This window comes from Equus asinus, chromosome 1 (assembly GCF_041296235.1).
Source record: "Equus asinus isolate D_3611 breed Donkey chromosome 1, EquAss-T2T_v2, whole genome shotgun sequence".
NCBI classification, from domain to species: domain Eukaryota; kingdom Metazoa; phylum Chordata; class Mammalia; order Perissodactyla; family Equidae; genus Equus; species Equus asinus.
In genome coordinates this window covers 136,513,556-136,757,441 of record NC_091790.1, presented here as the reverse complement: position 1 = coordinate 136,757,441, position 243,886 = coordinate 136,513,556, and the positions used below count along the sequence as shown (strand labels likewise).

At 37.1% G+C, this 243,886-nt stretch overlaps 2 protein-coding genes across 9 annotated transcripts; one reads left to right on the top strand and one right to left on the bottom strand.

Moving 5' to 3' along the window:
- Nucleotides 1-49,133: 49,133 nt before the first annotated feature.
- Nucleotides 49,134-192,566, bottom strand: VPS50 (VPS50 subunit of EARP/GARPII complex). Of its 2 annotated transcripts, XM_044767227.2 has the most exons (28): nucleotides 192,390-192,566; nucleotides 185,295-185,363; nucleotides 171,207-171,329; nucleotides 169,998-170,069; nucleotides 167,826-167,879; nucleotides 166,953-167,023; nucleotides 166,118-166,235; nucleotides 166,001-166,036; nucleotides 164,771-164,853; nucleotides 148,189-148,231; nucleotides 145,953-146,051; nucleotides 144,351-144,491; nucleotides 128,362-128,494; nucleotides 127,302-127,393; nucleotides 122,534-122,628; nucleotides 122,096-122,194; nucleotides 106,971-107,061; nucleotides 103,909-104,085; nucleotides 100,426-100,544; nucleotides 98,478-98,584; nucleotides 78,981-79,102; nucleotides 68,710-68,790; nucleotides 60,133-60,281; nucleotides 58,970-59,066; nucleotides 57,801-57,959; nucleotides 54,409-54,530; nucleotides 52,419-52,608; nucleotides 49,134-49,850 (listed from the first exon to the last, which is right to left on the bottom strand). In XM_044767227.2, exons 1-28 carry the CDS (start codon nucleotides 192,420-192,422, stop codon nucleotides 49,731-49,733), a joined length of 2,895 nt encoding a protein of 964 aa, XP_044623162.1. In that variant the 5' UTR covers nucleotides 192,423-192,566; the 3' UTR covers nucleotides 49,134-49,730. The 2 variants fall into 2 exon arrangements, with proteins under 2 accessions (XP_044623162.1, XP_070364585.1); XM_070508484.1 differs by lacking the exon at nucleotides 167,826-167,879 and having other exon boundaries at nucleotides 192,390-192,545.
- Nucleotides 192,567-196,839: 4,273 nt separating this feature from the next.
- On the top strand, nucleotides 196,840-232,826 carry HEPACAM2 (HEPACAM family member 2). 7 transcript variants are annotated; one of them, XM_014842962.3, is made up of 10 exons: nucleotides 196,840-197,042; nucleotides 202,015-202,368; nucleotides 205,748-206,032; nucleotides 214,549-214,845; nucleotides 223,961-224,086; nucleotides 224,176-224,200; nucleotides 224,285-224,322; nucleotides 225,655-225,728; nucleotides 228,660-228,766; nucleotides 231,938-232,826. In XM_014842962.3, the coding sequence occupies exons 1-10, from the start codon at nucleotides 196,964-196,966 to the stop codon at nucleotides 231,939-231,941; spliced, it is 1,389 nt and encodes a 462-aa protein (XP_014698448.1). In that variant the 5' UTR covers nucleotides 196,840-196,963; the 3' UTR covers nucleotides 231,942-232,826. The 7 variants fall into 7 exon arrangements, with proteins under 7 accessions (XP_014698448.1, XP_070364577.1, XP_070364555.1 ...); XM_070508454.1 differs by lacking the exon at nucleotides 231,938-232,826 and adding an exon at nucleotides 230,091-230,148 and having other exon boundaries at nucleotides 196,884-197,042; XM_044767236.2 differs by having other exon boundaries at nucleotides 196,886-197,042; nucleotides 202,018-202,368.
- Nucleotides 232,827-243,886: the final 11,060 nt, after the last annotated feature.

Here is a 243,886-nt window from a genome sequence, read left to right as displayed (position 1 = left end):
TGGGCGCGGACATGGCACTACTCATCAAACCACGCTGAGGCAGCGTCCCACATGCCACAACTAGAAGGACCCACAACGAAGAATATACAACTATGTACTGGGGGGCTTTGGGGAGAAAAAGGAAAAATAAAATCTTTTCAAAAAAAGGAAAACCAAGTGCAAAAACATCAAGGTTATTATCTTTGTCAGTATAACCATATTCAGTCTTCATAACTCCAAAGCACAGTTCTCACACCCTTGATAATGCCATAACCACACACAACTGTCAATCTATATTGCACAAGTTTGGGAAGCATGGCAAAGAAATCTAGGGCAAGAAACTATCACATCCTTTTATTGTTCTTTGGGGTTTTTTTCATTATTCTGTGACCAGACTTAAAGTGTCCAACATCATATCAGATCATTAGAATTGTTACAATTATTTATTTATTTATTTATTTATTTATTTTGGTGAGGAAGATTGGCCCTGAGTGAACATCTGTTGCCAATCTTCCATTTTTTGATTGAGGAAGATTGTAGCTGAGCTAACATCTATGCCAATTTTCCTCTATCTTGTATACGGGATGCCACCACAGATGGCTTGATGAGCAGTATGTAGGTCCGCACCTGGGATCCGAACCTGTGAACCCCGGGTTGCCGAAGCAGAGTGCACGAACTTAACCACTATGCCACCAGGCCAGCCCCAACAATCATTGATTTTTCAATACAGTTTGGGAGAGAGACTAAGGCTGGATAAAAGGAAAATAGTTAAACATCATTAGAATGCATAAAGGCCACTATGAGAAAGATTTTCAGATCTGGAAAGCATGAAATGGAAAGAACGAGGATTAAATAAGAAGAGTGATGGACTAATAAAGGAGAACAGGAGCAATCTGTAGGTTCTGACACTATGTGACAGCATCCAAAATTCTTGGCCGCATGAGATCTGGAGAACTTTTTCAGAAAGAATACATCAGGGCTGCGTCTTTCCCTTTGTGTTCCAATGGGCTATACAAATAGATATTATCACTCTCGGGATCTTGAAGAACAAAAGTAATTTTCCCTCACACCATAAAATGATTCTTCAGGAGGGTAACATCAACTCAGATCAAGTTGCCCACCTGCTTTGATCCCTGTTACAAAGTGATCCAAAATAGCCCTTTGGGTGCACATGAATATCATGGTCACTGAAGGAGGGAAAGATATTAAAAAAGGAATGACAGAAACACTATCATCATGGAGCTCCAACCCTTCTCATTCACTCCTTCATTCATTATCATTGATTCAACAGACATTTCACATACCTTTCATTCAGCTATACAACAAATATGAATTAATACTAGCTATTATGGCAAAGTTTCTTTGCAGTGGTGACTTCTTGTCTGTGTCAATGGTAAAAATCAAAACTTGCCAAGTGAACCATTATCCTAAAACCATAACCACTGATATCTTTGGAGTGGAAGAACAAAGTGAATGTGGTTGCAGGTGGTAGCTGAGTGTGATCTTTCCTCATTGGCACTGGGCAAGACAGCTCAAGTTATAAGAAACATTCTCAGAACAAGATCTCTGCATAAAGCCTTAGCAAAGACTCATTTTCTTCACAAACAAGGTCTAAAATAGTGATTCTTCCATTGGCTAGATTACAGTTCAACTGCTTATCATAGGAGTTAAAACACTTTGGAGTTTAAAATAAGATTATTCCTGAAGAGGGGAGATCAGAAGCCATATTTAGAAAAGCAATCAGGCACACTCAGAAGGAAACTCCATTTGTTATTTTGAGAGTGGAGACAAGACACCTCACTCCAAGCTTAAGCTTATGAGAAATTGATTTTACTGAACTAATCCACAGATAATTAGTGTTACTAGTGAAGTGCTGAATAGAAATTCAATAAAACCAGTTGAGATGTCTTTAACGGGAAAAAAAAAATTCAGAATAGATCAGGAAATCTGTCCATCTAACCCTGCCAGACTGGCTGATCAAAGTTGGCACACTGATCTCTCACACAGAGGCCCTACACCCAAACATACAGACAGCTGCAAACTCTTGAAATCTTTTCCCATCAGGGTAGGGGTTATTCTCAAGGCAGCAAGCATTTCTCCACTGCACCCATGTAGTGTAAGCTACCCATTATAGCTTCTGTATGCTGTCATCACAAGAGGGCTATTGTGGGGCTTAAAGTTATGGAGAACATCCCTTAAACAGAGATGATTTAAGAAGAAAAAGAAAGGAACACCGATTATTGAAACACTGTTGTCAATAAAAATAGACTTATAGACATTAGCTCACCTGCTCTTTATAACAACTAAACCTGTTTTTATCCTCATTTTAGTGATGAGGAAACTAAGTGGAAGAGAAGTCGAATAATGTGTCCACCACAGACACATAATTAGTAAGTGGCTAAGAAAGAATTTGAATCAAGATCACTCAATGCCTCTGCTTTTTAAATTGCCCTCTTGGTTGGCCCTACTACACCATCTTGCCTCTCAAAGCAAGACCTCAGTTTCAGGATACCAGATAGTTGTTTCCTGTGGGTTGACAGGACAGGGATTATTTGCAACATGTATCGTTTCAGCTCAAAATTAACTTAATTCATGGTCCATAGATTCCTTCCAATATAAGTGGACTTTGAATGAAATTCATCTTTCTATAGTTTGAAGGGTTTCTTTCTATAGTGATGATTTCATTCTCTAGCCAGAGATCTTTTTACACATAGAGCTGGTTTGCAGCTTTTCCACTTCAGATGTGGTCTACACGCAGATATTTGGCAGACAAAATGTGTTTGGGGAAACTTTCCATGGTCTCTTAATGGACACACCAGGCCTAATTTGAGGCCTGCTGAAGAGCTGAGTAAGAGCAGGCAGAGCTGTTTTTAGCACTGTCTGTAATAAGACTTACACTTAAGGGTTTTCAAAAATGGAGGCCTGAATAGATACGATGGTGAAGACCATGAATATTCATTCACCCATATAACTAGGCGTCAGGTGATGAAGAGAGGTAGAGAGTGGAGATGAAGCATGGAAGAACTGTCGGACCAGCCAAGATGGCAAACTAGTTAGGGCTGCTGGCTCCTTCCCCAGATATCAACCCTGCAGAAGCTGTAGAAACAGAGGGGACACATGCATTTCAGAAATTAGTATTTAACGAGAAAAAGGAAAAAAGAAATAAAAAAGAGAAACTCTAGGCTTCTTGAACCACTGTGCGTTTGGAGGAAGGGAGAAGGGGCCTAGAGAACAGTTAAAGGCCACAGGCAACAAAGAATAGGATGGTGGAAAGAGTTTTATTGCGTTCTGCTCTACACCTTCTCTGCTGCTCTGGGACACCACCTGCAGCAACGGGCCTCATTGCTGGTCCCAGTGTCCACAGGATATTCTCAGGGCAGCACAAAAGTCCTAAAGGAGCATTTCCAGGGAGAACCACAAAGGTCTGTACCTCATCTTGTGAGAGAGGGGAACCTGCAAAGTGAGTAGTATGTTTGTTTGATTCAAAAGTTCACAGATGATAAATGTTTTAGAAGCAAGCAAATATCCTGATTTGGGGGAAAACAACCCTCCTCCAGTTTATTGGAAGACTAGAAAGAATAGAAGAAAATAATTCTGAAAGTTCAGAAAGGAAGTAAAGTCAAGTTTGCAGCTTAGTGCCTAGAAAAACACACATAGGAAAAACAACGCTTGATCTGATTTGCGTGACAGCAACGTGGTCAAGGAGGGTGAAACTGAAGCATTTAATCAACAACGATGAAACAACCAAAAACCCACCAATATAAAAGTCAACTAATAATAAGAAATAACCTACCTACACCTGCACTTAGTATATGTGTTGAAATAACCGAATCAAAGAAGGCACTTCATGCATTTTAAAAATGGATACATTTCTCTCTATTCTAGAAGAGTGAGTACGTTGATGTACTGATAAACCGATCACTACCTCTCCATCCAGTCCACCGTCTAAGAGAATCCGTCTACTATGTTCAGACCAGATGACCTCACTGTCTTTGCCACAGCACATTGGACACAGCAGACACCTAATCCAAGCTGAGCTAATCAAGATCTCTCTCTCAGGATTTTAACTAAGAGACATAGAAACTATTTATTATATGGTGATGGATTTTGGAGATATAGGTCCACAAAGATTCTGAGTTTGCAGCCATTTTTAGCCATATATACACTGATAAATCCGAAAGAGAATCAGTACAAAATAGACACACTGACAGAATAGAGACAAGAGACCATGATGAAGGGTAGTGGGGAGAGAAATGGAAACAATAGCTGCCTGATTACTTTCTAACTCTCAAGAGACCTGGCTGTATTTCCAACAATTGGATCTTATAACACCATGTATTCTTACAATTAATCCCTCTTTTCCCTGAAATAGTTTCAGTAGATTTCTGTCTCATAGCATAATGTGCCCTGACTAAGATAATTGGCTTCTTAGAGCATATGTCTAAGTCCTGGACAAAAGCTTGCCAAGGCTCATTAAATGCACCAGACATGTTCTTTTTAATCCCATAAGAATGAAAAGTAATGTCATAAAAAATGTTTCCTGTCAGAGGGGTTTAGGTAAGAATTGAGGGTGTTGGAAGCACAGATTGTTTTCATCTCTTCTTCCGAACGAAGAAGAAAAAGCAGAGAAAGAAGATAGAATGAGAGGAGTTCAATCTGAGCATATCAGTGAAAAATAGAATTTGGTTTTCTGAAACTTATTACAACAGTACACTGAGGCCTTGCTGTGGGACTGCCTGCCCATCCTAAAGGCTGAGAGGATTTTATTGGGCAGAAAACCTACTGATAAAACCAAGTAATCTTTGAACTGAAAAGTGAGGAAGAGAGGAATAATAGTGCACACATGCAGCTCCAAAACCTTCTCTGGAGGACCCAGCATGAGAGACAAAGTAGAATCAGAGAAGACGAATAGGGTCTGTTTCATAGAAAATTATCTGGGAGGGAAGTCAGAAATAATTCTCTTATCCTACAAAGACTATATAACAATGCAAAGTCTAGGCATACCAAAATGAATCAGAAATATTAACACAAATAGAGAAGTACTGTCACGTGGTTGTTACAGAAAGGTGGAGAAACAACAGCAATAGAAAGACGTGATGACTTTTATATTTTACGAAAACTAAAAACTCAACTATCGAAGGAGTGGAAGGCCAGAAGAGTATATTTAGAACGTGTAGAAAAATCATTGATCTGCCTATAACACCAAGAGTGGACCTGATGAGGAAGGTGAAAAGACCATCTAAAAAAATCAGCATGGTGTCCATGAAGTTCTCTGAGCAAGATACAGTGTATTATGAAGAAATATGCACAGCTGGAATCCTAGTTCTATTAGTGACTGATTAGGTAATTCAGATTAATTCTGTCTCTGAAAACAACTAAAAACTTTGACAAAATATTAAAATCATCCTGTTAAAAACATAAAAGTCAAAATAAGAAGAAACCAAGCACACAAATCAAAAGTGAAAGATGAGTGCTCTCAGAAGCCACTCACACACCGAGGGCATTTGCCAATGTGAACCTTATTTTTGACAGACAGAGAAGACAGACAGCCAGCAGACAAAAAAGAAATCCTTCCCCACAGTTAGCTGGCATCCCCAAAAGGCTACACGGTCAGGATTCAGGATGAGGGTGAATCAAAGTGAAATAACTCTTATGGAATTATATCCTATTCCACTCTCCAGGAAAACTAGCGAATTTCAACTCCTGAACTTCATTTAAGTTCTCCAGAAACACTTGTGCTCCCTACTTGTGCTAAAGCACAAAAGCCCAGCAAAAGCAAACTAAAATGCTCAGTTAAAAGAAAGTGTAAGCTTTATTAACAGTCAAAAAAATTCAAAGATGCTGTACAGCACACAAAGACTAGGTACATAGGAACTATGCTTATGAGAAGAACTGGAAAAGAAGAGACTTGCAAAGACATCAGATATTGAAATTGCTGTTACGTAGACTATAAAACAACTTTGCTGACCATGTTTAAACATACAAAAAAGGTTGACAATATCTGCAAAGGATAAAAAATTATAAAAAGTGTAATAATATGGTAAAAGAATCAAATGTAATTTCTATAATAAAAAATACAAGAATATTTGAGATACAGTAGATGACTTAGGCAGAGGTATAGAGTATTCACGGACTGGAAGAAGAGTGAGAAGAAAATATCCAGAGTTCACACACAGATAGATAGAAGAAATAGGTAGAAGAGAAGCTAAGGGATGTGAGAAGGTCTAACATATATTTAACCAGAGCTTCAAACAGAATGGAGAAAGAGAGTGGGTTGCAAATAAAATTCGAAGAGATAATGGCTTAGAATTTTCCATAACACTTGAAACACATCAATCCACAGACACAAGGAGCCCAACAAAAACCAAGAAGAGTAAATAACAAGAAATTCACACCAAGTCATACAGATTAAGCCCACAGAAATCCAAAAATAGGAACTCTTAAAAAGCAGCCAATTATGAAAAACAGACCAATTTCTAATGATGAAATTACAAAGCTGATTCTCAACATTAATAATGGAAGCCAGAAGACAGTAGAATGATAGAACCAATAAGATAAAATAAAATGAGTATTAATCTAGATTATGCACTAACTGAAAGCATCTTTTAAGAATGAAGGCAAAATAGAGGATAGACACATCCAGAATGGCAGAGTAAGAACTTCCAAAAATCTGCGTCTCAATAAAAGCAATGAGAACACAGGCAAAAGTTGTCAAAAAGTCAACATTTTCAGAACTCTGAAAATTAACTAAAAACAGAATTAGTCCAGGAAAGTCATTAAACAACTCTCAGCAATAGCTTCTCCCTGGGGAAGAAAAAAGTTGGAGCATACTTCCAACGTTGCAGCTTTGGGGTGGGAGGGTTGACCAAGAGACTTATTTCTGTCTCACCCACTAGAAGCACTGACCAGAACCCAGAATAGTCTATAAGCCTGAGGGCTACTGAGAACAAAAGAAAGCTGAGAGGCGTGCAGCAGTTCCAGAGAACCTGCAGTACTGCAGAGAGACACTAGAAGGAGTAAGAGATTACAAGCTCCTGAAAAAGAAGTTCAAATCTGTCTAATTGAGAATTTATGCACAGAAATCCAGAAAAGATGCATCAACAGAATAGGTTTGAGAGGCCCCCAGAATTTCTAGCTAGACTGACTGGTGAAGGTCTTTCCTTGTACAAAGCCAGCTCATAAAGACTGGGAGAGGTAGCTGTTTCTTCAAAGACATGGATATCAATACAAAGTTACAAGGCACAAGAAAAAGCAGGGAAACATGGTCCACTCAAAGGAAAAAAATAAATCTACTTTATTTCCATACCCTACTTTCAATAATGGGTAGGACATCCATACAGAAGGTCAATAAGGAAAGAGAAGACTTGAACAACCTGTGAGGTCTGTTTGGTCTACAGAGGTATAGAGAACATTCCAAGCAACAGCAGCAGAGTACACATTCTTCTCATGTGCACACAGAACATTCTCCAGGACAGATCACATGTTAGTTCACAAAACAAGTCTTAACAAATTTAAGAAGACTGAAATAATTTCAACTATCTTTTCCCACCACAACGGGATGAAACTAGAAATCAACAGCAGAAGGAAAATTGGAAAATCCACAAACATGTGCAAATTAAAAAACACACTCTTGTACAACCAATGGACCAAAGAATAAATCAAAAGAAAATTTAAAAACTATCTTGAGATAAATGAAAATGAAACATACATACCAAAACTATTGGGATGCAGCAAAAGTAGTACTAAGTGGGAAGTTGCTAGTGGTAAACACCAAGATTAAAAAAGAAAAAAACACATCAAATAAACAACCAAACCTTACATCTCAAGGAACTATAAAAAGAAGAACAAACTAAGTCCAAAGTTAGCAGAAGGAAGGAACTAACGAAGATTAAAGCAGAAACAAATGAAATAGAGAAGAGAAAAACAGTAGAAAAGTCAATGAAACTTAGAGGGTTTTTTGAGATCAACAAAATTGACAAACCTTTAGTTAGACTAACTAAGAAAAAAAGAATACTCAAATAAATAAAATCAGAAATGAGAGAGCAGACATTACAACTGATGCCACAGAAAGAAAAGGAGCGTAAGAGACTAGAAAATTAAGTGCTAACAAATTGAGTAAGCTAGAAGAAATGGATAAACTCCTAGAAATGTACAACCTACCAAGAACAAACGTTTATAGAATTAACACCAATCCTTCTCAAATTCATTCCAAAAATTGAAGAGGAGGGAACATTCCAAACTCACTTTATGAGGCTGACATTATACTGATACCAAAGCCATACAAAGAGACTACACAGAAGGAAAACTATAGGCCAATATTTCTGATGAATACAGATGAAAAACCCTCAATAAAATACTAGCAAACTGAATTCAACTGCACAACAGCACATCCTCTGGGATGCGAGGATGATTAGCCTTATTGAAATGAATCAATGTGACACACCACATTAACAGAAAGGATAAAAATCACATGATCTCACAATAAAAGTAGAAAAAGCATCTGACAAAATTCAATACCCTTTTATAGGGAAGACACTCAAAAAACTAGGAATGGAAGGTACCTCAACACAATAAAGGCCACACATGACCAGCCCACAGCTAACATTATACTCAATGGTAAAAGACTGCAAGCTTTTTGTCTAAGATCAGGAACAAGGCAAGGATGCCCACTCTCGCCAATTCTATTGAACATAGTGCTGGAAGTCCTCGCTACAGCAATTAAACAAGAAATGGAAATATAAGTCATCCAAATCAGAAGGGAGAAGTAAAATTATCCCTGTTCATATGACATGATCCTGCGTGTACAAAACCCTAAAAATTCCACAAATCACTGTTAGAACTAATAAACAAATTCCACAAAGTTGCAGAATACAAAATCAATATTCAAAAAATCAGTTGCATTTCTATATACTAACAATGAACTATCCACAAAGGAAACTTTCATTTATGATAACATCAAAAAGATAAAATACCTGGGAATAAACTTAACCAAGGAGGTAAGAGATTGTACACTAAAACTATAAAAGACTGCTGAAAGAAATGATATATTACAGTCCATTAATATTTAGACAGTAATAATAAAGCCTGTATGTGAATGAACTGGCATCTGTAGGGAGAAATCACAAGCATTTTGATTCCTTCTCATCATTTCCTTTAAACTCATTCTGTAAACTGGTTCTCCCACATTGCTGGATGATGCTTTGGGAAGGCACATTTTCATTCACAAGAATAATCGTATTTCAGGAATTAAAATGTTCAGGACAGTGTAATAATCTCATTAACTCCAAACTTCTTTCAACTTAAAACGTCTTCCCTCCCTAGGCCCCTCAGTCCTGGAATCTGGGGAGCTGACGGCAGCATGGGAAGGGCGTGTTGATCAGGGTCTCTCACCGTGACCACACTTCAGGGCTGGGTCCAGGGAAGGCAGGATTAGGAGGCATGAGGGTTTTATATGGTAGGCACATCTGTGATCTGTCTGTACTCCCTCTGGATGTATAGGACCTACAGTTTTCTGGCTATTTCTAGTGCAGCTTCCTCAGAGGTCCTCCCCTCTGACAGAGGTGGGTGGAGGGAAGGACATACGACTGTCTTACGAGCTGACATTCTCTTAACCTGTGGACATTCTCCCACCATCCACTCCCTCTGATGGGGTCACCTCTTCACTCTAGGCTGGTTCCCTTCCAACTCGGTCCACATTTGGTCCTTGGAGATCATGCACCTCTGCCCCACTAGAAGTGAAAGCACAAAAATCTCCACGCTGGCATTAGCCAGGGCAGCTTCAACCAGGTCCACAGTGATAGGCTTCTTGGTGAAGGTCAGACACTAGTCTTCTCTTTTCTTTAGCTTCTTTAAGCATATCAAGTTTTATTCTCTGAGTGGTTCACCTTTCAGCATTTCTAATTTGGTTTTAACGGGGAACAAACAACTACCTTCCTTCTGCCATTGATGGGAGAGGGAGTAAGTTGGGCATCTTGAATATTTACAACTCTCCTAAGAAATCCCTTCTCCCAAGGCCCTTTTACCTCACCTCTTTTATACTTTCAAACTGTGTTATTGGACAATGTTGGGAAACTAATTTACTACTCTTGGGACCTCCAGTGTGGGCTAACCTCTTGCTTTAGGATATTCTGTGGGGATATTGGCCAACTGTCAGATTGTTCTTGGCCATTGTGGTCTCAGTCAAAACTGAGACGTTGTGCTATTTCGACATTCTATTTATAACACTAATTAACATACATGTACATGAACTTCACAAACTTCTTATTTGGAGGCAGATTGGTATAAAGAAAAGAACACAGCTTCTAGTATTGTATAGAATTTGGTTCAAATTTGATCTTTGTCGCTTAGTAACTGTGTCATATTCCTCAACTATTAAATGTAGATATCTAATTTCACAGCATCTTGAGAATTAAACTAGATAAGTAAATATAATTACTGACTCATTGCAGGGAGTCAACAAATCCACTTCCTTATTCCCTCCAAAGTTTCTGTGAGACAGACATTGTGATCATCAGTTTCCTAATGACATTAAATCTGGAACTATATGACAGAGGCTATTCTCAAACACAGGCCTTCTCACTCCAAGTGTCACTCTTTTTACTACCTCAGCTTGCCCTTATGTGAGAAACCTTGAGACTGTGAGAGAAGCTTCAGATAAACATCCTTCTCCATTGGCTATTCTTAGTCTGTAAAACCTGTAGAGATGGTGGAAGACACATTCCTAAATTGCTCGGATATTTCCTTAGTGGTTTAGATACGCATCATGCATCCTGAATGAGCCCATCTGTGTTCAGAATTTTGATTACTTAGCAAATTCACAATAATTTGAAAATCAGTTAAGATTCAATTCACAGCTCTGGGTATGGCTGTTGATGACTATATTTATAGAGACTGGTGTGCAGAGAGAATGATTGAATGTTTGTCATTAAAATGTATAAATTATTTTTGCACTCAGGATGTTCAAAGTCTTCACATTTGTAGGAATCTTCATCCAGAAAAGTAAATAAGACATTGGTCTCACAGGCTTATTTATTTATACCATGCCTGTATCCATAGGTTTGCAGATTTAACAAAAAAGAGATTAGGATGTTGCAGATATTGCAAGTTCTCCATGTAAGGAAGGACTGGCTGCCCAGATGTGTGGTTAGCTGGCAACTGCCAGCTGTTAACTCCAGGTCGCCCTCATCTTTTGGGCTGAGCACACATTCCTGTCAGGGTGGCCCCAGTCAATGACTAAGAGGTATTAAATTTCTTTAAAGTGAAGTGTAGAAGCTAAAACATGCAAGAGAAGATCTCAAAGCTCAAAATCCTATAGATTTTTCCAATCTTTTACAGTTGTCTCACCCAAATTTACTTCAACAGCAATTTTGTAACTCATTCATCAGTATTGTTGTTCCAAAGCATTTAACTTAGCTTTGTTAAAAACAACTCTCTCTTTTCACACTCTTATTTAGCTATCTGTGATACTTAGTTAAACTATGTAATTACAAAAGCAAGTGCAACTGGTACCAAATGATCTGGGATCAAAGATTTCTTGAGCAGGTGTACTTGTCATGGTGCTTCTTAAACTTTAATGTGTTTATGAATCAACTGGGGATAGTTAAAATGCAGAACCCTATTCAGCAGGTCTGGGTTTGAGACCTAAAAATCTGCCTTTCTAACAGGGTGATGCCAAGTGATTGCACAGGTGATGTCAATGCTGTTGGTTCTTGACCTCACCTTCTTGAATAGCTTCCGGCCCTGAGCATTCAGCGTGCCATGGGCATCTACTAGAATGTTTGACAGAGGGAAGGAAGTACATGGCTTCACCTGGGAAATCTGGAGAGTCCCATCAATAATGATAAATGAGGTTTTACTTTGGTCACATGCTATGCTAAGTGCTTTACACACATTATTTCATTTTATCCCCTGAAACACCATATCAAGGAAGATATATTCCCATTTTATGGTTCACAAAAGTAAGGTTCTGCCAGCTAACTTGCTCAAAGTCACACAACCACTAGGTGGCAAGAGATACTCTGACTAAGAGAGAACAGCTATTCTTATTCCCATTTCAGATTTGAAATTCAACTAAAAAGAAGGAAATAGAAGCTGAAGAGAAGACCGGCCCACCTCTCTCTCTCTTTAAAGTTCAAGGGATTTTCTCAAAAGGAATGTGAAGCAAAAGAGGGAATGAACAGTGTTCAAATTCTGAGACTTCTGAACAGATTCTCAGGGAGGTAAGCCCATGCCATACTTCATTTACGGAAGGCAAAATTCATATCTTTATAATAGAAACACTTTTCATGCTTGAAATTGTCTTATTTATTAATTTATAATGTTTGTGGATTTTTGAGTGCTAATGAATCGAACACACACATCACATTAGCACGAAAAGGATGTAGTCTCAAACCTTACAAATATAAGTTCGCAACCAAACCCAAATTGACTTTTACTGAATCCTAAATATTTACAGAGTTGCTGAATAATCCAGTCATTTAAAACTCTGGAAGAGATTTCCTTCTCTATTAGTAAGGACTTAAAAAGAAGAGAGAGTCACATTTACATTCTATCCTATTCTTTGAATCACTATCTTATCACCTAAAAGAGAAAAAAACAACACAATAAACTAGGATCATGAGCCAAGAAAGCAGAATCCAAATGTTTTAAAATTATTCTTCCTGAACAATAGTACAACTAAAAGAATTTTCAATTACACAGAAATTTTCTACTTTAGATACGTTAATTGCTAGCTGACAGAATTTTAAAGAATAAATGTAACTTCACAATGCACTCTAACAGAAAAACATTTTGCAGATGGTAATTTCTGTCTGTTAGGTATCTATGGCAAGACTTACTCAGCTTGGAAAATATCTCAGAGCCTACTAGCTGTTAAAAAATGGTGCTGCACTGTGCGGCCTCATACTTCTTGGAGAAACTGAAGGTCCTGCATGCTTGATTCAGAGTCTGCAAAAGCCAACCAACACTCTTACACTCTTTCTTTAAAAAACTGAACCACAAGCAGGAAACAGGAAAAATGAAATTTAGTAACAATTATTTTTTAAAAATACAGCTTACAAATAACATTTTCATTTTCTTGAAAAACAAAGGTTTCTTTAAGCAGAAAACTATGACAGGTAAACCTGAGGTGAAGTGGAGCCTGCTGGAAGGGTCATGGAATTGGAGTCCAAATACCAGTGTTCTCACCCTAGTCCTGTGACATACTATGTCTTGGTTTCCACATCTGGAATGAAGCGCTCTGGCTTTATAATTCTATGATGGTGTGAACCGTTTCCTTAGTAATGATAGAACTTCAAAAAATATACATACAGTCCTTACGTTGCACCTAACCTTTAAGAGGGTAGGTTATGAGTCAAAGAAGAATATCCACAATTATCCAAAAGAGGTTTTAAAATACTCTTTTTCTTTTTCTAGTATATATCTGTGTGAGGCTAGATTTTCTTTATATACCTCAACCGAAAACAACATATTTCAACAGATTAAATGCAGAAGCAAATATAAGAATCCAGTTGTCTTCATTAAGACAGTCGCTAAAGAGATATGCAAAAATGTAAAATAATGCCGCTCTTCTCACCAAATGTTTTGTTTTAGAAAAATTTGTTTGGAAAATATAATTATTTTATTAGAATATGTTATTTATGTTACCATATAATAGGTTCGTTTTATTTTAAATAGATAGATATTTAACAAATAAATACAGTGATTGTTTTCATTTTACAGCATACCATACTGAAATGATAGTTACCAAAAGTTGACAGAGGTTACCCCTGGCTGATGGACTAGGATATCCAGGGACTCATATTTCCTTCTCTAAATACTTCTATTTTTTCTCGAATCTTCAGAGTAAGCACATATTACTCTTACATTCATAAAATGCCATTTCAAATTTGAAATAAAAATAAAATGAACCACAGTTCTTTCAATAGTACATATTACACAGCATCCATGAAAAATTTTCTCCTTATTCAATCCTAGCAATAAAGTACATATACTATTGATAGTCAGTTGTGCCATCATGGAGATATGTTGCATTTTTAATGTGCTTGACTGATATTTCTTTTAATAAAAACAAATTAAAAGCAGAACGCTTTCTTCATTTAGAAGCAGCTTGATATCATGAAAAAAGAATGGCTTCTTCCATCCTCGTATACTCGCCCCAAAATCCCAACCCTTCTACCTCTCCCAAGCCCCAAGCTGTGAGTTGGGGCAAGCTGGCCAACACTTCTAATGATGGGGTAGGGCTACTGCAGGAGGTACTGGCTAACTGTCTCTCAATGCTAACACTCTCTTCTGTATTTGCTCTGCGATGCTGAGTCTGGAACTCTGGAAACTACACATCCCAGATTCCCTTGCCTGCTGGATTCCAATTAAGATGTGTCAGTGGGAGTCACTGACTGGTGATTGGAAGGTTTCCAGATTCTCTCAGCATCCTCCCCTACCCCTCACCCCATCCCCCGTTGCAGATGACACTCCAGCTCCAGCTTCCAGCTTCTCTCAGCACTAGCTACACTAAACCTCTCAGAATATCAGCCATCTGCTCTGCATCAGTGATCCAAGCACTAGGCAGTGTGGGCCCCAGAGGCCATCAGCACCAACCACACTGCACACCTGCTGAGTGCTTCCCTCGAAGGTTCCAGCACCATTGGCTTGTGCCCTCATCTCAGAGATCCAAGCACTGGCTCTCAAAGTGTGTGTGTTGGGGTGGAGTTGGGCGGAGGTGTTCTCCTTTGGGTCCCTGAGTTCTAATAACTTAACTCTGCCCTTGTTTTCCCCAAGCTGCATGTAGGCCAATCCACCTATATAGATAAGGAATACCGTTCCTCACTTATCCTTCCAGTAGAAAATCACTCAAACTTGTGCCTCAGCATATTTGTGCCTCATACATTTCTGATCCTTTGGGTTGCTTGTGAGTGTCCAAATGGTATGTTTTAAAGTCTACCATGTCAAGGGTCTATTGTGTTTCTAAAAATTGTTCATAAGAGACAGACAATAAATGTGACTGGATCCTCACATCTGCAAGAATGTTTCAAAGTCTGCAATTGCCTGCATCCTTTGTAAGGACAACTTACCCCAAGAAGTTTCACTTTTTAAGTGGATAAGTTCCCAGTTAATGAGAGAACTGATTTCCCTCAAATAAAGTGTCACTCCCTCACCAAAACACTAACTTTTGACTCCACACACTTTTATCCTATTTTTATCTTAGAGGGAGGGGGCAAAGAAACTATAGCAAGACAAACTGTGTTACTTAAAAAGATCTCTAATGTTCCCTAGAGAGTTCCTTAAAGATTTTTCAATCAGTAGTAACAACGTTAAGTTTTTTGTCCATATAGTCAACTTTCAGTTGGGACATGACATTGTCACTAAAGTGATATATTCCAGACAGTACAATTTCTCCCTCTAGGTAAGGAAAAGAATGCAATATATTTTGAGCATTTCCTAACAGAGCCAGTAATCCATAAATAAAAGAAATTGCATCAAGCCCGGTTGATGTTATTAGTTGGAATATACTTCTGATGAATGAAGTTATTTTCTGAAATCTCTTAAATTCCAAGGAGCATAAAAGAGGAATAACTGGGTCTCTATTGTCCCCTGTGTCCTATATTTCTCTGGACCAATTTATAGAAAACTAAGAGTATTAGTGTCTCTCCCAACTTTGATCACTTTAAATCAGAGATAGTACCTGAATGAAGTAGAAATGAACTTTCCCAACTCCCGTGTTGACTACATGTGCTACAGCAGTTTCACATGGTGAGCTTCTTTGCCATACAGAAGTTTCAGGATTATGATATCTTGTGCTCATTTGAAAGTATGATGGGCTGATTCACCTGTTTTCTCTTTCTCTTTTTTCACTTTCAGATGTTACTGGGAGGAGTTGTTTGGAGTGCAGGGGAGGGAGACAATCTGAAAGAGTCTAGATCTGTCTGGAAACAAATTTAGGTGTATGAATTCTGCAGAGTTTAATGGCTCTCCTATCTTCACTGTAGAGTTGTGTCATCATGTCTCACGAGGGGTCCTGGCTGGCCCTAAAGGAAACACAATCCTTTCATGGTGTGTAGGATGAAGTGCTATTGCTGGGGCAACACACCACGGTTTAATTGTAGGAGTTGATTTATTTCCTAGAAACCAGGGGAGGGCTGAAAGGCAGATGCGACATCATCTAGTCCTGTATCCGCTAGTTTTTTAGTCTCTATGAGTAGGTGGTCTTCAAGATAGCAGAAAATCAAAGGACTGTTTTCACCAGGGGCTTTGTGAGACTCAGAGCACAAGAAGCAATGCTCAGGCCTAGGTCCAAAGTGAAGCTTAAAGCAGGAAGACAACCAGCCCCACTCAGAGCACAGCCCAGGTACAGTGAGGATTGAAGGGGCAACAGCACTTTTCATACCTTAGGGTTGTGTTATTTTAGCAATTGAAGGTGGTGTACTTTGGGCTGTTTCAGAAGAAAATATCCAGATGAATCTCCCGTGAGGACAAGAGCAAACACAGGGGATATCCACAAGACCAGGCTGATGATGAGAAGGTGGGATGGCTCAGTGCTAAGAGAGCAGCAGCACTCTGCAGAGGGTGGGGGTCACTCTGGGGGACAATCGTGCCAGGAACTGGTACTTTACCATTACACACAAACAGGCTGCCAAATAGTGAGCCTGGGAAATTAGTGCTGATTGTCTTCATATACCCACAAACTGATAGAAAGTGGATATCTTCCAGTTACACATACTTACCATATATTTGACTTCACATTAAACTCATTTCAAATGAAGTCACCAAATGTTGGATTTGCAAAACATTTTTCAAATTGAGAGCATTGTTCTTGAGGTATCCAGTTAAAATGTCTTTAATTCAGTCTTCTTATCTTTGTGCTTTTCCAATGCCACCAAACTAAGACTTTAGGTAGAAACCATTCTCCTTCGCAATGACTAAAACCAAACATCTTACAATTTTCTGTTCAAACCATTACTCTGACTTCTTCACTGTCACACTTCCATTCTGGATGTTTCTGAAATTAAAAATAAAAGTCTCCAACATCACAAGAAACATATTTGAATAGGAACTTACATAAAGTTAAGCATAAATAGTCTCTATTTCTATACTTATTAAAAGAAAGCAGCAAATGTAGGAAGAAAGATCTGTAAGGAAAGGTTTAGTTTTCTTCAGCACTTTATACTTTGATGGCTTGCTCATTTGCTCCCATTGGTGCTGGGCTGCTCTACTGGGTTCAGCTGCGTGCAGTTTGATGGCAAAGTCTGAAAATGTGTCACTGTTGCATTAACGTGCTATGCTGCCACGCAGCTGGACCATTATAATGGAAACACTTTGGGCTTGTGGGATGTGATCACCTTCGAAAATTCACCTTTAAGATCATGTCTTACTTATTTCTCAGCAAAAAGTTATCCTTAGATTTCCCACTGCTTTCAAAGAAAAGCCTGACAAGTAAAATTTTAGCAGATTTAATGGATTAAGGAAAGCAAATAAGGTTATTGGGTGGTTGGTTCTATTTGGATTTTAGCTGTCCATAGGAAATAGCTAAGCATTTTGGCAATCGTACAACACTCAGCAGAATTTGACAGCCCAAGAATGGAAGCCAACTCTCTCTCCATGGAACAGATATTTCTGACGTGCTGACTAGAAAAGGAGAAGGGGAAATTGTTCTTGAAAGTGGATTGAGGGCGGATCTCTGCCAGGAGCTAGCAAAGAAAGTTTTAGACTCTCCCATAAGTTCTTGAAGTGCTCAGGTTTCCCTCTTCTTAGGACATAACCCTACCACTCTCCAGAATGACCATCAGATCTTCTTTATTTCTGTCTCGCTGGGCTCAGCCTTCCACTGACCTCACTCTCCCTGCTGGGTGTGCAGAACTTCCTTCAGCTTTCAGAAAAGTAGGCATCAGAGCAGTGGGAACGCGGCTCTGGGAGAATGTGAGGGTAACACTGTAGTAAAGTGAGAAAATCAAGCCCACGAACAGGCCATTAAATGCAATCCTGTATCAAAAATACTCTAGGTGAAAAAGACGTGTCCCTGTGACCTGTAAGGAAACTCTTCAAACCTCAGGGACAGAAAGGATGTCTCTGTCCCAAAGAGGATGATACCTAAGCTGCCCCAGAGAAGAACTAAATCCTTTATTAGAAGACCACTAGAGAAAGGCAACCCCATGTCTACCCCAAAGACACCCCCATTCCAGTACCCACGAAATACACCACTCTCTGTCAGCCATGAGGGGACCCCTGAGTATGTCCTGAGGTTTTCTAGCCAAACCACTCTTCAGCTCACCAAATCTCATTCTCACTTTACCTTGTTGACATTTCCAGGGTGTGGCAAAAAATAGAAAAGCTCAAGTTACAGAATGTTCTATTCCAGGAGCAAGCAAACCGTGGACTGCTCATACACACAATCAGCACTTTCCAAAGCTCTATTAACTGTTTCCCTTTGTTTAGACTGGTACTGGGCTACAGATTTTTTTCTCAAAAGTTAGAAAATAAAATAGGCTTTCATAAAATGACTAGGATTGCTTACAACTTTCAATTTTTTAACTGACATATTACCTAAACTCTAAGATTCTCCATATTGCCAGTTGCCATTTGGATTTGTATCTCCTTTTTATACAAATACGCTCACTTTAGAGAAATCACTTGGATTGGGGAGATATGTTATTGTTCTAGGAAATATTTCCAAACACTGTTTCTCATATTCAGCAAAGTTAACAGTCGCATTATATTACCTGAAGCCAGAGTAGGGGAAATAGTGATGAGGGTTACAAATTTGTTCATCAGTCTTTATCTCTCAAAAGTCAGTGTTAACAAATTTTCATTCTAAACCAGTTGAGTCCCTCATTTCAGTCACCTAAAACTCTCTTATGGACTAGCCCAGTGCTGGCACCTCATGAGGTGAATGATATGCCCTACTCATCTGCTCTTTATAACAGCATTTTAATCATGGTCCTCTCTGAATGGATCCACGCCCCTGAGCCCGGATGGCCTGTCCTAAAATCCTGCCTTCCTGCTCTCCAAGAAGACAAAAACGTGTAAAATAGCTAGAGATGAGAAATAGAATTTGGAACGTATTATTAAATCTCTAGTCATTGATGGCCTAGACACGGACGATAGCTAGAGATTATTCCTGTCCAACATCCTATTCAGATACACATGTTTACACTCTAGCAAGAACTTACAGTAATTTCTAAATAATTTTATTATAGTTTAAACCAACTTTGAATTAAATCTAAATAGGATTATTATTTTGAAGTTCTATCAATGATAAGAACTGAAGAAATATACACATAGAAATTAGAGTTAGTTATTTTACCAGAACTTGAGGCCAACCTGGTGGCGTAGCAGTTAAGTTTGCATGCTCCGCTTCGGCCATCTGGGCTTGGCCGGTTTGGATCCTGGGGGTGGACCTATGCACTGCTTATGAAGCCATGCTATGGCAGGCATCCCACATATAAAGCAGAGGAAGATGGGCATGGATATTAGCACAGGGCCAATCTTCCTCAGCAAAAAGAAGAGGATTGGAGGCAGATGTTAGCTCAGAGCTAATCTTCCTCAAAAAAAAGAAAAATCCGTCCCTCAGTTTATATATAAAATAAAGGAAAAATGCATATGCATATTATTTTACCAGAACTAAAGAAGAAAGCTTGTGTAAACTACATTATCTTTCCAAAGACGATGTTAAGATTTAAAGGATGGGTGCACTCCTGATTTATCCACCTTTGCATTATTTCTAATCTATGGAACGAAAATTTAAATAGCCATATTTCATAGTCCAGTTTACATTCTCACAAGGGTCTAGCTTCCACCATTTGATTTACCACCCTTTATCCCCAGTGGTCAATCAAGTACTACCAAGGCTGGCTGACCTCCTTTCCTTTGCCAGGTGTCCATCTGGCCACTTCTCTGGCTCGTATTCTAGTTAAACTATGTCCAGATTGACTTTGCAGTGGTTCACAGCTGGCCACTTAATATTTACTAGCTATGACTTCTCATTTTGGAAAAACGTAGCAGATCTACTAGTGTGAGCGGTCACCTGCCCTTACAGGGTGGGGCCTGTCCATGACCCACGGCCTTTATCATTACCAGTTTGCTTCTGTCCGTGGCCTGCATGAGTTTCGCAGTGTAAGACTCCGGTGCTAATGCCTAACTGAAAACCTTATTCAACTCTCTAACTCGGTGATCCAAATGCCTCCATTTCAGTCTAGAATCCAGGCCATAACCTCCTCTCAACAGGGACTGTCTGTCTGCTCTCAGCTAGCGGGGCTAGAATACATGAAACAGCAACCTGTGGCCAGTTGAGGGCTGTCTGTCTCCTCCTTGCATTCGCTTTTGCAAAGGGTAGGAGAAGTGGCTGCATTACAGGCAGTAGGGGGGAATACTGGACACACTCTTCCATCCTCTCCTTATTCCTACTCCACATAGCCAGAAAGGAAGTTTGTGCAGAACCAGTCATATACTTCAAAAGCAAGTCCACTCTACACTTGCACAGCTCCTCTTAACTTAACATCTGTGCTACTTTTGCTCTATTATAACCATCTCAATCAACAATTTTTGCTGTGATAAGGAATGTACCATCAAACAGAAACATGGTTGATTGTTTTAAATTCATCACATTTTTACACAAGAGAGAACTGAGTTGCAAATGGAATTGTACATATTGTCCTTAAGTTTGGAAATTGGTCAACAATAAAGTTGGATTAAATAAATGAATAAGTGGGCTGGGTTAACACCAAGCCCATGATTCCATGTGTTTCCCAAGGAATGCCTCAGACCTTCTATGCATGCAAAAGTGGCATATTTATTGAAGTTCAGCTTTTCTCTTTTTTTCTTTAGCTCTCACCTAGATAAGAGCTATCCCAGGCCCCAATAAGCCCTACTCTAGGTCAGGAAGCAGGGCATGCGGGGGCATTCAGAAAGTATTGAAGGGAAAGAGAAAGACACCAGGTGTGTGGAGAAGCTGAAGAAGGGAAAAGGAGAAGTATGATATATTTCTTGTCCTATTACACTCTTCCTTCTCTCTTTAGCACATAAACCTTCCCTGCCACTTAGCTCAGAAGGATAGAGATCACATGGAAATTGATTTGGGCCCAAGGGTTGAGAGCTTTGCTATTTCTAGCATAAACCAAGCAGAGATCCGAAAATGGCTGCCTTGGGGAACAGAGGGCTGCTGTGTTTGAACTTGAGGGTCAATAAAAGAGACTCAAATGCAATGCAAAGACTTCCACATCTTTTAAGGGGGGGCAGTGGCATAATGGATGGAAAGTGGCAAATATTAGAAACATACACTCAAGTTACATTGAGTATTGTACTAATTCAAGCAAGAGATACTAAGGACCTGGAATCAGCCAGTGCTCGTGCTCATGAAAAGGAAATGGCAGCTATGAGAGGAACTTTGTGGGCAGAACCAACTAGAACTAGTATTTCATAGGATGCGGACAATGGAAGAAAATGAGGAGCTGAAATGACCTCAAGATTTCCAGCCAGGTGACTAGAAGGATGTTTATGCCATTAACTAAGAGAGAGGATTTTGGGAAAGGAAGAGGTTTGGAGAAAGCATGTAGGAGAAGAAAACCTTGGGGTAGATTCATAATATGCTTCAAATAGAAATGAAAGCATGAATAAACATGATCCAAGTTGGCCAAGAACTTTAAAGACTGACATTTTAATCTTTTTCTTGCTGTAATTTATATAGTCTTACTAAAACTTAGTCCTCATTGGGAAATTGGTGACTAAGTATACATTAAACCTGCTTTCCCCAAGACTCTGTTCTCCTCTGAAGGAGATAACAACCTACCAATTATGACTATGAATCAAGATGCCTGGAATCAAGACAGACTGTATATTCATACTTCTTTAATAGCTTCTAATTATAAGAGGTTATTATATAATAATTATAGGTAAAGGAGAATATGAAATTTCCTATGTTATTAAATGAACCTATAATGATAAACCATCAGAATAAGCCTGTTCACCGTTTTCACAATCACCACCAAAAAAGTCCCCGCTTTTTGTTCCTAAAGATTAGGGTAGACACAGTTGGGGAAAGATGAATATTACTTATATTACATTTATGTTTAGACTTCCTTTACAAACTTACCTAATGTATCCAACATATATACATTTTACAATACAGTATAATTTTTAAGTATAGCACAAAATGTTATATTGATCGGAGACCACAGTCTATTTCAGACTTTTGCAGCAATCAAGATTAATCTGCTTTCTGATAAAGTGGGCAAATATTTTCCTAACACATTTTTCCTCTTTTTAAGCTCTATATTCAAATTACCACAAAAGGTCTATGGTGGGTTCCTCCCTATAAAACAAGTTGTATTATATTTAAATTTCAATTGTATAAAAAGGTATACTCATTTAACCTTTCCTGCAAGATTTCTGCTCTCTAACTTATAGTTTTTCTGCCCCTTCCAAGTGACAGTCATTTTTTTGTAAGTTTAACTGAGAAAGACATGATTCACCCAAAACCAAAGGAGAGAAAGACAAAAGACTTATAAAAGGCCCTTTCACTTCTTAACCTAGGTCTATCACTCACTCAGTCATGCAACAAATATTTATTGAGTACCTCTATGTACATTGGGATCATAAAGTTGACCAAGATAGGTCCTTTCTTAAAGTTGAGTAAGGATGGGGGCCCGGCCCCGTGGCCAAGTGGTTAAATTCACACGCTCAGCCTCAGCAGCCCAGGGTTTCACCCATTTGGATCCTGGGCAAAGACATGGCACCGCTCATCAAGCCATGCTGAGGTGGTGTCCCACATAGCAGAGATAGAAGAACCTACAACTAGAATATGCACCTATGTACTGGGGGGCTTTGGGGATAAGAATTAAAAAAAGAGGAAGATTGGCAACAGATGTCAGTTCAGGGCCAATCTTTAAAAAAAAAATGTTGAGTAAGGGAGGCAGACAAGTAAAACAATAACTACCATACTGCATGGTAAGAGCAACGATCAAAGATTCAGGTGCTATGGATGCACAAATGGTGGGGGACAACTATACAAAAATGGGGGGAGTCAAAGAAAACTTTTGAGAAAGTTAAGCCTCAAGTGAGTCTTGTAGGATATATGGGGTCCCTGTCTTCTTAACTACTATGCTTGAATAAAATATACCAGTGCCAAGGGGCTGGCCCCGTGGCCGAGTGGTTAAGTTCGCGCGCTCCGCTGCAGGCAGCCCAGCGTTTCGTTGGTTCCAATCCTGGGCGCGGACATGACACTGCTCATCAAGCCACGCTGAGGCAGCGTCCCACATACCACAACTAGAAGGACCCACAACGAAGAATATAGAACTATGTACCGGGGGGCTTTGGGGAGAAAAAGGAAAAAATAAAATCTTTAAAAAAAAAAAAAATATACCAGTGCCAAGATGTTATGATTGAGAGGACCTAAATGGTTCTTACTCATTAATATAATCCCTGCCAATATGCCATATTGTTCAAAAATTCCCACCTTGTAAGTCATTTTACATTAAGACTCTACCTGAGGAAGACTATTGTCAAATGCAAATTCCTTAACTAGAAAGGTTAACACAATAGTCAACAATCATTCATATATTTACTCATGTAGTCTATCAATTTCTGACCTATGGGCTAGATCAAGAAATGGGATTCTAAACAGAAATTTGGCAGAAAAGAGAGAGAAGAGCTAAGATCCTGTAAGAATTCTGTAAAAGGCAGGGCCTAGTGGGGTATCACCACAGGGGGTCACCAGATACTAGTTTCTTGGCAAAATTATGGTTGCCTGTAGAAGAGGAATAGAATTGCCTTCAAGAGAAGGAGAAGGAAAAGAGGCCCTAACTCATTATTTCATCTCACGTTAACTCAAGTGTTTCACTTCTCTGGGAGGGAGTGGAAAACTGTTGTTATTCTAGATCTCCCCAAATTGGAAGGAAGCCAACCAAGTGAGACAAGCCAAGAGACAAAGCTTGGGCTTCAATTTTTGTTTCCAATGGAGAAGGCACTGATAAAGAGCCACTGAACTGTCAAAAAAATTTTAAAGTCAGAATCATGTTTAATCTCGTTAATAAACAGAAATCAAATGTACAGAGTTGACTTCAAGCTGGCCGAGAAGACAGAAAAACGGAAACTTACTTAGCCCACATCTGTTGGAAATCAAGCAGCAGGTAGTCTTGCCTTAACTAAGATGTGGAGAATCTGCTGTCTAAAAACCATGCTGTGAACTTCCACCTCCAGCAAAATGGAGTCCATGTAAATTTTCCTTGGTGGCTCTAATGCCATAGTAAGCAAACCAAAATCTAAGCCTGTAAATGCCTCAAAATTACAAAATAAAAATACTAAGGACAACCAATCACAACAGCCAACTAGCCTTTAAGCTATAGCCAATTGAATAATTTCCTCTCTTTGCTCCTGTACTTTCTCTATACAAGTCTTTCCCTGGCACCTTTGAGGAGTGCTCCTAATCACTTCTGGCTTTTGCTGCTGCCAAATTTGAATTGATTTTTGTTCAAATAAATTCTTAAAATTTTTAATTTTCTTCAGTTTATCTTTTAACAATCCTTAACACGTGGTATTGAGTTCATTTATCCATTCTTAATTGCTCAGTCTTGTCCTTTCACAATCCCAGTGAATTCCCATCCTGAGATTGTTAAGGAAGCCGGCTCTACTACACTTTGTTTCCTTCATCCTGCTGTTGCTTTCTCTGATGCTGATTATCCACTCAGTGCCTACTCAAACAGCCTGTCCCATCTTTCCAAGCACGCTGTCAGCCTTTCGAGTATCTTCCCCAGGGGATCAGATTTTCAAAGCCTTTGGTTATGTCTGCTACTCATCTCTGAGCTCCTTCCATTTTGCCTACATTTCTCAGGTAATGAGATGGTCAGGACTAAACACAATGCTCACTGAAGTAGGACGGAAGGAACATACTGCCTCCCAAAATTATGATGGAATTCTCTGAGCTAAGCTTTTAATAATTTTTTTAATCCATCTCCCATTTAAGATTTGAATATAATTTTCTGTCTACTAATAACCTCAGTTGCACTTCTGTTCTCTGGGTTCATCCTTCTAGTTCAAAAGTTATTTATAAAAGTATTTCCCTGAATGGATTGGCTTCAGTTTTTAGTGAGTACGATATTCTTTGTATCATTTTAATATTCTTAATTTTTCCACTTTTAATTTTATAAAAGTATTTTTCAATCTGAACATGACCAAAGTTTTGCATAAGTGAAAATTAAAAAGTACTTTTTAAAAAATAAAATGTAGAAATACCCTATTAGAAATCGTCTTGTTTAGAGAGTGCCAAACTAAATGTATTTACATAACAAATTCCTACAGATTGCTTTTTAAAAACAGGATTAAAAGGCATTTTAATTAACCTTTTGCTTTGACACAGCATCAAAATAACAAGGTGCTTTGCAATTTACAGAGTCTTCAATTTCTTTGTCAGGGGAAAGATGCTCTCAAGAGTATCAGATCTAAGAGTGATTATTCTATTCCCGACAATTTGGATTATAGAAGTTCATAAAATTTTAGAATCTTTAGGCAATGTGAAGGAATCAATAAAAATAATTTTTCAAAGAATATCTGAATTCAAAAGGGATATGTTCTTAGTTATTTTTTTAAGAATAAGAAAACACTCTATGTGCAGTAGCAAAAAAGAAAAGAAAAGAAAAGAACACTCCACTGTTTCTATTAAAAAAAAAAAACCTAGACAAACAAGCAGATAAATAAACAGCTTCTTATCCCTCCAGGCAGCAGAGAAGGCAGGATAAAATCAGTCCACCCAAGATCAAATGTCTTTCCCAAAATAAGGAAACACACAGTCATTAAGAAAGGTCTTGTAACAACAAAAAGAACTATCAAAAACAAGAAGCTGTGATGTGACAAGGAAAAATTGTAATTGCTGGGTCTTAAAATGTTTGTAGATCGTGCCTTTTGGATACTGAACATGATACTTATCAAGAGGCAATAAGGACAAAAAATTATTCATAAAGGAGAGATTATATCAGACAAATGTTTGTCTAAATATATCCGGCAGGGAACGTTTTTTCCCTCTTTTTTAAAAAAATAAATCGCAGGTCAGACCCTGCCAAAGAGCAACATTGATTCATTTCACTTAACTGAAGCATTGACTCATTTTTCACCGAAAAGATTTCGGAATATTCTATGTTCACTACCAAATGGTAGATCAAGTATAATAAAAATGGATTAACACCAACCATCCTCCTAGGAAAGACTTAACTAGAAAGTAATGTAACTTTTGTGGCTTTGACACAAAAAAACATATATGGCAATTAGTTTATTCTTCCCATGGATGGCATAAATAGAATGATCTGATTTTAAGTGGTGTATTGGCACTCTTTCTAAGGAAGTTTGAAAGTATTTCTGGGAAAACATCAATCAATAATATTCCATGTTGATAGATTACAATCTATTTAAATTTGGTTTCCCACCTTTTGGTGACTCGACTTGAGACTACAGCAGAAGAAGAACTCTTCCTCTACCCTCTAGGTCCTTCTCGCTTGTCTAAGAATTAAATCAACATGAGAAGAATAATGGGAGAAAATTAAACAAAGTCTAATAACATGTACATGAGAGAAACCCAGAAAAACTGAACAACTCGCCAAAATGGCAGAAGCCACCACCTTAAATACCATGTTCAGCTAAGGACAAAGGAGGATGTTGGGGGTAGTGATTTGGGACTTCAAAGGGGAGGAAGGCAATTCACGTGGAGATGGAAAAGCAAATGTTTGGTAAACAAACCTTTGCTGGACCATCTATAGACAGTGTAACCGGAGAGAGAACTTTCATAAAAATGGGCCTAGGAAGGATCCTCCCAGTCTACCACACCCAGAGTTATCTACGGTGATGGCCTGTCTCGGGACAGGCCTTCTATCTTAAATTCTCTTAGGCAGTTAGGGGAAGGTCAAAATTTCTTTCAGGTCTTTCGTTCTTAAATATAATCAAGTCAAAGAGAGACATTTTGGCTTGGTCAAATGTGATCCCCCACAAGACTCAACCAGCATAAGAAAATTCCTAAATTTGTGTGTGAAGTAAAGATGCTTTGGGGCTTCTCTCTCCAGTAACCTAATACTCAACTGATATAAGGCTGACTTCAGACATTGTTATTAACCAGGGATCTTAGTTGTAAGTGACAGCAAGCCAACTCAAATCAGCATAAGAGAGAAAAAAGGAATGCATTGGCTCATATAGCTGAAAAAGCCAAGGTTGCACTGGGTTTAGGCATAGTAAGATCCAGAAGTTCAAGATAGCATCTAGACTCAGTTTCCCTTTCTCCTGAGTTTCACTTCCTCTGTGTTAGCTTTGTTCAATGGCATGCCCTTTCCACTTTTATAATCCCTGGCTTTTTCAGCTTCTTTTTCCCCCTAGCTCCAATTAAAACCCAGAAAATAATCTCATTAGCCATGCATGGATCATGTTTCCATGATTACAACCAGCAGGGGTATGAGTAAGGGTGTGTGTGACCCCATCTACAAGGACTGAGAATGAGGAGGGGTGGCTCCCAAAAGGAAAATCAAAGTGCTATTACTAGAAAAAGGGGAGAAGGATGCTGGGCAGGCCAAATCATCTGTAGGTTTCAAAAGAAGGCAGGATCCCTTAGCTACACATAAGAACCCCAACTCTAACTTAGACAAGGAAAGATTTTTAGTTCACAAAATCAAACCACTGGCGGGGCAGGAGAGCAACTGGGCTTTAGGGACTCCTCCAGTGCTGTCTCTCTCTCCATCTCTGTGCTTCTCTTTGAGTGCCAGTCTCATTTTCTCAACCTGGACTCCACACTGGAAACATGGTGACCTAGTATCTCTTCTCCCAGCTTCACCCAAGAAAGGGTACTGAGCTTGCATTCTCTGAACTTAGGCTTAAAAGTCCTGAGAAAGCTCTCTGAATGGTTCAGCTTGAATTAGGCCTCATACTTAAACTAATCAATGTGGCCAAGGAGGCAATAACTTTACCTAAAACCATGAAAGCTCCCTCATGATTGAAGTGGAAAGAATGGCTCCCAGAAGATGAGAGATACAATTCCTAAAGGAAGAGAGAAAGAAGGCAGGCCAAACTTAACAGTAGATGTCCAGATTTGCATCATGGAACACAATAAGGTTCTATTCTATCATGGTCCCTATAAATATACCTTCCATATCTCTGAAAGCAGATATCAGAAATAGATAAACAAACAGACAAATGTCACTGTAGTGACTGTATTCTAATAAATTCTTACAGGTTCTCCAGGCCCTCTCCTTTGTGCCTTGCCTGCAAGGAGTGTTATCTCCCAAAACAAAGCTGTCTTGTAAAAGAAAAAGTGTCAGAAGAGCGTACAAACATAAGTTTGATTCTGGTACCTGAAAAGGCACCTGGAATAGCTTGAAAGCAGACTTGGTATCTGTGTAACATAACCTATTTTCCTTTTTTCTTTGGCTGCCAACAAAACACAAATTCTTCTGTATTAATTCAGTAATTCTCTGGTAAGTGAAACTATACTGCTCTTTTCCCTCCTCATATGATATCTGATTTATTTTTTATATGTATGTATATTTGACTAATAGACTACGTCAAATTACTTTTGGAAGCACAATGGGGCATATTTTAGAACAAAATACAATATTAAGATACTTTAGATATTTATAAATATCAATTCATAAATTTTTTCTGGACCCTACATTTTATTCCTTATAGGCCCAGTCATTCCTATTATAGCACAAGTTAGAAGGCCTTTCAGGAGTTTCTCTCTATTGAAGAAGGTTCAGAAGCAAATCCCTGGTTCAATAGAAGCTATTTGTTTGACCTCAAGAATATGTATGTGTAAAATTTTGATACAAAAAAACTCTGCAGCCCAAACTCTCTGTCAAACAAAAGGAAGGAAGAACAAAATAGCCATTTCTTACCTAATGAGAACTTTAAAGTTACATTGTTCTCCATAGAGTGCAAAGTACCCTGGCGAGGTACTGCCATTAGTATCCCTGGTTTTCACTCGGGAAAACCAAAGTATAGAGAGGCCCACTTCATTCAAGGCCACAGACACTGGTTTTGAACCCATGGCCTGTCGAACTCGATCTCCTTCTACTACAAGGCTCAGTCTTCCTCTAACAGGCTTACAAAGGCTGCTGCACCTCTCTGGGCAGACTGTGCTCTTTGTCTCAGATTTGTCTCCATCTTAATGAAGAGATTCAGGTAAATCATGACTTCCCAAGGCTAAAAATCCTCTGCCAAGTAAACACGTGCTCACTGCAACAGTAAAATCTTCAAAATGTTGGTTCTGTCTAAGGCCACAAAATAGGGATCTTTCAACTAAACCTCTCTCTACCACTTATTAAAATATAGAAGACAAAGAAGTGCTAGAGAATCACATTTAAACATGCAAAGTCAGCTGGAAAAGAGCTTTTCAAAGATTGTCCTCCCAAGATACTCGCTGAACAAAATAGTTCCCTGGTATTAGTTTCTTGGAGTTGCCATAACAAATTATCACAAACTGGGTGACTGCTACAGTCTGAATGTTTGTGTTTCCCCTAATTCACATGTTGAAATCCTAATGCCCAAGATGATGGTATTAGGAGGTGGGGCCACACATTATTTTATTCACTTAACATCTATTAACATCCTGAGACTCAGTGTTCTGAGATGCATGCCATGGGAAATGCTGACTGGGAAACCCCTCAGCATCTCCACATTCCAGAGACACTCTCCCACTTCCTAGTTGTTAGTGAGGACCTCTGCAGCTGGTGTGCTCAGTTAGTTGAGCAGTGATGACAAGCTTAAGGATACAGTGACTCTTTCCATGATGCTGATTACCAGGCCCTGTACTTCTCCCCATTGACTCACTTAGCAATATGGTGGGTTGGTCCCAAAAAAGGAGGGAGAACTTGTGCTTAGGTAAACATAAAGCCCTCTGCAGTGCTGAGGGAAAAAAATAACTGGACGAACATATCCTGTGACTCTTAGCTTGGAAGCATTGTGAGACATTTTAATTAGAAAATTCTTTGTGCGTGCATGTGTGTGAGCTTATTGAGGGCTAGAGTTATACATTACTCAAGTTCATGTATTGTAAATGCCTAGCATGGGGTCTGGAATTCATTAATTCATTCAATATTATTTTTGAATGTCCAATCTAATTCATTCAAATTTATTTATTGAATACTAAGCACTAGGGGTTCAGCAACAAACGAGATGCAGGGTCCCTGCTCCCAAGAACCTTGTATTCAAGTGGAGTAGAACAAACGATAGACAATAACAACGACGAGTAAAACTTCTCCAACAGTGATATATGCTTTGAAAAAGAACACAAAACAAGGTAATGTAATAGGAGAAACTAGGTGGCTGCAGGGGGATGATACTTTAGGAAGGGCTTCCAGGGAAGGCTTCTCTGAGGAAGTGACATTTGTACCAAGCCTTTGTGATGTGAAAGAGCCAGCCACGGGAAGATCTGGGAGAAGAGCAGGCACAGAGGCCCTGAGGGGTGAGGTTGATATATTTGGGTAATAGAAAGAGCAGCGTGGCATGGCATGCTCAACAAATGGCATTAGAAAACCAGGTTGGACCATGTTTTCTGGAAACAGTATCAGGGCAATGGTCTACAAAGAATATTTTTTCAGATGTTCAAAGTTATCGTTACTATAAAAACACGAGAATATGAAAATGAAATCCCTTGTTGCTGTACATTTTAAATATTCTTTGTAAGAATAAGGAAAGAGCATGACCTTAGGCACAACCTCTCCCAGAGAATCCAAGAGGTGCAGCTAGTGTAATAATAGCTTATGGTGGCCTTTGCATAGGTCAGCCTGGAAGACACAGGAATCAACCACAAACCCCTACAAAGATTCACCACGAGGTCTCCCTCACCTAGTTTACCATGATATGGGGCAGTTTGCTTTGAAGACTGGAATGTATTCAATCTCTTGCTGAAGATACTATTCTGTGCTGAACACTTTGTGGCTTTCTGGAACTCCCTCCATTTGCACATAATCACCTTTAACAATACTGTTGTATGAAAAACGGTCAAATTGTGCAGGGGAAATAGGCATGCTGCACTTAGCAGTGAATGATCTTTAAATTCAGTTGGGTCCCTCACCTAATGGGGGTAAACTGAACACCAAGTGAAATGGAAACTAAGGGGGGCGGGGGAAGGATGGCTCACACAGGCCTGCCCTGAGATTTAGCATCACAGAACTTCTCTGTATGCACTCTTCTGAACACTTCGGTTTTCATGAGAGAGGTACTCACTTCACAATCTGAGAGACACAAAAAAAATCTCGAATAGCTCCTCGCTAGAAGAGGACATGATACCCTAACTTTAAGCTTTGAATGAACTTAAAAGGATCTACTTTCAGGAACTGCTGTGGTTTCTCTTTTTCCCTCCAAATTCCTTGTTTAGCCCTTTCTCCTCCCACTCATTCAAGACATCCCCTAACCACTAATCTACAAGGGGCCCTCTCGGGATGTTTAGCAAAGTAGAACAGAGCATTCTTCTCCCCAAACTTGCAATCCTGTTTTAGAATATTCCCATGTCCGGCGTGGCCCAACTGGATCTGGTTTATTTGTCAACCCAGAAGCTTCAAACAATGCTTAAGATTATCTTTTCTTCACTTATAAGCTGATTATTAAAACAAGTGCTTGTTGCCCCAAACAGAAATAAATGGTGTTATCAGTTTAAAGAGACACACATATTACTTGACCCCCTCTGGCATTGGAAAAATGTGCTGTTTTTCAGGTCCACTCATATGAGGTTTTTGGTTTTACTCTGAATGGGAACTTTCTGCAGCTAACATAAGAGGAGAGGCTCTGGTCAAAGCAAGGACTTTCTGAAATTTCAATGCTAAAGTCGTTGAGTTCAGTAAGAGAAACAGACCAGAGAAACTAACCAATACTCATATTTCTGTAGGGTTCAACAGGACATATTAAAACTAGGGAAAACTTCCTATATTAGTCAAGGTTCTCTGGAAAAACAGAACCAATACATACATAAAAAGAGATTTATTATAAAGAATTGGCTCGCGATTATGGAAGTTGAAAAGTTTCAAGATCTGCAGGGTGAGTCAGCAAGCTACAGACCCAGGAGGGCTGATGGTGTAGTCCCAGTGCAAAGGTCTGCAGGCTTGAGATCCAGGAAGAGATGTTTCAATTTGAGTCCCAAGACAGGAAAAAGCCAATGGCCCAGTTCAAAGGCAGCCAGGCAGGAGGAATTCTCTGTTGCTCGAGGGAGGGTCAGCCTTTTTGTTCTATTTAGGCCTTCAACTGATTGCATGAGGCCCACTGACATTAGGGAGGACAATCCACTGTACTTAGTGCATTGATTCAAATGTTAATCTAATCCAGAAACACCCTCACAAAAATATCCAGAAGAATGTTTGACCAAAGATCTGGGCACCCCATGGCCCAGTCAAATATGAAGGACTCCAGATGGGGATATGAAGGCAAGGTGCTTGTGGAGAATGGCTACAGAGTCAAGGTGACACATAAAATTAACCATCACACAGAAATATCACTATACCTGAAGCCATATCCCCAAATTAATTGTTTGATGGAAGTTATAGAGCCAGAGGCTTGCCTTTCTCATCTAAAAATTAATGCTACTTCACTTAGAACATTTTCAGAGGGTTAATGGTAGTAACCAGAAATACCAGAAGTTCTATGTTAGGAATATTTTTATACGATCTAGATTATACCTCATGAAATTTTGTGCACAGAGACTTATCGAGATCCTTGGAAGCTGAGGATTCTTTTTATATTGTCTCTGACATTAATAAATTTGTAAACTTCCTTCATGAAAGACCAAACAGCCTAGATATCCCCTGGCTAGCTTTAGAACAAAGGCAAGGTAAAAATCTCAAATAACCAGAAGCTTTGATTAAAGTGTTTTCCAATATTTTGTGAGAAACAAAACATAGCTAAAGAAGCACAAATCACAAGATTCAGTCAAAATGCCAATCCCCAAGAGAGGACAGACATAGTTGATCTTTTCTACCTATACTGACATGTTTGAACAATGAGAATTAATTCTGACAGTATGACTCTGAGTTACCACAAGGCCTTTCAAACAAGACCATTGTCAAACAAACAAACAAACAACAACAACAACAAAACCCCCTTCAATTATCTACTGCGAGTGAATTTACTGGACTGAGATATTTAGAAATATTTTGTCAATAAAAATTGAGCCCAAAAGGTTTGGAGTTGCAGTTTGAGTTTTAGAGTCAGACAGGCCTCAATGTCATCAAATATGATAATGTATGGGAATAGAACAAGTTATTTAAAAGGTTCTTTGCGTCGTGTTTGTGCTCAAAAGACAAATGTGCATTGGGCTGTTGTTTGGTCTCAAGGTTCATGCAGGTGAATAAAACTGAATCTCCAAAAGAGCAAAGGTTTCTCAGAGAAGATGAAGACAGAAATGTGCAGGACTCCAGATGGGGATATGAAGGCAAGGTGCTTGTGGAGAATGGCTACAGAGTCCTAAGATGCTGTGGAGGTCTCTGGGTCTGAGTTTTTGATTTGTAGAAAAAAATAATGAGTAGGTTGCCTCTGAGGTAAACTCAAGAATGAGGGCCCAAGAACATGGGGAGCACCATACTGTGCAGCAGATCTGCAGTGGCAAAGGTCAATTGGCCCTAACCCATTTTCCAAGAGCCATTGAAGTCCCTATAATTCTTCTATGGTCTTAGTAGAGAGTCGGGCCCCTAAAAACATAACTGAAATTGAACTTCTTAATATCTTGGCACGTGGAAACATAAGCATATTTAATTTTTTTAACAGCTCTATTGAGCCAGCCCTGGTAGTCTAGTGGTTAAGATTTGGCACCCTAACCACTGAAGCCCAGGTTCGTTTCCTAGTCAAGGAACCACTGGCAACCGTCTGCCAGTTGTCCTACTGTGACAGCTGTGTGTCGCTGTGATGCTGAAAGCTATGCTACTGGTATTTCACATGGCAGCAGGGTCACCCATGGTGGGCAGGTTTCACTGGAGATTCCAGACCAAGATAGACTAAGAAGAAGGATCTGGTCATCCACTTCTGAAAAATTGGCCTTGAAAACCTATGAATAGCAGCAGAGTATTGTCTGATGAAGCACCAGAAGCTGAGAGGGTGATGCAAAGAAAGTGGGCAGGGTTCCTCTCTGCTGTACACAGGGTTGCTAGGAGTCAGAATCAACTTGATGGCACTAATAAAAAATTGAGGCAAAATTCACATACAATAAATGGCATTTGCAATTTCTTTGTTGTTAATGAGGTTGAGCATCTTTCCATGTGCTTATTGACAATCAATATTTTTTTTGTGAAGTATATGTTCACATATTTTGTTCACTTTTTAATTGGGTTTTTGTTTCCTAATTATTGTTTTGAGGGTTTTCCTTATGTTCTAGATACAATTCCTTAACCACATATGTGATTTGCAAATATTTTCTCTCAGTCTGTGGTTTTTTTTCTCTTAACAATGTCTTTCAAAGAGTAGAAGTTCTTAATTTTTATGCAGTCCAATTTACAAATTTCTTTTATGGATCTTGCTTTTGGTACTGAATTTAAGAAATTTTTGCCTGATCCAAAGTCACAAAGAATTTTTCCTATTTATTTCTAGAAGTTTTATGATTTTAGGTTTAATATTTAATCCAGGATCCATTTTGAGCTAATTTTTATATATGATGCAAGATATGGATCAATTCTTTTTGTTTTGTTTTGCATATGGATATCCAATGGTTCTAGCACCATTTGTGGAAAAGATCAGCTTTCTCCAATAAATTGCCTTTGTGCTTTGTTGAAAATCAATATATAACCACATATACATGGGTCTATCTCCGGAATTTCCATTATGTTCCATTGGTCTATATTCTTATCTTGACAGCACTACCAAACCATCTTTATTACTGTAACTTTATAATAAGTCTTGAGGTCAAAGCAAATAAGACTGTTGAGAGCAGACATCCCTGGTTTGTTCCCAGTCTGAGAGAGAAAGAATTCTGACTGTCACTATTCATTATAATGCTACTTGCAGTGTTTTTCTCTCTGAGAGTTTTTATCCTTTCTCTGAGAGTTTTTATCATAAATAGATGATCAATTTTTTCAAATACTTGTCCTGCATTATCCCTTCTCCATTGAATTGACTCCAATGGAATCAATAGCAGAAAGATAATAGGAAAATCTTCAAACACTTGGAAACTAAGTAACTCACTTGTATATAATCTCTAGGTCAAAGAGAAAGCCTCAAGGAAAATCAAAAAATACATGGAACTTAATGAAAATACATCATATCAAAACTTGTGGGAAGAAGCTAAATTAATGCTGAGAGTGAAACTTACAGCACTAAATGGTTACATTAGAAAAGAAGAAAAGTCTCAAATCAATAACCTAAGCGTCCACCGAAAAAGTTCAAAAGAACCCAAAACAGGCAGAAAGAAGAAAGAGAGTCATGTGTCGCTTAACGACAGGGATACAAACATTCTGAGGAATGCATAGTTAGGCGATTTCATCATCGTGTGAACATCATAGAGTGCACTTACACAAACCTAGATGGTCTAGCCTACTACACACCAGGCTATATGGGACTAATCTTATGGGACAACCATCATATATGTGGTCTGTCATTGACTGAAACATCATTATGCGGCGTATGACTGTAATAAACTGAGAGCAGAAATCAACAAATTGAAAACAGAAAAACAAGAGAGAAAGTCAATGAAATAAAGAGCTGGTTCTTTGCAAACGTCAATAAGATAGACAAACCTCTAGCAAGACTTACAAGTGAAAAAAAGAGATAAGACATCAATTATCAATATCAGGAATGAAACAGTGAGTATCACTATACACTCAGAACAACAAAGGGATAATAAGGGAATATTACAAATTCTCACAAATAAATTTTGACAGCTTACATGAAATGAAGCAAATGCTCAAAATATACAAACTGCCACAACACACTCACTATGAAATAGATCATTTGAAAAGTCCTACATCTATTAAAGAAATTGCATTTGTAATTTAAAATCTCCCAAAAAAGAAATCTTCAGTCCCCGATTGTTTCACTGAAGAATTAGCACCAATTCTAAACAATCTTTTTCCAAAAAATAGAAGAGGAGAAAATAATTCCCAATTCATGCTATGAAGTTATTATTACCCTGATATCAAAACTTTACAAAGTTCAAAAAAGATAACCACAGACCAATATTCCTCATGAATATAGACACAAAAATCCTATAAGGTATAGCCTACTACACACCAGGCTATATGGTACTAATCTTATGGGACCATCATCATATATGTGGTCCGTCACTGACTGAAACATAATTATGTGGCATATGAAAAATATTAACAAATAGAATTCAGTGATATATAAAAAGTACTATATAACATGACCAAGCAGGATTTATTCCAGGGATGCAAGGCTGGTTCAATATTTCAAAGAGTAATCAATGTAATCCACATACCAATAAACTAAAGAGGAAATTACAATGTGTATTACATTTCCCTCATTGGCTGGAGGTACAACTACATTATAAACCTGGACAGACTCTAGGAATGTCAACACAAAGGCACTTTAAGGCTGGGTTTTGGTCTGCTTTGCAGTCCTAAGATATAAGTGGTGAAAGTATTGAGGCTTGTGCTATCTACTTGCTCCACTGTAGGTTAAAATTACCATCTCATACAATGACTAATTCCATTTTCCACTTTACTAATGTAGAAACCAGGGCAAAGGGAAAAGAGAAAAACCAACACTTGGTTGAGTTAATAATAATAATACCAACTTATTAGCTGATAAAGCTTGCTTTCAGAACAAATCCAAAAGCACCAAAAGCATTTTTATCAACTTGCACAATGACAGTGGTAGGGCAAATACGGTGAGTCCTCCTAATCTGTCTCTTTGAACTGGTGCACCGTAGAGTATCAAGAACCTTGCCCTAGGTGGAGCCTTCCACATTCCTGTGCCAGTGGAAAATATGGAGATTACCTAAAACAAACAGAAGGCTTAACGTTAAAAGTGTTTATGATGTGACTCAGAAAAATATAACACATCTTAGAGACATCATAGTGGCTTACTCATTTTCTGTAACGACATTATTTTTAGAGGATTCTAAGAAATTGAAGCAAAGCCAGCTAAACTCATCATTATCCATCTGCAGGGTTGCAGAACATGCAGCATCCCATTAGTCTTCAATTGCAAAGTCTGAGGGCGAGAGGCTGAGGTGACTGAGAATGAGAATTAAGCACACACAGGGAGTAGGCCACTTGTCCAAGGAAGCTGAAGTATGCAAATCCAACTCTAGGTGCTATTTATACACATGGCATTCACCACACCCCAGTTCACGCATCATAAACTCCCTCCCTCCCTCAAGGACTCTTTCCAACTTGGCTTCCACTTCCTCCACTGAGACTATACTACAGAAGTGGACCTCAAATCTGAAGACATCTTCTATAAGGCTTATTCTGCTAAAGGTAGGGGCACCTGAGGAATTCTTGCTTTGTCTTGCTGATAGCTTCATCATTCAGGAAGCAGTGGAAGGAACAAGGGCCAGTGTGCCTCCACTGCACAACTGTAGGAGGCACTATTCCCACTGCAGTCTATGTGACTGTTGCCCCCTGCATTTGTGTAGTGCACAACACACAGCCCTGGAGGCAGCTTTTTAAAACTCCATTCTTCAAATAGGGGAGAGCTGGTTAATAAAGTGAAGATGATGAGAATGTTGGAATAGAAGCAAATTCCTAGGATTCATAGTAGCATGGTCAAAAATGGTCCCTAGGGTCCAGCCCAGTGGCGTAGTGATGAAGTTCGCACGCTCTGCTTTGGTGGCCCAGGATTCAGATTCAGATCCCAGGTACAGACTCATACCACTCATCAAGCCATGCTGTGGTGGCAACCCACATACAAAACAGAGGAAGATTGGCACAGATGTTAACTCAGGGATAATCTTCCTCACCAAAAAAAAAAAAAAAACGGTCCCTAAACCATAATGATAATATATTGTCTTGTGTCAGATACTTTAGTAAGAATTTTACATATTTTATCTCATTTAATCCTCCATTATGACACATTACTCTATTATTCTAATTTTACAGAATAAAGAAACAGAGGCACAAGTAAGTTAAGTAACGTGCCTAAGTTCAGCTGGCCTGTTACACGCTAGAGCTGAACCACCTAACCACTCTCCCCCAAGAGACAGCAGATTTCAGCAAATGTTCAGGAAGGATATCACAGCCCTGTGTCCAGGGACTGAAGAGAATTTAGCTCTAGAAGAACACTGAAAAAAGAGAAAAAGCAATTCTGACTATGGAGTTCCAAGCAATTATTCTAAGGCAGGAGAAAGAGAGTCATCTGAAGCTGACAGCGTCCAAGGAATATTCTGCTCATCGCACTGTAAAAAGTACAAAAGATGAAGAGAGAAGTGAGCGCATAACCAGAGCCAAATACAGAAGAGCGACAAGGGGCCTTTCCTGAGGTTAAAGCCTAGAGTGCCCTGCGATATAAGAGGCCTCAGAGAGCTCTAGGGATTTTACATACATGTTCCAAGCAGGAAGAAGGAGGAAGACTATTACTGCTTGAGGCATATGGAGTAATACTAATTAGGTTTAAAAAATTGTTCATTACTATTAGAAAAATGATTAAGATAATGGGAGGGGCCGGCCTGGTGGCGCAGCAGTTAAGTTCGCATGTTCCGCTGCGGCGGCCCAGGGTTCGCCAGTTCGGATCCTGGGTGTGGACACGGCACCACTTGGCAAGCCATGCTGTGGCAGGCGTTCCACACATAAAGTAGAGGAAGATGGGCACGGATGTTAGCTCAGGGCCAGTCTTCCTCAGCAAAAACAGGAGGATTGACAGCAGATGTTAGCTCAGGGCTAATCTTCCTCAAAAAAGAAAAAGAAAAAAAGATAAATGGAAGTGAGAGATAGAAAATACTCCAGTAAGTTAACAAACACCTAGAAGCTTTACATGAGTTCAAGTCTTCCTTTTGTGGTTATAAGGGAACTAGAAATGAGAACTAGCAGAAATTTCGGCACAATTATATGAAAGGACGGGAGGTGTCTGAAGTCTGGAATCAGATGAATACCATTCTACTTTATTGAGAGGGATTAGGCTTCTCACACAACCATCTGGTGAGCTTACCATGGAATACTTGGCAGAATTCAAGAATAAAAAGTTAAAAGGTAGTTTGTGAGCACTTGGGCCAGCACTGTGGCCAAGTGGTTAAAGTTCTGTGTGCTCCACTTCAGTGGCCTGGGTTCACGGATTCTGATCCCAGGCACGGACCTGCTCCACTTGTTGGCCATGCTGTGGAGGCATCCCACGTACAAAGTAAAGGAAGATGGCACAGATGTTAGATCAGGGCCAATCTTCCTCAAGCGAGAAAAAGAGGAAGATTGGCAACAGATGTTAGCTCAGGGTGAGTCTTTCTCACCAAACTAAATAAATAGTTTGTGAGCACTTATAAAAATAAAAGGTCATCATCAAAAGCCGGCACGGATTCAAGCGAGGACAAGAATATCAAAATATTTCCACTTCTTATTTTGAGAGTGTTGCTAGTATTTTATTCCCAGCAAAGAATTTCACAAAATTTTATATTACTTTTGTGGTCCTATTGGAAAAGCATGGGGAAAGTGATAAAAGGCATACAGTCATGGCTCTAATACACCTGGTCACAGAGTTCCAATTACTGGAGCTGCCCTGTGCCAGGCCTGAGAGCTCTGTCTCTGGTTCTGTCCCATTCGCATTTTTATTCACTTGACTGAGGACCTACAAGAAATACTCCCTTATCACTTGGGCAGCAAAGTAGGACATGCTTCATATTCTGAGTGACAGAACCTGGAACAAAAAAATTCTAGACAGGCTACAAGGCCAAAAGTAACAAAATAATATTTAGACAAAAACTTGTAAGATCTTAAATTGGCTTTTAAAACAACCCACTGCACAAATGCTGAAGAGGATAGATTTTAACAGCCCTGAATACATTTAGGAGCTTTAGTTGACTACAAGCTCAAAATGAGTTAATGTTCCGCATAGGATCTGGTTATCATCAGTCAGTGCAGGTGCAGGTAGCATTAACGGGAGGGAGAAAAATGGGTTTCTTTCTTCTTCCTGATCAGAGGGCAGAACACAGGACAGGAATGTAGCCCCGTGGAGTGCAGCTGCAGATCTAGGAAGATCTGTGATGATCAGAGCTTGTGAGGGAGTGAGTTTCCTGCTGCTGGACATTCTCAGAAGTAGCTGGGATTGACCCATTGGGAGTGCTGTAAAAGATATACTGCTTATGGATACCCAGAAGTTAGGGATATCAGTAACTTTCCTGGTGGAGGGTTGCAGTAGGTGACCTCTGAGCTTCCTACTACCTTCAATACTGTTAGAAGTCCAGAAGCTTCTCAGCACCTCGTCTTGTTGTCCTCTGGGGCTACGTATTAAGAGATTCCCTGCTGCTGGGCCCTATGCTGCCTCCCACACACATTCACTAGATCCTGGCTGAACAGCATGTTCCTGGACTGGTTTCACAGGACTCATGACAATACTTGTCTACTCGTCACTCCCCTACCTCCATGCAGATCCACTGTGGACTCCTCAAATCATGGTGAGGAGATAATTGCTTGTCTTTTTTTCTGCATGCTCAATTATTACCTGTTTCTACTAAAATATTTTTTACCCTCCAACTCCATCTTGCCAGATGGACAATTCTAAGTGTGATGCTGTCATTGCTAAATCTTCCTATTTCAAATGCTACAATTGTCATTCATACATTGTCCCTGAAGCTTAGGGAATAGCAACTCATAGCACCATCTGGTCAAATACCTGCCTACCACAACCCCTGCACATAGCCTTCTATGCCACTATCATTTTTATTAAATCATGATCTTTTCCCAAAGTTCCTCTTCCTATTCCCTGAAGATGACATCTAAGATGGAAAGAACAAAAGAAGAGTGAAAGAAAAAAAGAGGAGGAATTTGAGCTTTAAGAAGAAAAACCAAAAATCTATTTTGCCTTAAAATAAAAAAATAAACCATCAAGATACTTTAAATTAACAAGAGCCAAGTTCCTATTACTGTGGTTAAAAACCAGCCAAACACCACTTCAAATTGCCCGTATGTTGAAAACTCCCCTAATATGCTCGAAGTGCTCAACGGAACTTCACTCTTGAAGATCATCATGGCTCTTCTCTACAAGATGCTTAGAAAAGCATTTAAATGAGCTGCCAACAAGTGAGCTTTTAACGATGAAGACAAAGTACTTACTGAGAAAAGTCTATCAGTTACTGCCAAATCTCAGTCCCTGGGTGTGTGCTAACTATAATCTCATGTAGAATTTTATCATTGACACACACTTCAATCTGAGGGACAAAACTGCAGCTGGTGTGCTTGCAACAAGCCTTGTCTCAAAGATTAACAACTCAGAAGAGGTAACCGATGGACCTCAGCCCAAATAAATTTTAAAATAACTATACATTATCTAAAGAAACAGATAGGAGGCAGTACATCTGTTTGTTTAGTCAATGAAGTTGGGGGTACAGGGAGATGCATGTGTGTGAATATATGGGCCTGGAGAGGAAAATATCAGGTCCTTGTATTTATAAATGTACCAACTGCAAAGAAATCTACCAAAAGAATTGAGAGTACTTTCCTGACAGTCCTAAGATATTGATAAATGCCAGGGTTATATCTCCATTAATGTCTTTGTTGCTTTTCTGTGTAGTTCCCTTTTCTTTGCTTCTCACTAGCATCCAGGTGCCGTTTTTCCTCCTCAACCCTCAAAGAAGCTGAACTAATGAGTCTAAGAAACTGCTGACCTAAGAATGAACAAACACGTGCCTGCTTCCAGAGCCACTGCTGTTCCCAAAAACATAATAAGACCGTGGCTACAGAAAGGGGCTGCAGTGGGGTGACTGGGATGAGAGAGGAAGGTCTGGAGAAAGCAAAACAGAAAAGGGGGAAAAGCCATTCTGCCATGTGGGCAAGAGGGCAGAAAAGGGATTCATGCTGAGCAGCCCCGAGTGTGGACATTTCTGTTACTTGTGAGCCACCCACCACTCAACAGCCCCAGACTTAAGTTTCCTGTATAGAGACTGGGAGGACTGGATATCCTGTTATTGAGAGGAGGAAAAAGAGAAAACCTTGCCAACTTCTGAGGTGGAACTGAGCATAACACTAGAAATTTCCTTAGAAGCTGATGTGGCAGCAGAAACACTACCACTGTGATGTGAATCACACCTGGATTTCTTAAGAGTCAGAAGAGGGTCCCTTGGGTGGTTTACCAACAGACTGCACGAAGGGAAAGACTCTTGAGCATTCACCTGTCATAATGGCATAAACACTGATTCTCACTCCCCCAAAACCGGACACATCACTCACCTGCAACAGGCTCTGCTATTAAATCTGAAGGCGCTGAAAATGAAAGGCATCCCACTGAAGACCAGCATGCATTCTGCAGTGTGCCAGTCCCTTGGGAAGGAGGCAAATATACAGGCAAGGAATTGATTCTGGATGCAATTCAGGCAGACCAGCATTCTGAAGAAATGTGATGAGGTCCATCAGTGGCCAATAGAAGGATCACACAGCTGCTAGAAGCAGTGATGGGAAGAGCACTGGATTCAAGTTCTGGTTCTGTGACTTGCAGAGTGACTTTGGGCAAACTGCTTCAGCCTCCTGGGCCCCAGTCACTATCTCCACAAAAAAATATTAATAATAATAATCACCATTTATTAAACTCTTACTATATGCTGGGTACGAAGAACTTTTTCCACATTTCCTTTTATTGTTACAGTAGCCCTATACTATTATTATTCCCATCTTAGAGAAATGGAAATGCTCTTTAAAATTCCAGCACAGACGGATAACTAGAGACTAGGCAAGGATGAAAGAATATAAACTCAACAGAACCCCAGCCACCAACACACATCCAGCTCATGCTAAGTTTCCCTTACCAAATCGTCAACTGGTTTCTCTCTCCATCTGATTCAATTAATTGCTGAGAGAATCAAGACAAAATCTCCATAAAATATGATATATTATATTAGTTATTCCTTAAATAACTATTAAAAATCTCCTGGAGGAATCTTTCTCATCCCACTCAAGTCGGTGAGAAGGAGACACACATGCCTGGTGGCCTGTTCAAACACTAGTCGCTTAAAGAGGGCCATATGGGGAAGGCAATGCTCAAAGACTTACTTCATGGAAAAGTAACAATTCTTATACTGAAGTAGGCAAAACATCAATGTTGTCTAAAAATGGGGAAAAAAAGCCTTCTCAGTGGTCTGTCCGGAATAGCTATACTACAATCCTTTTTGTGAGGGGAAAGAAAGTTCCAGGTGAACAGCTGGATCACTTCATCCCAGTGTGTGTGTGTTTGAAGGTAGTAGTTGTCAAACTTTAGCATGTTATCAGGGCTTGTTAAATCATTGATTGCAGGGTCTCACCCCCACGATTTCTGATTCTGTAAGTCTCTAGCGAGGCCTGAGAATTTGCTTGTCTAACAAGCTCCCAGGTGATGCTGAGGCTACTTGTCAGGGAACCACGCTTTGAGAACACTGGTCTATGTAGTCTATTAAAATAAGTCAAGCTTCGTCTCAGGCAGCTCGTGGGTGTTAAAAAATTTAAAGAATTGAAGTAAGTTATCATTTCTTTTTAAATCACTAATGTTTCAGCTTCAAATGCCAGTGTGCACCTCTCTTCAACAATCATTGAATAACTAATCCTATTTCCACAATATTGAGAAGTCAATAAACAAACACCAATTATATGTCTGATCCAGTACAGAAGCTCTGGAGTGTAAAGAATTATTCCCGTGACAGTCCTGTCTCAAAGAAACTGACCAGCTGTTCAGGACAGTTTGGGGAGGCATTCTAGTTCAAGGGGGCTGAGTATTTTCTTTTCATCGATTCGACACCATCTATTGTGTAGTTCTGAGCTAAGTAAGATTCTGTGTTAAGTGCTGTCAAGATGCACAGGGGAACACACAATGGGTGTTCTGGGCCATTCCCTCCTCCACACAGACTCCCTCCTGTCCCCGAGCTGATGGACCAGTGGAGGTGATTCTTGCATTTAGATGCAGAGACTAAAGTTCTAATTCCAGTGCCTGTAGGTACAGCCTGGCCCAAACTGTCCACATCTCAAAATGCCTGTCACTCATTATTGGATAACAGCTGCTGCTTTAGTCATTTGCGTCTCCTGCTTGGTCAAGCAAGACATCTAGGTTTGCCACACCTCCTCAGCCTTCTCTGTGCCCCTTTCCCCCTCTAATCACACTGGCCTTTCTGATCCTCAAGCACACTGTTCTCTCAGCCTCCTCACTTAACTCCTACTCATACTCAGTCTCCACTAGAACATCTCTTCCTCAGTGGAGTCTTTCCTGACAGCCACTCTAGAATTCTCCTTTGGAATACTCCCCAGAATGGATGGGTTTGCTTATATCTGTTTATCCTGCTAGATTTAAGCTCCCTGGAGGCAGGCGCTATCTGTTCAATCCACTAAGGCCCAGCTAGTGCCTGATACAGGACAGACACTAATATGACCCTGCAGCTCACTCAGGTTGCCCAGATAACGAGCTAGCTAGCGGAAGGGCTGCACCAGAACTCATCTTCCCAAAGGAGATGGCTTCCTCCTGACAGCCAGAACTACAAAACCCACGGGCCCCAGGTCATTGGGCAGGGAGTTGCTCTGATATTTGCTATTTAAAAAACCCTCCCCCAATACAGTCTCTCTACTCTCCTAGTCCTGTCTCAACTCTCATGGTGACAATGGCAAGAGGACAGGGCCAATGTCTTCTCTTTTTTGCTGTCCCCGGCACACAAGTTTTCCCAAAAAAGCCTATTCCTTGACCCATCCTGTGTGACATGGAAGTTGCCCTGAGCCTAAATGCAAGACAGATGGAAACTCCAAAGGGACTGAGCCAAACACCCAATACTCATTAATATTCATGAGTATGAATATTAATTCTCATACTCATAATTCATTCAATATGATTTTTCTGCCCCCTCAAGAAAGCTTTGGTTTTACACACTGATGACTCCCACATTTACACCTACAGCCCTGACCTATTCTCCAGACTCGAGTGTTCAGCTGCCTTTTCCACACCTCCAAAGGTATATCTCAAGGTATCTCAAACTCACCTATCCAAAACTGTTCTCTTGATCATCTTTACAAATCCAGTTCTCCCAAAGACTTCTACCTCCTCAAACAAAAGTGAGAATCATCTTTAATTCCTCTTTTCTCAAACATCACAACAACAAATCAACAAATCCTATTGCCTCTATCTTTGAAATACACCCAGAATCTGACCACCTCTCACCATATCCACGACTACTGCAATCCGAGCTGTCACACCTCTCTTGGTCTACTGTATTAGCTTCTTACTTCATCTCCTTGCTTCAGTCCTTGTCCCTGTGTGGTGGTTTCTCAAATTGTCAGGTAGAGTGACTTTGCTAAAACCTAAGTCAGAAATCAGGTGTCCTCTCTGTTCACAACCCTCCAAATGCTTCCTATCTGAAAGTAAAATCCAAAGGCTTTTCCAGGGGTCACAGGCGCTCACTGTGTGTGTCCCCTCCTGACCCGTCCTTTCTGCTCTCTCTCCCACTTATTATGCCAGCCACGCTGGCCTCCTTACTGTTCTCAGAGCCACAGCCTTCACCCTGGGGACTTCGCACTTACTATTCCCTCAGCCTACAATACTCTACCTAGATAATTGCATGGCTAGCCTCCTTACTTCCTTCCAAGGGAGGCCTTCTGCAATCATCCTTGTTAAAATTGTATTTCCACCACAACCACCACCATTCCCCACCGCTTTTTCTCCAGAGCACCCAATCCTAAGAAAGATAAGTTTCATGGAAAGGATTTCAACTTAGTTGGGTCTTTAAAGGTGGAATTGTAATTAGGAAGTAGGGATAACAGAAGTACAATAGGGTAGACAGCAGGTAGTCAGCAAAAATCGCCTTCCAGTGGTTACCTGCGGGTGTAACTACACTCTAGTGTAGACTCCAGAAGTGACCTCCATTGAAATGGAAACCCTGACTAAAATGTCCCCTCTGTCCAAGAAAGTTTGCTATGCTGATTGAGTTAGTTGGACAAAAATGCCCACAGTATGGAAATGTCTTTTCTTTAACAATGTAAATCCTTTTGGTTACTGATAGGCAGAATCAAGAGACCAGAGACTGAGAAGAAACAGAATACAGGTTGTTGATCAAGAAAATATCTTTGCTGAATTGAAAGACTCAGCTCGGTATGAAAAACTACTTATAGAGCATATGTGGAAATCAGCAGGGCAAAGAGTAAGCTCGGTCTTAAGATCAAGAAGTGATTGCTAAGGTAACTTACAAAAATGGTTCTTCATCAAAAACAAAAAACAAAACAAAAAATGTTCTAAATAAATCATCTCTTTCAAGTACCAAAATACCAGAGGCAAACCAGTTATCTTTCTTCCCCAAGTTCCTGCCCCCTCCCCCAACATCCTTATCAAGTGAAGGAGAGTATTTAGCTGTAGTTTTTTTTCAAATTGAAAAAGATGATGCAGGTGTACTTAGCAAGATGCACGAAAGGCTGTGCTGATCAAGAAAAGTACTATCAGAGCTGGCGAACCGCCTTGCTCCGTTCACTTGGAACAAGCTGAAATTCTCATGTATAAAACCTAACACAATTTTGTCTTTGAGGAGCTGGGCAGCTTAAACTTTTTGGTGGCCTTTAAATATTTGTGGATAAGAATTGAGCAAATATTTCTCATAATAAAAAAAATTTTTAAAAAGCTGCATTGATCTTAACATTTACAAGGATTACACCAGAGCATTAATAATTCTCATCATTAATCATTGTCGAGTTAAATATCATTTTGTTAACCACTAAGTCTGTTTGAAAATTCCTACAAAGAATAAATATAAAATATAAATATTTCTCCCCTGGACTACTTCTTTTTTCTCTGAGCTCAACTTATATTTCAACTTTAGACCCAAATTTTCATTACAAAAGATAACTATGCTTTCAAAGTGAATTGAATTAAAAGCCTTTCTTTTGACTAAATTTCAGTGAGTGGGTAAAGAAAAAGCTACTTAATCTGACTTAAAATTTCACTTTAGCACTCAGCTAAATAGAAGTTTTCAAAGGAAATTCTGCTTAGAGATATGATTAAATACCACACGATCCTAGCTTCAAGAGAAATTCGATCTCATTTTCTAAGTTGAGCAAATGAGCCTGTTAGTCAAAGTGAACTTATAAGATCTCTAGAGGATTTATAAACTGAAGCAAACTAGTCCACCTGAATTGCTATGTATCTCCCTAGCATTTTTGAAATGCAAGACAATGTATTTGTAGAAATAATCATTCTTTTTCAGGGGATAATCTACAATATTCTCATATTAACTTAAAATCTTGAATTCTACAGGGCACTTTCATATAAAATGTCAAAGTTAAGGAAAACTGAGACACAAAAAGAAATTTTATAACAATAAAGTTTTTGGAACATGTATAATTCATTTACATTCTCAAGCTTTTCAATTCTATTTACCTTAAAATTAGTTTCACAAAATGTTATATGGCTATAATTTAACATCACTGTACAACGTATTTGAGAAATATCTGATAACTCTTGTTATTAGGTAACTTCAAGATTCAAATCTCCCGTTACTGTTTTGATGTCAATAAGCACTTATTAATGCAAAAACACAAAAACACTCTTTTTCAAAAAGCATAAAAAGATTTACCATTTTCATTTTGAAGATGGAAAAAGCGAAGTGTGAGTAAGCTAAAGGTTCGTCTGACCGCAGTCCAGTCTCTAACAAGATCAGTAATTCTCTTGTATCAATTATCACCTGGCAAACTCTCTACCAGGCAGATAATTGTCGTTCATACTATCTAGAGCAAACTGAAGTAGAAACTAAAGGAAGCCAACTATAAAATTCATGTAAAAAAGAAGAAATAAGCAGCTCCTAATCAACTGGGAAATAAACAAGATTGATTATTTCTTTACATGTCCAGCTGAAAATAGCATTTAAACACGACGACCAAGCTTATCTCATGGTTGTTTTCTTCAAGTGGCTGCATACAAATAACAGCTACCAGCTGAAGCTACCTAAGTACACAGTCTAGTTCCACAAGTAGATCATAATGGCACCAAACTCATACTTTTTTACAAAAGGAAGGATTTACTGTCAACATTAAATTTACAGTAAATGAACCAAGAACTGAGGCTGAAAGTAAAACTCATCACACAGACACACAAACTCACACGCACAAACAGACACATTGTACAAGTGTTTCACATTATACTGTGCTGATTATGGGTATCTGCAGGGACTGATGGACTCTGAATGGCAACCACCTCCATGCTGGATCACATGTCACCCTTTGCCCTCCACTTCAGCACTTCAGCTGCCAGAAGACTCACAGGACTCAAGGCCCATTTCTCATGAGATGCTTCAAGATTCTGTAAGCTGTTGATGTTATAGGTCATGCCCAGTAATCTTGGACCAACACCACACGAGCTTAGATGTCTTCTGCTCTCCAGTTAGAAAGAACATGCAAAAAACTCCTTATCAGACAGTAAGCAGGAGTGTGTGGGAAACTGATTTTTATGTCATAAATGTAGGTAGAAGTTCTCTGGCTTCGAAGCAAAGTCTGGAGGAACAGTACAGTTACTAAAGACTAACTGAGTTCCAAAGTGTATCATTGGCTAACCTCACATTATTTTACATCTGTGATACAAAGTAGATATTTAAGAAAGGTTGAATGTATGACCCTATACTCATGCTTGACTGACAGTTTTTTCCCTGAGTCAGCTAAGCCAGGTTTTGTTGTCCTAAGACAAAAGCTGAATTCAAAGACAGCAAAGCTTATATGAAAAACAACTCCCATATTTAAAAAAAAAAAGAAAGAAAAAGGGGGGGGGTGGCTGGCTCCATGGCCTAGAGGTTAAGTTTGGCACATTCCACTTCGCTGGCCCGGGTTCAGTTCCCAGGTGCGGTCCTACACCACTTGTCAGCAGCCATGCTGTGGTGGCAACCCACATACAAAACAGAGGAAGACTGGCACAGATGTTAGCTCAGGGCAAATCTTCCTCAGCAAAAAGAAAAAAAAGAAAATCCCACAATTACCATTCTGCACGCTACTCAGGCACTAAAAAGGTATACCCAATGAAATTACTTTCACCATTGGTTTCAGAATATAAGATCATTAAAATTAGAACAGGCTAAAAAAATTCTATTATAGTTTCATGAAATCTGCCTGCCATGGAAAAATATCAAAATGCAGTCTCACAGAGGTTGATCATGTTAGAGTATAATATTTATTAATTTCACCATTTATGATCATGTGTTATAACCAAATTAACCCTGACATAAACTTTGACATTTAAAAACAGAGAATATACTGATTTTTCAACTGTTTTGCTTACATGTACTTTTCAATTCTCATGCAGTGCTCACAATTAAGAGATACTGTACATTAACCCTCTCATACTTATTAACAACCAAGTTCAGAGGGTAGAAAAATGCTAACATAAATCCATTTTCCAAAAACTGCCCATGGATGCATTGTCACTGTTCCTTCTAATTACGTACTTATGGTACATTCTTCTCTAAAACGTATAATTGCAGTCACGTAACAATAGTTATGATGAGGCAATAATATCAATTCAGAAAAAGGAATACAACAAATGAGACTAAAAGTTGAAGAGAAGAGATCAGAGCATATAAAAGTCATTTGAGAATACCACACAAACTTCACTGTTTTCCACTTTCCAGTTGGAAAGAACATGCACAAAGTTTTCTTAGCAGACAGTTGTCAGGAGCGCGTGACAAATTGGCTTTCACGTCATATATGTTGAGAGGAGATCAATGCCACTAGGAAAAAGAATTGTGTTCATTATCTTTTGGGTCTGTCTATATCATCAATAGCTGCTAGAAGTTTTTGTCTTGCTTTCTTATTGATATGGGATCCCAGGCAAACATTTACCAGATTGGTCAGCTGCTTTGTTGAATATTCCTGTTCAAAAAAGGAAGATCGAAATTCAGTACATAAAAGACAAGTATTTGATCAAGGCAATGAAAGAACAGGCAGATATACAGGTCTCAGTGGATAGCTACTGAGCTCTACAAACCAGTGAAAACAGTGGAAATTACAGTTGAGACACAGAAGACAAATTGTTCACTGAGCTGTAATAATGGGGAATAAGGATACTGCAGTACATTTGAAACAGGAAGCACTAGAATTTTTTTAATATGGCAGATAATCTGACACACTTACGCTTTTTGTTACTTTTAAGATCATACACTTTACACCTGTTTCTGTGATAGTCTTTGTTACCAAAATACTGACATTTCAATTTTTAAAATGCTACTGAGTAAGTATTTTCTGGCACTCTCTATTTTGCAAACATTTTAGGTAAAAGAAAAAATCTCCAACGACAAAACAACTCTTCTGAGATGCAATAAATGAATAAGGTAACAAAGATCAGAAAGTTACTGATTTTTAAACCCTCAATTGTAATTGGTAGCTAGTAAAATTAAGACTATAAGTATTTATTGCTATACAAATCTATTTGGTTCCTGAATTTCAGATAAGTTGCCAAGATGAAAATGAATAGGACTCACCAGAAAGTTTTACATATTGATTTGTTTCTGGAGGTTGAATAGCAAGAGTTCAGATAGGGAGGGAAAGTTGTATAGTATTATCTAATAAGAAAAGAACATGTCTTCACTGGAGGTAGCCACTAAAGATAATGCAATTTCAAAATATGAGAAAGAGCTCGTTTTAAAAACTCAGCAAACTGCTGTTTGTGTATCTGACCTCTGAGGGCACCTGTAAGCACCTGGCAAATTCTCTCAAGTAATCAGTCAACACTTAGCAAGCCAAGTATCATCGTCATCAAACATGGTACTAGACATTGTGAGGAGTTCCCCGGAAGACAGCACAGTCACTGCTGCTGGGAAAATTTCACTGAATTACAAATATCAGTTAAAGCTCTTTCAAAATACTAAGCTAAAAATTTTAGTCCACTATATTAAAGAGGAAACCCTAAAATAGGCATTGTACTTGCACCAAATCAAGAGCCGTGCTTTCTCCCCTCAGCTACTTGTACTCTATCCCCAAACCCCTTCCTTGGTCCCAACCCGAAGTGCTTACAGCTTCCTTTACTAAATGGATTCCAGTGGTATTCAGCAGTCCACCTGCACCTGTCTTAGCATTTTGGTTCTCAACTGTCAGAGGTCAGTGGGACTAAAAATGGTGACATTTGTCTCAATTCTGGTGTACTGATCAAAATCTTTGAAAATAACATGTATATTTCTACTTTGCTCCCAAAGATCTGAAACTGACCTACAGTGGGCATATTTACACAAAACTCAGGCTAATGGTCCACCCTAATATTCATTTCATTTTCTAGGGTGTTGAAACCAGAAAGGATGAGTCTGATAAAGTAAATATAAATAATTCCTTATTTCCTTACTCAGTCATATGAAGTAAAAATTTACTTAGCTTTTATTCATGGTATTCATAGCATAAATAAATGTGAACACTTAGAGCTATTGAAGGAATAAGATTCAGTGATCATTTTAACACTCCCCATATTTTCATTAAATCTGCCTTCACATACTGCCTATCTAGACAAATGATAAAGCAATAATACAGGAAAGCTCCCATACTGAGCATGTTCTGGTGATACATGTTGAGTTAAACTGTGTCAAAAATTCAGCATCGTAAGTAATACTTAAGAAACAGTATTTTTATCTACTTATCTGTATATCCACACAAAAGAAAAAATAATCTCATCTATACTTAAGGTAAAATCTAATGTAAGATGAAGTTAAATTTAGCCATTTAAATATTGCTATATTCAATCATCACTACTACATGCCAGTGTGTTCAAGATGTCACCAATTCATTGCTGAGAGCCACAAGAAGACTTAAGTTATATAATAGACTTTAGCTTGTGAATCATTTCAATGTTGCTGGATTCAATTTGTCTTGATGTTCACCAACTTCAGCCTTTTCCTACAACACAGCTGCAGGATAAACACAGCTAAAGCTCAGCCTCTGGCTATCTTTCCAGATAATTATTGTCACAGTTCATAGAGGTCTCAAAAGGATTTGACTAGGCAAAGGGCATTGCACAGACACAGTGTGAATATGGTAAAGAACTGGCCTAAGTAGTTCATGCTAAAAAAGCCAATGTTTCTTTATATCTCACACTCATGATTTTGAATTATATAATATACCAGTCAAGAACAGCACAAAGGAATGGGGCCGGTCTCGTGGCCGAGTGGTTAAGTTCGCGTGTTCTGCTTCGGTGGCCCAGGGTTTTGCTGGCTTGGATTCTGGGAGCAGACATGACAACGCTCGTCAGGCCATGTTGAGGCTGCATCCCACATGCCACAACTAGAAGGACCCACAACTAAAATATACAACTATGTACTGGGGGGATTTGGGGAGAAAAAGCAGGAAAAAAAAAAAGAAGATTGGCAACAGTTGTTAGCTCAGGCGCCAATCTTAAAAAAAAAGGACAGCACAAAGGAAAAGGAATAAAAATTTAATTAACAGTTTTCCAGCTCTCACCCTGTGCTCTTTGATCCAGCGCTCCATGTCATTCTCTGTTAGGTAGTAGGCTTTAATATAGGTTTCCACAAATTCTTTATCAGGAATGGGTCTAATATCTGTTAGTTTTTCAAGTTTCATTAAAAACTGCTGAAAATCCAATTGCATCAAGGCACGACCCTCATTACTACACTTCTTGACGTTGGCATATCTAAGATACATAGTAATAAAAAAAATGATAGGATCGTTAGAAAAGGAAACTTTTAGGGACTTAAACTTTTCTTTAACCCATATTTGGACAGATTCTCAGAAACGAGAGGGTGACAGGAGAAAAGGCACACGAGCCTTGGAGCAGAGGACAGGGGTATGCTCAGGCCCTGTCACTCAGCAGTCATTTTACCACTCTGGGTCTCAGTTTCCTCACTTGCAAAGCAAAGAGATCTAATAACTTCCAAGGTTCTTTGCTGCTCTACAGACCACAGTCCTCCATACTCAATTAACATAATCATCTGTAAGAAAGGTAAACTGGCATTCCAGTTAATCTGGCTGCCAAGAATTATTTAAAAACTAAACTGTGAATACTCCAAAGTAATATTAGTATTGTAAAACTGTTCGATATTGTAACTACACGATGCAAAGGAAACAAATGAAATAATTCTCCTATGAACACAGAGCAAACCTAAGAAAACATGTGAGCATGTAAGCAAGAAAGTACACACATATTTTTCATAATAAAATACTTTATAGACATTCTGACACCTCACACTACTGAAACATTGTATGTTCTAAGGTGGGCTAGGAATAAGAATGAATATATTAACCCTAACAGTACAACATTTCATTTCTCATAAGTCAGTGTCTCATTCCTTCAATCATACAAAACATGGAGAATCCAACCCTAAGGAATGAGTTACTTCCCCTACGGAAACTTGCAAGAAAACTAAAGTTTATATTATTCAAAGTGACCAAGATTTTTTTAATAAAAATATTTTATGCAGAAATATAACATTTATTACTAGCTTTTCTATTTTACTAAACAAATTTATTAAAAATACTTTTCAGTCCAGATTTTTCACACAGAGCCACTTTGGTACTTGCAGCACCACTGCTTTCAATACAGAATGCCAAGACTGCCGTCAGCTTGTCACCGTCACCTTCCCACTTTCTAATATGGTACATTATTTGTCATACCAAATTAACAACTGAAGAGAAATCAGATAAATGATAGCGTGAATAATCAATTGATGCACAATTCTAGATCACTATGAATGGCCTTTGAGATAGCGCTTTGCTTTTCGGGAATATTTTAAATGTATCGCCGATTCTTACTTGTGTTCTAGATGTTATGGGCAGATTAAGCATGGTCTCTGAGTCAGTGGGAAAATTACCATTGACAGATCCGTAAATTCAACATATGAAGGATGTATGTAGTTCACAATGACATAAAAGTGATACAGTGGTTATGAGGCCTGATTTTGCCATCAAAAATCAGGCGGTCACATGACTTCTCTGCATTTGAAAACTGTATGAACTTGGACAAGTTAACTTCTTTAAGACTCAATTTTCTGAGGCCACGTTTTCTCATTGATAAAACAGAGAATAACAGTACTACCAAAGAAAGTTTATATTAGGATTTGGTGATATAAAAAGTGCTTGGTTCAGTAAAGGACACATAGTGCTCAAGAATGCTATGGTATAATCACCATCATAATAATTATATCATTAGGTATTAACAATTATTATTAGTTTAACTTTCAGATAACCATTAGATGTTGCATTTCTCACTCCTCTATTAGCTGGTTCTAGGTCACCAGCAAGAAAAGAGAGCACAGACAGAGATGGCACAGTAGGGTTTAAGGTTTTCTCTAATTATACTGTAAAGTCAAACCTGCGTTATTATGCTGTTTATCACTATACCTATCTCTCCATCCATTACTGATAATACATAATGTCATTCATATATTGTGATTTATCATCGAAGAATCAGATCGCGCTTTCATGAAAAACTTACCCTTCCACAATCGTTCTATTAGCCAGTCGTATACAATGCTCCCAAAGGATATTAGACACAGGCAAGGGTATCCGAACTCTCTTAGAAACCTCATTTAACCTCCTGTTAAACTGCTCAAATTCCTAAAAAGAAAAAAATCATAGCCATATGTGAATGTAACTATAATGTCACGTTGCTTTCCCATCCTAACGGCAGAAAAGATTTAGAAAGACTCAGAAGCAAGCCAAGTAAAACAAGAAGAGATAATGCCAAAGACAATTTGGACTTAGTGTGAAGTTTTTTGGTTTTTGTTTTTAAGTACATAAAACTGAATAAATTATGTTGTAATACAGAGTATACCACATTTCATCTCAAAGGAAATAAGTGTCATTAACTGATGAAACAGTGCTAGCAATGTTCAAATGTTTTACACCTCAAATTTTTCTATGACTATCAGTATGTATAAAAGAGCTTAATAACCTAATATGTCTTTAAAAATATCTTCCAGGAGCCCAGTTTAAAAAAAGTGTTCTAAGAAGCTTTTAACTCAGAGTGAACTATTTGTAACTTGTGGCTACACTCTTCAGAGAGCAATCTGCTAAATTACTCTCTCTCCTAAACATTCTTCAAAAGTAAATAAATTATTATAAACTGAATGATTCAAAAGTCATGAGCTGCAAATTTTTCATACAAAGATAAGACATAAAATATTTTGTATTACAGAAAAACTGAACATTTCTATTACTTATTAGTAACTTTCATGATACCATTCTAATAAAAATAAAAATATAAATAATTCCAACAATTACATGAAAGGAGCAGATGACTCATCCTTCAATAAATGTACTTCTGATTTCTTTGAACTACTATTATCTAAATATGTTCATTTACAAAAGTAAATGTTGTTGGTCCTTCCTTGACAATATATTTCAAATAAATTTAAGAATGCTTAAAATGACATCTTTTTCTTTAGTTTCCTCAATAGAGAAGCTACACAATGCTTAACAAGTAAAGACTGACATGTGTCCAAATTTTCTAATAAAACACAGGAGGAAAAACTCTAATCTGATCATTACCAGTCAAGCTATCACATAATGATTATTGTATTATGCTTTGCTTTTTTGCTACTCCCTAAATCACAATTTTTTGATGATTTATGACAGTTAACTGCTTTTAATTATTTATGAAAAAGAAGTGAATCTTCAATCCATTAAGCTTACTTTTGAAAATCAAAGTTAAAGAAATAATTGCTCTTCAACATTTTCATTTCATGAATCTAGCAGAACAGGAGGTATTTGCTACTGTATTTACGCTTTGCTGTAGTAATTCTGCTTTGGATTTCGAGAGTCATGATTCAATACATTTCATTAATATTTTAAAGATAAAGTTACATGCATACTGTGTAAAATGTCATTCTAGTCACTGCTAAATTCAATGTTCAGAATGCTTGATGTTAAATAATAAAATCATTTCCTTTTACTTAATGACTCTTTTGGGACAATAACTGCAGACTGCTCTTACCTAAAGGTTTGGACTTGGAAAAGTAATAGAAAGAACAAAAGTTATCGTAAAAGTTTATGAAAGATGGCCTTAAGCTGCTAAAAAGTGGGCTCAGTTAATAATCTGAACAACACACTGCTTCTCTCATGTGATATTAATGTTTCTTGGAATTAAGAATACACGAAGCAAGCAGCTTCCTTCTAGTATGCATATTCACTGAGTGCAGAAATCTTTCTTTTCGTGCATCCCTGTGAGTATCGCCGTTAGGATGTCATGAAAAACAGAATCGAGTTTCAACAGCAGAATTCTTCAAAGAAGAGGCATGGGGTTATTTTCAAATTACATTTACCTTTACATTCCAAGTTAAAATTCCCAACTGAAATCTCCTGGGTGCTCTAGAAATCAAAGTTCTTCCAGGGCAGCAATTATAGAGCACCTTTGTTGTCACTCACTCCTTACACCTCAGGCTAAGTCCTAGACACTGCCAACTGTTCCTTGATGGGGAGAGCCTCCCAGTCGACAAAACGGCCCTCCAGAAGGGCACACATACATGGCTGGGAGTTGAGTTGGCACACTAGATGAATTCCACTGCTATCTCTGCTTTGATCCCTGGCTTTATTTCTGATTCTCAAGTGTCCCAGGCTATTATTTATTGCCTTGGACTAAGCAGGTAAGAATGCTTGTATAAGTCAGACGAGTCAGAAGTTTAAGAAGGGCCAGTTTTCTTTTCACTGACAAATATGAAAAACAGAATTTTTCCGAAAGCCGTTTCCATTTTCTCAGATGCTCTTCCTCACCTCAGACATCCACCCGGCTCATTTCCTCACTTCCTTCAGGCCTCTCCTCAATTCTCACTTTATCAGAGTCCTTTTCTGACCACAAGTTAATATGTGGTATGCTTCCCCCACCCACACTCTGCCACTCTCTATGCCTCTTCGGCTGGTTATTTATTTTTTCACAGGACTATTCATCACCTGACATATTCTATCTTATCTCTTTACTGCTGTCCCCACATTGGCATGTAAATTTCTTGAGGGCATATAAGTTCGTTAATTCACAACCATATCGCCAACACCTGGATCAGCGTGTGGCACGTGTCAGGTGATCTATAAATATCTCCTGATGCATAAATGTAAAAAAAAATGACTACAGTTCTTTCCAGAACACTTATAAATGTAAATCATTAAATGTAAAGGTGTTTGCATGACACATTGCAAAAGTAATGTGATTTCTGGAAAAAACGACTTAGAATAATTAAGGGCATGGTCTCTTGCTAATGAATATACACAAATATTGAAGTATTTTCTAAATAAATAGATATATCTTCTTGTTGGTACAATCATGGCTATTGAGATTACATAACACGAAAGTCAGCCAAAACAAACCAATCAAACTCTAACTCAAAATGGGAAATTAGTGAGCAAAAATGAAAAACCTACAAAGTATTCTTGGGTCAAAAGGAACACAAAATTTAGGGCTAGCCTGGTGGCACAGTGGTTAAATTCACACATTCTGCTTCGGTGGCCTGGGGTTCACCTGTGTGGATCCCAGGTGTGGACCTAGACACCGCTTGGCAAGCCATGCTGTAGCAGGCATCCTACATATAAAGTAGAGGAAGATGGGCACGGATGTTAGCTCAGGGCCAATATTCCTCAGCAAAAAGAGGAGAATTGACAGCAGATGTTAGCTCAGGGCTAATCATCCTCAAAAAAAGAACACAAAATTTGGAAAGTTAGCCTATTCTAATTCAGGCATAAGTTGGATTATTACAGACAAATCACTAGATGAATTAATATCACAACGCTAGAAACGTGGTAATATCTATAATCTCACTACTTTAGAGCTATTGTAATTATAGGAATAGTTCTCTTAGTAGAATCATCTTTGACAAAGATGTTTCCCAGAGTACTTGCCTTTAACAATGCATCTACATATATATTGTGCTGTGACATAATTTCTTTTACATCCCATTTCACGTTAGCCATTAGGAGCAGCATCTGTTCATAATCAATGGCTTTACCAGCCACAATCCAGTAAATTGGCTTGCGTAGTTCACTGGCAGTTGAGACTGTCTGAAATAAATTTTACAGAAGTAAAAACAAATATTTTCTACAAGTATCAAATTTATAAAGAATATTTTGTTCCTATTTCTAGTATACATCTCTAAAAATGAAACAGTATACATTTAGAGATTTGAATTATGAAAATACTTTAACTCAAGGGCAAAGGTCTTACTCAAAACATAATTTTGAAACATTAAACAAATTTGAGACAGTTGACACTACAACTATAAAAGACCCACATATTTTCATGGAGCAAATATTTCTCAAATTCTTTCACTTCTCTCCATGTCCACTCCTACTACCCTACCTCAAGATTCCATCCTCTCTCACCTGTATTTCTGGAACAGCCTTCAAGCCTAAGCTTGCCATCTAAAGTCCATTCTTCACATTGCCCCCAACGTACTCTCTAAAACACACACCTGACCATGCTACTCACCTGTTTCAAGTCTTCCAGTAGATTCCCAGTACCCTCGGAGGAAAGTTCAACCCCTGGCTGAGAGCAGCAAACATCACGTGGCTCCTGCTTATCGTTCCAGCCATCTCTCTCATCACTAGCCCTCTTCCCTGCTCTGACAATCTGAGTTTTCCTCAGCCGCTCACAAGCACCATGCTCTCTCTCACCTGCTGGTCTTCATATAAGCCATTCCCTTAGTTTGGAATATACTCCCAACTCACCCGGCTGGTCCAATTCAATTCCTCCAGACAGCCTTTCTAGACAACCTTCCCAATCACACCCTCTTTCCTCCTCCAGTCAAGGTTAACCATCCTGCCACTGTTTCCTTCTCTTATAATTTATTGTAAATACCGTTTTAATTCTCTCTCTCTCTCATTAGACTGAAAGTTATATGAAGTGCTCAGTAAGTATTTATTTAACACAGGAATTCATGAGTGAATAAGCAAATATTTTAATTGAGCTCTCTTAGGATTTGGTGACTGACTACTAGTCAAAAAAAAACGAAAAAGCATGTGACAGTCTTATCTTGCTCACAGCTGAAATGATACACAAGACCATCTCTGACCTGAGAATAAAACTGCTGAAGGAAGGGCTTTTTGACTGCAGGCATCACAGCATCAAGATGTGGCTGAAGGAACTCGAACTGTTCAGCCAAGAATACCCTAAGGGGAATAAATAACCCACTGTGTAAGCAAAGCGTAGGATTTAGAGCCTGTCAATATTTTTGTATAAGTAATCTTTAAGATCTCTAAGCAAAAGTTTAACAATTAAAATTATTCCACTTTAGTGAACTACCTTGTACTACCACTTGACACGCTCATTTACAATCTACACAGAAATGAATGCTGAGCTGATGACTGAATGGGAGCTAAGGTGGAAGGAGGGTGACTTCAAAGGAGCTAATCTGGGTCCCACAGGGTGTAGAGATATGCTGCTTTGCATGTAAGATATGAACACAGATAACACAAAAGATGGAAGAAAGAAAGAAGACATCGGTATGTTTTGAAAGGTTATCTTTTAAAGATCTCAATTAATTATGCACAACAGACCCTTGCATTCATAGACTTAAGAACTGACACTTTTTAGAAGTAACACAAACATTCATAACATGCAACAAACTGTAACTTGGAGGAGACATTCATCAGAACTTCAGGTCGGGCAGCTGGTGTGCAGGAGTGGGAATCATTCAGCTGCAAGACCACTGGCAGCTACACTGTTTTTCTCTACTTTTTGTTATGTACACAAAAAGTCTTAAGTTATATTGGACTAAATCTTATGAAAGAAGTTACATGCTTTAATTGTACTAAAAATTTGGGGATTTTTAAAGGTCAGCAAGCATTCTTGCTGATGTCAAGGGTTAACTATATTTAACACTAAACTGACAATGTAACACAGTTTCTCTAGAATCACAATTTGATAGGAAAATATAAAGTATAACATGCTTTTTTAAAGTTTTACTTAAAGCAAGAATCATGTTGCTAAAGACCGAAACTTAAAGGAAACTTAAAAGATCTCCTCCTTCCGCTTATATAACTGAAAAACAATCACGCAGTTTTAAAAAATCAATTGGTAATCTATTTTAGGATATACTTCTCCGAAATACATATAACACAGAAGTGGGAGATGTATACAGCTAGAAGTCTAATTATACAATGCTTACTTTCATAACCTTTCTTAAATATTTAATGGCAAAGCAACTGTTTTAAGCAACTGTTTTCAGCAACTTACAAGGATTCTGTGGCTACCACTCTTTCTGCCAACCCATACAATGTATCCCCAGATGTCAAAACCACCAGGTGACTGAGATGTGGGCTCGGAACCTTCTCCTTTCTCTCTTCTGCTGCTGCGAGTGTGGCAGTAGGATCAGCTGAAACTTCCTGAAAATACAACACATATACACACAGCCTGAAATAGCAAATCTAATAGCAACAAACCATGTGATTTTACAAAACTAAACCTATAATTAAAATACTCTTAGGCGTACATTAATTACATTTAGTTTCTGTTCTTTTTCCCCCTCCTTTTATATTTTCTAACTACTAGAACTTTCCTTTTTATACTAAGTGAAAATTATCCAATTGTATATGCTATTATCTGTGTATGACCAACACAAGGCTAACACAAGGAATCTTTATGAATTGATAGGTGTTTCATACAGACAACAGTGAGAGTCCCTTTAAGAACTTGTATATTAGGGAAAAGAGATTGTCCCTCAAGGACCAAGCTGGTAAAACCCAAACTTATGGTGTAATTAACCATTTTACACCCAAACCTTAATCAAGGTAACTTTGGTATAATCTCAAGAGGGCAGGACTAGAACGTAGTTATAAACTGAAACAGAACCAGCTGAATTGTATATGTCTGGGGACAGATTATTGATGAAAAAGAAGATGGCTAATGGGAATAAAAGGAAAGGATGCCCAAAGAGCAGGGTGTGTTGAGCTTTACAAGATCCTCAAAGAAAATTATAGCACAAAGATTGGGTACAAACAAAGCTAAAAGTGTACAAAATGTAAATCTAGATTACTTTTTAAATCAATGACACAGTCACAAATCTCCAACATTTTCCATATGAATAAAGGAGACATCAAACGTATAGGATTCTGTGAGTATAACTTTGGTTTATAAATTTAGCAAAATGGAAATAAAACATTATAAAACCTTTCAAGTTAGAAAATGGTTTTATTCTTCTTTAGTTCTTTTTTATATCCTATCTTCTACTAAAGATATTATCTCTCTTCAATCTCTAATTACTCAGTTAGCATTTAAGTTATTTGAGGAACAACTTCACAGCTCCATTATTCACTTCCTTCTACTAAAAAGGAAAATAATCACCCCACTCCTGCCAAAAAAAATTACAAAATTAAATACTGTTTGGTACCAATTGGTTGTTTGCACTATTTAATTTAATCACCGAATTAGGAATTTAACTTGATTTAATCCCCCAAATGGGGAAGGCTGGAATCACTCACGACTCCCCTTCTTCCTCATCTCCATCATGCCAAAACAGACACCTTCCTCATGTCACTACTACATCAGGACCAAGGACTCACAGCATTCTTGACTGGACCATTCCAAAAGTCCCCTAATAGAGACCTCTCCCTCTAGCTTCTCCTGTTTCTACTCCACTTTCCATATAGTCAACCGGCTTATTTTCAATAATAACCAGGTGCCCCTTCTAAAATGGAGACATGATCACACCACTTCCTAGTTTAAAAATCTCAATTGACTATCCATTCCTTACAGGAAAAAGCCTAAACTTGTTACCATGATATTACTCCTTTACAGCTGACACCACCTGTCTTGCCAGCCTCACTTCAAGGTAATCTTAGCCCCTCAGGTCTAGCCACATGGGACTACTTGCTCTACTGTCCTGCTGACACTCCTGTTTTACTAGGTCTCTTCCCATTGTCTGCCTAGCTTCCCCCTTTTCATTTTTGAAGTCTAAGCTCATATTTACCTCCTTTCTATAATTTTCTCAGTCTCTCAAGAATTAGTACCTTATTTGTGTGGGGGATCAGAATTGGCCACCCCAAAATGTGTCTCTTTGGCTTAATTATTTTTAAGAACAAAAGACTCTGAAAGAAACTTTGACCCACCCCTCAACTGTCTAAAAGAATTTAAAATAGAAGGGCCTGTTCCAGTAAGGAGGTAATACCATAAGATAACTGTAATGTAATGTAAAATGTGTTTCTCAGGTCACATTGTTTGTAGTTGGCCCATTTACATTTTCATCTCCATGTAGACAGCCTTCCACCCACTTGAAGTCCCAAACCACGACCCCCAACATCCTCCTTTGTCTTTAGCTGAAGATGATATTTAAGCTGGCAGCTCAGCCATTTCAGCGAGTTACCCAGTTTCCTAGCTTTCTTCCATGTATACATGTGATAAAGCTTTGTTTACTTTTATGCTGTTATTCTGTCTCATGTGAATTTAATCTGTAGCCCAGCCAGAAGGACCTGGAGAGGGCAGATGAATTCTCTTCCTCCCCAACAATTGTGTTAACGTTATCCACACATATACTCATGTCTGTATGTGGCATAAAGTGCATTTTATCAGCTGTTGTTTCCTGACTCCTCTACCTCATTGTGAGTTCTTGGAGGGTCGGGACCAATTTCATCATCTTTGTGTCTCAAGACCTTGGCATGCCTCCTAGCTCAATTAGTTTAATTGATGGAGATGATGACAACAATGATGATGGTAAGAGTCTTCACTTCCTCTCATTCTCTTTCAAGCCCATTCCAATCAGGCTTTTGTCTGTCCTACTCCAAAGAAACAGTTTCAGGTCACCAATGGCCTCCTTATGGCCAAATCCAATAGTCAATTGTGAATACCCATTTTATTTAACAGATCTATAGCATCATACATGGCTGGTCTTGAAAAGCTTTCTTCACTTGCTTCCCAGAACACCATACCCTCCCGGTCTTTCTCCTATGCCACTGGCCACTTCTCAGACTCCTTTGCTAGTCTGTCCTCCTCTCCCTGACCTTTAAACACAGGAGCGCCCTAGAGTTCAGTCCTCAGACTTCTCTCATTTACGTTCTACTCCCTAGGTGATTTCATCCAGTCCCAGTTTTAAGTGCCATCCACATGCCAACAGCTCCGAATCTACATTCTAGCCCTCACCTCTCTCTCACCTTTAGTGCACTTAACATTTCTGAAACTGAACTCTTAATGTCCTTCTCAAATGTGTCCCTCCTAAAACTCTTATCTATCTCCAGGAACAGTACCTCCATTCTCCAGAAGTTAGATGTCATCCTTGGCTCCTCTCAGTGCCATACCACACTTGTAATCCATCAACAAATTTTGATGGGTCTACCTTCAAAACAGATCCAGAATCTGACCATGTCTCACTACTTCTTCCACTAACACTTTCGTACAAACCACTTCATCTCTCTCCTTAACTGTTACACACTGCAGCCAAAATAATTCTCTTTTAAATAATTAAATCAGATCATGTCAACTCTCTGCTTAAAGCTCCTCAATGGCTTTCTGTCTTCCTTAGAGTAAAATCCAAAGGCCCTACATGATCTAGGCTACCATTCTGGTTTCATCTATCACTGACCCTCTTGCTTACTTCATTCCATTTATACTGGCCTCTTTGATGTTCCTGGAATAAGCCAAGCATGGTCCCATCTCGGGGCCTTTGCATTCCCTGTTCCCTCAACCTGAAATACTTTTCCCCAAAATACCCTCTCTCTACTAGAAAATAAGCTGCACCTGAATAGGGAGTTTTGTCTGGCTACTCCCTCCCCACCAAAATTGTATCCTTAACTCCCAGAACAGTGCCTGGCATCTATATAAAGTGTTCAATAAACAGGTACTACATAAATGTTTGCTAAATAAATGAATTCTTATCCAGATGGCTCAATACCCTATATATCCTTCCAGGACATGCTTCAATGTTACCTTCTCAGAGGAGCCTTCTCTAATCACCTAAACAATATCACACTTTTTCTCCTCTTTCTATCCTTCTTTCCTAGTTCTTGGTAACTCTCAACACAATCTGACATTAAATTAGATATTCATTTATTCCTTATCTGCCTCCTCCACTAGAGGGACCATCAGTCTTCCACAAAGTACCTAGGCATTCAATATATACCTGTTGAATGAATTAATAAAAAAGATAGCTATCCAACTGCTGTGTATCCTCTGAGTCTGGTACCCTCATCATATAGCTCCTTGCCTTCTGTCTACTTCCAATGCCGCTTATAGCACTCTGTATTTTCTTCTTAGTTCAGAGTTGTGAATATCCATCTCAGTACAAGTCAGAGAATGGGGAGAAGCCTAAAACCTCAAAAGAAGAAAAACTAATAGAGGAATTGGGGGAAGAGATAACCCACTTGGGCAAGAGTGGCTAGGCTAGCCAAAGTGGCCCAAATGGGGTAGAAACAGGAATAACAGAAAATAGTTCCAGAGAGGTACATCTGCCTGCATCATAACAAAGCACATTCTATCATGCAGAAGAGTAGGCAGGAAGGGTTGCTTTGGGTGGTTACGAGTTCCCTACGGAAGGAGAGATTCAATCAGAAGCTGACAGCTACTCAGTATGTATGAACACTGCAGGTTAATGAGCACAGGCAAGCTTCGCTCTACGATTTTACGAGTAGAAACCTGGAACATTATACGCCACAAGTACAACAAAATCTCCTTCCAAGCATCAAACACGCCCTCTTTTAAAATACTTAGTAATTAAACTAACAAAAACTAACATGAATTTTCTGCCAATAACGTACAATTTCAAACTCAAAATAGCTCCAAAATAACCACGGATACCACACATTTATAATAGCAGAGTTACTTTCAAATTTCATTCTTTTATGATTAGATATCACCATATACACAACATATTTATAAAACTAAAAGTTTTTTGAATTTAGATACTAACTCGTTAATTTAGGACAGAAGAGGGAGGTGCTAGGTGAGAGAAGGCAAGGAGAGGGTGTATTGGTCGCGGGGGGAGTGCAGTTCATCTCTGGGTATCAGGAGAGGCCGAAAGCACTTGCCAACAATCTCTTTGCCTACCTCCAATTCAAATGGGCTGAATCCCCCCCTGCTCACAGAGCTCTCTCACAAAAACACACTTGGGAACATCACTGGAGTCGTTGCCTCCACTTCAAAAAGTTTTCATTAGGATGCCTTCATTCATTCCCAGTTAACACTGGTATTTTAGACCTAAAAATTATGGTAATGATCTGCTTAAAGGCTAAAGTTCTGTGTTTACTTTTAGGGAAATGTGCTTGAAGACAGCAGGAGAGTCATAAAAATGTCAAGCTGATTTTATTAAATGGTATGTGCTTATCGTGCACTTAAATGGAAAAGCTCCTAAACTGGATCAGTGTTTCAGCTTATACCAGTACAATAAGGAAAGGACACAGAACTCTTTGAAGACTTTGAGAAATTAAACCTTAATTGAATCTTTATTCTCACAGTGACCCACATTTTTTAGCCTTTTCTGCCAGTAATTTACTACTACAAAGATAATTCATATTTATGGACTTTTCTGGACCAATTTAAAATACATTTTTATTATCAAAGATTGAAAGTTGGTCAAAGGTCTTAAAGCAAAAAATTTAGCACAACCAAGTGAATAACTAAAAACTCACATTTCTGGTGCTTCCTTTCCTACTCTTCTCTTATTAGACCACTTTTCTTAGAATTTTATTTGATGTGTCAAACAAATTTTCTTAGTTTACAATGAATTCATATGATAAATGACTTCAGGTGGCATTTTTAAGACCATAATGATTTCATTTTGCCTTTTACAGCTTAAAGAGAAGCAAAACTTAGAACATATATAGGGAGAAAATAAAATTACCAAAAAAGTGCTTATTAAAATTTTAACTAACACATAGGAGAAATATAAAGAAAAATACTACTTCCATTTAATGGTTCCAGATTGATCAGGGCATAAATTATTTTAATAGCCAAGAATATATTGAATAGCAAGAAACTAATTAATGTTCTCTGTCAACGTAGATGCAAATTAATGAAGTGAAGAAAATTTATACACCGGGTTACAAAAACCTTCATCTCAGGTCTAGTAAACGACAAACATATTTTCTAAAATAATAAACCAACACTTATCAGTATGAGTAATAATTTAAGATGGAAAACATTGGAAACTAATGGAAAACTTCAGCAAAACTTCCAGTATATTTTTGTAGAGTCTTATCCTCCTGAGCAGTAAGGACCCTGGAGAGGGCCTGGCAAAGGTCAGCACTCCTTACAAACTGAAGGAGAACAGACTGCTCCTGCTCGTATGGTCTTCTGATCCAAGGTACAGTCTTTGATTTAGAAGATAATAAGGATAAGGACTTAAAGAAAAGACATATTTAACAGATGAGGTACCAAAATAAAAACCAGGCATATCTATCTATTTATTTATTGGGAAGGGGTGTATAGTTGGTTTTTGAAAACACTTTTCTAAGGGGCTGGCCCGGTCATGGTTAAGTTCACAGGCTCTGCTTCAGAGGCCCAGGCTTCACAGGGTTGGATCCCAGGCACAGACGTGGCACCACTAGTCAAGCCATGCTGTGGCAGCATCCCACATAAAATAGAGAGGAAGATTGGCACAGACGTTGGCTCAGCAACAATCTCCCTCAAGCAAAAAAAAGAGGAAGACTGGCAACAGATATTAGCTCAGGGCCAATCTTCCTCACCAAAAAAAAACAAAACCACTTTTCTAAATCTGACTACTATGCCAGTTCAGGAAAAAACTTATCCAATGAACATAGAACTGGTCAGACAGATGCTACAGAGAGATTGTTATCAGGGCGGCAGCTTGTCTCAAAGCACAGCTAGATTGGTCCCACTGTTTACTTTGTCTTGCTATTTCATTATCCACTGTATGGCAAAATCTGAAGCATTAAATCCAGCCTTAAGGGTCAAATCTGGAACTGCAGTTTGACAATCAGAAATAACAGAGAAAGGTCAGAATGAATGACTCTAGTGGTAAATTTCAGCCCATCAATCTTGAGCTGTTTAGCCAGAAGCAAGAAAAACTTCAGCTGTGAACTAAGATATAGAAAACAAAATCTGATGGTCAAGGTTACACTAAGTATCAAACAAGGAGAAGCAAAATCAAAACACAGATAACTGCCAATGGGGTTGAGAGCCAATGGATTTTAAAAAACAAAGAATAACAACAATGGCTGGGTCAAAGAAGGAGCCTTGACTCTGAAAATGAAGATTAGGATTAAATGGATAGCAAAGGCAAGGAAACAAGCCAGGTTAAGCCAGGAGACATGAAACTCACAGACTGGAGTTTATTCATTTACTCTACAGCATTTACTAAAGGAAGACTGCGTGTCAAAGTAGGTGCTATGAATATATACATATAAAAATATGTGCTGGGCAAAAAGATCTCCAAATAGTAAGGGAGATGGATGAGATGGATACAGGTTATTTCCTGCACTGACCTGAGATAGCAATACATGCCTCTCTCACTTTATTCACACCTCTGCTCAAAGACCACCGTCCTATCACTCTCCCTCATTTTCTTCTTAGCACTTATAAGTATCTGACACTGTATTACATATTTGTTTACCTGTCTCTCTGCACCAACAAAATACAAGTTCCAAGAAGACAGGAATTACCTCTTTTGTGCACTGACGAATTTTCAGCACTACAACAAAGCCAGCATATTACTAATTATTTCAATATTTCTTAAAAGAATGATTACATTGCTTTTTTTTTTTTTAAAGATTAGCACCTGCGCTAATATCTGCTGCCAATCTTTTTTTCTCCCCAAAGCCTCCTGCCCCATACACAGTTGGATATTCTAGTTGGGAGTGCCTCTGGTTGTGCTGTGTGGGACGCCGCCTCACATGACCTGATGAGCAGTGCCAAGTCCGGCGCCCAGAATCCGAACTGGAGAAACCCTGGGCCGCTGAAGTGGAGCGCGCGAACTTAACCACTCAGCCACAGGGCCGGCCCCTACATTGCCTTATAAAATCTTCAACAACAGCAGAATGCACATAATATAGAGTTTATAAAAAAAGAAGAAAATGATTGCTTGTTTGAGTAGGTCAAAAGATAAAAGAAAATTTGGAGAATCTTGGGGCTAATGTAGATGCAGAGAAGCATACTGAACAACAAAAATCTCTGGCTACAGTGATCAACCACAAGAAAAAAAATTTTCTTATTTTAAATGTTTATGTTAGCTTAAACACTATAGAAGGTCAGCCCTGTTTTGCTACCTAACCTATCTTCTTAAAATGTGCATTTCAACATATGAGACAGTCAAGAATCCAGGCTCCCTGTTGCACGGCCAACTGAATCTAAACTTCTTGAATTTCAAGACCATTTAGAAAAGTGGTCCTAAACACTCTCCACAACACAACACAACACAACTCTTAAGCATAACCAGTGCCCTATCACAAAGATCTGCCAAACTTTGGGCCAGGCTTGCTCCCACTTCAAGGCCCTTGCTCAGCCTTGAACCTTAATTTGAATGCCATTCTTCCCTCTTCTTCCCACTAATCTCATGCCTGTTCTTCAAAGGCTAGTACAAGTTTCACTTCCTCCTTTAGTCATTCTCTGACATCAATATCGCACATAATTCCTTTCTCTCTTTGAACTTGTACTGAACGTACAGCCAACATCATATTCTTTCAGGTATACTAGTTTTCTGTCTCCAATCAGTCTACAGGAAACCTCCATTCTACTTCCTACAAGCATTTCGTGTAATACTAAGGACTCAGGCACTCAATATGCATATAGGCATACATTTATATGTAGTTGATTAGATGGCTAATTTCTATTTTATATAACCCAAAATAATTGATTCAATTGATTACTTACCAGATCAATAAGGCTTTCTTGTATTCTGTTTAGAGTTGTCCTTAATCTACTACTACTAAGGCCTAGTCCTGTTGATTCCAACTGAAAAGAAAACAGACAGGCATGTTAAATCACTCTGGAGATAATCCTGCAAATGTTATAACTTCAGATTAACCAAAGTTAAGCATCTGATGAGATTTTATTCAGATACTTAGTCTTCAGAGAGCTCCCAAATTGCATTTAAAAATTCCAAAACATCAAGCAAAGAAGTCAAACCTCAGCCCTTAAGGGAACAAAAGAACTATTTACACATGTGCATTTACAGATCACACTAACATCTATCAATCTAATAAATTTATCAGGAGAGAGTTCACCGGAATTTCTTTGCACAAGTTATTATTTTTAGTCACAAAACTTAAGATTTTAGATACTTAAGGATAGTACACTGTGTTATATTTATGTAGAAGCATAATAATGTAGTGTTGCTAATATATTATTCTGACACAAATTAGAGACAGCCTAAATCCTCATTCCAAAATTAACGAAAGTTTTGTTAGGTTCAGTAAACATTTCACAGTATAAAACTGTCTTCACTACAACAAAGCCAAAGCATTTACAAAAATCTTCACACAAGAACACTAATGAGAAGGGAGGCTTGACTGTTAAGATATGAAAAGCCAGTTAGTTGGCTCCTTGAGTGATGATTCAATTGATGAATACAAATTTAATTTATAGGTAATCATAGATACATATAGACATCTGAAAAAATGTTAAAATATTCTGTATAAGCCAATAAATTTAAAACTTTAATAATAGTAACCTATAAAATATAGTCTCACTAATTCATTCACAGAAATTATATATATGTCTGTATCCATGTATCTATATACACAAACACACACACACAAGCATACACACACATTTATTGTTCCTCGCCCTTCCTATCTTGGATACAAGAATGAGAAATTACACCACATGTGTTAGAAACTCTCAAGCTAAAATAGTTGTGTGACGGCATGATATAGTAAAACATGAACTAATCTTATATGGTAATTTTACAATACATTTTACTTTTGCTAGGTTTTATAAACTTCATTAATTCATTTTTCCTCTTTTTCACCAAGGTATTATTTATATATAGTTAAACTCAGCCATTTTAAGCACACGGTTTGATGAATTTTGGTAATTACAATACACAGTCTTGTAACCTACACCACAATCAAGATATAGAAGAGCTCCCTCACCTTTAAAAATGTCCTCACGTCCTTTGTACTTGATCCCCTCCCTCCACCCTTAACTCTTGATCTGCTTTCCTGTCACTATAGTTTTGCTTTTGCTAAAATTTCATATAAACAGAATCATACAGCATGTAGTCTTTTGTGTTTGACTTCTTTCTTGTGTTTAGCATGCTTCTGAGATTCATCCATGCTGTAAGTCTATTAGCATTTTATGCTCTTTTATTGCTTAATAGTATTCCATAGTATGGATCCAGCACAGTCTGCTTACTTATTTGATAAACATTTGGGCTCCAGTTTTGGGCTACTTAAATAATGCCACTATGAATATTCATGTCTGTGTCCAAGTGTGGACACACATTTTCAGTTCTCTTGGGTAAACAGAAGTGGAATTTCTGCTTCACATAATAAATATACTTTTAACTTTATAAAGTATTGCCATACAAGTTTTCAAAGTGGCTGTACCACTTTGCATTTCCACAAGTAATGTATGCAAATTCTAGTTCTTCCATGTCATGAACTGAATGTTTGTTGTGCCCCCCAAATTCATATGTTGAAGCCCTAACCCCTAATGCAATACTATTTGGAGATGGGGTTTGGGGGAGGTAATCAGGGTTAACTGAGGTCAGGAGGGTGAGGCCCCCATGATGGGATTAGTGCCCTTATAAGAAGAGACACCAGAGAGCTTGCTTTCTCCTCCACAGGAGCACAGAGAAAATACCATGTGAGGATACAGCTAGAGGGCAACCTTTTGCAAGTTAGGAACTGAATATGCTGACACCTTGCCCTTGGACTTCCCAACCTCTAGAACTGTGAGAAATAAATGTATGTTGGTTGAGCTAGACAATCTATGGTATTTTGTTATAGCAGCCAAGCAGACTAAGACACTCCACAATCTTGTCAACTCTTGGTATTGTCAGTTCTTTTAACCATAGCCATCCTAGTGGATATGTAGGCATATTGCAATGTGCTTTTAGTGTGCTATTCCTCTGGTGACCAGTAACGTAGAAGAACATCTTTTCATGTGCTTATTAGTCATTCTGTGATAAATCTTCTTCTGTGATATAGCTGATCATATATTTTGCTCATTTCTTAATTGGGTTGTCTTTTTATTGAGTCATAAGAGTTGTTTATGCATTCTGCAAACATGTCCTTTTCTCAGTGTTTTGAAAATCTTTCTCCCAGTCTGACCTGCCTTTTGGCATTTCTATCTTTTGAAAAGCAAAAGTTAACCATGAATAAGTCTATTTTACCAATATTTTCTTTTGTGGTTCATGTTTTTTGTGTCTTTTTAAGGAAGTATATGCTTAACCCAATGTCACAAAAATTTCCTAAGTTTTCTTCTAGAAGTTCTGTAGTTTGGGATCTTATATTTAGGTCTATAAAAAATTTTTATTTAAATTTTTGTATATGGTATGAGAAGACTTTTTTTCCCCATATATCACCATGTTTTTCTCCAAGGAATAATCTTAGCATACTTTTCAAAAATCACTTGACCATATAAGTGTGTCTATTTCTCGACTCTATGCTGTTGCTTGATCTACAGGTTTATCATTAGGCCAATACCACACTGTCCTGATTACTACAGTTCTAGAGTAAGTCTTTGAAAAAAGAAAACATTGAGTCCTTCAACTTTGTTCTTCAAAAAATGTTTGGCTATTCTCCATCTTTTTTGCTTTTTTGCATCAATTTTGAAATAATCTTATCAATGTCTTCAAAAAAGCTTTAAAATTTTGATTAGAATTGTTGTTCATCTATAGATCAATTTGGGGAGAACTGTCATCTCAACAATATTGAGTCTTCTAATTGAACATGGTTTCTCTCATTATTTATTGAGATAGTCTTTAATTTCCCTTTTTAATGATTTTTTTCAGTGAACAAGTCTGTCAAATTATCCACTAAACTTAACCCTAAGAATTTTTGATGTTATTGTAAAGAAAGTTGTTTTTCAGATTTCATTTTCTAATTGTTTACTCACTGATTTTTGTATATTGACCGTGTATCCTGGGAGCTTGCTAAATTTATTTATTAGTTCTAGATGCTGACTTGTGGATTCCTTAGGGCTTCCTACATAAATGATCATATCATCTGCAAATAAGGACAACTTTACTTCTTCTTTTCCAATCGTATGTCTTATCTTTCTTGTCTAACTTCACAGCCTAGTACCTCCAGCACAACATAAAACAAAAGTGGTGAGAGTTGACATCCTTGTTCTGTTCCCTCATCTTAGATAGAAAGCAATGAGCCTTTCAACATTGAGTATGATGTTAGCTATCTTATAGATGCCCATAATCATGCTGAAGAAACTCTCTTCTGTTACTTGTTTACTGAGTTTTTATCATGAAAGGATATAAAAGCATTTGTCAAATGCTTTTTCTAAATCCATTTAAACAATCATAAATTTTTTTCCTGAAGAAGAAAATTACAATGGTAAATTACACTGATTAATTTCAGAGTAGAATTTCAGGCTATTAAACCAATCTTGCATTCCCAAGACACATACCACTTGGTCAGGAATCAATTTGCTAATATTTTCTTAAGGATTTTTCAAACTGATGTCCATGAAATTTATGGGCCTATAAGTATGTTTTCTTGTGGTATCTTTGCTTGGTTTAGGAATTAGAGTAATATTAGCCTCATAAAACAAATTGTGAAACATTCTCCTTCTACTTTCTGAGAGTTTGTGTAGGGTTAATACTTTTGGAAGCTTTTTATTATTTAATTTACTTAATTGATACAAAAAACAGCTCAAGTTTTCTATTTCTTCTTAAGTCAATTTCTGTAATATGAGTTTGTCAAAAAGTCTGTCTAGGGGCCTGCCCCATGGCCGATGGCTAACTTCACATGCTACGCTTTGGTGGCCCAGGGTTTCGCCGGTTGGGATCCTGGGCATGGACATGTCCCCATTCATCAGGCCATGCTGAGGCAGCATCCCACACAGCACAACCAGAGGTACTCACAACTAGGATACACAATTATGTACTAGGAGGCTTGGGGGACAAGAGAAAAAAAAAAAGATGATTGGCAACAGATGTTAGCTCAGGTGTCAATCTTTAAAAAAAAAAATCTGTCCATCTCATTTAGTTTGGCAAACTTATTGGCAGAAAACTGCTGATAATATTCTGTTGTTAACCTTTTAATGTCTGAAGGACCTGTAATGATGACCATTCTCTAATTCCTGATATTGAAAGTTTGTGTCTTCTCTGTTTTGTTTTGGGTTTTTTTCCGTTATCAGTGTGGCAAGAAGTTTATCAATTTTGTTCATATTTTATAAGAACCAGTTTGTGGTTTCACCGACTCTTCTATTGGTGTTTTCAATTTGTTTGATTCCTGCTCTTTATTATTTCCTTCCTTCTAGTTACTTTAGTTTTAATTTGCATTTCTTTTTCTGGTTCCTTACGGTGGAAACTTACATCATTAACTTGAGACTTCCTTCTTTTCTACTATAGGTATTTAAAGCTAGATACTTCCATCTAAGCATTGATTTAGCTGCATATCACAACTTTTGATATGTTACATTTTCATTGTCATTCAGTCAAAAATATTTTCTAATTTCTCTTGTGATTTCTTATTTAACTCAATCTTTACTTAGAAGTGTGTTAATTCCCAAACACTTAGGGTTTTCCTTGTTACCTTATTGTTATTGGTTTCTAATTTAATTACACTGTCATCAGAGAATATATTCTGTATGATTTCAATCTTTTAAATGCAGTGGGACATGTTTAATGGCCCAGAATATATGGTATACTGATCAATATACTATGTGCATTTGAAAAGAATATATATCCTACTGTTGTTGGGTGTGTTGTCCCATAAATATCAATTATGTCAAGATGGTTGAAAGTGTTGTTCAAATCTTCTATGTATTTGCTGATTTTCTGTCTACCTATTCTATTAGTTACTGTGTGGTGTTAAACTTTCCAGCTATGATTGAAGTTTTTAATCTTCTCTTGCATTCTGTCAATTACTGCTTCATCTATTTTAAAGCTCTGTTACTAGGCACACACACATTTATGATGAGTTGACCCTTAGATCATTATGAATCCCTCTATCTCTGGTAATATATTTTGTTTTCAAATTTATTTTATCTAATATTAACATAGCTACCGCAGCCTCCTTATGCTTACTGTTTGCATGGCATTGTCTTAATCCATTTGCTCTCAACCTATGTGTAGGGCTTTGTTTTTAATCCACTCTGAAAATCTCTGCCTTTGATTTTGAGTATTTGGTCACATCACATTTAATGTGATTATTGTTTGGGTTTACTTATATCTTCCATTATACATTATCTCTTTTTTGCTCCTTGGTTCCTCCTTTCCTGCCTTTTCTGATTATATGAATTTTTTCTTTATCTTTTGAATTCTAACAATTTTCCTATTGGCAAAAGAGTTAAAGTTCTTTGTATTATTCTTATTGTTGTCCTATGGATTATAATATACTTTCTGGATATTTCACAGTCCATTTACTGTTAACAAGGTACTGCTTTACATAAAATACAGAAATCTTGCCATCTTGTAGGTCCATATTCTCCCACATACCTTGTTATTGTGCTTATATGTACTACATTTACATAGATTATGAACCACAGAAAATAATGTTATGATTTCAGTTTTAAAGACCTATATGGTTTGTAACAAAATTAAGTGGAAAAAGAAAAAAAATAATCTTTTGCATTTCCTCAAGTAGTTTCCATTACCAGTACTATTCATTCTTTTCTGAGGATTCATGTTTTCATCTGGTATCATTTTCCTTCAGTCTGAAAACTTCCTTTTGCATTTCTTATATTACATGTCTGTTGGTGTCAAATTCTCTTAGTTTTTTTTCTTTTTTTACCCAAAAATGTCTTAATGTCACCTTCATTCTTGAATGGTGTTTTTGCTGGATATAAAATTCTGGATAGACTTTTTTTTCTTCTCTTTCAGTATCTTAAAGGTGCAACTCTCTTCTAGTTTCCAGTTTCTCATGAGAAGTCAGCTGTCAATCAGATCACTGGTCCCTCTTATGTAGTAAGTCTATTGCAGTTTTAAGACAGTTTCATCATTAGGTACCCCACTGTATGTTTCTTTGTGCTTATTCTGCTTGTTGTTTGTTTAGCATCTTCTATCTGCAAATTTTTGGTCAATGTTTCTTCAAATATTTTTTCTACCTCATTCTCTTTCTCTTGTCTCCATCTGGGTATTCCAATCACATGTATGTTTGACCATTTGATGTAACTTAACATGTCCCTAAGACTTTAATCATTTTTGTTTTCCAATCTTTTTTCTCTATGTTCTTCATTTTGAATAATTTCTATACATTTATCTCCAAGTTCACATATTATTTCCTCTGTCACATCAATTTGACTGTTAAGCACACTCAGTAATTTTTTTAATTGCTGAAATTGTATTTTTCAGTTCTAGGATTTCCCTTTGGTTTTTTTATTACTGTTTCCACTAAAACTTCCTATTTCTCTACTGAGATGTTCATGTATTTAAAACATGTTTTGTTTTACTTTATTGAACATAGTTATAATAGTCCATTTAAAATCCTTATCCATTAGTTCCAACATCCTGGGGTCAGACTAGATTGATTTTCCTTTTACTTAGAAGTATATTCTACTTTTTTGGTTCTATGTATATTGGGTAAAGTTGGATGGCATCATCAATTTGATTCTGGATACTCTGGATTCTGTTATTTTTCTCCAGTGAATATTGTTTCCTTTGTTTTCAGTATGTAATTTTCTTGGCTGGGCTTAAACTACAAACTCTCTCTTATGCAGGAGCTTTGGTCTCTGTTCAGATCTTTTTTCTTTGGCTGGCTGCAGTCAGTCTGTTCCACACAAACATGGTTCATGGGTTAATCAGAGATGGGGGTAGACAGAATTTAGGGATACCCTTTCTGGGTCTTTCCCTTCTGAACTTCCTCTCACTCTTTTCAGTGTTCCCAGTTTCCTGGTTTCACTTTTCTGGTTCCCCAATCCATAAATACTGCAGGTTTTCCTATGCTTGCCTCCACTTGTCTGCCACATGGAATACACTTAGTCCTGGGTTAAAGGCCATGGAGATGGAATTTATTTTTGTAGCTTTCCTTTCCCCAACCTGCATGCTAGCATGAACTCCCCACTACAGTCTATATGCTTCTGATCACTCTCCAATATCTTCAGGTAGCTGTCTTTGATAGAATACCCAGGTTGTATCATTGTTTTCTGCAGGGAGTTTCATCCAGTAAAGTCATAGTCCATCATACCAAGAAGCAGAAGTTAATTCATTCTTAAAAGTTTAGATATTGAATCTCAGTTTCATTAATGAAAGGTAACTTTAAATAAGGCTTACAAACTGTTGTCAAGTAAGAAGCCTCATAAGATTTACTTGGCTAAGAAATAATTAGGACATCAATCCACATGTCCTAAGAACCTACTATGTGCTTACTACCGTGTTAAGGTAAACTACAGAATGATTTTCGTAAGAGAATGGGAACAGAAAGGATCAAGGAAAACATAACTGAAGAGGTGAATGGTAAAAGGCTGGGGGCAAGGCAAGATAAAGAAATATTACAAGTAACATTATTATAATACAATCAGATGGACTAGATACATAATAGAGTGTGATGTATATAATATAACCTAGCAATATAACCAGTTCAGTGAAGAGCAGAAGCTTCTGGAGGAATTAGTATGAACATGAGGAATCCTTTAGCCTAATGCATACACTGTGTCCCCCCAGCCAATGACTTTCTAGAAAAGGGAAACAGATATTTATTCTTCCCTGAGCAGTATCCATCTAAATTCACTCATGTGAATTTCACTCACAAGTGTGTTTCTTCTGGGAGAGAAGCAGGAGCAACCATGTACCCTGTTCTTCCCATTCTACCCATTACTTGACTCCCTTTCCTGTCCTACCACCTAAGACTCAACAGGGCAATTTGGAGTCTTTATTTATTTATTTGTTTGAATATGGAAACTTCTAGGATTTCTAATGAGCTTGAAAAGCTTATTTTCTTAGGAAATTAAAAGCTAACTCTTCAATCTTATGCTTGCATATGTTTATTTATGCCCTTTATTTAGACTGTCTTGTTCCAAAAGGGATTTATGTAGCTAACTAAGAAGAGTATAACCTTGTAAGATTTTAAAAAACAAAAACTTTAAATGACATAAAAATTAGCTAAGGAAAATATGGGTAGAAAGTAAGAGAGTGTTTGTTTATTTTTAACAATTTGTACAGAAAACCCCTTTTTACAGAAATTCAAAGTCTTCATTTTGCTTTAAATAGTGTTTCTTTCAGTCTTGCAGGATCAAAAATAGTATGGTCCAAATTATAAGTTCTATTTGAAGATGTGCATATTTTCAATATTTACATGGTACCTAAAAGCTAATATTACTAAGAATAATCTAATAATAAGAAAATCTTTCTTAAAAAGTGTAAGAGGCAGAGTAAATGCTACATTTACTCATTCATACTCACTCACACGCAGATTTTGTATTGGTTCATAAAACAAACTGCTTCTAACGTGACATATGGGTAGACACTCAGGTTAAGGACAGAAACTCTTATAACTGATACTAATTGTTTAAATACAATGAAATAGCTGTTACTGAGTCTTACAGGATTGAAAATACTTTTAATATAAAATAAGAGATCAATGTGCTCTTTAAAACATAAGAGATTTTAAATGAAATATGCAGCATATTTTACAATAAGCATCTATCTATACTTTCCTAAATTTCTCAGGTTCTAGTGAACCCCACTGTAAACAAAACTGTGCCAGTATATAAGTAGCTGCATTTAGTTCCCAAAAGTTTCCGAAGGACCTATTTGAACACACCTTATTAATAATATGGTCCAGAACTGTTCTATCCAATATGATAGTGAGTGGCCATGTGTGACTATTTATATTTAAAGATAAATGAGCTAAAATTAAATACAATTAAAAATTCAGTTCCCAGTCACACTAGTCACATTTCAAGTGCTCAGTAGCCTCATGTGGCTACTGGCTACCATATTGGGCAGTGCAAACACAGAACATTTCCTTTACTGCAAAATTTCTCTCAGACAGCACTGGTCTAGCAGCATTGCCCAGAAGACAGAGTAAGGTTCATCCAGAAGACTGAAAGATGCCAACAATTAGCTAAAACTCTAGAATGTCTTTCTTCTTTAATATTTATTTAGTTTCCAAACTCAGAGGAACAAATTAGTACATATTTTATAGCAACATAAATTCTGCAGCAATACTTTGATTAGATTAGTATTCTTTTCTAAGGAACACTTTGTAAAATTAAGAACACAGGAAATTCAGATCCCATATTAAAAGCTCATGTCTTTGATATACTTGTAATCACAGCAAGGATATGAACATTTATATGATGACTATAATTATCCATTAAACTTCACATGTTTAAAAAAATAACATATAAAAAGTTAGTATTATGATATACTCATAGGACCCAGCAGTATGCTTTTACACAGAAAACTGTCAAATATCCAGGTGAATTGCACAATAATTCCCAAATATAGGATCAGTTACCTGCCTAATATTGTGTTGTTCTCCTTAGGAGTAGAAAAAGATAAACTCAATAAGAGCTTTGGAAAGACAAAAAGGAGGTGCAGGAAACATTAATTCTGTGGCAGGCAGATGGTTCAGTTCAAAGATTTTCAATTATTTTAATAAATATTTGCCATTATCTTCTGAATGTAGTAGTGTGCTAAGGTTGTTAGCCAATTAGTACACAGTAAATGAGACATATTATTTAATAATTACACACTGGGCCAGATTTAAACAAGGCAACCTGTACATTTTTCATTGCCAAAATATGTGAAGGTTAGAAACAGATGCTGCCCTTTATCTGCCAAAAATTTGAATAACATACAATATGTTTATCATAACAAAGCTTACAATTAATATATAAATAAGGCAATTAGGTAGAGAGAAAGCTGGTATCAATAATTTTGTTGGATTTTTGATGGATAATTTTCAAAATAATGTTTTTGTGTATTCTATACAGATAGAATGAACATTACTTTACATTTAAAAAAATAATAAATTTTTAAAAGAAACAGACTTTCCCCCAGGTGCTGGACTTACTGAATCATTCCGACCAAAAAAGGTATATATTGCATACAAGTAATAATCAAATAGCTGAGACATGAAATGGATAACATCAAAGGCAATTGGCTTAAGAATGTTCATCATCTGCATATATTTACCTGAAAAGAAAAAGAAATAAAAAATTAAGTAGAACAAAATTAAAATCTGTTAGTCTATTATTACAGAGACAATAAAAATATAATAAAAATGAAATATTACATTCCTTAGTGACGTTTCAAATACTCAATAGTCATTTGTGGCTAGTGGCTCCTGTATTTGACAGCACAGATACAGAACAATTACACCACCTTGGAAAGTACTATTGGACAGCACTGATGGATAAATAATAACTACAAAGACATTTTTATATGATTTTATATTTTACTGTTTGTCAAATATTCACAGAACTTCTATATTCTTCTACAAATGACACTGTACAAATACACAACACAGTTCCTCATTCTTGCAGATTCTATTTAAAATAATTCCTTCAAAAATGTTTAGGTATATATACGATTTGACTCATGTGGAAGATAAACAAACTTACAGACAAAGAGAACAACTTAGTGGTTACCAGGGGGAAGAAGGGGTGGGTGGGCACAAGGGGTGCAGGGGCACATTTATATGGTGTTTGACAAATATTAATGCACAACCAAAATTTCACAATGTTATAAACTATTTAGACCACAATAAAAAAATTTTTTAAAAAATTAAAACTCAAAAGGGGTAACTACGCACATGTGTATGATGATGGATGGTAGTTAGTCTTTGGGTGGTGAACATGATATAATCTACACAGAAATTGAAATATAACAATGTACATCTGAAATTTATATAGTGTTATAAACCAATTGTTACCTTAATAAAAGAAAAAGAAAAGAAATTTTTAAAAAATTAAATAAAGGAAGAGAAGGGCAGTTACAAAAGCCAGGTCATTCAAGTGGGAATAGTGGTTGAACATGCCTGGCAACAGCCTTCTCTTACTCCACTTGGCCCAAAACAAATATTCTCTGACATTCACATTTATATTTCATAAATGATTTTAAAAAAATTCTGGGATTGCCAAGTGTATTAGACAGAATTCTTTGTCTCAATTAAAAAAAAACCCTAAACTTAAGGAGACTTAAGCCAAAAATAAAAATAAAAAAGGCGGAAAAAAAAATGTTTAGGCATAATAAAACAAAAGATAACATACTTGAGAAAAAGTAGGGTTGTTTTCTTTTATAAGCTTATACACACAGAGCAGAAATGAAAAGGCAAGAAGAAAAAGGACACATGGAAGGCACTTCCCACTCCCCTGAATCCCAGCCCTGTGAAATCTGTGTCAGAGGCCAAGAACATTTCTTTATCACTATATCACGCAAGAGCTCAATACTCTCAAAGTGCCAAGAAAATATCCTCCTCATTCCTTCCTTTGGGAGATGCCAATATGCCTTTCTCTTTCCTCTAAACATATGATACAATTACAGAAAACATTTAAAAACCGAAACTTCTGCATTTATAAACTTGTTAATATATTTGAAGGGTGCATGGGAGGTGGGCTGAATCAAATAATAAATAACAAGTCTCCCACTGTGTTTCTTTTTTACGGGAAATAATAGGGGAAAAAGTATATCTATAAAAAAATGTTCTTCTGCAGAAGATGTTAAAACAGGCTATTTGCTTAATTTCCACATGAGCAAATAATTCAGGTGCTGGCTCGACTTAATTTAAGCGCTAAAAATTTTAAATTGACAGTATTGAAGACCCCATGACTCAAGAGAAAACACATTAACTGCAGGAGAAAAAAAATGACAAATTTACTCTAATGGAAATGTCTACTACAGAAACCATTTCTTTATCATCGAAGAACTCAGTACATCTGTCTTAATTTAAATGAGAGATGATTCTAAATAACAGTCAGATGGCCAGACACATCCATCAAACAACTAACGCATCCATCAAACAACTAACACATCAAACACACACACATCCATCAAAAAACTAAAAACCATTCAACTTAGATTCTATTCCTACTCCTATTTACAAGTCTTTTGTTTCAGAATCATCTTTTCTAATCATTTCACACAGACATTTATTTTTAAAAAATCACAACCGAAAAATATTTGAAAAATATGCTCCTAGAACATGCTAGACCACTACACAGATATTTCATCAACTACATAGTTAAACTGCAACTATTAACACACAAAATAGTGTGACACTGTGAAGAAAAAAATTTAAAAATATATATATTCATTACTTTAAACTCTAAAAGGAAAAAGAGAAATGAATATGTAGAATAAGATAGAACACAGATATCTGGGTTGATACACATCCAGAATACAAAGCTCCTCTCCATTCCTAATAATAAGATTAACCATTGTTCATATAATTAATCTTAAATAAAAATATAAAAATGAATTATTAACAGGCAAAAGCTATTTTAAATGTGCATTCAAAAGGAAAAAATACTAGATGTCCCCTTACCACTCTGAAAAAAGAAATTTTAAACATAATTATATTTATTCATTCAATACATTCAAAAAACACTTTTTGAAGGCTTACTGTGCTCTTGGTCTTGCATTAAGACAAGAATCACAGGGGCCAGCCTGGTGGCACAGGGGTTAAGTGCGCACGTTCTGCTTCGGCTGCCTGGGGTTCACCAGTTCGGATCCTGGGTGCAGACATGGCACCGCTTGGCAGGCCATGCTGTGGCAGGCATCCCACATATAAAGTAGAGGAAGATGGGCACAGATGTTAGCTCAGGGCCAGTCTTCCTCAGCAAAAAGAGGAGGTTTGGCAGCAGATGTTAACTAAGGGCTAGTCTTCCTCAAAAAGAAGAAAGGAATCACAGAGTCCCTGCTCTCATACTTTAAAGAATTATACATGGAAGGCAACCATCAATAAGCAGGCTGCCAGTATATTAAAATGTATAAGAGTGAGAACTCTGTCTTTCCAATTCAAAAGGGCAGAGTATGCCTTTAGTGGCCTGAGGAGGCTTATGTATTTCCTCAGATTTACTGAATTAACAGAGAATTTTACAACATATTAAGCCTGTATCTATGAAGAGAAGAGTGTGAGGAGGTAAAGGCAGGTAGGTATGATCACCAGAAAATGAGAAATCTCAAAAAATTTCTAGATCAGGAGTTGGCAAACCTTTCCCGTACAGGACCAAAGAGCAGATGCCCTTAGGTTTTGCACGCCATACAGTCCCTGCTGCAACTCCTCAGCTCTGCTGGTCTCTGTCTCAACTACTCTGTCTTCCTAACACAAACACAGCCATCGACAATATGGAAACAAAGGAGAGTGGCTGTATTCAAATAAAACTTCATTTACAAAAACAGGTAGCCAGACAGATTTGGCCTGCAGGCTATAGTTCCCTAACCCCTGTACTACATGACAGACAGCAAATGGGAGCAGGTTGATAGAAAAATGCAAAGTCAATAAACCATAAGAGGACACAAAGGAGGTGGAAGCTATTCCAGAGATGGTGACTGCTTAGAATCAGCAGGTATAGCAAGAGAGCAGGAGCGAGAAATGGGGCCGGAAAATAATGGATTAATTGAAGGTCCACATATGGGACAAACTGTACCAGTCCGCATGCCCCTCTCTATCACTATCCCTCGGCAGCAGTTAGATTATTGGCTACCAGAATTTTCCTGCAGACAAAAACATAAGAAAATAAAAACCCTTAGGACTCCTCTCTAAAAAAAACAGTAAACAAACTGAACAAATAATTGAGCAAACTTAAAACATAGTTAGAAAAGTAAGGCTTCTCGTGCAGATGTCAGCACCCCAGATTAAAATCGACCTCATTCTGGGAATTCCAGTAAATTCACTCAGCCCTGCCCTACTCTATACAAAGTTCCCAGTCAGGATTTCCACTGAGGAGAAAGAGCCAGCTCGAACACAGTTCTAATTAGTCACTAGGGGACACCCACAACAGCTATATAGGCTTTTTATTTTAGATATGAATAAATAATAAAAAATCACCAAGTCCATGAGGAAAACTCAGAGAGTGGAACCAAAAAGAAAAGCTGATCCAGAGGAAATAGAATAATTCAAGCAAAAGAATAGAAATATATAATTAGGTAAAGCCCTATAACAGGAGAATACAGGGGAAAAGAGAATAGGGAAGGGCTTGTAAGATTAAAAATATGATTTTTAAAATAAAAAATTAAATAAAAGAAATGGGAAAAAGGAAGTGTTCCAGAAGGTGCTGCAAAACGACAAGAATATGGAAACCATTAGAGAAAATATGAAAGACATTAAGGTCCAATCTAAGAGACTAAACATTTGAGTAACAGGAAATCAAAGAAAAAGAGAATAGAGAAAATGGGGAGTTGAAAATCATCAAAGAAATAGTGGCATCAGTCACAGCTGTACACAAACCTTCAGATTGAAGGGGTCACGAATTACCAAACATACAACGAAAAAGAACTCACACCTAGACTCTCGCATCAACAGAGAGTTCCGAAACATCAAGGAAAAATAAACTAAAAGCTTCCAGAGAGAGAGAAAGGAAATTCACCTACAATAAAATGAATAGAATATTAGAGGTTTCCATTTGCAAAGGAAAAATAATTTTTAATCTACAATTCTATGCATGGCTAAATTGTCCTTCAGTGAAAGGGCAGAATAAAGACATATTCAGACTGACAAGAATTCAAAACATTTACCTCTCATCACCTTTTCTGGGAAATTACAACTAGAGGAAAGACAAATGGAAACTGACCACAAAATTGCCTTCATGCTGGTGGCAGGAACAGTGGGCTGGGAGACTGCTGCTTTTCATCACAAGCTCTTCTTTACTACGTAATGTGTTACTGTGAGATGTTACTACCTTGATAAAAATATAAAAGCATGGCTCTGAAGTTAGCCTGCCTAGTTTAAAACATGTAGTCCAGACGCACTCTGCCCACCCCTTCCTCCCTTCTAGAGTTCCCTACAAAGGGCCAAGCGAGGGGAGTGGGCACACTTTGTGAACACCAAGGAAGGTTATCTAATACACAGCCCAGATGACCACAAAAGTGTCTCTTCCCAAATTATCAACTGTGAGAAGTTCCTATTCCTGTGTCCAGCTTATACTATATAACCTCTGAACAGAACTTTGAACAGAAATAAGAATTAATGTTCCTCCAGAGCACTTAGGCAAGAAAAAGAAATAAAAGGCACCCAAATTAGAAAGAAAGAAGTAAAACTATCACTATTTACAGATAACTGATACTATATATAGAAAATCCTAAGGATTCCACCAAAAACCTATTAGAACTAATAAATGAATTCAGTAAAGTTGGAGGATACAAAATTAACACACAGAAGTCAGTTGCATTGCCATACACTAATAATGAGCTATCAAAAAGAAAAATTAAGAAAACAATTCCATGTATAATTACATCAGAAAGAATACAGTATCTAGGAATAAATTTAACCAAGGAGGTGAAAGACCTGTACTCTGAAAACTATAAGACATTGATGGAAAAAACTGAAGACAACAGAAATAAATAGAAAGATATACTGTGATTATGGATTGGAAGAATTAATACCATTAAAATATCCATACTACCCAAAGCAATCTACAGATTGATTCAATGCAATCCCCATCAAAATACCAATGGTATTTTTCACAGAACTAGAATAAAGAATTTACAATTGTATGGAACCACAAAAGACCCCAAATAGCCAAAGCAATCTTGAGACAGAAGAACAAGGCTAGAGGTATCATGCTCCCTGATTTCAAACTATAATACAAAGCTATAATAATCAAAACAGTATGGCACTGGCACAAAAACAGACATACAGCTCAATGGAATAAAATACAGAGCCCAGAAATAAACCCATACAGACATGGTCAATTAATCTATGACAAAGGAGGCAGGAATATACAAGGGGAAAAGAATAGTCTCTTCAATAAATGGTGTTGAGGGGTTGGCCTGGTGGTGTAGTGGTTAAGTTTGCATGCTCCACTTTGGCAGCCCAGGGTTCATGGGTTCGGATCCCGGGTGTGGACCTACACACCACTCATCAAGCCATGCTGTGGAGGCATCCCACATACGAAGTGGAGGAAGACTGGCACAGACGTTAGCTCAGGGAGAATCTTCCTCACCAAAAAATAAATAAATAAATAAATAAATGGTGTTGGGAAAACTGGACAGCTACATGCAAAAGAATGAAACTGGACCACTATCTAACACCACACACAAAAATAAATTCAAAATGAATTAAAGATCTGAATATAAGACCTGAAATTATAAGAATCTTAGAAGAAAACATAGGCAGTCTGTTTTTTGACATCAGTCCTAGCAATATTTTTTGGGGCCAGTATCCTCAGACAAAGTTAACAAAAGCAAAAATAAACAAATGAGATTATATCAAACTAAAAATAAAAAGCTTTGCATAGCTAAGGAAACCATCAACAAAATAAAAAGGCAACCTATTGAATGGGAGAAGATATTTGCAAATCATACATCTGATAAGGGGTTAATATCTAAAATATGAAGAACTTAGACAACTTAATATCAAAAAAAACCCCAAAAAACCCAATTAAAAAATGGACAGAAGAATTCAAAAGACATTCTTTCAAAGAAAATATACAGATGGGCAACAGACACATGAAAAGATGCTCAACATCACTAATCATCAGGGAAATGCAAATCAAAACCACAATGAGATATCACCTCACACATGTCAGAATGACTATAGGATCAAAAGGACAACAAATAAATATTGGCAAAGATGTGGAGAAAAGGGGACCCTCAAACACTTTTGCTGGGAATGTAAATTGGTGCAGCCACTATAGAAAACAGTAGGGAGGTTTCTCACAAAATTAAAAATACAACTACCGTATGATCCAGTAATTTCCACTGCTGGCTATTTATCTAAGAAAAAAAACACTAATTCAAAGAGACAGATGTACCACTTTGTTCACTGCAGTGTTATTTACAATAGTCAAGATATGGAAGCAATCTAAGCATCCATCAATAGATGAATAGATAAAGAAGATGTGGTGTGTGTGAGTGTATATATCTGTGTGTGTCTACATATACACACACAATGGAACATTACTCAACCATAAAAAAGAACAAAATCTTGACATTTGCAACAACATGGAGGGAACTAGATGGTATTATGATGAGTGAAATAAATCAGATAGAGAAAGACAAATACCATATGATTTCCTTTATATGTGAATTCTAAAAAAACAAAACAAACGAACAAACAAAACAGAAACAGACTCACAGATACAGGAAACAAACTGGTAGTTACCAGAGCAGGGAGGGGTTGAGGATGGGTGAAATAGGTGATGGGGATTAGGATGTACAAACTTCCAGTTATAAAATTAAATAGTCAAGGGGATGCTAATGTACAGCATAAGGAATAGAGTCAATAATAACATATTAACTTTGTATGGTGACAGACGGTAACTAGACTTATCATGGTGATCATTTTGTAATGTAATATAAATATCAAATCACTATAATATACACTTGAAACTAACAGGATATTGTATGTCAATTATACTTCAATTAAAAAAAAGAATTGATGTCCCTGATTTCCTCCACCAGCTGTGAAGCATGAAAGTTAAGAGCTTACTGGTTCTAGGATCAGATAACCCGAGTTCCACCACTTACCAGCTATGTGACATAGGCAATAATATCTGGGCTTCAGTTATTTGGTGTGCAAAAAGGGTACTGTGAAGAATTCATGAGAAATGCATGTGAATTGTTTACACGGCATATAATAAGCAAGCAAGAAATTTTAGTTATTGCTATTACTTTAAGATAATTATAGTTATGATGAATGCTCTAAGGGAGAAGCATAGTGTGTTATGTGAAGGGAACCTAACCTAATTTGGAGTTGAGAAAAAGCTACACAAGGGAAGCGCTGTTGAAACTCTCTCAACCTAAATCTAGACCATGAGTCCTTCATACTCATGGGGAAGGGACACAGAGAGACTGGCAAAGAAACCAACCGAGTAGCAGCAGGGACAAGGACTACAACCAAGAGGAAGAACAGTGGGCCTGCCTCACCCAGAGACACAGAGAGAGGAGTGGGATGACCAAATGAAAGGTGGCCCAGGGCAATTCAATCAGTGAGCCACAACCCGCAGAGGAGGGAATACAAGGGCAAAGAGAAGGTACTGGAAGTGTGTCTGGGGGAAGGATTTCTTCCGTTGTGGATTACGACAAGAGAGGAGGAAAATCTTTCTCCAATATTCAAAAACTTTCCTGCTATTAAAACAGGCAATTCAAAGGTAGTTTGTTTTTGTTTATTTTAATTTTATTGAGGTCACATTGGTTTATAACATTATGTAAATTTCAGGTGTACATCATATTTCAGCTTCTGTATAGACCGCGTCATGTTCACCACCAAAGTGTAATTTGCATCCGTCACAATACATATGTGTCCCTTTACCCCTTTCGCCCTCTCCCCTCCCATTTCCCCTCTGGTAACCACCAATCTGCTCTCTGTATCTACGGGTTTCTTAGTTTATCTGTTTTAAACACATACAGAGTACATTTCAATTAGGACAATATAGAAAGGAACCAATGGTTCTCAATGTTTGGTCCCTGGATCAGCAGCATAAACATCCCCTAGAAACTTGTTAAAGATGCACATTCTCAGGTTACATCCCAGATCCACTGAATTAGATACTGTGAGGGTAGAGTTCAACAATTTGTGTTTGAACAAGCCCTCCAGCTGATTCTGACGCAAGCTAAAATTTAAGAATCATTGGCTTAGATCACCGTAAAAGACCAATAAAGCATGGCCTTCCTTCTTGACAGGCTTTTATCCCTTGGTTTACAAGATATCCTCTTTACCTCCTAATTTATTTTCCTGCCTCCCTACCATTCATTCATCACCTCCTTCCCTGGCTTCTCTTCCTGTCCTCCCTCCAACGTACCTCCATGCCCCCTTAGTGTATCCCATGGATGTGGATACTTTTGGATTCTCTATGAACCCAAAAGGTTAAGAGCCTCTGCCAAGATAAGCTCATCTACTACCAGGGTTTAACTACATTTTATACCAATGACTCCAAGTATGTATCCTGACCATGTTTATTCCCCTGATCTCCAAATCCAACTATCCAAATATCTATAGACTATTTCTATTTAAATGTCTCACAGGTACCTCCACATGTCCCAAACCAAACCTATCATCAAATCTGGTCTTCCTCTCTTCTTTTCTATTTCTGTTGTGGCATTATAACTGGTCAATCACACAAATCTAAAACTTAAGAATGATCTTTCAAAACTAGTTCACCAATCCTGTCTATTGTATTTCCAAAATCTCTCCTATCTGTCTTCGCCTCTCTATTACAATGAGCATTGCTTTAAACAGACCCAAGTCCTCATCATCTCTTGCCTGGGAGACTTCAATAGCCTCTTATATAGCCTTTGACCTATCCCAGCTTCCCCTTTACTCTCAGTCAATCCATAATTCACACTGTAGCCAGAGTAATCTTTTTCAAAAAACAGATCTGCTTGTTTCTCTCCTGTTTAAAACCCTTAATAAGTTCACATCCAAGCTCCAACGGACACGACAGTCACACGATGCAGAACCCATTTGGGTTAATGATGGACCACACATAGGACAGAAGTCCCATAAGATTAGTACCATATAACCTAGGTGTGTAGTAGGCTTTACCATCTAGATTTGTCTTAGTATACTCTATGGTGTTTGAACAACAAAATAGTTGTATGCCACATTTCTCAGAACATATCTCTGTTGTTAAGCAATGTATGACTGCATATAAGGCCCTTTGAAATCCAGTTCTTGCACACCTTTATTGCCACATCTCTCCTGCTTCAACTTCCCAGCATGCTTTTTATATGTAGCAAATTAAACAGCTGTGTTCTCTGAATATACCATGTCTTGCACACGTTGTTCTTTGCACTCTGGTCAGAGTGCCTTTACCATCTTCTTCATCTACGAGAATCAATTCATCTTTCAAAATCAGCTAAGGTGTCAGTCTTCTATTGAGTCAGCTCTTTTATTTGCTACCCCAAAAATAATCATTTTTCTTTCTGCCTCTTTTCTGCTTTTTGATGTTTACAACACTACAATATAAATTTTTTTCTTTTGTATGTTATTTCCCACATTAGGCTCCTTAACTACACAGACTATGCCCTCTGCATGACTACCTTTCCAAGAGGTAGCACAGTGCCTGGAATAAAGTAGCAGCAAAAAAAAAACAAATCTGGTGGATTGAAAATGAATGAATACAATACATCTGGCACAAAAACAATAATTTCCTTAATGTAGAAATTAAAACATATAATTTCCTTATTAGAAAAAAATGGGCAATGAATATGAATAAACAGTTCACAAACAGAAAGATGTTTTAATATCTTTATATTAAAATATGCTTAAACTCACTCATAATTAAATACATTTTGAATGAGATGCCATTTTTAACCCAGCAGACTGGCAAGCATCTGAAGCTGGATGACACAGTGTTGCTGATCAGGAGAGAGGGAAAAGAGATACTTCCATAAACTGTTGGGTGAATTAACAGAACCTCTGTAGTAAGTTCTTTAGCAACTTCTTTGGTAAACTGAGAATGTCCATCAAAACTGAAAATTTACACACTCTTTGATCCAGGATGAGGAAACATTTGTAGGAATTTGCCCTACAGTTGTATTTGTATATGGACAAAGATATTTCTTCAAAGATATTTGCTGTGGCATTGTTTGAAGCATCAAATGGCTTAAACAACCTAAATGTTAAAAAATAGAGGACTTATAAAACAAATTGTGGTACCTATATATAATAGGATCACTAAAAAGAATGAGATCTAAACACACTAGGATATGCAATATCTTGATATTTTAAGTGTAACCTTAAGATAGTTGAAGTCAAATAAGCCAGAAGAACAACACCATAGATAACGTGATCCAATTTTTGAAACAAACAAAAACAATAAAAAGCAGAAGAGAGGAGATTCACATACTAAATATATTTGTAAAAGCACATTAATATTTCTAAAAGACAAAAGGAGAAACTAAGTAGTTTTCTCTGAGGAAGGAGACTTGGAGGTCGGGGGCTCTGTTTATACCTTGGGGTATTTTAATTTTTAACCACTTTCATGCACTACTTTTTCAATTTAAAACACTCCATGGCAACATAAGAAGACTCTGAACTCACCTCCTCCCAAGGACACAATAAATTTACAACTATTCTTGGAATAATTACCCCTGAGAGAGAACTGAAAATTGGATAAAAAGAACCCCCAAAACAAGGGACAGTGATGACTGAAGTGGAAGAGGCAGAAATTCCTTTCTAGAAATGAAAAAGCCACATTCTAGCCATGGTGCATGGCAACAGGAAACAGTGTTAAGGTACAAAGCATTCCCTGAAGGAGTGGGGGATCTGAGCAGGAGAGCTTTGCCAGAATAAGCAGCTTTTGCACTCAGCACAACTGAGATAAGCGTCATAATACCTGGCCTTGCTGGCTATTAATAACAACAGGGATTAACCCCAGAAAAGTTCATGAATATAAGGGAAAGCAAAAGCCTGCTCCTAAGGGGCTCATACACAAATTCCCCCATTTCAGAAAGCAACCTAAAATCACCAGAAAGAAAGGTGCACAGTCCTTTGGTGAAAAAAGACTCTGGGTGCACCTCGGTGAAAGGCAAGACTTCCCCAGGTTGGGACCACCACCCTATGGACTGAGACACTGGCAACAGCCATTATTGTGACCTAGTACAGGCATGCTGATGCAGATGCTGGCAGACACCACTGGAGTTCTGCTCCTGGCCTGGTAGCACAAGGGTCTGCCCCACCCACTAGAGCACCAATTTAAGCCCGCCCTAGGGAATGGTCCCACCCAACAGCAAGAACTTGAGGAACTTGCAGGCTTGCATAGGTGGAATGTGTGGGACCTCTGCAGTGGAGTGAGTGGGTCTGCCTCTGCAGTACAGGGTGTGCATGAGGGGTGGGCCTGCATTGGCAGAGTGTGTGGGGCCTCTGAAGCAGGGCGAGTGGATCCACTTCTAGTGGGTCAAGGCATGCACATGGGGCAAGGCTGCATTGATGGGGTCTGTGGGCCTGCAGGCAGTGGGGCTTGTCAACTGCAGCAGACCTGTGCTTCTAAAATAGCCACATAGGGAATCAGCTCCACCTTCCAACGCCTGAAACAATTGTGTGCTGCTACACCTGGACACCTGGGGCTGTCCCCTCCCAGCTGCACTACTAGAGAAGTGACAATAGCCTTGCAAGCCAAAGGCCTATAGCAATTCTAAGCCCCTGAGCCTAGCAACTAGCTGCACTGGGGGTCTACTCACTTAACAGAAAAACTGCAACAGGAATGTGCTATGAGACCTTGCAGCCAACTGTGCTAGGGCTCCCATGCCTGATAAAGTGACTGAAGGGACCACAGCAGCTATATGCAGCTGAGCATTACAAACAGCTGGCCAGGGGGACAGCCTAGCCTCCCCATGCACCTCCAGCAAGAGCAACCTGGCCACAAAAGGACACATGTAGCGCAAAGAGAGGACACACCAGGAACATTTGGAACTGATGACAAGAGGGAAGTACACTGCTGGGCCTCATAAGGCCTCTCTTACATAAGGACACCCTCTAAGATCTGAAGACGTAGTTGATCTACCTAATACATAGATATAAGCATAGAAAAAGAGGCAAAATGAGACAAAAGAATATGCTCCAAGTAAGGGAACAGGACAAATCCTCAGAAAAACAACTAAATAAAAGGGAAATAAACAACCTGCCTAACAAAGAGTATAAACTAACAGTCCTATGGATGCTCACTAATCTTGGGAGAAGAATGGATGAATTGAGTGAGAACTTGAACAAAGAATTGAAAAATATAAAAAGAAACCAATCAGAAATGAAGAATACAATAATAGAAATGAAAAATTCACTAGAAGGAATCAGTAGCAGAGTAGATGATACAGAAGAATGGATCAGTGAGCTGGATGAAAGACTAAAAGAAATCACCCAAGCTGAACAGATACAAGAAAAAAGAGTTAAAAAGAAGAAGGACGACGGGGCTGGCCCCATGGCCGAGTGGTTAAGTTCGCGCGCTCTGCTGCAGGCGGCCCAGTGTTTCGTTGGTTCGAATCCTGGGCGCGGACATGGCACTGCTCATCAGACCACGCTGAGGCGGCGTCCCACATGCCACAACTAGAAGAACCCACAACGAAGAATATACAACTATGTACCAGGGGGCTTTGGGGAGAAAAAGGAAAAAATAAAATCTTTAAAAAAAAAAAAAAAGAAGAAGAAGGACGGGGCCAGCCCAGTGGCGCAGTGGTTAAATTTGCACATTCTGCTTCTCAGCAGCCTGGGTTTCACCGGTTCGGATCCTGGGTGCTGACATGGCACCGCTTGGCAAAAGCCATGCTGTGGAAGGCATCCCACGTATAAAGTAAAGGAAGACGGTCATGGATGTTAGCTCAGGGCCAGTCTTCCTCAGCAAAAAGAGGAAGATTAGCAGTAGTTAGCTCAGGGCTAATCTTCCTCAAAAAACAAAAATAATAATAATAAAAAATTTTTTTTTAATTTACAAAAAGCTAAACTTAAAAAAAAAAGAACAAGGACAGTCTAAGACTTCTGGAGAACATCAGGCACACTAATATTTGTATTATAGGTGCCCCAGAAGGAGAAGGGAGAGACAAAAGGGCAGAAAATCTATTCGAAGAAATAATAGCTGAAAACTTTCTAACCTATGGAAGGAAACAGACAACCAGGTACAAGAAGCACAGAGAGGACAAAACAAGATAAACCCAAAGTGGTCCACACCAAGACACATTATAATTAAAATGTCAAGAATTAAAGATGAAGAGAGAATACTAAAAGCCGCAAGTTACATACAAACTAAACCCCATAACACTATCAGCTGACTTCTCAGCAGAAACTTTACAGGCTAGCAGGGAGTGGCATGATACATTTAAAGCACTGAAAGGAAAAAACCTACAGCCAAGAATACGCTACCTGGCAAGTTTATCATTCAGAATGGAAGGAGAGAGAAAGAGTTTTGCAGCAAGCAAAAACTAAAGGAGTTTATCACCAAGAAATCAGGCTTACAATAAATGCTAAAGGGACTTATTTAAGTAGAAAAGAAAAGACCACAAATAGGAATAAGAATATTGCCAAAAAAAATAAAATCACTGGTAAAGGCAAAAATACAGTAAAGGCAGCAGATCAATCACCTATGAATATAATATGAAGGTCAAAAGACAAAAGTACTAAAATTATCTATTTCTATAATAAGAGGGTAATGGAAAAAAGAAGTTAGATATGATAGCAAAAACATAAAATATGGAAGGAGGAGAGTAAAAGAGTAGAGCTTTTAGCAAGAGGTCAAACTTAAGACACCATCAACTTAATATAAATTGCTATATACATAGATTATCACATATGAACCTCATGGTAATCACAAACCAGAAACCTACAACAAATACACAAAAAATTAAGAGAAAGGAACCCAAACATAATGTAAAGAAAGCCATCAAACTACAAGAGAAGAGAGCCAGAGAAGAAGAAAGGAACAGAGAAGAACTAATAAAACACTCAAAAAAAAGTAACAAAATGCGGGGCCAGCCCAGTGGCACAGTGGTTAAGTTTGCACATTCTGCTTTGGGAGCCCTGGGCGTGGACCTAGCACCACTGTCAAGCTATCCTGTAGTGGTATCACACATAAAATAGAGGAAGACTGGCAGAGATGTTAGCAAGCAACAATCTTCTTCAAGCAAAAGGAGGAAGATTGGCAACAGATATTAGGGCAGAGCCAATCTTCCTCACACACACACACACACAAAAATAGTAACAAAATGGCAATAAATACATTCTTATCAATAGCTACTTTAAATGTCAATGAATTAAATGCTCCAATCAAAAGACATAGCATGGATGAATGGATCAAAAAACAAGACCCATATTTATATGCTGCATACAAGAGACACAATTCACCTAAAGACACTCACAAACTGAAAGTGAAGGGATGGAAAAAGCTACTCCAAGCAAATGGCAATGAAAAGAAAGCTGCAGTAACAATACATGTATCAGACAAAATAGACTTTAAAACAAAAACTATAACAACAGACAAAGAAGGGTACTACATAATGATAAAGGGAACAATCCAACAAGAGGATATAAAACTTTTAAATATCTATGCACCCAACATAGGAGCACCTAAATATACGAAGCAATTATTAATAACCATAAAAAGAGAAATAGACAGTAACACAATAATAGTAGGGGACTTTAACAGTCCACTTACACCAATGGAAGATCATCCAAACAGAAGATTTATAAGGAAACATTGGCCTTAAGTGACATATTAGACCAGTTGGACTTAGTAGATATATACAGAACATTACATCCCAAAACCACAGAATACACATTCTTTTTGAATGCACATGGAACATTCTCCAGGAAAGATCACATATTAGGCCACAAAACAAGTCTCAATAAATTTAAGACGACTGAAATAATACAAAGCATTTTTTCTGACCACAAAGGTACGAAGCTAGAAATCAACTACGGGAAGAAAATAGGAAAAGTCACAAATATGTGGAGATCAAACAAAACACTACTGAACAACGATTGGGTCAGCAAAGAAACAAAGGAGAAATCAAAAAGTACCTGGAGGCCTTATTCACAATAGCTAGGACCTGGAACCAACCTAAGTGCCCATCAAGGGACAAATGGATAAAGAAGATGTGGTAGATATACACAATGGAATACCACTCAACCATAAAAAAAAGATGAAATCTTGCCATTTGCAACACGACGGACCTTGAGGGTATTATGCTAAGTGAAATAAGTCAGAAGGGGAGCATCCAATACCATATAATCTCACTCATAAATAGAAGATAAAAGAACAACAACAAACGAACACAGATACAGAGATTAGATTGGTAGTTATTGGAGGGGAAATGGGGAAGGAGGAAAGCAAAAGGGGTATCTGCACACATATGTTTGGTGATGGACTGTAATTAGTCTTTGGGTAGTGAACATGATGTAGTCTACACAGAAACTGAAATATATATAATGTTATAAACCAATGTTACCTCAATGAAAAAGCCATTCCACGATAAAATAATATTAATGCCCCACCTAAAAGAATGTACCACTGAAGGAGTGGATCTCTTCCCTCCTGTTTCTGTGTTTCCTCTGCAATATGCACTGCATCTCAGACACATGATGCCTAAATATCCCTTAGATGTACATATTCTGGTTTCTAGTTTCATGTTAAATCCTGATGCATGTGCTAGTGTGTATTTCTTCAACTGCTGAAGCAATAATTTTGTTGTAAGGTCTGCAGTTTTCACAAGCATGGATTTTGGCAACCTATCTTCTGTCCCTCAGACCCATCATACTCACTCAAATGAAAGCTGGCTCCAGGAGAGAGAACTATGAATACCAAGAGTACTTCAGTGATGAGACACAGTGCCTAAACTTTCTCTGACTCTGTCTGCAAGAAACTGTCAGGCTGACAGGATTTTCTCTTTACACAAGCAAGCATTCTGATTAGTGCTCTACACTCATGACAGGCTCCCTGAACCTTTCTAACAGATTTAGGTACCACCTGGGGCTGGGAATCCCTGTTAACATTTTTTCTTTAATCTCCCCTATTTATCTGCCAAATAAATACTACTTGAAAAGGACATTTTGAACATGGCTTTAATGTTCTAAATGTGTCTCCCAACTACTGAATAATTAGTTCCTTCATCTTCCTAGGGCCCCAAAATTAATCTATCTTATTTACACAACTGTACTTCTACCTTTTTAGAAGAGATATTACCTTTGCCAGTTTATAATCTTCAAGCATGTCTATGCAATAACAACAGGGGATGGAAGAGTGCATTTTAAGAGTGGAAGACCACTTAGTGAGTGGTTCCCTTAAAATTCTATTTTATGAATATATACAAACTAAAGATAAAGACATCCTAGGGACACAGAAAGTGGTAGGCATAAAAATCTACCAGGGGAATAATGGCAGCACCTAATCCCAGTACAAATGAGAAGGATTAAAGTTAAGTTATCATACTAGGCATTGTTCCCAGTTGCAACTCTAGTAAAGATCTGGTGGTGAAGAAGGTTGAAATTACAATGGTCACGTTCTCTTCACTGAGTAAGGTCTTATTCAGGACTGCTCTGCGTTATAGGGCTGATATACCAAAGGCCCATAAGAATGTAGTTTTTCTCAGTTTCTATAAATGCCCTGTTAGAAAACAATCTCTACTATGTCAATCAGTAATCTTTACACAAGATTTTGTTGTTACTGTCTTCTGAATTCAGCACCAGCAGCACATTTCTATCATTATATCCCTTTCTTAGACAATGAGAATAGTAGAATGCATTGTTTCTTCATTTCCTTATACCTACCACGAAGCAAAGACTTGCATTCTTTATTTGCATTTAACTGAAAGAAAATATCCCCCCTCTTCAATTTTGTCTTAGCCTTATATTTTATTTGATTCTACTGAATATGTCTTTTAGAGTGAAAAACAACATGACGACCTCTTGTCCTTTTAGAAGTAGGTAAGGTAAAAAATAGAAACAACCACTTAAATGTGGTTGATTGTATTATTTTACCCAATTATTCACCCACATTCCCTGCAAGAGGATTACACAACCTTGTCCACTGCACTGGACTTGCAGTGTCTTCCTGGGGCAGAGGTATACTCTCCCATGGTCAAGCCTGACTTGCTATGGCCAGTGACATATCAGAGGAAGTCAGAGTGCCACATCACAGCAGAAGCTTTAGGAGTCATAACATGATTTGGCTCTTGCTCTTCTCCCCATGTGCCAGGTTGCTGCTATTCTTTCAGCCTGCATCTCAGAATGAAGACACACATGAAACACAACCAAGATGATCCAGAGCCAATACACATCATGATAAACCTTTGTGGCTGAAAGCCACTGATGTGTTAAGGCAGTTTGCTACTTCAACATAACCAGGCAAAAGCTGACCTTCATTAAACTACATCTCAAGCAGAGTGTTCAGACACTGAAAACTATGGTGAGTCCAGAGGCTGAGGAGGATGACAAGGATTTTGGAATATCTATCAGTGAGGACCACACAAGGGAAGTAAGCACACTGGCCTTGAAGAATGGACTGGGGGAGCAGAATAAGGAAAGGAAGCACAGTACAACTACCACGGCATATCTGAAAGGTGACCAAATGGAAGACTAGGAGAAAAAAGTATACACTTACTATTTTTTCTTTTAAGGGCAGAACTAAGACCAATAGATACGGAGAGAAATAGATTCTGGTTTACCATGAGGAAGAGACTTCTACTAATTAAAAAATCAGTCTAATAATAGAATGAGTAGTCTTGCAAAAACAATATGCTTCCAGTGACATAAGACATGAAACAAAGGCTGGATTGTCACCACATATTAGGGGTATTATAGAAATAAATCTTTATTTGATGGGAATTCATATCAGATGATCTCTCAGAATGCTTCCAATTCTGATTCTATAAACTCTAGAGTTTAGATGTTGCTATGTTCAGCTAGCTCTCTTGGATAAAGAAGAAAAGCTAATTTCCCTGGCAATAATGAGCCACAGAATAGCTTTTTAAAATCTGTCATTTTTCTGTCATGAAAATATATACCTTTTCTTTTCCTCTCAATTCAATATTACTTTTCCACTATTTTCCCTAAAGAAAGTGGAACTTCTAAAATACATTTTGTCCACTTTATCTTTGTTATTAACAAAATTTAGAAATTATCTTCACAAACATAGACCATTTTATTGGAGCTAAGAGTAACCAAATTAGGCAATAGGAAATTATCATCTCTATAAACAGAATATAGAAATTTTTATAGAAAAACCACTAAAATTCCTGACAGGTATAGATGATTTAATGTGAGAAGACATCTCTATGACTTATTTGTCAAATGTACAGAACTATTTGTGAGATACAAAGGCTGAGATAGCACATAAATGTTGAAATACTGGCTTTAAAAAGTTCACATCACCTTCAAACCTAAATATTTCAAATGGCATTTCTTCATGTTGTTTGCCTTCTAAAAAATCATCAATAAAGGTCTTATCTGTAATAACAACACCACTTCCTACAGTGTGAACATTTAGCCTGTAGACCTCTTGTGTCTGAAACTGCCAGAGAATCACTATTCACTCACCTATCTGACAGGAAAATTGTGAAGATCAATGAAACAATTAAGTACAAAATATTGTGTAAATGTAAAACTGCTACTATCATCATCCTACATGTACCTCTAACTCAGAGAATTTTTCACTACATTACTGTTAATTGGAATATTTAGGAAAAGTAGAAAATATAAATACTTACTAAGTAGTTCACTGAAAAAGAAAAACTTACATTAATATTAGTATTATACTATCTGGAACAATCAAGATAAGAAAGCACTGACAAATGACAACCTTAAATCCTTTACTGTGGTGGGCACTGGAGTATACAATGAAAACCCCAAGTACAAATCATTTGGTAACAAAAGCAGACTAATTTAACTGCTATAATAAGGCTTTTTTTTAAAGGTGTAGCTACTTACCAACAAGTCTTATTACATTCAATGTTGTATTTGTTAAGATGGGTGCATTCACTTTATTTAGACTGTAATCTGATTTCTTCCTGCTTTTTAGAGTTTCTCGAGAAACGCTTAATATGGAAAAACAAAACAAAGTTGCAATTAGGATTTTCAAGTTATTCAGCTTAGAATTTATTCTTCATTCACTAATTAGTTATTGAAAATCTTACTATGTGTCAGGTGGGGATATAGAGATTATCCTCCCGTCCTTACAAAGCTTATAGTTCATGGGGAAGAGAAATTAGTAAGCAAAGAAATAAAGTACTCTAAAGTATTTCTTTGGTTCTAAGACATTAATTATCAATCATTAAAAGATGTGTCACTTACAAAAACAGATGTTCTAGGGAAATTATACATCAAATGTAGCAACAATCCTGATTTAAGACTTAAAAATATGAAAAAATACCCTCCTTAGACTCTGAATTAAGTATAAGGTATGATGGTAGAGTCTGGGGTTGAGGCGTGGGTGCTAGATTCAAAGGAAAAGTTATATGGTAAGTGGAGACAAAAGGGGGACAATATGTGATAAGGTCAGAGGTAAGAGAGAACAGAGTGTTCTCACAGAAGCGACAGGAGTTCCAGCGCTACCACAGAGAATGAGTGGACAGAGGGAAAAGTGACAAGAAAGAAGGTAAGTAAAGGCCAGATCACTGAAAGCAATCAAACCTAATGAGTATGAACCTTATTTTGAATGCAGAGGTGAGCCATTAAAAATTTTAACCAGGGAAATGACATGATCAAACCTGTACATAAGAGAAGATCTAAATTTGTATCCGAGAATGGATTGAAGGGAGCAAGACTGGAGACGGAAAGCCAAGGTAAGAGGGCTGATTCAATAATCTGGCAGAGATGATTTTTGCATGAACTAGGATGGGAGCAGTGAAATACAAGAAATTTTGATAAATTCAAAAGACACTTAGAAGTTCGAATTGATAGTAACTGTTAAGTGATTGGCTGCAGGCAGTAGTGCACATTATTCATACTTCTTAGGGGCAATTTAAGACAGTTTAGGAGGCTGCATAATCTTACCAAAAATGCAAGTTTATCTGGCAGACACTATCTTACCCGTTCATTTCAATTTAATCAGAGCTTTCCTTTTAGCCAAGATATACCCAAAACATCTAATGAAGAAGTCCAACAAAACAGTTTTACTCACTTCACAGTGAATCACAGATATATTTAAACATTATACATATGTGAAAACCAATGGAAACATATCTTCCCAATTAAAATATCCACTTTGGGGGTAAAGGGTAGGGAAGAGTATACTTAAATCTATCATTAAAAATAAAGTATATTTGTGGGCATTAAATGTCTGATAGTCAGTCATGAGATTCACTCACTCACACATCAGAATCAGGCCCATTTAACTGGGAGAAGATGACAAAAAAATTCTTATATTTCATAATTTTTGCAGAGGACAGCTTATCACAGAACAAAACTCAAGCACAAAAAAAGGAACCTTAATAGAAGGCTCAGGTAGTGCACACAAATGACATTGGGAAGATATGCGGAGACTTTCCGTATTTACCAGCTTGAGGCAGGAACTCCACATATAAAACAAATGACTACTTTCCTCCTTGAGGTTTTCTGATCTATCTGAAGCATAACTGCCTCCAAAGGCAGCACTGATTTTATAAACCGAGAGTCTGTTTTTTTCCAAAAACCAAAAATCTCTAAATTAAGAGCTCTTTGATTGTGGCCAATGTTAAAAAAACAAAAAACAAAAAACACTACATTTTTACCCTTTCGGGAATCATTTTTTAAAATCTATTAACTTTCACCACATGCTGTTATAACCAACAGAAAAATTTAATCTTGATATTTGCTTTTTCTTAACCTTTAAAGGAAATCCTTTATGTTAAGCGTTCAACATAAAATGTGAAATATCATACAGTCTAAGAATGATTACCTTTTCACAGGAGCATCGCCTGTCTGCTCATCCACATAATCTCGTTTCAGTTCCTCAGGAACATCACTGTCACTGTCATACTCCTGATAGGCACTTTTTTCTTGTTCATCAGATTCATACTGAAGAGAACACAGTATATTCAACAATGGGTACAAACAGCCAACATTTCACGCAGTCTTTCAATACGATTAAAGTATCCGATTTTAGGGGCTGGCCCTGTAGCCAAGTGGTTAAGTTCACGCGCTCTGCTTCAGCAGCCCAGAGTTTTGCCGGTTTGGATCCTGGGCGCGGACATGGCACCACTCATCAGGCCATGCTGAGGAGGCACCCCACATAGCACAACCAGAAGAACCTACAACTAGAATACACAACTATGTACTGGAGGGCTTTGAGGAGAAGAAGGAAAAACAAAATCTGAAAAAAGAAAAAATAAAAAAACTATCTGATTTTCTAAGAAGTAGTTTATACAAGAAAGTTTTTAATATCTGAGCTTCAATTTTACCATCAAGAATCATATTATCTTTCCATTTTCTTCTTCACCCATCCTACCTTAACCAACTCAAAAGAAAAAAAGGGGATAAAACACAACCTTATACCTACAAAAGCTTATAAATGTCCAAAAAAAATTAAAATCTCCATATAAAGAAAATAAACAAAAACAAACAAACATCCTGCTAGGTCTTATGAGAGGAGAAGAGTGTACATTTGATTTAAAAAAAAAAATCTTGGGGCTGGCCCCGTGGCTGAGTGGTTAAGTTCGCGCGCTCCGCTGCAGGCAGCCCAGTGTTTCGTCGGTTCGAATCCTGGGCGCGGACATGGCACTGCTCATCAGACCACGCTGAGGCAGCGTCCCACATGCCACAACTAGAAGAACCCACAACGAAGAATACACAACTATGTACCGGGGGGCTTTGGGGAGAAAAAGGAAAAAATAAAATCTTTAAAAAAAAAAAAAAAAAAATCTCTTCCTCCAAGTGGTCTCATCACACTTACTTCCAATTTACTAATTCATTACAAAGAGGTTGAGTATACTATTGTGGCACTGTGAAAGTGTGAATTCAGCTTGATAAATACATACAACACACATACTAATGTTCTATCTAATTCATTACAATGAGATTTAATTCCTAGGGCAGCTTAGAAAATTAGACTTAGCACATAGGAACTATGCTAAGTGGACAAAAGTGGTGGATTTACTCTTGAGAGGAAGACATTTTCATCAACTTTATGGTACCATGGCCCAGTGTCAGCATGGGAAAGGACAGTGGAGTCTGTGCACAGCAAAGGAAGCAGCGGCAGCAGCAGTATCATCACCATCATTATTAATCTTTTAAATTAACATAATTAAATAATGGCTAACATTTATTGAATTTTAACCAAGTTCTAAGTGCTTTCATGAATTATCTCACTAAATCTTCAAAACAATTTTATGAGTAAGTTTTATCCCCATATGCCAGTTGAAGAGACCAGTATGATGACAACATGGAAAGAAGTTAGTTCCCTAATTCAACAACTATTCTTTGAGAGTCTAAAGCATTACAACAGGCCATATTAAGATGTGGACCCTAACTCTCATGGACTTACGCTGTACCTGGAAAGACGAGATCACACGTTAGTAACTGCAAATGAGCATTAGAGGCATTCTCCCCAACTTGTACACAATGTGATACTGATGACATTCAGAAAGATGGTCCATAGAAACTAGGGTCTCATGGTTATAACAACAGAGCTTTATGATTCCACAGTACAGAATATCCTCATTTTCTAGGATTCTGTATTTGCAAATTTCCCTACTCACTAAAATTTATTTGCAGCCCTAGTATCAATACTTGATGACACTTTCATAGTCATTCATGGATATGTGTGGAGTGGCAAAACTTTTGAGCCACCCAACACACAGTCTCCCAGCTGAGGGCAAACAAGGTGACACTCTCCCTTCTTGTTTGGGCTCTCCTGCTGTAAACAACTGTCCCTTTCACAGTCTATTTAGTGCCACATTTTTAAAATTTTTGTGTTTTTTGCTGATTTCACTGTTTAGAATAGCTCCTAAGCGTAGTACTAAAGTGCTGTCTAGTGTTCCAAAATGCAAGACAATTGTAATGTGCCTTATGGAAAAATGCATGTGTTAGATAAGCTTCATTCAGGCATGAGTTACAGTGTCGTTGGCTCTATGTTCAATGTTAATGAATCAACACTATACTAATTTAGGTGTCTTTAAGCAAAAACACATAAAACAAGGTTATATATTGATCAATTGATGAAAATGTTGAGACCAGAGGCTCACAGAAACCTAATCCCATATTTCACCTAGGAACAATGGTTTTGTTACTTGCTAATTCAGTGTTCATGGCGACTTTATAGAATACAACTGACACAAATAACAAGAATCGAATGCTATGTGAGATTTAAATTAACAAATCACCAGTATAGAGGGATATATTATTTCAAAATATTGGAATAACTTTTAATTCCCTTCAGTTTAGTCCACTTTAGAGAGGCAAAATGTCACAGAGAATCACCAAATTATAATTTTAAATACGGTTTACTATAAAATAATTTCTCTTCATGATAAAACATGATAATGGTATATTTTCATGGCAATATTTTTTAAACTTCATCTTTACTAGACAAAAAAAGAAAATGCTAAAACTAAAATACATAGACAAATTCAACAGATTTTTGTCAAATCTGAACAGTTTTCAACTTCAGCTTCACCAAATCTAAAATAAAAATGATTCTGCGTCCCTCTGGAAATCATGACGACCAGAAGGACTCATCCAAATTAAATATTGTGAAAACATCCTGTAGGTAACTGTGAAGTAAGCATACCCTCACTGTAAATATGAGGAAACTGAGGGTCACAAAGTTAAAATAATTTGGCAAGGGCCACAGTTAATAAATAATAAAGGTGATATTCATTTATCTGTCTTCAAATCCTTTCCATTAACTACACAAACTCTAGTTTACATTGTTTTTTGAGCTGCTCAAAGTGTTGTCAAAAACATTTAACTCTAAATCTCAACAACATCCCTGCTGGGTAACTAACCCAGACGTCACCCTCTCTTTCAGATAAAGGGACATGGAACAAAATAACTGACTTTGTTGCCCAAGAGTGGAGTTGAGAAAAAAGGGCAGACGATCTATCCCCTCATCCATCTGTCTATCCAACAAATCACATGAATATGAGTGAAGAAACTATACACCTACTCAATTAGTAATTTGGTAAGAACATAAAGTAATCTAATAAGAACATAAAGTATTCATAAAGGCAAAATTTATCATTCAAAATGACAATGTCAACAAAACAAACTGTAAAGCCATTACCTGTACAAGTGGTATTGCAGGTACATAAGTATATAGGTAGGAAGGTCGGTGGTGAATGGATAAATAAATCTGGCTAATTACCTTGGTCATTGGGTAGAACACTTTTCAATAAGAAAATCTCACTTATGTTCCATAGTATGTTTTTAAAACACCACATACCCCATTAGAAGCCAGGACATCTTCTGTTTCTTCATCTTTGTGGTTGGCCTGAATTTCAAATGGATTCCCACCACTACAGTACTGCTCAAACAAAGTCACTGTTTTTGAGGAAGTTGAGGCTGGCTGCTTACTAGGTGAAACTGATGGGGAACGAGACTGCTCCATGAATTTAAATTCCTAGACATTAAAAAAAAGGAGCCAGATATCTTTTAGCAACAACAATAAAATTCAAGTACATAAACATATTCTATTAATGTAAATGTAGAGTCTGTGAAAAATAAATTAATCCTGATTCTTCAGGTTATTTACTCTGAAAGTTGGCTGAAAGCATAAACTTGGAAATACATGTTCAAAGGCTTCCCTAAAGACAACTCAGCTGCTGATACCACTTAAAACAGTGCTATCTGCACCAAGCTACTTTTGGCTTACTTTATGGAACTGCACAGAAAATTTCTGAAAATAACTTAAATTTGAATGATACTTCTTAAAATTTTAACATAGCAGCAGAAGTCAAAAACAAAGCATGAAGGATATATCTTTGTTATATTGATGTCTAAAAACTTTCATTCATTTTCCTCCATCTACCAAGAATCAGACAACACAAACACACATGCTAAGGTTAGATGATACATCTTCTAGTCCTAGCTTGCCATTAATCCATTATATTCCATTAACTTGCTATAAAAAGTTGGGAATGTCACCTGGCTTCTCTGTGCCTCAATTTCCTTATCTGTAAAGCAAGAGGGCCAATCTAGAAGGAGAGAATCACAAACGCTAAAGCTAAAGAGTTGTAGCATCCAGTCCAAATGAAGCACTTCACAGATGAGGAAACTGAAGCAGTCCAGAGGGATTCAGTGCCAAGTTCAAGATCACACAGCTAATCAGAAGAAGAGATGGGGGGGCTGGCCCAGTGGCACAGCGGTTAAGTTCGCACATTGCGCTTCAGCGGCCCGGGGTTTGCCGGTTCAGATCCCGGGTGCAGACATGGCACCACATGGCAAGCCATGCTGTGGCAGATGTCCCATATATAAAGCAGAGGAAGATGGGCACAGATGTTAGCTGAGGGCCAGTCTTCCTCAGCAAAAAAAAGAGAAGGATTAGCAGATGTTAGCTCAGGGCTAATCTTCCTCAAAAAAAAAAGAAGAAGAAGAAGAAGAGATGGGATAATCTCCAAAGTTCCTCTGAATTACAAAACTCTTGATTTGATGATTTTTCACAAAAAAGTAGTACACATTTTTCTTGTATCTTTTAATGTTTTTAATATTAATCCCAAATTTAAAAGTTTTCATATTCAATGACAATCTTCTTAAAAATTACATTGGTTTAAGTTTCAAATGATGTGTTTATTTTCTTTTAAAATTGGAGTTAGACATTAAATCAGATCCACCATAGTGCTTAAAAATCATGCCATTATTTTTATACTTCTAAACAAGGGGTGACTACAAACTAACAAAACATATATTTTTTAAACCAAATCTACAGGAACACATGTCAACTGAAGACTATCTCAGTTGTGAATAGTTTTCAAGATAACTACCTATTTTTTTAAATTGTAGTTAGAACATTTAACATGAGATCTATCCTTTTAAAAACTTTTTAAGTTCACAATACGGTATTGTTAGGGCAAAATCTCATCCAGTAGATCTCTAGAACTCACTCATCTTGCATAACTGAAACTTCAAGGTAACTACTTTAAAGGAGATGATACAGGGGCCAGCCCAGTGGCATGGTGGTTGAGTTTGGGTGCTCCACTTTGGCAGCCCAGGGTTCATGGGTATGGATCCCGGGTGTGGACCTACACACTGCTCATCAAGCCATGCTGTGGCAGCATCTTCACATACAAAAAAAAGAGGAAGACTGGCAACAGATATTAGCTCAGGGCCAATCTTCCTCTCCAAAAATATAAATAAATGAATAAAGGAGATAATGCTCATTTGGATAGAAATGTTTCCGTGTACCTTGCAAAAATAAAGCTGCTTTATAATTTCACCAAGTATATGTGCACACACACATACACTTTGATGGTTAAATACAAATTCAATAAAATTATTTAATTAGGGATTCTAAAATCAATGTTAGAACTTTAAATAATGTTAAGGAATCATCTTAAGAATTCTAAAATAATGTTAATGTTAATGTTGCTGTCTTTAAAGCATTTACTAATCAACATGTTTCAGTGTATTTAATATTTCCACATTAGAAAAGCAATATGATAGAACTGGATAAGAAGTAAGTTACTATACAATATGAGCATAAAGTCCACCCCTATAAAGAGCATAAAGTCCACCCCTATAAAAAACCTTTTAATCACATATTCTTCACATTTATTCAGAATAAGAAAACTGCTTCTAGAAAGCCATTCCTTCCAAAGGCAAAAACAAACACACTAAACCTTCTAAACATGGATCTAAGTTTATACATGGCATTGCGATATTTGGTACTTGGAGGACACAATCTATCACACAAGGAATATTTATCTACAATGTGTTTCAAACATAGGAAAAAGCAAATCAATTAACGATATTTTCACAGATTATGTATGCTAAAGGATTCAAGAAATCAATTAACTAATAAAAATTAGTTAAGAGTATTTTTTATAAGTGCCTCTTCTATTTCTGGGGCATTTCTCACTACAGGAAAATTTTTGAGTTGTAGCATAAATTGAGAACCTATTATTCCCTTTAAGAAATGATAAATATTCTACAAATATAAGTATTTTCATTAAAGACCATCAAAATATAACTAATTTTCTGCAAAATTTAAATAAAGTAATAGACCCTCTTCAGAAATCAAAGGAAAAAAAATTATTTTAATTGTGACTCAGTTTCTAGGCAAAAGAGATTTCCTGAAGTGGATAAATCGAATACGTAAAAATAAAAAGACAGATTTTGACATCCATAAAAGGATCACTCTTGTAAAAGAGGCTAGCTATCAATCACTTTTTGGGAAGGAAGAAAAGGCACTATTTCTCAATTATTTTGTAAATGCTTTCATGTATCTGGTTTTCTTTTTAAAGATGCCTAAATTAAAGACAGATTTATTTGCTGTTAAGAAACACTTACATGAAGTTGCAAGATGCTGAAATTTGATTTAACAGGACAAAGTTCCCAGGTCTCATTCTCCAGAAACATTCTCAGTTCATCAAGCCGTGTTCTTAAAAAAAGAAAATGAACAATCCAAAAAGTCAGAAGAAAAGTACACTGCACAGACGAATTAAGAAAACAAAACACAATACAAATGATTATAGGATTATCATCATGATCATAATCAACTTTGAGCACCTATTCAGACCAACATAGTAAACACAAACATTTACTTTTACTTGTTAATATTTTATCATCCTAAGAGAAAAAAATTCTCTCAAATATTTACTAAACTCAGAATATTTTTACTATATTGCAAAAATAATGAATCATAGGAAAGTACATTTTTATTAAGGGACTAAACTAAAAACTATTCATCAACTCATGTACTTAAAATATCCTTAGCTAATCATGTATCAATGCCAAAAAAGAGAGAAACAATTTACAGGGTTTATGAGATCATAAATACTGAGAAATGCTTTATGCTAAATAGTACAGACCTTAATTACACTCACTAAGCCACAATATCAAAATGCTTATTACTCTCCAAATATATTTAGCTCAGTGTCTACCCTCATATGCATTTACAAATTAGCAAGCATGGCACTTACATACCCAACATTTCACTAACCACTTACGTCATACTGATCTCTTCTTTCCTTAATGCTATTGCTCTTACCACCTATCCTAAGTAATCAGTACACTATATAGGCAGTCCCAGAAAAGAAAATACTTCCTTCCAGTTGACCCAGGAAACAAAGGGCCAGTGCCCGCCCTACTCTTCCCCTTCCTGCAACAAGCCTCATTGCTGTTACTACCATGCTAAAAACAAAATCTAGATTTTATTTTTAAATCCACAGGTTCTAAAATGAAGAGACAATAAATGAGTAAATCTGTGAAAAGCAGAATATCCAAATATTAGAGCTAACAGACAACTTTAAGATAACTATTATAAAGAACTTAAATAAAATAGAGGAAGACATACAAAACGGACAGAAAGGAGAATTTCAAAGAATTGCAATACTAAAACAAACAAAAAAGGAATCAAATAGACATTCCGTAACTGAAAAATACAATTCCCCAAATTAAAATTGATTGGATAAGTAAAACAGCAGAAGACAGGACCAGTGAATTGGAAGACAGATTGATAGAAAATATCCAAACTGAAGCACAAATTGAAAAAATAAATGGAAGAAACAGAAAAGATCATAAGACATTTGAGACATCGTCAAAACATCCAGTAGACATCAGTAGATGGAGGGGACAGAATAAGCAGAAGCACCATTTGCAGAGGTAATTGCTGAGAATTTCCCAAAAGTGACTGCCTGTACCTCACACCACATACAAAAATAAGTAAAATGGATCACAGACCTAATGTAAGAATTAAAACCATAAAAGTTTACAACTCTTACAATTCAACAATAAAAAGACATGTACCGCTTGGCACACCATGCTGTGGTAGGCATCCCACATATAAAGTAGAGGAAGATGGGCATGGATGTTAGCTCAGGGCCAGTCTTCCTGAGCAAAAAGAGGAGGGTTGGCAGCAGTTAGCTCAGGGTTAACCTTCCTCAATAAATAAATAAATAAATAAATAAAAATAAGACATGTAACCTAATTTAAAAAATGGGCAAAGGCTTGAATAGGCATTTTGGGCACAGAAGATATACTCATGACCAACCAGCACATAAAAAGATTCTGAACATCATCAGTCATTAGGCAAATGTAAGCCCAAACCATAATGAGATGCCACTTCACACCCACTAGGATAGCTATCACCAAAGAGACAGACAACAAGTGTTCACAAGGATCTGGATAAATTAGAATCCTTATACAGTGCTGGCAGGAATGTAAAATGGTGTAGCCACTCAGGAAAAAAGCTTGGGACTTCCTCAAAATGTTAAACATAGAGATACCATATGACCCAGCAATTCCATTCTGTATTGGCTTCCTGTAGCTGCTGTAACAAATTACCACAAACTGGATGACTCGCAACAACAGAAATTTATTCTCTCACAGTTCTGGAGGCCAGAAGTCTGAAACTAGCATCACTAGGTTGAAATCAAGATGTCAGCAGGGATACACTCTCTCTGGAAGCTCTGAACATCATCTGAGAATCTGTTCCTTGCCTCTTCCAGTTTATGGTAGTTGCCGCCATTCCTTGGCTTGTGGCCACAGCACTCCAATCTCTGCCTCTGTCTTCACATTACTTTCTCCTCTGTGTGTGTGTGTCTTTTCCCCTGTGTCTGTGTCAAATCCCCCTCCATCTCCCTGTTAACTGTGATGGCATTTATGTCCCACCCAGATAATCCAGGATAATCTCCTTATCACAGATCATTAATTTATTCATATCTACAAGATACTTTTTCCAAATAAATTCACACTTACAGTTTCCATTTATTAGGATCTGATTTTTTTTTTTTCTTTGAGGTAGTCACTTTTCAGCCTACCATACACTCCTAGGTATATACTCAAAGAACTGAAAACATACGTCTATACAAAAACTTAACACATGAATGTTCATAGCAGCATTATTCATAACAGCCAAAAAACAATCCAAATGTCCATTCACTGAGGAATGGATAAACAAAATGTGGTATACCTATACAATGGAATATTATTCAGCCATAAAAAAATAAAGTTCTGTTACACGTTACAACTCAGATGAATCTTTGAAAACACGCTAAGTGAAAGCCAAATGCAAAAGGCCACATAACGTATGATTCTTCCAGAATAGGCAAATACAAAGAAACAAAAACTAGATTAGTGATTGTCAGGGTCTCTGGGAGGGAAAGAGTGACTACAATGGATATGGGGTTTCTTTTTGAAGTGGCAAAAATATTCTGAAATATTAGATATTTCATTGTTGAAGTGAATTTTTGGTATGTGAATTATATCTCAATAAAGCCATTATTTAAAAAATTATTAAGGTAGGCAGGACTCTAAAATGGCCCCCCTCAAGACTATGTGGCCTAATTTCCAGGACTGAATAAAATAACATCTTACACCCATGACTATTTTACCATATATGGCAAAAAGGGATTTTGCAGATGTAATTAAGATTACTAACCAGCTGACTGAGTTAACCAAAAGGGGGATTATTCAAGTGGAACCAATCTAATCAAATAAGCCCTTTTAAGGCAGTTTTTTCTCCTTCTGATGGCAGAAGGGAAAGTCGGGGAGAATGAAAGCATGAGAAAAACTTGACGTGCCATTGCTGGCTTTTAAGCTGGAAGACGTCAGTGGAAGGAATGAAGAGCAGCTTCTAGAAGCTGACAATGCTCCCTGGCTGGCAGTCAGCAAAAAAATAGGGACCTCAGTTCTAAAACCACAGGAAACTGAATCCTGCGAACATCCTAAATGTGCTCAGATGCCGATTCTTCCTCAAAGCCTTTAGAGAAGAGCCCAGCCTGACTGACACCTTGATTTTGGCCCTGTGAGACGCTAAGCTGAGAGCCTAGACAAGCTAACCCAGACGTCCAACCTACAGAACTACGAGATAACAAATGGGTGTTGTTTTAAGCTGCTAAATTCATGGCAATTTATTACATAATAATATACAGCTATTACAATGAGAAAAGGCACCAACTCACAGATGGAAGAAACTTAGTCAACCCTATGCACAAAAAGTATACAGAAATCATATAGAAAGTAAAAGTATACGACAAAAACACTAAGAGTGAGAGAAGGTAAAAGCATTATTGGTTTTTGCATTAGTTGGAACTATTTCGCAAGGTTGGTTCTTGCATTATTCTGCAAGCAAAACTCAACTATAGTAGAATAGGACTGCATCCTGAAATGTTGATGATAACCACTACAAGAATATATTTTTTAAAAGCTGAGGAAAAAATGGTATAAAATTAAAAATATACATAATCAATCCAAAAGAAAGGAAGAGAAACAATAAATGAGAAAAGAATAGATAACACTTAGAAATCAAACAGCAATAGGATAAGTTTAAACACCACTATGTCAATAAAAATATAAATGGAAATGGAAAAAGCAGTTCAATCAAAATATGAAAATCATCAGACTAGATTTAAAGACATTAACAAAACAAGACCAAATTATATGCTGTTAACAAGAGGCACACTTAAATACAGGGCTATAATTAAATTGAAAGGAAAAATTACACACAAAAGTGATTTCTTATAATAATGAACTAGGTGGAATTTTTTATCAAAATTTTTTTCTTCACCTATTAAGATGATCATTATGGTATCTTTCCTATATTCTGTTAATTGGTAAATTAAATTTATTAATTTTAACTGTTTAGCCAATCTTGTTCTCCTGCAATAAACCATACCTGTTCATGATGTATGTATTATCCTTTTCAGATATCACTGATGGATTTTGCCAATATTTGTTTAGGGTTTTTATATCTATGTTCTTACAAGACACTACCCTATAAATTTTTTGTTTTTGCAAGGTCCTCGTTATGTTTTGATATCATTGCTGTGCTGGCCTCATAAAACAAGTTATCAAGCATTTTCTCTTTCTTTATTCTTTCACAGAGTTGGTGTTGAGAATTCCTCCTTAAATGTTTGGTAAAATTTACCAGTGAGGGCAACAGGCCTGGAGATTTTTCTTTTTTTTTTTTGAGGAAGATTAGCCCTGAGCTAACTGCTGCCAATCCTCCTCTTTTTGCTGAGGAAGACTGGCCCTGAGCTAACCTCGATGCCCATCTTCCTCTACTTTATATGTGGGATGCCTACCACAGCATGGCTTTTGCCAAGCAGTGCCATGTCCGCACCCCAGGATCCGAACCGGCAAACCCAGGGCCGCTGAGAAACAGAACATGCGAACTTAAGCGCTGCACCACCGGGTCAGCCCTGGAGATTGTCTTTATGGAAATGTTTTGAGGTACAGGTTCAATTTCTTTAAAAGACACAAAACTATTCAGATTGTCTATGTTTCGTCAGCTTAAGTTCAGTTTTACAAGAAATTTCTTCATTTCATCTAAATTGTGAATTTTATTAGCATAAAATTGTTCCTTTCATGTATCTTTTTAATATCTGTAGATACCTTCTTTTTAACTGCTGATATTGATAATTTTTGGGTTTTTTTCTTGCTCAATCTTGCTAGTAGTTTTGTAGATTTCTCTGTTATACATTTGCTTTCTATTTCATTGATTTCTGCCCTTATAGTTTTCTTTCATTTCTGTTGTTTTGTTTTAACTTGCTATCATTTTTGGTAACTTTGAAGTTTACTGCACTGATTTTCAAACTTTCTTCTTTTCCAAAAAGTGCATTTAAACCTAGAAATTCTCCCCTCTGCTTTAGCTGTATCCCACAATTTTGATGGCATAGTTTTAATATTATTTGTTTAAAAGTATTTTCTTATTTCCAATATGATTTCTTCTTTGAGCACTGGAAGTACATTGTTTATTTCCAAAAACTGGTGGATTTTCTAGCTCTCTCTCCATTATTTATTTCTAGTTTAATTCCACTGTGGTCACAGAATATACTCTCTATGATTTCAATCCTCTGACATTTTTTTAAGAACTTGCTTTTATGGCTCAGCAGATGATCAATTTTGATAAATTTCCCACATGCTTTTTAAAAAAGTATGCATTCTGCAGTTGTCAAATGTTGAGTCATACACACACATACGCATGCACACACACATATCAGTGAGGCAGATTTTATTAAAAATAATGGTCAAACATATATCCTTACTGATTTTTTTGGTTTGCTTACATTATCAATTACTAAAAGCAGTATACAAAACTTTGCAACTATAATTATGAAATTGTCTATTTTTCCTTTTAGCTTTTTATGTTTGCTTTACATATTTTGAAGTTATGTTAGTAGGGGTATACAAATTTAGGATTGTTACATCTTCCTAATGAATAAACGCTTTTCATTATGAAGCATCCTCTTTATTTTTAGTAATACTTCTTGCCTTAAAGTCTACTTTGTCTCTGATGAATTTCTTTAATCTGATATAGAATATGTATAACCTACCACAAATATCATAATGATAAACCACTGAAAAATCACCACTGCTATTCAACATTTTACCAGAAGTCCTAACCAGTAAAAAGATTAAAAAGGAATACACAAAACCATCATTATTCACAAATGACATAATTATACACATACAAAATTCAAAAGAATCTCCAAACTACTAGATATAATAAAATGCTAATTTAACCACCAGATCACAGGAACCTAAGGTCAATATACTAAATCAATTTGTGTGTGTGTGTGTGTGTGTGGGTGTGTGTGTGTGTGTGCAACCATGGAAATTAAAAACAAAAGGCAATACAATTCAGAATAGCATAAAAAAAGCATTTTTTACATAATGTTCAAAAAGAGGCATGACTAATCAATGGTGATAAAAGTCAAAGTGTGGCTAATCTAATGAGGGTATTGATTGAGAAAGGACAGGGATCCTTCTGGGGTTTTGGAAAAATTCTAGCTCTTAATCTATGTGCTTATGTGGTATACATATATGTAAAAATTCCTGGAGTTGTACATTAAGATGTGTGTACTTTTATGTATGTTACACTTCAATAAATTTTTTCCAAAAGAAAAAACATTAATAATCCTCTCACATTTCTCCCTAAATTCTCTGCAATAAACAGCAGGGCCATTTTCAAGATAAGGCCACAGAGGGCCTAACGAAACGTCAATCCACTTGTGAAGGGTCACAGGCCACAACTAGTAGACAGAAGAGACAAGGGCCCTGATTTCCAAATCTTGTTCTTTTCACTGCAACATAGTTGGAAAGAATAATCAAACGCAAAAATCTACTTATTTTTTGACTGTGAATGATAAATTGGTTAATATTATCCAAATTGATTCGTTAGAGCCACAGAAAACTTCCTTTACATCTTTCTGCAAGAACATTTTACACAAATTGAAAGATTTGCATTTTACTTCCTTTCTTTTACTATACTAATATACAAAAAGGATAGCACCTATGATGAAAAAGCAATGAGTATGTAAAGTACAAACTGTAATAGATGCTGAATAACAGAATTGACCGCAATCATAAAATTATGTGGAAAGCAATCCTGACTATTACTATTTAACCACTTCGGGTACCAACTATGTCTTTAAGAAACAAGATACAAGCTGGATACAAAGAACCTTCTTTAGTAGAAAAGAATAGGTACAACTAAAATAAAATTAAAGAGATGTTAAAAAGCAAATATAGTGAAGATAATAACTGATCTACAAAGTATCTCAAATATGTTGATCTACAAGTTAAAGGAAAAATATCAATGAATCAGAACTGTGTGAAACCCAGATCTTTTACTTAACCTGATAAAAGACTTGAAGCAATTAAAGACAGGCTCTAAAAACAAATGATAAAGTCACAGAGTTTAAAGATGGTACAGTATCCTGTATAAGCCTTTTACATTTTTTAGAGAAGGAACTTGATATTCTGAGAAGTAAAAAATTTGGTTAAAAATCAAACTGGTAGTGAAGCTAGTGAGTAGCACAATAGAGGTAGGAACACAAGGCAACTGATAATACCACACTGCCCCAAACTCTTCACCAGAAGGAAGAAAATTGGAAATCAATAACAACATAAACTAAGAGGGGTTTAATAGTGGTCTAGCCACTATTAGTGTACATGTGTGTATGTATGTATGTATAAATATACACCATGTATATATGGTAGAGGTTGTAGTCTAAAACATACACAATGAAGACATTGTTCCTTTGTTCTCATTTTAACTTCAAAATTTAAGGCCTCTTTATAGTTTAGATAGAAAATACTTTTATTTTTATATAATCTAATTTTCAGTAAAATGTTTTAAATATTAAAAATAAATTAAATAAATTTATTGGTATCATTATCACCAAGGCCAAAAAAAATTTTCTAGAGACATTTCTCCCTATTTTCTCAAGGAATATAGCAAAAAAGGCTGCAACAGTATCTCCTATCCCACACACATGCTCCTCTACAACAAGACCTTACTAATCCATCAAAAGGTAAAGTCTAATTTCTCTCCCCTTGAATCTGGGCCAGCCTTATGACATGACTGTATTCAATGGAATGTGATGGAAGGACTGCATGACTTTCGAGCCTATATCAATAAGGCCATGTAGCCTCTGCCTGGTTCTCTTGTAAAGCTAGTTCTATGGGAAGCCAGCTGTCATGTACCAAGTCCAACCACCCCAACATCACCACACTGGAGAGGCCACATGCAGGCACTCTGGCTAACACCCCCAGCTGTGTACATCTCTAGCCACCTCCACCAAGCTGCAAGTAAAGGCATCTTGGACGTTCTAGACAAACCCTTCCACCAGCTGAGTACTGCTTAGTCACTTCAGACAATGCTATGAGGAGGAGAAGAATCACTCAGTTGATTCCTGCCTAAATTCCTGACTCAGCGAACAAATGAAATAATGATAAAATGGTGGTTAAGGTCATAAAGTTTCAGGATAGTTTGTCACACAACAATAGTAGTTAAAACATATGCTTGGACACTTGTAAATTGAAGCTATTATATTTGTTAGTTTTTTTCCCTTAAAAAAATCTCTTTCTGAGATCTACTATAAAACAACTAAAACGATTAATAACCTATTTACTTCTCTTTCTGAAGCCTTAACCAAAACAGCTCATTTGGCCAAGAATCTATTGGGCGCAGAGGGGAGGGAGAAGTAAGTCAGTTCTACAAGATATCAGGCCCAATATTCAAAAAAGAAGAGATGATTAAATCACTTAGTCCAGGCAGAAAACAAAGGTAAGTAGATGGATAATAAACTTAACCCTAGAAATACACACCTTAAAGATACTTAAAGAATAAACTTTTATGACTCAAGCAAGGGGAGAACTTTGGGGCTGGCCTGGTGACGCAGTGGTTAAGTTCGCACATTCCACTTTTCAGCGGCCCGGGTTTCGCCAGTTCAGATCCGGGGTGCAGACATGGCACCACTTGGCAAGCCATGCTGTGGTAGGCATCCCATGTATAAAGTAGAGGAGGATGGGCACGGATGTTAGCTCAGGGCCAGTCTTCCTCAGCAAAAAGACGAGGATTGGCAGTAGTTAGCTCAGGGCTAATCTTCCTCAAACAAAAATAATTAAAAAAAAAAAAAAACGGGGGAGAATTTTTCTCCCTAAAAAAATGAGGTGACCCCTCATCAGTCAATCCACCTTTAGGATCCTTGAAAACATTTTATAAGCTTTGATTATTAAAGTACAGTCATGTGTCACATGTTACATTGTTACAGGGATACATTCTGAGAAAATGACTCACTATGCAAACATCACAGAGTGCATTTACACAAACTTAAATGGTATAGCCTGCTACACACCTAGGTTGTATGGTACTGATCTTATAGGACCACTGTTGTATATACGTTCTGTTGTTGACCAAAACATCATTATGCAGTACACGACTGTAATTAAAAATAAAATGTACTTAAATAGAATGTTTTGGCAATTATACACTTCTACATAATTTCTATGTCATTACTGTTTAGATTATTTGTGCTTTGGGGAATTCTGCAACATCTGGCAGAAGAATGACAGCTTTGCATGTATACAAACTTAGAACTTGAACATAAATTTAGGGGAATAAAACTTCTATTTTTGAAAGATAAGAATTCATATTGATACACACTGTGTTCCCTCACATGCTCATACAGTTTTGCCCTAGAAATAGATAATGCCATGCATACTTTAATACAACTACCACAAGCAACATGAGTATACTTTATAAATAGATGTTTCAGCAACAAGTAAAATACTTCTCTTTTTACCTTTTTATTATGCCTATATCTTCAAACCAATAGGCTAAATAGACTCGAAGTCAGAATAATTTGGTTCAAGAATCTCTTCATTCTCAAGAGTTCTATCTGACAGTAGAGGACCATGAAACAAATTGTAAGCATATTTAAACACTTTTATAACAAAATTAAAGCACGCTTGATCTATATTTCACTATGTTTCATACTGTCTTTCGTATTTATGTGGTAGGATTTCGTGAAAGAGATATTATTGTAATTTAGTAGATTTAGATTTATCACTGGCAAATGTGATAACTTTCACCAGTTCAATATATGCACACTGACATCATTTCTAAACTGCCTGTCAAGTTTACCTTACTTTACAAAGAAACAGATGTACTTTAGAACACGTTGATGGCTGGCATCAACTTTACCAAATGCCTTTCATTAGAGTTTTCTAAATGGAGCCATTGGTGAGATAATGACTACAGCCAATATATATGCTATACTGCTTTAAACACTAGGGAAAGAGAAGAATACTAAAAAAAATTTAGATCTTTACTTTTTAACCTATTCCAATTTTCACAATATACAATGCAGCAAGAAAAAAGGGCAAGATCTGCAGGCAACACTTACAGAGACCTTTTAGTCCAGCTACCTTATTTTTACAGTTGATAGAACAATAGCCCAGAGGGGTTAAATGATTTGGTCAATGTCAGAGAGCTGGCAAGCAGCAAAAATGGGATAAGAACCTGAGTCTACTATCTCCCAGTCCAGCTCTCCTCCTAACAATACAATACAGTCTCTTCAGGTGGAAATATGTTCCGTAAATGTTTCTAGAAGTCCATTAAAATATTGAGTGACTTGATGGAGTTAAATGAAAAACTAGACCAGATGGACTTAACAGATATATATAGAACACTCCATCCAAAACCAGCAGAATACACATTCTTCTCAACTGCACATGGAACATTCTGAAGGATAGATCATATGTTGGGAAAAAAGGCAAGCCTCAATAAATTTAAGAAGATTGAAATAATAACAAGCATCTTTTCCAACCATAATGCTATGAAACTAGAAATTAATTACAAGAAAAAAGTTAAGAAAGGGACAAAGATGTGGAGACTAAACATGTTACTGAACAAGCAATGGCTCATTGAAGAAATCAGAGGAGAAATCAAAAAAATCCGGAGACAAATGAAAATTAAAACATACCATAACAACTGATATGGGATGCAGGAAAAGTGGTCCTAAGGGGGAAATTCATCGCAATACAGGCACACCTTAACAAACAGGAAAAGTCCCAAATAAGCAATCTCAAACTATACCTAACAGAATTAGAAAAAGAAGAACAAACAAAGCCCAAAGTCAGCAGAAGGAGGGAAATAATAAAAATCAGAGCAGAAATAAATGCAATTGAAACAAAAAAGACAGTAGAAAGGATCAATGAAACAAAGAGCTGGTTCTTTGAGAAGGTAAACAAAACTGACAAACCCTTAGCCAGATTCACAAAGAAAATAAGAGAAAAAGCTCAAATAAATAAAATTAGAAATGAAAGAGGACAAATTACAATGGATACCACAGAAACACAAAAGGTTATAAGAGAATACTATGAAAAGCTATATGCCAACAACTTGGACAATCTAGAAGAAATGGATAAATTCTTAAGACTCTTACTACCTTCCAAAGCTGAATCAAGAAGAAATAGATAATCTGAATAGACCAATCATAAGTAAAGAGATTGAAACAGTAATCAAAAAGCTCCCCAAAAATAAAAGTCCAGGACCAGATGGCTTCCCTGGAGAATACTACCAAACATTCAAAGAAGATTTAATACCTACCTTCTCAAACTATTCCAAAAAATTAGGGAAGATGGAACACTTCCTAACACATTCTCTGAGGCCAACATAACCCTGATACCAAAGCTTGACAAAGACAATACAAAGAAGGAAAATTACAGGCCAATATCACTGATGAACACAGATGCAAAAATCCTCAACAAAATATTGGCAGCTGGAGTACAGCAAACATCAAAAAGACCATACAATGTGATCAAGCGGGATTTATACCAGGGACACAGGGATGGTTCAACATCTGCAAATCAATCAATGTGATACACCTCATTAATAAAATGAGGAATAAAAACCACATGATCATCTCAACAGATGCAGAGAAAGCATTTGACAAGATCCAACAGCCATTTATGATAAAAACTCTTAACAAAATGGGGATAGAAGGAAAGTACCTCAACATAATAAAGGCCTTACATGACAAACCACAGGCCAACATCATACTCAATGGGGAAAAATTGAAAGCCATCCCTCGGAGAATAGAAACAAGACAAGGGTGCCCACTCTCACCACACTTATTCAACATTGTACTCATGGTTTGGGCCAGAGAAATTAGGCAAGAGAAAGGAATAAAAGGAATCCAAATAGGAAATCAAGAAATGAAAACTCTTGTTCACAGAAGACATAGCTTTAAATATAGAAAACTCTAAAGAATCCATTGGAAAACTATTAGAAATAATCAACAATAACAGTAAAGCTTCAGGGTACAAAATCAACTTACAAAAATCAGTTGCATTTCTATACTCTAATAACAAACTAAAAGAAAGAGAACTCAAGAAAACAAACCCATTTACAACCACAAGAAAAAGAATAAAATATCTAGGAATAAATTTAACCAAGGAAGTGAAAGATCTATACAATGAAAACTATAAGACATTACTGAAAGAAATTGATGATGACATAAAGAAATGGAAAGATATTCCATGCACATGGATCAGAAGAATAAACATAGTTAAACTGCTCATACTACCCAAAGCAATCTACAGATTCAATGCAATCCCAGTCAGAATCCTGATGACATTCTTCACAGAAATACAACAAAGAATCCTAAAATTCATATGGGGCAAAAAGGACCCCAAATAAATAAAGCAATCCTAAGAAAAAAGAACAAAGCTGGAAACAGCACAATCCCTGAATTCAAAATGTACTACAAAGCTATAGTAATCAAAACAGCATGGTACTGTTACAAAAACAGGCACACAGATCAATGGAACAGAACTAAAAGCCCAGAAATACAACCACACATCTACAGACAGCTAATCTTCAACAAAGGTGCTACGAACATACAATGGAGAAAAAAAAGTCTGTTCAATAAATGGTGTTGGGGAAGCTGGACAGCCACATGCAAAAGAATGAACATAGACCATTATCTTACGCCATACACAAAAATAAACTCAAAATGGATCAAAGATTTGAAGGTAAGTCCTGAGACCATACAACTTCTGGAAGAAAACATAGGTAATACACTCTCTGACATCAGTCTTAAAAGGATCTTTTCGAATACCACATCTTCTCGGACAAGGAAAACAAAAGAAAAAATAAACAAGTGGGACATCATCAGACTAAAGAGCTTCCGCAAGGCAAAGGAAACCAGGATCAAAACGAAAAGACAACCTACCATTTGGGAGAAAATATTTGCAAATCATATATCTGACAAGGACAGTTAACCTCCATAATATATAAAGAACTCACACAATTGAACAACAAAAAAACAAAGAACCCGATCAAAACATAGGCAGAGGATATGAACAGACATTTCTCCAAAGAAGATAGACAGATGACCAATAGGTACATGAAAAGATGTTCAACATCACTAATGATCAGGGAAATGCAAATCAAAACTACACTAAGTTATCACCTTACATCCGTTTAAAACGGCTATAATCACACCAAAACAAAAAATAACAAATGTTAGAGAGGTTGGGGAGAAAAGGGAACCCTCATACACTGCTGGTGGGAATGCAAACTGGTGCAGCCACTATGGAAAACAGTACGGAGATTTCTCAAAAAACTAAAAACAGAAATACCGTATGACCCAGCTATCCCACTACTGAGTGATCTATCCAAAGAACTTGAAATCAACAATTCAAAGAGACTTATGCACCCCTATGTTCACTGCAGCATTACTCACAATACCCAAGACATGGAAGCAACTCGAGTGCGCATCAACTGACAAATGGATAAGGAAGATGTGGTGTATGTATATACAATGGAATACTACTCAGCCATAAAAAAGACAAGATTATCCCATTTGCAACAACATGGATGGACCTTGAGGGTATTATGTTAAGTGAAATAAGCCAGAGAAAGACAAATACCACATTTCACTCACTCATATGTAGAAGATGAACAAACAAACGGACAAAGAAAACAGTTCAGCGATTACCAGGAGGAAGGGGGCTGGGGGGCTGGGCACAACGGGTGAAGACGAGCACTTATATGGTAACAGACAAATCATAATGTACAAGTGAAATTTCACAATGTTGTAAACTGTTATGACCTCAATTAAAAAAAACGTTGAGTGTTTTGGAAACATTTAATAATTCATTTCTATGTTGCCTAATTTCATCAAGCTGAACTTTTGTGAGGAATCTTCACCACGGTCAGAGTTTAGAAATGCCCATGCCTGGTTGCCACAAATGACAGACACATTTTAACAATAAGTAGAATGCAGAATGGAATCCATTAAATAAATCAGTGTTTTTTCATTGCACACATCTTGCAGTCACTAGAACACCAAAAGGTCTCCCATTCATCTTGTTAGAAATGAAACAATCTTTGGGAAATGGACCTCTGGCATGCTTTCTTTCTGACAGGGTAAGTAAGGCTTCTGGCTCCTTTTCATAGATCCTTATTCTTTCCCACCTGTGATTAAAAGGCCCCTCTCTTTTTGTACAGCAATGTGAACAGACCAGGGCTTCTGTTTTAGCAGGGCTTCAGTTTTAATAGAAAAGGAAGTTATAAATAAAGGCAGCATTAGGGTTTCATGCTATTCCCTTATTACCGCTTTCCTATGGTTTAAGCAATTAAAAATTTTTTTAAATTTTTTAAACATTCTCCTCATTTAATTATGAAACTCAACGGCTCTGCTTTGGTACAGGATCAATTTAAATCTTCTTTCAAAACAAATATTTAATAATTTACAATTAACACAGAAAACTTGTACTTAAACATCCCCTCACTGAGTGCTACCTCTACTGACTTGACTTCCTTACTGGCTCACACCACATATGCAGGGATAGAACAGTGGCCCAATTCTTCTGGTGAACCGTGATGTAATAATCATCTTTCACCCACAAAGAAATAAGTTCAATATTTAATTCAATATTTTGAGGCCCTTAAGACAAAGAATATATTAAAATTTACAATAAATAAGTAAAGAGAATATTTTATGATATTTTTGGTAAAAAAAATCCTTAGCCATCCTAAAAAGAGCGACAAAGAACGTATTCTTTCAAATTCAAAAAGAACTGTTTTGAATCAATTAATGCTATAAGGTTAAGCACTAGACAAAAGTATTCTTACTACCTAAATAAGTGTATTCTTACTTTATTAGAGCTCTTACCTATGGTAGTTCTTAAAATAATTGACACTTTGCTTTCTAATAGACTCTTGCAAAACTTCAGATTTGCTACCACAAAATTCTTCTCCAACTTGCATCAACCTAGTTGGATAAAAAGATAACATAAGTTTCAGCAAAATCTTTATTATAGAAAAAAAAGAAGTCCAGGTCATCTTTCTTCAAAGGCAACAAATCATAAAAGTTTGGATGTCTGAAGTTTCTAAAGATCAAAAATCCATTATGGTTTAACAAACATCTGAAGGGCAGAAATAATTAAACACACTCACATACAAATCCATCAAAAATTAGATCATGAATGTTCAATTATCTTCATATCCATGAAAAAGTTATATACAATAACTTACTAATTCATGATTTCTTTGATTATAATGGTTGAATGAATCAAACTAAAGAATAAGCCAAGAACTTGTCAAACACTACCTGCTGATTATATCCAAAACAAAGATGAAATCGTCGTATTTGAATATAGACAAATCAGTTCCAAGCAAGTAGGTTTTTACTTTTAGCTGAACATCCTGTAAAACAACAATGAAAAATATTTTAAGTAAACCCAAAACATAGAAAATAAGTTCTCAGAACCATTTATTCTATAGTTACACGTGAAAATGAGACAGGCATACTTTCTTAATTTGATAAAGAATATCTATGTAGGCCAATAGCCAACATCCTTAGGGTGATATCATAGAGACAATTCCATGAACATTAGATACAAAAATAGTGATGGACAGGGCCGGCCCGGTGGCACAGTGGTTAAGTTCCCGCACTCCGCTTTGATGGCCTGGGGCTCGCCGGTTCAGATCATGGGCGTGGACCTAGGCACCGCTGCTCAAGCCATGCTGTGGTAGGCATCCCACATATGAAGCAGAGGAAGCTGGGTACAGATGTTAGCTCTAGGCTTATCTTCCTCAAAAAAAAAAAAAGTATTGGACACATCATCACTATTAAAATAGACATGTGCAAGATAAGAATTATATCCTCATACTCTATATGAAGATAAGAGTCATCATCATTTACGTGTGGCTTGCTAGGCTAGAAACTCCAAAATAATCAATTCAAAAATAATTAGAATTAATAAGGCAACTATGTCAAGTGATTATGTACAATATATAAAAATTAATAGCTTTCAGGTATACCTGTGTAGCACCTTAAAATGGAGAGATTCCACTTAAAATAAATACTAAAAATACAATATACTTAGGAATAATTTTAATAAGAAATATCAGACCTATAAGAAAATACTAACAACTCTAGCAGGATACAAAACAAATTTCAATGTACTGAGTCAAGGGACTGGATAAGTGACTAAACAGTGTAAAGATGTCAATTTTCCCAAATTAATGTAGAGGTTCAATAAAATTCTAACCAAAATCACAAAAAAAAACACTTCTGAATAATTATTCTAAAATTCACCAGAAATAATAAATAAGCAATAACCTTCTTTTTAAAAAATAAAGCTTTGAAAAGATGGAGGGAAAATTATGTGTCATGTTGGAGGACTTGTACTACCTGTACCAAATATATTAAAAACTATTTTTAAAAAAAAAAAGAATGCTAAAAACATACAGAGAAACCAATGGACTAGGACAAGTAACACAGAAATAGTGCTAATATACATATACACAAGAACTTAATATACAGCAGTAAAAAACTATTTTCTGACTATTTTTGTCAAGTATTATGCTAAGAACTTTACATATTATCTTTAATCTTAAAACAACTTTGTTGAGCAGGCATTTATTATCACTCCTAAGAGAAGAAAAACTGAGAAGAGATCAAGTAATTGCCTAAGTTCACATGCCCAGTGAATGACAAAGCTAAGGCTCCTATCCAGGTCTATCTGTCTTCAGTCTCCTCTTTTCTTTGTATCTTGCTTCAAGAAGGCACAAAGAGGGAAGAAAAAAGATTATCCAGAAAGTAGTGAAGGGAAAAACGAATAGATTTTGGGGAGGAAATCCTTTCTTTACATCATATATCAAAAGAAATATAAAACAAATTAAACAAACCTGTTTTTGTACATTTTCAAGAGATTCAAAATTAATTCAATAAGGCAAAAATATTTTCTGAGAAGCTATTAAGTGTCCTAGGCAGTACTCTAGGTATTAGGGACACAGCAATTAATATAGAGCTAAATAAATATTTACAATTACCATACCAATATTGATCTGAGCTCTACATAGGAAAGAGCATTTTAAGAATAAAGGGAACATAAGTCACAAAGGTCAATAGTTTGACCTCATAAAAATGTTAACCGTCTGCACATAGAAAATATAAACTAAGTGAAAATAGACAAACGATATACAAAGGATTGCTCTTCATCATATAAATAATTTAGAATCTATGAGCATAAAACATGAGCAAATAATTCACAAGTCAATAATTAACAGATTTTAAATGTTCAACGTCTCTAATAAGGAAGTATGAATTAAAACACTAACAAAAATATACACAGATTCAATTGCCTTATTAAAAGATAAAGTCTCTTGGAAAAAAATTTTTTTTACATTTATAGGAGACATAACTGAAACATGATACAAAAACATTTAAAATAATGGGATGCTCAAAGATTAATATCAAAAAATATGAACAAAATAAACACGGCAATGGTAACAACAAAGCAAACTAGAATTCAAGGCAAAACGCTTCAAGACAAGAGCTATTTTTTTTAATTACAAAGAAGGTAAGTAAAGTGGTTATGAGCAATGGATCAATAAACATAGCATCCAAGTACAAAAAGCAAAAGCTGTTAGAAATAAAAGAAAAACCTGACAAAACTACAATCATTCTGAAATATTAAAACTTCTCCCTTAGAATTGCACAGACCAAAAAAACAAGTAAAGATACAGATTAGAATAATACAATTAATAATAAGCTTTCTTTCATATACATATAGAAGCTAATTCCCAACACACACAAAAAACATATGGTTATTTTTCAAATACCCAAGGAAGAATTTTAAAAGTGGGTGGGCAAACTAGGATGTAAAGAAAATCTTAAATTCACAAAAAGTAGAAATATTGCAACCCTAGTTCTCTACAGTAAAAAGAAATTAACATGAGCATTTCTTAAATGTTATTTCTCATATCAAATATTTAAAGATGAAAATGTTGGAAGACCAAGACTTTCATATGGTTAGATGTGAAAGCTCCACGAAGTCAAGTACCATGGGTTCACCACCGTGTTCTCAAATCCACAAACAGTTTCTGCCACACAGTATGACTGATACAGCCTTTTTTAAGATTCTGGTTGAGTCAAAAATGCATGGAAAATTTTCCACAATATCCTAAAAACTTTTCATATCAACAATCAAGGTGATTATAATTTTGAGTTTAGTTTCATGTCAGAGTTAAATATCTTCTTATGCTTTTCAATCATCACTTACCATTATCTCTACAACTAACAAATTTATGATAAATATCTATACATTGTCACACGATCACCTGTGTTTTGGAATCTGGGATTTCAAATGTTAGAAATGTATTATGATACGGATAGTATATATTATATAAAACTCCCAGTGGGGTCTAGGGCAGTATCCCAAAATAAAACACATTAATATTCCTGCAACATAGGAATATTCACTAATTCATTTAGTGGGATAAATAAATACTATAACAATCCTAATGACAATACTGGTCAGGTTCTGCTGCCAAATGAATTCAATTCAGGTCATGTTTTAGCAGCTAAATGTGTTATCCAAAAATATTTGCTTTTTCAGTTTTTGCTTTTTTCAATTTCCTGCAACCTTACAATTTCAATTTAACGAACACTCAACAAGTTCCTAAAGTATGCACAGTCTTGTTTTAGATCTGGTTGAGAATTGGCTTTGGGGGTGCAAGAGACTTGGAAGTGGTGGGGATGAAGATATTCTAAAGCTTGAAACCTACAACAAAATAATCTATACTCAAAAGCATGATGAGTTCATTAAACTAGCCAAATGCTTAAAGGAGAATAACTTTACTACACCTTATATTTAACAGATTTTCCTCTATCAGGAATGACATCAGGTTGCCAGGCTGAATGGAAACTAGCTACATAAAACGACAGACCTGTCATTTCAAAGGACATTGAACTACCAGAAATTCTACTGTGGATTCCACAATTTCAACTAAATACAATAAGAGTCTATTAGGAAACTACATCAGAAACAACTCATATCTGATCAATGAGTATGAGATTTCCCTTTCTATTATATATAATATCCAGAAAAAAGTCAGCCCAAACTCAAAAAAATGGTAAATTAAAAATTAGTTTAATAAGGTCACATCAGACAATATAGAAGCCAAAGCTCTAACAACTATCATATATACGTATTTTAAATATTAAAGTATCAATTCAAATAGCATATTGAAGATAAAATTATCAAAAGTTAGAAGAGCACTTAATTATAATTGCTAAGTCATTCTTAAGGAAATGTATGTTTTTATTATATAGTTTCCTAAGCAATTTTTTTCAAAGAAATTCTATAAAAGATTGTCAAAATAAAAATTAGCCTCATTAGAAAAATCAAAAATACACCTTAAAAGACCATAACACAGTCAAAGGGTCTAGTCTAAGCTTCAAAGAAATTAAAAAAAAAAAGTTATCTTAAAAGAAATTACACTTTTATCTAGAAAGTACAAAATTTTAACGAATTAGCAAATTTAATTATCTTATTTCAGCAAGTGAGCTGTTAAACTGCAAAATAAAAGAAGATACACTCAGCCAATAAACACGTAAGATCCTCTCAAGGCACAAAAATCTTTGACTTAGAAAAAAATCCTTCATTCTATACTACATTCCAACCCAAGCATGTCACCTATTTAGTTATCCTCTTCCTAAAGTTAATAGAAAAAGGAAAGAGATACAAATAAATGAAATAAAAATAAACAGAGTACCTCAATAAGAAAATAATTCTTTCGGAAAGCATAAATTTGCTTGGACAATAAAAGCAAAAATGTAATCAAGGAATATATGAATATTTCCAGTGGAGATTTTCAAATTAAAAGACATGTTCTACTGCCACTTGTAGACAAATATAATTGTCAACTAAATTACAGAAATTAAACAATAGATTTATTCCAAAGGAAAACTAACATACGATTAAATCTTCAAGGAATACAAATAAATACAGAAAATTTAAACACAATTTCTAAAACAATTTTGACATGGTTTCTATTCTTTTGTAAAAAAAAATTTTAAAAAACCAAACCTGCCATATTCGTGTAAGTCCATGTTCTAATTTCTTTTTTATGTAGCCACGATCAAAATTAGTTTCTTCAGTACCCATCATATTACTCCCTTCTGAAAATAAAAGATCATATACGTTTCTAGATTTGCTGCTTCAGAATGTTTCTGTTTTCCAAAAAATACACTTGGACTCTCATATATTGTAAGCTTATGTAAAACACAGTAAATATGTTCAATATTTATGCAACCACAATGTCAAGTAATAGGTATTAGGATAAACCCATTTGATAAGACAGATAAACATAGACCCTGAAATGTTGAGGGTTTTACACCTAAGACCACTCAACTCATACATGATTGGAGATGGGATTCCAACTTGGGGAGTGTGATCCCAGAGACCAGGTTCTCAATGACCCATATACTGCCTGCCTACTGCTAGAGCATTACACTACGAATTAAAATCCATGTCAACAAAAGTACAGACTGCAGAACTGCTCACATAGTGAAGTAATGACACATACATTATATTTCTCATGATCCAGAATAGTTGTATCCTTTCCAGATAAATAATTTAACAATGTGCAGTTCAACAGGTAAGATCAATGACCTGCCTCAAAACAAATCTTCCCCAAAAGCAAGTGAAAATACACATAATTTTGACCTTATGAAGTACTGTGAAGAATAATTTTCAAATTACTGATTCCTACAATTTTATTCCTTAATGTGAATATTAAGGAATATTAAGGAAAGGGATAATTTCAGGTGAACAAATGACTTTTTAGAGTCCTAGATATTATCAGCTGACTGCTAGACTAACCAGAGTCCAGAATATTCTTTAAATGTACAGATTAGGGTCAAGGGATTTTAGCAAAGAGGACTAAGTATATAAGGTTCAAATCGAGTTTTAAGTTTGACTCTACACCCCAATGAAAATATATACATATAAACGTATGTACATACATAATACAAGTAAACTATTAGCCTGAAGCAAAAAAGTAAGCTTCGCCACAATACATACTTATAAATATATACTATATATATTTACAGTTCAGTTTTTAAAACAAATCAAAGTAATTTCCTACCAGAAGCAGAAATAGTGTCCTCACTGTCATGCTTTTCATGCCATTCCATAGTCCTGTAATAGCTGAGCATAACTTCCCACAGTGCTTTGCACAGGTCAGCAAGGCATGGAATATAGCTGTCTGGTGTAACATGCTGAAGAAAATGAGAAGAGCCAACTTTCAAATTATCATGTTTACTTTAACACTTACCGTTAATCAAACTAAAATGCTATGATGTTAATCAAATTCATTCAAGAATTAGACAAAATTAAGAAAATTTCTTCCATTGATACACCTAAAGAGAAAGTTCAACAGCAAGAAAATTTTGTTCAATTCATTCCCATTTCAACATGGCTTTTTAGTATTCATTAGAAATAATAGTTCACATACTATGAATCAAATTATACTACTAGTCCATATACTACTAAATTGGCAAGTTTTCTCATAAACAGCAGTACAAACTTCCCCAAGTGTGCATTTTTTCAAAGACATGCTTCTTAGCATGCAAACACAGCTTTTCATTTATCCTTGGACCTAAGTCATACTTGCAAAAAGGTCATATTTAGAATTCAATCATTTCATTTGTGTAAATTAAGTAAGTACCTCTGACAATGTCTAAATTGCTTAGGTCAAATGGATACAGACACTCCATATCTGACGATAGCAACATTTTAAAATAATGTCTTACATAACATGACTATGAAACAGTACGTAGTATCAAATCTTCTCCCTAATGGAAGATGCATGAATTTTTCCCCCTCTATCCTTTGTAAAAACTATCAGTAGGTCATTCTCCCCTTTTTTTCTGCAGGTAGAGTGACGCCTCCACTCTATTTTATAGGCTTTCTGTCTGTCATAATGGAGCATTTGCTCCATCATTTGACATTTCCTAGCATTTCTTCAGTTTGTAATCAATCCACCACAACTGATCATGCTGATAAAACACTGAAAGGCTAACACGACTCTGGTGCAAGCCCTGTAAGGTAAATAGCTAGCAGAAATAAGCTATCAGCAAGTATAGCTGTGGTGTGATTGATGCCCAGATCATAGTTGCTCATAGTTGGTAGTAGTCCTCTCTCATTCAAAAAGTTTTTTTCTCTCCATAATAATCCTATACTCCTCATTTACTAAACATTCATCAAGTAATTAATAAAAATGTTAACTTGTATTTTTACTAATTATACTTTAGTAACTAATTAACTCAGTACACTTTTGTGTAAGCATGTTAAATTTCTGAAACTCAGCTAGGAAGCAGTAAAATAAAGGAGTTGTTAAGCTCTGGAGTCAGACTTTCCAAGTGGAGTTTAGGCCAAGAATGGTAGGGTGGTTCAATCTTACAAGATCTACTAATATAACTCGCCATATTAATAGGCCTAAGGAGAAAAACCAAATGATTATCCCAATAGACGCTGAAACAACCCTTTGACAAATTGAACGGCCATTCCTAATAATAACTCACAAGAAAATAAAATGGATAGATACTTCCTCAAGATGAGGAAACTTTAAAGCATAACCACTGTGGCCAGGAACAAGACAAGGATGCCCACTATCTCCACCACTATTTAACAACGTTCTGGAGGTACTAGCCAATGCAATTAGACTAAAGAAAGCAGTAAGAAGCAAAAGAATAGAAAAAGAAGAAACAAAACTATTTCTATCTGCAAATGACATAATAATACACCTAGAATATAACTCCTAGAGAATCAATGATAAAACTAAGTCAAACAAAAAGGATTCAGCAAGGTAGCAGGTTCTAAAGTTAACATGCAAAGAACAATCACATCCATATACACAAATAACAAACATTTAGAAGATGCACTGAATGAGAAACATCCATTTATAACAACAAAAAGATTAAATTTTTAGGAATAAACTTAACAAAAATGATCCAAAACTTTACGAATAAAACTGAAAGACATAAAAGTAGACTTGAACAAACAGAAAGATATCACTTAATTCTTAGTTAGGATGACGCGACATAATCAAGATGTCAGTTCTCCCTAAGTTTATTTATTACTTTACTGAGACATCAATAAAAAAGTCCAGAAACAGATCATGCCTCATATAAAAATATGGTATATGATAAGGATGGCATCTCATATCACTTAGGTGAAGATAGGCTTTTTTATAAATAGTGTTGAGACAACTGGATAGTCAGTTGGAAAAAGACAAAATTAGACCCATGCCTCACACCATACACAAGAATAAACTCCAAATGGTAAGAGATCTAAATGTGAAAAATAAAAGCATACTGCACTAGAAGAAAACATGAGTTAATTCATCCCTCACCTTGATGTAGGGAAAGGCTTTCTAATTATGACCCCAAAATCAGAAGTAATAAAATTTGATAAATTTCACTACACAAAAATTGAAAAATGAATTTACATGGGAAAAAATCCACACCATAAGCAAAGTCAAAAGACAAACTTGAAAAAATATTCACAACATATACCACAATAAAGAGTTCATATCCTCTATTTATAAAGAACTCATAAAAGTTTTGAGGAAAAAGACCAAAAATCCTATAGAAATATAGGAAGAAAGCAAAAACACACTTCACAAATGAAGATATAAAAGTGGCCTTTGAATGTATGAAAACATGTCCAAGTTCACTCATAATAGGGCAAATGTACATTAAAACTACAATAAGATATAAATTCTCATTCATCAGATGGGTGAAAATTTTAGAGTTGACCATTAACAAAGATTCTTTCCTTGACCAAACTCTAGCCAGGCTCCTCTGAGCCCTCTTCTCAACTAGGCCTCAATCTTGGCCTATAAAGACTTGAAAAAAACACTAACGTAATTTCTAACAGCTCACGGCCACATGTTTAGGATGACCCTAGCCTGCTTTAAAGTGCCTGCCTGAGAAAACTCAAGGCTGCCAGGAGAATTTACTGTTTGTTCCAGCTGACACCTAAAGATAGGCCCCTATCTGCCAGCCCCTGAGGGAGAAGATGGGAGCCTAACTTCAGTAAGCCCCAGTTAGCAAACCCAGGTCGGTTTCACATGGACCAACCTCCATCACTCTTCCTGCTTTTTGTAATTTTTCACTTCCCTGAATCTAGTGAGCACCTGCTCTACCTCCTCCCTGTTCCCTCATTCTCCCTTTAAAGTGCCCAGTTAGCTCTGTATAAATAGAAGTTAAGTTCAAATCATGCTGGATTCTTTTCTCTATTGCAACAGTATATAACTGATTAAAATCTGTCCATAACACTTTAATTAGTGGCCGGCTTTGTTTATCTTTGATACCATATATACTCTGTTGGCAAGGCTGTGAAAAAAACAGGCAGTATCATACATTGCTGGTGAGAATACAAAATGATATGATCCCATGGAGAGGAATCTGGCATTGTTTAACAAAGCTACACGTGTATTTTCCCTTTGATCCAGCAATCCCACATCTAGGAATTTACCCTGAAGATCTATCTCAAACAATGTGAACAAGATTCAAACATATGCACAAGGTTATTCATTGAAGGACTATTTGTAATTGCAAAATACTGCAATCTATCTAAAAGTCCAAACACAGGAGATTGGTTAAACCAACCACTGTTGATAGACACAACAGAGCACTAGGCAATGGTGAAAAATAAGCATTTTAAAAATTTTTAAATTAAAAAAATTTTTCCCTTTCACATGATATATATGTGAGAAACATTTTCTGTTTTAAATTATATATATGTCATAAGAAATAGAAAAAAATAATGAATATATATGCTTATCACAAAAATAAACACAGGAAAGATAAATGAGAAAATATTGACATTAGTTACCTATAAGAGGTGAGTGGGGGATGCAATGGAAGGAAGACAGGAGGCAGTGAAACCTCTCTGGGTATATCAAATTGGCTATTCACAGAAGAATTAGAACAGCTATCCAGATCTACACATGGCTTGCAGAGATAAAATACAAAATATTTTTGCACAGTTATGCCATAATTTTTTATGTTTACTTTTGTAATTACTACCTCTACAATGAACCAGTCTTGATTTTTTTCCCTGGTTTAGTTTTACCACATCATTACGCCTGACAGATCTCTTATACCACACACATGTAATGAAAACCAATACTTATGTACAAGGTCAGGAAAAAGCTAAAAGCCGAGGGTAAAGAAAAGCAAAAATCACAAAAAAGTTCTAGGCTGCAACCCAGCAATCATTCACCTGGATAAAGGCACTCTTCTGCAAGTCAATTTTTTTTATCTTTCATAAATTCAACTTTGCATAAATTTATATTATGCAAATAAATTTAATCTAATTATATCCCAACATTCTTTGATAAATAAAAGGGAGTGTTGATCTTATTTCTTCCCAAAGAAAAATTATGACTATACAAATAATTGTGTTATAGTCTACCAGTTAATTTTTATTACACTTGTCACAGTTTAACAAGCCAGAAAATTGAAATTTAGAACTACTAATCTCTATTCCCCACTCAACCACTGTCTCGCTCCATAATTCGCCTTTTATTTGAGGAAAAGGAGCTTCTTTACTATGTTACCTCTTGACAATTTGCTGAAATTTACTAAGTTTAGATGAGTTTAGGGAAATATATGTGAGATTTTTTTCAAAAAATGTTGAAATTATTTAGTGAAGTTACAGCAAGCTTTTTCTCACCAAACTGATGCAAGTGTAAATAATTCACAGATCTAGCTAAACCACTGCACATGCCTAAAAGTCTCCCAAAAGAATCCAAATTTCATTATTCAAATATGTTCATATGTACAAATCTAAGACTATGATACACTGAGCACCTGATAACAAGATGATTTTTGCCTAAATTTATATTCTAAAATAGAAACAAATGTAGAGATTCACTGTACTAAATACATATACAGCAAACAGTTTAATGAAAAAGGCACGGTAGGATAGATAAAAAATACTGTTTTCAATTCATTTAAGCCCAGTTTTGTTAATCTCCATACTTGAAGACTATGCTGGCAACAGGTTAAAAGAATCATTTCACTTTAAAACCAGACTCCAGAAACCACTTTCCACTATACCATGCAACCAACTGGTGTCAACTCTCATAAATGTTTCTTTACTAAAATTATTACTAAATAATTTAGTAGCTATTACTAAACACCATACTACTAAAATCATTTGCAACTAGTGTTCTCTCGTTTATAAAAATCACCTCCAAATTTCAAATAGAGAATCCTACTACATAGACATGGGTGAACCATAACTATAATGAAAGAGATTAAAAGAAACCAACAAACAAAGCAAATAATTGCATGAGCAATCAAAAAATAAAAGGCAGGCCAAGAAGAGAATCTGAGTTTCTGAATTAACAGCACATGCAACTTCCACTCAGCACCAATTCTTCTTCACACTGGCAGAGCATAACAGAAAGAGGCCTAGACAAGGAAGCAGAAGGCCTGTGTCCCAGCCGGCACCAGTTCCACAACTTACTAGTCACACGCCTTCAGACAGTAAACCACTCTGCATTTCAGCTTTATCTTTCATGAAACAGTGTTATATATTCCTGACTACCTCATCATTGGTTTAATCCATGCACTGATTACTAAATACTTAACACTGCAACTCGGTTCAAGTCCCAAATAAGCGGGGGCTTCATTTCATGTAAGACCAGGAATACCAAGGCAGAGGAGCATCATATTGTAATTCCAGTTATATGCTCTTATCATATATCAATAATAGCAATGAAAATCTTGAATTAATCAATTTAGAAAATATTCACACAGTGAGAAACCCCAAAGAACTAAATAACACGTCTTGAATTTTTTTTTTAATTAAAAGTATTTGGGAAATAGAAATTTAATTATCGGGGCCGGCCCCGTGGCCGAGTGGTTAAGTTCGTGCACTCCGCTTCGCCGGCCCAGGGTTTCGCCGGCATGTGCTCCACAGGCACTCTTTAGTCCCAAGGTACATTAGAAACAACCAAATCACCAGACTGAACTCCAGTTAAACCAAGCCAGACAACCTATTCCTTTCACCTGCCCTATGCTCTCTTCCTCTTGTGCCGTTGTTCATGTTTCCATATATCCCTGGACCCAGCCATACACACTGTGCCTGTTGAAATCCAAGACCCAACTCAAAAATCACAGCCTCCTCTCAATAAGAAGATACACTTTTGTCTTCCTTAGACTCCCTTAAAGAACTGTATTGACCTCACTGACACTTTGTCATTTAAACTTTTCTTATTGTACCTGTGATCATAATTAATGTGACCTTACTAGGTTGTAAACTCTTTAAAGCCTTATTTATCCTTGCTGATGTGAACTGATTACGTGATTAACAAAAGCTGAGTAATGACAAGGGAAGTGGTTTATACTTATGAAGTCAGAGTGCTAAGGAAATGGAGTCTTGTGTCTTCTACCAGCATCCATGAAACAGTAACAGGCTAGCTTGTTAGTTTACAAGTAAAGTAAAATTTCAGACCCTTCACAGATCTTAACAATCCAGCAAGTAAATGGCAGAGAAAAAGGAAGAGATGGATAAATTTTCTTACCTATTTTTTGATCATTAAGTTTTGAATTTTAAAAATTACCAAAACCTACTTATTTTAGAAATCAATAATTCATATATAAGAAAATTAACTGTGTGCTACATATATGTGATAAGAATAAATCTGACAGCTAAATTCTTAAAGTATTCTAAACCTGACCTCATAAAGCACTCAAGTAAATAATATTATTCCTCTAAAAGAAAATGTTTCTCTCTTTGACTAAATGTTTAAATTTGTAGCTTCCAGTAAGAAAGGAAAGGGCCACTCACCTATCCAACAAATCAACCAAATTAACCTCAACAATCAACGAAATGTCCCAGTTTAATTTCCTTCACATCCCAAATATACCTGAGTGATAAACAACATAAATTATTCTTGATATGCTACCTTCTGGTATCTGACAATCAAGCTATTAAAAACAAATCAGCACTAACATGTACAGGAAAAGGGATAAAAGCAGACACTGCTGCTGAGGACTGTAAACTGAAACACATTTTCTAGAAGGCAACTTTAGAAATATGAACCAAAAACCTTCAAACCACAAAGCCTTTGACAACGCAATTTTATTTCTCATTTATCCTAAAGAAATAATTAAAGATGTGTGCAGAGATTTAGCTTTAAGAATATTTACTACAGTGTTGTTAATAAGGACAAAAGCTGGAAACAAATATCTAAGAATAGCAAACGGGTTAATTAATCCACAGGATCTCTTATAGTGAAATACTGTCAAGCCATTAAAAGTTTTGTAGGTGGCATATTTACTGAAATGGAAAATTGTTTATAACATAGCAAGTGAGAAAAAAGGTTATCAAACTGTGTGTACAGTAGAATCCTACTTTTTTTTTTTCAATTTTTTTTTTTTATTAATGTTATGATGGATTACAAGCTTGTGAAATTTCAGTTGTACATTTTTGTTAGTCATGTTGTGGGTACACCACTTCCCCCTCTGTGCCCTTCCCCCACCCCCCCTTTTCCCTGGTAACCACCGATCAGATCTCCTTCTCAATATACTAATTTCCACCTATGAGTGGAGTCATATAGAGTTCGTCTTTCTCTGACTGACTTATTTCGCTTAACATAATGCCCTCGAGGTCCATCCACATTGTTGTGAATGGGCCAATTTCGTCTTTTTTTATGGCTGAGTAGTATTCCATTGTGTATATATACCACATCTTCTTTATCCAATCATCAGTTTCTGGGCATGTAGGCTGGTTCCACGTCTTGGCTATTGTAAATAATGCTGCGATGAACATAGGGGTGCAACGGACTCTTGAGATATCTGATATCAGGTTCTTAGGATAGATACCCAGTAATGGGATGGCTGGGTCATAGGGTATTTCTATTTTTAACTTTTTGAGAAATCTCCATACTGTTTTCCATAGTGGCTGTACCAGTTTGCATTCCCACCAACAGTGTATGAGGGTTCCTCTTTCTCCACAACCTCTCCAACATTTGTCGTTCTTGGTTTTGGATGTTTTTGCCAATCTAACGGGGGTAAGGTGATATCTTAGTGTAGTTTTGATTTGCATTTCCCTGATGATTAGCGATGATGAACATCTTTTCATGTGTCTATTGGCTATATTCATATCTTCTTTTGAGAAATGTCTGTTCATGTCCACTGCCCATTTTTTGATCGGGTTGTTTGTTTTTTTGTTGTTAAGCAGTGTGAGTTCTTTGTATATTATGGAGATTAACCCTTTGTCGGATAAGTGGCTTGTAAATATTTTTTCCCAATTAGTGAGCTGTTTTTTTGTTTCAATTCTGTTTTCCCTTGCCTTGAAGAAGCTCTTTAGTCTGATGAAGTCCCATTTGTTTATTCTTTCTATTGTTTCCCTCAACTGAGGAGTTACAGTGTCCAAAAAGATTCTTTTGAAACTGATGTCAAAGAGTGTACTGCCTATATTCTCTTCCAAAAGACTTATTGTCTCAGGCCTAATCTTTAGGTCTTTGATCCATTTTGAGTTTATTTTGGTGTGTGGTGAAAAAGAATGGTCGATTTTCAGTCTTTTGCATGTGGCTGTCCAGTTTTCCCAGCACCATTTGTTGAAGAGACTTTCTTTTCTCCATTGTAGGCCCTCTGCTCCTTTGTCGAAGATTAGCTGTCCATAGATGTGTGGTTTTATCTCTGGGCTTTCAATTCTGTTCCATTGATCTGTGGACCTGTTTTTGTACCAGTACCATGCTGTTTTGATCACTGTAGCTTTGTAGTATGTTTTGAAATCGGGGATTGTGCTTCCGCCGGCTTTGTTTTTCTTGCTCAGGATTGCTTTAGCAATTCGTGGTCTTTTGTTCCCCCATATGAATTTTAGGATTGTTTGTTCAATTTCTGTGAAGAATGTTCTTGGGATTCTGATTGGGATAGCATTGAATCTGTATATTGCTTTAGGCAGTATGGACATTTTAACTATGTTTATTCTTCCAATCCATGTGCAAGGAATGTTTTTCCATCTCTTTATGTCATCGCCTATTTCTTTCAAGAAAGTCTTGTAGTTTTCATTGTATAGATCCTTCACTTCCTTGGTTAAGTTTATCCCAAGGTATTTTATTCTTTTCGTTGCGATTGTGAATGGGATAGAGTTCTTGAGTTCTTTTTCTGTTAGTTTATTGTTAGTGTATAGAAATGCTACTGATTTATGCACGTTAATTTTATACCCTGCTACTTTGCTGTAGTTGTTGATTATTTCTAATAGTTTTTCTGTGGATTCTTTGGGGTTTTCTATGTATAAGATCATGTCGTCTGCAAACAACGCGAGTTTTACTTCTTCGTTACCTATTTGGATTCCTTTTATTTTTTTTTCCTGCCGAATTGCTCTGGCCAGCACCTCCAGTACTATGTTGAATAGGAGTGGTGAAAGTGGGCACCCTTGTCTTGTTCCTGTCCTCAGAGGGATGGCTTTCAGCTTTTGTCCATTGAGTATGATGTTGGCTGTGGGTCTATCATATATGGCCTTTATTATGTTGAGGTACTTTCCTTCTATACCCATTTTACTGAGGGTTTTTATCATAAATGGGTGTTGGATCTTGTCGAATGCTTTCTCTGCGTCTATTGAGATGATCATGTGGTTTTTGTTTTTCATTTTGTTGATGTAGTGTATCACGTTGATTGACTTGCGGATGTTGAAGCATCCCTGTGTCCCTGGTATAAATCCCACTTGATCATGGTGTATAATCTTTTTGATGTATTGCTGTAATCGGTTTGCCAAAATTTTGTTGAGGATTTTTGCATCTATGTTCATCAGTGATATCGGCCTGTAGTTCTCCTTCTTTGTGTTGTCCTTGTCAGGTTTGGGGATCAGAGTGATGCTGGCTTCATAGAATGTGTTAGGGAGTTCTCCATCTTTCTCAATTTTCTGGAACAGTTTGAGGAGAATAGGTATTAAGTCTTCTTTAAATGTTTGGTAGAATTCTCCAGAGAAGCCGTCTGGTCCTGGACTCTTGTTTTTGGGGAGGTTTTTGATTACCGTTTCTATTTCCTTACTTGTGATTGGTCTATTCAGATTCTCCATTTCTTCCTGATTCAGTCTGGGGAGATTGTAGGAGTCTAGGAATTTGTCCATTTCTTCCAAGTTGTTCAATTTGTTGGCATATAGTTTTTCATAGTATTCTCTTATGATCTCTTGTATTTCATTGGTATCTGTTGTGATTTCTCCTCTGTCATTCCTGATTTTATTAATTTGCGCTTTCTCTCTTCTTTTCTTGGTGAGTCTGGCTAGGGGTTTGTCAATTTTGTTAATTCTTTCGAAGAACCAATTCTTTGTTTCATTGATCCTTTCTATTGTCTTTTTTGTTTCAATATCGTTTATTTCTGCTCTTATTTTTATTATTTCCCTCCTTCTACTGACTCTGGGCTTTGTTTGTTCTTCTTTTTCTAGTTCCGTTAGGTGTCGTTTGAGGTTGCTTACGTGAGCTTTTTCTTGTTTAGTGAGGTGAGCCTGTATTGCGATGAATTTCCCTCTTAGGACTGCTTTTGCTGCATCCCAAATGATTTGGTATGTCGTGTTCTCATTTTCATTTGTCTCCAGATAATATTTGATTTCTTCTTTAATTTCTTCAATGATCCATTGTTTGTTGAGAAGCGTGTTGTTTAGTCTCCACATTTTTGCACCTTTCTCTGCTTTTTTCTTGTAGTTGATTTCTAGTTTAATAGCGTTATGATCAGAAAAGATGCTTGATATTATTTCAACTCTCTTGTATTTATTGATGTTTGCTTTGGTTCCCAAAATATGGTCAATCCTTGAGAATGTTCCATGTGCACTTGAGAAGAATGTGTAACCTGCTGTTTTTGGATGAAGTGTTCTATATATATCTATTAAGTCCATCTGGTCTAATTTTTCATTTAATTCTATTATTTCCTTGTTGATTTTCTGTCTGGATGTTCTGTCCATTGGTGTTAATGGTGTGTTGAGGTCCCCTACTATTATTGTATTGTTGTTGATGTCTTCTTTTAGTTCTATTAAGAGTTGCTTTACAAATTTTGGTGCTCCTGTGTTGGGTGCGTATATATTTATAAGTGTTATGTCTTCTTGGTGGAGAGTCCCTTTTATCATTATATACTGTCCCTCTTTATCTTTCTTTATCTGTTTTGCTTTGAAATCTACCTTGTCTGATATTAGTATAGCGACACCTGCTTTCTTTTGTTCATTATTAGCTTGGAGTATTGTTCTCCATCCCTTCACTCTGAGTCTGTGTTTGTCTTTGGGGCTGAGGTGTGTTTCCTGGAGGCAGCATATAGTTGGATCTTGTTCTTTGATCCATCCTGCCACTCTGTGTCTTTTGATTGGGGAGTTCAATCCATTTACATTTAGAGTGATTATTGAGACGTGGGGGCCTACCACTCCCATTTTGTGTCTTGTTTTCCGGTTTTCTTCAGTTTCCTTTGTTTCTCGTCCCATGGTTTAATCTGTTCTGATGTAGAGCTGCTACTCTCTGTTGTTGTCCTTCTACTTATCTCCTCTGCTCTTGGTTTTGTAGCCCCTTTCCTTTTTTGGATTTTTCAGGAATGAGGGTTTTCCTGAGGATTTCCTGAAGAGGAGGTTTTGTGGCAATGAACTCCCTTAATTTTTGTTTATCTGGGAAGGTTTTTATTTCTCCATCGTATTTGAAGGATATTTTCGCTGGGTAGAGAATTCTCGGCTGTAGATTTTTGTCCTTCAAATTTTTGAATATATCATTCCACTCTCTTCTAGCCTGTAAAGTTTCTGCTGAGAAATCTGCTGATAGCCTGATGGGGGTTCCTTTGTAGGTCAGTTTCTTTTGCCTGGCTGTCCTTAATATTTTCTCCTTGTCGTTGACTTTTGCTAGCTTCACTACTATATGCCGTGGAGTTGGTCTTCTTGCGTTGATAAAGTTTGGAGATCTATTGGCTTCTGTCACCTGAAGATCCATCTCCCTCACCAGATTTGGGAAGTTCTCAGCCATTATTTCTTTGAATAGGTTTTCTGCCCCTTTCTCCTTCTCTTCTCCCTCTGGTATACCTATAATCCTTACGTTGTATCTCCTAATTGTGTCTGATAATTCTCGGAGAGTTTCTTCATTTCTTTTAAGTCTTGCTTCTCTCTCCTCCTCTGCCTGCAACAATTCTATATTGCCATCTTCCAAATTGCTAATTCTTTCCTCCATATTATCGGCCCTACTGTTCAGAGCATCTAGATTTTTCTTAATCTCCTCTATTGTGTTCTTCATTTCCAATATTTCTGTTTGGTTCTTCTTTATCGTATCAAACTCTTTTGTGACATAGCTCCTGAACTCGTTGAGTTGTCGGTCAGAATTCTCTCTTAACTCATTGAGAATCTTAATGATGGCTGTTTTGAAGTCATCGTCATTTAGGTTATATATCTCATTTTCTTTGGGATTGTTTTCTGTGTATTTGTTGCTTTCTTTCTGTTCTGGAGATTTAATGTATTTTTTCATATTGCTTGATGTTGTTGATTTGTGCCTCCGCATGGAGATAGAGTTTAGTTGCTCCTTTCACTTGTTTCAGCTGCTGCGGTGGGAGGAGCAGCTGTTTATATTTCACCAACCAGGAACCCTGTCCGTAGTTGCTACCTGGGCCTGGGCCCCTCTTCGTAGCCACAGTGGCCCTTTGGATTCCCTCCTCTGCCGTGGGGGCCGTCACAGGGGGGCTTCAGGCTGCAGGTGCCTACTGTTGCAGCCCACCTAGATGTGCTCTCTCCTTGGGGTCTGCAACGGTGTTATGGGCTTTTCCAGCGGCCAGGGGTGGGATCACTTATATTTGTCGCTCCGTTGCTGTCGGCACCCACCAAATCTCACTTGTCCTCTATGGGTCGCAGGAGAGCTATTGGCATCTTCTACAGTCTGTGGTTGGTACACCTAGCTATGCTGCTTTTGCCCTGGGGTCTTCCAGCCTTGTGGCTGGCGGCTGGGTGCCTTCTACTGGTGCTGTGCAGAGGCTTTCCCTAAGGCTGCTGTGAGCCAGTAGGGTTTCCCCCTAGGCTACTAAGCTGGGTCTCTGGAACTCTCTCCAGCCCCAGTCCTCTCTGAGATCTCCGGCAATCCCTAGCCCCACGGGGCGGGCAACGGCAGCTGGGGGTTGCCCCGCCCTCTGGGATTCTCTCCGGGCCTCTCCCGGAGCCATGAATGTTCAGCGTGGCCCCTCTGCTAACGGCAGACAGAGAGTTTTGTCTGCTGCCTGGCGGAGCTCCGGCGCTTCCCCTCCGGGTCGCAAAACCGGCCTTTGAAAGTTCCCCCCGCCCCGGTCCTCTCCGAGATCTCCGGCAATCCCTAGTCCCACGGGGCGGGCAACGGCAGCTGGGGGTCGCCCCGCCCTCAGGGCTTCTCTCCGGGCCTCTGCCGGGAGCCCTGAATGCTGGGCGTGGCCCTTCTGCTAATGGCAGACAGAGAGTTTTGTCTGCTGCCTGGCGGAGGTCCGGTGCTTCCCCTCCGGGTCGCCGGACCAGCCTTTGAAAGTTCCCCCCGCCCCGGTCCTCTCCGAGATCTCCGGCAATCCCTAGTCCCACGGGGCGGGCAACAGCAGCTGGGGGTCGCCCCGCCCTCAGGGCTTCTCTCCGGGCCTCTGCCGGGAGCCCTGAATGTTGGGCGTGGCCCCTCTGCTAATGGCAGACAGAGAGTTTTGTCTGCTGCCTGGCGGAGGTCCGGCGCTTCCCCTCCGGGTCGCCGGACCGGCCTTTGAAAGTTCCCCCCGCGCCGGTCCTCTCCGAGGTCTCCGGCAATCCCTAGCCCCACGGGGCGGGCAACGGCAGCTGGGGGTCGCCCCGCCCTCAGGGCTTCTCTCCGGGCCTCTGCCGGGAGCCCTGAATGCTGGGCGTGGCCCCTCTGCTAATGGCAGACAGAGAGTTTTGTCTGCTGCCTGGCGGAGGTCCGGCGCTTCCCCTCCGGGTCGCCGGACCGGCCTTAGAAAGTTCCCCCCGCCCCGGTCCTCTCCGAGATCTCCGGCAATCCCTAGCCCCACGGGGCGGGCAACGGCAGCTGGGGGTCGCCCCGCCCTCAGGGCTTCTCTCCGGGCCTCTGCCGGGAGCCCTGAATGCTGGGCGTGGCCCCTCTGCTAATGGCAGACAGAGAGTTTTGTCTGCTGCCTGGGCGGAGCTCCGGCGCTTCCCCTCCGGGTCGCAGAACCGGCCTTTGAAAATTCCCCCAGCCCCGGTCCTCTCCGAGATCTCCGGCAATCCCTAGTCCCACGGGGCGGGCAACAGCAGCTGGGAGATCTCCGTGTCCTCCGTGTCTCTCTCTGGGACCCTCCGGGCACCCCGAGCACCAGGCTGGGTCTCCCCGCCAATGGCGGGGAGAGACTCTCCCCGCGGGCTCAGGTGTGCAACTCCAAAGTTTCCCTCTGCGTTTAGGAGTAATTGCAGGGGGTTTAGGTAGGGTTCTGGTCACCTGTTTCCACCGTCGCTCCTCTGTTGTGTTCTCGCTCCTGCCCTAGATGTGTGTGGATCCTCTGGGGGCGTCCGTTGGAAGAAAGCCGCTTGCGGGTACTAGGCTGCCCGTCGGGGTCGGAGAGTTTTCACCTATTTCCACATCCTCCCGGAGGAAAGTCCATCCGCCTTCCGATGTATAGTCGCGTGGGTGTCTCAGACGTCCTGAGATGCTGTCTGGATTTCCTTTGTCAAGCGATAAGTGTCCAAACAATTGTAGACTCGAAGGGCGAGAGACAAAGAGGACTACTCACGGCGCCATCTTGGCTCTTCCTCAGAATCCTACTTTTAAAGGGTGTTTATATACACATTAAAAGAACCAGCTTTGCCTGAAGAAATATTAATTTTTATTTTCTTTTTGCTTATCTGTATTTTCCTACAACTAACGTTTTAGTTGTATAATTTAAAATATGTATATTTTTAAGAGTAAACATATTAATTAGTGATTGCTTAATTTAAGCAACTACTTATATAATCTATATTCTGTCTAAGTCTATAAAGATGGTGAGTGATGTAAAAACACCTAAATAACAGACTAGTTTAAGAAATCAGAGAGAGAAAAAGGATAAAGAGGCAGTTAATTCAGAAAGAACCCAAAACAAGATGGTTACTACACATGAACACTAAATTTAGCTCTGAACTTCCTGGCAGCTTATCATCTATGGTAGACTGAATCTGTATACTCTCACACTATGTGATAAGAGAAAATATATTAATTCTTCACAACAGAAAGTGCCCTGAGAATTCAGCAACAGAAACATGTTTTCAACTTAAAAGAGGAATTCGTCTTTAGGTATCTATATGAACATCAAAATAAACTATATCTTCAATAGAGATCTTACTAAAGATATTTATTGACCCTCAAAAAAATGACATTGAATTATAATTTAATAACAGATATTATTTATAAGAATGAAAATTAAAAGCCTAGAAGAACAGAACATTAGACTAGTCTTTAGTTTGTCTTTCTAGGACGTATGCTTACAAAGCACCTGTAAAAGGTCATGGCACAGAGATGGTGCTCATTGCTGGCTTTCTTTCCCTCCCCCTTGATCAAATTTGAACTGTCAATATCACACCAATTAGAGACAAAGAGGGCAATCCAATTACTCAAGAAACATTTACTAAACACCTCTGATGTGCCAGCCTCTGAGAAAACAAATACTGAAATGATTTCAAAAAGTTTTTCTGGGGCCAGCCCAGTGGCATAGACATTAAGTTCATGCACTCCTCTTCAGCAGCCCGGGGTTCATGGATTCAGATCCCAGGCATGGACCTACACACTACTCATCAAGCCATGCTGCGGCAGTGTCCCACATACAAAACAGAGGAAGACTGGCACGGATGTTAGCTCAGGGACAATCTTCCTCTCCAGAAAAAAGAAGCTATGAGAGGGTAGAGAGTCCATTTAGAAGCAAATGCACTCCACAAATCTGGAGCATCTCATCAGCCTTTACTATTTGTGAGACTGAATCTTCCAGTTTCTCTATGAGGAAAAGAATAATATGGGAGGAAAAAATCTTTTGTCAAACATATCTGTTTTTATTTTAGTAGCATCTTCAAATAGTACGTGCTAAGAAAAATGGAATATGAATTTAAAAACTAAAAGAGAGACATATGAACAATAATTAAGTTACTACATACTGTACAGAGATCCTTATATTGCAGCTTTTGGAATTTTGTATCTGTGTTTCCTGCACATAGTTCCACATAACCAAGAACAACTTGAAACACAGTATTGTGAATGGCTTGGGTGAAGTGCATATGAAGTTGATCCATTGCTGTCTATGGAAAGGAAAAAAAATAACAATTTCATGTTATTAAAATAAATAAATTTCAACAGTTTTGCAAAACATAGGAAAAAATCTTTACCAGTTACAGCTACAACACAAAGATCACTATTATTCACAGAATTATAATTGTAGTGTTGATTATTTGAAAATAACCCTTGAAATAACCACAATATCACACCACTAAAGACAAATCTAAATCATGAACACTGCTCTGTTGCTCTATATTTATGACTGGGTAACCATCCCGCTCTTTCTCAAACATGTCATGCATAATCACACCTTTGGTTCCCCTGTGCCATCACTCTCTTACATGGTTCAGGATTCTTCTCAACAGTCACCTTCTCAGAGAAGCCTTTCTTGACTATCCTATATAAATCAGTACTTTCATCACTCTATCCACCGACCCCGATATATATTTATTTACAGCACTTGTGACCACCTGCCATCATGTTCATTTATTTCTTTAATGTTTGTCTCCCTCAGGAGAAGGTAAGATACATGCTCCAGGCCTATATCCAGGTGCCTAGAGCAATGCAAATAGTAGGTACCAATAAATATTTAATGAGTGAAAGAATTCATCTAATGGGGGAAATCAGAAGTAATCATTGTATTTTCAAAGGTCTTTAAACATGTCCCTCAAAATTACCAAGTGTATTCCTTCTTGTATTATTCCCTTGGTATAGCTTAAGACATGAAATTAATAAAGTACAATAAACAATCAAATTTATTTATTCAGATGTTAAAATGTGAATAGAATTTAATTGCTTTGTAAAGCCTTAATCTAAGACAGGAGACTACTTAAGGGAAGAAAACACTTACAACTATCACGTTCAGATGTTCTATAGATAAATGTATAATCCTGTACGTGCAGAAGATACAATTAACTTTCAAACCATGGCCGCCGTTTCAAGGTTTTCAAGGAAGCCCTTGAGTAGTAAGAGTATGGAAAGCCATGCACTGTGGGAGTAGTGAGGATAGTCAAGGGATAATAGAAGCCTTTAAAAAATCTGATGGATGCAATGGACCTGTTGTACAGACAAATGTACACAGTGCACAAAAGTGTATATACCACTTTGAGGGACTCATGCTAGCCCAGCTAGGAACCCAGAAGCTCCAAATTAAGAAGTTCTCATTCAGGACCAAGAGCTGAGGTAAAAGAGGCTACACAGCCTCTCTCTGTGAATCATCTTATGCTTTTTAAAAAACCTACATAAAATTGTGAAAATATTAAACCTAACACTTCATAGTTCAAAGCAAACCTCTGTAATGTTTTAATCATACTACATACACTTAGCATATGTGAACAACCATGTTTACTAAGTGTTAATACAGCATAAAAATTTACTTTGGTAAATGAAACAGGACACTACATTAATAATTTTCAGTTTTAAGCAATCATGAAGATCAATAGATGCCTGATTAAGAAAAAAGCAAACATCCTTTCAAAACTGACCTGTGTTTTTCCAAGAAGTCGATAAGCTTGTTGAACCTTAGTGTAATGGTTAATGTCAAAATTCTTGCAGATTTTGGAAAGAGCTACATCCAACTGTTCCTATGTAATTAAAAGAGGAGGCCAGAGATGGTTAAGGAATAATGTTTTCAAGGCAATGAAAAGAAAACAGTAAGACTAATTTCTCTCATTTAATTAATATCTAAACATATTTACTATCACACTGGATTTAAAAGTCAAAAACAAATTTAGAGGTTTGGCCCCGTGGCTGAGTGGTTAAGTTTGCGCACTCCGCTTTGGAGACCCTCGGTTTCGCTGGTTCAGATCCTGGGTGTGGACATGGCACCACTCGTCAGGCCATGCTGAGGTGGCGTACCATATAGCACAACCAGAAGGACCCACAACTAGAATATACAACTATGTACTAGGGGGCTTGGGGAGAAGAAGATGAAAAAGATTGGCAACAGATGTTAGCTAAGGTGCCAATCCGAAAAAAAAAAGTGAATAAAAATAAAAATAAATTATAATTCTCATTTGGTACCAACTATAATCAAGTTTTCTGAGATGTTATTGACATGCGAGTTTCTAAAAACTCATGACTAGTTTTTCAAGGGACACAAAATAAGTATAATACTAAAGAAATTTTATATTTTATTTTTTCTTGACTCTGTTTCTCAAGCGTCTGCTAAAATTTTACAATTAAATGTACTGAATTTGTAGGACTATTGAAAAATAATTTAAAAATCCTTCTGCAATCACTGAAAACTAATTCTCAATAAAACTACATTGATCTTGGGGGCCGACCCTATGGCCAAGTGGTTAAGCTCTCATGCTCTACTTTGGTGGCCCACGGTTTCGCCAGTTCCGATCCCAGGCATGGACCTAGAACCACTCATCAAGCCATATTTAGGTGACATCCCACATATCGGAACTAGAAGCACCTACCACTAGGATATACAACTACGTACTGGGGGGCTTTGGGGAGAAGGAGGGGAAAAAAAAGAAGATTGGCAACAGATGTTAGCTGAGGGCCAATCTTAAAAAAGAAAAACTACATTGATCTTAAGAGTACATTCCTCAAGGGGCTGGCCCCATGGCCAAGTGGTTAAGTTCATGCGCTCTGCTTCGGAGGCCCAGGGTTTCCCTGGTTCGAATCCTGGGCGTGGACATGGCCCCGCTCATCAAGCCATGCTGAGGCAGCATCCCACATGCCACAACTGGAAGGACCCACAACTAAAAATACACAACTATGTACCAGGGAGCTTTGGGAGAAAAAGGAAAAATAAATTTAAAAAAAAGTACATTCCTCAAGGTATATACTTTTTTATCTAAATGCACCCACTTCATTTATGGGTTTATATTTCAATAATTTCATTTTAAAATAATGATTTTCTACATAAGTACAGAATAATATTGTATATTAAGGGTGAAGAGATATTGGGCTTTCAAAGAAAGTCCTCCTTAAAATATTCAGGTGATTATTTACTTAATGGATTTTCAAAGCAGTTATCTTTATGTTTATAAAATAATTTGTCATTCTTACAATCAGTAAACAATTGCATTATGATCAAAAACTACTTTCACAAAAGGTTATTTGAAAGTCCAGCTTCAACTTTTATAAGTACTCTTATCAGGAAAACAATAAAATAAAATATCAGAAGAAACCAAAAAATTCTTATTAAATTTATTAAAATGACTACCCTGCTTTGCAAAGACTGCCAAGTTAAGATGTGAACTCTGAATACATGTAGAAGGAAAAGCAAGACATCATGCCCACAATAAGTTATCCAGTTTCCACATTTTTGATGAACTGTATGAAATATTATTATAAGATTCAAGAATTTAGGAGAGTTTTCATCAGCCAATAGCTGTTTTTAAATAAATCAACTCACTAAAAAGAAGTACGTGATAAATAAAAAATAAGTACTACATGTTAAGTATTTTGGTTATAATTTACATGAGAACATACCTATGACTAACAGTTTTGGGATCTTTCTGCATATGGTGATATTTTCACATAGTGTTTTAGATCCCATAATTCCAAAACTATTACAGAGTTTACAAGTAGATTAACATAAACTTGACCATGTATAGGTATTCCAACTGAAAAATAACAAATAAAGCACAGTGATCTAGAAACACTGATAATAACACAAAAGTCAAAACATAAGAAGCATCTATACTGTTCAAAAATCTCTGAAAAGAAAAAGCCTTTAACTTATGATGTAATCCTTCTTACCTCAATTTGTTCTAAAGTATCTTGCAGCTTTGAATTCAGTTCACTATTAAATAAAACAAAGAGTTAGATGTGTCCATCTTTAAAAGAGACAAACTAAGTGCTAAATAAATACATGCTAGCTGAATAAATAATCAATAAATTTACAGATCAACAGTATGAGCAGTAACTGTGGGGCTAATTCCACAGACAGTGCAGTAAGGCAAGAAAAATAAACAAAAGGAAAAGGATTAGAAAGGAAGAAATAAAAATGTCATTACTAGCAGCAATAGGATTGTGTGGGTAGAAAATTCTAAAGAATCTATATATAAAAATGAGAATTTAATAATTAAAAATTGATTGGAAAATTGATATAAAATTAATTTCTATATATTAGGGACAAAGAATTAGACAATGAAATTTTTTTAAATATCACTTCAAAAAACCAAATACCTGAGAATAAATCTAATAAAAAATATACAACAAAAAACTGGGCTAAAATAAAGACAATTTAAATACATGGAGGTACATACCATGTAAACAGACTAGAACCTAGTTAAGATACCAGCTCTCACCAAAAGGATCTCCTAGAATAATAAATTCTAATCAAAATCCCAGCAGGCTTTTTAATCTATTTGTGGAAACTGACAGCTGCTTCTAAAATTTATGTGGAAACTCAAAGGGCTAAGAATAGTCACGAATATCTTGAAGAACAATGTTGGAGGACATACATTAAAATAGGTAAAGGTTTATTATAAAGCTACAGCAATAAGACAGCGTGGTCTAACAAGGATACACAAACAGATCAACAGAACAATAGAAATAACGGGCAAAAGGCTGCAATGGATAATTGACAAAGGAGATCTCCATAATGGGCAAAAGGCTGGAATGGATAATTGACAAAAGAGATCTCCAATTAGCCAATAAACATTTAAATAGGCACTCCAATTAGGCATTCAGTAAATGCAAATTAAAACTGCAATAAGATACCATAACAAGAATGGCTAAAAATATTTCTAAAAAATTACAAACTACATCAACAAATGTTGGCAAGTACGCACAGCAAATGGAACACTCAATTTAATGCTGGAGGAAAGAGAAATTGATATGACCTCATTGGAAAACTGTAATATCAACTGAAAGTCAACACACACTCTATATCCCAGCAGTCCTAAATATGTATCTAACAGAAATGTATATGCAACCCTTGCAGCATTATTTGTAATAGGCAAAAACTTAAAGTAACACAATTGCCTGTGAATAATTAAATGGATAAATAAAGTGTGATATATTTATATGATGAAATACTATAGCAATGAAAATATATCACCTGAATCTCAAAATCATAATATTGGACAAAAGAAGTCAATTTAAAAAGTACAGGGGCCGGCCCAGTGGTGTAGGAGTTAAGTTCACAGGCCACACTTCAGCAGCCTGGGTTCATGGGTTCAGATCTCATGTGTGGACCTACACACCACTCATCAAGCCATGTTGTGGCAACATCTCACATATAAAATAGAGGAAGACTGGCACAGATGTTAGCTCAGGGACAATCTTCCTCAAGCAAAAGGAGGGAGATTAGCAACAGATGTTAGTTCAGGGCCAATCTTCCTCACCAAAAAAAAAAGAGGTACATACTGTATGATTCCATTTACATATAGTTCAAAACAGACAAAACTAATGTTAGTGACAGAAGTCAGAACAGTGATTATCTTGGGAGAATAATGACTGGGACAGGGCATGAAAGAATTTTCTGGGGTACTAGAAATAATCTATTTCTAGTTCTGGGAGGTAAATTATACAACTACATTCACTTTGTAAAAGTTTACTGAGTTATACACTTAGGATACATGAATGAATCTGATTTTGTTTCCTTTAATTCTCCCTAAGTCAGTTAAAAACAAAAACAGAATTGATATTATTTGAATTATAATACCTCATTACTAAAAAAAGATATGTGATATCTAACAAAATAAATACAATCATAGGGAAAACATTTTAACAAAAAAGATTAAGACAAAAGTAAAACAAAATATTAAGAACAAGTGAAAGATGTAGTTTAGTACACCAAAATTATACAAAGTTTTCTACAAATGTTATTTGATTATAAATTTGATTCTCAAAGTCTTAGCAGCCAAAGCAAATAGGGAGGGCCACAGTATACAATTCAGTGTTCATAATGCCAAAACATACCAGTAACTCAAGGGGAAAAAAGAACAAAAGACAAAACAAAGAGACAAAAGTCACTTTTGATGGCATTAAGTTCTCAGAGAAAATTTTGCCAGACTCTCAATAAACCAGCTAACACCCTTTGCAATAGCCTTACAGAATACAGAATAATGGATTCAAGGACTCCTGGCATTTACTTCTTATAGAGCCCTTTAATGCAAGCTGAAGAGAAAAGGCCAGAGTGATGTGATATATATAGATAGAGATGTATAGATATATAAATATAGACAGATATAAAGCAATTTGTCAGAAAAGTAAAACCAATAGTAAAACAAGTACCCAGCTTTTAATGGTCTCAAAGATAAATGTCCAAACATCTAGAGAAATTAGACCATTTTATACAAACACTATTCATCATAAGTATGCTTTTGATTAAAAGTTGAGAATTGGAGATTATATTCTCTAGTAAAAACTGAGAGTGAGCAAAACTATATCCTTTGACAATCAACAGTGTAGGATTGATACCTTACCAGAAAAATTAAGGTCTCTAACCAGGATTTATGCCTGAAAAATAGCTACAGCCTCACTTATAGATTGCAGGCAGGACTGAGATTTTCCTTACAAAATTGATTCTGGGACAATTTTAGTCAAAAAATAATGAATGAAAATAAGAATGACAGCTAAAGGCCCCAAAATAATACCCCAGGAAAGATATCCACAGTAATGCCTTACCACTTAGAAAGAATTAAATGGAGGCGGTGGGGGGGGGGGAGGGGGAGCCGTGGCCACGTGGTTAAGTTCACGCTCTTCACTTCAGCAGCCCAGGGTTCACCTGTTTGGATCTTGGGCATGGATCTACGTGCCGCTCATTAAGCCATACTGTGGTGGCATCCCAGATAGAAGAACTAAAAGGACTTACAACTAGGATATACAAGTATGTACTGGGGCTTGGGGAGGAAAAAAAGAGGAAGATTGGCAACAGATGTTAGCTCAGGGCAAATCTTCCTCACCAAAAAAAAACGAACTAAAAAAAAAAGAAGTAAATAACTCCTCATCCCACCCTCTCACCCCAAAAAAATCAGTATCTTCTCTCAGAGTTCTTCCTTCTCCCATGTTGTCTTTCGATTCATTTCATCACCACCCACTCAATCCACCCTAAAAATTTCAAAGTCATCTTTAATTCTTCCATCTCTTCATATGTAACTAGTAATCAGATTCTGATGATTCTACCACTTCAGTATTTCTCATATCTACGTATGCTTCTCTTTTCTCCATTTTGTGTCTTAATTCAAACATTATCACCTTTCACTTGAATTATCTTAATAGCCCCCTAATGAATGTGCATACAACACACACACCCCACCCTAATCCATCCATCCATTTATTTGACAAACACTATCAACCTACTGTACACCAAACACTGTACAACATCCTCCAAAAAGCTTTCAGGGATAGCTCTGAGCAGGGGTCTAACTTCAGATTGGATTTGGTCAATATACTGTTTGATTTGGCAGACACAGTGTTTTCAAATAGCTTGTACATGAAAGGCTTCAGGCAAGGTCTGACCCCTCCTGTGGGCCTGATCACCTCCTGCTGTCTTACACCTGGCAGCTTCACATATATCTTACCCGCCTGGTCCCTAAAGACATCTGAGTTTACAGCTGCTAAGTAAAGCAGAAATAAAATTCCACCAATATTCTACTTTAAAACGTTTGATGGCTCCCCATTAATCCAAGGATAAACTCCCAAATTAGTATGGCACATAAGACTGTTAGCAACTGACACAAAAAATTAACTTCCTATTCACTTTTCAGTTCCTATATTTTAGTCATACGGACTATGTGCAATTCCCCAAACAAACCCCAGACTTTCACACCCTCTGTTATTGCTTATAATGTTCACAATAACTAGAACATACCTTCTCCTTTTCTCACTCCAAATGTCCATCTATCTTTCCAGGCCCAATCCAAGCGTCATCTTTTCCAGGGAGTCTTAACCTGCTGACTGTTCCCTTAAGTTTCACAAGGCTCTGTTTACGGCACCCTATGTTATAGTGAGGAGTATCTGTGACTGTCTCTCCAGGCAGAGACTGTGGCTTAATCCTCAGTGTCTCCTCAGGGCTAACTGAACTCACTGCCTGACTCAGAGCAGGTCAGAAATATCTGCTAAATCAAATTTGCAATTCAAACAAAAATGGCAAAATTTTACCATCATTCCTTTAGCCCCGATTTCTACCTTAATAAATAAAACTATAGAGACAGAAAAAGAAGAAGGGAGAATGTTTTAGAAGAAAAAGAATCACACTAGACTCTGGGTCTCCAGGTGCCTTCGCATGAAGAGAGCTAAGCGGAGATAAAGCTACTTCCACTTCTCTATCACAGGGGGCTCAAAAGCTCACCCAAAGCTAAAGCTAGAGACGCAGATACGGAGAGGCAAGAACACTTGGAATAAGAACTAGGTCAGAACCGGTAAACGTATCCTTTCAGGGAATATTTTGGATTTTGAGGAGAAAGAAATATATTTAAACTCATTCATAGGAGAAAGTAATGATTTCTTCAGCTTCAGGACTTTAGTGCTTATTTATAAAATTGTCACAAATCTAGACATTTTTATTACTTCTATTATTTAATGGCTAAAATGACTCTACAGCCCATGTATTAAGGGTTAATTCAAACACGGTAATGTAAATAGCATGAAGATTTTAAATATAAAATCTATAAATCAAACATTTTTATTTTATTAAAAATGCTTTCAAAATCTACAACTGCAGTTTGACAGCAATTTACTACCAATTAAAAACACATATATAAAAATTATCTGATTAAGGAGTGGACATATTAACTGTGCAGCCTTCAAAGAAACCCTTAGCCATCATTAAGAAACATGAATTCAAGCCACTTCACTCAATTAATCAAAGTATGTTAAAAGGATCTATTCATAAACATTTGGATAAATAAAAGGTATATTATGGCCAAGAAAATTGCTAGTTCTAAGATGGAAAGCTAAAAGCTGTTAAAGGCTATTTGCAAGTTGAATGGAATGAATTAAACAATTCTGGGGGCATTTTTACCATCACAACATAAAATATTAAAGATAACATACGCATAAACAACTAACTAATAGTATGCTTTTAAACAGCTGATCTAGGACACCCACCTCCACAAAATGAGTCCTATAAAAGTTGCACATAAATCAAAATTTTGTACAAATTTACCACATAGAAAGACAAGATGGTACAGAGGTAATCAGCACCTTAATGATCCTTCCTTGGTCTGTTATTAATGAGCCATGTGATTTAAGTCAAATCTCTTATTAATATCTCTGGGCATCAGTTTCCTATAAAAAACCGGGGTTTATCTAAAGGGTTGCTTCCAGCTCTAAAGTTTCAAAATTCTATTATATGCTGAACACCAGTCACCCAATTACCACATCTTTGTAAATGATTCAGTAGAGTGCTACAGCTTCTTGAATAATAACCTCAAGTCAAATTTATACTTGCAACTTTATACTATATGTCCATGGCCCCTGGAAATTCCAGTCTGCTTAGATCAGAGGTCTACTCAGTGGTTTCAATCTACTTACAGCTGGCAGAGGGTTTATCAATGGACCTCAGAGAAAATCTGATTTTCAAACACTTTGAAGCTAAACCAACAACCCTGTGGTACCATGAAGTATCCACATAATCCTTCAAAGCATGAGCAGACTGTAAAAGAACTCCTAAGATCACTCTGGATCTATCCAAACCTCAGTCCTCACTCTGTTCAGAAATCCCTGACCTGACCCAGGACACAGTCATTCACCACAGAGAGAGCTCCAAGTTCACCATTAAGGATACAAAAGATGTTCAAAACATCTCCAAACTTTATGAATTGTAATTCTAGAGCAGAGATCAGGCCCAGGAGCCAAATCTAGCCAACAGCCTATGTTTCTAAATAAAGTCTTATCGGAAGAGAGCCACAAGAACTTGTCTACATATTGTCTATGGCTGCTTTTGAGCTACAAGGGGAGAGCTGAATAGTTGCAACTGAGACCTTATGGCCCACAAAGCTTAAAGTATTTATTTTCTGGCCCCTTAAAGACAAAGTTTGCTGACTCTGTGTTGGAGTTCAGCAGAAAATCTTTTAGTTGGTCAACTAATCAAAGTTAAAACAGGAATACTTCTACGTGTGTGTGTTTACATGTGTACTGAATATTTTAACCACAATTGTATAAATGTACTTCATTCATTCATTTACAATTTAGCATCTGTCTTTTCATTTGAGTGAAGCGTTAACTTTTTAGTCTCATATGAGCCAAATCACAAATAAATTTCCTATAATTTCAAGTTTCAATTTCTCTAAGGTGAAGCAGGAACTTAAAGACAAATGCAAAACAATCTGAATGCCAAATCACATTTAATTACCTTATATCCCCCAATTTTTATGAGTTGTCTCATCTACAACAAATTCAAAAGGAAATTTATTTTTAACAATATGTTTAGTTTTTCCAATGTATTCAACTTACTGCCAAAAACTTGTTGCATTTCATTAGTTTATTTGTTTAAACAACATAAATACAGTAACAAACACAACTGGCAGAAACAACAGGTTTAGGAAAAAAACATAATTAACTCTAGTAAGTATATAACCCAACTGCTGGAGAAGAATAATAAAAATCTGCCTACTAACCATGAGCTCCCACTGTATATAACAGCTATCACACGAGTGGACAGTATAGTAGAGTAGTGGTTAAAAGCAACAAGCTCTGCATTCCAACAGACCTAAGTTTAAATCCTGGCTCTGCCACTTGTTTTACAAAACATCCATTTCCTCATCTATAAAATAGAGACAGTAACAACATCTCTGAAGAATATTCTGTGAATACTAAAGAAAACATAAGAAAAATGATTAGTATAGTTCTTCACACATAATAAAGGGCAAAAAACTTCAAATATTATTATCATAGCCATCATCATCACCATGATCATGATTCAGTTCTTAAAAGCTAAAAGAACGTTACTAAAATCTAGTTCAGAATTACTGTACAGTCAGTGCTGCCTTAGCTAATGGTGCCTAGCTTCTACTCCCACTCTCATAAATGTCAATATTTCCCATTCCTGCAGGGGTATAAAAGTGAGCCATTCACAGCATGAACATCTCTGATGGTCTTTTGTTTGTGAACTCTGTGCTCTTAACTGGCATATTATCCCACAGTCCTACCTGTTATTATAAACTTCTGGAGCACAAATAAATTTCAAAAGCTCCTGGTATAACAAGTAACATAGGATCTCACGCAGGTAAATGTTAAATAATACTTCTTGTTTCATCATCTAGGAGTACAGAGTTTGACATAGATGACTTTTCTAGACAACTAGTGAAATTTTAGAACATCAAGTAAAAAGAGAAAACTCCTAAAAATTTCTAAAGGAAACACATCATTTATGGTGGAATGAGAATAAGAACAGCAACTGACTCTTTGCTACAAAATAGGAGGCCCGAAGACAAATGGGCAATGCCTTCCATTTTCTAAGAAGAAATAACTTTTCTTTCAGTCACGTGTATGGACTAAATGAAGATCATTTCAAAATCTGAAAATTTACCTCCCATGTGTCCCATATCAAAAAAAATTCTCAAAGAGGTAACTCACAAAACAAGACAAAGGAATATACAAAAAAAGGAATATTATAAAGAAATGATAGCAACTGAGTAGGACCTAAAAAAACTGAAAAATGCTCAAAACAGAAATAGAAAAAACATTAATGGATTTTGATTTTCATTTAGAGACAAAGGATTACTTTGCCTTTTTTTATAAGTCCAATCATTCTACTCAGTTCGACAGATGATAAAATTTAGAGAATCATAATACAGTAAACACGATTTCTATTAGGCTAATTTTTTTACAAATAACCCATTGAAAAAGGACAGAAGATTATAGTTGCAAAAAGTTACGTTATAAACTTGACAAAGTAAAAAATAATAGTTTCACCAACAAAACTTGGAAGGAGAAGGAAAAAGAAATAAAAGGAAGCATGCCAAATTCCAACCTCTTATTGATATTTTATTAAGGGGAGCAAACAGAGCATCAACAATCATCTACCATGATAAACCAGGAAAAAGATATTTTTTTTTTTTTAAAGTTTTGTGGTGTTTTTTTTTAAAGATTTTATTTTTTCCTTTTTCTCCCCAAAGCCCCCCAGTACATAGTTGTATATTTCTCATTGTGGGTCCTTCTAGTTGTAGCATGTGGGATGCCGCCTCAGCGTGGTTCGATGAGCAGTGCCATGTCCGCGCCCAGGATTCGAACCAACGAAACACTGGGCCGCCTGCAGCGGAGCGCGCGAACTTAACCACTCGGCCACGGGGCCAGCCCCAGGAAAAAGATATTTTAATGTAGTATTTTAAATTACAATGAAATCTACTAGGAAAAAAATTTAAAAGCTGTAAAAGTGGTTTACTCCAAGGAGTAGGAAAGGGAATGCTGGGTGGGGCAGAATAAAAAGCCTTTTACCTTTTGTTTAAATATTATGTTTTTGCCACATGTAGATTTTACTTTACATTACTTTTAAATGGTGTTGCGTGGGGTACAGAGGCAAAGAAAAACAAGTTAAAATAAAAGATAAGGCGTGCAGGTGTGCCCAAATAGCATGGCATCAAAAACTTGGCCCAAGCCAACCCTGCAATGAGGACTCTAGCTCTACACATGTGCATGGGTCTGGCTGGGCAGGCCTGGTGACTGGCAGAAACACTCACTGCTCAAACACTACTCCAGGCAGGGTGACTAGGGTCCCTCCCCTTGCCTGAGCCTAGAGAGAGAGAGAGAGAGAAGGCACATCTTGCTAGAAAGGAATCAATGGAAATAGGGGAAGAAGTATTTGCACCTAAAAGCTATGTTCATTATTCTATGATTTAAATAAGTTCTACAACCTACAATTTTCATACAACTGTCAAAATCATATTTTGAGGAAAAAAATATTTTAAAGATTATAAGAAATTAAATACATCTGTCTATGTTAAAGTGCAGTACTCCACAAACTAGTGCTGATGGTATGCAAAGTTTTCAGTGCATGTAATCGTAGGCCTGATACCGGCTCAAAACAAGGTTGACACAAGGGAAGCCATACTGTAGAAAAGAAACCATATTGTAATTTTGAATGACCTCTCATTAACTAACCCAGATATGCTCTGTAGATTTGATGGCCCCTCTCAGCTGCTATAAGTTGATAACTTTATTCCTTTAAGTTCCTTAGGAATGTGATGACCCCCGGGGACAAGGCAGAGAATCTATGCCGATAGCTATCATCAATGACAACTGAAAGATCAGCGTTGCTCCCATCTCTGATGCATATCCAGTAAAACAAAAGACTATTAGGAACTAAGATCAGATGTCTGCCCCCACCTGGAGATCAGATGGGGGTCCCACAGGGATTAGGTCTATTTTACAGGGACTGTTAAAATTTCAGTGGTCTATACTTCTTATCCTTCTGGTCAGATACTTGATTTTAAAATGTGCTTTTAGATGTTGTTCCAAAACTGCTGAACAAGGTACAAAAATCCTAATAAGGCAAAATGTCAACCTGAAACCAAGAACAAGAGAATATTTCCCGATGAGTGCTAAACAGTTTCATTCCTCTAACCCAGATCTATGCCCCAATTCAGCAGGAATAACTAGATTGGTTGTCACCCTGAATCCCTCAAGAATGAGGAATGACCAAAGAACAGGTGGAATTGAAAGTGGCAAACAGTTAGCCATTGATGATTAAGTAGCTAGGAACTAGCTTTTTTCCTCTTTGCAATTACCGATTATAGCTTTTAGCTGTTTACCCACCCATTGTTAACTGTGCTATTTAGGCAATATGCTAGGTTCCTATAGATAACATCTCCCTGGAGCCTGGATCACCATGGTAATGGGTGTCTGAGCTGTTTTTCAGGAATTAGAAGCCCCTGTCCACTTCTGGCTGGTTGAGACTACCAATCCATCAACTGGGTCGGTGCAGATGGCCAATAAGCAAAATTTGACGTCAAGAGGCTAAAAACTCCACCCTCAGGTCATGCTAATGCCACCATTTTGTGAACATGCATCCTATGAAGGGGCATGAAGTCTGACTATGCTTGTGCAGATCATCAATTACCTCACCTCCAATCATCTATCTCTACATTTCAGACCACCTTGCCTGCGCTACCCCATAAATATCCCTGAGTCTTCATTTTCAGGGAAGCAGATTTGAGACTGATTTTCTTGCTTCCTCACTTGGCTGTCTTGTGATTAAATTCTCTCTCTGCTGCAATCTCATCATCTTGGTGTTTAGCTTTCCAGGCAACGGGCAAAAACCAAACCTGGTTCAGTAACAGCCCCTCCAGGACCAGTTCAACCGACTCCATCTCTTATTGTCACCCAGGGAAGTCCCTAAAACATCTTCCATGTCTAATGCTTTGTTTTTAAGTTGGGCTTGCTTATAGGAACCAAGGCAGAACAATGCCAGGTGGCTAAACGACAGAACTGGGCTAAACCAGAAAGGTCCAAAATGGCGATGGGGTGCCACGTGCAAAAGGTGCCATGTGCAAGAAGAGAAGATCTACACATGCCCCAAGTGCCCCCACCCCAAGCGATGACAAAGAGACTCCTCCCCCTTCACATCCCATAAGAACCCTGCTCACCTTCTCTTCAGAGAGAAGGTGTTTTAGAGCACAAGCTCTCCCGCCTCCATTCATTGATCAATGAATAACGTTTCTGCTCTGCTATTCCAAACCCAGTATCATTCTACAGGCACAGGCAGCTCTGGGCAAAAGGACTCACTTGTGGGTCACCAGCTCCTTGAGGCTCCATAACAACATAGTGTTTAAGAAAATCAACATAGTGATTAAGAAAAGGGGCACATATAGATGGTGACAGATAAAAATTAGATTATTGGTGGTGAGCACAATGCAGTCTATATAGAAACTGATAAATAATAATGTACACCTGAAATTACACAATGTATAAACCCTTATGACCTCAATAAAATATTTCAAAAAAGAAAACAACACATCATTGACAGAATTTAAAGACCTTAATAAATGGGTTATACCAAAAAAAAAAAAAAAAACACTAATTGCCTTACAGAAAATCTGCAAAGTCATGTAGCCAGGGCATGCACAAAAGAAGAAATCCTGACCTGAAACGACTTCAGAACCAAAGATCCTCCTTCCTTCCTATGGAATCCAAGGACTGGGACACAACTGGAACTTGAAAGTAGGACTCTTATTAAAAGCAAGGGGTCCCTCATTCAGGAAGATCCAGTGTTAAAATTCCTTACCCACCACATCAAAAATGTTTAGAACCCCATCGCAAATGTTTAGAACCCTGTCATAAATGTATAAAACCTTACCATAAATGCTTGAAGCCCACCAACCAAAACCTGTCCCACGAGTGTTTCCACATGCCAGCCTGGTCTCCCTAACCTCTTAAATTTCACCCCAGATCCTGAATCAGGGAGACAGATCTGAGGACTCAGGCAGCCTGTTCTCCTACAGATCAATCTCGCAGAATAAAGCTGATCTCTTTTCCCAAAGGCTGATGCCATCATTAATCGGCTTATTTCATGAGCATCAGGTAGAGAACCCCAATTTTGTATAGTAACGTGCATAACCCAGAATGCTCTCAGGTTCACTGAAGTAGTTCCTTTCAAGCAAAACAAAAAATAATATGCAGTTTCAATTTTTAAAAGCAACTTTTCTCGGGGTCGGCCCCATAGCCGAGTGGTTAAGTTTGCGTGATCCACTTCAGTGGCCCAGGGTTTCACTGGTTCGGATCCTGGGCGTGGACATGGCACTGCTCATCAGGTCATGTTGAGGCGGCGTCCCATATGTCACAACTAGAAGGACCCACAACTAAAATATACAGCTATGTACTAGGGGGATTTGGGGAGAAAAAGCAGGAAAAAAAAAGATTGGCAACAGTTATTAGCCCAGGTGCCAATCTTTAAAAAATAAAATAACTTTTCTTGAAACTAATTTAGATACACTTCAAGTGAAAAAGAAATTAAATGCTTCATTCAGACATAGTTTAACATAAATGTGCTCTGATTCTTATTCCCAGTAAATCCCAACTATATGACTCTCTGTCCATAAACTCAAGAAATGTCAAATAATGTAAAAATGTTCCCTGTCAGTTATAAAAGTGAACAAAACTGGTAAACACAGTAAATCTCAAGGAAGGTACAAGATACAGAAGAGGTACCAGTTTTCTTTCATTTTTTAATTGCTGGGGATCAGAATTGGCCACCTCGAAATGTGTCTGTTTGGCTTGATTATTTTTAACAACAAAAGACTTTGAAAGAAACTGACCTTTCCCCTAACTGCCTAAAAGAATTTAAGATAGAAGGCCTGTTCCAGGAAGGAGCTAATACCATAAGATAAGTGTAGTGTAATGTATAATCTGTCTCTGGGTCACACTGTCTATAGAGGGCCCAGCAAACACTTGTTTCATAAACATATGCATTTTCATCTCCATGTGAATTGCCTTCCTCCCCTCTGAAGTCCCAAACCACTACCCCCAACATCCTCCTTTGTCTTTAGCTGAAGATGGTATTTATGGTGGGCTTTAGCCATTCTGGCGAGCTACTCCACTTTCCTGGGTTCCTCCCATGCATACATGTTATAAAACCTCATCTGATTTTCTCCTGTTATTCTGACTCACGTCAATTTAATTCTTAGACCAGCCAGAAGCACCTAGAGGGTAGAGGGATTGTCTTCCTCCCCTACACAATCAACTGGGTGCGTCATATTACTTGGTACTTCATGTATTAAACTACGTAGTCATATAATCTGAGACTTACTGGGTATACCACCAATGCTTGTTTATGCAGAAGCAAATTCAGAATCACAAGTCAGCCCTCAGGTGTTCCATGTAATCTACTCCTAAGACCAGAGTCTCTGCCCTCTACCAAAAACTCTATTTCCGATAAATGAGCGATGTGAAAGAAAAAAGGAACATATAATCTACCAAGGAAAAATTAGCAAGTAGATGAGCAGGTACATTATATATATGAACTTGCCTGCAATGTAAAAAAAAAAAAAAGAAAATATATATATATATACACACACACATATATATATATATATATCACACCAGAATCCAGAAATGCTCTGAATCTTAGAGTGGTTCTTTTAAAGAACATTTCAAAAGGAAGTATTTTTCACAATCCTCTAGTCATCAGCAGGAATGAAAATAAATTTAAATGCTAAAGAGAATGAGAGCATAAATTCAGTTGGAAATTAATTACTATTCCTATGATTACCAGAGTATAAAATGATTTTTCACTCTGATTCACTGAGGTCCAAGCAAAAATTAAATCTTGCTTTGGCTAAATTCCACAACTCCAGGTAAATTAAATGAATTTTTTAAAGTGTTAATGGATCATGTCTGAACAGGCCCAACTAGAGAGCTCAGGAAAAGGTACAATACTGTGTTTAGAAGATCAGAGGAAAGAGAGAAAAGGAAAGAAAAATAAATGCATAAAATAAAACAGGTGCATCTAATTAATAAAGACAAAAATAAGAGGAAGTTAGAATGAAATTCCTCTCATTTTTATGGACTCACCCTGTCCCACTTATCAACTGACTCTATTGCTATATCCCACAGCACGTTATCTACAAGAAGTAAACAAACTTCTCACGCTCTCCCAACCAGGAGCAAAAGAGTCAAATAAGAGGTGAAGGGAAAAGGCAGGATGACGGTGGCTAGCAAAGGAAGCAGTGCAGGGATCAGGGGAGAAGAACTGCGGGTGGAGGTGTGTCATCACCACCAAACCATTCCAACTAAGGCTCTGCTCTCTGAGTCACTCTGACATTGTCACTAAATCACCAAGTTAAAAACACAACTCTAATAGTTTTCCTAGAAAACCTAAGGTAAAATCCCATTACAATGAATTCCTTGGGGCATTTTAATGTATCTGTACACGTATTCTTACCTATTTTCAGAGAATAAGACAAACTTTTATTATTACATGCATGACTCACATATGCAAATGTAGCATACTTCTTAGATACTGTATTATCTAAAATAAAACAATTATTAATTTGAATCATCATTATAGGTTTTTCAACTTCAAAACTTTTCACTAGGTCAGATAACTGTAGTTACACCTCCCCCACATATCACTACATACATTAATGAAAAAGTACTTAGAAGTCACTTCATGACAATTTTTAAAAGCCCAAATAAGAATTTCTTTCAAAAACATTTTTTATAATTAATTCTTGTCAAGTAAAATATTTACCTTAGCATAGCTAAAATTTTTAATTAATGCAAAAAATAAAGTGTGTCCATGTCACTTACTCCCTCAATTTCCTGCCACCAAATTTCCACACTTATTCTTTCCTATTATAATAGATGGTGAGCTTGAAAAACTCAGTCTCTGCTATAACCCCTACAGTCTTAATACATTATTATATTCTCTATTTTCTTTTCAACCTCTCAGTCTTTCACATCAATTTTCAAATATTCAGGTTTCCCCAGAACTCTCAATTCCACATCTCTCCTCTTTATAAAATATCTTCATCCTACACTTATACTTGAACCAAATCTGTCCCCAACAATGTCAACTCTGACTTCTTTGTTGCTATAAATCCAATAGATTGATATTTCCAGTCCTCATTTTGCTTGACATCTCTGCAACAAACACTTCATATGATACCAATAATCTCATATCCACAACCCCTCATATCTTGGCCCTGTTAACTCCTCCTGCTCCTCCTCAGGTCCTCCTTAGTCTTGACCCACGAAGGAGTGTTAGATCCCAATGCTCCCACTGTATGCTCAACTTCCTTCTAAGGCCCATCACACTTGCAGCTACTTCAATCCAAGTCCTTCTTAATAGATGACATACTCTAGAAAACCAGGATTATATTGATTACATTGTGTACAGTTCATCACAATACAGCCAATTGCAAAGCAAAGAACCTGGCATATAATAAACACTCAGTAAATACATAACTGCCTGAATTATTTTTAGCCAATCATAAATAAGCTTTTTTCACTCTAACAGATTTATCACCACAAAATGAACTAAATGAGTGGTTATGTTTTTTCAGGACCAGAAGCCCTTGTTAGAAATTTGCAAATACAGTTAACATATTAGAGCTATCTCTCTATTCATTCAATCTAAAAAGTATAAATGACATAATGAAGTTTTTAATAGTGACAGTCACTGTCAAAATGGATAATGACAAAATATTACTGGTACTACCCAACTATGTATTTCCTAATCAAATAAAAAGTGTGCTGCTTCACGCAGACAAAGAGAAAAGATTAGTGGTTACCAGGGGAAAGGGGGGTGGGAGGTGGGCACCTACAATATGACTGACAAACAAAAATGTACAACTGAAATTTCACAAGGTTGTAAATTATCATAATCTCAATAAAAAGTGAAAAAAAAAAAGGTGTGTTGCTTCAATATGCATCATCCTAAAGAAAAATACACCATTAATATTCAAATAGCATCTCTAGGGGGTAAATGTCTAGCCCTTATTCTATACCCAGCAGAGACCCATGATGTAAGAGTATATTAAAAGAAAAAATTTAATGTTTTGATCTCATAATCCTTTGACTTTTCAGATACTAGCAATGAGTATCTACAATATCAGTGCATCATGCTCACTGATCGCCAGAATTTCCATATAGGAGAGACTAAGGGACTATATTCTAGAATAAGTATGAATTTAATTCAAAACTAGGTTTGCTTGGCAAGTACACTATTTTACTTAGGTTGTATGTTTATTTGTGATGTTTTTAGAGGAATGATGGAAATTACACCTGGGGATTAGACCTTACCCGAGGTACTGTCACCAGTAATGCAAAACTTTCATTTTAAGCAGACCAAAAATCCATTAAAGTTAGAACTAACAGCAAAGAATGTAGCAGCCATTTTTACATTGTACATTTTATAAAAAGATCAAACAAAAGATGTAAGACATTAAATATGTAACCACTTAAATATTACAAAGGTGACTATTATATACAGTGAAGTCACACTTAAATGTTGCAAAAGAATTCTTATCACGATGAGCCAAACACTTGTACCATCTGGATCTGAAAAACACACTGCAATAACATTCTCAATATTTATAAGCTGGGCAAAGTTAAGGAGGAAGAATTCCCAAGAGATGCAATGGAGATGTGAACAGATAATTCATTCTTCTCTAGTACTCCATAAAAATGAAATCAATCAGATTGGAAAGAATATGAAAAAAAGAGTTTCAATGAGGTGACAAAAAAGGGCAGAATTAAAAAGTATCTGATCTTTCACACATTAAGAATTGCTATTTATGATTTTATTGTACTTTCCATTTATGAACAAGAATGCTAAACTGGAACACAGCACTTAATATTAATTTTCAGTGTTTATTAACATGGTATGTTACACAACTCCTACACAAAAACTGACAAGAGAGTCAGCTTTAAAAACTTTATACCACCTTACCTTATACAACTGTAATGTTTAAAAGTGCTGGCAGCTTTCTGACATTCCAGGCACAACTGAATAGCTCCAGGATAGTCTTCCTCCTTAAGGTAACAATAAAAGTCACTAGACTGGAAACATTTTTCTTAAAGTCCTTGAAAAAAAAATCTCTGTTCATATTCTATCCAAAAGTTACAGAACCAGAAAGTTTTAATTCCTCTTAAATAAGGATTGGAATACCAATGATAGACAAATAACAAAATGTAAAGAGACAACTAGCTCCGGGCCTAAAATATATGCACAGAAAAAACATCCTGTTCCCTTGAATACATAGTAACTACCCTCTAAGACCATGACAAGTGAATAAAGCCCATATAGAATTATAAGCTGCTTCACAGGGAAGGTGTTCTTTAACTGTAAATTTATCTTTTCAGTGATGTTTATATAAAATGTTCCAAAACAATATGCATTCTACTTGTAATCAACACACAACAGTTCTATGACCAAGAAATCAATAAATATTTTTAAATAAATAAATTTGGAAAGAAGTGAAATATTCATTAATAGCCTTGCAATATTTTTATCACCTAAATAGTAATTTAATGCCAAATGAATTTTTCATATGGATTTCTCAAACCCTGGTTTAGTAGTAACAGTTTGGAAATAATACAGTGATTATACAGAAAACCGTAAAAAAATTTTCCTTAACCTCATATCCAAATTCAACAAATGCAATTCAAACCACTGGGGATGCTGAGATGCTGACAAAGTACCTACCCAAAGGAGCTCGAGTACTATGGGGAAACACACATATTACAAACACACATTTTGGTGAACCATAAAACAGAAATAGAGAATGCTGAGAAAGCATCAAAGAGAAAGTAGATGGCTCACTCAGAAGACCAATTAATATATGAGATACCAAACATATGACCTATTCCTGAAATCACTACTATATGTTAGATGAAAAGTTAATTTTATCGCTATTTGAGGGCAAATACAATCAAAAGATAATGAAAGTTAACATTCTCACACTGCTATAAACTAAACATTTCCCTAAATAAATTTTTTTCTAAATGGAGTATATGATATCAATAGAAAAATGCTCTAGAGCAAGTACCTTTACATGTCTAAAAATGCTCTTTACACCATATACCAATTTGAGGAAAACGCACGTCTGAATTATTTTCACTATTATCTTTCTATTTAATATCATTAGGATTACGAAATTTCCAAGCCCTGTTAACTTACCTCCAACATTTCACTTAAGCGCACATCTGTTCTTTGCTGAAAAAACAAAAATCAAAGGTAAAATCTGTTTCAAACATGAAATTAAGTGTTAATTTTTAAAAAGTAGCCTGTATATACCAATGTTTTTATAGTTCTCAGAGATTTCAGAAGTCCAATCAGCAACTGCCGTTTCCTCTGATTTGCAAGAAGGCCTAAACTAGCTTGAGTAAAACCTTCCTTCGCAATATTCAAGTGTCTGCAAGAGTGAACAATAAATAATTAAATTTTTCTAGTATAATAAGAATACTATTTACACAGAACCATTAGGCAACTAATCAGGCAGTATCCTGGATTACTCTTATAATTGAGAATTGTGACTACTATTTGACAAATATTTGAAAAACTATTTATTAAACGGCTCAATCTAAACCAGCATTACTCAAAGCCTGGTGGGTAGACTAGTGCCAATCCTCAAAGTGTTACTGGGCCACCACAAGAAAAGTACAGAAATTGAAAATACCCATTTAAAAACCCTTACAGCAAAAGCTGACAGAATAATTTTATGCTTGATGAATCTAATAATAAAAAACTGGGACTGTACTTTGTATGTATTTGGTCAGGGGTTTTTTGTATTTCATTTTCCTAGTAATTTTTTTTATTGCATTTTACAAAAATAATAGTCTGTAACAAGTTGGAAGTTAAAAAAGAAAAAAAAACTGGTCCTTCACCATAGATAGTTTGAGAAGCACTGATCTAAGCAATATAAAAACAGTAACATTTCTCAGCCATAACTAGATTTACAGACATTTCCCACACAACTTCTTAGTGTACTTTTTAGGTCATAATATATGTTCAGTTAATGAATGGTACTCTAGAAACCACGGTCACAATAAAAAAATCAATTATCGATGATAGTTTCACAGTTTTTCTTGAAACGTTTTCCAGCTTAAAGACAAAATATCAAATGCAATACCTCCTCCCATTTGTGCAGATAACAGCAGCTAACTGAAGACCTGTCTGCAATGAGGTCACTCTTTCAAGTTCCTATGGAAAGATGAGGCGCAGGTTACTGCTTGCGGCATTTTCATTTTTCTTTCTTATTCATATGGTACTCTAAACAAAATCTTTAGTGGGTTTCAAAGAAAAGCCTGCTTGGAAAACAAAGTAGCAACAAAAATACTGGAACCTGAAAGTTGTTGGTATATTTTTCACAAAATTATTTTAAATAACTACTTCCAACTGATTTTCACAATGACATGTGACAAAATATTTAATCAGTATTGCTTGTAAGGAAATCTAGACCCAACCTGTTTTAGACGGGTATAAACAAATACTAATAATACATCCATTTAAACGTTTCTACCCAACAAGGGAATCAAGGATATGATAAATATGATTTGTCTGCTAAGATGCTCTGACAATGAATGTCTTCATCTGAACAGTTAGATACTTCAACAGATTTTGAAGTCTCTGATTTTCTGATGAAAAGGTAGATTCGGCTACACAGTCCCAATTTTATCACATTTTAAAGGCAGATTGTTACATCACCATTGAGCAATCATTATTGATGATCTATGAGTTACCAATTACATAGAAGCAATTTTCATTGGCCCTGCTGAAGTTTGGAAAACCAGATTACTTCAGAATCAGATACCAAAACTCTTTCACTTCTTCAGTTTGGTAAATTCCCCTAAATCAGAGAGAAACACACACACCACCCCTCCCGCCCCAAACAGAGTCAATATGTTGCTAGAGAACTATAGATAAAAGAATAAATTAAAATATTTCAAGTTTCATTCAAACATTTTTAATATTTTACTATTAAAAATAACAAATATTATCCTACCTTTACATAAGCAGGCTGTTTTTCAAGGATTAAATCTGCTACTTTTTTAGAGACCTATAAGAACATGCAATCAAACAAAGGAAATAAAAGAAAAAGCCTCATGCTTCCTACTACATTTTACATATAAAATTTTTGCAAAAATATTCCACAGGACTTCCCAATAACTTCCACAGCAGATACTGGCATGCTATGGCCACACACATTTCTCTGGCTATGAAATTAGTAAAAGAGGTAGAGCACACAGCACAGCAGTCGGTCCGTAACAGAAACTCAAAAAATGGTCATTATTACCATTAACAACATGAGTATCATTATCTGACTTAACCAACATGCACAAAAGTGTAACCATTTTTAAGAGTACAGGATTTGCTTTAAAAAGATGTACTTGTGAAGATAAAGAAATGTTTAATCAAGTGAATTTATGGAAACAATATCTGGGAAACAGAGAAAGTCCTTGTACCCTTTAGATCCTTTGTTGCACATAAGAAGACAAATAGTAATTTGGTCCTCTACTTCTGAAAAATTGAAAACGCATGTTTTTTGGAGTGCTATGAAGATATCTAAGGTTTTCTTGGTCAATACCACGAATAATGTTAAAGTATGCAAGTTAGAATTACAGTGATTTTGAACATGAGGCTCCCATTTTGCAAGTTCAGGGGCCCCTGCCAGACTACACTACATAGGTACCACATCCAGCACGAAGCCTGGCACACTGAAGGCGTTTAGTGAATGTCAGCACAAGAAACCCAGTTAGCTCCCCTTCCCCAGGCCGACTAAGAACAAAACATTACATGCACCTTCAGCTGTTGCAATAATCCTTTCACGTTTTCTTAATCCACTTTGAATTGTACAGATATGTATAGGTTTGCTCACTTACGAATTTGTATAGATGTACACAGACAGAAACCGACTTAATTTTACTAAATTGAGTTATTTCAAAAAAACAGACGATGTAATTATTGTTAGTCTGCACTGTGCCAGGCAGTGTACTAAGCGCTTTTCCTACATTATCTTAATTAGTACTCAGAACAGTCTATTAAAATGAGTTACATGCTTCCTCATTTTCCAGATAAGTAATCTTAAACAGAGTAGTAAATCATCCATGACCCCATAGTTAGTTTGTTGCAAGGCCAGGATTCAAGACCAGGTTTACCAAATTCCAAAGGTCAATATGCTACACGGCCCTTCTGATGGGACTCACTCCAAAAGAATACTACCACATAAAGTACACAGATGGAGGAGTACATATTTAAGCATGCTGAAACCAAGAGGAGGCAAAAGATGCCACCCTTCACTGAAATCTCTCCAAAAGCACAACATATTTCTACTACCCAACCCTCTAGGGCTCAAGTCCCTTCCCCACACCACTGCTGCTACTCCCTGGGAGATTCCAGCACACACTGAGACCTCTGGTTGTAGCACAAAAGAAAGAGAAGTATATCTTCCTTTAGTTGTCAGATGTACTATTAAAAATCATATCTTAAATTCAAATAGATATTTATTTTTATTGCTTTAGTATTAAAAGAAATTAACAAGACAACATACTACCATTATTTAATCCTCTACAGTATAGTCTGAGTTTCATACAAAGAGTTCAGCCTAATGTGAGAAAAATACAGATCCACAGAATTTTGCAGCATTAGAGAAAATGTAGGCTTAACCCATCACTTCACAAATAAAAGAGATTTAGCAAAGCTGACTTGTCCCAATGTCACACAATTAAAAATTGTGTGCGTAAATGTCACACAATTCAGACTTTCTGAATCTTAGCCCTGTATTCTCTTTGGACCTATTTCAACTAGAAGAGGGGGCCTTTTTTTGTGAGATAAGAAAACTCCATGACAAAACCATGGGTAGGGAAGTCATGCATGCATGACAAGGAGCTCATGGTACTTAGTAACCTGAAAAAAAGTTCAAAATTCTTTGATCACGTTTAGGATGCCAGAGACAGAACTCCAGTTCTAGAAGCAAATCTATCAAGGTGATGTGAGGGAAACTGAATAGACATTAAATTTTAATATAAATGTATCATTTGAGTCAAAGTCATGTTAAATAATAAGATTTGTTTAATATGCTAATATATTAATTAAACCATAAAAATCTGTAAACATTACACCTCTCAGCTGTGTTTCATTTACAGTTTTGTCAGAAAGAAATATATTTCCTACTTACTGCAGCTTGTTGTTGTTTCAATTTGTCTCTGTACTCTTCTAATTCTTGCAGATTGAGAACTGGAGGGAGCTTCTAAAAAGAATCCATAAATAAAGAGTAAAAAGTAAATTGTTTAATTTGGTTTCACTTACCTGCATACCTCTGAGTTATGAACTGCAATCTGTGCATAAAAAAGTATCACATCTCATTCCTGTCCATTCCTCTTGTCCTCCCCTCTTCCCCTACTAGACCCCAGACACAAAAGCCTACACATCTTTGTTACCCAAACCCTCTCGTGCTCAAGTCCCATCTCTCACCCAGCCCTACTATCTCCACTGCCGCTGCCTCCAACCTCTAGGAAACTCCATGGCCCCTGGGCTGGGAGACACTGCTTCCATGACCTGTAACAGGAGAATGTGAGAAATTCCCTAACCCTAACCTTCCACTCTACCAGCCACAGGTACATCCCCACTAGTCTATGACAGAACCCAAAACGCATTTCCCCTCTGAAATACTATGAATGGTAACTAAGCACTACAGTGTGATAGCGGCAGCTGTTGGAGTACATTCTAGATTATACACTGGCTTTTCGGAAGATACTATGGGAAAGGAACAAAAATGCATACCATTGTATAGATGGGAAACTCCAAGTTAGATTCCAAGTCTCAGTAAATTAATTGATGAAACTTTGGAATGAGCTGGGGACTGACTGACTTTGTATGTACTGGATATAAAATATGTATTCATACAGCATTTGGTTTCATCTAAAACCAAATTTTACTATCCTTGCTTATTTTGAAGTTCCTATAAATCTAAAATGCCAATGTTGTAAACACTTGCATTACGGCATAGGGGTATTTATCATGACCAAACAAGTATGTAAATATACATTCATGATTAAAAGTCTCAGAGCTTTTCTAAACATATATTAGCCAAGAGAAAATAAGATATAAGCAGCATATTAACATATTGTATGCTAACAGTTAAAAACCAAAAATATAGACGTGTTTCCTGGACCAATATTCTACAGCTGCGCTTAATTTTAGGTTTTTAAAAATAATTTCATCTTTGAACAATGCTGACAGTTCACTTAATCACAATATGGTCATCAAAGACCAGTCTTGGTATCAAAATAATGTAACACCTCTAAAAAGCCTTCAAGTCTCACTTACAAATTCAATCACTGAACAAAATAGGCTTTAGATAGGTTTTAATGAAATTTTCTTTTACCTCCAGTTCATATTTAACAATATCAAACGAGTCTGTAGAAAAATATACTTGTTCAATACTATTAATTAGTTCTTGTTCAGCTTGAGGGTCAGTAGGCTGTTCTCGAAGTTCTCGGAATTCCTCCTTTAAGAAAAAAAAATCACAATTATAGTACTTGTAGCTGTTATAATTCTATCTGCACAAAAATAAATAACCACAGTCACAAACCTACTGGGAATCATTCTGACCAAGGAGACAAACTGATAGAAAACAGGAAAGTTCATGTAAAATTAGGAAATAGCCAAATAATAAAACCAATCATCTATTAGAGGAAAAAAACTAACCAGTATGAAGATTCAGATTTTATTTTCAATTCCTTATGTGCCAACTAACAGTTGGAGAACTTAGACGTTTAACAAAAGGAAAAAACAAAAGTGACTACCTAATATATCTATCATATATATATATACCTTACATATGTACACATTTTCATCATTTAACAACACTCTAAAACCCCTCACCACACATAACCAAGGAACAACATCTCAATGACTTTCGAGTCACAATAAGCACTGGAACCCTCAGTCAGCAGCAGACATCCTTCCTTCTGCTGAAAATCTCACTGCTTGGCTAAGAAACACTGCCTCCAGAAAAGGTTCACAAGGTTAACTGTAATTCTACGAGGCTTCCTTCAAAGTGTACTGATACTGCAATTAATGACCTGATTATGAACCTAAAGCTCTGTATTTCATAAAATACTTTCTTTTCTAATGATACAGAATGGGGCCTCTATGGATTTATACAACTAAAAACAGCTTGACAGACAAATCCATACTCCTAATATCAGCATCCTTATCCTACGCAATTTCACTGCATAATTGGATACACCTTCAGTTAACTAGAAATTTCAGTAATTCGGACACCCACTCTCTGCCACACTAATTAATCAAGACATTATTATAGACATACAACAATTTAGTCATACGATTTTTTTATTCAATCTCAAATACATTTAAGTATGCAAAAAGAAACTAGTATTTAAAACCATTTTACAGTCATTAAAATAATACTTAAAAATTCTTAATGAATCATCACTAATTAAATACACAAAAATTATATGGCCAATTAGAGGACATTACTTTCCAAATAGAGATACTCTAGATATTTTATTGCAGAGCATACTTTTCATTTATTAAAAAAATAGCTAGCTTATATATCTTTTAGACTTTATTAACTATAAAATTATCATCTCTTAGTAGATTGAAGCTAAAAGAAAATATTAGAGCAATAAATCTGAAACTCAAGAGAATAGTTAACTATTTAAATATAAGATTCCAATAAATGTAAAAGAGAAGGTAAAGTCATAGAAAAATCAAACCTGCATAATTAAAAGTGCTTGAAAAAGAAAATGCCTTTTCTGTACCAAAACTTAATTTACAAAATACACTAACAAAAAGAGGTCAAAGATACAGCCATCTCCAACTTAGTATGCAATTAGATACTCTGAATACAGTAGGAAATCAGCATCCTAACAATGGGAGCTGTATTCCTGTGGGGGTTTATCCACAACCCACTTATCTGTGCAGCACCCTGGACGACAGTGCTGAGGGACAGACTTGGGTTAACCCCACACCACTTGAGGAAGGGTTCTCAACTAGCCTGTCCACAGGCAACCTCCTTGCATCCCATGGAAAGGGGAATTGACAGTGAGACATAAAATGGAAAAAAGAGATCAGAAATTCCTGGCAATCTCCCTCCCTAAAAGTTCACAGTCATTTGAAATAGCAGTTTAAGATACTGCAAACTGAGGGAGTAAATAAGGCCCAAGTGAGGATATGGCAATGTTGCCTCCCTAGGAATTCCTAGCACCACTAGCAAATGCATGTAGTTGGTACTATTCAAAACAAAAAAAAATTAAAGATGATAAAAATTGCTAAGATTGAAAAGCATCAAGTATGGAGCCAAGACAAAAATTCAAAGAGACTGCAATGAACGAGCACCTTCATTTTAAATGCGTAAATGCCAATGGCATGTAACTCCATGTTGAAGTTCTCCATGTACTATCTAACTGATTGGCCTAAAGGTAAAGACACTTAGGTTTTAGTTGCAACTCTGCCATTAACCTTGGGCAACTTACTTAGTTTCTCTGTGCCCAGTTTTTTTTTCACCTATAAGGGACACACACAAAATGACATTGAAACAAATATCCAAAGTTATTAAGAATGTCAAAAGGGAAAACATGATTTCATTTATAAATATCTCACAAGTGCACATTTCACAAATGTGATGAATCTATAAAAATAGTACAATCTATATATATATGTAAAAGGTCAAACGCCATTCCTTCCTAGAGAACTAAGCAATTATACCACAGAGAGCAGACAAACTCATATAATTTCAAAGAACTAACATGTAACACGACAGTCTAGCCTGGCATAAGGAAAGGACAAGAAAAAGAAACAGAGCACACAAAGTAGAATTCGATCCAAAATAAATATCCAGCACTATATCCTTAGAAAACACCCTCTTTCTTCAGATAACTTACTGGCTCCCATGTGAAAACATACATCTGAACTCATACAGACACTCTCTTCGGCCTAGAATAGTGATCAGCGTATTCCTTTTAATCCCACTGTACTTCTTGGCTCTAAGACTGCTTCTACCTAATCATTCTCTAAATGGTTCATGGCTGTCAGTGCTGCCTGCTCAATCAGATCACACACTTTTTGAGAACTGAGATATCTCCTTATTCTCCATCATTATGCTCTGTAGTGCCAAAGTACATTGTAGATAATAATCACTGATCAAACTAAAATTTACACAGCGAATTGTATTTTAAAAAGGAACATAAGAATAAAAAAAAAGGAAAAGACAATATGTTCTTGCTTTGATAGTCAAAATTTCCACAAACTTTTTTTTTTTTTAAGATTGGCACCTGCACTAACATCTGTTGCCAATCTTTGTCTTCTTCTTCTTCTTTTTCCCCAAAGCCCCCCTGGTACATAGTTGTATATTCTAGTTGTGAGTGCCTTTGGTTGTGCTCTATAGGATGCCATCTCAGCATGACCTAATAAGCAGTGCCATGTCCACACCCAGGATCCAAACAAGCGAAACCCTGGGCCGCCGAAGCAGAGTGCGCGAACTTCACCACTCGGCCACAGGGCCAGCCCCTCCACAAACTCTTAATAAAAGCCTTCTTTCTTCTAACTAGAAATAACAATAAATGTTAGATGATTTTAGGGATATTTTATGCATGTAACTTGGAAAAATACACAGAAATAGCTAGATCGCATTTTCTTAACACAATTATGTGATAGTTTTGCCATTCTATAAACTGGTTTCCTAGGATTAGAGATATACAAAAATACATAATTCTTCACCTAAAACAGAACCAATATATACGTATGAGGCAAAATTTTACATAAACAAAATGAACAAAAGATTTCCTATGAAAAACTTAAAAGGTAAAATCAGGGAACACAATAACAAATGAAAGTCTTCATACCATGTTAAAATATGTGATTTTTTTTTTTAAAGTGACAATAATATTAGATAAACTAAGTTTGGGAATAAAATGTTTCAGTCTTACAGACTGCTATTATATCATTAATACAATTTTTAAAGGATTTTTTATAGTAAATTTTAGGTCTCACAGTAATAATAAATATATATTATCATTAATAGTAGTATAAATGCTCTGTAAAACCTGAAAATCCAAAAATAATTTGTCAACAACTACAGACCATCAAATGTGCTACAACTTTTCAGTTGATGATAATCAACTACACCTAATTACACCTAAAATAAAGAAAAAGCACATCAACATCATCCCAGAATTAAAGCTGGCGACAATTCAAGTAATAAATTTAATTGTAAAGGGGATAAAACAAAAGTACAAACGGCAGAAAAGAACAAATCAACTCTCTCTCCTACACTCTTATCAGGAAATAACCCGCCTACTTTCAAAGCTCTATTACTTGACCTTTCCTGGTCAAGTCATATATTTCAACTTAACAATTTTTTTTTAATTTCTCCCTATGTATAAATTCTCCATAGTAGGTCATATGGAAACAAAGATAACTAAAATGCAGCTCTCCCTTCAAATAGTTGCTAAAATAAGAGGAGAGGTCAGAGGAATAAACAATGCGGCAATGTGAGGCAGAACATAAGGGAGATAAAGACAAAAGGAACGGCGTCAAAAGATAGTGAGTTCACATCCAATGGAAGAGGTGGCATATAGAGAATATGAGAATAGGGAAAATTTCAAATTTGAGAAATTGGAGGAATAAAGTTACAAATCTAAAGCAAAGCATAAGTAAAAACAGCGTAGAGGGAAGGCATACAGCAGATCAAACAATAGAGGGTAGCTTCCAAAAGGGTAGAAAAATGTCATGGGGGAGAGTCTGCATGTACATCAAGAGGCAATAAAATGAAACAATTGAGTTTTTTTTTAAATCCAATATATTTTAAATATACTAGAATCATATTTTTCCTTTACTAAAAATAAAATATCTTAACACATATCACTGTGCTAGATGCTGTATGAAAAAAGGAAGCATAAATATTCAGTATTTTCTTAACATAATAAACCAAGCAGGACAATTTTAAGGAAGTGGTAGACGACAAAGAAGTTATTCAATATTTTAGAGGCTGCCTTTTCCAGCAGTCACAATATACTATAAGATTGCATATAATACTACCTAGCCTATTTTTCTATTTTGATCATCTCTGAGATAAAGCTACATGAACACACATATGCAAATACACATCATATATGCAACTTTATGAAAAATGAAAAAGAATCATAATAGAAATTTAAGTAAACATCTTTGATTTTAGCCAAGCTACTTTTCCTCTCAACATAACAACCAAAGGTTTTATGAGAACTGGGATTCAAGTCTATAAAACAAGTGGAACCCTCAAGTGCAAAGTGTTATAAAACATTTCCAGTACATTTATGGTTTCTAAGGAACTAGGCTATAACTTTGCAAAGCAATTTCCCACTTAAGAGTTCATCTCTAAAGGGAATGTATCCAAGTTTAGGAGAGAAAAAAAGAGACTAGAGATTTTGCATTTAACTACTATTTTCAAATTACACAAAATACCACACTAATCAAAAATACCAAACTAAGTTCAGCACTTTCAATTCTATTCACTTTTATAAATGTAAAAAGCTAGTTATGACAACTTAGCAGTTCTCCTTACCATTATCAAACTCAATATTCTCCTTAATTTTGAAAAGGAATTTAACCTAATGTTTAAACCCACAGAATAGCCTGGAAACTTATAATTTCCAGTAATAGGTTTTTCTTCAAACAAAAAAAAAGAAGGCAAAATCTTCATTTCATAGGTCAGGTTTCAAAACTACACAGAAAATTTATAGAATAAAAACAAAATGCAAACCAACTTCCTTTACTGTACTGAGCTTATTAGACCACGCTTCACATCAAATGAATGACAGAATGCACGGCGTTTGGGAGGGAGTGGGGGAGAAAAGGAAGAAATTTTACTCTCGTAAAGCATGAATTTGGGTTTAGCAAGATAAATCTTATCAAAGGCTTTTTTTTTAACTGTTTGCATTTCTTCATCAGTCAACATAAAAAAGTTATTCTGTTATAATAAATTCTAAAAACAGAAATCATAATCTTACTAAAATTAACACATTAGAGCTCTAATTGAGAGCAAAAAATGTTTAGCTACCAAAATCTATACAGAGTTCAAAGGAAGAACAAAAACATGAAGTTTTCAATATCCAATCAGTCTTATAAAAATCACAAATCACTGAACAAAAATAGGTTTAGTTTCCAAATGAAACAGGACTCAAGATCACAGATATCCTAAAATCATACATATACCATATAAGTTTGTAATGAATTGCCAGATGTCTGATTACGTGAGGAAATGACACATTTTATTAAAATCCCACTTCAACAATAATAATCCATCAAAGCAGCCAGTTCATCAGTTTGTGCTTGTGTGATTTAAATAAAACATAGCCTTTAAAGCTAATTTTTCTTCAGGCTTTCAGTGCCATCTAGTGGAATACCGGTGAGGTTATAATTTAAAAAGGGGTTTCCGCTAGATGATTTAGATTTTTATAAAAGATTATTAAAATGGCATTATTTTAATCCAGCTTTATAAGAGACTTAAGAGATAAAAATAATGTTATTTAACCACTTTCTGCACAATAACAGCATTCTAAATATGCACATATTTGTTTTTAAAGAAATAGATCATGATTAAAACCTGATTTTATTCACAGAAATGTAGCAAGTTACTAACTTGTATTAAAAACACAAAATTAGACCACAAAACTTTTACATTTGACACTCTGCCAAACATTTTTATTTACTGCTCTTATTCAATAGTGAGGAAGATTTGCCCTGAGCTAACATCCACTGCCAATCTTCCTTTTTTTTTTGGGCTTGGGGAAGATTGTCCCTGAGCTAACATCTGTGCCAATCTTCCTCTGTTTCCTATGTGGGTCACCACCTCAGCATGGCTGACAAGTGGTGTAGGTCCATGCCCAGGACCCGAACCTGTGAACTCTGGCCAGTGAAGAAGTGCGTGCCAAAGTTAACTATTATGCCACAGGGCCAGGCCCCAGTAGTTATATTTTTAACAAATATTTTCCTAAATTTATTTCTATGAAAAGGGAAACATTAAATATAATAAGAGACATCAAATATTAAAAAAAATAAAAAGCTATCTTTAAATATCTCTCAACTTCAGAGAACAACATCAAGCTGTTTGCCGCATGCTTGTCCATCAGGAGGCTAATGCTGGAAAAAAGACATCACAAATTGAAGGACAGAGAGAAAAATCCAGTGTATATGTCTTAATTTTGCTTTTCTTTTAGTTTTCAAACGCCTCATCAGACCCTCTCTCTAAAAGAAGAAATACTATCTATTCTAAGAGACATCACAGTACCTTCAGCCCCAGTGTCTAAAAATCTCCATCTTTCCAATCTCTTTGCCTTCCACATCCAATAAAATCCTCAATCCTGGGGCCAGCCTGGTAGCATAGCAGTTAACTTTGTATGCTCCGCTTCAGTGGCCCAGGGTTCGCTGGTTTTGATCCCAGACGTGGAACTATGCACCGCTTATCAAGCCATGCTGTAGCAGGCATCCCACATATAAAGTAGAGGAAGAGGGGCACAGATGTTAGCTCAAGGCCAATCTTCCTCAGCAAAAAGTGGAGGATTGGTGGCAGATATTGGTGGCAGATATTAGCTCAGGGCTAATCTTCCTCAAAAATAAAGAGAGAAAAATCCTCAGTCCTAAATTCTGCTTTTAAATTGTCTCTCAAATTTAACCTTCCTCCATTTTCCAAACTTCAAGTTCTTATCTTCTTCTTAGTCAGTATCCTACTGTCCAGGATTTCCATTCAAAAATCTACCTGTACACTGGTTATCCTTCTAAAACAAATTAATCACCAACTCTAGAAGACCCTGCACTCACTTCTACTTAATCCTAATACTCTCTCAGCTGTGTTACCACTGTGCATACCTTACTGTAGACCTCTACTGCACTTCTACTACTCTGTGGTTATCTATTTTTGCTTGTCTCTCCCACACAGGTTAAGGTAGGAACACAGTCTTGTACCTCTTTGCATCTTGAAAACTTAGAAACTGCCTATCTCAATAAATATTTGTCATGCAAGAAGGGTTAAAAATCTCAAAGCAGCTGAAGCCAAGAGAAGCATAATTTCATTAATGGTTAAAAGAACACAGCTAAATATTATTAGGCTTGAGCGCTTAAGAAAAATTCTATATGGTTTTGCAGATCCATGGTTAGAGTCCCTCTTGGTACCACCTGCAGAAGACGCCTGTCTTAAATGATACATAACCCTAAATTGAAAGTTTTTATCCCAATCACTAACATGAAAACAGTCTCCTGGTCATAAACTTCAATACTAATCCTGTCTAATACAGATACCAATATGCTCATCTTCTAAAAAACTACTCAGTACATTCTTTTGCATGTATATTTTTTCTATCTTCTCTCTCCTACAAATATTACAACAGAGAAAGGACAAAATATCAGAGCAAAAAGGGCTCTTAAATAGCATCTAGTCTAATCAAACCTCTTCACAGATGCCTTCCCTGTAATAAGCTGAATGTTTTAAGTTGGTACTTTGAGCCTAGCTCTCCTCACTCTGATCCCAGCACACTTTCTTCAGATCTGGGTAAAGTTTTGAAAACCAAGCTCTGTAGTTAGTGTGTGGTTTCAGGATTCTTTTCATGGACACTAAGAAGCCAAGTCAAATCCACTTACCTTACTTCAGAGAAGTATTTCAAATGCTAGAAAACATTCTGCCCAAACTCCCAGAATGTTATATAACGGAAATGCTGCAGAGTAGGCAGGTATACTCAATAAATATTTGTGGAATAGATTAAGTATAAAAACAACAATACATTCTTATATTTAGACAAATATGTTCTCAAGTTTTGACTTCAACAGATACTACTTTTGTCCCCTCACCCTATATTTTTCTGTAATGAAAAAATTAAAAGCACAGGGGCTGGCCCAGTGGAGCAGCAGTTAAGTTCACACACTCTGCTTAGGTGGCCCCAGGTTTGCCAGTTGGGATCCTGGGTGTGGACCTACATACCACTTGTCGAGCCATGCTGTGGCAGGCATCCCACATATAAAGTAGAGGAAGATGGGCATGGAAGTTAGCTCAGGGCCAGTCTTCCTCAGCAAAAAGAGGAGGATTGGCAGCAGACATTAGCTCAGAGCTAATCTTCCTCAAAAAACAAACAAATAAACAAAAGTATAGCTAAACCAAGCATGTAATAGTAAACATAGCTGAGTCCTATTTGTATTTATGAGTTAGTGAAATCAAAGTCTTAAAAAAAAAACTTACCTTTAAAGAACAATATCAGGAGGCAGTATTCATAAAAAATATCAATATTAGTACTCCTTTTCAGAATTATGATACACAACCATTATGGAAGCACTATAGAAAGTGTTTATTTCAAGTTGAAATGTAGATTCATAAGATTCTGAATACTGATATTTTTATTTTTTAATCAGGATTCAACAAATACTCTCAAACACAGTCCTAACAAGTTCTTTAACTACTGCAATTATTATATATTAATTTTAGTCTTAATTCTTCATAATTCTTGTAACAAATTAAATTAAGTAAAAACCTTTCATTTAATTCAAAAAAGTATAAATTTCACTAAATGAATAACAAACCTAGTCAGTAAATACTACATAAATCATGTACTATCTATAATATAGAGTACAGTATTCTTATATCCTTACTTCTGCACAAAAATACCATTAATTTGAAATATAACAGAATCCATTTCCCAGGAATGAAATTTTAGGTCATCACTAACTCTTTACATTCTCTCACAAAAACTGTCATTAAAACTTCCAAAGTTTGCTCTAAAAAAATTCCTGTATTTTTCCTTTCTCCATTCTTATCACATCCTCAACTTGGCTGATGGTTCCCAACCTTGGCTCCACGCTGGAATCACCTGGGGATCTTTAACACTACTGACACTTGGCCCCACCCCACACACTGTGATTTAAAATGAATGGGGTTTGGCCCAGGTAATGAGTAATTCTAACGTACAGCAAAGTTTGTGCACCACTGACCTTGGCTCTGAACTATTTAACCTAAGATTTTTGAAATCTATCTCAAAGTTTCCTTTCCTATAGCAAGTTCTGAAAAAAAGCCTAATTTTTTTGCTTCACTAAACTATTTTCACCACCAAAATTCCAAATTTCCAGTATATGGGTTATTATTTGACTCACTTCTCATCTTAAAATGGGATACAGTGTCATCTTGTCTACAAAATATAGAAAGTGTACCAAATGATTTCTAAGGTGTCTTCCCACTCAGAATTTATATAGTTCTCAAAAAAGAAAAAATCAACAAAACTTTCTGGATCATCAAGCACACCTAACGCCCCTCTTCACTTCCCCTTCACTACCCTCCATATGAAATTTGCCAATATTAGACCATTCTGAGCCTAAACAAACAGCCATTTCATATGATTCATCCTAATATTTTCCTACTTATCCTTTACACTAGAACCTTTTAATGTAACAGAACCCAAGATAAACTATTTCTTTCTTGAAAACCCCAATGAAATCTCAATTCCTTGTTACAACTTAGAAAGACATTACGAGAAGCAAAGGAAAAAGAAATGAAGACCATTCCTGAAGACCAAGGATGCCTTTTTTTTATGTTCTACCAACACTCGAGTGACATACAGCTATTAAACGAAATTAGGGCTTAAAAGTTTCTCTATACAAGTATTTACACTGACTATTTAAATAACATAAATTGGGGTTTTTTATTTGTTTGTTCTTTACTTCTTGCACTAGGATATCAGGGGAACACAAACTAAGATAGTGTTCTATTTTTTTATTGAGGTACAATTGACATACAACATTATATGAGTTTCCAGTGTACAACATAATGATTGGATATTTGTATTATATTGTAAATAATCACCACAATAAGTCTAGTTAGCATGTGTCACCATACACAGTTACAGAGTTTTTTTTTCTTATAAGAACTTTTAAAATCTACTCTGTTAGCAACTTTCAAATATGCAATACAGTATCGCTAACTATAGTCCCCATGCTGTACTTTACATCTCCACGACTTATTTATTTTTTAACTGGACGTTAGTACTTTTTGACTCCCTTCATCCATTTCCCATTTCAGCCCTCTCCACCTCCCCACACACCTCTGGCAACCACCAAGCTGTTCTCTGTATCTATGAGCTTGGAGTTTTTTATGTTTTTTTTAGATTCCACATATAAGTGAGATCATATGGTATTTGTCTTTCTCTGTCTGACTTATTTCCCTTAGCATAATGCCCTCAAGGTCCATCCATTTTGTCACAAATGGCAAGATTTCATTCTTTTTTATGGCTGAATAATATTCCATTGTATATGTTTACCACATTTTTTATCCATTCATCCATCAATGGATACTTAGGTTCTTTCTATTCTCAGCTGTTGTAAACAATGCTGCAATGAACATGGCAGTGCATATATCTTTTTGAGTTAATATTTTCATTTTCTTTGGATAAATACCCAGAAGGGAATTGCTGGATCACATGGTAGTTCCATTTTTAATTTTTTAAGGAACTTCCATACTGTTTTCCATTGTGGCGGCACCAATTTACAATCCCACCAACAGGGCGCAAGGGTTCCCTTTTCCCCACATCCTTGCCAACTCTTCTTACTTTTCCTTTTGTTTGTTTTGTTTCGTTTTGGTGAGGAAGATTGGCCCTGAGCTAACATCTGTGCCAACCTTCCTCTATTTTCTATCTGGGACACCACCACAGCATGGCTTGATGAGCAGTGTGTAGGCCCATGCCTGGGATCCGACCCCACGAACCCTAGGCTCCCAAAGTGGAAAGCGCAAACTTAACCACTATGCCTCCAGGCTGGCCTCTTACTTTTCCATCTTTTTGGTAACAGCCATTCTAACAAATATATATTGTTACTAAAAATATCTCCCTACACCAGACTATCACATAGCTTTCTTTTTAAACCTAGTAATATACTGTGAGCATTTTCTATGCAACATATATATGTAGAATCTAAAAAAGCCAAACTCATAGAAACAGAGCCTTTATAAAAGTGTTGTTGCCATGACTGTGGCATAGGGGAAATGGGGATATTTTGTCAAAGAATACACACTTCTAGTTATAAGATGAATAAGTTCTGGGGATCTAATAAAAATATTTAAAAAATAAAAAAAAAATACGTATGACCTAACTATAAAGTCATACCTAAGTTGTGAAACACATACTCAGCATTAAAGTTATACCAAGCCATGCTGTGCAGGGAATTTCTGAACACAAGTCTTCTTGAGTCTTTTTTTTTTTTTAAAGATTTTATTTTTCTCCTCTTTCTCCCTGAAGTCCCCCGGTACATAGCTGTATATTCCTAGTTGTGGGTCCTTCTAGTTGTGGCATGTGGGATGCTGCCTCAGCGTGGTTTGATGAGTAGTGCCATGTCCGCACCCAGGATTCGAACTGATGAAACACTGGGCCGCCTGCAGCAGAGCGCGCGAACTTAACCACTCGGCCATGGGGCCAGCCCCATTCTTGAGTCTTAATTTCAGTACTGACTATGAACTTCATCCATATCAAACTCAGTCTACTGACTGGAGCTTTGCCACTCTCTGGAGCCAGCAAGTTTTTTTTTTTTTTTTTTTTTTTACAGATTGGCACCTGAGCTACAACTGTTGCCAATCTTTTTTTTCTCTTCTTCTTTTTCTCCCCAAAGCCCCCCAGGACATAGCTGTGTATTCTACTTGTGAGTGCCTCTGGTTGTGCTGTGGGATGCCGCCTCAGCATGGCCTGATGAGTGGTGCCATGTCCATATCTAGGATCCGAACCGGTGAAACCCTGGGCCACTGAAGTGGAGCATGCGAACTTAACCACTCGGCCACGGGGCCAGCCCCCCACCAACTCTTAAATTCTCAAAACCACCTAGAGTAGAAAGCAGTGGCTCTGCTCACCCTGCAGCACTTGTGATGTTTCAAGACAATACACAGAGAGAATAGGCACAGAAGCTTATAAGGCTTTCTTAGTGGAAGGCTAAAGTTAAGCTGAGAGCATTGATACTAATTTCACTATTAACTGTTTTACAATTTTAACTTAGCTTCTTAGTGTGTGTCAATCAGACCAATGCCCTAGGCTGAGTCATCACCGGAACCATTTACATTTGCTGACCTTGTGATCCCAGACCTGCCTCTCTCCATGGTATCAGTCATCTCAAAAGTACACACCACTAGTCACTGATGGGGCTAAAGTGGGGGAGTCATTAAGAAGACTGTGCAATGAGACCACTATAAATCCACTACCAACGACTACTGGACAAACATCACATCACAGCTCATGGTTTAAAGATAAGAGAAAGTTCTTATGCAATACTTTCATGTATTTTTTAAAGAGGCTCAATTATCAACTTTACATTGGTTCCAAAACATGTAATGCTATCTAATTCAAGGCATGTTCATAATGCATGATAATCTTTTTTTCTTAAGTCAAAGAAATAAAGAGAATTATCTGTCAACGAGGATTTATGGTTATCTCTTAGTTCCCAATTTTATCACATTCAATAATCTTTTATAACATTATATAAAACTATTCAAAATGCCTCTTTAAGGTTTTTGTCTAAGCCATTTCATGTAAAAGTGTTGGTTACAATTGTATCATATTTGGAGAATATGTTGGGTCTGATCTAAAATAAAGGCTAAGCAGCAAATACAAAATTCACTCTAAGGCACCTCACAGAAGTGGGCAATCCTCCTCCTAAGAAGTTGACTCTGAGGTGTGACAAGAGGCCTTATAATTGCTCACCAAGAGAAACAGGCCCTATGTATTAAGATGCAAGACACAGAAAACAAACAGTAGTTTCCAATATGATCCTCAAATTGAAAATCACAAGAGCAGACATTCAGGAAAACAGGCTTTGATCTGTGAGGGAGTTACTATTCACAGAGGCAGCTCCAAGTGGCAACAGCCCAGAGCAAGAAACAGCGGGAATTTATTTATTTAACAATGGTTAATAATTCTCCTGAGGGGAAGCCAGCTAGCTTTCAAATAACACCTATTAAATTTGTAAACTAAGAAGTTCACATGAATATTAGGGGATTAAAATCTAAGATATCTACAATTCAGTGTAAGTTATGCTTTAGCTACTTATTCAAAAATCTCTGCTTCATAACAAAAACATAATTAACTATGATTTTTGGCTCAGAGCATTACAACATAAAAAGTAAATTATTTAATTTCATTTCTCCAAATTATAGCAGATAAATCAATAAGTTTCTCATATAGCTATAACTGTTTCAGGTTAAGAATTTGATACAATAATAAACTCTAAATTTATCAATTTCACATTTTCTGTTTCACTATAATGAATCATACTGCATCCCAATGAGTAATGAAAGCAAAAACCAGGCCCCAAGCCTACTGTACTATACAAATTTACCTAGCGTATCATGACAACCATCTGTCTGTGGGAAGGAAAAGCCTCTGCAAATCAATTATTATCCAAAGGCAATGATATTTTCTCAAAGAAGTGAAAAGTCACGCTCACACATGTAGATCAATACCTTTCCAGGGACCCGGAGACTCTCGATGGCACCGAGATCACTGAGGCTCTCTGGAGGGCTTTTAAGACCCTTAAAAAAATAATAAAAGAATTTTAATTGTGCTGCAGAACTGTAAAATGATAGAACATACCTATTCAAATAGAAATCACCATTTTAAAAACATAACTTATCCTGCTTTAAAATATATAGAACACATGTTCTAAAAACAATTGTCACTTAATACATACAGTACTATCATTATATCAAGTAAAGGTACACTTTTCGTAGTTCACAGTAAAAGTATTACAGGCACCACCATAACTAACGTTTGAAGTCTAACTTAATTAACCATGATTTAAAAACAACCAAAAGAGGAGGCCGGCTCCATGGCCGAGTGGTTGTTCGCACACTCCGCTGTGGCGGCCCAGGGTTCAGATCCTGGGTGCGGACACGGCACCGCTTGTCAGGCCACGTTGAGGCGGCGTCCCACATCCCACAACTAGAAAGACGTGCAACTAAGATATACAACTGTGTACGGGGGGGCGGGGCTGGAGAGAAAAAGCAGGAAAAAAAAAAAGATTGGCAACAGTTGTTAGCCCAGGTGCCAATCTTTAAAAAAAAAAAAAAGCCACCACCAAAAGAAAAGAAACCTGGGTGACAAAAAGGATTCTATAAAAGAATTTATCTATTAATCATTACCAAATTCACCTGGTAAAAAGGTCCAAGTATTATGACTCACTGATACAATAAACCAACCAAATGAGCTAATCAAAGATTTTTAAATAATGCTAATTGCTTAATTAATACATAAGTAATCCTTTGATTTTATTTGATTATTTCTCACCAATGCACCCCAATTTATACTGTATAATTGAGACTTAAACCTGATGTCTCACTGCTTTCTACCTGTTCTTTAGCTCTTCGTTACCCGGTACTTTCTATATTCACATCAACTGAAGGATTCTGAAAGTCTCATTTGTACCAGGGAAAGTTATCAAGACAGAAAGAATTTAGCAATTTAAATTTTCTTTAACAGCCTCTTTTTAAAAATAGGCCATTCAAAGCAGACACCTGAAATTCCTGTAATATTAGTCTGTAAGCAAATTAGCTGGTACATGAATTTGAGGAGAGATCTATGCTACAGGCAAGTTTTTGTCCTTTAGATGCCCTACATCGACCCATTGGTGTCCTTAGTAACCAAAACATATGGTACATTTATGTTGATTATTTGAGACTTAAAGCAGAACTTGCTTATTTTTAAATTATAGAGGTGTGTATTTATCTTCCCTATTCTAAAATACCACCAGTCATTTCTACAAGTTTTTATGACAAGATGCTCTGCCTCACCCCCAAGTCTTCCATCACTCCCAGAATACCCCACCCAGCCTTCTCCCTCTTTCACACACACACTCACCCTCTAAAGAAACCAATACCCCACTTTAAGAATTAACTCCTCTATGAAGTCTTCCTAAATCCCTATGCTTCAAAGAACACACTATTTCTCAGTATTGTCCATGGATCATCTCCATCAACATCACTCGGGAAATTTTTTAAACGTGATTCCTGGGTCCCACCACAGATTTAGATCTGAATAGGTATTTCTAGATTAGGACCAGGAATTGCATTTTAACAAGCAACCCTGGTGATTCATATAATCACGAATGTTTTAGAAACCCAGCTAGACATTTTCCAACACCACACCTCTACCAAAGCAGTGAAGTTTTAAACATTAAATATATCTCTCTTTCTCTTCCAGACCATAAGTCTCAAGAGAAAGGAGAGAGCGAGTCTTATTTGCTTCTATAGCCCAGTGACTAGCAAAGTTCCAGGAACAGAGTAAACACCAAAGAAATGAATAAATTATCCACTAGAAGTCTTTGGTCAGGCTCCAATCTCCAGCTAATTAGAACATTGTTCCCATGGGAACATGTAATTGACTTTAAAATGAAGTTTCCAGGGAAGTTTGCTGGAATAAGAAAAGCATAGGTACTGAGGTTTACTGCCTTACAATGAGTGAGGAAATAAAAGTACGTAACTACTCTTGTGCACTTGTTCTTCCTTGTCCCAATTTCTCACCCATAGTCATCACGGGGGCAAAACATCAAGTGGTAAAGAAGGCAAGGTTGGCTTATACAACTAAACTTCTATATACATTATACACTCACATACATATGTTCATACATACACACATTTATGAGAGTAAATCTTCATGATTTGATTCAAAATCATGACCACCCATAATATATCTTTTAAAAGATGTAATTTCCATGCCTTTTAAACAAACACTTTTAAAAAGTACAGATTTGTTTAACCAATCTAACAGAAATCCTAGGAGGGATGCATCATGTGTAATTTTCTTTCCCCAGAGCTACTCAGTAAAGAAACCAACGGCTGAAATGTAAACAACGATATATACCAACATCTAGAAAAAGGTCTAACCTCCAAATTAGTCACCAAACATAATAATTTGCTACTAATACATGGCAACTTTCCATGAAATATACAAAATAAAAGTAATAAAAATTGGAAACCCTACATACATGTTAGGAAGCAGGAGAGCACAGTGATTCAAGGAATGGGCTCTGTGGCCTTGAACAATTTGCCTAACCTACCTATCATTACATTCTAATGATGATGACAGTCATTAGATGGTGACATCTCAGAGGCTGTTATAAGGAGTAAGGGAGATAATGTATGTGACAGGCCAAAAACAGGGTCTGGTACACAGCAAGCATTCTTTAAGTGTTAACCATTATTCTGAATATCATTGTGATCACAGAGAAATGTTTTTCTTTTCTCTTATCAGAACAGAAATGAAGAATTACCTAAATGTCTCAAAGCACATCTGACATTCATCTGTATTTCAGGATTACAGATCCTGAACCCTTTAATTAGTAATTTTATAGATTTCTACTAACAGATAGGAAGTCATCATTTTTACTTTCACCTTCCCCTCTCTAAGCAGGAAGACACAGTTATAACTGTAGTACTCTGCCTTTATTAAATTGAAACTTTCACTGTAATCATTAAGCATTATTTTTCTTTTGTAACTGGTTTTGTTTTGATAATTTCCCCAATTTAAATTTATACAAAATTCAGCATAAATAATTCCTGCCACTGCACTTTCTTTCTTTTCCCAAATCAGATTAACACTTCAGACTATTTCTAGTATGTCTACGTGAATCCTCAGTTTCCTTTCATGACACTAGCAACTTAACATCCCAATGGTCTAAAGGAGCATGTGAGATGACTTGCATTTCCTTCTCTTTTCAGCAAAACTCAGTAGAGTGTTTATCCTCAATCCTCAGTTTATCTAGAAGCCACTCTAATCAGGCCCCCCACCTCTTCACAAAAAGTGCTGCTGTTAGATCACCAAGGACCTCTCTGCTGCTCAGTACAAAGGCTCCTTCTCATTCTCACCTGACATGGCCCATCTGCAGCATTTAAAACAGCTGGTCATTCCCTCCTCTTTTAAATTCTTTACTTGGCTTCCAGGACCCACTCTACTTGGTTGTTCTCTTTATCCAACATTCATCCAACAAATACTTATTGAGCATCTGTTATGGGACAGGTGCTCTTCAGGATGCTGCAGACTTCTTACCTGGCTGGCTGCTCCTTCTCAGTCTGCCCAGCTACCTCCACAGCTTCTCCTTGACATTTTAACACTGAATTCTCAAAAGCTCCAACTTTGGACTCTTCTATATCTCATGCACTTCGCTGGTGATCTTAGCCAGTTTATATACCTTTTACATGCTCATAACTCCCAAATTTTTATCTATACCCTAAATTTCTCCTCAGAAATTCACTCTTTTAGCCAACTGCCTACTTTATCTCTCCATTTAAATATCTACAAGGCTTTCAAATTAACAAGGCTAAAAACATTCTCCTTTCCTTCAATCGTTCCTTCCTCCGTCTTACCTACCTTGGTAAATGGCAATTCCATTCTTCCAATTGCTGGGGCCAAACCATTTAGAGTCAACCTTGATGCTTCTCTTTCTCTCACAGCCCAAATCCAATCTGTCACAAAATCCTGTTTACAATATCTCCACAATCTGACCTCTTCTCAACACTTTCAAAGCTAGCACCCGGGTACGGCTCGCACTTGGATTACTGCGATAGCATCCTTATTGGTCTACCTCCTTTTGCTTTTTCTCTCTTCAATCTATTCTTAAAACAGACGCCAGAAAGATCTTTCTGCAGTATATGTCAAATTACATCTCTCCTCTACCTGCTATTTCAACCAAAATAGAAGCATGGCCTTGCTATGAGTGAGGAGAAAAGTAGGAGGAGATGAGGTCAGGATGAAGTTCTTCGTTCTCTTACTTCTTCCCCTCAGCTTCCTGACCTCAGCTCCTACAATTTTCTGCTCCAACACTTCCCTCCACCCACACTGGCCTCTTGCTGTTCCTCAAACATGCTCCTGGCTCAGGGCCTCTGCATTGGCTGTTCCTTCCACCCAGAATGCTCCTTCCCAGACATCCAAATGGTCAACTTCCTCACCTCCTTCAAGTTTCTATTCAAATGATACACCTTCTCGGTGATGTCTTCCACGGCCACCTCATCTAAAATCATAAATGACTCCAAATTCCCAACAACTCCCAGTATTCCCTATCCTGTTTTCCTCCGAAGTATTTATCACCTTGTCTGCCTGAGCACTTGTCTGTTTTGTTCACTGGTGCATCCTCTGAACTTAGAATAGTGCCTGGCACATAGTGCTCAATGAACATTTGTTGAATGAGCTGCAAGAACAGAGGCCAGCACAACGGAGAAAGCAGAACAATAGATCTCATCTAAATAAAGAGAGCTAACAAAGCCTGCTCTCCCACTCTATCCCAAACCGAGATCCTGGGAGAGCTGAACTACCAAAAAACCTGAATTTCATATCTCATATTGTTACATTTTCTGTAGCCTCACAAAGAAGAAACACCTTGTGTATATTTATTCATAATACTACTACATTTAACCCAATAATAAACAGCACTAAATAAAATCCCCAATGTAACTCTAGGCAGAAACCTACTTTCGTACTTCACAGATTCATGAACTGTGTATTAATAATGATCAAATAAGTAGAAGTCAAGCCTTAAACATATGTAATTAGGATGACTTTAAAAATGTGTGTAAAATTCATAATTTTACCTCACTTTTACATAGTATAGTTCCAGCTTTTCATATGCGTGCTTTAGTTGGGGTTTGTTTCCATCTTATAAGCACAGATTTCACCCACTCAAACCAATAAGCAACTGACTGAGGCTGAAGAGTTACCATTTTCAGCACAATTTCACTACGTTTAGGAGGCATAAACTCATTATCACTGATATCTGGACTTTCGTATTTTTTCTCTCCTTCTTATTGTTACAAAATATGGTTAAAAAACAACAAACCAACCAAAGTTGCTGAGCAATGATGACAATGTTGACTACACTGAAGTGCATGGCAAACAACATGAGAGAGCACAAACTTAGCTGATGAACCAAAGTCCAAATTCAGCATTCCAAAGGCAGTTTAAAAGTATTAGTGGTATAATGTACAAAAGCGTATATTGTTTTAAAAATCAAACAGATATCATAGTCAGCCTGAAATCATCTATTGTATCAATTACTGCAACAGCCTGCTTCCAGCTTTCCTGCTCCCCCACCACCAACACAGCCACTGAGATGATCTCTATGATCAAGTGCTTCTTTGATAAGGCCCAGGAACTTCATTAACTCCTTTATTTACCTCTTTACCTTCATCATATCATATAAACATGACCACCAGCCTAACTCCATGAGGTATATGTTATTATTCCTATTTTAAAGATGAGAAAACAGAGACTTGGAAAGTTAGGTGACTTGCTCAAGGTCACACAGTGACCTACAGGATGGAGCAGGACCCAAACTCACTCTCAAAGAACAAATAATATGAAGCATAATATCAGTACTCAACAAATGTGAGAGGTTGCCAAACGTTACTACCCACTTACTTACATCTTTTCTTACTCACAGAACTTTTTAATTCTATGTTCACGACATTACCAATATTTATTTGACAGGAGTAAAATAATCATGTGGGACTCATGTATTGTTCACCAGAAATCTACAATTTGTAACCTGTTCAGATATCTCCCAAATTCTAAATTCTCAAATAAGAATTTGATTTGGAATTTGTATTCTTTTTTTAATCAACAACAAAAACTCATAAATGAACTTTTCATTAAATGATTATCCTACACTTTCTCCAAAGTTCTCAAAACCACGTTGATTTAAAACTCTAAAGTATCTTTCTCTCATTAAAAGAATAAGAATTGCCAGTACTAGTGAAATATTAGACTTGAAATAAATAATGGTATATAAAACCAAGTCATGATCAGGAAGTACATAAAAGAAAATGTCTCCCAATTCTTGCTTGAAGGAAGTTGAGGCATTATTAGGAAGTCCCTAACATTTATGAAATGGGATACAAAATAGCCAGTTTTTATTCACCAATTATCCTTCTGGCAAAAATATATATATATGTATTACTATTTTGCCATAACAATAACTAAAAAAGGTAGCATTTCGCAAACAATTTTCACATATATTAGCTTATTAATGGCCCTCATAACAGAACTGTGACACAGGATGAACAAAAAGAACTCTTCTCATTTTCACATGCGGAAACTGAAGGTACAAGGTTTGAGAACTTGCCCAAAGACATAAAGCTACGAAGTCTGTCTTCAATTTAGGTGTTTTTTTCACTCCTTCCAGGTCATCTCTACGGCACAGACTCACCTCCCTACCCAAGCCATCTGCTCAAAGACGACAGACAGCATCAATGTGGGGAAACCTGCAAGGCAGCTGGGGCTGTCACTGGAAAGATGGCAAAGGGGGAGGATGGGAGACAAACATAGCCTCTGACTCCCTCATTCACCTCGTCTAAACGAATGTTTCTGGAACGCCACCACCCGCTGCAGCAGGGTTCTGATCCGGGCGGTGCCGGTGACTTTTCTAGGGGGTGTCCCGGCTTCCCCGTGCCCCTGCCACCTGCCACCACCTATAACTTAGGTCTCCTTCCGCAGCGGCCCAGGAACAGAACATCTCGGCTCCTCTCCCAGGGGAGATGAAGAATGCATTTGCTTCAGCTGCCGTGACTTACCTGTCGAGTCATAAGAGATTTGATTTTTTGCATTGTCGAAATCGTGAGTGGGGGTTCCCTGCCACAAAGAAATAACAAATCACACCGAACCAGCAGACAGCTGGCCCCGACACAGGGAAGCCATAGTGAGTGGTCACGTGGAGCTGCCGACCCGGGTCATCCTTTCTTGCCCTGGGCATGCTGGGAACTGTAGTCCCAGCATAGTAAAATGAAGGAGAAAGAACAGCGCGGGTACTACATTTCCCAGCAAGCAAAATAGCGGGCGCTTTAGTTAAGCCTGCGCATCTTGTTGCTCTGAGTGACCGCGGCGACTGCTGGTCTTTACAGAGGTGTCTGCTCTCGGTAGCTCTCCTCGGCGAGGCGAAAACCTAACTCATAGGGTGACGAGGCATTGAGCGACAGGAACAAAGATTGAGAAGACAGTATATAAACCAGACTGGCATGATGCCCCTAGGAATGTGATGAAGGAAACCCAGCCTGGTCTAGAAGGGCGCGGTGGGAGAACGTGAGGCTGACGCAAAGGAGCAGGAAGCCAAGGGAGGCGGTCCGCAAGAGGGGACCTGAGCGCGTGGGACGGCCCGGTAGTGCTGGCCTTGGCCTGAGAGAAGGTGTAGTTCAGGTGGTCCAGTAGGCGACTGGGCTAGGTAGGGTAGGGCTCTTCTTCCTTAGGCTTGGCATCCACTTCAAAAAAGCCCTAAAACTAAAGGATTTAGTTCCCACCTATCATTTTACTACCTGCAAAATCTAAGGCAAGTCAAGATGAAAATATAACAATAATAAATACACAGGTCACTCTAAAGTCCTCTTTTCAACTTTTAGCAGTTTATTTAAATTGGAGAAAGTAATAAGGGAGTCGTTTGGGCCTCAAATTAAGAAAGAACTTTCCGGGGCTGGCCCCGTGGACGAGTGGTTAAGTTCGCGCCCTCCGCTGCAGGCGGCCCAGTGTTTCATTGGTTCGGATCCTGGGCGCGGACATGGCACTGCTCATCAAGCCACGCTGAGGCAGCGTCCCACGTGCCACAACTAGAAGGATATACAACTAAGAATTATACAACTATGTACCGGGGGGATTTGGGGAGAAAAAGGAAAAAATAAAATCTTTAAGAAAGAACTTTCCAATTATAAAAATACTCCCCCCCAAAAAAAAGTCACCCAGAGATGACAATTCATAATAACTAACACTTATTGAAAGCTTATTAAATGTCAAGAATTCTGCTAATAGGTTTACATGTATTATCCCCTTAAGCCACACAAGCGTCCTATGGCGTTGGTACTATTGTCCCCATTTTAAAGATGAGGAAACTGAGGTATGGAAAAATTAAGTAACATGCCTAAGGTTACTGCAGATGTGCATGCAGAAACTGAAGGACTTATTATCCAGATGTTTTAAGTAACGACTTTATGTATAGTGTTGAAAAGTGAGTCCTGAAATGTGGTGCCAATGATTTTTTTTAATTTATATTTATTTTTAATTAATGTTTATTAGAAAAAAATAAAATACAGGCCCATGATTTCAAAAATATTTCTCAACTAAAAATAATGTTAAAGTGTGCCACACTAATGAAAACTATTAGGTAAACAATAGTGTGAGTGGTAGTCAGATATGACAAAAGTCATAACTGGTTTATGAATGACTGAAGTTTGGGGGACACTAACATAGAGGTTATTTCCAAGTCTGAAATTCTATCCTTTGACCTCTCAGAGTGTTGTCTTATTAATTTTTTACGAATGAGGTTGTAATATTTGACCTTGGGTTTTGTAAGGATAAATGAGATGAGGCAAGTGAATGCAATTTATAAATTGTAAAGCACCTTACAATTATGAGGTATTGTAATCATAATTCTGCCCAGTTCTCTGCTCTGACAGGACCACTCTGTGCATACTTCTATCATTGTGCTTAACAATTCCTTTTGAAATTATATGTTAACCTTATTCTTCTCTGACTCTGTTATTTCTAACCCTATAAAGAAAATCCAGTCACTTTAGGGCAGTCCTAGATTCGTTCATTCTTTACCTACTCTAATCTTAATTGCCAGACAGTTCTTAGTCTGTGAAAATCTTTATAAAATGGGCAACTTTATCCACCTGTAGTTTTGAGGCCACACAGTTTATTAGAGCTTGATTCTGGAATAGAACCCAGATCTAAATGCAAAAAGGAAAATGTTTTTTTATTCACTGTATTTGTTTTTTTTCTGTCAGCCAAATTTGGAGAAATGAGTGTTTTCTGTATCTATTTGGCCATAAAAAGGCAAGAAAACATTAAAACTTTGTTTTTCTCTAATACTGTACATTTTATTTTATTTCTTATAAACTAAAAAGAAATGGACAACTCAGACTTCTAAAAGTTCAAAGGCTTTAACTATTATATTGAAAACATGTAAAGTAAATCAGTGCTGTCTAAATAAACTATATTTTCTAATTCAACATACCCTCACACTATAGAAAATAATTGAGCCATACATGGTGCTTTTTTAACTCCCTAGACTTAAAAAAAAAAAAAAAAAACTTAGAGTTACATTGCCTGTTTGGCTTCCTATGTAAACATCCTGAATTCAGAAATTACTTTGGCAGGTAAGATTTTATGCCTACTACCTGACACTAGAGGGCGCTTTGTCATGGTTATGCCACATAGGACTTTCCCAAGATGTCATACGAGTATTGTCATTTTTTAATGTGTGCCATGACATGAAAAGATCACAGCTGTGATTCATTATGGCACTTTATTTATGTAGCATCTGTTATCGCTTATATCATAAAAGATATTTTTAAATAAACAAATAGAATTTAAAAAGTCCTGTAAATTGAGTAAATGTGACATTAAGAAAAACTCACTACTTTGTCTTTACTTCTTTCATTTTGCCTAGGACGCAACACACTTCATCATGAGCCAGCACTGGGTTTTAAAAACAGTGGAAAGAGCTTATTTAATGAAGGCAATTGGAGATTAATATTGATTAAAAGATGTGAAGGGTAGCCTGTGTAATATCTGTAGAACTTCCTTATTACTTTCCAAATTGTATTTTCTGCAATCCAATATTAAAATGTATATGCATTTCTTAAGCGTCAACTGAGAGTCAGAGGACATGGACTAAGGAGCATTTGGGGATTATTTCTGGGGGAACAACTTAATAAAAATACTAGTTAAGCACTATGCTAGATGCTAGGGATCCATAAATGAGTAGGACTGGTTTCTGTATTCGAGAAGCCCAGAGGGGCCATAAACATGCAATAACGTTAATTGAGGTTAGCGAGATAAGTGCTCCAATAGCCATATGTATGAGATTTAGAGACAGCACAGAGAAAGTTGGGGTATAGCAGTTACCTAGGGGCAGGGAAGCTCTTGCCATTTTTTCTGAGCATAGAGAGATCATAAAACGACCTCTGAAGAGACCTCAGGTTTTCCAAGAGTCACTCACTTTCTTGCCTATAGAATTACTTCTGGAAGAGTTGGGAGCTTAAATGCAAAAAGTGTTTCCAAACTTGGATTCCAAAATAACTATCATTCCTGTTTTACCCTTAATTACACTTGAGGAATATTCTTCCTTCCCACGTCATTGATCTTCTTTAGTGAGCCTTTACCGTTAAAAATGATTTATGCAAGGAATTTGCTTAATATGATGAAGATTGGCTATACTTTTTTATTTTATATAGTGGAAGACTTGGACTACAGCCTTCGTGCAATAAATGAAACGAAATGAGATCGGGGTTAACTTATAACTTAGTAAATTAAGCGGAAGTACTCAGACTGCCTGCTGCCATGACAGTGAAAAGGCCAGGCTGAAAAGCTGTAGTCCAGAGCCCACAGTAGAGGCGAGATCTCTAGGCCATTGGTTCATTTCCTCTCTCCTTCAGCTGTGAAAATGTGGCCTCAGATAGTAACTGTTGGCATAGACTTTTCATTATAATTATGCATAGTCCATGATTCATTGTCACTTGCAAACACATCTGTGGTCTGCTTTTAAAAATAATGTGAATTCATAGATTCAATAAAACCATGACAGACATTTGTAGTAGGAAATACTACGTAGAAAAATACATTTTTAAAGATATTCAGGTGCTCTATTTTGATTCTTTGGTGTAACTTTTACATGTTGGTTAGTGATTTCATGATGATTTAAAACCATTTAACAGATTTATTAAATACTTCAATTTTCATAGAAAAAATTTAATTTCAAAATAATAGCATAGTTTTGCATCATAGAAACTAGCTTTTGTTTTTCAGGAAATTTCATGATATGCTCTCATTATGAAAGCATACTGTTTTTCAATAAAGTAGCCCAAAAGGATATTTTCCTTCATGTGATTATTAACTGAGAATAATTCATGAAATATACTGACAGTTACTGATAATTGCTAAGAAGCTGTTCTGAAAGTCATGAGCCTGTATTTCAACAGAGCATATAACAGGTGTTCCCACTCCCTGTGTCCTTTGTATACACATTCATTCTGTATTCAAATCACAGAAGCAAGAGGCAGGATAGGGTCTGTTACCTCACTGCTAATTTCCCTAGCAAATAAACCAGCAGCTGCTGGTCCATGAACCGAGTTGCCAGCAGGAACAGGGCACTGTATGCATGGGACAGGATGCTTTCATGGACCCCTTCAGCAACACGGTTGGGGTCTTTCAGTGCAAAATATACCTCCTTCTCTTAGGTAAGGCACTACGTGAATTGTGTTTTAGCTGTTTGTTTGTTTTTAACTTGTGGGCATAAGGTAAATATTTGCTTTAGACAGTAGATTCACTCAGATAATTGAAGAACAGCTCAGAACCTTTTAAACAATAAGGCACTTTGTTCCAGCAAAGAAGCAGGAACATTTAGGAGAAAGGAGGTTCAATAAATAGATGGTTATTGTTTTCTTAGAACAACGTTATTATCAATAGCACTTATTAAGAAAGTAAAAACATTCTCAAAGCCTAATGAATTTCTTCTTTTTACAGAGTTTACATATCAATTCAATAGTCTTTAATGCATTTTATTTTTCCAAATATTCTTATAAGCCATGAATATGTGACCGCCTATGGTGAAACTCAAAATGATTTATGAGAATGGTTTTCTGTTTTTTAAATTACAGATATCGTGGCAAGCTGTTAGCGCTACTTCATTTTAAATTACTTATCTTATGAAATATGAAAAAAGTTCCAAACGGACAAAAAATATTTTATACCCAATAGGGAGAAATGTGTAAAAACTATTATATCTTTAAAATGACTTTAGCCTTTCTCTTTGCCCAATGGCTAGTCTTATTAAAAAAATTTTTCTCTACCTTACTATTTTCCCTCATCCTCCTCCTGATTCTTAGAGTTTAGAGGAGTCTTTCTCCAACATTCCCACTGTTTTTATGTCATCATTATTTTCACCAGATGTTCTCTTTTCCATTGTTCCTATTTATCAATTTTAAAAGTCAAATTCATTTCTTCTTTTGTTTATATTCAACAGAAAGGAATTCAAAAAGGACTTTATTCCTTAAATTTTAAGAACAACTTACCTAAATAAGCAATTTAAGTTTTAGCCTTCTTCTGTACTTTAGAGCCTTGCTTTCAATGGTATATTTTGTTATAGTTTTTATTGTAAATACGATTGTTATTCAAATTTATACCTAATGTTGTACATATCCCACAATTTTGAAATGTGTAGTTTGCAAGTTTTTTTAAAAGTGCTTGAGTTTCCCATAGTTATGATTGGTCCAGTGTTTATGTTGTCAAATTCAAACCTATATATAGATTTTTAGTTTTTGAAATTTTTAGAAAAATTAAATAATTGCCATAACTGGCTTTTTATCTTTTCTTTTTTTGCATTTTTCTGGGCTTTGAAGTACCCTATGCATCAGTGCCCCCACTTAATTTTGTAACAACAGGACTGCTGTTATTTCATAAGTAATGTTTTTGTATTTGGCTTTAAGAAGAACTTAGAGACAATTCATTTGAGGAATTCAACTAAACTAAAATTAAAATGTACTTTAGAGAAATAGATAGCATGTTCATAAGTAGTTAAAGCAGTTATTATCCCTTAAGACTTTCTTTCTTAGGCAAATTTACTTTTCTCCGTTGGTAGAGTGTTGCAAAAACCATAGGTAGTATGGAAATCTTTCTCTTTTTTGGAATGAATATCTGTTTCTTTTTTCCTTTTAAAAAACTCTTAAAAATGTGAAGCCCAAAATGTAGTCTGTAAAGTCTATTCAAAGTACGACTTCATAATTTCTATTTTCTCTAAAGATGCAAGAGCTTATTTTCAGTCAACAGTAGTTTTGTTATGCTTGCTAATATCATACATGATAATGAGGAAGTAAATGCCATCTATTTTGAGCTACATCTAGAGGTCACTTTGTGAAGTCTGGTGTTTATATTCAATACAGTGAAACTGAGCTAGGGAGTCTTGTTGCTGGAATATAGATAACTTTACAATATGACTTCAAGGAGCTCTTTACACTGGGCATTCCTTTATAATGCTGTTGTTATATAGTTTAAGAAACTCTCTAAAGGGGAGGTTATTGCTATAATTTTGTATGTCAGTTTATTAATGGTATTGTCAATGTTTCTCCAGGTTAGTATAATGCCTTATATGCAAAAATTCTAAGTATTTTCCTCTTTTATACTCAAAAAGTAAGTATTAATGAATTTAATAATAAAATTGAATTTTTATTTAAGTCCAAATATTTGGAATATCAAAAGGAAATTAAAATTTTATCAATTTTTATATCATTTATTTTCTTGAAGTTTATTGATACAGAGGTTGACTTTCTAAAATCAATAGTTTTAGTCCTTTAGATTTTCTCATACAACTAGAAAAGAGCACTTGGAAAATTTTCAAAACGAAGCTAATTTTTTCCAAGTTAGTAAATTATCGTGGATCTATCACATCCATAGCAGGAAATACAGCAATGGCAGGAGAGTATGTGTTCCTGAAATGTGGAGGAAGCATCCACTTATCTGTTTATTCCCCAAAGTTCACTACAAGTAAGCATTGCATCATGTCAATAGATTCATGTCTTTCCTGTAAAATGAAAAGATTTTAGGTAGCTGAGATAAGCTAATGTATGAAGAAAATTTCATTCCTCGCTGACATTCTTATAACTTGCTACTATAATTTATCCAATAAAAATGATGTAGGCAATCTAAGCAAACAGCTAATGTAACCACTGTACTCTCGCTGTCATACAGATATTTGAACAGGCAACATATTTGAAAAGAATGAAGTCCTATCATTTGATATAATAAGCATTGAATATATTCAGAGATATTCATTGCAATATATTATTTAAGGTATTATTACATGATACAGTTTCTAAAGAAGCCCAAAGAACTAGTTTACCTCTCTTAAACAATTATTGTAAGTGCCATATAAAATGTTATTTTCTGCTAGTTTCATTTTTCCCTGGAGTGAAACATTTGTGCTGTATTTAATATTTCATTAAATAAAATTTGCTTCCCATAACTTCAGTCATAGACTTTCCAATCAGTCTTTTCATACTCTTGATCCAACATTCTGATTCAAGATCCAAAAGTCACCAACGTTTCTATTCTAGTCATGCTGGCACTTCATGGTAATAAAGTGCCTCCCAACCGTTTTCAGAATATAACAATCTCAGTTAATTTTTTTCAACTACTTCTACAAAAAAAAGAAGATAAAAAAGGGTTCTTCCCCTTTTCAAAAAAAAAGTAAACAAGGACTTCTGCAATGACCCTCAAACCACAACAACAGATTGGCGAGAATTGCATTCAGGCCACCTATATGTACATCTCAGTCTAGCAGTGGTTTCTAGATTCAGCTGTGAACTGTATTAAATGGAGTCAGTGACCAAACTACTCACTGTCAGAGGCAACTACTGAGTTTTATGTCAGCAGCCCTGCAGCTTTGTCCAGTGCATTCTCAAGGCAACGATGTGGAATCCCACATCCCTCTTGATTCTTTGGCAATAAACACAGAATTGCCAATTTATTAAAGGATATCCAGGGATTGACAACTTAGTAAGTGGACTAAAGCCGGAAACTCAATACTTCAAAATTCTCTGCATCCTCTCAATTAAATATTGGCCCTTCACCTTCAACTGCAGGGTAGCTGCTACCCTGAGAAAAACCTCTCAGAACGTCAAAAACATAATTGTAGAGAGAGCCTTAGACCTCATCTAATACTACCATTGTCTCACACATGAGAAAACTGAGGGCCAGAGAATTAACATGATTTGTCTAAGGTCACTTAACTGACCAATCACCATGTGTCATTTACTAAGACCTTGTATTTCAGTGGATTTTTAACTTTATCAAAGTATCAAATACAGAAATCTCTCTGCCGTTTTAGAGAATATGTTCCTGAAATCTCTTATTTCAAGGCAATTCGCAAGTGATGAATTTAAGACTATATGGTAGAAACAGGATAAGGAAGTCCAAGATTAAGAGTGAACCAGGAAACCCTCATAAATATGTTCATATTCCCTGAGGTAAAAAAGGAGACAGAAATACACTTAATAAATACAGTGAAAATTACATTTTACCTATCTTAAGTTAGTAATAATGGGTACTTAAACAACTAATTTTTATTTATTGCTTACCAGGAACTTGTCAGGATCTTCCTGTTGTCATTGAAAGGAACGGAAATGCATGTTGTTTTGTAAAGATAACACATATACTAAGAGGAATCTTTTCCTGTACTGGTCCCCCATCCAAATGCCCAGTGTCCCTCTAAATCTACGACTTCAAGAGCTTCACTCCCTTCCGTCAGCCTCTGCTTCACATATCTCAGACATCACTAGTTTAAAGGCCTAGGTTTACTCTATCTTCTTTTCTCTCTCTTATGATTTCCTTGCAGAAACCGCTACTCCTTTTCTGCAGTTCACTTTATCTCCTCTACAGCAGCTAGAGTGCACCTTAAAAAATATTTATATCCCTCCTCTACCCATAGAACTCCAGTTGCATCCCTATCTCACTCAAAGTAAAATTGCCAAAGTGTTTGCCATAACTCTAAGACACTGTCTGATCCGGCCCTGGCCACCTTGCCTCACCACGCTCCTCCTCCATTCTGCTCCATCTTGCTGTTCCTCAAACACGCCAACCAGATTCCTGCTTCTGGGCGGGAATGACTGATCATGACTGATAATGGTTTAATGCCATTTTCTTTGGAATATTTGCATTGGACAAGGCTTTTGCTAAAGGGGAAAACTTCCAATAATAGACTAGTAAGCCATTTCAGAAGACTTTGGAGGAAGATTCTTGGGAGGAAGTATCCCCACAGTGTTTCTCAAATCACATAGTTTGATTAGGAATATGATATGACTCAGACATTAGTGCAGCCACAACTTCAAACGCTTTTAAAGGTTTCACTGGACTTTAGAACTAATAATCTTTCCCAGTTCTCTTTTTCTTTAACAGTCATAGATATTAACTTCTGCTTTTCCTTTTCATCTTGGCTTTAAAGAAGTCACGTAATCAACATAGTCTTTGGGTGGAGTTTTAAAATGCAGAAGGTTTCAGAGACAAATATTTACCTCTACAGGCAGACGGTACTAGAATAGTTAGTACCTAGAAGCCTCTCTTTGAAAAGGATTATCACCCGACCAGGTTCTCTCTGTATTGTCCCTTTAGATTGTGAAATGTGGCTCAGGGTCTTTATAGCTCTCCTTTCCTTTGTAGCAGGTGCTTGCTCAGGGCTGAAGGTGGCAGTGCCATCACACACCATCCATGGCATCAGGGGTCAAGCCCTCTACCTCCCTGTGCACTACGGATTCCACACTCCGGCATCGGACATCCAGATCATATGGCTGTTTGAGAGACCTCACACAATGCCCAAATACTTACTGGGCTCTGTGAACAAGTCTGTGGTTCCCGACTTGGAATACCAACACAAGTTCACCATGATGCCACCCAATGCATCTCTGCTCATCAATCCACTGCAGTTCACTGATGAAGGCAATTACATCGTGAAGGTCAACATTCAGGGAAATGGAACTCTATCAGCTAGTCAGAAGATACAAGTCACTGTTGACGGTGAGTCCACTACGAGTGACATGGGCAGCTGGGTAGCATGGTAGTTAGCAAAGCCTCAGGAGATTAGATTAACTGGCCTCTAGGTCCTGGCTCTGCAACTTTGGGAAAACTAATTAACCTTCAAAGCCTCAGTGTCTCATGGCAAAAATGACATTACCTACCTCATGAGGCTGTCTGAGGATTAAATAAGACATGCATGTAAAGGATATGCACAGTGCCCAGCTAAAGGTAATCAAGCAAGAAGTAGAATTTATCATTTATTTGCTTGCAAAGTATCAGTATAAAGTTGCTGATACAATGAGATGGAGAAAATCTTATTTTCTTAGAATGCACCCTGGGAAGAGCCCTATTCTCATCGCTTGAAGATTTTTATTTTGGTACACTGTTTGGGGAAGGATGAGACTTGCTCAAGCACCAAACCTAAGGAACAATAGAAATTGCTGGAAATGTTCTCTGAGAGAGTGGGGTCAACTCACTTTCAGACATTTATTTTCCTTATTGAGATATGTAAGTGGCATACCTTAAATATACTATGCCCAAAGCCCAACTTCTGATTTTTCCCTCTAAACCTGTTTGTTTAACAATATTCCTCCATTTTAGTAAATACCAACTGCATTCCATCAATTGCTCAGGCCAAAACCTTGCAGTCATCATTGACCCCTCTTTCTCTCATGCACACATCCGGTGCACAAGTTAACCCTGTCAGCTTGACCTTCAAAATACAGACAGAGTTCAATCACTTCTCACCACCCGCACTCCTGCCCCACTCTACCCCGCCATCAGCTTGGCCTGGGCTATCCTAATAGCCTATCACCAGGCCTCCCTGCTTCTCCTCCTGCCTCCTCAGCTTAATATCCTCCCATAGCTTTCCATCTTGTTCAGAATAAAGATCAAATTACTAACAATGGCCTACAAGGCCCCAAATGATCTCCCCAACATACCCAACACCTCGCTGACCCCATTTCCTATCTCTCTTCCCCTCACTCACTCTGTTCTGACCGCACTGGCCTCCTTGCTCTTCCTAGAACAAGCCAAACACCCTCACACCCCAGGACCTTTGTACTTGCTGTTCAGTCTACCTAGGTTGCTCTCCTAGATAACAGCATGGTTCTCTCACCTATTGCCTTTAGGTCTCAGCCAAAGTGTCACTTTATCTGTAAAAGCTTTCCTGACCACCTCATATAAAGTGTAACCTCAGTCCTCAAATACAGAGAGAGCCAGAGCAAGAGAGAGAGAGTTACTCTCTATCTTGAGTTCAACTTTATTGTCTTCATAGCATTTATTTCCACCTGGACATTTTATATATTTGTATTTGCTTACTGTTTCTCTTCACCACCTAGAATACAAGGTCCGTGGGAGCAGGGACTTTGTGTTGTTTCCTGCTTTGTCCTCAGTGCCTGAAACCTGTTGCTAGCCATTAGTGTGTGCTCAGTAAACATCTGTGGAGTAAATGAGTGGAGACAAGAGAGACTGTGGGGGAGCAAATATACGGGATGTAGAAGCAGATGCCTAGACAGCAAATTCGGGAAAAGAAAAGGGGAAAATTCTAAAGGAAATTTTCATGAAATGCTCCTGTGTAGTACTCTTCCCAAAACTTTTAATAGAACATCCATTCCATGTTAATGTGCAGTAAAATTGGATCTGTTTAGGGAAATGCAACCAAAAAGCCTTAATAGGAGTTTAGGGCCTGCCCAAAAAAAGTCTTCTTAGGAACCTTCCACATCAATCAGAGTTACACTGTTTTAGGCAAGTGTATGCTCACAATACCAATGTCTGTTCTAATGATTGGTTCTCCCTGTGCGAGACCATCAACATGCTACCCATGTGATTTATCCCATACCATAAATATTTCCACACACACACATATTTGAAACATGAGCTTTTTCTACATGATAAATATATATAACTCATTTTTGTTTTAAAATCATAACAATTTAAACAAAAGCTCTTCTGAATCCTTTGTTCTTACCAGGGAAGATAAAGGATTACATTGAGTGGACAAGTTGATTGCACCCATCTTGATAGGCTGGAAGCTTCAGAACTGCTCAGCTCCCCTGCAAGTTGCCTTTCAACTCCCTTTCTCCTTATCTTTCATTTTCTCCTGTCTTCTCTGGGCTGAGGGATTGGATCTGTTTGTGCCCTAATGAACATTTTCTGTATGGGAAAATGTAAGTATGAGTCAAGACTAATTTACCTAAGGAGATGTATCAATTCCAATTAAAAGCTTGATAGAAAATTAAAATCTAAATATTGAAGCCAATCATCTGTTGCCTAAATATCAGCCCATAGTCTCTGCATCCTGTAGTCATACATGGAAGGAGATTATTAAATGCATATGTCTCCAAAATGCAGGAGAGAAACATTGCCAGATTTAAAGTCCTCTTCATTTTGTCACTAACTGCTCTGTAACTCTTGGAAAGTCACTGTGCTTTATCAAACAGAGTCACGAGCATCAAGGATTAATGAAGGTTGCTGAAAATGGTTGTGGGTACTTATATAATTCCCACCCGTATCCAACAATTTTTGAGTTAAAATTCAGGGAGGAAATATTTACCCATTCTTGGAAAATTATTCATTTGACAAGTATATGTCCACTGTGTACCAGACTCAGGAAATAAAACTACTTCCTATGACTTGAGTTCCAACAGGAATTTCTATTGGATTAGTCTTTTATATCCCTAAAGTGATGTAATCCCAATAACACATTTTATCCTATTTTCAGATTCAGTCACTGTTGAAATGTAGGTTTTGCTTTGTTACAGTGATTAACATAACGTTGCAACACAAATGCAAAGCAATTAAAACATATAATTAGTTTGCTTACATAGAAGAAAAAGTAAATAGTACATATGTGATTCTCTCAAACTTTCCTTCAATCCCCCAAAAGCGTAATGTATATGAGGTTTTTATTTTACAGATGGTGGATAAAAATTTGGGTTCACCACTTCCATCCCAACCAGCTGTTCTTGGGACACCAGGACAAATCAAGAGAGGGGAACAACCATGTGAACTTTGCCTGTGAGAGTCCACCTTTATGGTGTTGGGAAAAGCACAAAGAACAGGAAAGGAGGAAGTTGGCGTTAATTGCAGTTTACCACCAACTGCATTATCTATAAAGTAAAGGTTCTCATTGGAAAATCCTTATCATATAAGTTCTAGAATTTAGTTATCTCTACTATAAATGATATTTTTATATTGTATCATTTTGCTTTTTCCATAACTTTTTTTACTCTCTTTAATTATTGCCTGAACTGTTGACACTTACAAAGTATAAAACTTTGGAATCACTTCCCCAGGATTTAACATTTGAAAGTCCTCACAGACATTTATTGCAATTCGCTGGTGGCAGAAATCATTTCTATCTCTCTTGATATTGCAGACCCTGTCACGAAACCAGTGGTGCAAACTCAGCCTTCGTCTGGGGCTGTGGAGTATGTGGGGAACATGACCCTGACATGCATTGTGGAAGGGGGCACCCGACTGATTTACCAGTGGCTAAAAAATGGGAGGCCTGTCCACACCACCTCCACCAACTCCTTTTCTCCCCAAAACAACACCCTTCATATTGCTCCCGTGACCAAAGAAGACATTGGGAATTACAGTTGCCTGGTGAAGAACCCTGTCAGTAAGATGGAAAGTGACATCACTATGCCCATCATATACTGTAAGTTTTTAAAAACATATTCATGACTTTTCTTCTGGGAATTTCTCACAAAGGTAATCATAGAGAATATCAACATAAGACGTCATTTGGTTTTTGCCATTATTTTAGTGCAATACTAGTTGTAAGTACACTTCCTAGGCACTGTCTTGTCATGAAATATATTTATTTGCATAACCCTATTTCTTGAGGATCAAGTTGAGATACTGGCCAGGGGCCTTTCAGGAAACATTTTGTGACTTAGTTCATTGTGTGACCTTATTTCCAGTGGAAAGTAGAAACTTCAGTTTCAAGAACCAGAACCATGCAGAATGCACTAATTTATTCATCCCCAAGGAGGAAGAGTTGGTGATTGTAAACTGGGAGAGGGGTGTGCTCTGTAGCTGACCACAGGGAGAAAGAATGCTCCCAGGTCATGGGAAGTGCATGAGTAGTGCATTCCAGAGTATGACACTTCTCTCTCCCCGTTTTCTCAGCTCCATTTTTAGAGGCAGGGTGCAGGGAGCATCATAGTTTAATTATTCTGCAGTAAGATATTCAGGTTCCCAGGGAACAGTAATTATTTCAGATTTGCATTTTCCTTGGTTCTTTTTTCTATTCTTGTTGCTACTGTTTAATCTCTTGTACAGAGTTAGGTTCATAAACTCTTCAGTTCATGTCATAATGTTATCACCAACCCAAACAAGATCCCTCTCTAGAGTGTATTTTTTGCCCAGTCCCCTATACTCCATAGAACCACCTCTAATATGTTTAATATTGCCTTCTAATTTCAGCTTCACACAGGGTTTCTCATCCTCCACACTAGTGACATTAGGAGCTGAACAGCTCCTTGTTGTGGGGGCTGACCTATGCATTATAGGATGTTTAACAGCATCCCTGGCCTCTACCCACTACATACCAATAGCAAGCCTCTTCCAGGTGTGACAACTAAAAATGTCTCTGGACATTGCTGTATGTTCCCTGGGAGGGAGGAGGCAAAATCACCCCTAGTTGAGAACCAATGGTCTATTACACTGGGAAGTCTTATCAGTTACCGCGTAGCTTAGAGCATAGCTGCAACAGCAGCTTAACAAGAAAAGTGAGGCATAGCAAAGGAAACCTGCTCACCCCTGTGGCGTCAGGATGGAGGTTTCAGCTGGTTGAATCATAAGGGTAGAATAAAGCCTGATAAATTCAGAATTCAATGTCTCTGAGATGAACCAGTCCTTTCACTCAGAAACAGAACAAATTTTATTAAAAAGTGCCAAAGAAGGAATTTATAGTTTTCCATCAAGAAATACCAAAACACTACAGATTGCAAGCAAATTATATAAGATCTGTTACAATCATGAGTTATATTGTGTTTTGTGGTGTCATTATTTTTGTAACTGAAGTTTTAGTTGTATTTTTACAGTAGTTTTACCTGATCTTATATTTAGATAACATTGTGAAAAAGATCCTGTCTGCCTTAAAACATAGTTTGAGAATTAGATTCACAAAAAAAGTATGAATTGACTGTCTGTATTGACTGTCTAGCATTGAATTGGAGTAAAAAATTCAGATTTAATGTAGTCTGTTTATCGTATAGTCACATTCTTGATTGAATAAGGTTATTCTGACGTGAATTAAAACTTCCATTCAACTCCGAGTAGCACAAACCTAAACATTCATGTTACTTAAGCACAGTGAAGGAATATGAGCAAAGTGAATCAAATCTAGGGCCACGTACATACATCCTTACTTTATATTTTATTGTTTGGTCTAATTAATTTACATTCACATAGAAAAGGTACAAAATGGAAAACAAGATAATAAACCAGCCAGATATCACCTACTGAATATTAATCCCAAGAAACCATCACTCAATGTGGTGAGAGAGAACAGGAAATGACACTGTGTTGGAGCATCCTTGCTAACTGAAGAAAACCTGGTCACGTTTTGTCTTGGCCATGTGCTCTAGTTAATATCGTATCAATGGGAAGTGCACTGAGTAGCACAGTGGTTATGACCCTGAGCAGTAAATTCAGACTGCCTAGGTGAAAGCCCTGGTGCTGCCGTTACCAGTGTGTGCAAGTGACTCCCCGTCTCTGTGCATCAGTGCCCACATCTCTTGATCTACACTGTCCCTGGAGAGAGAAGGATGGGGAGGATTAGGTGAAATTTTATGTATAAAGAAGTTAATGCCTGGCATATAGGAAGAACTCAATAATGTTAGCTCTTTTTCTTTTCCTTTCTTTTCCATTTTTTTTCCTTTGAGCCAAAACTATGGTGACATATTTGGCAACATGACAGGAAGAAGTTTGGAGTGCCTGGATAATCTAGGAGATACCTGCAAAGAAAAAATTGAAAGAATACCTTGAGAAGAACTCTTTTCTTCCCCAAACATTACCATTCTTTAATTTAGCATACTTTTTCTACATGAAAATATTTTCTTTACATCAATTCTTTATTATAGCTATCTATTTATCTCTCCACCTATCTACCTATCTTTAAACTCTAGACATAGATTTAAATGAAAAGTTCCTGGGGAAGTTGTCTAAGCAATTATAGGCACATAAAAATATCATTTGTATCTTTAATTACACTTTTGTTTTGCAATATAGTTTATTTTAATCTGGCAAAGTAAGAAGAAGATCTTTCTTTTAACATGTGCAAGTTCATGCCCCAATCTAATCATTATAACAGAATATGCTGATATATAGTGTGAAAAGTATAAAAATGGGGGAAAACTTCATAATCACAGCTGTTAATGTTAAATATTATGCTTCAAACTCTAAACCTTCTTTCCTTCCCTGTGTTATTTGAGAGAATTAAAATATCCCAATTTGAATAAATTCAGATTTCACAGAATGTGTCTTCTATTCACAGACTGAATTTTCTTCTTTACATTCTTTTAGACATAGTCTATGTAAATCTCACAGAGAAACATCTATCATGAGTGTAGACTAATGACAAATAGTAGCAAGAAAAACACTGAGAAAATTTACAAATGGTTCCATTTACGTATTGTAAACATGATTTAAGAAAGATTTTTATTTTCATTAAGTGATAATTGTGAATATAGTATTATTTATTTTCTTGATTGTTTTTACATTCAAATGCAAAAGACTTCACTTGGTCAAAATCCCACTTTATTGATATTTATTCATTCACTCATTCATTCATTTATTCATTCAGTTTAATTTGATTAAAAAATCAAACATCATAGTCTTATTTGTGCTAAGCATTTATTACCTGTAGAAACATATATATATAGAATGTATATAACATATAGATGCACAACCAAACTTGTTAATTTATTTATTTTTCTTGCTGCAATAGCCCTATTTTATTGTTTGTTTTTGTTTTCTTGGTTTGGGACTATAAGATTTAAATAAAATATATAATCTAAAGATTTGTCATTTATCCTTTCTGCTGGTGTGGCAGCAACATGTTTGCAATCTTTATCATTCCATGCAAACAGAATATATGCCTTGGTTGATGTTATTCCCAGTTTTCTTTCTTCATCTGGTTACACCCTTTTCTTCCTTCACAACGTCTTCTCCAAAAAGGCCCACCTGTCCCCACTTTGTCTCACCTCTTCAGTGTCACTAAGAGGTTCGCTCTGCTCCTGCAGGACCCCATGCATATTTTTCCTCGGGTACTCATTGGATTATATTTGTCTTGAGTCTCTTCTACTCATAAGTGCCCCACCCTAAATAGGAGCTCTGCCTTATTCATCTTTGTATCCCTAGGGCAATACTTGGCACAGATTAAGAACTCAATAGAGATTTCTTGAACCTGATAAAATGGAATGGATTATCTTTCTTCATATCCCTTGCAGATTCTAGTTTTATTTCATGATGCTGTAGAAAGGCTAAATTCCCATTATAAGATAGCAGCTTCTTAGTTATAGCGCTTTGCTCCTGAGTGGTGTTTTTTTTTTCCATGACCTTTAGCAAAATTCCTCAATAATCTAGTAAATGTCATATTCCAATATTCCCCCATAGACATCCACATTGTAATTTAGAATCTCAACATGAGTCATCTATTCTGTTTTCTTAAGGCACTGTTTCTATAGCAATTGTTTTCATGAAAGCAAGAATTATTTTTTATTTTGGCAGAAAAAAACTGTAACAAAATCTGTCAAAATTGACCATATATTTAGGAGGTTATGATGTCATAATCTGGTATTGGCCTTAGTGGAATATAATGTCAAGCCAGTAATTCACTTGCAGTTCCACTTGCAGTTCATGAAATGTATATGCCTTCCAGCTCTAGTTGTAAATAATAACCTGGTAACCACTGCATTTTGTGTGCAACATATGGCACTGCTGCAGGGAAGTACTCGAAGTGATAAAAATTAAAGGAAAAAAAGGTCATTCACAGTAAATACTTACCATCTGCTCCCTAGCAGGGTGGCAAGCAGCATCATGATGGAAATTTAGGTACTGTTCCCGCCCAGCCATAAATTGTTAAAGAGAACAGATGATGATTTTACAAGTCATTTAGTAAACAGCCATTTTTGAGGCAAAGGGTTCATTTCTATTGGGAGTTCTCTGCCAAAGGCAAGAAACTGAACCATAATCCACAGTCAAAATAGAATCATCCTTCTGCTTTCATCTTCAAAGTCAGAGGCTATACTGGTTGAATCACTCCAATGTCTTTGATTGGATTGCCCGTTCCCATGAATAATGTACTAGGCTGCACCTCAAAGTAAAGGGATGGCCAGCCCGAAGTGCTAATGAAAAGGAAATAACATCCTAGTGTAGTAAGAGGAAAATAGATTGTAAGCAGTGTGTAGAGTGTGAAAGATGGATTGATAGATCTCTGTGTGTGTGTGCTAGAGAGAGAGAGAAGAAAGACTTGAAGATCATACACTGAAATATGGATATTCAGCCTCTGAGTGGTGAAATTACAAATGAGTTTTCTTTTCATCTCTGTGCTTCTCTGAATTTTAGGATTTTCTGCAATGAACATTTATTTCTTATGTAAGCAGATAAAATATGTTGCATTTTAAGAAATCATATCAGATGCAAGCAACTTAAACGCTTCAAGGTTTTAGGTTCCAAGAACTGGAAGAGACGCTTGTGTGGGGACTAGGGTAGTTGAGGGATTTGAGGCTAACTCTGAAGAGTGAGATATAGGATATAATTAAGACAGACAAAAAAACCAAAAAGACAGACAGAAGAGAAAAGATTATGCCAATCATGAAACCCAACAAATGGGGAAGTAGCAAAATCAAAATAAACGTGAGTGTAGGGAAGATACGCTAAGATAACCAGATTCCTTTCTTTAGAAGCATATTTTATTTTAAACTGGAATGATGTTATTAAATTAGATGATCAACATTATTTACCAGCCTTGACTCTAAATGACTGTGGGCTTCCTCTACAAATCGAACCCACTCTCCAAAATAGAAGAATTCCTACTTTTGAGAATAATTCATTATGTTGCACGGTCTTAAGGTAATTCCAAATGAGGAGTTCCCAAAAAAGTTTTGAGTAATGTCAGCACACTTTGAAAGGGATATCACTCATTTTTATGTATGTTAAATTATCAGGCAGTTTGTTTTTATAGTCACATTCTGTAAACCCTGAAAACCAGTGGGAAGACCGAGACTGAATGGCTGTATTTTTATGACCACACTTCTCTTCTTTATCAAGCCTGCCCTGTTCTGCCCTCGGAAAGGCTCCAACACTTAAGTTTTTGTGCACAGACTTGGATCTGTTGCTGTTCCAAAACTTGGTTGATTCCTCCCATTGGTTTACTGCTATGTGAACCATAACCAGTGGCCATTGGTTGGTGGCCTTTGCTTCCCTAATGTACCGTCAATGCTGACAACTTTAAGGGACCCTGCTGCTACACTGGCCCTGAGGTAACAGCCACAGGAACCATGTCTACAACAACTCTGATTCCCTCACAATGCCTAGAACAGTATCACGCACACAGTGACATTTCCACATTGATTTTAAATAAGTGAAAACAACTTTTCACTCCCATTACACAACATACTATTTAGTGGAATTCAGAATAAAGGGTCTCATTTTATAGCACACAGTTCTGAAACAGTGGTTTTCCTCTGACACTGTTTCACACCCTGAAATGAGAGAACACATGGTAGGCTTCCAGTGCAGTCACAGGAAAGGGGCATTCATTTCTCTTCACTTTAATCCTCCATCTCTGTCCGGTTCCTGATTACTTCAAATTTGAAAGTACTAACTTCTATCTTTGCTTTGTGAAAGTAGGATCATTTCATATACATATTAATATAAATCTATAGCTTTCCTTCAGATGTCTCTGTGTCCTTAGGAAGCAAAAACACAGAGTGTAAAGTGTATATTCTCTTGTAGAAATTAGTACCATCAAGTTGATTCTGTCTCCTAGTGACCCTGTCCACAGCAGAGCTGAACCATGTCTGATCTTTTTGCTCCATCCTCTCCCCTTCTTTTGCTATATCAGACAATTCTCCATTGCTATTCATAGGGTTTTCACGGCCAATTTTTTCAGAAGTGAGTGGCCAGGTCCTTCTTCCTAGTCTGTCTTAGTCTGGAAGCTCTGCTGAAACCTGTCCACCAGGGGTGACCCTGCTAGTATTTGATATACTGGTGGCATAGTTTTCAGCATCACAGAAGCATGCATCTGCCACATTATGACAACCAACAGACAGGTAATGTGGTTCCCTGACTGGAAAATGAACCCAGGTCATAGTAGTGAGAGTGCCGAATCTTAACCACCAGACCACCAGGGCTGGCTGAGTGTTCCCTGGCTAAATATCATTTATTGTTTTGCATCTTAAGTTTCTGTTATATCTTATGAAATTTATTTCCCCAGTGGTAGATTGATCAGAAATGCTGACATAATAGAGAACCTCTGGAAATTTGCTGTTAGCTAGCTGGTATCCAGAATTGCTTTAGTGTGGCATGAAGAAAGAACTTTTGCAATCAGTCATCTAGTCAACATTTTTATAGTAAAGGTGGGAAAAGTGAGACTCAAAAAGTTTAAATGACTTCTGAAGAACGCTTAACTAATAATTGACAAAATCAAGATTTAACATAGTTATCCTACTCTCTGGTCACAACATTATATTTATCCACATAATGAGAGATGAATAGTTGGTCCTTTCTTTTGAAATCAAAACCTTTGAGATTAGGTTATTACTGAGCAAGCCATCCATGGCCTTATCCAGTTTATGAATTCCTTGAGAGTAGGAACTGTGTCTTAACATATTTCTTATCTGTTGTGTACTAAATACGTTAACACTTACTATCTCTCAAACAAGTATTTATTGATTGATAACTTGACTGAGTACAGAACTAATATATAATTAGAAAATAATTTATTGTAAAATTAATAATAATGTTAGAAAACAAGAAATTATTCTGAGATAGAAATTTATATCACTTACACTTTTTTTAGAGAGGTAATATGATTGATTAAGTGCATATATTTTAGAGTTTTAGCTTTGCTATTTAGTAGTATGTGACCCTGGGAGAATTAAATTTTTAAATATCTCTTCTTTCATCTTATATTGGGAATAATAATATCTACCTCATGTGATTACCTTAAAGATTAAATGTGGTTTTCTGCGTAAGTGCTTAAAGTGACTTCGGATGGCAAATATCCAATAAAAGTTGGTTATAATCAACTGGAAAATGAGCACAGTTGTGTCTAAACCTTAAAGTTTTTAGAATATAGACCAGGATTTAGACTGGATGAGAAAAACCTGTCTAGCTGAGGAATATTTTTATAATCTCTTGATTTTTCTCTGGAGAAAGCGATGGGAAATGTGTCTTCATCTGCAGGCAATCTGGTGCCATAGAAATAGCAAAATGCTACAGGAATATTGCAGGGTGAGGAAAAACAACATGGGATATCCATGATTAAGTAGTTTATTGATGATTTACAAATATTTGTTAATGACAACGAAGATGTATTTTTTCCAAATGAAATTCTAAGCTTAGCTTGCAAAGAGGAATTTTTTAAATTCTTTAACTGTTAAAATGTCATGAAAATATGAAATACTCCTGTATCCATTTGTACAGATTTGTGTTCCATGTGAACTATGTATTTTATAAATATTTCCATGGCCTATCTTAGCACTGAGAGAAAAACGTATAAAACTCAAAGTATGGTTGGCAAAGAAAAAATAGTGGCCATAGTCTATTTTAAAAATGCTTTCAAGTGCAGTTATGATTTCAGAAAGATGAAATTTGTCTAACGGTATTGCACATTTATCAATACATTACTCAAAAGCTTAGCACAAGAATTATGATGACAGTATTTGTAAAGTTATATATAACTTAGTATACTAAGTTTAAAGACTTTCACTATTTCAAATAAGTTCAATCACATCGCAAATAATTTCTATTTCCATGGATATCAGAATAAAACATTTTTAGGTTCTTATCATTTATTGATATTCTAAATGAGGACCTATTTGCCCAAGCTTAACTTGAAGACTTTCATAGAAAGTAAAATGCTGCTAAGTTCTCCTAAACTCAAAAACTTTATTGTGATCATTGATGTTACCCCTTTATTTCTTTTTTCAATTAATGCAGATGGACCATATGGACTTCGAGTTAATTCTGATAAAGGGCTAAAAGTAGGGGAAGTGTTTACTGTTGACATTGGAGAAGCCATCTTGTTTGATTGTTCTGCCGATTCTTATCCTCCCAACACCTACTCCTGGATCCGGAGGACTGACAATACAACATATGTCATTAAGCACGGGCCTCACTTAGAAGTTGCATCTGAGAAAGTAGCTCAGAAGACAACTGACTATGTGTGCTGTGCTTACAACAATGTAACTGGAAGGCAAGATGAAACTCATTTCACAGTCATCATCACCTCTGTAGGTAAGTGTGACAAAAGGCAGGGATCCTAATGAAATGCCAATGCATGCTGGCCTTGCTCTACCCCTATTTTGAACTTATGTGGAAGAGAAAATCATGTGGAATTGTGGGGTTTTTTTTTTTTTTGAGGAAGATTAGCCCTGAGCTAACTACTGCCAATCCTCCTCTTTTTGCTAAGGAAGACTGGCCCTGAGCTAACATCCATGCCCATCTTCCTCTACTTTATACGTGGGACGCCTACCACAGCATGGCTTTTGCCAAGCGGTGCCATGTCCGCACCCGGGATCCCGACCGGGGAACTCCAGGCCGCCAAGAAGGGGAACATGCAAACTTAACTGCTGTGCCACCGGGCCGGCCCCTGGAATTGTTGAAATACTCTAAGAAACTCTTTTTCCTGAGTCAACTGAGCCATGGCTTCTATGAGCCAAAGAAAGAAAACTCAAAATGGAATGAAGGGGGAATTCAATTGCTAACTCTGAGGGACTATGAAGAAAAAGAGAATTCAATGAGTTACCTCTAGAAATGCGTTCTTGCTTTCCTGATTTTACAAACAGGAGTATAAGAGAAGCAGGCTACTCATTTAAAAGGTTTATATCTATGATTGTATTAGGTCAGATGAGTAAATCTCCATGAGTTGGAAATCTGGTTTGCCTACTAACTGACTCCCCTTCTCGCTATCCTTCATGGGCTCCCCTTCCTCTTTCATCATTTAAACACCTGAAATCTGTGGAAGCTCTCAACAGGGGTCTCAATACCTTGGAAACTACAAAATTTTGTAAGTCTGTGAAATTTGACATTCTCTAGAAATCATCTGATTTTCCAGAAAGGTCCTCGATCCACAAAGGGTTAAGAATCATTGTCTAAAATATTTAGGTGCCCCAAATTCCCAACCTTCTGAACCTTCTCTTCTCTCTCTGCAGTCTGACTTCATTCAGTGGTGTGATTTCATTCACTCTCATGATTTCACGCAACACTGGTGCATCCGAAACATATTTTTAAAGCTCTCAACTGTACAGACAGTTGCCTTCTGTGTGTCTCCACTTTGAAGTACAGTTACCAGAGGCAGCATACAAGTCCAACATAACAGAACTGAACCATCTTCTTTTTCCCAAAATTACTATTCTTTCTATATTCCCTGTTTAAGTGAATGTCCCTACTGTCTACCAACCTGAGTCAGAAAGCTAAATGCCATCCCAAACTCTTTTCTCTTACTTATGGCCTTCCCCCCATACCATCACCAAGTTTGTCCACTCTCCTTCCTTCCTTTCTCTCAGGCACATTCTCTTCTCTCCTTCCTTCTTCTTTCTTTCTTTCCTTCTCCCTCTCTCTCTCTCCCTCATCCTCTCCTTCTCTACCTCCCCCTGCTCCTCCTCATCCCCCTCTCTCACCTCCTCCTCCTTCTCCACTTCTTTCTCCTGTTGCTTCTTCTTCTGCTTCTACTATTACTATCAAGTCCTTTTTGGACTCACCTTTCATACAGACAAAGACAAGCCAGATTCCACATGGGGAAAACCTGAGGGCAGGTTTGGACAGGAAGTGGTGTTTAGGGTGCCTGTGATTTGGTGGAGGAACAAGTTTGCAAGAGGTACCACCCATTAATACCCTCTCCGATGATGTCTTCTCTTTCTCTGTCTTTATAGCCCTGGTGCCTAGAATAGGGTTCATAACACAGAGTCAATAGATTTTTTTGAATAAATGAAGCAAAAATATTATTCTTGAAATTCTTAAGCTAGATTTTTCAGCATATGGCCCTTGGACCTTGCATTAAAATCACCTGGGGAAGCCTAATAATGAATTTTCATTAAGACACCACAGACCTATTGGATCAGGAGATCGCAGGTAGGATCTGGGAATTTGAATATTTAGCAAGCACAGGTGTGACAACCACTTGTTTAAGGCGCTTTTTTCTCCATAGCTTTTTCAGTATATTAAAAGGCTCTGAAAGGGCCACCAAGAATTATAAGACTATCACAAACTATAGATTGATGAAGAAATATATAGTGAATGGAGTCCCAGGATTCCTTCAAGTTGAGGGTATTCATATTTGCAAAATCATCCGAGTATATTGGAATGTACATACTGGCATGGTGGAGTTTTGGTTTTTTACATGAAGAAACTACCATCCTCTTGAGAAGAGTGCTATCAAATAGAAATTTCTGCAATGAAAGAATTATTCCATCTGCACCATCCAATATGGTAGCCACTATGGTAGCAATATGGTAGCTTCAGTTGGCTTTTGAACACTTAAAATATGGCTATGCAACTGAGAAGCTGAAGTTATGATTTTATTCCATCTTTATTAATTGTAATTTAAATGTAAATAGCTACATATGTCTAGTGACTACCAAATTAGACAATGCAGATCTAGAATTTTCACCTGAATTATGCTTTATTTGGGCAGTAGATAATAATATATTTCCCTTGTAGACCCCAACAGCATATATGTGTTTAGGATGATAGAAATCAGGCACTCATTCATTCATTATTTAGCACTAATCATGGGCCAAATTTTGAGGTGAGCACTGAGAATCCCACTTGAAAAAAATAATTCCCATAACAGGATGCTCACAACCTAATATAGGTAGCAGGTTTGTAAACAGCTAAAGTGCATCCTTTGCTTTTGATTTTACTAAATTTTTAATATGCTTAACCAGCTTTTTACCTCAGTGGGTAACCAAACATAATTTTAAAGCAAGCTGTAATTAAGCACATGAAATAGTTTAGTAGCAACCCGGATATCATCTTAGACTTGTTCCTAATGTTCGTTGTAAGTGCAAACATGGCTATAATATGTAGATACATACTGCACTGAAGCCTTTCTCACTGCCCAAGCTTTCTCTATTAATATTTAGCCAAGGTATTTTCATAATATCAGAAGCCCCCAATATTTGATTAAGATCTTATTACCAAAGTCCAAAGACAGCTACAGTCTTAATGTCAAATAATTGCCTTTTGCAAAATCTAAAAAACCTGTTTGACCTGTACAAAGACCAGGCATTTGTTATTATAGTAAATAAGAAAAGCAGGTGCTTATTTTTCAGAGGGATGCAGGGTTGTCAACATCAGTGACCTCTTTGTGGTTTTTAGAGCTATTTTCCAACCCCCAAATGTCCATAGAACTTTAACTCAAACAGCGACAAAATGGCAAAGAAAATGAGTAGTATTGACTTGTTTTGTTAAACATTTGATTTTTTTAACTTTTCCAAATGAGTGAATCTTTGCAATGCAGATTAAGTGCACACTAATCTACAGTGAAAAAATGAACATCACTTTGTAACGATCAATTGAACACTTACTGACCATTCACTCTAATGAGCAATCTATATTGAGATCTGTGGAGAATTTGAAATAATTTAGAGGGATCAGGTAACTGCCTTTGAAATATTTTCAGAATCAAGTTGTGTTTGGTGTAACCAGAGTCAAGCTGTAAGAAATAGATGAATCTCTTTGTTTTTAATGAAGCAAAGAATGTGGCCAACCAAAAAGTCTCAGCGGTAAGATGTGGAGGGCAAAGGAAAAAGGAGTCAAAGACGACTCCAAGATGACAAATATGGCAAGAAAACAACAAAATCAGGAAATAATCAAAAGTTTTATTAGGGACTTTCAGCTGGGGAGATGAAGGCTGGAGAATGTGACAATTAACTCCATGTTTTCCTGCCTGTGTAAGACTAGACCAGGAGGTGCCTTCCATGGGCTATGATTCACACCTAATTTGAGACATTAAAGGACCTTTCTGTATTTCACTGGAGATATCCTAAAGAAAACAGGGCAATGAGCAAGTCATACAGCTAGAGAAAATAATATCTGAATTCAAAACACTTGTTTTTAACCACTATACAAACTGTCTCTCTTTATGTTCCTGACTGAGAATATCAGTAAGACTACGATCTTTCTACAAGATATGTCATGTATACAGGATAGTGTGTATTTTCTTATCACCTTAACTAATTTTATGCTATATACAAAGAGATTACCTGGTTTGTTCATGACATGTATATACTTTCATATTAATGAGAAATCATGAAATACCTGTAACTAAAAATAATATGTAGAATATAAGTTTCAAGGAAAAGTAGTAGTTAAAATAATAAATTAGCATTTGTATTTTGAAAAAATCAATAATTTTATTACCTTAAAGTCTTCCTTGAATGCAGCTGTCCCTACTTTAAAATTTTAATGGGGTCTAAATCACTATTGTGCCATGCACATGCAAATGTTTATGATCAGAATTCAAGGATTCATATTTAGTGAAGAAATTCAAATACATAAATTCTTAGAGTTCCCAAGGGCCTCATGGCCATAATTTGAGATTTAGACATGATAGAAATGTTTTTAATCTGTATGTGATCCTAAGAAATCTATCGTTTTTTATATTTATTTCTTGCACATCTTTTCATGAAGCAGAGAATAGGAAAATGACCCAGGGCAGGAAAATGAATTTACCTGTTTCTTCCATCTACCTAGAGATTTCTCAGGTTAAGATCTCTAGGAGATGTAGTTCACTTTGGGTCACCGGAGAAAACGATTGAGGTAGCACTACAGCCCTGAACGACATCCAGACACTGAGACCTTAGGTGACATCCCCATGAGCAACTAGCACAGAATAGCTGTGTCTGTCAGGTGGGGCCATGGTGGAGTGTGGAACCAGCACACCCCTCAATATGGCGCCTTCATCTCCGTAGGGATGTGACTCAGCTGCCATAATCAGTGAACAGGTTGGATGAGAGAGATCGCAGAGCTCCATTCTGATCTAGAAATAGACACGCTGACTGGTAGCATATGGCTGTCCTGTTTTGGGTGCAGTCTCTCAAACAGCAGGGGTGCGATACCATGGATACCACACCTCTTGCCCATATTTGCACTTAATATGTTATTTCATTTTATTTGTTTGCCTAAGGAGGGGGCAAATAGCATTTGCACTAAGGCTTTGGTAAATGAGTCAATCATGTTTAAATAATGGGGTGAACGGCACACTGTGTGCTAGAAAACTCTCTGAAAGGAGAAAGACTGGGGCTCCTGCAAGTGTCCAGAACTGCGTTTGGGATTTCTGTATATTCTCTGTGGCAGTCTGGTCTGAATTTCCCTGCTGTCTTATTTACAAGTTGGGGTTCCGAAAGTCCATCTCTCCTAAACACGCTTGCCTAGAGCTGAGACTACAGTGACTATGCCCCGTGATTTGATCCTTGACATGTTTGGCACTTTTTATTTTGGGAAAGGGAGCAAATTCAAATTCTAGACCTGGTAAATCTTGTGTGTTCTAGGACAGAGAAGCAGTGTTGAGAGTAGAGAGCCAGGATGCCCCAGAGGAGAAGGCAGCCTAACAAGAAAGATCGTCTGTTCTGAGGAAAGACTATCCCTATTCCTCATCTCCAGAGGAAGGAGGCTTGGCCTTTGCCGCAGCCAGGGTTTGGGGCTGACAGGCGCTGGCCACTACAGAGTGGTTCTCTGACGTAGGGCAAACAGAGGCCAAGGGGAAGAGAGGCAAGAGGGCAATAAGGAAGGAGTCTAAAGAAAGGAGGAAGTGATGGTAAAGGGAATGAGTGAGATTACTCTGTATGATAGATGTGCAAATTTGGTCATTTTGAGAAATATGTATCAAAAGGGACAAAAAGTTAGAAATGAAGGAGAGGGGAGGAGAAGTGTCTTGTCTAGTGTAAGACATCCATTCTTACTGTGTATTAAACCAACTACCAGGCCTCAAAATCGTGGAAGTACAAAGAGCTGATGTATGCCAGAGTATGACTTCCCCATTAGAATGAGAAGTACTCTGAAATAATCATTATTAGCGTATTTTCAAGTTTAAGAGAGGAAAAAAGAAAAAGCTGAGACCATACTAAAATGTTTTCCGGCAGTTTTTCTCATGATAAAGTGTGTTACAGAAACTTGACTAGAATAAATTAGCATTGAATACTTTTTGAGGGATCAGGAGTTATGGAATTTTGGTGAAGGCAGCCTGGCTGTCAAGAAATGCGAGAGTTGAAGCACATCAAGTCTGGTGTTAGAAAAGCTTAGAGGAAAAATTGAATATATAGGAGCCTACCTGCCAAAAACCATTCTTGGACCACAGATTAACAGGAAAAAATTGAACTTGCATTCAGAAAAAAACCAATGTTCCAGTCTCAGTTCTAGGACTTACTGACTGTGGCAAATATGTTAGTTTCTCTGAGACTATTTCTTCATTTGTACCTATAAATGGTGCTTTCATTGCTTTATTATTTTCATTATTACTGATGTGATACCTCTATATCAAATAAATGGGAAACAAACAAATTTACATTTGGTTTTTTTATACACATAATGCTCGCTCGTACCTTATGCTCAACAAAAGCATCCCATGAGAATCAATTAACTTTTTATGGAATTAACAATGAAGAGTATTGCATATTTGATGATTATTTCAGAATTTTGTGCTACATATACTTTATATCAGTAAAATTTATAACTTTTATATGTATATATGTGCATACATACAATTTCTTTTGAGACTCAGTTACTAGCATGCCACTGGATGTACTGTCCTATTTACATAATAAACTTCATGGAAAACTCTCTGGCTGCCCCAGCTCATATAATATCAGAGCAACAAGAGAACTTAAAGGCCAGTCACTCTAACTTCCTTATTTTACTAATATGAAAATCCAGACCCTCAGAGCCAAGTGGCTCACCCAGAGTTGCCCAGCTCTCTAGAGAGAACGAGCCTGTGAAACAGGAGCCAAATATCTGAAGAAAGGCCGAGATCTCACAAGGAGATAGCCCAAGTGCTAAAGTAGCTACAAAATAAAGGTCAGCTTTCTAACAAGGGGGGGGATAGAAACCATTCTACAAATTATTAACAGAGAGAAAAAGAGGAAAAATAACCTTCCTAATCAGTTATTTTTTAAAGATTTTATTTTTTTTTCCTTTTTCTCCCCAAAGACCCCCGTTACATAGTTGTATATTCTTCGTTGTGGGTCCATCTAGTTGTGGCATGTGGGATGCTGCCTCAGCGTGGTTTGATGAGCAGTGCCATGTCCGCGCCCAGGATTCGAACCAACGAAACACTGGGCCGCCTGCAGCGGAGCGCGCAAACTCAACCACTCGGCCACGGGGCCAGCCCCCTCTAATCAGTTTTTTAGTGTTCTAATCTGGATCTAGAACCAATAAATTGCCATTCTAATTCATTTTATACCGCCTTGAATTTATTTCTTCCGTCCAAAATTTATGAGTTTAATTTAAAATCTATTTAAAGACAATAAATATTACACAGGTATTGTAAGCTCAAAGAATGGACACTTTAAGAACATCACATCAGAATTTTAAATGCACATCAGAAATTTATAAACTTCTCGTCAGAAATGGTAAAGATTTTTGATAGTGAAAAACAACCTTGCTTAACTCTTGAGGACTTAAGGGGAATAAGCGAACAGCATTATATGGGAAAATCAGAAGAGATAACTCATTTCTACGACTTTTCAACTGGGGTTTGGCATATATGATCTGCACTACATTATGAAGAGGTTGTGGAAAGATTAAAAAATGAGTGTTGTAGGTAGAAAAGCCAAGAGAAGGTATAGGTCTGTGGTGAAAGAAGAAAAAGATTAAGGTTTCCTCCTTATCCTGGCTGCTGGAGACCTTGGCAGAAGCTTTACGATATAGTGCAGGCTGGGTACTTATTGCAGAGCTGAGTGACCACCATGTTCTTCACCACACCCAGCTTCTCCAAGCTGTTCTCCATCACTGCAGAACAGAATTGACATCCCATGGCTTTCACTCCCACACTAAGTTGGACAAAGACAGGCAAACTGCCACAATTCGTTTCCACATCAATATCTGATTCACATCTGTTACTCGCATTGGTTGGAGGTCACAACTACTTGCCACTTTATAGATTAACTCTCTGGCTAAACATATTATAGGCTAGATCTGGTATTAACATTGCCATGGTTAATAAGTTGTGTTAAAATAGCATTAAAGGGAGGCAGCACAAAGTGTCAGGAACCTGGGTTCCCATCTGGACTCTGCCACTTATTACCTGAGTCACCTATGGCAAGCCTCAGCTTCCTCATCTGTAATGGGGGATAATAATAATAATACTCCCCTAATAAAATTGTTGTGAACGTTCAGTGGGTATATGTATCATGCACTCTTACAACAGAGCCTGACATATTGTAAGCACTCAGTAGATGTTAGCTGTTAGCCCTACATTTTATATAGTAATATCAGTAAAGGGAATGACTTGCAAAACAAAGTAAACTTTAATCACAAGATGGGACTTTAGGGGCCAGCCCCGTGGCCGAATGATTAAGTTTGCATCTCTGCATCAGCGGTCCAGGGTTTCACCGGTTCTGATCCTGGGCATGCACATGGCACTGCTTGTCAGGCCATACTGAAGTGGCGTCCCACATGCCACAACCAGAGGCACTCACAACTACAGTATACAGCTACGTACCGGGGGTCTTTGGGGAGAATTAAAAAAAAACAACAAGATGGCACTTTAAAAATTTTCTTGAAATTCACATATGCATTCTATTTTACGGATTAAAATTTCTTTACTGGTCCAAAATCAGTAAAGTATATTTGAAATAAACACGTCCCCTCTAGCACCTTTAATCACATACCAACTCCCTAGAAAATTAACATACCTGAATTATGCTAAAAGAGTGAGATGGAAGGAAAGAGAGAACAACCTAACATCTGGGGATGTTTTATACAATGAGATCAAACAGATCTAAGTTAAATGGTGGTGAACACTATTGAAAAGTAGGACATGAGCTATTTGCTACATCTAGTACAACATATCAGTATTTTCCTGGGCAGCTCACCACATTTCCAATCACAATATCCTCAGAGAGTTCAGTGTGTTCTCTACAGTAAGTGCATTCCTTCCGTTTGATCTCTCGTTCATTCTCTCTCTCTCTGTATATATATACATATTTATGTCTGTGTATTTATGTACATGTATATATTTATATATACACATATGTATAATTGTGTTTTATATATTTCTGTATACATGTATAATATATATATATTTGCAGTAGTGTCTCACTTAAGATAAAACATAAACAAATCAAACTACATAGTAATTTATTATTGATCTTTAATAAAAATATTAAAAATATATTTGTCTTTTGTTTAGGACTGGAGAAGCTTGCACAAAAAGGGAAATCTTTGTCCCCTTTAGCAAGTATAACTGGAATATCACTCTTCTTGATTATTTCCATGTGTCTTCTCCTCCTATGGAAAAAATATCAACCCTACAAAAGTAGGTTAAAATTAGAAAAAAAAATTTTTAATGGTTTTATGTATCTACTAAAAAGTATCTTACTGTGTTTCTTTCTTTCTTGGTTTTAGTTATAAGACAGAAGCTAGAAAGCAGGTAATGCATATGTTTCTATGAAAGTTTTCTTGAATGCTTTTTCCTCAGTTATTGATTCACAGAAATGCCAATTTGTCTTTTCAGGCCAAAAATGGAATACAGGAAAGCTCGAACATTTTCAGGTAATGGCCAGGCTGCAAGGGGCTATTATCAATCTTAATGTATATTAATTAATCTTGTTGATATTAATTATTATATCTAACGTTCTGTTTATATAATAGAATTCATATAAGCTAATATTGATATAATGGTAACAGTCCCTTACCTTTCAATAGTCCTTCTCTTTACAAAGTGCTGTCCCTTGTATTGGTTTCATTTAAGTCCCACAAGTCTGTAAGATAAGCCTGAAGGGCACTCTTAACTCCATTTTACAGTCAAGAGAACTAAGGCTCAGAGAGATTGTCACTTGCCCACTGTCATTGGGTTCTGCTGAATTCTATTCCATTGATCGTATTCTTGGTTTGAAAATGCCCAGGGCTCTCCCTCCTTGTGAGTTCCTAAGGCAGCTCAGTGCTGGCAGCTCCATCCCAGGGAGAAGAGGAAAGGGGGTTTGACAGGTTTGCAGCTTCTCAGGCCCCCCGCTTGCCCCTCATTGCCGTCACTGCTGACTACCTACTGAGTGGTTACAAGTTAACAATCGGGTTTTTGCTCAGGCCTCAGAGTCACACAGAGCTGGGTTTCAGCCCCATATATGCCACTTTACCCCAAAGTCACTTTGGGAAAATTTGTTACCTTTCCTGACCTCAACTTCCTCATCTATATAATAGAGATAATAACTTCCCCCCAGAGTTGCTATGAGAATTAAATACAATGATGTAGGTGGACTGCCTAATACATGCCTGGATGCTTAGTAAGTGCAGGTCTGCTTCCCCTTATCTAGTCGTTTCTCACAAATAGGAGAATGTCAGAGTCCAGCCCCAGAGACTATCTCGTTCCTCCCAACCACTACACTCCCGTCATTTTACTGATGATAGTAAATTGCTATTGTATTGGTTTATATTTTGAATATATGGGCAGCTATAGTTATTTATTCTTATTAGTCCTGGTGATCTCCGTTAGATCAAGCAGGGTGCAGTAGATATTATGGGTGGATTAAGAGCCACTATGACTGCCAGGCTGAAGCCTTAATGTCCGTAAACCTCTGGTAACTGAGAGTTACAAAGGACAAGCCTGCCCACCTGTGTTTATTTGATGTGTTTATGTAATACACTGTTCCCACATCAGGCTCTAAAAATAATTGGTCCAGTTCAGTTTCAATTCTCAGCTTCAGAAAGAGTGATTTCCAACACTGCTTAGTGGCAATATAACTAGAGGGGATTAGGAAATGTTAAATTCGTTTTATACACATACCACTTGAAGCAAACAATAAAGATAAGTTTTACAAAGGTTTGAAAAGAAAAACAATAGCAATTCCAGGCATTTGGTTTGTAAGTAGTATTTGTTTTCCATTTCAGGCCATGAAGATGCTCTGGATGACTTCGGAATATATGAATTTGTTGCTTTTCCAGATGCTTCTGGTGTTCCTAGGGTTGGTTTTCCTAGTGGCTGATTAGCCAAAAAGTAGAATTCTGCTTCAGCAGAGGTGTAAACAGCATTCACTTAAGCCCTCGGACAGTATGGTCAAATGGCTACATTACCCTTAGCAGTGTTTACTCACTCTACAATGAATGACATTGCTGGATCCGGGGAGCTAAAGCGCCTTTCTCAGCCTTTATAAATAAGGCTAACACGCACAAGGAAGTTACACTAATTCATAAACATTCTTTACTTGGTAAGCTCAGTGAAGAAAGAACTAAGTGGGTTCAAGGTCAAGAGAACTGAATAAATCAGGAGACCCTGATTTAAATCATTCTGCATCGCTTTGATGACCACAGCCTGTCACTTCACTGAACTTTCTGTTCCCCAGTTTCCCCTTCATTTTCCCCTCATTTCTCTTGAGGAAATTGCAAAGACAATTGAGCATACCCTTGAAGGTACCATATAAACCCAGAGTATGCAGGTACATATCTTTATTTTTATCCTAAAGGTACCTGAGATGTGAGAGGGGGAGCTTTTAAACAGTTGAAGCCATTTTTTTGGTCTGCAAAGACCAGGTCTTTTAAACGAATCGCTTTTGTCTAACAGGCATGCAGAATGTTTCTCTCAGCTAATCAGCTCATTAACATTTCTATAGATTTGTGTAGGACCAATCTTTCCTCTGCTTCCTTATTCTCCTAATTCATGTAAGGAAGGGGCCATAAACTGACTACTTGCTTCTGGGCATTTTCATTTCCTCTTTTTTGAAGAACTGTTTGTCATTAGGGATTGGTTACCTCCCTTGTTCAGAGAACTCTATCCATGTGTGAGGTTCATCCAGTAAGTTTCCTGGACACAGACTTTACTTCACAAATGCCATGTGAGTAATGGAGGGGGTTGATTAGATTTCACCCTCCTAAGGGTGAGGCAAGAGCACCAGTGCCCATGTCATCACAGATGAAGGGCAGAACTTTTGCAATGCCCTATTCAGTCTCAGATAAGATTGTCTCACCCTTCACTTCTACAACCAGAAAAGACAAAAATAAATATTTGGTGGATCAGTTATTTCAAACAGCTTCTCTCCGTGGCAGAAAGCACCCCTCTCAGGTGTGGCTTTTAAACGGAAGAGCAGGAAACTGAAGAGCTGATAAGACTTGGAATTGAATTTTTGAAGTCAGGAGTTTATTTAAAATAATGCACAGTTTTTATTCCTAGGAATTCATTAGAAAGGAGTGAGATCTACGTAAGAAACTTTAAATCTAACCTTGTCGTTAATCAGTATTTAGTTGTAAGATTTATTGTGAGAACCTCTATTTGCTCAAAATACTACAATCCTCAAGACTTGAGGCAGAGAAATGCATGCTTTGATTATATATCAGAAGCCCCACTTATTTCTGTCATAATTAGAATAACTTGATTTGCAGCCGTGCCCATCTTCAAAGCTGAAAACTCCTGATGAATCAGCTGAGGTTCTTCATCGGTGGTGTCAGGTGCTTTGGATGGAAGTGAGAAATCAACAGCAACCACCAAAGGAGGAGATGAGGGCCAGAACATGAGTAGGAGGATCTGTGTGAGAAGGAGCCAGAATGGCAGTTATGTGTGAAGATTAGCAGCTGAATACAACCGTTTCAAGAAGAAAAGGAAAAATAATAATAAAACCAAGGTCTCAAAATGGATGTTAAGAAAGGAAATAAGTTGAATTACTAACTTTTTGAGTTTTTAAAAATCAGATGCATCTCTTAGCTTGTTGTGATATGTGTGCAGATGGAATACTCCTCTCTATTTGCTGTACAATTCACTGTCCATTTTGCACGTCTTTGGAGGGTTGGACAGAAAGCAATGGCATGAAATGTACAAATTTATTACTTTTTAACAGCTCTAGTGTGAGATGAGTTAGTTATTATCTATAGATTGCATTTATCATAGCCCCTGAACACCTCCCTACCAAAGAAAACCAAGAGTTGATCTCAAGTACAAACTGTAAACCAAAAATCTCCTTGATACAGAAAAGATGGGATGAAACTCATGCCCATGAGAACTTTAGCAAGTGGATTGGAAACAGGAAATTTCAGAAAAACATAAAGCTAAGATCTTCCAATATAACCTAGCAGGTCAAACTGAGGTGAGAGAGAGAACTCCTCAGATGATTTATCAAGGGCCGAGTCCTCTAGGTGGAGCTATATAAATATAAAGAACAGAAAGATGTTGGAAGTGTGATGAAAATAGGAAGAGTTTGGGATGAGGAGGGGAACCAGACTTTAGCTAAATAATTGGAAAGCAATGTTTACAGGAAGAAGAAAATTATCAAATACAAAGAAAGGGAGTTAATCAAACATGAATGCCACTTTCAATAAAATATATCTTGATTTTTATCTGACGGGAATACACTACTATACTTTCCACATTCATCCAAGCCCCATTACTGCATTCAAACTAAAACATCTCCCTTTGTGTGTTCTATATTTCTTGGTACTGTCTTTACGAACTTGCAATGTGATGAGGGCTTTTGACTGTACATTATTCTTTCTTTTCAACAATTATTGCACACATAATTGGCAAATAGGGTCAAAAAGATAATCGAGATGTAATGTAAAAGATAGTAATATATGCTCTCTGATTCTAAACTTTCCTGATATCTTCTCTTTTGCTACTTTTTCTTTCTGTTGTATTCCCTTTACAGTACTGCCAGCTTTTTTCTTAAATGAAGAAAAAAAGTGATGGTTTAGTCAAGCTATTCCTCTTCTGACCTCATAGCTATGCTGCTGCACAGACTACCATAGGGTAAGTGCAGGGAGCTGTAGCAAGGAGGAAATGAACATTGTAGGGAAGATAAACAGTTCCAGTTCTCTAACCATCACTACTTCCAGTTGCTTTCAACTATGCAGCATAGTGGAAATACTATTTACTAGTCCGCTAATTTCTTTTAATGTGCCACATTTTCTAGATGCCAAGGTCTGTTCCAGCCTCTGATAGTATATCAGGACAAGATTTGCACAGTACAATTTATGAAGTTATTCAGCACATCCCTGCCCAACAGCAAGACCATCCAGAGTAAGTATGAATTTGCATTTGGTGATATGTTGCTTTGGAGAGATTTGGCTTTCAGCCCCTGCTTTCCCCAGAATTTATTGAAAGGCTCAGAAGAAAAATATTAGAATGGGAAATTATAGCCTCTGTACATTTGAGCACACTTCCCCACCTGAAAATAGTTTTAAGAAATAAAACAGGCAAACACACAAGTGTCTTCTGGGGCTGTGCACTTGGGCCTGTGGACTAGATGCAGATCTCTAGAATCCAACATTTCCCCCAGTGAATCTAAATCCGGGTGAGAAAGGGATCTTTAATCCAGTTCTCAAGCCATCTTAGTTATCTGGGTGATTTTCCAGTGGCTATGGTGGTTTTAGAATGAATGATCTGTCACTACAAATAGGACCAGGAAAAAAACCCTACAAAATGTGCACAACACTGTCACCATCAAATGCCCAACCTCTTACAGATACAAAGCAATCTACCCCCAAGTGAAGAGAACCACAATGAGGACTGGCCTTGCACCTGGAGATGATAAAACCTGAGCTGAGGCCAAAGCCAGGAAACTACTTATTGAGTTAACCTCAGGGCTGACACTGAGTTGCCCTCCCTTCCCGCCGTGAAGAAACTAAGCCTACAGCCTTTTGAAATGATGAAATGAACTTCCCTTTTTTCTGCGCAGTAGCTGCCTGTAGGCATAACTGCCACAAATCATCTTCCATCATTTCTTTATTTGTCATTTATTGACTTTGAAAAGAACATCAACAACCACACAAAGGAACTTCCCCTCTGGCAAAAGAAACAGTTCCAGCAAAGTAATTCATGCACACCTCTGGGTAAACACCAAAAATAACAGCTAGCAGTGGATGAATTCATGGGAAATCATCTTAGGGGAGGGGACCCAGTCCTGGGGGAGCTGTGTGATCATTTAAGGGCTAAATAAGAGGCAAGAGCCCCTCAGAGGATCTGGTCAGTGCATTCCTTGTCTCAGGGAGCCTGGAGAAAAGAGTCAGGGAAATTAAAAGCAGGCCTGTTGGAGCTAGGAAATTCTGGTTTGAAAAGAAAAGAAAATCATTTTAAAGCATTATATTATTAATCTAGTGGAATAGAAGAATAGAATATTATTCCATGACAGTTAAAGAAGAAAAAAAAAAAACTCTCTAAAATAGTACCTAACCCTCCTTACTTTCTGGAGTAGAAAATTCAGGGATCTTTTTCTTTGTTAAATATAAGGAATAGAAAGGATTTTGAGAGTGTGCCTGCTTCCAAATTTTGACATTGTATCCAATTAAAAATTTTATTTGTTTTTCTATATGTCCTTTATTCTACGTATGATTTTTTTTTTCAGTTAGAATGCAAACAGGGCCAGCCCCATGGCCAAGTGGTTAAATTCGTGCGCTCTGCTTCAGTGGCCCAGGGTTTCACCAGTTCAGATCCTGGGCATGGACACAGCACCGCTCATCACCATTGAGGCGGTGTCCCACATAGTGCAACCAGAAGGACCTACAACTAGAATATACAGCTATACTGGGGGGCTTTGAGGAGAAGAGGAAGGAAAAAAAAACACAAAGATTGGCAACAGATGTTAGCTCAGGTGCCAATCTCTAAAAAAGAAAAAAACACCGAGTGAAAACTTGAGGTTTAAGGCTTATAATAATTAAATAAATGCTGATTTTAAACTGTGGGATATGGCAGCTACAACTTCAGAACACAAAATAAAGTGATTAGGTTGGTTTTGCATGTAAAAAAAATCACCTTCCTGAAACTAGACTATTTCAAATATGAGCAATATCTTTAGAATTTCTTGGGAATATAAAACTTTATTTCAGAAATAAACTTTGAAGGTTGAAAATAAAGCAGAAATGTTCTTTTCAGGCACATAAAGGACTATTCAAAACTTCTATTGGGGACATGCTCCTTCTAGGGGCAGTCAACCCAAGGGCACCAACTCACACTCCCATCCCTTGGCCTCTCCTCACCTCCTTCTTCCCAGTTTTCTCAGCCTTTTCTTGCTTCCCTTTTTGTGTGTGTGTCTTCCCATGACTCTCTCTGCCTTTACCTCCATCCATTGATGTCTTCCCTCTCTGAATCTGCCCTTCTCTTTTCTTGGCTTCCTCTGTACTCTGTCTCCTCTCCCTCTAATATCTGTATTAAAATTTTCCTCCTCTGTTTCTCTTCCAACTCATCCTAAAGGGGAGGTAACATTTTTAAAAGTGTTATTTGAATGCAGATTTATGTTACCTATTCTAAATTTTAAAGGCAAACAAGTAGAATGTTTTCCTGTTATTTCATCAGACACTGTTTTGCGCTTATTTTACTTACAGTCAAACCACAAACATTTCCAGGACATTAACTATGTGCTCGGGATAGAGATTAAATGAGACTGGCTTTTAAGGATATCATAATTTAGTGGGCTCCTGCTTGCTTATTTTAAGTAAAGACTAGTGGGCCTTAGTAGAATAAATATTCCTCAATAAAATAAATATTGCCTAAATGTGCAGAGACCATTTTTCTCTCCTGATTGCCTATGGTTTTATTCTCTAGATCCAATGAAATTCAAAGATCAATTTCATGAATAATGCAGGTATTACAGGTGGTTAATGAATCTCTCTCATCCCCTCTTTCCAAAGTGAATACCAGCTCTGGGTAAAGAATAGTAATTTTCCGCTTTCTTTTACCTCTATTTGGTGGTTGCTTCTGAGATAGGAAAGACAGCCAAAAAATTTTTTCTGTGTCTCTTAGACTATTCTGGCAATGTTCTCTTCATAACTACATGTATCTATTACCTAATTGGACTGATGTTTAACAAATTGTTAAGTTGGCCTGTGTTCATATTCGAGTACTCAGCCCGATTATTTGTTTATTGAACTTATGGCTGCATTTATTTAAATTCTGTCAGTTGACCTCATTAAATGTTCTTGGCACGGTTTGTCTTGAACCAAAGACTGGCTGTTAGTATCTTAAAAATAGGACATTCAAGTACGTAAACCTTTAGATTCAGAAGGAAATTATCTACAGAATTTAATGATTGCTTATTCATACTTATTGGTTTATAAATGTAATTTTCTTGAACTAGTTCAAAGCACTCATATTATTCATAGCTATGGAAAGGAACAAGAGAATTTGAAGTACTTCTACCTGTAGAATTGGAAGTCTGTAGAACATTTTACATATCTTATGACATCTCTTTGCCAGGTGAGCATTCGTGTGCAAAGCAGTGCATTGGAGTGAAATAATGAAGGAACATTTTTGAGGAAAAACAGTGAAAATGTATACTCATCCGGAATCAGTGAAGAAATCAAACCCAATACCCCTTACTCATTTTTCCTTTTAAATGCAGAATAGAGTCATTTATAAAAACTGGACTGCAGGTTTTCCAACACACACGAAGCATTGTGTACAGAGGATGATGTGGTGGGGAAATAGACTTCAGTGATCAGTCTTATCACGCTGACTGGGAAGAAGAAAAGGATGGGGCTTTCCACTTTTTTAGTCTCAAGTTTCTCTAAAAAGTTCAGTAGTTCTAATCTGTACTTTTACTTCCATCAACATTGACACTATCCTATCTAACCTACAAATGTGGAAACTTTATATTTCTAAAATTTTCAGCAAGCTTTGTTTTATTAAATTCTCATTACTGTTAAGATTGCCATATTTATTTTTTTATTTCATTCCCAAATTTCCTTCTTGCTATTTGTGCCACAGAATGATAAGGGTGATAAGGGTGAAGGATGGCTATCCCAAGAGCAGCACTGTGCCTTCTTCTAGGTTGTTGATCATCAATGACGTTTTTGAAAAGACTTATAGAACACTGAAGAAAAAGACTTAGTAAAGTCTTTTTATTTTTTTCAAGGAAAGATGGATTCAAATAAATTATTCTGTTTTTGCTTTTATATGGCCTTGATTTTTTGTCTTGTAGAGTAAAAATTTACATAAAAGTCAGATTGTAGAATTAGATTTTTTATCCTTATTTCGCCACATGCAATAAAGTATAGATTGTAGAGAACTACTGAAATAAGAATCTTGCTCTCTCATGGGTTCATGCTTGGAATTTTTACTTTATTAAATTGTTGATTCTGGGAAATGTCTTCTTCCTTGTTTACTGCTGTATTAAAAATAACCAGTTAGAGACCAAATGGTAGAATTAGAAAACACCATTTTACAACCCCCAAAGATATCAGATAAAACTACTAGGTGACCAAGGGTCAGACTGCAGAAACTCTGTGAGGGGAAGGCCGCCTGAGGCCTAGAGAGAAGAAGATATACCAAGTGGCCCAAGGCAACTGCTCCGGGTACAGTGAGGCCCAGAGAGTGGAGACAGAATGGTCATCTGAGTCTTGCAGATCTTGAAGATGAAAGAGGAATATTTATGTTTAATAACATTGGCTGCAAACACTCTGACCTGGCAATGCCACTCTTTAGGATTTCATTCTAGACAAATAAAGGTAGAAACAACCCAAATATCCAACAGTAGAGGATTTTAAAATAACATTAATGACATTAGATCTGTACAGTGGTTCACATTGCAACTATTAGAAAAGAAAATATATGGTTATATTTACTGACTTTACGTTTCATGGTCTATTATTTTATGCAGAAGAAAGAAATCAAAAGAATACCATTTCTTTTTTCAAGTGTCTCAAGTGAACCACTATATTTACACTGTACCTCTCATAGTCTCGTAGAAGCACATGGTAAAAGGAAAATTAAGACAACCCCTTCCTGGTGTTCTTTCTCTACCACCATTATATATTTTTCTGCTGGAAAAGTCCATCAGTCCTACCACAAATATTTTCTCCTGCATTTGGTAAAAAAGTATTTTATCTAATTAGAAAAGGAATTCATGCCCATTGTAAAAAATATATATATACTTGGAAATGCAGAAGGCTAACTATAAGACAATTAAAATCACTTGTAGAGAGTACATCTTAAATGTTCCCATGAAAAAAAAATTGTAATTATGTGAGGTGATGGATGTGTTAACTAACCTTATTGTGGTAATTATTTCACAATATATACATCTACCAAGTCATGACACCTAAAACTTACACAATGTTATATGTCAATTATATCTCAATAAAGCTGGGAAAATAATATAAAATCACTTGTAATCTCACCTCTCAGAAATAGTGTGTTAGCATTTCCTAGATTGGTTATGCATTTGTTTATTCATACTCCTTCCAGTTCCAGGAAGGATTTATGGTAGCTCATATAAATGCATATTATAACAAGATAAAATACACCCCCAAAAGAATAAAGTTGATAAAGAAAACAGAATGAGAGAACAATGAGAGTTTACAAAGGCAAGGTAAAGGCAGAAATGAGGTTAATAACTAGTATGATGAATTCCCTTTCATTTGTGAGTAAGGTTTTATATCACCGAGATCACACAGCATGTACAGGTGGATGTGGAAGGAGGGGCTTCTAAGCTGAATACAATTTCTAATTGTCAGAGCCCAAGAAAGGTTGCAATCCCTTTACAGGGCTAGGAGAGAGCAGGTCAGCTTTCTCAGTCACCCAGTTGCCCAGGTCCAGTCACCTTTCCCCTCCTTTCTCAGTCTTGAATCCCCTCTCTCCCCGAGGCCATTGCAACTCTTTTTTTTTTTTTAATGGCATCAGTTATTTTATTTTATTTATTTTGGTGAGGAGGATTGGCCCTGAGCTAACATCTGTTGCCAATATTCCTCTTTTTGCTTGAGGAAGATTATCCCTGAGCTAACATCTGTGCCAGTCTTCCTCTACTTTGTATGTGAGACACTGCCACAGCATGGCTTGATGAGCAGTGTGTAAGTCCATGCAACTCTTACTTGGAGAGCAGATACTAACTACAATGAGCCATGGCTGCATCTTGGTGTTGCCCTTCCTAGACCCAACCCTGGAAAACTTTAAACCATAGACACTCTTAAACAGCCTTTTCTTCAACAGGTAATAGTATAGTCACACGACTCACAAATCAAAATCCTATAAAAAGTATGCACCAAGATAGCCGTTTTTATTAGTTTTTGGTTTTGGTTTGGGGTTTGGCTATTTTTGTGTATCCCTCCAGAGTTTCTCACCACAAGCCAAAGGAAACACAAACATATATTCTTATTTTTCCAATTCACTTTTCAATCACTTGTAAGTCCTCTCATTTCTGTATCTCTCTCACACTCACAAAAATATACAGACTCTTAGAGCATGGTTCCGCTCAAAGCAGCCAGGAATTGCTGAAGTGAGAAATATTAAAGGATCTAGAATCCAATTAACTTTTGCTGTCATTGGTGTGTGACACTGGACGACTCACTGCTTTCTAGTAAATAGGGATGGAAATCTCACAAATTAACCAAGGTTTCCAAGGGGAGTGATGAACCAAACCCAGATGTTCACTTAATTAACAAATTAACAAATCAGCCTAAAGTGCTTTCCTTCTTACTAATCATAATCCTAGCTATTGTTAAAATATTTAACTTTACATTGCTGCTTCTAACTTGGAATAGAATCATATTCCTACTGCTTCTTATTTTTCAAGAGTATATCCTACTGGTAGATTTTTGAGGAATAAGTTAAAATACTGATGAATAAAACACAGTTTTCCTTGTTTTTCTGGCATCTTCCATGCACTTCCATGTTAACAATACAGCTGCAATTAAAAAAACTGCACAAATAACCTTCAAAGAAGGTCCATGTGATTCCTTAGTTCTACAAAATCACGCACCTTATAAAATTTTGTTAAAATAATAAATTGAGGGGCTGGCCCAGTGGCGCAGTGGTTGAGTTTGCACATTCCACTTCTCAGCAGCCTGAGGTTCACTGGTTCAGATCCTGGGTCTAGACATGGCACCACTTGGCAAAAGCCATGCTGTGGTAGGCGTCCCACATATAAAGTAGAGGAAGATGGGTATGGATGTTAGCTCAGGGCCAGTTTTCCTCAGCAAAAACAAAAAACAAAACAAAGGAGGATTGGCAGTAGTTAACTCAGGGCTAATCTTCCTAAAATAATGATAACAATAATAATAATAATACATTGAGTGATAACATTGCATATAGGGAGCTATTTTACTATATATTATTAAAGATTTAATTTATTTTTAGAAAGTTTTTTTATTTTCTGCTCCTATATAGCTATGCATCCCTATGAATTCCTGTTATTCTTATATATTCCTCTAAAGTTCATGTTGAAATACATATGAATGTGTATGTTTTAGTTTCACGAAGCTGTAAGAAAGCAAAGTTTTCTTCCTCGTAAGCAGACACGGAAATCAGACACAGCACTTGGACTTAATACTGTTACTCTCCTTCCTTCTCATCTCCCAGGGACTGCCATGTTAACCGCAAAGTTTATAAACACTTTCACATCCATTACCTCCTTTGATCTTCACAAGAATCTTGTGGGCCGGAACAAGCATGCCCACTTTACAGATGAGGGAACAAAGACTCAGGAAGTTAAAAAACTTTCCTAAAGTCATCAAACCAGTGAGTGGCAGAGTGATCCTTAAACCGCACCTCTGCCTCCAAGTCCAGGCTCTATTCCAACACACCACGCAATTTCTCTGGACACTGCATCCTGGAGTGGAGTGCACACCAGTTTTTCTTCCGTCAGCCTTACCTTGGGAACTTCGTTAGTTTTAAATACCATTGGGCCCCCAGGAAATAGTTTGTTTTTTGTTTGTGTCTGAGAACTTTCTCATTTGAATATGCTCCTAGAGAAGAGGACAGCTCAGTTGTTCACCATACAATAGGGCATAAACTGGAAGATTGCTTCTTCCCTGCTGCAGAATTCCACTTTAGGTTTATGACAGAGGCTTTTTGAAGCTTCAGAGAAGTCAGTTCCTTAAATCCTACAAAAACCAGCTGTCCCAGGGGGTGGGGACTTCAGAGTCCCCTCTCTCCCATCAGAGCCACCGCCCCCCCATGGCATCCGTCCCATCATACACACCTTAGAACACAGACAATAAATGGTTTTTGAATTGTACTGAATAGGATTACCTGCCCTCTGTATATTTAATGAAGATAGCATCTCAAATGACAGGAAGCTCAAATGCAAGGTGGACTCCAGGACTGGTTTTTAATGACTCATCAAGAACCCAAGTTCTATTCTGTCCTCATGGTTGGAGAATGGCTGCAGCAATTCCAGAAGTGACATCCAGACAACACAAAATCCAGAATATGGAAAAAGCCATCTTTTCCTATGTCATTTCCTTAGGTGTTAGGAAACCTTTCCCAGCAGCCTCCACCAGAGTTCCAGTAGTGTTTCTTTGGCCATACTACAAGTCCTTTCCTAAATGAATTACTGGCAAGAGGAATGGGATTACCTTGATTGATACAGTACTCAGAATTTACTCCCCTGGAGATGGAGATGTCCCCAGAAGCACATGGCTGGATAGAGGAACAGTGGATATCTGAATAAAACCAGAAGTTTTCATGGAAATGAGTAATAAATGGAAATGGATGCAAGAATGAGATCAAAAGCAAATAAAGAAGGAAACACCCTTGAAAACAGCAGCTTCAGGAAATTAAAGAGAAGCCAGGGAAGGTTAAGCAGCTGTAGTTAAGAGAGCAAGACGAGAACTTGGAAAAAATTCTTTAAGGATAATCTGGGCACACTTGGAAAAGGCAGTGAGAGAGAGAAACTGAAGAGGAATTTTATTGTTGTGTCTCCATAAATATCTAGGAAAGAGGGTGGCCCTATATATTCTGGTTCCTGCTGAGGGAGGTTCCTGTGCTTACAGTGACCGCCGCCCAAAACCACATTTTCTCAGACAGTTCTATTTTAGTGAAACTTTATTAGTCTAATTAATATACTTACTACATCATTAAATTTAATTTTTTAACTGTTTTATATTAAGAAATTTACCAATTGGGAGTCCTGATTCTTGGTTTTTAAACCCTCAGTGTAGAGACTAACCTGCCAAGCAATCATAATTGGATGTTAATAGTCAAATATATTTGCTGGATTCCATATCCATCAAACATCCATTGACCTCGATTTAGTTTCCCACGTCATGAAGGAAACTGCCCACCTTCTCCCCACCGTTCCAACACACACTTAAAATGCATTCATTTCACATACTACTCTCAATTTGAATAATGTGCCAATTGTGACCATACAATACATCTTATCTGCCTCCTTGTCCTTCTGGAAAATTCCTGTTTACTATTCAAGATTATCAGTGCCAATATCACCTCTTCTATGCAGCCACCCTAGTAATGCCCGGTACCCTTATATGGTCCCATAACACTGCCCACAAAACTCTGTTGGAGCCCTGGTCATTGTCTGCTTTCCCCTACAAGACAGTGGATGAAATCATTTAGTTACTAGGTTACAAGCGTAGAAATGATATCGCAAACTACTAGGGTGTATGTCTGTGCGAAACCAAACACTGTTTTTTGTTCCCAGTCCTGGTTGTCTAAGCTGTAACATGAGAGAGTAGGACCAAACAAGCTCTTTAATTTCTTTAAGTTCCATGGCCTATGATTTATTAATTTACTAAAAATATCTGTATCTTCTTAGCAGACAGATATTGGAAGGTCCAGATCTCTTAACCAAACTGCTGCCTTTGCCTAAATACCTGAACCAGGAACTAGACATAGATGCTTTGTTTCCTCATTGGAGAACTCAGCCTGGTGCCTCACTTGTACCCAGGTGTGTAGGTTGTGTAAGCAGGTGTGTAGGGCCTCGCCTTCCACTGAAGTTCCAGCTGTCATGGGCTCCCACTCACTCCTAGGCCCAGGGACCATGGACACCCCTAGCTTCCCCGGCCGGAATCACCCAGCACCAAGGGGACTTCTTCTGCTTATCATTTTCATGCAGCACTACTTAGTCTAAGTACCAATGAGTAATTACACACACAGTGTAGAGTGATGCCAGTAAAATGTTGTCTTTTTCTAGTCAGTATTTTTGGACTTTTTTCTTTTTCAAGTTATCCATTTAAAGGAAGAGAACAAGAAACCGGCCTAAACACCTATCAACGCAAGGGACCAGTTAAATACTAGTTACATCAAGTTAGTGCACTCTGTAGCTATTAAAAAGTAAGAAATAAATCTAATTGTAATAACATGGGGAAAAGTTCTGTACATATTATTAGCTGAAAGACAATATGTCACAGGTCAGTTTCATGGTATGATTCCTTATGTGGATAAAAAATTTCTTTATGCAAAGAAAATATTGGGTAGGAAACATACTAAACTATCAATGGTAGCAAACTCTGGAAAGAATGGAGTAGTGAGTGGAGAGGTTTAAATGTTTTTCTTTTTTACTTTACAGAAATGTGTACTGCTTGATACATATGTTTACAGTAGTAAAAGACAAAAACATTTATGAGGAGAACCTAACATTCTAATCACACATTTGGCTGAATTCCATTTGTTCAACATTGTTCTGTCTTCTTCATTTACACTCTTTTTCTTTCTCTCCATTTTTCTTGTCCCTTTCCTCCTGGTTTTCCTTCTTTTTTTCTGATTTTATTTCTCCTCGTTATATTCCATATCGTCTGGCCTTTAATTTCCTTTCTCCCTGTCCCCAAGCTGGATCCCTGAAAGGGGGAAATCAGAAAGTGTGAACAGGCAACATTTTTGTTAGGTGGCACCTCTGGGCATGGCCCAAGGCTCCCCAAATAGATGATTCTGAACCAACTCTGATTCTGGCCAACTGAAAGGAACTGTGGCCAAGATGGAAGGACATCAAGATTCAGAAACTGGAAATAGAGATATTTAAAACAAAATTTTATGACTGAAACCCAGAATTTTCTTTCTTCATCAAGACGTGTAGAGATCTGGCTTTAATGGGCTGGTCATTCCTCCCGCTGGACTGTAGAGGAAGGAAGAAGGGTGAAACCTAGAGTTATGAAGCCTGGTCACCAAGAGAAGAGGGGGCCGTTACCATGGCAACTGCAAGGTTAGTCAGAAGGGTTAGTGAAAGATATAAAATATTTGGGTTCTTGCTTCTAATGGCTAAAAGTCTATGTCTTTGAACTGAATTAAACTGAATCAAATCAAATCGACTTGAATTAAAACACATCGAATTGGAACACAAAAGACTAACCTGAGGCAAAGGCCTTTCATGGATTCACTTAATCAATTTATAGTTGCAATCTATTGTGCAATATATGCCAACCTCTGCTGGGGACTTAGAATATATTCTCCGTTAACCCTCAGAATAACTATATGAAACATTATCCCTACATCTTCATCTTCATATAGATGAAGAAACTGAGATTCAGAGAAGTTAGGTCACCCCTCCAATGTCATCAGCTAATGAGTAAATGTCTGTCTCACTTTCAGCTCCCCCCTAGCCAATCCAGCAAAGACTACTTTGTGAAATTAAGTGGGAGGCTTCGTGAAGCCATGTGTTTACTTACAATGTCTGCAGCTGAAGCCTCTATGCTCTCCAGGATTAAATAGTTGTGGAACATTAATTATTCCATTTGTTCAGTGCTGAGGAGGCTTCCAGTTTACAGAAGGAAACTAGAAAAAAATGGAGAATTTTTTTTAAGAAAGTAGAGTCAACAAGCTGGAATCAAAAGGAGTATGTCTCTTTCAATATGTATACAATATATACAGATATAAACATAAAAATGTTTATTTCTATAAAGAAACATCTATATAAATATTTATATATTCAGACTATGTTTCCATTGCAGAGAGGCAGACTGCAAACTACTTTATCTTCAGAGAGAGAAAGATAAAGCAGTGTTCTTGACATTTCTAGAATTGAATACCCAGAATTTCAGCTCATATCTCTGATAGCAAGCTGCTCCCAGAATGTTGTCAGTAAGAACTTTATTTATGGAGAAACAAGAAGGCCCAGATGAAGAAGGTGTGTGTGTGTTTAATGGGGCTCTGAAAGGTCTCTGAAGCAGTGGGTACTTGTTTAAACTAGTATAAACTAGTTTTAATGGTTAGACTCAGCTCTGGAGTTCTCTGCATCTAACGTATTTTTATTGTGCGTGGCTAGTAGCAGGGGTTAGCATTTTGTGACATAGCTTTGCAAAGGCACTAATGAGAACGCTTCCCATTGCTTCTCTCCCCTTCCTATCTCTGAACCATAAGTTGGGGGTGACTCAGATCGTAAGTTGGGGGTGACTGTCATTGCTGAAGGAGGTTACAGAGGGAGAGCCAACTCCCAGATTTTCATTTCAAGCTAAGTCAAGGCAAGCAGTACTTCATGTGTGTTTCCTCTGTAGCAGCAGGGGCGGCTTGGTCTTCTAAGAAAAGCAGGTGCCGGGCAAGCCTGTTTGCTTCTCAGTCACTGGCCTATTGAAATCTAGAAGAATTGGGTAAGAAGTCACATGAATGGCAAGAAGAGCTGAACATCTCCCACTAACAGTGTAAACAGTGGACAGTGGGGACATGCAAAACCATCTCTACCAGGACACATCAGTTTGGTATCTATATATTTTGTTTAAAACACAATTTTTCACACTGCAAAACTAGAGAGTTACCATACAACTTAGCAAATTAAGTATGTCATATAGATTCATATCCAAAGTGTTACGGTGCTAATTTTTATGACCAGATCATGTGAGATTTATTTACCTTTCTCACTAATGGCCTATGTGTTTCCTTCTTGGAAAAAAACAAAAGTTATAGAAGCAGAAGAACAATAAGTTCTGTGTAAGGCAGTTGTTATTTTAAGGAATCATTTGCAAGGGGCATGGTGAAGTACACTCCACAGTCTAGAGGACAAGATAAATGCAAGTAGGCCTGCGTTGTTACAGAGTCTCAGGTATGACAGACAGTTAAAACTAAAGGTATAATATTAGAATGTGCGACCAAGGTGATTTATAGACAATGTTAAGAACAGAAGGGATTATTTTTCTACAGTTGTTTATAGCTTGTCTGCTATTAAAGAAGGTAGCTGAGTGTCCATTCATAATCCCTTCCTGGAAAGGATGCTAGAAGTGGTTCCATTCGTTGATCCTTTAGTGCCACCTATGGTTCCAAATTAGAAAGTGTTAGTTTAAAATATAAATTCTAGATACTGTGAACAGTATCCTGGTTTTAAATCAGTGTATTTATCACTCTATTATATTTTGCCTTCTGGGTTTGACTAAATGAACTGAATATCTTTCTGGAAGGCAATTTGACAATATGTGTTATGAGATTTAAAAACGTTAAGACTCTTAAACCAGTAGTTTCATGTTTAAGAAATATGAGAAAGATTCAGGTGTAAGAATATCTGTTACAATATTATTTAAAAGAACTTAATGTTTAAATGATTATAATACATATATAAGGTATATAATGCAGCCATTTAAAAACTACGTCAAAAAAAAAAGAAAATCAGCTTTAGTTGTAATTTCTATAATATTTCTCCTTATAGAAAAATTTTAGGTTTCTTATAAACTGTCAAATACCTACAAGATATATAACTCTACAGTGTGTAATAGCACACCAAAACTAATATAATCCGTAACACACAAAACTAAACAGCTATGTGCCTAAAAAGTAAAATTTGTAAATATGCTGCAAGAGATCATTGTATTTTGCATATACAACAGTCAAGATAAATAAGATAAATCCCCACCTTGCAGAGAAAATAGAAGTCACCAGATGGAAATATACCCAAACCCATGTCCTCCATATCCTCACTTCTAACAAACTATAGTCCTATCTCTCTCTCTCACTTTATAGTCAATCCTCTTAATTTTCTATATTTGTTATCACAATTTTCACACGTCCTGCTCAATCCTAAACTCACTTCAGTCTGGTATATGGCTCCATCATTCTGTTAAAACAGCTCTCTGTAAAGTCACTAATGACTTCCATGTTGCTAAATTCACGTATTTTTTTCAGTACTCATTGTCGTATCTCAGCAGTAGTCAACACCCTTGACCAATGCCTCTTTCCTGACACACTCACTCTTGATTTTCCCTTGTTTCTAGGCACTCCTCCATCTCCTTTGCTGCTCATCCTTCCTTTATTGGCCATTATATATCAGAGCTCAGTCTTTGACCCTCTCCTCACTCTATAATCTCTTCCTAGGCAATTTCTTCATACCTATAGTTATAATTACCACCTATAGGCAAATAAATCACAAACCCTAATTTCTACCTCAGTGCTTTATAAGTTTACATATATGTGTGTGTGTGTGTGTGTGTGTGTGTTTCTTCACTTCTTAAAGGTCTCTAAGGCATCTCAATCTCTATTTGACCAAAACCCAACTCACGATTCTTCCTTCCAAATTTACTCCTTCAGTGCCCTCTTTCAGTTCTATAAATGGCCCCACCACCAATCTAGTTATGCAAACCAGATCCTAAAAGTCGTCCTTGATGATTCTGTCTTCTTCACCATCCACATTTAATCCATCTCCAAGCTCTGTTGCTTCTCTTTCCTACATCTTAAATCCATCTTCTTCTGTGCATCTCCACCACCTTATTGACCCAGGTCACCATTACTTCTTATCTACATTACTGCAATAGTCTTATTAGTTTTAACAGTCTTAATAGTTTTATTTCTTCTTTCCCAATATGTATAACATTTATTTACTTTTTTGTCTAAATGCACTAGCTAGAACTTCCAGTACAATGTTGAGTAGGGATGGTGAGAGAGGACGTCTTTGCCTTGTTCCTGATCTCAAGGGAAAATCATCGAGTTTCTCACCACTAATTATAATGTGAGCTGTAGGTTTTTGTAGATGTTCTTCAAGAAGCAGGGAAATTTCTCCTTGACTCCTAGTTTGCGGAGAGTTTTTATTATGAATAGGTGTTGGATTTTGTCAAATGCGTTTACTGTCTCAATTGATATGATTGGATGATGTTTTTCTTCTCTAGTCCATTGATGTGGTAGATTATATTCATTAATTTTCAAATGTTGAAACAGACTTCCATATTTCCATCCCTGGAATAAATCTCAGTTGGTTCAGATGTGTAATTCTTTTTAAACACTGTTGAATTCGATTTGCAAATACCTTGTTGAAGATGTTTGCATCTATGTTCATGAAAGATATTGATCTTTCTTATCATATCTTTGTCAGATTTGGGTATTAGAGTAATGCTAGCCTTGTAGAATGAATTAGGATGTGTTCCTTTGGCCTCTGTTCTGGAAAATATTGTATACAACCAGCATTGCTTCTTTTTTAAATGTCTGGTAGAAAGCACAAGTAAAACCATCTAGGCCTGGCGATTTCTTTTTTGGAAGGTTATTAGTTATTGATTTAATATATTT

Excerpts from the sequence above, each read along its gene's own strand:
- VPS50 (XM_044767227.2), bottom strand. The coding sequence starts at position 192,422 with ATGCAAAAAATCAAATCTCTTATGACTCGACAG. Across the intron at positions 167,024-167,825 it reads AACAGCCTGCTTATGTAAAG|GAACTTGAAAGAGTGACCTC; the intron begins GTAGGATAATAT and ends ATCTTTCCATAG. Across the intron at positions 127,394-128,361 it reads GGACACTATTTCTGCTTCTG|AAGGGAGTAATATGATGGGT; the intron begins GTAGGAAATTAC and ends TTTTATTTTCAG.
- HEPACAM2 (XM_014842962.3), top strand. The coding sequence starts at position 196,964 with ATGGGACAGGATGCTTTCATGGACCCCTTCAGCAACACGGTTGGGGTC. Across the intron at positions 197,043-202,014 it reads AATATACCTCCTTCTCTTAG|CAGGTGCTTGCTCAGGGCTG; the intron begins GTAAGGCACTAC and ends TTTCCTTTGTAG. Across the intron at positions 224,087-224,175 it reads AAAATATCAACCCTACAAAA|TTATAAGACAGAAGCTAGAA; the intron begins GTAGGTTAAAAT and ends TCTTGGTTTTAG.